This window comes from Phyllobates terribilis, unplaced genomic scaffold (assembly GCF_046119375.1).
Source record: "Phyllobates terribilis strain yellow unplaced genomic scaffold, ASM4611937v1 Scaffold_5__5_contigs__length_657084704, whole genome shotgun sequence".
NCBI lineage: Eukaryota > Metazoa > Chordata > Amphibia > Anura > Dendrobatidae > Phyllobates > Phyllobates terribilis.
The window spans coordinates 622227484-622515841 of NW_027362765.1; the positions used below are offsets into that span (position 1 = coordinate 622227484).

The 288358-nt window shown below is 47.1% G+C and overlaps 1 protein-coding gene across 1 annotated transcript; it reads left to right on the forward strand.

Moving 5' to 3' along the window:
* Positions 1 to 61153: 61153 nt before the first annotated feature.
* On the forward strand, positions 61154 to 192574 carry PAOX (polyamine oxidase). The gene is made up of 7 exons (XM_073686119.1): positions 61154 to 61518; positions 88296 to 88779; positions 88907 to 89100; positions 133095 to 133350; positions 133615 to 133727; positions 184590 to 184747; positions 190475 to 192574. Exons 1-7 carry the CDS (start codon positions 61272 to 61274, stop codon positions 190619 to 190621), a joined length of 1599 nt encoding a protein of 532 aa, XP_073542220.1. The 5' UTR covers positions 61154 to 61271; the 3' UTR covers positions 190622 to 192574.
* The last annotated feature ends 95784 nt before the right edge of the window (positions 192575 to 288358 follow it).

Consider the following 288358-nt stretch of genomic DNA (forward strand, 5'->3'; position numbering starts at 1 on the left):
AAAATAATTTTGGGGCTCCGAGATGCGCAAGACACATAAGTGCCTTCTTGCTGCACTACCTGCAACATGACCCTCATATTGTCAGAATTCGAAGTAATCATGACTACTGGGTTGCCACACTCTTAGATCCCCCAAACTTTTCGATCAACCTTTTCATTTTAATAAAGACCAAAAAAATGGTCATTTTTGAAATTATAAGCATTAGCAGGTTATTAGAAACTGAAATCAAACAGTTTTCAACTCAAAACTTTATTCTAGGTGATGTTACATTTTCACATAGGACCCCTTGTTCGAAGGGAGCTTCTGAACTCTCTCGTCCATTGAATTTGTCAGGTTTTGGATGGTTTCTGCTTCAATTGTTTTGCATGAGGACAGAATACCCTCCCAGAGCTGTTGCTTAGATGTGAACTGCCTCCCGCCATCATAGACACTCCTTTTGATGATGCTCTAGAGGTTCTGAATGGGGTAGAGGTCAGGGAGCATGGGGGTCACACCATAAGTTTGTCCCCTTTTATGCCCATATCAGCCAGAGATGCAGATGTTTTATGTGCAGCATGAGATGGTGCATTATCATGCAAAAAAATGATCTTGCTGTGAAATACACGGTTCTTCTTCTTGAACCATGGCAGGAAGTGCTGTTTGAGAAAATCCACATACATTATGCAGTTCATCTTTAGCGCCTTCAGGGATCCTAAAGGGGCCGACAATCTCTCTCCCCATGATTCCAGCCCAAAACATTACTCCACCTCCTCCTTGTTGGCGCTGTAGCCGTGTTTGCGTGGGGTGTCCATCAACCAGCCATCCTCCACTCCATCCATCTGGACCATCGAGCGCTGCACGGCGCTCATCCGTGAACAAAACAGTTTTGAAATCAGTCTTCATGTAATGTTTGGCCCACTGGAGCCGTTTCTGCTTGTGTGAAGTGGATAGAGGAGGTCGACAGGATGGCGTATGCACAGCTGCAAACCTCTGAAGGACCCTGCATCTTGTTGTTCGGGGGACGTTGGAGGCACCAGCAGCTTCAAAAACTTGTCTGCTGCTATGACAAGGCTTTTTTGCCGCTGCTCTTTTAACCTGACGTAATTGCCTGTAGGAAAGAGTCCTCAATTTGCCCTTATCAGCACGCACACGTGTGTACTGTGAATCAGCTACATACTTCTTGATTGCGAAGACACTTCATCCTGATCATCGCACAATGTTGATTGTAGTCATGCCTTGACCTAAACACTCCACAATTTGTTGCTTCTCAGCAGCCGACACATCCTTTTTCTTTCCCATTTTGGCAGAAAATGTAGGCTGCTTAATAATCTGAGACAGCCTTCTTAAGTAGTCTTGCCTTTCATTGGACACACCTGCCAAACTAATTAGCACAGGTGTCTGCAATTGCTTACAGTGATATAAAGAGCCCTGACACACATCACCATCAATGAGTTTAACTGACAAACAAACAAATTCTTCCCTTATCACTCCTAAACACTTTTTGCATAATAATTTGGAACACAGTGTACATGTGCTTTTCCACAAAACACCAGTGGTTCACGTAGTGAATCTTACAGTTCTAACTTGCCAACCGTGGTCTGTATGGAGTTGTTCAATAAAGGGCCCAAAATTAAGATAACATAGATGGGAGAGGTCTCTATGAATAGGAATTCCTAAGTATTTGATACCCTGTGAGGGCCAGGCAAAGGGAAAGTTGGACTGGATGGAATCCTATATGGATTTGGGGAGGGAGACATCGAGGGCCTCAGACTTCGCTGCATTGATTTTAAAATTTGACCATGTAACAAAGTGATCTATTTCAGCCATAACAGCATGGATGGATATATGTGATTGAGTGATATATACTAGGACATCATCAGCAAATAGAGAGCACTTGTACTCGGTGCCTCCCACCTCAATCCACCTAATATTGGGGTTATGGCGAATTGATGAGAGCAGGTGCTCCGTCACTAGGATGTATAAGAGAGGGGACAGAGGACATCCCTGCCTTGTCCCATTAGTGATTGTGAAAGGTGATGAAAATGTTCTGATGCACCCCCTGGGCCTTGGGACACCCGGAGCCGGACCCTTTTTGGTGGATGCTGGTGGTTGTAGTCTTCGTGGCGGCGACCCGGTTCCGTGGCTCAGGGTGGTCAAACCAGTCTCGGAACTATTTATGTGGTTTTGATGTTTAAATGTCCGACTACGCCACCTGTGGATTGCGGTCAGAGTGAACCACCGCTGCAGGGCAGACCGCTGAGGCTGGTGTTGTGGGTGCAGCAGAGCGTAGCATAACTCCCCACGGGAGGAGTATAGCCTCAGGGCAGTGTATGCGGAGGATGGGGGTGATGGTGCAGGGCAGCAGCAGTAACGACACGGAGTCAGTGATGCAGTCCAGGGCCTTTACTCACAGTTCTTATTGTCCAGACCACGTCTGCAGGTAACGGCTGCCCACGTCGTACTGTGCTCACCAGGTGAGGGGCTCAGACAACTCCCAGATAACTTTGGAGCGCTTCACAGGACCCCCTTTGTGTGTCCTTTGTCTGGCCTTTCTTACCAACCCTTCTGTCCGGCTGCCTCGGGCCTCCTCTTGGTAAACTTGGCGCCAGTTTCCCTGACCCTATGTGGTGCCTTCCTAGCGGGTGTAGCGAGGGGCTGCGCCACATAAAATGTCACAGCCTTCGGTTTCTAGCTGAGGGTCGTTTCCTGCCTCCACTAGTTTCGGGGACCGGTCTCCCCCTTTGGCCTGACCCGTCCACGCAGGTGGATTCGGGCGTGCGGTGGCGACTCGCCCGTCCGCACCCCTGGGATCCCTTCATTCCTCTTTCCTGCAGCCTTCTCCGCTCCTCTTCCTTCCTTCTCCCTCTTCCAGGCCTGGGCCTCTGTTACTAGGCCCGCCTCTGGAGCAGAGCTCATACAGAGCCCCTGCTCCCTGCCACTTCTGCTCAGACTTCTCTGCACTGAACTAAGATGGTGCCCACCTTTTATACTCCCTTCTCAATGCACCCAGGAACTGCTTCCTCCTTGCTCCTGCACTACAGGGTTCCCCTTCCTCAGTGTTCCCTCCCCCCACTCCAGCCAGGGACAGGGACTGTCGTGCCCATCTCAGAGGCATATTGGTCGCCCTGCCCCACGGCAATGTGGTGTAATGCATGCAGGTGTCGGGTCCTGATCCACACTCCATCCTTACCTGAGAGTGAGATATCACACCTCTGGGTGAGGTGCAATACCTCTGTAGCAACCGAGCCCTCAGGGTGCTACAGTTCCATTTATCTTCAGCCTAGGTGACGTATTGTGATACAGGGCCGTGATTTTGGCTATAAAAGGGTCCCCTAGACCCCTACCCCAAGCTTTTTAAGAGAATCATATATGGCGTGCCAGGAGACTCTATGGAATGCTTTCTCAGCATCCAACGAGAGTATCTAATTACAAATTTTTAACTGCATCTAGCCCAGGAAATACTTTGTGCCTAGTAGCAGTGTCTGCTAGTCAGCGGATTATCCCGGCTGTTAAGCAAGCTACACCACCTGTAGTTTGGACACTTAATTTTTTCAAAGGAAATGCTTCGGGACCACGGGATACTCAGTGAAGAGCATCAGGAGGCACCCCAAGGCATAGGGGCTGGGACTGGCAGTAGGATGCCTTGCGGTGGACAGCCGAGCTCGATCCTTATAAAAGCTTTTCAACTGCAGCAGCTTTAGTGGACGCTACTGGAGCTGGAATTACGCGGCTGCTGGCATGAGACTTGCCCTCCAATAGATCCTTGTAAATGGATTTAAAGTGTATTCCTTCAAATTAGAGAGACAATTTAAATTAAAAAGCTTAGAGCTGCCTCCACCACAGGGGGGCTCGCTCGACCCACCAGCGGACAGGCACCAGTATTGGGAGAGGGGGGCTTGCTGTCAGGGTTCACCACGGCTCTGGCACAAACCCGGCGACACGGAGATGGCACGGGCAGGAGCGGACTGAACGTGTCGGCTTCTCACTTTTTGGATTTTAGAAGGGCATGACATGCCTATATCTGTGTCTCCTCCTCCTTTTACTCCTCCACCTCTTTTCTTTTCGCATGACTATATGTACTTGTCACTTTTCCATGTGTTAGTTGTGTCTTCTGAGCAGTTTGTCAGCTTTTGGACACCTTTGAAGGTGTTTTCTATGTGTTTCTATGTGTTTTTGTTTGCCTGCCATTGGTTTTATCGGTGTTCGAAGGTGTTCGACGAACCGAACTCGAACACTACGGGGGTGGCTCAACACTACTTCTGAGCTCTGCCGTGCGCCCAAACAGTGTTTTTTCCCCACGTATGGGATATCTGCGTGCTCAGGGGAAATTGCACAACAAAGTTTGGGGTCCATTGTTTCCTGTTACTCCTGCAAAAATAAAACAATTTGGGTCTAAAGTAACATTTTTGTGAAAAAAATTAAATGTTCATTTTTTTCTTCCCCATTCCAAAAATTCCTGTGAAGCACCTGAAGGGTTAATAAACTTTTTGAATGTGGTTTTGAGCACCTTGAGGGGGCAGTTTTTAGAATTGTGTCACTTTTGGGTATTTTCTGTCATAAAGGCCCCTCAAAGTCACTTCAAATGTGATGTGGTCCCTAAAAAAAATGGTTTTGCAAATTTTTTGTAAAAATGAGAAATCGCTGGTCAACTTTTAACCCCTATAACTTCCTAACAAAAAAAAATGTGGTTCCAAAATTGTGCTGATGTAAAGTAGACATGTGGGAAATATTATTTATTAACTATTTTGTGTGATATATCTCTCTGATTTAAGGGCATAAAAATTCAAATTTTGAAAATTGCGAAAGTTTCAAAATTATCACCAAATTTCCGATTTTTTTCATAAATATGATATCGAATGAATTTTACCACTATCATGAAGTACAACATGTAAAAAAAAAAAATCTCAGAATCAGCGGGATCCATTGAAGCGTTCCAGAGGTATTACCTCATAAAGTGACAGTGGTCAGATTCGTAAAAATTGTCCCGGTCATTAACGTGCAAACCACCCTTGGGGGTAAAGGGGTTACTATATAATACGCTATAATGCAAACCACCATTTGAATTGATAATCCACCACTATGACCTCTCGCATGGCCACAAGTATATGATTTGCATACATGCGGTCACGTGCAGACTAGATGCAGATCACGTGCAGACTAACCTCACTCAATACAGCCCCAAGCCTGGACAAACCCTCCAATTGGATGTCCCTTAACCTCCACATATATATATTCGTGGAGGTTTAGGCTTGGGGCTCATAGACAGAGATATACATATATACAGTACAGACCAAAAGTTTGGACATACCTTCTCATTTAAAGATTTTTCTGTATTTTCATGACTATGAAAATTGTACATTCACACTGAAGGCATCAAAACTATGAATTAACACATGTGGAATTATATACTTACCAAAAAAGTGTGAAACAACTGAAAATATGTCTTATATTCTAGGTTCTTCAAAGTAGCCACCTTTTGCTTTGATAACTGCTTTGCACACTCTTGGCATTCTCTTGATGAGCTTCAAGAGGTAGTCACCGGAAATGGTCTTCCAACAATCTTGAAGGAGTTCCTAGAGATGCTTAGCACTAGTTGGCCCGTTTGCCTTCACTCTGCGGTCCAGCTCACCCCAAACCATCTCGATTGGGTTCAGGTCTGGTGACTGTGGAGGCCAGGTCATCTGGCGTAGCACCCCATCACTCTCCTTCTTGGTCAAATAACCCTTACACAGCCTGGAGGTGTGTTTGCGGTCATTGTCCTGTTGAAAAATAAATGATGGTCCAACTAAACGCAAACCGGATGGAATAGCATGCCGCTGCAAGATGCTGTGGTAGCCATGCTGGTTCAGTATGCCTTCAATTTTGAATAAATCCCCAACAGTGTCACCAGCAAAGCACCCCCACGCCATCACACCTCCTCCTCCATGCTTCACGGTGGAAACCAGGCATGTAGAGTCCATCCGTTCACCTTTTCTGCGTCGCACAAAGACACGGTGGTTGGAACCAAAGATCTCAAATTTGGACTCATCAGACCAAAGCACAGATTTCCACTGGTCTAATGTCCATTCCTTGTGTTCTTTAGCCCAAACAAGTCTCTTCTGCTTGTTGCCTGTCCTTAGCAGTGGTTTCCTAGCAGCTACTTTACCATGAAGGCCTGCTGCACAAAGTCTCCTCTTAACAGTTGTTGAAGAGATGTGTCTGCTGCTAGAACTCTGTGTGGCATTGACCTGGTCTCTAATCTGAGCTGCTGTTAACCTGCAATTTCTGAGGCTGGTGACTCGGATAAACTTATCCTCAGAAGCAGTGTGTTATGCACACGCCCGGGCTAAGCGGCGTGTGCGTGTGATTGGTAGTGATTCCACTGGACCGTGCCGGAGAGTGAATGCCTGGAGGGGCGTGACTAGGTATTCACCCGATCCGACCAGGGTCGCACGACGGCATACGACGCCAGTGCACCAAGGAGGAACCGAGCAGAGGGACCAGGTGCTACTCCAGGACAGACCCCGGACACGGCTGTTGACCCACACAGGGGAATACAGGAACAGGCTGGTAGGCTGGCACACAGACTGATGGGTATAGGCAGGCACGACTGGTATGCAGGCAGGCGGGTATGCAGGCAGGGGGGTAAAGGCAAGCACAGCTAGAGTGCAGACAGGGAGGCACTAGCAGGTAGGAACACAGGCGGGATAGGACCCAGTACACACCGGGACTCAGGAACAATACAGGCAGAGGGTTACAGGCAAGCACAGCTAGAGTGCAGACAAGGCTGAGCAGGGAGGACAGGGCTCTGTTCACACAGAACAGACAGGAAGGGAAAGACAGAGCCAGATACTCACACAGTACTTGCAGAGACAACAAGCAGGAGTTAGGTACGAGTTCAGACTCTGCAGAAAAAGGAAGGGAACGGACATAGAGGCAAAACAGGTAAAGGACAGGAGAGAGTTCAGACTGGAACTGAGTGTACGGAGGAGACCGACACTGCAGAGGGATACAGGAGCGGGTCTGGGAATACGGCCCCCAGAGAGGCGGAACGAACAGGCAAGGAGCGTGTTCAGACAGGACAGACCAGACACAGGAGCGGGTCTAGGAAATCGGCCACTAGAAGGCGAGAGGAACAGGCTAGGAGCGAGTTCAGACAGGACAGACAAGAGAGCACAGAAAGGACTCAGTTCAGACACGGGAGCTGATACCGCAAAGCAGGAGACATACAGGACTCAGTTCAGACACGGGAGCTGATACCGCAAAGCAGGAGACATACAGGACACAGTTCAGACACGGGAGCTGATACCGCAAAGCAGGAGACATACAGGACTCAGTTCAGACACGGGAGCTGATACCGCAAAGCAGGAGACATACAGGACTCAGTTCAGACACGGGAGCTGATACCGCAAAGCAGGAGACATACAGGACTCAGTTCAGACAGGCCTGGAAATACAGCCTCCAGGAAAGGCAGACAAGGAAACAAAGAACGGGACCTGGCACCTTCAGAGTGCAAGCACACACTGAAGGAAACACTATGCTCAGGCAGGGATAGAAGGGAGCTGCTGAGCTATATACCAAGTGACAGACAGCAATAGGCTGAGGACGCACAAGGGGTGTGACCCACAGCAGGTACAAAAGGCAGGAAGTGATCGGGCGCCGCCCTTAAGCAGCAGAAACAGACACAAACAGACAGCATGGAGGGAAGCCAGAGAGACATTCTGGACAGGAGATCAAGTGCGCCCTCTTGCACAGTGGGAGATGGACCACCATGCAAGGACGCCGCCAGGTATGTTACAGTACCTCCCCCCTTACGCCCCCTCTTCTTCAGGCCTGCCAGAATCTTCCGCAGGGAATTCGAGGGCCAGTCGTTCACTGGGTTGGAGGGGGACAGAGACTTAAGGGTAATCTCTGCTTCGAGGTACATCTTGTCAAGCTCACAGGAAGAAATAGACGGGTTATCACGTACATAATGAGGAAAAGTCACTGTCTCTTTGTTATCTGGTGGTATCCCGGAGGATTCAGGAAACAACTGGAGGTCCTCCGCCGGGTCAGAAGAGTGCAGAGGCTCAGAGAAAACAACTGCTTCAGAGTACACTAGGTCGGACTCACTGGAGGAAGCAGGCGAGGTATCGGGTACCGAGTATAGGAAAGTCTCTGTCCATTCACCACCAGGTGGCACCCCGAAGGGTTCTGGAGACAGCTGGCGGTCCTCCGCCTGGTCAGAGGGGTGTAGAGACTCACGGGTAACCTCTGCTTCAGAGTACACTAGGTCGGACTCACTGGAGGAAGCAGGCGAGGTATCGGGTACCGAGTATAGGAAAGTCTCTGTCCATTCACCACCAGGTGGCACCCCGAAGGGTTCTGGAGACAGCTGGCGGTCCTCCGCCTGGTCAGAGGGGTGTAGAGACTCACGGGTAACCTCTGCTTCAGAGTACACTAGGTCGGACTCACTGGACGAAGCAAGCGAGGTATCAGATCCAGGATATAGGAAAGTCTCTGTCCATTCACCACCAGGTGGCACCCCGAAGGATTCTGAACACAACTGGAGGTCCTCCGCCTGGTCGGAGGGGTGTAGAGACTCAGGAGTAACCTCTGCTTCGGAGTACACTAAGTTGGACTCACTGGACGAAGCGAGCGAGGTATCAGGTACAGGAGAGTCTCTGTCCTTTCGCTACCAGGTAGCACCCCGAAGGGTTCAGGAGACAACTGGAGATCCTCCGCCTGGTCGGAGGGGTGTAGAGACTCGGAGGTAACTACCACTTTGGGGTACCCATTGTCAGGCTCACAGGACGAAGCGGACAAAGTATTGAGTACCGGGTGTAGAGAAGTCTCTCTCCATTTGTCATCGAGTGGTATCCCGGAGGGTTCAGGAGGCAACAGGGGATCCTCCGCCAGGTAGTAGAGGTGCACAGACTCTGAGGTAACCACAGCTTTGGAGCATCCTTGGACATGCACACCGGTTAAAGAGAAAGAAGCATCTGATGCCGGGTGCAGGAAGTTCTCCTGTGTGGAGTCTGGATGGGCAGAAGTCTCTTCGGGCAGGAGAACTGGTGCACTACCCACGCACATTACCCATTGGGGTTTCTCCGGGATACAGGGAGATGAAGCTTCAGTAGGGACTTCAAGGTTGGGGTCAGGAGGTCTCAGGGAGGACAGACCCTGGCGTGACGGCTTGCCTCTAAGTCTAGCACGTCTGGACTGCCTCTTGAGGTTGAGAGAAGTATTCCGGAAAGCGTAGTCACCCTGTGAGGATTCTGGGTGGGCAGTAGTCTCATTGGGCTGGAGGACTATTGCGCTACCCACACACATTACCCATCGGGGCTGCTCCGGGATATTGGGAGGTGAAGCTTCAGCAGGAGCCTCCGGGTTAGGATCATCGAAGACCATTAGAAAGGCCACCAGGAAGGCCATTAGGTCCCGGAGGATCGGATCCTGTGTTTCATATAGGGGGTTGATCCATTCCAAGGCATCACCCGCCAGGTAAGACATAATAAAGGCCACTTTAGCCCAATCGGAAGGAAAATAGAGAGGGTAGGCCTTAAAGTGTAGCATGCATTGCTCCACAAATGCACGACACTGTCTTGGATCCCCATAGTAACGTGGCGGATCCGCAGGAACGAGAGCTGATAGATCCATCTGGACGGTGCGTAATTTCGCCTGGAACTCAGCTAAGAGAAAAAAAATTTATTTATTTATTTTAATGCATATATTCGCTGGAAAACTTCTCAGAGGGCGAAGGCCGTGGGGCTCAACGGGAACCATGGCCTGAGCATGCTGTTATGCACACGCCCGGGCTAAGCGGCGTGTGCGTGTGATTGGTAGTGATTCCACTGGACCGTGCCGGAGAGTGAATGCCTGGAGGGGCGTGACTAGGTATTCACCCAATCCGACCAGGGTCGCACGACGGCATACGACGCCAGTGCACCAAGGAGGAACCGAGCAGAGGGACCAGGTGCTACTCCAGTACAGACCCCGGACACGGCTGTTGACCCACACAGGGGAATACAGGAACAGGCTGGTAGGCTGGCACACAGACTGATGGGTATAGGCAGGCACGACTGGTATGCAGGCAGGCGGGTATGCAGGCAGGGGGGTAAAGGCAAGCACAGCTAGAGTGCAGACAGGGAGGCACTAGCAGGTAGGAACACAGGCGGGATAGGACCCAGTACACACCGGGACTCAGGAACAATACAGGCAGAGGGTTACAGGCAAGCACAGCTAGAGTGCAGACAAGGCTGAGCAGGGAGGACAGGGCTCTGTTCACACAGAACAGACAGGAAGGGAAAGACAGAGCCAGATACTCACACAGTACTTGCAGAGACAACAAGCAGGAGTTAGGTACGAGTTCAGACTCTGCAGAAAAAGGAAGGGAACGGACATAGAGGCAAAACAGGTAAAGGACAGGAGAGAGTTCAGACTGGAACTGAGTGTACGGAGGAGACCGACACTGCAGAGGGATACAGGAGCGGGTCTGGGAATACGGCCCCCAGAGAGGCGGAACGAACAGGCAAGGAGCGTGTTCAGACAGGACAGACCAGACACAGGAGCGGGTCTAGGAAATCGGCCACTAGAAGGCGAGAGGAACAGCCTAGGAGCGAGTTCAGACAGGACAGACAAGAGAGCACAGAAAGGACTCAGTTCAGACACGGGAGCTGATACCGCAAAGCAGGAGACATACAGGACTCAGTTCAGACACGGGAGCTGATACCGCAAAGCAGGAGACATACAGGACACAGTTCAGACACGGGAGCTGATACCGCAAAGCAGGAGACATACAGGACTCAGTTCAGACACGGGAGCTGATACCGCAAAGCAGGAGACATACAGGACTCAGTTCAGACACGGGAGCTGATACCGCAAAGCAGGAGACATACAGGACTCAGTTCAGACAGGCCTGGAAATACAGCCTCCAGGAAAGGCAGACAAGGAAACAAAGAACGGGACCTGGCACCTTCAGAGTGCAAGCACACACTGAAGGAAACACTATGCTCAGGCAGGGATAGAAGGGAGCTGCTGAGCTATATACCAAGTGACAGACAGCAATAGGCTGAGGACGCACAAGGGGTGTGACCCACAGCAGGTACAAAAGGCAGGAAGTGATCGGGTGCCGCCCTTAAGCAGCAGAAACAGACACAAACAGACAGCATGGAGGGAAGCCAGAGAGACATTCTGGACAGGAGATCAAGTGCGCCCTCTTGCACAGTGGGAGATGGACCACCATGCAAGGACGCCGCCAGGTATGTTACACAGTGGTGATTCTTGGTCTTCCTTTCTTGGGGCGGTCCTCATGTGAGCCAGTTTCTTTGTAGCGCTTGATGGTTTTTGCAACTGCACTTGGGGACACTTTCAATGTTTGCCCAATTTTTCAGACTGACTGACCTTCATTTCTTAAAGTAATGATGGCCACTCGTTTTTCTTTACTTAGCTGCTTTTTTCTTGCCATAATACAAATTCTAACAGTCTATTCAGTAGGACTATCAGCTGTGTATCCACCGGACTTCTGCACAACGCAACTGATGGTCCCAACCCCATTTATGAGGCAAGAAATCCCACTTATTAAACCTGACAGGGCACACCTGTGAAGTGAAAACCATTTCGGGTGACTACCTCTTGAAGCTCATCAAGAGAATGCCAAGAGTGTGCAAAGCAGTCATCAAAGCAAAAGGTGGCTACTTTGAAGAACCTAGAATATAAGACATATTTTCAGTTGTTTCACACTTTTTTGTTAAGTATATAATTCCACATGTGTTAATTCATAGTTTTGATGCCTTCAGCATGAATGTACAATTTTCGTAGTCATGAAAATACAGAAAAATCTTTAAATGAGAAGGTGTGTCCAAACTTTTGGTCTGTACTTTATATATATGTCAATTAGGATTACCATCATTTTTAATATTTGCCAAATGCCAGAATAATGAGAGAGAATGTTTTAAGGCATTTTTATTACTTACTGCCAAGTCGAAAGTTTACCTACATTTCATTAGTATTTGGTACCACTGCCCTTAAACTGAATGACTTGGGTCAAACATTTGGGATATCCTTCCACAAGCTTCTCACAATAGTTGGTCGGAATTTGGGCCCATTCCTGACAAAACTGGTGTAACTGATCCAGGTTTGTAGGTCGACTTGCTTACACCTGTCTTTTCAGCTTTGCCCATAAATTTTCAATAGGATTGAGATCAGGGCTTTGTGATGGCCACTACGAAACATTGACTTTGTTATCCTTAAGCTAATTTGTTACCATTTTGGCAGTATGCTTCGGGTCATTGTCCATTTGGAAGACCCATTTCCACCCAAGCTTTAACTTCCTGGCTGATGTCTTGAGATGTTGCTTCAGTATTGCCACATAATCTTCTTTTCTCATGATGCCACCTATTTTGTGAAGTGCACCAGTCCCTCCTGCAGCAAAACAACCCCACAACATGATGCTGCCGCCCCCGTGTTTCACAGTCGGGATGGTGTTCTTAGGCTTCCAAGCTTCTCCCTTTTTCCTCCAAACGTAACGATGGTCATTATGCCCAAAAAGTTCAATTTTAGTTTCATCAGACCACAGGACATGTCTCCAAAAATTAAGGTCTTTGTTCCTGTGTGCATTTGAAACATTAATTTGGCTTTCGTTTCTTTTGGGGTAATGGCTTCTTCATGGCAGAGTGGCCTTTCAGCCCATGTTGATACAGTACTCGCTTCACTGTGGATATTGACACAATCTTACCAGCTTCTGCCATCATCTTCACAAGGACTTTTGCTTTTGTCCTTGGGTTGATATGCACATGTTGGACCAAAGCACGTTAATCTCTAGGACACAGAACTCTTCTCCTTCCTGAGCGGTATGATGGCTGGTCAGTCCCATTTTGTTTGTACTTGTGTATAATTGTTTGTATAGATGAACGAGGCACCTTCAGGTATCTTGCAATTGTACCCAAGGATGAGCCAGACTTGTGCAAGTCCACAATTCTCTTCCTGATATTTTGGCTGATTTCTTTAGACTTTCCCATGATGCTACACAAAGAAGCAGTGTGTTTCCAAAAAAACTAGAAGGAGCTTCCAAACACATGACATCATCATATGGGCAGTCCAGAATTGTTTAAAGGCATAGTAATGTGTATGTAAACTTTTGACTTTGCAGTAAGTAATAAAAATGCCTTAAAACATTCTCTCTCTCATTAGTCTGGCATTTGGCAAATATTAAAAATTATGGTAATCCTAATTGACCTGAAAAGGTTTATTCTGATTTCATGTCAGATATTGAGAAAAACATGCATATGTGTCTTTTTATATAGTGTATGTAAACTTCTGGTTTCAACTGTATATATCATTGAATTATTTGTAAGTAGTCATGAAATCCGGCCTTCAAATCCGTCCCCTGCCTCTGCCTCCGTCCCTTGTCTCAGATACACCATTGCCTTGTGCTCCCACAGATGTTCAGTGCATACTCTTCTTGCCATCATTGCTTGCTGTTTTTACATTTTATTTGTATACACTGTATATAGTATTGCACATTGTATGTTTCTAATCCTATATGGATTCAGGCAATTATTTTCCACTTACTGACAGTAAACAGAGAACTTGGATAACATATGATAAACATATACAAATATATAACTAACAGGAATTTACAGTGATGCCAATCAATTATCCGCACAGATACCACTTAGGTGATCTTGTGGGCACAGTGGCCTTTGGGCCCTTACAAGCCCAGAGGAAGAGGTGTCCCCCCTACTTCTGTCCCCCTATAGCTTCTTCCCCAGGTGCAGGATCTTCAGTGAATTCAGTGGAGTGCATCATGTGTGCCAATCATATTTACCTTGTCTAATAATCCTGTCCACCACATGTATTACTTCATGACTGTAAAACACAGGGTAATTAGTGATGAAGATCCAGAGATGGAGCCTCTTGTGAAGAAGTCATTTAATTATTAAGTACTTGTCACGATAACCATAAATTCCCCAATGAGTGATAGTAATTATTTTGATAGTGTCAAGGTAAATATATATATATTATAGAAAATGAATTAGTTTCTTTTAATAGATTACCTAATCAGTGTGAAACAATATAGCGATGATGGAATAATCTATGTGTACGTATGTATGCAAATGTGTATATGCACATGGATTATGTTAATAGTTAATGAATATATAATTAACAGTTTCTATTCTTATTGTAGACACGACCAACTAAATGATTTCCTTGGAATGACTTATGCATCTGCATGGCTGATAACAGAGAGATTCATGTCGAGTTGGCAAAGATGGCGCTGAGAGACGAACTCGCCCCCTCCCATCGGAATTCCTAAGGCGTTACTCAGACAAAGAGATACATGGATGAGCTAATTGCAGTGTGCCGAGTTATCAGAAAGAGCAAAGAATTTTACTAATCCTACCTAGAAGGAGAATACTATTTAACCCCATGTCTACGCAATAAAGTATGCTATTCGCGTGGTTCAGTCTCTGAGTGAAGTTTTTCAACCAGATTAGTAGATTTGGTTAATTAGCTTCTCAGCATGTACTCAGACTGTAACATCCCTGGCGGCGTGCTGGCATGGCTTACCATCTCCCACCATGCAAGACCGCCAATTTACCTATCTGTCCAGGCTGCACACTTTGCTCCATTACTTGCTGTGTGCATGTCTCTTGTCTGATTGCTTAGGGCGAAGGCGCTGTTGCTTCCTGTTTCTTAAAGTTACAGCGTGCGCAGTCCTAATGGGTCCCCAGCCTATTGCTGTGAGTCACTGGATACTTAAACCCCCTCCAACCAGTAGGAGGTGCCTGAGTAACACTTTCTTTCAGTGTGTTCTGTGCAATTGAGTTGCCAGGTCCTGTCCTGCATTTTGTCTGTTCCACCACCCTGGGGGCTGAGCACCCAGGCCCGTTACCTGTATCTGTGACTTCTAGTCTGTTTCCGCCACCCTGGGGGCTGAGTACCCAGGCTGGTTCCTGTATCTTGTTCTAGGTTAAGTTCCTGTCTGAACAATGTTCTAGCCCATTACCTGTTTGTCTCTATGTCCTATCCTTTCTTTTTCCTGCAGTGTCTGAACCTGCACCTAACTTCAACTCGTTGTCTCTGTACTTCTGTTTGTGAGTTTTGTGTCCACTCGTTACTTCATTGCAAGTACCTTGTGTGTTTCTGGTTCTGCTTGTCCCGTTTCCCTGTCTCCGTTTCTGCCTCCTGTGTTCTAGCTATCTTCCTGTGTTTCCCAGTCTGTTCCATGTGAACAGAGCCCTGTCCTGTCTGCCTGCACCATCTGCTCTGCGGTTTCGCTCTGCTCTGCTTGCCCTCCGCACCTGCGGTTTAGCTCTGCTCTGCTTGCCCTCCGCACCTGCGGCTTCGCTCTGCTTGCCCTCCGCACCTGCGGTTTCGCTCTGCTCTGCTTGCCCTCCGCACCTGTGGTTTTGCTCTACTCTGCTCGCTCTCCGCACCTGCGGTTTTGCTCTGCTTTGCTCGCCCTCCGCACCTGCGGTTTCTCTCTGCTCTGCTCGCCCTCCGCACCTGGAGTTTCGCTCTGCTCTGCTCGCCCTCCGCACCTGCGGTTTCGCTCTGCTCGCCCGCCGCACCTGCGATTTCGCTCTGTTCTGCTCAACCTCCGCACCTGCGGTTTCGCTCTGCTCGCCCTCCGCACCTGCGGTTTCGCTCTGCTCTGCTCGCCCTCTGCACCTTCAGTTTTTCTCTGCTCTGCTCGCCCGCCACACCTGCGATTTCGCTCTGTTCTGCTCACCCTTCGCACCTGCGGTTTCGCTCTGCTCTGCTCGCCCTCCGCACCTGCGGTTTCGCTCTGCTCTGCTCGCCCTCCGCACCTGCGGTTTCGCTCTGCTCATCTTCCGCACCTTCGGTTTTCGCTCTGCTCTGCTCCGCTTGTCCTCCACGATTGCAGTTCTGCTCTGCTTGTCTACCGCACCTGCGGTTTTGCTCTGCTCTGCTCGCCCTCCGCACCTGCGGTTTCGCTCTGCTCTGCTCGCCCGCTGCACCTGCGATTTCGCTCTGTTCTGCTCACCCTCCGCACCTGCGGTTTCGCTCTGCTCTGCTCGCCCTCCGCACCTGTAGTTTCGCTCTGCTCTGCTTGCCCTCCGCACCGGCGGTTTCGCTCTGCTCTGCTCGCCCTCCACACCTGCGGTTTCGCTCTGCTCGTCCTCCGCACCTTCGGTTTTCGCTCTGCTCTGCTCCGCTTGTCCTCCACGATTGCAGTTCTGCTCTGCTTGTCTACCGCACCTGCGATTTCGCTCTGCTCTGCTCGCCCTCCGCACCTGCGGTTTCGCTCTGCTCTGCTCGCCCTCCGCACCTGCGGTTTCGCTCTGCTCTGCTCGTCCTCCGCACCTTCGGTTTTCGCTCTGCTCTTCTCCGCTTATCCTCCACGATTGCAGTTCTGCTCTGCTTGTCTACCGCACCTGCGGCTCTGTTCCTGTCTCCCAGTCTGTACTGGTCCCTATCCAGCCTGAGTTCCTACCTGCCAGTGCCCACCTGTCTGCATACCAGCAGTTCCTGCAGTACCCACCTGTCTGCAAACCAGCCGTGCCTGCCAGTACCCACTTGTCTGCATACCAGCCGTGCCTGACCGTTCCTGCATTCCCCGGTGTGGGTCAACAGTTGTGACCGCGTCTGACCTGGAGTAGCACCTGGGCCACCTCCCATGTCCCTCCTCGGACCACGGAGTCGATTAAACCTCCGTGTGTTCGTGGTCAGATCTGGCGAGGCCCCTAGTCATGCCCCTCCAGGCACTCCTCTGTTAGTCGCCCAGTGGGACCACTAACCACGCTCACGTCAGTCAGTCCAGACGTGAACGTAACACAGACATCTTTAATTTGGAGATGAGCAGTTACCTGGTGTATCTTAAATTGGTGAAACCTCCACAAATGGTGCCGTGACTCGGATCACACTCGAGGGGACTCTAAGTCTCGGGGTGTCCATCACCGGACCACCTATGGATGAGCCGTGACTGCTCAAAGCGAGATCTTGATCAACTCTCATCACTGAATACGGTAAGTCTACAGATTTAATGAATCCGTAGTGCTTATTCGTATTTTGAGCGGTCTCTGGTGAGTTTGTAGTGTCTAGATTGGCCCTTAGCGACAGCCCTGTGCGACTGGGCAGGACCCCACTGTGTGATTCCAAGAACTCTGGTGAGTAGTCGATCCTGGCTAACTGCTGCTCTGTGGTATCTTAGTTGCCCCGTCCCATTAGAACGATCTTTGTACGCAGGGGCGTAAAAGTATACACTTGAGAATTTAGGAAAATTTCTTTGTTTATAACGCGGGCAGTGACGTTGTTGCTGATAAGTCGTGTATTAAGACGCCATTAGGACGCGTGCGCGCGGGGGCCAACCAATTCTCTATTAACTCGTGTATTAAGTCGTGGGACACGCGGGGAGGGAAGTTATTGATAAGTCGTGTATTAAGACGTTATTAGGACGCCGGCACACGGGGTTAACTAATCCTCTATTAAGACGTGGAATATGTGGGGAGCCGACTGCATCGTTAAGACGTATATTAAGATGTCACTAGGACGTGGGTGTGCGGGGTGTTCAGTGCTTCATTAAGTCGTAAAAGAATCAATTCAGTGCTTGGTACGGAGTGTAGGGACCTGTTACAATTCTACTTGTGTATCAGCTGCCTGGTCTGATCATAAGTCTAAGGGGACGGTACGCCTGGAGCCAAAATCATGGAAAAACGAAAGACATTGTTTGTGTCGCAGGGGTCGCTCGATCAGGACCGACAGGACCCCAAAGATATAGTTACTAGAAGAGAAGGAAGGAAATATGTAGAGAAAACCAAAAAAGTAATGTCATTGTGTGGGTTGTCCCCGGGGGGGGGGGGTAGATTACAGTACAATATGTTGAATGCAGCAATTTGTGAAAACAGGGGAAAACTGGAAGATAATGGGTTGTTGCAAAGTGCATACATGTGGAAAAAGCTTGTGCTGAGTTTATCGAAAGAAGAGAAAAAGTATGTGTAGAAACTTAAACAGTTAACTAAAATATGCAAGCTACCAGATAAGGGCCGGTTACAGCTGCTAGAATGGCAAGAAATTATGAAGAAGAAAAAGGGCAAGCTTAAAGATAAAGGATTGTTACAAACAGCTTTGGCTTGGTATATAACAGCAGAGAATTTGTCAAAAGAAGGGTGGGTGGAGGAAGAAAATACAGACAATAAGGGAAAGACGCCATGTTATGTGTATTACAAAGATACTGCTCACCAGCCACCGCACGATAAAGGCGGACGGGGGGGGGGGGGACCTGTACAAATTGCAGTCAGCAGAATCCTGATAATAGAGATAATTGTCTTGCATGCGGGACACCACGCCCCAGACCTCACACTGTTCCTCCCCTTCCCACCATACCTCTGCCACAGTCCTATAATGGCGGCGCAATGAATTGTTGGGTGTGTTCTAATTGTGGCCAGCAGAATCCATTGTCAGCAAATTATTGTGTTGCATGTCACGTGCTCCGTCCAGGAGGCCCACCCCTTGCTACTACCCAAGCCACTCCTAGTGCCCCATCATCATCTGTTATACCTATGTCCGCCCAAAGTTCCAACCCTTCCTGCAGCGGCCATGTTGCTACACCCATTGCATCACCTCCAGCCTCTGACCAGATGTCCCTTTCAGTGGCAGCCATCTTGGCGCACCCTTCCTGTAGTGTGTTTCCTTCTGGTGTCGGCCATCTTGGCGCACCCAGAATACAGGCCACAATACACACTACACCCGGAACATCAACAGCAACATTTACTCCTATATCAGTGTGTCCGGTTGTCACTCCGGATGGTGCGTACTATGTCCCAAAAGACTATGTCCCTCTCTATAATCATTTGCCCAGTGCCGAAACTCTACTTAATAGTCCGGCCCTTAATCAAAGAAGAAATACTATTGAACCGGAGGAGCCGAGGGATGAAAAGTTGGCAGCACCACCACCACCATCAGGGTCCACATCAATAAGCGATCCAGAAGGTAAAGCGGCTCGGGTGACATTTCGTACACCAATATCAGAATTCTCTCTGGATCGGGAGGATTCCTGTGCCACCCTTTCAGATGAAGAATACCCACATGTGTGGAAACCATGGACAGAAAGAATGATTTGGAAGTCATCAACGGTACTAACAGCAGGTCTGGGGGATCTAGTAACACAGCGAGTGGATGCAATAGTTAATGCAGCAAACCCTAGATTACAACATAAGGGAGGAGTTGCTAAGACTATTGTGCAAGCGGGAGGCAATGCTATTCAGGAAGACTGTAACAGCATTGTACATTCTTCAGGACCGGTCGAGGCAACAGACCTGGTAGCCACCAGACCAGGGAGATTACCATGCAGGCTTATCATTCATGCAGTAGGTCCAGTGTATGATGAAGATCATCATGATCAGTGTGTGTCACAACTTAGAGCTATAATCAACAATATTCTGAACTATGTTGGAACAAGGAACCTTACTTCTATTGCTCTTATAAGTTCTGGAATGTATGGATTTCCTATGCAAGCCGGTGCCCAAGCAATAGTCTAAGTTATACGGGAGTATAGAGGATTAACTATGTTGGAGGAGATAAGACTAATCAGAAATGACTATCCTAAATCTTAAATTCTCACCTGAGCTGTGGAAAGTGCCACAGCTAGATCAGACTCACTCAGCCACCAGATTACCTCAGAAGATAACCCGAATTAACTATTTCCTAGACAAACAAGTCCACCTCCTGTTGCTGTGTTGCCAGTATCTCCCTCAACATCTTCTCAGTCAGAATCTCCAGTGCCAGATTACCATAATAGATATGTGGCATTCACACCCCCGCAAGTTTATCGAGTGATTAGTCAACTACCTGACCCAGACAGACACCCTATGGCGTTCTACAGAAGAATCAGACAAATTCAACAAACTTATTCAGCCACTTGGAAAGATCTTCATGAAATCACTAGCATTAAAGCGGGAGACGCCTTCTGGCCAATAATTCAAGTAGCTCTGAATGACAGCCAAGTGACAGACAAGGAGACTTACCAATCAGGAGGAGCTTTTTGTCAATAACTTCAGCAATGGGCCAAGGAGCGGCTCACAGACTCATCTACCAGTGTATTGGACTGTACTCAAGAATCAGGGGAGAATGTCAAAAAATTTTACACCAGAATCCATACTCTGTTCAAGGATCAAGGGTTTGATGAAGGTCAGAGGATGCAACAAAATCTGCTAGTCACTTCATTTGTTAGGGGACTCAGAGAGGAAATCTCAGCGAAGCTTACAGACTCCAGACCAGAATATGTGGACATGTCCCCGTGAAAGGTACTCCTCATTGCTAAAGCTATAGAGAAACAAATGTACAGAGGACCGAGTTTAAGACTAAAGGAAACAATCTGTTACCATTGTAACCAACCAGGTCATTTCAGAAGAGGATGTCCAGAGAAAAGAGGGAATCCTTTCTATGGCTCGATGCCACTCTCTTACAACTCGCAATTTAAAAGAAGAGATTCTCCATGCTACCATGAGTATAGACAGCCATCATGGCAGCCACCACAGAGAGAGTATGAGACAATGCCAAGAGGACCTGTGCAGAATTACAGAGACCAGCCACCGCAACAGATGTACCAATATAACAGGGACCCACCATGCCGGTTTGTGAGGGAAGACCAGAATTACCCTGCATAGGACAGTGGCAAACCCGTGCTCACCTTGACCTCAGTTGAAAACATCCCCACTAAATCTGGACTGATTTCTACAGTCAAAATTGATGTAGAGGACAGAACTTTACCTTTTCTAGTAGACACGGGTGCAGCCAGATCAGTAATACGGTCAAGAGATTTACCCTATGAATCGCTTATTTCTGATGATTTCCTTTCATGTGTGGGAGTGGATGGAAAACCACATTCATCATGACTAACATTTCCATTGCCTATTGGGAAAGAACAGAAGATGCTGGCCAGATTGCTCGTTTCAGACACCTGCCCGCTTAATTTGTTGGGAGCAGATCTACTCCAGAAGTTAAATGCTCAGATATCATATGATGAGAATGGAATGCATCTAGATGTCTCTACTCCGTTATCATTAGAGGAACAAACAAAGGTACATGCCCTCCCATTGTGTGTCATCCAATTTACAATAACCGCCATACCACAGCATTATCTTGACTGCATACCACCTGAACTCTGGTCTCAAGGTCCTGGTGATATAGGCCGGCTGCCTGACCCGCCAGTCCAAGTTTTCCTGAAAGAAGGTGCACGGATTCCCAGACTACCACAGTACCCAATGAAAGCAGCCCAAGAAGTGTCATTAGTAGAGATGAGCGTTGTTCTACTCGAACTGTTCGCCAATCTCAAATTCGAGCTGTTTTGGGCCGTGTTCGAGCCGATCGGCGAACACGAACAATTTGAGAAAAATTCGGCTGTTCGAGGTTATGTTCGATAACTGTTCGTGCACCAAAATCATAACTGGATTTTTTCTCAGTAATGATGAAAATTAATGTTAATACGCAGTTTGAGTGTACAGCGGGGCGGGGGGAGGGGCAGGGGATGGATCTCTGCAGGAACAATGAAGATCTCCATTTTTTTTTCTCTTTCCCGCATTTGCAGTGGGGAGGTGCAATCTGTCAGCCTATCAGCAGCGCACACACGGAGCGAAGTGCTTTTTTTCACACAAGCAAGGGCATGTGTGATTGGCAGTGTATGTCACATGTCCTTGCCCTATAAGACCAAGCCATTTTCCCCGTCGCCACCATTTTCTCACTGCTGCAGCTGCGTGTTAGACGGCACCGCTGTTGCTGTGTGTGACGCGCCCCCTGGGACATATTCCTTTTTGAGGGGAATACCCGGCACCGGATCAGATGGGGGGTTGTAGTCTCCGAGCGGCTGTGACCCGGCCCGTGCCCAGGGCGTCAAGCTCAGTGTTATGTGGCAGTCCTACAGATGTTATTAAGAGTTCTTTTGTGTCGACTACGCCACCCGTTGTGATGCGGTCACTGTGGCCGCCGCTGCAGCAGGGTCCGCTGAGGCTGATGGTGGGTGCGCAGCTTGGTGGGATAACCCCCAACGGGAGGGGTATAGCCTCAGAGGGGACAGGTGCAGAGGATGAGGGTTGTGGTGGTGTAGTGCAGACGGCAGTGAAGACAGAGTCGGGTTGTGCAGTTAAGGGTGTTTACTTACTGCAGATGTTGTACTGGTCACTCCAGCTTCGAGTGACCACCCGAGCCGTGCTGCGTCCACCAGGTCCTGGATCCAGCCAACCCCCAAACAAGTCCGGAGCGTGGCCCTGAGCTCTCTTTCTGTCCCGTTCTCTGGCCGTCCCCACCAGTAATCCACCTAGGTCCAGCTCCCTCGGGCCTTCTGTTGGGACACCCTTGGCCCTGGGTTCCCTGACCCTTCATGTGGTGTGCCTTCGGGGTGGATGTGGTGGGTGACCGTGGCAAACGCTGCCCACGGTCTCCGGTCTCTGGCTGGGGAATGTTTTTACCCCCACCAGCTTGGGTTCCGGTACCCTGATGCCGACTCTTCACCCGGGGATTTTAGTTGGGATCTCGGAGTCCTTTTCTTCTGTGCCTCTGGGTCTCTCTCTTTTCTCCTCTCTCACTCTGGGTCTTCCTTCTCTCCTCTGCTCCTGACTTGTTCTCTGCAACTGACTGACCCTGTTCTTAGTTGGTGCCCACCTTATATACACCCTCTATGTGTGAGCTCAGGTGACCAGCACCCAATGAGCTCCTAACTTTACCCAGGCTGCTCCCCCTATCTGCCCCTACACTACATGGGATGTACCACCCCCCTCCCACTCCAGCCAGGAACAGACTCGGTCGTACCTGCACATTTCTAAGTGGGAGTACCGTCGGCCTGTTCCTCGGAAATGGGATGTATGTAGTGCATGCAGCCTACCGAGCTCAGTTCCACACTCCATCCTTACCCGGGAGTGGAATATCACACCTCTGGGTTGAGGTGCAATACCCCTGTAGCAGCCGAATCCTCAGGGTGCTACATTCCCCCCTGGTAAATCACAGCACGTCCTCGGGCTGTAAGACATAAATAACACCAAAAACATACATTTTTTTTTTTCCATAAACATATAAAACATATAAACCATTATATATATAAAACTTTTCATATCAACATTCTCGTCGTCTCTTGTTTCAGGTTCCTCCTCCGGACACTGTGCAACGTGTGTCCGGGAAAAGTGCGACAGTCTCTTAGAAAAACTGGTTTTCCTATAAAACCGGTAGGGGGCGCTTTAGGAAGCGCAACTATATACAGGGGAAGTTGGCCGCTCTCAGTCCTCGGCCAGGTAGAGGGAAGGGAATGGCTGCTCACAGTCCTCAGCCTGTGGGATTAAGGGGTTAACGGGTAAACAGTTCACTCAGCTGGTCCCAACGGGGACTATATATATGTAGCAACAGTTTCTTTATACCCCGATCGGGTAACTATTTACATCACTGCTCTGCCGCACTCAACGGCGTCTTCCTCCTGCTCTTTGCTTATAACTGGTTGTTACTTCAGACCCGTCCGGGTCCTCTTGCTCCTCCTCCTCGCACTGCAACTCCTCCTCCGTCAGGCGGTGTACGTGGAGGGCGTAAGGTCCTTTGGCACACTTGTGCCGGGTAAAGGTGACCTCGTCTCCGATGTAGAGGTCACGACCTCTGTGCCCCTCCGGCAGATGGGACTCCACGTCTCTGCGCGTGACAAAGACGTCGCCGGGAGTGTTGTTGTCTCGAATGAAGCCCCACCCATGCTGCTGGTTGAACTTGATCACTGTCCCGATGGTGCGGGGACAATGCGCTGCACGGGGGTCCCTCCTGGTCCGGCTCTTCTGCTCGGCGCTCCTTATTTGGGCCTGTTGTTCCCGGACCCGCCTCTCTCTCCGCTCCCTCGCGAACTCTTCGAGCTGCTGGCGGCAGCACTCAGCACGCTCCGCTGCAGCTGCCCTGGTTTCCTGAGTGAACCCCATTAGATCTTCTCCGGTGGGGTCCCACTCAAACTGCGCTTCCGCTAGCGGGGGCGAGATCCTTATTACGGGCTTCGGAGCCGGAATCAGGGGTGCACACATGGCCCCAACCCTCCTCTGGTGCTCCAGTTCGTAATACTTCTGGGGCCAGATGAAAGGCTGCCCGTCCGGCCACGTGTGCTGGGCAAACAAGTCCTCTCCCAGACGCGGCACCCTTGGTTTTACGGGTGCGGGCGCAGTGGTGGTGGCGCCCGGGTTGCCCAGGCCTTGCGGCCAGGCCTGGGGCACCTGGAAGGTGAAGGGCACCGTTAATACGGCGGCGCCCTGGGCTACCTGGCCTTGCGACCAGGCCGGAGGCTCCGCGGAGGTAGGGGGCGCTGTTGGTGATGCGACGCCCGGGAATTCTAGGCCCTGCGACCAGGCTGGTGGTACTTCCTGCTTGGTCACGCTCGGGGTCAAGGCGTGTGACGTCACAGGGGTCGCGGCGGCGGCTTCCGGTTGGGGCCTAGTCTGCGTCGGTGACATGGCGTTTTCGGGCACAGCAGGGGGACTTTCGGGCTCTGCGACGGGGAGCTGGGGCAGGTAAGCGGTGTCACGGCTTGGGGTATAGGCGTCCCCTTTACCTGCCTCCATGCGTTCGGCTCCCTCCTCGGCGCCGTCTCTGGCCTTGGGTCCTCCCGCGCCATCCTCAGAGGCGGTCTGCTTCCTCATCTCGGCTGGCGTGCTCCGGGTCTTGGTTTGCTGGGCCATCTCCCGGCTCCACTCCGCCAATGTCTCTCGCTGTACCCGGGCCATCCTCCGTGCGAGGCCCTCCAGGGCAGTCTGTGCACACTCCCGGTCTCGGGGGAGCTGTGCTAGGACCTCCACTAGGCCTAGTGGGGTCGTGGTGTCCAGCAGGCTCCTGACCAACGGGTCGGTGCTGCTCTGCTCTTCTTCCAGCAGGCTCCTGGCCAGCGGGCCGGTGCTGCTCTGCTCTCTGGACATCTCCGGGTGAGCTTCTCTGCTACTCTTTTCCAGGCTTCCTGCCTCCGGGTGCGCTCGCTCCAGACTGCTCCAGGCGGCACCCATCTTCGTTCTTTTCTTTCGTCTCCTCCCACTTCGAGGGCGGTCCCGGGGCCACTGGGTGACTGTCAGCTCCAGGGGCGGTTCTTTCACGCTGACAGACACCTCCAGCATCACAGTCTCTGTTGGTGGGGGCGGTTTCCACTTTTGGCGCCATTTTCTGTCCTGGCCCACGATGGGAGGTGGCCTCCTGCCCTCCTTTGGCACGCCCATAATGGCGTCCGCTGCTCTTCCAAGGCGGGAAATCTGCGGATTTGGCGGGAAGCGTCGCCCAGTGGCGGGAAACTCTGCAGATGGCGGGAACAAGCTGGAAATGGCGGACAATCGGCGGGAAACGACTGGTGATGGGGTCCGATGGCGGGGACCCTCCGGAACCGGCAGGAGACTTCTTTCTGAGGTAAACTTGCACTTTTCTTCAGGCACGCAGTACCCGGTTGTTGCGGGCACGTAATCCTGCCGACTACGCCAAAATTGACGCGCCCCCTGGGACATATTCCTTTTTGAGGGGAATACCCGGCACCGGATCAGATGGGGGGTTGTAGTCTCCGAGCGGCTGTGACCCGGCCCGTGCCCAGGGCGTCAAGCTCAGTGTTATGTGGCAGTCCTACAGATGTTATTAAGAGTTCTTTTGTGTCGACTACGCCACCCGTTGTGATGCGGTCACTGTGGCCGCCGCTGCAGCAGGGTCCGCTGAGGCTGATGGTGGGTGCGCAGCTTGGTGGGATAACCCCCAACGGGAGGGGTATAGCCTCAGAGGGGACAGGTGCAGAGGATGGGGGTTGTGGTGGTGTAGTGCAGACGGCAGTGAAGACAGAGTCGGGTTGTGCAGTTAAGGGTGTTTACTTACTGCAGATGTTGTACTGGTCACTCCAGCTTCGAGTGACCACCCGAGCCGTGCTGCGTCCACCAGGTCCTGGATCCAGCCAACCCCCAAACAAGTCCGGAGCGTGGCCCTGAGCTCTCTTTCTGTCCCGTTCTCTGGCCGTCCCCACCAGTAATCCACCTAGGTCCAGCTCCCTCGGGCCTTCTGTTGGGACACCCTTGGCCCTGGGTTCCCTGACCCTTCATGTGGTGTGCCTTCGGGGTGGATGTGGTGGGTGACCGTGGCAAACGCTGCCCACGGTCTCCGGTCTCTGGCTGGGGAATGTTTTTACCCCCACCAGCTTGGGTTCCGGTACCCTGATGCCGACTCTTCACCCGGGGATTTTAGTTGGGATCTTGGAGTCCTTTTCTTCTGTGCCTCTGGGTCTCTCTCTTTTCTCCTCTCTCACTCTGGGTCTTCCTTCTCTCCTCTGCTCCTGACTTGTTCTCTGCAACTGACTGACCCTGTTCTTAGTTGGTGCCCACCTTATATACACCCTCTATGTGTGAGCTCAGGTGACCAGCACCCAATGAGCTCCTAACTTTACCCAGGCTGCTCCCCCTATCTGCCCCTACACTACATGGGATGTACCACCCCCCTCCCACTCCAGCCAGGAACAGACTCGGTCGTACCTGCACATTTCTAAGTGGGAGTACCGTCGGCCTGTTCCTCGGAAATGGGATGTATGTAGTGCATGCAGCCTACCGAGCTCAGTTCCACACTCCATCCTTACCCGGGAGTGGAATATCACACCTCTGGGTTGAGGTGCAATACCCCTGTAGCAGCCGAATCCTCAGGGTGCTACATGTGCGCTATACCTTGTTAATTTCAAGCCAATTTTCGCACAAATATACAGATAGCTTGGGAGTAGGGAATAGTTGTGATTGCAGTCCTTTTAAGGACTAGGTTACAGCATTTCCTACGACTTTTATCAGGCAGGTCTGTGCTCTTAAATAGATAGATTGTGGGAGTAAAGACTAATTGTAATTGGAGTCCTTTTCAGGACTAGGTTACATCAGTTCCTATCAGTTTTTGCCAGGCAGGTCTGTGCCAGTGCTGTGCAAGTTTTTTTCACAGCATTTGGCTGAATCTAGCAAAGCTAATCCTTTTTGGCCTATTGCAGAGTGTGTTAGTCAGTGGAGTAGCCTATCTGTGTTGCAAGATATACCACCTGTGTATAGAATACTAATTTTTTTACTGCACCTAGTGAAGTAAAATCTTTTGGGCATAGCATCATTCTATTAGTCCATCTATACTGACCTCCATCAGGTTGCAAACTGAATATAATTTTTTTCTGCATCTAGCTCTGAAAAAATATTTGGGCTTCTAGCAGTGTGTGGGACTTGGTCTATTAGTCCTTCTATACTGACCTCCAGCAGGTTGCAAATTGAATATAATTTTTTTCTGCATCTAGCTCTGAAAAAATATTTGGGCTTCTAGCGGTGTGTGGGACTTGGTCTATTAGTCCATCTATACTGACCTCCATCAGGTTGCAAATTAAAAATAATTTTTTTCTGCATCTAGCTCTGAAAAAATATTTGGGCTTCTAGCAGTGTGTGGGACTTGGTCTATTAGTCCATCTATACTGACCTCCATCAGGTTGCAAATTAAAAATAATTTTTTTCTTCATTTATCTCTGAAAAAATATTTGGGCTTCTAGCAGCGTGTGGGACTTGTTCTATTAGTCCATCTATACTGACCTCCATCAGGTTGCAAATTAAAAATAATTTTTTTCTGCATCTAGCTCTGAAAAAATATTTGGGCTTCTAGCAGTGTGTGGGACTTGGTCTATTAGTCCATCTATACTGACCTCCATCAGGTTGCAAATTAAAAATAATTTTTTTCTTCATTTATCTCTGAAAAAATATTTGGGCTTCTAGCAGCGTGTGGGACTTGTTCTATTAGTCCATCTATACTGACCTCCATCAGGTTGCAAATTAAAAATAATTTTTTTCTGCATCTAGCTCTGAAAAAATATTTGGGCTTCTAGCAGTGTGTGGGACTTGGTCTATTAGTCCATCTATACTGACCTCCATCAGGTTGCAAATTAAAAATAATTTTTTTCTGCATCTAGCTCTGAAAAAATATTTGGGCTTCTAGCAGTGTGTGGGACTTGGTCTATTAGTCCATCTATACTGACCTCCATCAGGTTGCAAATTAAAAATAATTTTTTTCTGCATCTAGCTCTGAAAAAATATTTGGGCTTCTAGCAGTGTGTGGGACTTGGTCTATTAGTCCATCTATACTGACCTCCATCAGGTTGCAAATTAAAAATAATTTTTTTCTTCATTTATCTCTGAAAAAATATTTGGGCTTCTAGCAGCGTGTGGGACTTGTTCTATTAGTCCATCTATACTGACCTCCATCAGGTTGCAAATTAAAAATAATTTTATTCTGCATCTAGCTCTGAAAAAATATTTGGGCTTCTAGCAGTGTGTGGGACTTGGTCTATTAGTCCATCTATACTGACCTCCATCAGGTTGCAAATTAAAAATAATTTTTTTCTTCATTTATCTCTGAAAAAATATTTGGGCTTCTAGCAGCGTGTGGGACTTGTTCTATTAGTCCATCTATACTGACCTCCATCAGGTTGCAAATTAAAAATAATTTTTTTCTGCATCTAACCCAGCCAATAGTTTTGGCCTAATACCACAGTTTGGCCACTCAGCTCTGCTCGGTTACCATCCATTGTTTTTTTGTGCAAACAACTCCAGAGTTGTGAATTAGTTAACCACCAAAATTAGTGGAAAAAGGCCTGCTGCTGGTGGAAAGGGGAATAGGCGTGTTGGGAAGGGGAAAAAAGGTTGTGTCCGTGGGGTAGGTGCAGAAGAAAGACCATCTTCCAGCCAAACTAAAATGTCTACTTCTTTTAGCGGACAATGTGATAAGATCCCTTTCTTACGGCCACGCCAATCGCTACAAATTCCAGATGAGGCACAAAAACAGCAGGTGCTTCAACGGATATCAAGTGCTCCTTTAAGTGGGCTCTCCTCCACATCAACTTCAACATCACAAATACTCCAGTCCTCAAAGGTGTCACCCAAATCGCACTTGCTTCCTCACAGCTCCCAAATCTCCAGCTGCCCGTCTGAGTATGAGGTAGAACAGATGGTTGAGTCTGCAGAGCTGTTTACTCATACTATAGCCTGGGAATCAGAGGTCGACTCCAGCGCTTCTGTGAATCCAGACGAGGAAATGATCTGCACTGATGCCCAGAATCTTTATGAGTCGGATCCAGGACCAGACGCAGAAGGTTCTGACCATAATGTAGACCCTCATTCCCAAACTGTAACTCCTGTTGGTGGAGACAATGAGGAAGACGATGATAAGACTCAAATACCTGATTGGAGCGACAACTTTAGTTTTTTGTCAGGGCAGGAACAGGTTGGCTCTGAGGACGACGGGTGTGATAACGCACAGGGTGATGATGATGAGGTCGGAGATCCCACTTACTGTCAACCCACAGTCAGCCAAGAGATGAGGTCAGCAGAGGAGGTGGAGGAAGATGCTAGTGACGACGAGGTCAGGTTGCGCCTTCCTGGACAGAGACGTAGTACTGGAAGCACGTCAACAACTGCATCCTCAAACACAACTCTGCCTCTCACCACAAGTCGTGGTGGCTCTTCAGGTCGCATGGGTGCTAAGCCTTGCATAGCCTGGGCATTTTTTCAGATCGATAAAGATGACCCAACTCGTGTTATCTGTAACATTTGTCAGCAAAAGCTAAGTAGAGGCCAAAAAATACATAGTTTGAGTACTTCATGCATGAACCGGCACATGGACATGAAGCATAAGTTGCAGTGGGAAGCTCAGTGTGCTACAATGCGGTCTAGCCGGCCGGGCCAACCACCGTCTGCCATATCTTGTGCATCCGCGGCCTCTTCATCCTCTGTGACTGGGGGGACAGCAGTCACACCTGTTTTGGGGCGCAGACCTGCCACCTCTTTACCCGCAACAGCCAGCGTGATTGGCAGGTCATCAATTTCTTTGGAGGTGGTAACACCAGCTGGTCTTGAGCGCTGTCCGACATCGATAGCACCACCTTTGGATCAAGGCAACCTAACATGTCCGCCTGCATCTTCCTCACAGACCGTCAGTTTGCCGGGGACACCCTTATCAACCCCGTCTAAGCACAATAGCCAGCCCTCGGTCCCTCAGATGTGGACAAGTAAAAGACCATTTCCTCCTAGCCATGAGAAAGCTAAGAGGTTGAATTTCACCATCTGCAAGCTCTTGGCTACAGAAATGCTGCCTTTCCGCCTGGTGGACACAGAGGATTTTCGAGACCTTATGTCCGTCGCAGTGCCCCAGTACCAGATGCCCAGTCGGCACTACTTCTCAAAGAAAGGTGTGCCTGCGCTCCACCAGCATGTCGCACACAACATCACCGCTTCTTTGAGAAACTCTGTGTGTGACAGGGTGCATTTCACCACAGACACTTGGACGAGTAGGCATGGACAGGGGCGTTACATGTCGCTGACTGGGCACTGGGTAACTATGGTGACAGCAGGACAAGGGGCTGCTGTCCAAGTCTTGCCGTCCCCACGAGTTGTGCGTCAATCCTCTTTATGTCATTTTTCCTCCACTGCTTCTGCCTCCTCAACCTCCTCTCGGTCTTCCACCTGCACCCAAAGCCTGTCTGGTCATGCCACAAGCTTTCTAACTGCGCAGAAGGGATCCTGCACACCTCCTTACTATGCTGGCAGTAGGGCTCAACGTCATCAGGCGGTTTTTACATTGAAATGTCTGGGAAATGTGAGTCACACAGCTGAGGAGTTGTGGTCAGCTCTGGAGAACCAATTTCATGAATGGTTGTCTCCACTGGACCTGAAACCAGGGAAGGCCGTGTGCGACAATGCTGCAAACCTGGGTGCGGCCCTTCGCCGGGGCAATGTCACACACGTGCCTTGTATGGCTCACGTGTTGAACCTGGTTGTCCAGCAATTTTTAGCCCACTATCCCAGACTAGATGGCCTTCTGCAGAGGGCACGGTCGCTGTGTGCTCACTTCCGCCGTTCGCATCCCGCAGCTCAGCGACTTACATCTCTACAGAAGTCGTTGGGCCTGCCACTTCACCGGCTAAAATGCGATGTGCCTACCCGGTGGAATTCAACTCTGCACATGTTGCAGCGACTGTGGCAGCACCGACAAGCCCTGGTGCAATACGTTCTGACGTATAGCCTGGGCCAACGAGATTCAGAGGTGGGGCAAATCACGCTGGAGGAGTGGTCTCAGATCAGGGACCTATGCACCCTTCTGCACAGTTTTGAAATGGCGATGAAGATGTTTAGTGCTGACGATGCCATTATCAGCATGACTATTCCGGTGATTTACATGCTGGAGCACATGTTAAACAGAATTCGGAGTCAGGTGGTGGCACAAGAGGAGGTGGAGGAAGTAGAGGAGGAGGAGTTGTATGCGGAAGGGCTAACATCTGCAAGGTCCAGACGGTCGGCAGCACCAAGGCGGCAGGCATGTGAGGGTGGGGGAGATGATTTTACCAGGGCGCATGGTAGCAGCCAAACTAGTGAGGAAGGTGCAGGAGCCCAGGAAGAAGTGTAGGACGAACTGATGGAAGACTCATCAGATGAGGGAGACCTTGATCACATTTCTGTTGTGCGAGGTTGGGGGGAGAGGACAGAGGAAGGAAGCATGATTGCTACCTCGCCACCAACACAACAGGGACTTGGTGCTCCTGGATGCGCAACACACATGAGTGCCTTCTTGCTGCACTACCTGCAACATGACCCTCGAATTGTGAGAATTAGAAATAATCCTGACTACTGGGTTGCCACACTGTTAGATCCCCGGTACAAAAGTAAATTTGCAGAAATTATTCCTGCCATAGAAAGGGATGCACGCATGCAGGAGTATCAGCAGAGACTGTTGCAGAATCTTACATGTGCTTTTCCACAAAATACCAGTGGTGCACGTAGTGAATCTCACAGTTCCAACTTGCCAACCGTGGGACCGTCAAGTGTTCAGCACTCAAACCGTAACAGAACCACAGTATCTGCTGGTAACATCAATTTTGCGGAATCATTTCACCACTTTTTTAGCCCATCCTTTGCAAGGCCACAGGAGACAAGAAGTCTGACACATAGTCAACGCCTAGAGACGATGGTACAGGAGTATCTCCAAGTAAACATTGAAGCCACGACTGTGTCACTGGACCCTTGCTCTTTTTGGGCTTCCAATCTGGATAAATGGCCGGAGCTAGCCACTTACGCCTTGGAGATCTTGTCATGCCCCGCAGCCAGCGTTCTGTCTGAACGTGTGTTCAGCGCTGCTGGTGGTGTGCTGACAGATAAGCGCACGCGGCTCTCCACTGATAATGTAGACAGACTCACGTTCATAAAGATGAACAAATCATGGATCCGAAACGACTTTTCTACCCCTGTGTCATCCTGGGGAGAGTAAAAGCTTGATGATTGGTTAAAATCACCCTACCAACCGTTTTAAGCTTTCAAATTACTAATCATGTTTATCTGTATCTTGACTGGAAAATAATTTGGGCTTTGTAGCAGTGTGCAGCACTGATCCTATTAGGCCATCTATAATAAGCTTCACCAGATTTAAAATTAAAAATAATTTTTAGCTGCATCTAGCCCGGAAAATAATTTTGGGGCTCCGAGATGCGCAAGACACATAAGTGCCTTCTTGCTGCACTACCTGCAGCATGACCCTCATATTGTCAGAATTCGAAGTAATCATGACTACTGGGTTGCCACACTCTTAGATCCCCCAAACTTTTCGATCAACCTTTTCATTTTAATAAAGACCAAAAAAATGGTCATTTTTGAAATTATAAGCATTAGCAGGTTGTTAGAAACTGAAATCAAACAGTTTTCAACTCAAAACTTTATTCTAGGTGATGTTACATTTTCACATAGGACCCCTTGTTCGAAAGGAGCTTCTGAACTTTCTCGTCCATTGAATTTGTCAGGTTTTGGATGGTTTCTGCTTCAATTGTTTTGCATGAGGACAGAATACCCTCCCAGAGCTGTTGCTTAGATGTGAACTGCCTCCCGCCATCATAGACACTCCTTTTAATGATGCTCCAAAGGTTCTGAATGGGGTAGAGGTCAGGGGAGCATGGGGGTCACACCATAAGTTTGTCCCCTTTTATGCCCATATCAGCCAGAGATGCAGATGTTTTATGTGCAGCATGAGATGGTGCATTATCATGCAGAAAAATGATCTTGCTGTGAAATACACGGTTCTTCTTCTTGAACCATGGCAGGAAGTGCTGTTTGAGAAAATCCACATACATTATGGAGTTCATCTTTAGCGCCTTCAGGGATCCTAAAGGGGCCGACAATCTCTCTCCCCATGATTCCAGCCCAAAACATTACTCCACCTCCTCCTTGTTGGCGCTGTAGCCGTGTTTGCGTGGGGTGTCCATCAACCAGCCATCCTCCACTCCATTCATCTGGACCATCGAGCGCTGCACGGCACTCATCCGTGAACAAAACAGTTTTGAAATCAGTCTTCATGTAATGTTTGGCCCACTGGAGCCGTTTCTGCTTGTGTGAAGTGGATAGAGGAGGTCGACAGGATGGCATATGCACAGCTGCAAACCTCTGAAGGACCCTGCATCTTGTTGTTCGGGGGACGTTGGAGGCACAAGCAGCTTCAAAAACTTGTCTGCTGCTATGACAAGGCTTTTTTGCCGCTGCTGTTTCAACCTGACGTAATTGCCTGTAGGAAAGAGTCCTCAATTTGCCCTTATCAGCACGCACACGTGTGTACTGTGAATCAGCTACATACTTCTTGATTGCCAAGACACTTCATCCTGATCATCGCACAATGTTGATTGTAGTCATGCCTTGACCTAAACACTCCACAATTTGTTGCTTCTCAGCAGCCGACACATCCTTTTTCTTTCCCATTTTGGCAGAAAATGTAGGCTGCTTAATAATGTGAGACAGCCTTCTTAAGTAGTCTTGCCTTTCATTGGACACACCTGCCAAACTAATTAGCACAGGTGTCTGCAATTGCTTACAGTGATATAAAGAGCCCTGACACACATCACCATCAATGAGTTTAACTGACAAACAAACAAATTCTTCCCTTATCACTCCTAAACACTTTTTGCATAATAATTTGGAACACGGTGTACATGTGCTTTTCCACAAAACACCAGTGGTTCACGTAGTGAATCTTACAGTTCTAACTTGCCAACCGTGGTCTGTATGGAATTGTTCAATAAAGGGCCCAAAATTAAGATAACATAGATGGGAGAGGTCTCTATGAATAGGAATTCCTAAGTATTTGATACCCTGTGAGGGCCAGGCAAAGGGAAAGTTGGACTGGATGGAATCCTATATGGATTTAGGGAGGGAGACATCGAGGGCCTCAGACTTCGCTGCATTGATTTTAAAATTTTACCATGTAACAAAGTGATCTATTTCAGCCATAACAGCAGGGATGGATATATGTGATTGAGTGATATATACTAGGACATCATCAGCAAATAGAGAGCACTTGTACTCGGTTCCTCCCACCTCAATCCACCTAATATTGGGGTTATGGCGAATTGATGAGAGCAGGTGCTCCGTCACTAGGATGTATAAGAGAGGGGACAGAGGACATCCCTGCCTTGTCCCATTGGTGATTGTGAAAGGTGATGAAAATGTTCTGACGCACCCCCTGGGCCTTGGGACACCCGGAGCCGGACCCTTTTTGGTGGATGCTGGTGGTTGTAGTCTTCGTGGCGGCGATCCGGTTCCGTGGCTCAGGGCGGTCAAACCAGTGGCGGAACTATTTATGTGGTTTTGATGTTTAAATGTCTGACTACGCCACCCGTGGATTGCGGTCAGAGTGAACCGCCGCTACAGGGCAGACCGCTAAGGCTGGTGTTGTGGGTGCAGCAGAGCGTAGCATAACTCCCCACGGGAGGAGTATAGCCTCAGGGCAGTGTATGCGGAGGATGGGGGTGATGGTGCAGGGCAGCAGCAGTAACGACACGGAGTCAGTGATGCAGTTCAGGGCCTTTACTCACAGTTCTTATTATCCAGACCACGTCTGCAGGTAACGGCTGCCCACGTCGTACTGTGCTCACCAGGTGAGGGGCTCAGACAACTCCCAGATAACTTTGGAGCGCTTCACAGGACCCCCTTTGTGTGTCCTTTGTCTGGCCTTTCTTACCAACACTTCTGTCCGGCTGCCTCGGGCCTCCTCTTGGTAAACTTGGCGCCAGTTTCCCTGACCCTATGTGGTGCCTTCCTAGCGGGTGGAGCAAGGGGCTGCGCCACATAAAATGTCAGAGCCTCCGGTTTCTAGCTGAGGGTCGTTTCCTGCCTCCACTAGTTCGGGGACCGGTCTCCCCCTTTGGCCTGACCCCTCCACGCAGGTGGATTCGGGCGTGCGGTGGCGACTCGCCCGTCCGCACCCCTGGGATCCCTTCATTCCTCGTTCCTGGAGCCTTCTCCGCTCCTCTTCCTTCCTTCTCCCTCTTGCAGGCCTGGGCCTCTGTTACTAGGCCCGCCTCCGGAGCAGAGCTCATGCAGAGCCCCTGCTCCCTGCCACTTCTGCTCAGACTTCTCTGCACTGAACTAAGATGGTGCCCACCTTTTATACTCCCTTCTCAATGCACCCATCAACTGCTTCCTCCCTGCTCCTGCACTGTAGGGTTCCCCTTCCTCAGTGTTCCCTCCCCCCACTCCAGCCAGGGACAGGGACTGTCGTGCCCATCTCAGGGGCATATTGGTCGCCCTGCCCCACGGCAATGTGGTGTAATGCATGCAGGTGTCGGGTCCTGATCCACACTCCATCCTTATCTGAGAGTGAGATATCACACCTCTGGGTGAGGTGCAATACGTCTGTAGCAACCGAGCCCTCGGTGCTACAGTTCCATTTATCTTCAGCCTAGGTGACGTATTGTGATACAGGGCCGTGATTTTGGCTATAAAAGGGTGCCCTAGACCCCTACCCCAAGCTTTTTAAGAGAATCATATATGGCGTGCCAGGAGACTCTATGGAATGCTTTCTCAGCATCCAACGAGAGTATCTACTTACAAATTTTTAACTGCATCTAGCCCAGGAAATACTTTGTGCCTAGTAGCAGTGTCTGCTAGTCAGCGGATTATCCCGGCTGTTAAGCAAGCTACACCACCTGTAGTTTGGACACTTAATTTTTTCAAAGGAAATGCTTCGGGACCACGGGATACTTAGTGAAGAGCATCAGGAGGCACCCCAAGGCATAGGGGCTGGGACTGGCACTAGGATGCCTTGCGGTAGACAGCCGAGCTCGATCCTTATAAAAGCTTTTTAACTGCAGCAGCTTTAGTGGACGCTACTGGAGCTGGAATTACGTGGCTGCTGGCATGAGACTTGCCCTCCAATAGATCCTTGTAAATGGATTTAAAGTGTATTCATTTAAATTAGAGGGACAATTTAAATTAAAAAGCTTAGAGCTGCCTCCACCACAGGGGGGCTCTCTCGACCCACCAGCGGACAGGCACCAGTATTGGGAGAGGGGGGCTGGCCGTCAGGGTTCACCGCGGCTCTGGCACAAACCCGGCGACACGGAGGTGGCACGGGCAGGAGCGGACTGGCCGTCTCGGCTTCTCACTTTTTGGATTTTAGAAGGGCATGACATGCCTATATCTGTGTCTCCCCCTCCTTTTACTCCTCCACCTCTTTTCTTTTCGCATGACTATATGTACTTGTCACTTTTCCATGTGTTAGTTGTGTCTTCTGAGCAGTTTGTCAGCTTTTGGACACCTTTGAAGGTGTTTTCTATGTGTTTCTATGTGTTTTTGTTTGCCTGCCATTGGTTTTAACGGTGTTCGAAGGTGTTCGACGAACAGTTCGACGAACAGTTCGGCGAACACACGGGTGTTCGACGAACCGAACCGAACTCGAACACTACGGGGGTGGCTCAACACTAGTCATTAGATGCCCAGATCCAAGAATTACTCAAGGAAGGAGCATTAATTCCCTGTGTTTCTCCTGCTAATACTCCATTGTTTTCAGTGAAGAAGAAAACTGCAAGAGGAGAACCGGATAAATTTAGGATGGTGCAAGATCTGAGAGTTGTGAATGCAGTTACAATCCTGGAGACCCCAGTGGTGTCAAATCCACATACATTACTCAGTGAAATCCCCCATTGAGGCAAAGCATTTTGTAATCGACTTGGCAAACACCTTCTTCAGTGTGCCTCTGCATCCAGACTGTCAGTATCTTTTTGCTTTTACACACAGAGGAGTACAGTACACCTGGACCGTTATGCCTCAAGGAGCTCAGAACTCTCTTCATCACTTCACACTGGCCTTAACTATCTGTCTCCAACCCTGGAAGAGTGAGAACCCTGAAGTCACATTGATACAATATGTTGATCATCTACTCCTCTGTTGTCCCAATGACCAAACTTGCCACAGGTTCAGCTATTCTTTGCTCCAATTTCTGTCCACCATCGGATGCAAAGTTACTCTGTGAAAGCTACAATGATGTTGTACCAAAGTTGTGTTTTTGGGTCATTGCATATGTGGCGCCCCTGCGGGTTCAGTCGCCACAGAGGTACTGCATCTTACCCAGAGGTGTGGTATCCCACTCTCAGGTAAGGATAGAGTGCTGCCCGGGACCCTAACACCTGCATCCAACACATCCACTTCAGTAGGGCAGGGCGAGATTGCTCCTAAGGGAGAGCACAGTCCCTGGTCCCTGACTGTAGTGGAGGGGAACCAAGTGAGGTGGAACCATGTAGTGGGTGTGGGTGGAGGAAGAAGTTCAGGGGTGCACTTGTGAAGGAGCTGTATAAAAAGAGGGAACCATCTTGTTAGTTGAGTTCAGTCTGAGAGGAGGAGTGGAGGGAGCAGGGGCTCTGCACGAGCTCTGCTCCAGAGTGGGCCTAGAAGAGAGGCCCAAGACTGAGGAGAGGAGAGGAGCAGGAAGGAAGGCTCCAGGAGGGACGAGGGGATCCTAGGGGTACGGGCAATGCTGGAGGCCACCCGAATGCCCGAATCTACCAGGTGTGGAAGGATAAAGCCGCAGAAGGGACCTGCCCCTAAACTAGTGGAGAACTACAAGGCTCAGCTAGAAACGAGAGGCTTCTGTACTTTTAGGGTGCTGTTGCCACAGCCACAATTAAATCCCATGTAAATAAATATTCCCTTTTATTGACCACCCTGGGTCACGGACCAGGTCACCGCCACTGTGACATCTCCCCTATCAACGACCGGCCCGGCACCGAGTACCCCACGGCCCAGGGGGTGCGTCATCTTTGGCGTCATGAACAGGATATGAACCCACCCGTTATCACCGGGTATTGTGCGCCTAGAGACTGTGTTTGTTGCTGAAAGTGGCGCTCGCCAGAGAAGAACGGGCGCCATTATGTGCGTTATCAAGGACAACATAGAACCTCCCATCGTGGGCCGGGTCCCAGAATGGTGCCAAAAGCAGAGCATGCCCCAAGCAGCCGTAACCATGTAAGTAGATGTGTTCATCAAGGTGGGGGAGCTGCCCCCAGGTGTGGCCGACAGCAAGCAGCCATGGGACCGCCCCAGAAAGGGGAGAGGAAACAAGAAGAAAACTGGGAGACAGGGTGTGGTCTTAAACAGTCTAAACAGACCGCACCCGGCAGGCAAGATGGAGGGAGATGAGCCTGGAACTCCAGCCTGCGGCCTGCAGCAAGTCGAGACACCTCTTACCCTGGGACAGGTGATCTGCAAGCTGTCCCTGGAGGATGCGGAATTCCTCCACGCTGAGATGTGCAAGCTAAGTCGGCGGGTGGGAGAGGCCCAGCAAGCAGCCATCTCCGGCTGGAAGAAGGAGGTGCTGGAGAAGATGCGGACCAGATGGCAGCAAGTATCAGATTCCACCGGCGGCGCCACAGCCCCGGCGGAGCCTAACCAGGGCCAAGAGGCAGAGAGCAGCACAGGAGCGGCCGCGGGAGCAGGTAGGAAGAGTTTCCCTGTCCCGGGCGCAGACAGCGCTGACCTGCTCCTGGGCCCCCTGGCGGAGCCTCCATACCCGGGCGCGCACGCACCAGACTTGCTCCAAGGCCCAGTCTCCTACACTGGGCGCCTGCTACGCCGACCAGTTCCTTGATTCTCTGGCGGAATCTCCATACCCGGGCGCCTGCTCGGCTGACCTGCTCCTGGGCCCCCTACGAGAGCCACCTGCTCCCGCACCTGAGTGGGCATATGGAGGCCCCAGTTATGACTGGTCCGCCAGGAATGAAGACCAGCAGGGACTCCCTCTGATGCCCACACCTGCACCCCCTGTCACCTGCCCAGGAGGAGAGGAGTTCCGGTGGGACGACCGGGAAGGGGACCTCATGGGGTTCCCCGGGAGACGCAGGCCCAGGCCCTCCGGAGGGAAGAGCACTGCAGGAGGGAGCTCCTGCAGTTGGAGAAGGAGCGTTGTGACCAGCAGGTGCGGTGGGAACATATGGAGGCCCAAAACATGGCGGCCAAGGCCCGGGCCCGCCAGGCAAAGTCCACCACACCCAGTCCCCATCTGGAGGGGATAGTAGTTAAGTTTGACTTGGACGCCAGGTGAGGCTTTGTGAGAGAGCCCCACACTGAAAGGGATGTGTTTGTCAACTGGCGGGATGTAGAACCCCACCTCCAACAGGGGCATCCCGGCCGGGAACTATACCCAGGCGACTATGTCACATTTACGCGCCACAAGGGCGAGCGCGGGTGGTATGCCCTCCAGGTGTACCGAGTGCAAAGAAGAGAGACATGTCCCCGCAGTCCAAGGCTGAAGACCTGGCTGGTTCAGCCTGTAGGAACCAGGAGTTTCCTCCCCGGAGGGAGCCTCTTTGTTAAACTGTCTAAATCACAGAAACTGTATATAGTTACCCGTAGGGGTAAAAACAGAAAAGTTGGGTTGTCAAAGTGAACTGCAACAGTTTGTGAGTGCCTTTACAGGTTTTATAAGTGTACCCGGTAAGGGTATAGAGACATTGAGGTAGAGGACGGTGATCTCCCTAAAAACTTTTACTTGTATATAATTGCACTTCTTAAAGTGCTCCTTATTGGTTTTATGCAACGAATGACCTCAGAACAAAAACCCGTTTGGCATGGCCGAAGACGTGGTCCAACACCTGGATCACCTATGCCCTGCAGCCACGCTCAGGGCCTACATTGAGGGTTTTCGGACGGGTCCCTCATGCTCATGTTTGCTAGCTTGCACCTTGTTGAAGAGAATGGACACCTGGTTGCAGATCATACTGTAACCTGCTAAAAATGTTTTATATGCAAAATGTTTTATGAGTGTAAAGGAGAAAAATGTGTTCTTTAAAAAGTCTTATAATGTTTTGATAAAAACGTAACCAGTAACGTTCAAGGAAAAGTACCTCCCATAAAGGGAAGAAATGTTATGCTTATGATCTTATATGTGATGCATCTAAAATTTGCATGTCTTTGAAATACTCTGTTTTTTACTCTGTTCCAGCGGTCGTGCTGTGTTTTACCAAGGGGGTATGTGGCACCCCTGCGGGTTCAGTCGCCACGGAGGTACTGCATCTTACCCAAAGGTGTGGTATCCCACTCTCAGGTAAGGATAGAGTGCTGCCCGAGACCCTAACACCTGCATCCAACACATCCACTTCAGTAGGGCAGGGTGAGATTGCTCCTAAGGGAGAGCACAGTCCCTGGTCCCTGGCTGGAGTGGAGGGGAACCAAGTGAGGGGGAACCATGTAGTGGGTGTGGGTGGAGGAAGAAGTTCAGGGGAGCACTTGTGAAGGAGCTGTATAAAAAGGGGGAAACATCTTGTTAGTTGAGTTCAGTCTGAGAGGAGGAGTGCAGGGAGCAGGGGCTCCGCACGAGCTCTGCTCCAGAGTGGGCCTAGAAGAGAGGCCCGAGACTGAGGAGAGGAGCAGGAAGGAAGGCTCCAGGAGGGACGAGGGGATCCTAGGGGTATGGGCAGTGCTGGAGGCCACCCGTACGCCCAAATCTACCAGGTGTGGAAGGATCAAGCCGCAGAGGGGACTGGCCCCTAAACTAGTGGAGAACTACAAGGCTCAGCTAGAAACCGGAGGCTTCTGTACTTTTAGGGTGCAGTTGCCACAGCCGCAATTACATCGCCGAAAAGGTGGCCACAGAGGGTCCAGGGGACTGCAGGTCGCCCGACAAGACCCGAGGCTACTGGATTAGGACACTGATTGTGAGGCGCAGGGCAGGAGGGTGAGAGCCAGTGCAGGAAGACGACTGAGAAAGGCACGCAGAAAGGGGTCCCGTTAAGCGCTCTGGAATTACCTGAGGGATTGCTGAACCCTTTGCCTGGTGAACGCAGCGTGACGTGGGAGGCTGTAACCTGTACAGTGCAACCTGAGGAACTTAACAACTGTGAGTTAACTCTGAGGACTGCACCCCACTGTCTCTGTGAATTACTGCTGCACCATCACCCCCTGCACTACACTGCACTACAACGCCCAGCAACATCTACAACATCTACACTGCCCTGGAGCTAAGCTCTACCTGTGGAAAGCTAAACCAACTTTGCTGCAATTACACCAGCTCCAGAGGACTTGCCCTGCGGCGGCGGCTCCCTTTAGCCGCATACCACAGGTGGCGTCACAAACTATATATATACAGTATATATATAAACTATAAATCCCCTGTAAATAAATATTCCCTTTTATTGACCGCCCTGGGTCACGGACCGGGTCACTGCCACTGTGACATCTCCCCTAGCAACGACCGGCCCGGCACCGAGTACCCCAAGACCCAGGGGGTGCGTCACATATCCCAAGGTACCAAGCATCTCACTGAAGGGTGGAAAACTGCCATGCGTGACTTCCCGTATACGAGAACTGTCAAACAATTCCAAGCTTTCCTGGGAATGATCACATACTGCCAGAAGTGGATCCCTAACGCGTCAGTTCTCATGCAACCTCTATATGATTGGGTCCACTCTTCTGAGCTTGACCTGCATTTTGACCAAGAAGCAGAAGTTGCGATGGACCAGTTGAAAGAAATCATCATTTCAGCCCCTGCACTGGGGATTCCCAACTATGAATTTCCATTCTTTCTATTTGTCTCTGAAGCGTGTGGCCATGCCTCAGGAGATCTGGACAAAAACATGGAGGCCACATGAGACCCGTTGGATATTATTCCAGTAAATTGGATCCAAGGCACAAACAGCTTCAACATGTCTCAAAGCTGTGCTAGCAGCTACAGAACTTCTCCACAGAACAGCAGATGTTGTACTTGGCCATCCTACAACTATACTGGCCCCTCATGATTTGAAAGCTATCTTTCAACAAACCCAGCACAGCCATCTATCTATGCAACATCGTGTCAGAAAACAATGTGAGCTCCTTTTACCAGAAAATATAGCTCTTCAGCGATGTACTGTCTTGAACCCTCCACTCTGCTTCCTCTATCAAGGGGGGACTGCTCGCTCTGAAGACTTAGGGGGAACCTCAGAAGACCATGAATACCCTGATTCGAGTGACCATGATTGCCTTGAGGTGATGAAGGCAGAAACCTCTCACCTACCTACTGTCTCTGATCAGCCACTGCCTGAAGTGGATCTTATACTGTATACTGACGGGTCCAGATACGCAGATGAATATGGAACGTACCATACCGGATATGCGGTGGTGTTCCCTCCAACGGTTGTTTCTGCTGGACCACTGCCATCTTATATGTCATCTCAAGAGGCCGAACTATATGCTCTGACCGAAGCCTGCAAGTGCGCAGAGAATCGAGTGGCCAATACCTACATGGACTCGAGGTACGGATTCGGGATTGCCCAATACCTTGGCCTGATATGGGCCCTGAGGGGCTACAAGACAGCCAGTGGAGTTCCAATCCGGAATGCAGCGGCAGTGAGAAGTCTGCTAGAAGCTCTGAAGTTACCTAGGCAAGTGGCTGTGATCAAAATTAAGGCTCATGGGAAACTGAATTCGGAAGAAGCCAAGGGGAATCATCTGGCTGACATTACAGCAAAAGCTGCAGCTATGGAACCAATATTTCCAGAGGAAGCAGAGGTGTCGGGAGTTACGGAGGTGTTTGTGCTCACCAGAAGTCAGAGACAACGAGGGGATGAGGAAAAAATGAGAATGAGAAATTTGGGGTTGGAAGAAGAAGAGGAGGAAGATGAAGAGGAGCAAAGACTGGAAAAGAATCCGGCACACAAGACTTTAGTGGACCGGCAGAATGCGGTAACAGAAGAAGAAAAACAAGGATGGATCGGATGGGGAGGAACGTTTTGTAATGACGGAACCTGGAGAGTGGGAAGAAGAATATGTTTACCAACAGCACTGTATCCTGCAGTGGTTCAATGGGCTCATGGAAAGGTACATAGAGGGAAGAATCAGATGATTTCAGCTATCAATAAACTTTATATTGCACCCGAGATCTCAGTTCTTGCTACAAACTATACTAGGAGCTGTGAGATTTGTAGCACTTGTAATCCCAGAAGAACAGAACATGTGCCAAAGAAGAAACTGGAAAAGTCACAGTATCCTTTCCAGAGAATCCAAATTGATCATATGCAATTACCCAAGAGTGGAAGATATGAATATGTTCTGGTGGTGGTGGATATGTTTTCCGGCTGGACAGAAGCATACCCAGTAGCCAACATGACCGCTAGAACTACAGTGAAAAGGTTTCTGGCAGAACTTATCTGCTGATTCGGGATTCCAGAAGTGATTGAAAGTGATCAAGGACCCGCTTTCACTGCAGAAGTTACCAAATCAATCTGGGAGATGATTGGGGCGGATTTGGGACTGCATACTCCTTATCCTCAAAGTAGCGGCAGAGTTGAAAGGATGAATGGCACTTTGAAAAACAAAATTCTTAAAGCCAGTAAAGAATTGTCACTTCCATGGCCGGAGGTACTGCCTATTGCCCTATACTCAGTCCGAAATACCCCGAGACAACCAACAGGGCTCACATCATATAAGATCTTGTTTGGGGGGCCACCTAGAATGGGTCAATATTGCCCACAGCAGCTTAGTTCAGGGAATGATCATCATGGGTCCTCGCATCCCATTGCAAGAAGGCGGTCTCAGACCCACAACTCTGATGCTCCTTTTTCTGATGACTGTAGCTATGGGGGAAGCCTTTATTACGGTAACACATGCATTCCAAGCAATTATTACTAAAGAGAATGATATTCCAGTTTTCTGGTACAACACTTCCTTGATCGTGGTGACTTTCCAATTTGATTACTATGGGATAGTATCTTGTAGGGGGTATGAGAGATTGAGTAGTGACTGGTTAAGAGCTTTGTGGGTGGACGCTGACCAATATATCTGTGTCACTGACAATTACTGGGGACAAAAATGTGATTACTGGGGTGCTGTTGGGTGGAACACAGGTGACTACGACTGGGGAATGTGCCTTAACTCAAGCAATAATGTCTGTTTGCCTTATATCTGAGTCCCAGGAATCCAAAGAGGAAATAAAGGCTGCGTTTGAAGGTACATACAAGGCCAAGAGAGAGGTTAACCCCAAAGGCAGTTTTGACCCACAAATATATATACACTGCTCAAAAAAATAAAGGGAACACTCAAATAATACATCCTACATCTGAATGAATGAAATATTCTCATTGAATACTTTGTTCTGTACAAAGTTGAATGTGCTGACAACAAAATCACACAAAAATCATCAATGGAAATCAAATTTATTAACCAATGGAGGCCTGGATTTGGAGTAACCCCCAAAATTAAAGAGGAAAAACACACTACAGGCTGATCCAACTTTGATGTAATGTCCTTAAAGCAAGTCAAAATGAGGCTCAGTATTGTGTGTGGCCTCCACGTGCCTGTATGACCTCCCTACAACGCCTGGGCATGCTCCTGATGAGGTTGTGGATGGTCTCCGGTGGGATCTCCTCCCAGACCTGGACTAAAGCATCCACCAACTCCTGGACAGTCTGTGGTGCAACGTGACGTTGGTGGATGGAGCGAGAAATGATGTCCCAGATGTGCTCAATCGGATTCAGGTCTGGGGAACAGGCGGACCAGTTCAAAGCTTCAATGCCTTCATCTTTCAGGAACTGCTGACACACTCCAGCCACATGAGGTCTGGCATTGTCCTGCATTAGGAGGAACCCAGGGCCAACAGCACCAGCATATGGTCTCACAAGGGGTCTGAGGATCTCATCTCGGTACCTAATGGCAGTCAGGCTACCTCTGGCGAGCACATAGAGGGCTGTGCGGACCTCCAAACAAATGCCACCCCACACCATTACTGACCCACTGCCAAACCAGTCATGCTGAAGGATGTTGCAGGCAGCAGATCACTCTCCACGGTGTCTCCAGACTCTGTCACGTCTGTCATATGTGCTCAGTGTGAACCTGCTTTCATCTGTGAAGAGCACAGGGCGACTTTGCCAATCCTGGTGTGGGATGGCATTTCTTTGGAGGGCCGCACAGCCCTCCATGTGCTCGCCAGAAGTAGCCTGACTGCCATTAGGTACCGAGATGAGATACTCAGACCCCTTGTGAGACCATATGCTGGTGCGGTTGGCCCTGGGTTCCTCCTAATGCAGGACAATACCAGACCTCATGTGGCTGGAGTGTGTCAGTAGTTCCTGCAAGATGAAGGCATTGAAGCTATGGACTGGCCCGCCCGTTCCCCAGACCTGAATCCGATTGAGCACATCTGGGACATCATGTCTCGCTCCATCCACCAATGTCACGTTGCACCACAGACAGTCCAGGAGTTGGTGGATGCTTTAATCCAGGTCTGGGAGGAGATCCCACAAGAGACCATCTACAACCTCATCAGGAGCATGCCCAGGCATTGTAGGGAGGTCTTACAGGCACGTGGAGGCCACATACAATACTGAGCCTCATTTTGACTTGTTTTAAGTACATTATACCAAAGTTGGATCAGCCTGTAGTGTGTTTTTCCACTTTAATTTTGGGGGTGACTCCAAATCCAGGCCTCCATTGGTAAATAAATTTGATTTCCATTGATGATTTTTGTGTGATTTTGTTGTCAGCACATTCAACTTTGTACAGAACAAAGTATTCAATGAGAATATTTCATTCATTCAGAACTAGGATGTGTTATTTGAGTGTTCCCTTTATTTTTTTGAGCAGTGTATATATATTGATGTTCTCGGAGTGCTTAGGGGGGTGCCAGACGAATTCAAGGCCCGAGACCAAGTGAAGGCGAGATTTGAGGCCATAATACCCATAATAACCGTTAACAAGAACGTAGATTGGATAAATTACATATATTATAACCAACAAAGATTTGTCAATTTCACCAAAGATGCCTTGCAAGGGATAGCTGACCAACTAACACCCACATCTACCATGGCCTTCCAAAACAGAATAGCTCTGGATATGTTACTTGCAGAAAAAGGAGGGGTATGCAAAATGATAGGTGAGAATTGTTGTACTTATATCCCAGACAATACCGGCCCCACAGGGAAAGTTACTAAGGCTCTCAAAATCTATGAACAAACAGTTCCCCTTAGACCAAAAGTGTTGTACCAGAGAGATTACCGGAAGTAAGTGAGTTTGTAAAGTTAATATCCATATTTCTGTGTTAAGGGTGGCCCTCGATTACCCAGTCACTAGATCTTTTAGGGCCTCCATCCCTTTTCCTGTAGGTCTTCGTTTGAGTTAGATTTAGGAACGTCGGTGGGTCCGTCTAAAAGAGACGGGGCGCCCATCACATCGTAGGGTTCCAGAATAGCCTTAACATAGGGTCAATTCTTTCTCCCCCTCTGATTTTTAGTATATGGATATTAAAATCAAATAATTGATTTTAGAGGGATCTGTCAAGGTAAAATATATATATTATAGAAAATGAATTAGTTTCTTTTAATAGATTACCTAACCAGTGTGAATCAATATAGCGATTATGGAATAATTTATGTGTATGCATGTATGCAAATGTGTATATGCACATGGATTATGTTAATAGTTAATGAATATATAACTAACAGTTTCTATTCTTATTGTAGACAAGACCAACTAAATGATTTCCTGAGAATGACGTATGCATCTGCATGGCTGGTAACAGAGAGATTCATGTCGAGTTGGCAAAGATGGCGCTGAGAGACGAACTCACCCCCTCCCATCGGAATTCCTAAGGCGTTACTCAGACCAAGAGATACATGGATGAGCAAATTGCAGTGTGCCGAGTTATCAGAAAGAGCAAGGAATTTTACTAATCCCACCTAGAAGGAGAATACTATTTAACCCCATGTCTACGTAATAAAGTATGCCATTTGCGTGGTTCAGTCTCTGAGTGAAGTTTTTCAACCAGATTAGTAGATTTGGTTAATTAGCTTCTCTGCATGCACTCGGACATCTTTAATTTGGAGGAGAGCAGTTACCTGGTGAATCTTAAATTGGTGAAACCTCCACAATAGTAATCCCCTCTTGATCTTTATTTAGCAAGTATAATAAATACCCTGCCAAATTCTCTGGATCACAAGTTTCCACCTTCACTAATTAGAGCCAGCGTACCGTGCATGTCACTCGTCCTATACATAGAGTACATCTCATCCGTGCCGAGCAGGTTATAAGTGAAAACAATGGCATACGACAGATTGTCTGTGTACAAGGTAAAGCTGGATGTGGTCGGCCAAACAAAGTGGCAGCAAGACACAATGTAGCCAAAAAGCTGCTACATAAGGCAGATTCTAGCTAATATCTATCTATCTCATATCTATCTATCTATTTGTTAATCCATCTACCTATATTTTTCTAATATATATCTAATATCTAAATAGAAAAGTAGGAGCAGCATCAGAGAAATATGGGGGCAGAGCCTCCTTGGCAAAAACCAAACCCATCCAGATAGAAAGCAAAAACTCGAGAGCTAGTAAACCACTCTCTGTCATAATTTTTTAAAATGCTTCCTCCAGTTTTTGCTTTCTTTCTAATATCTATATATCTATCTACTTCCCATATCTAATTCAGATTCAAATAAGCTTTATTGGCAGGACCAAGTACACATTAGTTTTGCCAAAGCAAGTGTGCAGTAGAGAATAGGGATAGGGACTGTGGGAATGATGGGTAGGAACCACTGGCAGACACAGACAGAAAAGGGGCCCTGTAATTGGCTGCTAAAGTCACATGTCCCTCTCCATATAAATAGTGGAGATGTTGTTTTAGCGCCATTTTGTCAGTGTAACAGCGCAGCGAGGCTACTCCAGACTCTGGTCCTGGATACAGAGAGATTTGAGATAATTAGCTAGACGGTTGCTTCTAAGTCAGATAGTTTAGATAGATGGAGTCCTGTGTGGCTGGGAAATCGTCCTTCCAGCAAATCAATCATTTTTGCTATTAGTGAGGTCCAGACAGAGACAGCAGGGCATATTTCAGTATAGAATTATGTTATGAACTGATGAGATTGTGCTGCATGCAGGAGTACACCTTTGAAACTCTAATTTTGGCAGGTGCTCCAGGTAGGCAGGCTGGCGGGCACAACAGGTTACTGGCAGGTGCTCCAGGTAGGCAGGCTGGTGGGCACGGCAGGTAACAGACAGGTGCTCCAGGTAGGCAGGCGGGCACGGCAGGTAACAGACAGGTGCTCCAGGTAGGCAGGCTGGCGGGCACGGCAGGTAACAGACAGGTGCTCCAGGTAGGCAGGCTGGTGGGCACGGCAGGTAGACAGACTGGCGGGCAGGACTGTTAGACAGAGTGGCGTGCAGGACTGTTAGACAGACTGGCGGGCAGGACTGACAGGCAGCGGGATCTGAGGGCTGAGGAAAGTGTTAGCAGACAAAACAACAACCTTGCACAGGCACCTCCATTTTGGAGGAGGAGCCTTATATAGGAGAAGTCCTCCGGCCATTGGCCGGGGACTCTTTAGGACGGTGCGCGTGGCCCCTTTAAGAGGGAGGGTGCGCGCGGCCCATTTAAGAGGGAGGGAGCGCGCGCGCCCTGAGAACAGTGCCCGGGAAGCTGCGCGCAGTGCGCGCCACAGCAGCAGGGTAACAGGAAGACGCCGGATCGGGACCGCGGCGGTGAGGGGAACAGCGTCTCTGCCCAGCAGGAGGCCGAGACGCCGATGCTACACCAGTGAATGCATTTGTCTTAAAAAATAACGTAAAAAAAAAAAAACACAGTAGGATCTTTCTTTAGTATAAAAACGAGAGTCGCCAATGTAACCTCAATGTAATCACATTGTTCAACTCCTGCTCCTCCTTCAGTTTGGCCTCCATTTCCAAAAAGACCACATCAGTCACAAGCTGAAAGCACTGCAGCACTCACTTGACCAAGCGGCAACAGGCTGTGCTGAAGATAACATGCTTAATGCTTAGGTGACAAACCGCCCACCGCTGCAGAGTTGTTGAAAGCTGTAACACAGCAGCCTGATCTGTGGTTCTCACCGCTGAACATACAGCCAGGCATGGTCGTGTGTGTCAATGGGCGGAACCTGGTGATGGAGAAATGACAGCCGGAGTACATACGTTTCCCAAAAGTCAGTCCTTTCACCAAGCTAAAAAATATGGCTGTGGTGAAATACAACTCACCGACAAGCTGTGGACTGGCTTTGTACCGTCACTGGCCACATTCACTTGACCACGTGTTTGTGGTTAGGCAGTCCTTCCCAGTAAGTGCACTGGGGAGGGACGGGTAATGTTGTGGGACCCATGCTTGTGGAAGGCGGAGATGACACCGGGAGAAATAGTGGCAGCTGGGGACAGAGTATGGACACCCGGCTGCCGTCATGAGGTTGTGGACAGCTTCCGCCTCCAAGCACCTAAAAGGCCACATTTCAATTGCAAGCAGCTGTCAAAAATTTGGCAGTATAGTATTGCAACCTGTGGGTGGCTGGGTGACTGGCTGCATACTTGCGCTTGCATTTCAATGAATGGGGTAGGGACAACTGAACGCTGCACTGGAACAAGGATGTGGACGGTGATTGTTGCAAGTCTGCAATGACAGGTACATGGCAGGAGGCATCTTTGCATGCGCCAAGGATCACTTATGATGGGAACACTTTTATGCAGTGACCTGGAAGTCAGAGGTGCTTCCAGGGGCCTTCCCCATGCTGTTCCCATGTCTTTTCAGCACTGTTTGCATGTGTCTGATGATGTGTCACACACCACATGGCCAAATAAGGTGAAATGTTAAAATGACATTTCCCGGTGAATGCATTTGTCTTGGTTGAAAGCAATGCAAAAGTGCAAAAATGCATCAAAAATGCTACGTGTGAAGATAGCCCAAGGTGTGGAGGAGCATTTTTGTTTTTGGTTATTTATTTTGCCTTATATACGAGTCATTACCCTGGAAAGGATGTTATTTAACATACTGTATTTCCCAGTAAAATCCATTTTGGTTTGGTTTTTGCATGTTTTATTGTAAGTCTGTAAAAGTTGCGTAATACCTCTGACAATGTTGATGACAGCAGTAACCTGGGAGTCAGAAATGCTTCCAGGGGTCTTCCCCATGCTGTTCCCATGTCATTTGAGCACTGCTCCCGTCGATTTGGGCAATTTTAGTCCCTCTGAAAACCGCTGGGGGGAGCCACCGGAAAAATGCTTGAGTTTACCATAGACTTACATTGGGCTTGTTACTCAGACTGAGCACTCGAGCATTCCAATTTGCTCGACCCGAGCAACGAGTAGCTAAGCATTTTAGTGCTCGCTCATCAGTAGGCAGTAGGTGAGACAGGGTGACACTAGCCAAGACTAGGAGTTCTCCCCTTCCCTCTTTCCCTAGTGTCTGGGCTCACGTTCCCTTTTCCTTTTGTGTTGCAGTAACTTTTTCCCTCACCTGGCGTGACATTATCGCCGGCCAAGCACATTTTGAAAAGAAAAAAAAAAACTGCCATTTTTTTTCTGTGTGTTTTTGGGCGTGGACTTTTTTTTCCTTTCTCCTCCCTGGTATGGGTTCAGTTGCAGAGCTCGCAGAGCAGTTCCACCATTTGTCTCTGGAGATAAATGACCTCCACTGTGAGGTTCAGAAGCAGCATCAGCGGTTACAGGTTGCCAATGCGGGGCTCAGCCTGAACCCAAGGTTGCCTTCCCGGACAGGTTTTCAGGAGGTAGGGACAAGTATTTTGTATTTAAGGAGGCATGCAAATGGTACTTTAAACTTTGTCCTTACTCCTCCGGTAATGAGGAGCAACGGGTTGTTATTGTGATCTCTCTATTGCAGGGTGATCCTCAGCCATGGACGTTTTTGTTACCGCAGGACTCGGTTTGTCTCCAGTCTGTGGAGGGGTTTTTCGGGGCTCTGGCCCTCATCTATGATGACCCTGACCGAGTCGCCTTCAGCAGGGGAATTGGTCAGTGGAAACGTACAGTTCGGAATTCCGTAGATGGGCAATGGATTCCAAATGGAATGACTCAGCCCTTAGAAGTCAATTTCACGAGAGACTTACTGAAAGGTTGAAAGATGCCTTGGCAGTATATGAAACCCCTCAGTCCTTGGAGGCTGCCATGTCTTTAGCAATACGTCGATAGACTCCTTTGGGATAGACGGGTAAGACCACCTACTCCAGGGCCTTCTGGTCGGGGTTGTGTACCTCTGTCAGGGGAGTGGTCTGGGGGTGAACCAGTACTGGGGGAGGTGGAATAACCCATGCAGTTAGGGGCTGTCTCTGCATCATACATCTCCCCGGAGATTCATAAGAAAAAAGGCATGTTTTTTTGTCCTTCAATTCCTAAACAAAAGGAGACTCGATTAACTCTTTGTAATCTGGAGTTGGATAAACAAGGGGTGCATTTGTGGCCAAACTACGGTTCCTGCTTTGTCCTGACAGCAGAGGTGGTGCTAGAGAGCAAAACCGAAAAAAAACTCTGTGTTTGTTGACAGTGGAGCCGGAGTCAGCATAGTGAATGCTGAGTTTGTGAAACCCCATGGTCTTGCTTGCTATACTTTAGATAAACCTATTTCCATTTTCACCATCGACTCAGTGCCACTTGAACAGAAAGCATTTACTCAGATTGTACATAATGTAAAACTGAGGGTGGGGGTCAGGTCATTGTGAAATAATCCCTTGCTATGTCCTGGACAATCTTCCTACACCGATTGTCTTCTGTATCCCTTTGCTTGTTAAACATAATCCTTTGGTGGATTGGCAAGCCGGGGAAATTATTGAATGGGGACATTACTGCCATGAGAACTGTTTAGATATTTCCCTTGCTACTGTCTCTACGGAAATATTACCTGCTTTTCTGTCTGGTTTTGAGGACATTTTTTCTGAAAGGGGGTGTCAGGATTTGCCTCCTCATCGTGCTTAAGACTGTACTATTATCCTGATCCCTGGAGCTAAATTACCGAAGTCCAGACTGTATAATCCTTCAGGCCATGAGAGACAAGCCGTGAAGGATTTCATTGCGGAAAGTCTGGAGAAGGGACATATCAGACCCTCATCTTCACCCATGGCGGCAGGGTTCTCCTTTGTGAAGAAAAAAGATGGCGGTCTATGTCCCTGTTTAGATTTCCGGGAATCAAATCAAATTACCATCTGTGATCCAAACCCTCTTCCTCAGATTCCAGATTTGTTCAGTCACGTTAGATTTAAGGGGAGCCTACAACCTGGTTAGAATCAGAGAAGGGGACGAATGGAAAACAGCGTTCAATACGATGGAAGGACATTTCGAGAGTCTGGTTATGCCTTTTGGTTTGATCAATGCACCTGCAGTATTCCAGCATTTCATAAATAATATTTTCCATCATTTGGTGGGGAGGTTTGTGGTGGTTTATCAGGATGATATTTTGGTTTACTCACCTGATTTTGAGACTTATCGGGGGCATGTTAAACAGGTGCTCCAGATATTAAGTGATAACAAACTTTATGCCAAACTAGAAAAATGTGTTTTCGCTATTCATGAGGTGCAGTTTTTGGGGTACTTGTTGTCATCTTCAGATTTTTGGATGGATCCGGAGAAGATCTGTGCAGTCCTTGACTGGGAAAGTCCCAAGAACCTGGAGGCTCTACAACGTTTTCTGGGCTTTACTCATTTTTACCATAAATTCATCCAAAATTACTTTCAATAATTATTGTGAAACCCCTTACTGACATGACTAAGAAGGGGTCTGATTTTTCCAAATGGTCAGATGCTTTCCTCCAGGCTTTTTCTTCCTTAAAGAATCATTTTGCCACTGCACCTATACTCAGTCAACCCGATGTTTCTGTTTCTTAACCCTTTGTGGAGGTTGATGTGTCAGATGTCAAGGTTGGGGCTGTGTGTCTCAGGGTTCGTCCCCTGGTAAATGGAGTCCATGCGCCTTCTTTACTAAAAAATTGTATTCGCTGAGAGAAATTATGACGTGGGTAATAGGGAACTTTTGGCGATCAAATTGCCGTTCGAGGAATGGCAACATTGGTTAGAGGGGGCTGTCCATCCTTTTACTGTTATTACTGACCATAAGTACCTGTCATATCTCCAGTCAGCTAAACGTCTCAACCCTAAGCAAGCCAGATTGTCCCTGTTTTTTACTAGGTTCAATTTTGTTGTCACTTTTCGTCCAGGGGTCAAAAATGTCAAGGCTGATGGTTTGTCCTGGAGCTTCCCTGGTGGTGGTGACCATGAGAATCCTGCATCGATATTACAGAAAGGGGTAGTCATTTAGGCACTTTATCCTGAACTGGAGGGTGAGGTGTTGGAGGCACAGGGGCATTCCCCTGCCTCCTGCCCTTTAGGAAAGTTATTTGTACCATCTGATCTGCGTCGCAAAGGAATTAAGGAACATCATAACTCTGTGCTTGCTGGGCATCCAGGTGGTAAGGCAACCGCGGAACTCCTCTCTTGTTGTTTTTCGTGGCCGGGGTTGCATCAGGATGTAATTGAACACGTAGCTGCTTGTGGTATTTGCGTGCGTTCTAAGGTTTCGCATACCCATTCGTCTGGTACTCTTCTTCCGCTACCTATCCCTAGTAGGCCATGGACACACTTCTCCCTGGATTTTATTACTGACCTACCGGTTTCTGCAAGCAAAACGGTTTTGGTGGTAGTAGATAGGTTCAGTAAAATGGTTAACTTCGTCGTATTGCCTGCAATTCCAAATGCCAAGACACTTGCTCAGGAGTTCATAAATGAGATTGTGAAGCTTCACGGGGTTACCTCCGATGTGGTGTCAGATTGGGGAACCCAGTTTGTTTCCAAGTTCTGGAAGGCATTCTGTTCTCGACTGGGGGAGCAGCTGTCCTTTTCCTCTGACTTCCACCCTCAGTCAAATGGACAGACCGAGCAAGTCAATCAGAATTTGGAGACCTACCTCAGGTGTTTCGTTTCCGAAAATCAGGAGGATTGAGCATCCTACCTACCGCTGGCAGAATTTGCCATTAATAATCATTGGCAAGAATCCACCGGTAGGTCACTGTTCTTCGGTGCATACGGTTATCACCCACAGTTTGGTACCTTTAGTGGGGGAAGGAGCTTCAGGAGTTCCTGAGGAGAAACGGTTTGCTTCGTCGCTCTCCTTGGTATGGCAGGGTGTGTGGAGTAATTTAAAGATCATGGGAGACAGATATATGGCTGACAGAAGACGCTTGCGAGGTCTGGACCTGAATATGAATGACTTTGTGTGGTTGTCTACCAGGAATATAAGATTGCAAGTTCCTTCTTGGAAACTGGGACCTAGGTGTATTGGTACCTATAAAATAACCACTATCATTAATCCAGCCGCGTTTTGTCTTGAACTTCCTCAGGCCCTTAAAGTCCACAACGTGCTCCATAGGTCCTTATTTAAAAAATATGTGGAACCTCTTGAGCCCTCACCCCTGCCGCCGCCCCCAGTAATGGTTGATTAATGGTTGAGAATAGTAGATACTCGTCTCCAACATCGCTCTCTACAATACTTGGTGCACTGAAAAGACTATTGTTCAGAGGAGAGGATGTGGGTTTCAGCATCAGAGGTGAACGCTCCCAGATTGGTTTACTCATTTCACACCTCTTTTCCTGAGAAACCCGGTCCGGAGGCCACTCGTAGAAGGGAGGGGGGTACTGTGACAGAGGTGACAGTCGCCCTGCAGTTGGTTGCAGGAGATCTCTACGTTTGGGATTACAGACATCTTCTTAGAGGCTGGCTGTCTCTAGGACTGTGCGGCTACCTCCCTCTGGCTAATTAGATCCCTGGCCTGGGTGTATAAATAGATGGTGTGTCTGAGAGGTACAGTACAGACCAAAAGTTTGGACACATCTTCTCATTTAAAGATTTTTCTGTATTTTCTTAACTATGAAATAACACATGTGGAATTATATACTTTCCAAAAAGTGTGAAACAACTGAAAATATGTCTTATATTCTAGATTCTTCAAAGTAGCCACCTTTTGCTTTGATGACTGCTTTGCACACTCTTGGCATTCTCTTGATGAGCTTCAAGAGGTAGTCACCGGAAATGGTTTTCACTTCACAGGTGTGCCCTGTCAAGTTTAATAAGTGGGATTTCTTGCCTTATAAATGGGGTTGGGACCACCAGTTGTGTTGTGCAGAAGTCAGGTGGATACACAGCTGATAGTCCTACTGAATAGACTGTTAGAATTTGTATTATGGCAAGAAAAAAAGCAGCTAACTAAAGAAAAACGAGTGGCCATCATTACTTTAAGAAATGAAGGTCAGTCAGTCTGAAAAATTGGGAAAACTTTGAAAGTGTCTCCAAGTGCAGTTGCAAAAACCATCAAGCGCTACAAAGAAACTGGCTCACATGAGGACCGCCCCAGGAAAGGAAGACCAAGAGTCACCTGTGCTTCTAAGGATAAGTTTATCCGAGTCACCAGCCTCAGAAATCGCAGGTTAACAGCAGCTCAGATTAGAGACCAGGTCAATGCCACACAGAGTTCTAGCAGAAGACACATCTCTACAACAACTGTTAAGAGGAGACTTTGTGCAGCTGGCCTTCATGGTAAAATAGCTGCTAGGAAACCACTGCTAAGGACAGGCAACAAGCAGAAGAGACTTGTTTGGGCTAAAGAACACAAGGGATGAACATTAGACCAGTGGAAATCTGTGCTTTGGTCTGATGAGTCCAAATTTGAGATCTTTGGTTCCAACCACCGTGTCTTTGTGCGACGCAGAAAAGGTGAACGGATGAACTCTACATTCCTGGTTCCCACCGTGAAGCATGGAGGAGGAGGTGTGATGGTGTGGGGGTGCTTTGCTGGTGACACTGTTGGGGATTTATTCAAAACTGAAGGCATACTGAACCAGCATGGCTACCACAGCATCTTGCAGCGGCATGCTATTCCATCCGGTTTGCATTTAGTTGGACCATCATTTATTTTTCAACAGGACAATGACCCCAAACACACCTCCAGGCTGTGTAAGGGCTATTTGACCAAGAAGGAGAGTGATGGGGTGCTACGCCAGATGACCTGGCCTCCACAGTCACCAGACCTGAACCCAATCGAGATGATTTGGGGTGAGCTGGACCGCAGAGTGAAGGCAAAAGGGCCAACATGTGCTAAGGATCTCTGGGAACTCCTTCAAGATTGTTGGAAGACTATTTCCGGTGACTACCTCTTGAAGCTCATCAAGAGAATGCCAAGAGTGTGCAAAGCAGTCATCAAAGCAAAAGGTGGCTACTTTGAAGAACCTAGAATATAAGACATATTTTCAGTTGTTTCACACTTTTTTGCTAAGTATATAATTCCACATGTGTTAATTCATAGTTTTGATGCCTTCAGTGTGAATGTACAATTTTCATAGTCATGAAAATACAGAAAAATCTTTAAATGAGGTGTGTCCAAACTTTTGGTCTGTACTGTAGGTGCCTGTGATATTCATTACTAGTTGTGAGGCTTTAGCAAGAGCAGTACTTCGTCCTCTCTGGAGCTTGAGGCCGTGTGCCCATTTTTCTGAAGTCGTCTAAAGCTAAGCAATTCCCCAGTTTGTCTACCCTTGTTGTCTATAGAGTTTAGTGGAGATTGACTAGTGCTCATCTCCTCCCGTCCCTAGCCTTAGCCATACTCCTGGGAAAGTCAGGGTGAGGCACACGTGCGGCGATTGGTGAAGAGCCAATATAGGGATGGTAGTTGAGACAGGGTGACACTAGACTAGACTAGGAGGTCTCTCCTTCCCTCTTTCCCTAGTGTCTGGGCTCCCTTTGCCTTTGTGTTGCACTAAGTCTTTCCCTCACCTGGCGTGACATTGGGTCCGTGCGCGGCAATAGACACTGCCGGCCATGGGCCCAGTAGCTGACACCGGCATGCACGTGAAAAGAGGCGCATGGCAGTGATGTCATACAAGCTTTGCTTGAACGCTGAAGTCAGCTGCCAGTTTCAGAAGAGGACGCCGTGTGGCGGGAGAACGGAGGAAAGTTGAGTATTAATTTTGAGCAATTATTTTTTTTAAATCAGGGATTACACAATAGCTGTACTTCTACATGGATGACTATGGGCTGTGCATTATACTACATGGATAACTATGAGCTGTGCATTATACTACATGGATGACTATGGGCAGTGCATTATACAGTATAGAGAACTATGAGGAGTGCTTTATACTTCTGCTATGGGGCCCCATGACGTCTATGTATGCCCCGGTGAGTATAATTGTTTATTTTTTTTCTATATATTAAAGAACTGCGGCAGGACATATACCAGGATGGGGATATACATCGAGGGAGATTATCAGTGGTCTTTTATGTCTTCCATTTTCTAATTATTGCTTCCACAGTTGATTTCTTCTTACCAAGCTGCTTGCCTATTGCAGATTCAGTCTTCCCAGTCTGGTGCAGGGCTACAATTTGGTTTCTGGTGTCCTTCGACAGCTCTTTGGTCTTCACCATGGTTGGTGGAGTTTGGAGTGTGACTGAGGTTGCGGACAGGTGTCTTTTATACTGAGAAGTTCAAACAGGTGCCAGTACTACAGGTAATGAGTGGAGGACAGAGGAGCCTCTTAAAGAAGAAGTTACAGGTCTGTGAGAGCCAGAAATCTTGCTTGTTTGTAATTGACCAAATACTTATTTTCCACCAAAATTTGAAAAAAAATTCTTTCCAAATCAGACAATGTGATTTTCAGGATTTGTTTTCTCATTTTGTCTCTCGAACTTGCACAATTAGTGGCTGACTAAATACTTTTTTTCACCACACAGTACAGACCAAAAGTTTGGACACATCTCATTTAAAGATTTTTCTGTATTTTCATGACTTTGAAAATTGTACATTCTCACTGAAGGCATCAAAACTATGAATTAACACATGTGGAATTATATACTTAACAAAAAAGTGTGAAACAACTGAAAATATGTCTTATATTCTAGGTTCTTCAAAGTAGCCACCTTTTGCATTGATGACTGCTTTGCACACTCTTGGCATTCTCTTGATGAGCTTCAAGAGGTAGTCACCGGAAATGATTTTCACTTCACAGGTGTGCCCTGTCAGGTTTAATAAGTGGGATTTCTTGCCTTATAAATGGGGTTGGGACCATCAGTTGTGTTGTAGAAGTCAGGTGGATACACAACTGATAGTCCTACTGAATAGACTGTTAGAATTTGTATTATGGCAAGAAAAAAGCAGCTAAGTAAAGAAAACCGAGTGGCCATCATTACTTTAAGAAATGAAGGTCAGTCAGTCTGAAAAATTGGGCAAACTTTGAAAGTGTCCCCAAGTGCAGTTGCAAAAACCATCAAGCGCTACAAAGAAACTGGCTCACATGAGGACCGCCCCAGGAAAGGAAGACCAAGAGTCACCTCTGCTTCTGAGGATAAGTTTATCAGAGTCACCAGCCTCAGAAATCGCAGGTTAACAGCAGCTCAGATTAGAGACCAGGTCAATGCCACACAGAGTTCTAGCAGCAGACACATCTCTACAACACCTGTTAAGAGGAGACTTTGTGCAGAAGGCCTTCATGGTAAAATAGCTGCTAGGAAACCACTGCTAAGGACAGGCAACAAGCAAAAGAGACTTGTTTGGGCTAAAGAACACAAGGAATGGACATTAGACCAGTGAAAATCTGTGCTTTGGTCTGATGAGTCCAAATTTGAGATCTTTGGTTCCAACCACCGTGTCTTTGTGCGACGCAGAAAAGGTGAACTCTACATGCCTGGTTTCCACCGTGAAGCATGGAGGAGGAGGTGTGATGGTGTGGGGGTGCTTTGCTGGTGACACTGTTGGGGATTTATTCAAAATTGAAGGCATACTGAACCAGCATGGCTACCACAGCATGTTGCAGCGGCTTGCTATTCCATCCGGTTTGCGTTTAGTTGGCCCATCATTTATTTTTCAACAGGACAATGACCGCAAACACACCTCCAGGCTGTGTAAGGGCTATTTGACCAAGAAGGAGAGTGATGGGGTGCTACGCCAGATGACCTGGCCTCCACAGTCACCAGACCTGAACCCAATCGAGACGGTTTGGGGTGAGCTGGACCGCAGAGTGAAGGCAAAAGGGCCAACAAGTGCTAAGCATCTCTGGGAACTCCTTCAAGATTGTTGGAAGACTATTTCCGGTGACTACCTCTTGAAGCTCAAGAGAATGCCAAGAGTGTGCAAAGCAGTCATCAATGCAAAAGGTGGCTACTTTGAAGGACCTAGAATATAAGACATATTTTTAGTTGTTTCACATTTTTTTATTAAGTATATAATTCCACATGTGTTAATTCATAGTTTTGATGCCTTCAGTGTGAATGTACAATTTTCTTACTCATGAAAATAAAGAAAAATCTTTAAATGAGAAGGTGTGTCCAAACTTTTGGTCTGTACTGTATATCAGGATGAGGGTAAATCCGGAACGTAAAACTTACAGCTCTTAGAGTATGGCGATACAAAAACAAATTCTAATTGTTGGATTTGCGAGACTGTGGTCCATTGGCCGCTGAACAGGTGGCTCGCGGCTCTCTTACCTTTTGGGATCCCTGGAGCGGCATTTGATTAGTGGGGCTGGCGCGATGTCATCTGTGTGTAACACTGCAATGATTTTGTCGTGCCAGCCACACTAATCAAAAGCTGCGCCATGCATCACGGGAGGTAAGAGAGCGGAGAGCCTCCCGTCCGGCGACAAGGCTACTGACCTGGCCAATGGACCAGGAACCGACAAATCCATCCCCAAAATTCTGGTATTTACTGTCCAGAAATTATAACAGGGAAATAAAACAATATCAATTTTGTAGTGTCATAATAGTGCCTACCGACCCATGGACTAAGGCCAACATTTTACCTCTGCAGGACATGAACAGTGTCAAATATAAGTCAGCAATAATACAACAGCAGGATTGCTATTTTTCTAACCCCTAGAGATAATAACAGTTAGGTAATAGGTTGGATGGGAATAACGTGCTCGTAGTGCCAATGCTCATAAAAAATGTCACAATCTCACCCAGTTCACCTATGATGACCTGAAGTGAAATCCTCAGCAAGGAGACAGATGGTCCAAGACAGGCTAAAAAGGTGTATACCTGACCACCCCTGTCTGTCCAGTACCCAAATGTTACCTATAGATTGCACCCCAGACATAAAGCCAAAAAGCCCTTCCAACAAGTTTCTGCCTCAATACCGAGGCTTCATCAGGGGAGTGTACTTACCATTATAAGGGTATGTGCCCACGATGCAGATTTGAAGCAGAATTTTCTGGCAGAAAAAAACACAGTGCGGATTTTACATGTGTTTTTTAAGAATTTTTACAAGCGATTTTGAGCATCACTCAAATGCATTTGGAAAAGGGCTTGACAATATAAGTTGGTCACACAATATAAATCCATGCAACTGGCATGGATTTATATTGTGTGACCAAGTTATGAGGAGAGTTCTGCTTTCAAATGGTGCATCTATACCAAAAAAAAAAAGAATTAAAAAGTAAACAGAAAACAAAAACCTTATACTCACCTCTCCAGCGGCCCCCTCTTAGTGGCGATCCTCGGTGTACTGCCAGGACCTGCAGTGACGTCATTTATCAGCTGATGGTCACTCAACCACGAGAGGAGTAGCAGTCTCCTCTTCTCCTGACTCGGGTACCATCCGCGCATTGGATCGCGGCAAATCTGCATGTATAGATATATACATGCGGGATTGCTGCGGTTCAATGCAAATCTATGGGCGCGAAATCGGGCCCATATTGGTAGTGCTGTGGATTTTTCCACAATGATAACCCGCAGTGGAAATTTCCACAGCACATGCAGATTACCATTGGGGGACATGGCAGACAACTTAACAAGCGATTTTAATGCGTTTCCGCATCGGAAAAGCATTAAATCCGCATTGTGGGCATACAGCCTAAAGGACCTAAAAGTCCAGCATGTAGGGGGCAGATAACACCTCCAGGCAGGCACCGTCTGACAAATGGCGGTCCATGTATGACACTGGCACTACCAGCACTTTATGACCATTATTGATTGGCGCGGGGTTAGGTTTTATACTCTTTTGCCTTATTTTTATCTGTTTTCGGAAGGAGCACTAGTGCATTCTCCAGTGGACAATTATAATCGGTTGGATGGGCCCCTGCTACATACAGCCACAAACATATAATCCTCTTCTGGCTGGAGTAATGCGGCTACTATGGGTCCGATCCTGAAGGGGTTGAGATCTTGGCTTCTGGAGACACTTAGGACTTGGAAGCTTCTCAGCCTGGGCGGCCGCAGAGAGTGAACTCCGTCCAGAAGCCGCCGGCGCCCGCACACGTCTGCACAGCGCACTTTGGTCGCCCTTTCCTAGGAGGAAGAAGCCGGGTAGTAAACATGCAGTGCAGCGCCAGGCTCCTCCCACTTGTCCTCCTGCCACTCGCTGTACTCTGTGGCTCCCCGGGCCCGCGCCACTCTATGGAATCAGAAGCCATGGCTCCTCGGGATCCGGTTGTGCTGATTATCGGAGCCGGGATCTCCGGCATCGCGACTGCAGAGAAGCTGCACAGACATGGCTTCCAAAAGATAAAGGTGCTGGAGGCTACCGGAAGAACCGGAGGCCGGATCCGCACCGAGAGCTTCGGTAATTCTTTGCAGTCTTGCCATTTCGTGTTCTGACATGTTTGGGCCTGGATGATGGCTGCGTCGTCTCCAAACGTGAATATAGGGAGCTGACATGGGGCGCGTGTCATACATATGCGTGACACAAGGTGGCGCTGTTTGTACGCTAACTGGGAGGAGGTTTCTTCTAGACTCCAGTGAGACCTCTGGTGGTTGTCTGCAGTGGATGCATGGCTTAGTTATATTCCCTAATGTCGCAGGATCGTCCAAATATGATGAAACACCTACCACTGTGGTCAAAATATTATGTGAGTAAATCCAGCTGCAAGTAAACATACCGACAGTTTAAGGCTGTGCTCTTACAGGCTCCTTACTCTCAGATCTGGCTAGAAATAGCTGTCTAAATTTTGCTGCCAGGTAAAATGCCAGAAACTATGATTGGAACCTAATGGGAGCCCCTTATAGTCAAATAGCTATTGGTGGCGAGCATTTTTATTGGTATACACTCCCACATCCTAGCATATGCAACCCAATCCTGGTCCCCCATCCTGGTATATGCTCCCCCATCCTGGTATATGCTCCCCTATCCTGGTACCTGGTCCCCCATCCTGGTATATGCTCCCCTGTCCTGGTACCTGGTCCCCCATCCTGGTATATGCTCCCCAAACTTGGTCTCCCATCCTGGTATATTCTCCCTAATCCTGGTCCCCCATCCTGGTATATGCTCCCCTATCCTGGTACCTGGTCCCCCATCCTGGTATATGCTCCCTAATCCTAGTATATGCTCCCCAAACCTGGTCCCCCATCCTGGTATATGCTCCCCTATCCTGGTACCTGGTCCCCCATCCTGGTATATGCTCCCCAAACTTGGTCTCCCATCCTGGTATATGCTCCCTAATCCTGGTCCCCCATCATGGTGTAAGCTCCCCAAACCTGGTCCCCCATCCTCGTATATGCTCCCCTATCCTGGTACCTGGTCCCCCATCCTGGTATATGCTCCCCAAACTTGGTCTCCCATCCTGGTATATGCTCCCTAATCCTGGTCCCCCATCCTGGTATATGCTCCCCTATCCTGGTACCTGGTCCCCCATCCTGGTATATGCTCCCTAATCCTAGTATATGCTACCCAAACCTGGTCCCCCATCCTGGTATATGCTCCCTAATCCTAGTATATGCTCCCAAAACCTGGTCCCCCTGTCACGGGTGTGTTGCCACGAAGATCGTCACGAGTACACAGCCTGACTTCTCGCAGCTGACTTGTTGGTGCTTTGTGTTTCTCGGCAGTGAGGGAGTTAATTCTCTCTCTCTCTCTGGGCTAGATGAGGTCCAGCCTCGCCCAGCTGCAATCAATACTTCTGTAGTGAGACTCCTTCATATACCTGCTGGTCTGTTTGGGAGGTGTCGGTGAAAGCATTTCATTCAGACTGACAGAGCGGATCGTGGTGTTTGGAGTTGCTGAGATAAGTGTATTTGGAAGTGTTTTTTCCCTTTCCTCGCTTTATCATTTATCTCCTTTCCCGTTGGTTTTCCCTCTGTTGTAGTTGAGAAGTTGTTTGTATGCAAGGTGGTTTTGGTTTTTCCCTTGTACTGTCTCGTTCGTCTAAATACTGTGTTTGGGCATATTATTTCTTGTTCCCTTTGGTTGTGATCGGGGTCCTTCTCCGGACTAGATTACTGAGGTGCAGGGATCTTCAGGAGGTAGGGGTTACGCTGGCGGCCTGGACCTCTGTACCTTTAACAGTACCTCCAGGTTGAGGGATTAGTCAGGGCCCCAGCTTAGGGTCAGCTTAGGCCCCCTACCTCCAGTATACAGAGACAGCGTGACATTTTCACCGACCCACTTAGTTTTTCTCCAGCTACTATGGATCCAGTAGCCGGTCTAGCTCGGCAATTGCAGAGTTTGTCCATGGAGCTGGCGGACGTTAGGTCCAAGGTTTGGCATCCTCAGGAGCAAGCCGGACCAGAACCTAAAGTAGCTCTCCCTGATAGGTTCACTGGGGGGCGGGACAAGTTTTTTGTTTTCCGGGAGGCATGTAAATTGTACTTTCGGCTGCGGCCTCGGTCATCGGGGAGTGAAGAACAAAGGGTGGGAATTGTCATCTCGCTCCTACAAGGGGACCCACAATCTTGGGCGTTCTCGGTTCCCCGGCTCTCCAGTCAGTGGATAGGTTTTTCGCTGCCCTGGGACTCGTATATGATGACCCAGATCGGATCTCCCTTGCTGAGTCTAAGTTACGTAGGATCCAGCAGGGAGATCGTCCGGCGGAGGAATTCTGTTCGGAGTTCCGTAGGTGGGCCACGGACACCCAGTGGAATGACCCGGCTCTTAGGAGCCAGTTTTGTCATGGTTTATCCGACAAATTACAGGATGTGTTGGCACAGTATGACTCTCCCGTGTCTCTGGAAGCCGCTATGGCCCTCGCTATTCGCGTGGACAGACGGCTTCGGGAGAGGTGCGGGATAACTCTACCCCCTGTGATGACTCCACCTCCTACAAGGTCCCCTCATATGGTGGTTCCCCTGGTCAGTCCAGAGGAGCCTATGCAATTAGGAGGGACATCATTTCGGGGGAGGGGACCGGTGGTGCGCCATAAGGCAGGAAGGTGTTTCTTCTGCGGGAGAAAGGGACATTTTATTGGGGGGTGTCCATCCCGTCCCTTGCAGAGTGAAGAGTCGTCGGAAAACTGTTGATCCCAGGTTGTGTGGTGGACGGCAATCTGGGAGTAGGTATTTCGTCCCTAGGTTCGTCTCAGTTTCTCGTACCGGCGGAGGTGGTGGTGGGTACGAGAACTGAGAGGATATCTGTTCTTCTGGATAGTGGGGCCGGGAATACGGACGACCAGATTCCTATCCTTCAGGAGGGGGAGGTGGTTTCGGCAGTATGCTCTGAGCTGGAGGAGGAGGTATTGGAGGCTCAGGGGGACGCCCCTGTTGGACCTCCAGGGAGATTGTTTGTTCCAGATCAGTTGCGACAAAAGGTGATCGAGGCACACCATAACTCAGTTTTTGCAGGACACCCGGGGAGTAAAGCAACTGTGGATCTCCTCTCGCGTCGGTTTTGGTGGCCTAATTTACATAAGGAGGTGGTAACTTTTGTCGCGTCCTGTGGGGTTTGTGCGCGCTCTAAGACCTCACATACCCGTCCGTCTGGGGCCCTCTTACCTTTGAAGATCCCGGAGCGTCCTTGGACTCATCTGTCTATGGACTTTATTACGGACCTCCCTCCGTCTTCGGGTAAAACGGTCATACTCGTTGTAGTGGACAGGTTCAGCAAGATGGCACATTTTATCGCTCTTCCGGCTCTCCCTAATGCTAAAACTCTTGCGCAGGTGTTCATTGGGGAGATTGTGAGGCTTCACGGGGTACCCTCCGAGGTGGTGTCTGATCGGGGGTCTCAGTTTGTGTCTAAGTTCTGGAAGGCGTTTTGTGCACGGCGGGGGATGCAGTTGTCATTCTCATCGGCTTTTCATCCTCAGACCAATGGTCAGACGGAACGTATGAACCAGAGCTTGGAGACATATCGCCGGTGTTTTGTGTCAGAGAACCAGGAGGACTGGGCTTCTTTCTTACCTCTGGCAGAGTTTGCTCTTAATAATAGGCGGAGCGAGTCCACTGGTAAGTCCCCGTTTTTTGGGGCATATGGTTTTCACCCCCAGTTTTGTACTTTCAGTGGGGGGGGCTCTTCGGGGGTTCCTGAGGAGGAACGATTTTCCTCATCACTCGCTTCAGTATGGAGAGGGGTGCTGAAGAATCTGAATACTATGGGGAACCGATACAAACGTATGGCTGATAGGAGGAGAGTGTCTGGTCCAGGCCTAAGTGTGAACGATCGGGTATGGTTGTCTACCAGGAATATAAAACTTAAGGTTCCCTCCTGGAAACTGGGTCCCAGGTTCATCGGGCCGTACAGAATCAGTTCTATTATTAATCCGGTGGCATTCCGTCTTGACCTCCCCCCTACGTTTAAAATTCACAACGTGTTTCACAGATCATTGCTTAAGAGGTATGTGGCGCTGGTGGTACCATCACTTTTACCTCCCCCTCCAGTGGTTGTCAATGGTAACTTGGAGTTCCAGGTATCGAGGGTCATTGATTCACGCTTTAATCGCCGGTCCCTTCAGTACCTGGTTCATTGGAAGGGGTATGGTCCTGAGGAGAGGATGTGGGTTCCTGCGTCGGATATTAACGCAGACCGATTAGTTCGGGCCTTCCACACGACTCACCCGGATAAACCTGGCCCTGAGGGTCCGGAGGCCCCTCGTAGAAGGGGGGGTACTGTCACGGGTGTGTTGCCACGAAGATCGTCACGAGTACACAGCCTGACTTCTCGCAGCTGACTTGTTGGTGCTTTGTGTTTCTCGGCAGTGAGGGAGTTAATTCTCTCTCTCTCTCTGGGCTAGATGAGGTCCAGCCTCGCCCAGCTGCAATCAATACTTCTGTAGTGAGACTCCTTCATATACCTGCTGGTCTGTTTGGGAGGTGTCGGTGAAAGCATTTCATTCAGACTGACAGAGCGGATCGTGGTGTTTGGAGTTGCTGAGATAAGTGTATTTGGAAGTGTTTTTTCCCTTTCCTCGCTTTATCATTTATCTCCTTTCCCGTTGGTTTTCCCTCTGTTGTAGTTGAGAAGTTGTTTGTATGCAAGGTGGTTTTGGTTTTTCCCTTGTACTGTCTCGTTCGTCTAAATACTGTGTTTGGGCATATTATTTCTTGTTCCCTTTGGTTGTGATCGGGGTCCTTCTCAGGACTAGATTACTGAGGTGCAGGGATCTTCAGGAGGTAGGGGTTACGCTGGCGGCCTGGACCTCTGTACCTTTAACAGTACCTCCAGGTTGAGGGATTAGTCAGGGCCCCAGCTTAGGGTCAGCTTAGGCCCCCTACCTCCAGTATACAGAGACAGCGTGACACCCCCATCCTGGTATATGCTCCCCTATCCTGGTACCTGGTCCCCCATCCTGGTATATGCTCCCCAAACCTGGTCTCCCATCCTGGTATATGCTCCCTTATCCTGGTCCCGCATCCTGGTGTATGCTCCCCAAACCTGGTCTCCCATCCTGGTATATGCTCCCTAATCCTGGTCTCCCATCCTAGTATATGCTCCCAAAACCTGGTCCCCCATCCTGGTATATGCTCCCCTGTCCTGGTACCTGGTCCCCCATCCTGGTATATGCTCCCCAAACTTGGTCTCCCATCCTGGTATATTCTCCCTAATCCTGGTCCCCCATCCTGGTATATGCTCCCCTATCCTGGTACCTGGTCCCCCATCCTGGTATATGCTCCCTAATCCTAGTATATGCTCCCCAAACCTGGTCCCCCATCCTGGTATATGCTCCCCTATCCTGGTATATGCTCCCCAAACTTGGTCTCCCATCCTGGTATATGCTCCCTAATCCTGGTCCCCCATCATGGTGTAAGCTCCCCAAACCTGGTCCCCCATCCTCGTATATGCTCCCCTATCCTGGTACCTGGTCCCCCATCCTGGTATATGCTCCCCAAACTTGGTCTCCCATCCTGGTATATGCTCCCTAATCCTGGTCCCCCATCCTGGTATATGCTCCCCTATCCTGGTACCTGGTCCCCCATCCTGGTATATGCTCCCTAATCCTAGTATATGCTACCCAAACCTGGTCCCCCATCCTGGTATATGCTCCCTAATCCTAGTATATGCTCCCAAAACCTGGTCCCCCATCCTGGTATATGCTCCCCTATCCTGGTACCTGGTCTCCCATCCTGGTATATGCTCCCCAAACCTGGTCTCCCATCCTGGTATATGCTCCCTAATCCTGGTCCCGCATCATGGTGTATGCTCCCCAAACCTGGTCTCCCATCCTGGTATATGCTCCCCAAACCTGGTCCCCCATCCTGGTATATGCTCCCTAATCCTAGTATATGCTCCCCAAACCTGGTCCCCCATCCTGGTATATGCTCCCCTATCCTGGTACCTGGTCCCCCATCCTGGTATATGCTCCCCAAACCTGGTCTCCCATCCTGGTATATGCTCCCCAAACCTGGTCCCCCATCCTGGTATATGCTCCCTAATCCTAGTATATGCTCCCCAAACCTGGTCCCCCATCCTGGTATATGCTCCCCTATCCTGGTACCTGGTCCCCCATCCTGGTATATGCTCCCCAAACCTGGTCTCCCATCCTGGTATATGCTCCCTAATCCTGATCCCCCATCATGGTGTATGCTCCCCAAACTTGGTCTCCCATCCTGGTATATGCTCCCTAATCCTGGTCCCCCATCATGGTGTATGCTCCCCAAACTTGGGTCTCCCATCCTGGTGTATGCTCCCTAATCCTGGTCCCCCATCCTGGTGTATGCTCCCTTATCCTGGTCCCCCATCCTAGTATATGCTCCCCTATCCTGGTACCTGGTCCCCCATCCTGGTATATGCTCCCCAAACCTGGTCCCCCATCCTGGTATATGCTCCCTAATCCTGGTCCCCCATCCTGGTATATGCTCCCCAAACCTGGTCTCCCATCCTGGTATATGCTCCCTAATCCTGGTCCCCATACTGGTGTATGTTCCCTAATCCTGGAATTTGGTCCCTCATCCTGGACTCCCATTCTGGTATATGCTCCTCCATCCTAGTATAGGCTCCCTCATCCTGGTCTCCCATCCTAGTATATGCTCCCCAATCCTGGTCTCCCATCCTGGTATATGCTTCCCAATCCTGGTCTCCAATCCTGGTATATGCTCCCCAATCCTAGTCTCCTATCCTGGTATATGCTCCCCAATCCTGGTCTCCCATCCTGGTATATGCTCCCCAATCCTGGTCTCCCATCCTGGTATATGCTCCCCAATCCTGGTCTCCCATCCTGGTATATGCTCCCCAATCCTGGTCTCCTATCCTGGTATATGCTCCCCAATCCTGGTCTCCCTCCTGGTATATGCTCCCCAATCCTGGTCTCCCATCCTGGTATATGCTCCCCAATCCTGGTCTCCCATCCTGGTATATGCTCCCCAATCCTGGTCTCCCATCCTGGTATATGCTCCCCAATCCTGGTCTCCCATCCTGGTATATGCTCCCCAATCCTGGACTCCCATCCTGATGTATGCTCCCTAATCCTGGTCTCCCATCCTGGTATATACTCCCCAATCCTGGTCTCCCATCCTGGTATATGCTCCCCAATCCTGGTCTCCCTCCTGGTATATGCTCCCCAATCCTGGTCTCCCATCCTGGTATATGCTCCCCAATCCTGGTCTCCCATCCTGGTATATGCTCCCCAATCCTGGTCTCCCATCCTGGTATATGCTCCCCAATCCTGGTCTCCCATCCTGGTATATGCTCCCCAATCCTGGTCTCCCATCCTGGTATATGCTCCCCAATCCTGGACTCCCATCCTGATGTATGCTCCCTAATCCTGGTCCCCCATCCTGGTATATACTCCCCAATCCTGGTCTCCCATCCTGGTATATGCTCCCCAATCCTGGACTCCCATCCTGATGTATGCTCCCTAATCCTGGTCCCCCATCCTGGTATATACTCCCCCATCCTGGTATATGCTCCCTAATCCTGGTCCCCCATCCTGGTATATGCTCACCCATCCTGGTCTCCCATCCTTGTATATGCTCCCCCATCCTGGTATATGCTCCTCTGTGCTGGTTCCCCATCCTGGTATATGCTCCTCCATGCTTGTCCCTTATTCTGGCATATCCTCCCCCATCCTGGTCTCCCATCTTGGTATATGCTCCTCCATGCTTGTCCCCCATCCTGGTATATGCTCAGAAGCCACTGTGTGATTGCACCCAGGGATGTTTTACTCTGAGTTTCAGAAAAAAACATTGTTTGAAAAGCTGAATGAGGGATATAAGGAGAGACATCATGGATGCAGGAGTGCAGGTCCACAGACGGACGACAGCCGTTTTGCGTGCTAAGCACGCTTCTACGGGTCCAGGTATGTTACGCTTCAACGGGTCCTGGTACCATGTGGACCCGCACTCCTGCTCCCCCCGCATCCATGTTTTTATCTTTGTTTAAATAAAGTAGATTTTACCTCTAAAAAGAAGCCGCCATACATCTCCATCAGTAGAAAAATAAAAAATTTATAGCTCTCAGAATAAAGCGATACAAAAAAATATTTTTTTGTATAAAATAGTTTTTATTGTGTAAAAGCGCTAAAACATAAAAAAAAAATATAAATGTAGTATCGCTGTAAACATACTGACCCGAAGAATTACGCTGCCTTATCAATTTTACCACACGCGGAACGGCATAAAAAAACAAACAAAAAAAACAAACAAAACAATTGAATTGTTTCCTCCCAAAAATCAGAATAGAAAGCGATTAAAAAATGTCACGTGCCTGAAAATGGTACCAATAAAAATGTCAACTCGTCCCGCAAAAAACAAACCCTTAAATGACTCTGTCGGTCGAAATATGGAAAAATTATTGCAAAAACTAGTCTTTGCAAAAAAAGCGTCTTTTAGTGTATGACAGCTGCCAAACATAAAAACCCGATATGAATCTGGTATCTCTGTATATAGGGTGCCTCCCTACTTACTAGTACAGAATTATACTGTAACGGGTCTGGGAGGCGGAACCTCTGAGCTACTATACAAGGGGGCGGTCCTTGTAAGGGAGCGGGTGGCGACCAGGGAAGACGGGCAGGCAGTCACAGCAGGTGACCGGGACAGTCTCTGAGTGAACGGGCTGGAGGTCACGGCAAGCGACCGGGGCAGTCTCTGGATGAACGGGCAGGAGGTCACGGCAAGTGACCGGGGCAGTCTCTGGATGAACGGGCAGGAGGTCACGGCAAGTGAACGGGCAGGAGGTCACGGCAAGTGACCGGGGCAGTCTCTGGGTAAAGGGTAGGTACGACCTGTGATGGCAGAGCCTTCAGGTAGGCTAGCAGGCAGATGGTAGATGTGTGCTCCCAGGTGAGCAAGCGAGAGTCTCTGGAATGGCAGGTGGTCACAGCACGTGACGGCGGAGCCTCCAGGTAGGCTAGCAGGCAGGTAACAGGTGTGCGCTCCCAGGTGAGCGGGCAGGAGTCTCTGGAATGGCAGGTGGTCACAGCACGTGACGGCGGAGCCTCCAGGTAGGCTAGCAGGCAGGTAGCAGGTGTGCGCTCCCAGGTGAGCGAGCGAGAGTCTCTGGAATGGCAGGTGGTCACAGCACGTGACGGCGGAGCCTCCAGGTAGGCTAGCAGGCAGGTAGCAGATGTGCGCTCCCAGGTGAGCGGGCAAGCTGGTCCATAGACAGACTGACAGGAGTAGGAAGGCAGACCGTCGGACCTCAGGCTAGCAAGCAGGTAGGAGGAATGTCAGGCAGGAAACAGACAGCAAACTGGCAGGATTCTGGCAGGTAACTGGCAACGGGACCTGAGGGCTGAAGCAGAGTAGTGAACAGTGCAACAACATTGCTCGGGCACCTCCATTTTGGAGGAGGTGCCTTATATATGGTGAAGTCCTCCAGCCATTGGCCGGGGACTCCTTAGGACGGCGCGCGCGGCCCCTGTAAGAGGGAGGGAGCGCGCGCGCGCCCTAAGCACAGTGGCCGGGAAGGAGCGCGCGCTGCCAGCAGAGCGGGAGGAGGACGCCGGGCTCGGAGCAGAGGGGTGAGGGGAACAGCGTCCCTGCCTAGCAGAGGGCAGGGACGCCGGCGCTACAGTACCCCCCCCTTTAGGCCCCCCCTTTTTTAGGCCAGAGAGAAATTTAGCTAGGATGAGAGGGGCATGGATGTTCTCCCGGGGCTCCCACGTTCTCTCTTCAGGACCAAACCCCTTCCAATCTACTAGAAAAAAGATCTTCCCTCTTACCCTTTTGGTGGCCAGAATGTTCTCTACCTCAAATTCGTTTTCAATGGAAACCGGAGCAGGAGGCGTACCTGTAGACTTGGAAAAAGAGTTAAGTACCACAGGTTTGAGGAGAGATACATGGAAGGAGTTAGGGATCCGCAAGTTGGCCGGGAGTTTCAATTTATAGGCCACCGGGTTGATCTGACTGATGACCTCCAGAGGACCGATGAACCGAGGCCCTAACTTATAGGAAGGAATCTTGAGCCGGACATACTTGGACGAGAGCCAGACCTTATCCCCTGGACGGAATTGAGGAGGATCCAGACGTTTTTTGTCAGTATGTCTTTTCATACGCTCGGAAGACAGAAGGAGTGCTGACCGGGTACTCTCCCATATGGAGGAAAATTTGTTAACAAGAGATTCCGCAGTCGGATTGTCCACCGAGGTGGAGACGGGAAATGGGATCCGAGGATGCTGACCGAAGACAACAAAAAACGGGGATTTGGAGGAAGATTCGCTCTCGTGGTTGTTGTAAGAAAATTCGGCCCATGGCAGGAGATCCACCCAGTCTGAATGGTGGGCATTAACTAAGTGCCGGAGGTAACTGGTCAGGTTCTGATTGATCCGCTCCACTTGACCATTAGACTGTGGGTGGTAAGCGGAGGAGAAGTCCACGGTGACGTCCAGCAGTTTACAAGTGGCTCTCCAGAAGCGTGAGGTGAACTGTACCCCACGATCTGACACGATGTGGAGGGGCAGGCCATGAAGACGGAAGATGTGGCGGATAAAGTCTTTAGCCAGCTCGGGTGCAGACGGGAGGCCTGGCAGGGGAACGAAATGAGCCATCTTGGAAAAGCGGTCAGCGACCACCCAAATGACCGTACAACCGGCAGAGACGGGGAGATCAGTTATAAAGTCCATTGCTATATGCTGCCAGGGGGCAGCAGGTACTGGGAGCGGAAGGAGGCGACCGGCTGGCAGATGTCTCGGAACCTTGTTGCGGGCGCAGGACACACAGGCAGAAACAAAGTCAATTACGTCCTTGTGCAGGGTAGGCCACCAGTAGTGCTGGGTAATAAGCTGGAGGGTCTTTCTGACCGGCGTGGCCAGCTAGTTTAGACGAGTGACCCCAGTGTAGGATCTTCTCCCGATCAGGTACTGATACGAACGTCTTACCGGGAGGGAGACTATTTAGACTCACGGGAGCCACCTGCATTACTCTGGCGGGATCGATGATGTGTTTCGGTTCTTCCTCGAGATCAGACACCAGAAAGGATCGGGACAAGGCGTACGCCTTGATGTTTTTGTCAGCCGGGCGAAAATGAAGAATAAAATCAAAGCAAGCAAAAAACAAGGACCACCAAGCTTGGCGCGGGTTAAGTCTCTGGGCATGCTGGAGGTAAGCCAAGTTCTTGTGGTCAGTGTAAATTATTACCGGGTGAAGAGCCCCTTCGAGCAGGTAACGCCATTCCTCCAATGCCAGCTTGATGGCCAATAACTCTTGATCTCCTATGGAATAGTTGCGCTCAGAAGAGGAGAAGAGTTTGGAGAAGAAGCCACAAGTTACCATTCTCCCGGAAGATGATTTTTGGGTAAGTACCGCTCCGGCTCCAGAGGAGGAGGCGTCAACCTCCAGGAAGAACTGCTTGTTGCCATCTGGGCGATGCAGCACCGGGGCTCAAGAGAAGGCCTGTTTTAAGGAAAGAAAGGCCTCCTCTGCTTCGGGCGGCCACTCTCTGGGATTAGTGCCCTTACGGGTGAGCGCGGAAATTGGGGCAGTCCGGGAAGAGAAGTGCGGTATGAAGAGGCGGTAGTAGTTGGCGAAGCCCAGGAACCGCTGAATGGCCTTCAACCCCTCCGGTCGGGGCCATTTCTCGATGGCAGACAGTTTCTCTGGATCCATTCGTAGGCCGGTCTGAGAAATAATGTAGCCCAAAAACGGAAGCGAGGTCTGCTCAAAGAGGCACTTCTCATATTTAGCGAAGAGGTGATTCTGCCTGAGCCTGAGCAGGACCTGACGAACGTCTCTCCGGTGAGTCTGGAGATCCGGAGAGAAGACCAAGATGTCGTCCAGGTACACCACTACGCAGGAGTAGAGAAGGTCCCGGAAGATGTCATTGACCAACTCTTGAAAGACGGCAGGAGCGTTACAGAGACCAAAGGGCATTACCAGATATTCATAGTGGCCGTCCCGGGTGTTGAATGCAGTCTTCCATTCATCCCCTTGACGGATACGGACCAGGTTGTACGCCCCACGGAGGTCCAGTTTGGTGAAGATTCTAGCCCCCCTCAGACGATCAAATAATTCTGGAATGAGCGGAAGGGGGTACTTATTCTTCACCGTGATCTGGTTAAGGCCTCTATAGTCTATACAGGGACGGAGAGAGCCGTCCTTCTTTTTTACGAAGAAGAAGCCTGCTCCCGCCGGGGAGGTAGATTTCCGGATGAATCCCCTGGCCAAATTCTCCTCAATATATTCGGACATCGACCGGGTCTCAGCAGCGGACAATGGGTAAATACGCCCACGGGGAGGCGTAGTACCGGGTAACAGGTCGATAGGACAGTCGTATGGTCTATGAGGGGGTAATGTCTCTGCCTCCTTTTTATTAAAGACATCAGCAAATGACCAATAGGGAATCGGAAGTCCAGGTAGATTAGTTGGGGTAGGAGAAGGACGGGCGGGATGAACAGAAACCAAACAAGTCTTATGACAGTCCTGTCCCCAGCGAAGGACTTCTCCGGTCTGCCAGTCAAGCACGGGTGCAGGTCTCTGGAGCCAAGGTAGACCTAGTAAGAGGGCGTGAGAGAGTCCAGGCAGAACATGAAAAGAGATGCTCTCAGAATGCAGCATTCCCACCTGCAGAGTTATGGATTCGGTGATGAGTTGGATGGGACGTGGTAAGAGGCCCCCATCCACAGCAGCGACAGATAATGGTATAGCCAGAGGTTTGGTGGGAATGCGGTATTTTTCTACCAGGGCCTGTGAAATAAGATTCCCGGCTGCTCCAGAGTCAAGTTGGGCTAGTTCGAAATAACGATTCTCCCCGCAGATAATTGAGACTGGCAGCAGCAGAGATGGAGAGGATTTATTCTTGTCTAGGTCGACCTCTCTGAGCGAACCTAGACATAGGCGTTTCCCGACCTCTCCGGGCAGGTACGGATCTGGTGCTCCTTACTGCCACAGTAGAAGCAGCTCCCCTCGGCACGGCGTAAGTCCTGACTGGTTTTGACCATCTTGGTCTGGTCGACCTGCATAGGCTCAGGAGAGTGTACCTGGGGAGAAACGGAGGGAGTGACGGGTTTCTGAAAAGTAGGAGCTAGACGTGGAAACCTCCTCTCACGGGTGACTTCTTTGGCACGCTCCTGGAACCGTAGGTCAATCCGGGTGGCAAGAGTTATTAGGTCATCGAGAGTGGTAGGAATATCTCGACCGGCGAGTTCATCCTTAATACGGCCAGACAGACCCTCCCAGAAGACAGATACCAGAGCGTCGTTATCCCAGGCCAGCTCCGAGGCGAGGGTACGGAACCGTATGGCATATTGGCCCACGGTGAGACTTCCCTGACGGAGGCGTAGCAGAGATGATGCGGATGAGGTCTTCCGTCCAGGTTCGTCGAAGACTTTCCGGAAAGCCGTGAGAAAGGCAGGCAAGTCGGACACCAGGGGGTCTCCTCTCTCCCATAGAGGATTTAGCCAGGCCAGGGCCTCCCCGGTGAGATGGGACATGATGAAAGCAATTTTGGCCCGGTCGGAGTTAAACTGGTGGGACAGGAGTTCAAAGTGCAGGGTGCACTGATTTATAAAGCCCCGAGCCTGAGCGGAGTCGCCTCCGAAGCGAGGAGGTGCAGAAAGCCGGGGTCCGGGGTAGGATACCATAGTATTGGTGGGCAGCGGAGCTGCCGGATTGCGAGTCATGGCACAGGCGGTGGTTGCTGGTGGAGCAGTCAGTGTCCAGGCGAGAATTGACATTCCGCAGGTGACCCAGGATGGACTCCTGTTGGGACCTCTGACGGGACAGTTCATGACACAGGTCCGAGAGTGAGGGAGCTTGGGTGCCACCGGGTTCCATGGCCCGAGCAAACTGTAACGGGTCTGGGAGGCGGAACCTCTGAGCTACTATACAAGGGGGCGGTCCTTGTAAGGGAGCGGGTGGCGACCAGGGAAGACGGGCAGGCAGTCACAGCAGGTGACTGGGACAGTCTCTGAGTGAACGGGCTGGAGGTCACGGCAAGCGACCGGGGCAGTCTCTGGATGAACGGGCAGGAGGTCACGGCAAGTGACCGGGGCAGTCTCTGGATGAACGGGCAGGAGGTCACGGCAAGTGACCGGGGCAGTCTCTGGGTAAAGGGTAGGTACGACCTGTGATGGCAGAGCCTTCAGGTAGGCTAGCAGGCAGGTGGTAGATGTGTGCTCCCAGGTGAGCAAGCGAGAGTCTCTGGAATGGCAGGTGGTCACAGCACGTGACGGCGGAGCCTCCAGGTAGGCTAGCAGGCAGGTAACAGGTGTGCGCTCCCAGGTGAGCGGGCAGGAGTCTCTGGAATGGCAGGTGGTCACAGCACGTGACGGCGGAGCCTCCAGGTAGGCTAGCAGGCAGGTAGCAGGTGTGCGCTCCCAGGTGAGCGAGCGAGAGTCTCTGGAATGGCAGGTGGTCACAGCACGTGACGGCGGAGCCTCCAGGTAGGCTAGCAGGCAGGTAGCAGATGTGCGCTCCCAGGTGAGCGGGCAAGCTGGTCCATAGACAGACTGACAGGAGTAGGAAGGCAGACCGTCGGACCTCAGGCTAGCAAGCAGGTAGGAGGAATGTCAGGCAGGAAACAGACAGCAAACTGGCAGGATTCTGGCAGGTAACTGGCAACGGGACCTGAGGGCTGAAGCAGAGTAGTGAACAGTGCAACAACATTGCTCGGGCACCTCCATTTTGGAGGAGGTGCCTTATATATGGTGAAGTCCTCCGGCCATTGGCCGGGGACTCCTTAGGACGGCGCGCGCGGCCCCTTTAAGAGGGAGGGAGCGCGCGCGCGCGCCCTAAGCACAGTGGCCGGGAAGGAGCGCGCGCTGCCAGCAGAGCGGGAGGAGGACGCCGGGCTCGGAGCAGAGGGGTGAGGGGAACAGCGTCCCTGCCTAGCAGAGGGCAGGGACGCCGGCGCTACATATACCAAGTTTAAGAGCAAGTGCTGTTTGAAACGCATATGGTATTCAGCATTGTATCCCATGTTTCCCTAATTTCAGATATGGATTTTTTATTGTTCACACTATGAAGATGGATTTTTTTAATATATATAAAATAAAAGTTTTTGAATTTTTAAATTTTGGACGTTTGAGCTGGATCTATTTCTCCTGTATTGCTGTAATTGCACCAACCCGAAGAATGAAGTTGTCTAATCACTTATATCGCGCGAGGAACGGCGTAAAAATTAAACTCCATGTTTAGGTTTGTGCTAGGGTTGGGATCATGCTAGGGTTAGGGTTGGGATTTTTTCAAAAGTAAAGAAAAAAAGTGATGACGATATGGCGACTAGTGTTGAGCGCAAGTGCTTGCTACTTGAGTTTGCATCGCGTGCTCGAGTGACATGTCGAGTCTCCGCCCCATATGTTTTGCGGTTGTTATGCAGCCAAAAAAACCTCGTGGGATTGCCTGCCATGTTGCACAAGCAATCCCCGCATGTTTTTTTTTGGGTGTTTAACATCTGTAAAACATGCAGGGCGTGGACTTGAGCATGTTACTCGAGCATCCGTGATACTCTGTGCATACCCGAGCACCCGATGCAAACTCAAGTAGCAAGCACTAATGAAAACTTATTCAATGTGATGACCTAATGTTACCAAATTCTGTGTCGTATCTCTGGGTTCAAAATGTTTACTATACCCCTTGATAAAATCCTTGAGGGGTGTAGGTTTTCAAAATGGGGTGGTGGGTTTCCACTGTTTAGGAGAATCAGGGGCTCTCCAAACGCGACATGGCTCCCGATTCCAGCCATTTTTGCATTCAAAAAGTCATACAGTGCTCCTTCCCTTCTGAACCCTGCCGTGCATCCAAACAGTGTATTTTCCCCACATATGGGGTATCGGCATACTCGGGAGAAATTTCACAACAGTTTTTGGGGTCCATTTTTTCTTCTTAACTTTGTGAAAATAAAAAAAAAATTGGGGTGAAAGATCATTTTTGTGGAAAATGTTTGATTTTTTTTTTATTTTCACAGCTCTACGTTATAAACTTCCGTGAATCACCTGGCGGTTCAGGGTGCTCACCACACATCTCTGGAAGTTCATTGAGGGGTCTAGTTTCCAAAATGGGGTAGGTTGTGGGCAGTTTCTACTGTTTAGGCACATCAGGGTCTCTCCAAATGCGACATGGCGTCCGCTAATTATTCAATCAAATTTTACATTCAAAAAGTCAAATGGAGCTCCTTCCCTTCTGAACCCTGCTGTGTACCCAAATAGTGGTTTTCTTCCACATATGGGGTACCAATTTACTCAGGAGAAATGGCACAACAAATTACATGGTGCAATTTCTCCTGTTACCCTTATGAAAATGCAAAATTTAAAAACATTTTTGTGGGAAAAACCCTGCCGTGTGCCCAAACATTGGTTTTCTCCCATATATGGGGTATCGGTGTGCTCAGGAGAAATTGCACAACAAATTTTGGGGTCTATTTTTTCCTGTTACCCTTGTGAAAATTAAAAAAATTGGATCTAAAGTAACATTTTGGTGAAAAAAAGTTAAATGTTCATTGTTTTCTTCCACATTCCAAAAATTCCTGTGAAGCACCTGAAGGGTTAATAAACTAATTGAATGTGGTTTTGAGCACAATGAGGGGTGCAGTTTTTAGAATGATGTCACTTTTGGATATTTTCTGTCATAAAGGCCCCTCAAAGTCCCTTCAAATATGATGTGGTCCCTAAAAAAATGTTTTTGTAAATTTTGTTGGAAAAATGAGAAATCGCTGGTCAACTTTTAACCCTTATAACTTCTTAAGAAAAAAAAATGTTTGTTCTAAAATTGTGCTGATGTAAAGTAGACATGTGGGAAATGGTATTTATTAACTATTTTGTGTGACATATCGCTCTGGTTTAAGGGCATGAAAATTTCTAAATTTTTGCCATATTTCCAATTTTTTCACAAATAAATGCAAGTCATATCAAATAAGTTTTGCCACTATCATGAATTACAATATGTAATCAAAAAACGGTTTCAGAATCAGTGGGATCCGTTGAAGCGTTCCAGAGTCATTACCTTATAAAGTGACAGTGGTCAGAACTGTAAGAATTGGCCTGTTGCAGTTCGGGCCTACTTTTCCTCTGATGGTTTTGGCTTACAAATACTGATGTAAAAAACTGACCAAATGCTCAACGCTTGCACGTTGCCTCACTCTTGGAGTGTGCATTGGACTCTGACCCATCTGCCTATTCCAACCTTATATAACCCTAGTGGTTTTTCATCTCCAAGTACCACAATGATTTTTAATCCACACAGCAGGGCCAAGGTGTGTATCAGTGCCATGTTGCATTCAAACCAAGTTCTTGCTTGAGCATTTTAGACACCATTTCATGTCTGCAGAAGCTCTGAGACATCAGAACTGTTAAAAAATGTCAAATATCCTGTTTTTACAACCAGACTGACAAGGTTTTCATCTAGGGGCAGAATGGGAATTTCACTTCGCATTATTATTTGGACAGGGTTGGCGAATTTAGCTGGTGAAATTTGGTTTATTGTTACTGAACAAAGTGGGTTACATTTATCAGAAAATAACATATTTTTTTAGTAGGCATCATAAAAATGCTGAAATGGTTGTTTGTGAAAATAACTATATAAAATGACGCATCCAATACTGAAGCCTGGTGTTGGTTTCACAATGACAGCTAGTTTCTTTTCTGATGCTATTTTTGTTTTGGAAAGTGGAATATGCTGTCCCTGCAGGATCCTTGAAGTCTCCCTTGTAGTTCTACAGGGCTGCCTCTTCCTGATATACCAGGACCTTTACACGATTTCTTGAAATTCAAACAATTTTCCCCCATGGCCAGTGTTAGAACCCTCCTATTTGTTTTTTCCATCTTGTGTTTTGCGGTCACGTGACCATCTGCCTTTATATTCCAGCTCCGCCCTTTTGGCTGTGCTGGACTTCAGTGTTTGACTGTTTCTCTAGCCAGGTACTTCTGTGCCTTTCTCTGTCAGTTCGTTTGGTCCTTCTGGGACCTCTAGTATTTTTTGTCTGTTTGTCTTTTTGTGTTCTGCAAAAACTTCTCTGTTTAGGAGGTGTCCCATTTTTGTCCCAGTCCTTAGTTCTTTTAGGGACCCCTCCCCTTATGCTATAGGTCTTCGTTCAGACTAGCCGAGGACTAAGGCGGGTCTGTTCGCTAGGAACAGCCAGCCCGCTACATCGTAGGGATTCAGCTTAGTTTAAGGCTATGTGCCCACGTTACATTTATGAAGCAGAAAATTTCTGCTGCATAAATGCAAGTCCTCTCCCGGAAAAACGCATGCGGAATTCCGCACGCGTTTATCGCGCATTTTTCGCGCGTTTATCACGCGTTTTCCACATGCGGAATTGCCTTGCGTTTTTTATGCATTGGACAAAGGCAATTCCGCTTGCGGAAACGCAAAATTAAATGACATGCTGCGGATTTTTGAACGCGGCATAAACGCTGCGGAAAAATCCGCAGCATGTGCATAGAAGTTGCGGAAACCCATTGGGGATCATGGGGTGCGGGTTACCAAGCGTTTTACAAGCGTTTCCGCTGCGGAAATTCCGCATCAAAAATGCTTGTAAAACGCTACGTGGGCACACAGCCTTACAGTAGGGACAGTTTTCCCTTATCTTTCCTTAGTACATGTTGCAGGTCATAACAGTCAGCACTTCTGTGAAGCACAGATGCATTTTATTTTGCCATCTATAGGACGTGCCCCGCCAGCTTCTTGACCCCTACTCTAGTCTGCCAAGTGGCGCTATAGGGTTTGAGAAGATGATCCTATAGATTAGGGGTGAGGAACCTTCTTCTGCCAAGGGCAATTTGGATATTTAAGCCATCCTGCAGGGGCCGTACAAATTGTACGCTAACTCCGTCCACATAGTAAGTCTTGACGCTGGCACTGGTGTCCGGATGTAATCTTTCATTGTACGTGCCTCAGCATTTAGTAGTGAACACTGCGTGCACACGCTCACAGAACAAGAAGACCTGAAAAGGTTGGTGGCCATCAAAACACAGCTGCCGGCCCAAGTCCGTAAATGGACCTCGGGCTTTAGGTTACCCACTCCTGCTATAGATCAACCCCTCCCATAACTTTATTGAGTTACCTCTAGCAGGGTTAGGGGTGCTGCTTTCGTAATGCAGGATAGTTGTAACATACCTGGCGGCGTCCTTGCATGGTGGTCCATCTCCCACTGTGCAAGAGAGCGCACTTGATCTCCTGTCCAGAATGTCTCTCTGGCTTCCCTCCATGCTGTCTGTTTGTGTCTGTTTCTGCTGCTTAAGGGCGGCGCCCGATCACTTCCTGCTTTTTGTACCTGCTGTGGGTCACGCCCCTTGTGCGTCCTCAGCCTATTGCTGTCTGACACTTGGTATATAGCTCAGCAGCTCCCTTCTATCCCTGCCTGAGCATAGTGTTTCCTTCAGTGTGTGCTTGCACTCTGAAGGTGCCAGGTCCCGTCTTTGTTTCCTTGTCTGCCTTTCCTGGAGGCTGTATTTCCAGGCCTGTCTGAACTTAGTCCTGTATGTCTCCTGCTTTGCGGTATCAGCTCCCGTGTCTGAACTGTGTCCTGTATGTCTCCTGCTTTGCGGTATCAGCTCCTGTGTCTGAACTGAGTCCTGTATGTCTCCTGCTTTGCGGTATTAGTTCCCGTGTCTGAACTGAGTCCTTTCTGTGTATCTTGTCTGTCCTGTCTGAACACGCTCCTAGCCTGTTCCTCCCGCCTTCTAGGGGCCGATTACCTAGACCCGCTCCTGTATCTTGTCTGAACACGCTCCTTGCCTGTTCGTCCCGCCTCTCTGGGGGCAGTATTCCCAGACCCGCTCCTGTATCCCGCTGCAGTGTCGGTCTCCTCCGTACACTCAGTTCCAGTCTGAACTCTCTCCTATCCTTTACCTGTTTTGCCTCTATGTCCGTTCCCTTCCTTTTTCTGCAGAGTCTGAACTCGTACCTAACTCCTGCCTGTTGTCTCTGTACTCCCGTTTGTGAGTTTGTGGTCCACTCGCTACTTCACTGCAAGTACCCTGTGGGTGTCTGGCTCTGTCTTTCCCTTCCTGTCTGTTCCGTGTGAACAGAGTCCTGTCCTGCCCTGCTTCTGCCCGCTGCTCCGGCAGTCCTGTCCTGCCCTGCTTCTGCCCGCTGCTCCGGCAGTCCTGTCCTGCCCTGCTTCTGCCCGCTGCTCCGGCAGTCCTGTCCTGCCCTGCTTCTGCCCGCTGCTCCGGCAGTCCTGTCCTGCCCTGCCTGTACCCCTCTGCCTGTAATGTTCCTGAGTCCCAGTGTGTACTGGGTCCTATCCCGCCTGTGTTCCTACCTGCTAGTGCCTCCCTGTCTGCACTCTAGCTGTGCTTGCCTGTACCCCCCTGCCTGCTTACCCGCCTGCCTGCATACCAGTCGTGCCTGCCTATACCCACCAGTCTGTGTGCCAGCCTACCAGTCTGTTCCTGTATTCCCCTGTGTGGGTCAACAGCCGTGTCCGGGGTCTGTCCTGGAGTAGCACCTGGTCCCTCTGCTCGGTTCCTCCTTGGTGCACTGGCGTCGTATGCCGTCGTGCGACCCTGGTCGGATCGGGTGAATACCTAGTTACGCCCCTCCAGGCATTCACTCTCCGGCACGGTCCAGTGGAATCACTACCAATCACACGCACACGCCGCTTAGCCCGGGCGTGTGCATAACAATAGTCAATATAAGGAAATCCCATCTGGACTTGACACACAATACATTGCTTCTACAAAGGGCTCTGCTGTCACCAACCCTTAATCATTTGCCTTAGTGGTGTTTTCAGGGGAAGTTTTTTTTTTAAATTATGCCACATGCCATTGTACGCTGTCCGTCAAGGCCTCACATTCCTCAACCATGAATCTGCAAAAACACTGGTGTACGCCCTCATCATCTCTCGTCTCGACTACTGCAACCTGCTGCGCTGTGTCTTCCCTTCTAACACCCTCGCACCCCTCAATCTATCCTAAACTCTGTTGCCCGACTAATCCACCTGTCCCCCCACTATTCCCCAGCCTCTTCCCTCTGTCAATCCCTGCATTGGCTCCCCATCGCCCAGAGACTCAAGTTCAAGACCCTAACCTTGGCATACAAAGCCATCCACAACCAGGCTCCTCCATACATCTGTGACCTAGTCTCCTGGTACTTACATTCATGCAACCTCCGATCCTCACAAGACATCCTTCTCTACTCCCCTCTTATTTCCTCTTCCCACAATCGCATACAAGATTTCTCCCGTGCATCCCCCCTACTCTGGAACGCTCTGCCCCAACACATCAGACTCTCGCCTACCGTGTAAATCTTCAAAAGGAACCTGAAGACCCACCTCTTCCGACAAGCCTACAACATGCAGTAACCCTCGCTCCATCATACCACTGCACGACCAGGTGTATCCTCACCTACTGTATCCTCACCCATCCCTTGTAGATTGTGAACCCTTATGGGCAGGGTCCTCTCTCCTCCTGTACCGGTCAGTGACTTGTTTTTGTTCAAATTATTCTGCTTGTTGTTTGCTATGTACCGTATTTTTCGGACTGTAAGACGCACCTAGGTTTTAGAGGAGGAAAAAAATGTAAGCAAAAAATTGTGGTCACGATGCACTGTTAAAGAGGAGGGGGTCTACTGCTGACACTGGTATAGGGGTAATGTCCCCCAATTCTGATAATATCCCCCATCCTGGTATATATGCCCCCCTTCCTATTAAATGTGGCCCCCATCCCTATCCTGGTATGCATGGCACCCCTCCATCCTGGTATGCATGGCACCCCTCATCCTTATCCTGGTATGCATGGCACAGCAATCCCCATCCTGGTATGCATGGCACCCCTCATCCCTATCCTGGTATGCATGGCACAGCAATCCCTATCCTGGTATGCATGGCATCCCTCATCCCTATCCTGGTATGCATGGCATCCCTCATCCTTATCCTAGTATGCATGAGATCCCTCATCCTTATCTGGTATACATGGCCCCCTCATCCTTATCCTGGTGTGCATGGCCCCCTCATCCGTATGTTGGTATGTATGATCACCCTCATCTTTATCCTGGTATGTTTGGCCCCCTCATCTTTATCCTGGTATGTTTGGCCCCCTCATCTTTATCCTGGTATGTTTGGCCACCTCATCCTTATCCTGGTATGTATGGCCCCCTCATCCTTATCCTGGTATGTATGGCCCCCTCATCCTTATCCTGGTATGTATGGCCCCCTCATCCTTATCCTGGTATGTATGGCCCCCTCATCCTTATCCTGGTATGTATGGCCCCCTCATCCTTATCCTGGTATGTATGGCTCCCTCATCCTTATCCTGGTATGTATGGCCCCCTCATCCTTATCCTGGTATGTTTGGCCTCCTCATCCTTATCCTGGTATGTTTGGCCTCCTCATCCTTATCCTGGTATGTTTGGCCTCCTCATCCTTATCCTGGTATGTATGGCCCCCTCATCCTTATCCTGGTATGTATGGCCCCCTCATCCTTATCCTGGTATGTATGGCCCCCTCATCCTTATCATGGTATATATGGCCCCTCATCCTTATCCTGGTATGTATGGCCCCCTCATCCTTATCCTGGTATGGCCCCCTCATCCTTATCCTGGTATGCATGGCCCCCTCATCCTTATCATGGTATGCATGGTCGTCCTAATCCCCATCACGCTGCACATAAAAAAAATTAACACTACTTCTCACCTTTCTTCTCTCTCCAGCGCTGCGTCCTGTATGCCCATTGCCATGTGCGGCTCACAAGGAGAGATCAGCTGCCGGAAGTTACTGCTCCCCACGCCGGGACTGTGTGCGCGGGGAGCAGTGACTTCATGCTCCTTAATAGCTGACACACAGCGTAGCCGCAGCATGGCTCCTGCTGCTGCTGGGCAATCGCGTGTGCCCTTTATCCCCTCCCCACGCCCATGTAAGGTGTCCATGATTTTTTTGAAGATGTAGAAACTTCTACAGATTATTTTTACTGTAAAAGAAGATGTTAAGAATTCTCTCCCGCAGACCCCTCTTCATTCTCTCCTCCCTTATCTACCATTTGGCAGAGGAGAGGAACTGACACTCCACGCAGCTGCCTGTATGCAAATCTCAGCACACAGGAAAAGTGGCTAAGTAGACAAATTTTAACACAAAAAGGTGCTACAAATCCAATTAACATACGAATGCAGTCCCTCTTCGCTCCTGCCAGAAATTGAAGGAAAGAGGAAATGGCTCGTTTAGGCCTCAAAGGGATCTAATCGAAGTCTCCAGACTTTTGGGCACCGACACGAAATATTGAAAATTCCAGAATTCTGATAATAGGACCCATATTTTTAGTGACAGGGTCAGCTAAGGAACAATATGGATATTTTCCCTTCACTGTAAGCCCCTCCGGGGGGGTTTTGGTGCAGAAGTAACGAAATAGCAGACCACAACTACGCCTTGACAGAAAATATGGCGTCTCTTGCAAGCTTCTGAGAGCAACCAGCAAGAAGTTATCGTGGAAGTTAGATATTTTAATAAAAACATGAAGGGTGGAGCCCGAGCCCACATGATGTATATACGCTACCAAAAAGCAGGCGTCCAGTCAGGCCTGTATTATAGTTCAAACTCGGCCGGTGCTGGCAGAGAATAATCATATTTGGGCTATCGTAAAGCTGGCAGTAACCTTACAGGGCATATACACATATTCCATGCGTGGGAATTCGGAGGTGTAATGCCATACGCTTTCTGCCTGCTTGCCGATAGCTACGCAGTGAGTAGTCGGGATCGTGTGCTCGCGAATCCCTGAACAATCCTGTGGATTCCTAACAAACTGATGGCAGCGGCAAGGTATTGTGTGATCTCCCCAGTGTCGTCCCTCTGTGCGTCCCTGACATACTTCATAATAAAGCTAATTACAAAAGTGGTTAGGATGTAAAGATAGTTAGAAAGGACATTTTAGGTATTGGACAGGGTTGCCAACTGTTCAGAAATTCCAAGAGAGTCCGTATAAATAAGGCATTTTTTTGTGTTCATAAAAAAATGTAAGATGTCCATGATTTTTTTTGAAGATATAGAAACTTCTACAGATTATATTGACTGTAATTATCATCATTTTGCAGTTTACCTTGAATGCAGCTGATGTCTTCATATCAGAATTTTGGGTTGTAAACATGAATCACTTATAATCATAATGATTTATCATGGTTTTACAATGTGTCTGTAAAAAAATATTATCTGCCTGTGATTTTTTTTCGTAAGCTGTGCAGAAAAATAAAAAGTCAAGTTGGCAACCATGGTATTGGACCACCCCTTGAAAATCCTTCTTTCTGGGGAGATTATTGAATGAATTCCATCATTTCTGTTGGACCTTGTGGTGAGAGAGCCTGTACTTTGTATATACAGTATAGCTCGTGTTTTTGAGGTAATGAAACCGATTATCTCTTTCTGATCATATCGATGGGTGTAACTTGTTTCCTCTTTCGGGATGGTATTTAGCATCATGCCTTAATGCACCATGTTCTAAAACATTCCTGACGAAGGACAGCGGTTTGAAACGCGCATCAGTGTGTGTGTTGTGCAGTTGTTCATCACACAGGTAACTAACTGCATATCTACAGGTATCATCTGGCATTCATTTGTCAACCTCATTATTTGCACCCTTGGGACATATATAGTATAAGGGTCGTATCTTTTTGATGCATAATTTACCACTATAATGGTTTGATACATGTGACATCATTGGTCCATATGCTGTTATTGGTGGGAGAAGCATATCATAGTTACCCCTCTACCCACCTTTCAGAATTTTTGTTTCTCTGTTGGTGCTCCCCCTCCCACCCCTTTTTTGGGGGAATCATCCGGTATTAGTGTGTCTGGTAGCCAGGGTGTTCTTTTTTACTTTTGGTTTACCCCTGTGTGCATAGGCTATTAGACCATGATGATATGGGAGGTGTGGGATATTTTCTACACATGACATAATTGTCTAATGAATGTTTGTTTACCTGTGTAACACTAACATGTTCTAATCTATATTGGATTGTACGATTTATTCTGTGCGCGCATCTTTTTCTTCCTTGTATGTAGAACCACTTTTTACCTACTGTTTAATAAAGGTTTTTTATGAATTACCAACTTTGATTATTTTCTTCAATGTACTTTTTCCTTTGGACCTTTTTTTTCGGTTTGTTCTCCCTGCTGTTTTGCATGTATCTCTACCGAATGGTCTGCCATTCCATGGTCCTTGTGCTGACTTCCATGTATTGGATTTCATGCCATAGACTGGACTTTTATACACCAGCATTATTGTATGGTTTTCAAGTGGTCGTTTTCTCATGTTCTAAAAATATATTCCTGATCTGAATGCTGCTTCTTGATTCAGTTATGCAGAGGTTATGTTGTGCGGCTTATGTATTTTGATTTACAGGGGTATTCTAGCACAAAGAATGATCAGTTCTATACACATGGAAAGTGTGGTCAACCTTTTTAAACAGGCCATTAATTGAAAGCCAATGGTTTTACATGGAGCTGATTGATAATCTTTTAACTTTCGCCCTTAGTCATGGTGTAATAGTTAACTGCGTTATTTTGCAGATCGGGTATATACATCATATCTTGTATAGTATCAGGATCACGGGATCGCCAAACCGACCCTGCTGCCAGTTAAGTCTTGCTGCTTATCAGGCTCCACCCATCGCTCATTAAGCTCTGCCCCCTTTTCAGTGGCTGGCTAAATAAGTACTTTCATTGAACCCGTCATGAAGATGTACAGGACAGCTTACAAACAGAGGAGAAACATCCCTCCTCCTCTACAGCAGTGTTCTTCTAGTGTCACAGACACAGCTGATCGCACAGGTTTGTGATTAGTTGTTTCTGGTCAGCACCACACTGACCACAACTAGGACTCGGTGGCAGAGACTGTATGACAGGAGTGGAGGAGCCAATGATCCAGGTGCAGAAGACAAAAAAAGGGCTGCTAGGTGGGGAAAGAGACATTTTTCTCTAGTAAAATCTATTACAAATCTTCAAATCTTCAATTATAATGTTGATATATAAAAAAATAGGTGTAGTTACTGTTAATAGCAGGCCGATACAATATTGCATTTGCGCCTACTCCTTGTCTATAATCTCCTGTGTTCTGTTTTGTGCCAAATTCTTCTGTTAAGTTACTCCTATTTTGAAGTCGATTTTCTACTTATTCATCTGCTTTTTCCTCTGTTCACTATTGTGGGAGTGTTGTTTGTAATCCAGATGTTTGGGGGCAATTCATTATTTCCAAATGTTCTCCAGTTTCCCCCTGGATTGTTTCTTTTTTGTATGTTAGAAATGTTTGTGCAAATGTTAAATTGAATGCAACATTTTAAAGGATCATGTGCCTTTTTGCTTTTAAAAGGCGCAAAAATAAAGGTAAAGACAGTAGTAAAGATCATTTTTTTTATTTTGCTCAAAATTCTTGAACCTGTGTGCACCATTTTAAAAAATTTGGCACTAAAAAGTGCAATGAATACTACAAAACAAAAAAAGGCAAATGAACAATCGTACCTAAAATCCCCAACTTGCATGCTTTTTCAAGAAACTACTGAAATGACAGTGACATTAATAAAAGCTTTGAATAGTGGGCTCTGGATACTGAGACTACCACTGATCATTGGAATGAAGAGGCAGAAGCAGTTGATCTCACCTTGGAGAGTAAATCATTGTTCAAGTTCATAGAAAATCAATGGCCAGTAGAACACTGGCCTCACTCATGAGAGCTGGAAAATGCCAGTCACAGTACTTGTCTGAGCGTTCCTGCCTCTTCTTTCTAGAATTGATAGTGGTCCCAGCTCCTGAACACTCACCAATCAAAACTTCTAATATGACATTATGCAGATGCAATTGGAAAATAATCAGCTGTCTAACGACATTGTATTTTTCTTTTATAGGAAAAGGTCTGATTGAGGTTGGGGCACAATGGATTCATGGACCATCTGCACGCAATCCAGTCTTCCAACTGGCATCTCAGTTTGGTCTTTTAAGCCCAGATGCTTTGCTTGAAGAGAATCAAAAAATTAACATTCATGGCCATCCCCCTGACATCTCAATTGTTTTCAGTAGTTCTGGAAAAACAATCAACCCAGAAAATTTGACCACTATTACAGAGTTGTTTTACAATTGGCTGGAGCAAGCCCGTAATTTTACCAGTGGCGATTGCGATCCTGAAGCTAGTGTAGGACATTTTATCCGCCAGAAGATTGTTAATAGCTCAAATGAGTGGGATAAAGATCTGCTCGAGATGTATATGGCTTACTTGAAGGGGTTGCTCAATATGGAATGCTGTGTAAGTGGAACCCATAGTATGGACCATGTGGCACTTTGCCCTTTTGGGGAATATACAATGCTTCCCGGACTTGACTGCACATTTCCTAAGTGAGTATGGTTAAAAATATTCTGGGACAGTTTGCCTTGTATTAACTACTGACTAAATCCTTCTTTGTTGCTTACAATAAAATCTTTGTAGTATTTTGAAAAAAGTATTTATAGCTGTCTTTTTTAGAGGTTATGAAAGCCTTGTGAACCAGATTAAGTCACCCCTTCCAAATGACACTGTGATATTGGAGAAAGCAGTGAAGAGCATTCACTGGAATGGATCTTTTCATGGTGACAACTCGCATGTGTATCCAGTGAAGGTGCAGTGTGAAGATGGAGACAGCTTTATGGCAGATCACGTTGTGGTCACTGTGCCACTAGGTAAGTGATCATGCTTTATACTGTGAACCTTTTATATTATGTGACAGAGTCACTGGTGTGATATACGAGAGGAGGTATGTGTCACTCAGGTTGTTAGCCTGTGTGAACTGAAACCTGCAAAATTTCTGCCAGCATGTTATATGCTGGGGGTTAACTCACTAAAGGGTGTATGGTTTTATGTAAATGGAAAAGAGGGTGGGAAGCCATTCACATTACCTCCCCTTAGGGTATGGCTGAGCAAGGTTTAAATTCTCAGTCACTATTTTTTTTTCTGTAGTTGAGTTTGGAGAGGCAAGGACTCCAGACTGGAAGACCACAGCTCTGAGAGAAGCTGAAAACTGCGACTACAACCTTTTGTGGGCGAACCCCACACTGCTATGAACTGTGCTATCGTTTATCTTTTGTTTTGCCAGTAAGGCCGTGTTTATTTTTGCTGGAGCTGCAGGGCTTTATGCCACATAATAAAGCCTGCAGAGAAAACACGGTTCCTGAGTCTACTTCCGGAAGCGGCCGAGTGAGGCGTCTTACCAATACTTTAGAGTAGGTTTATATGGAACGTATTTGCAACACATTTTCCATTTGGATATTCTGGACAGAAAATTCTGCCACGTGTCACAATATTGGTGTGGTGGGTGAGATTGTATAAGCTCTCATTCACAAGCTGTAGAGAAAACCTGCAGAGTAAGCTAACAACTAAGATCTATAATTAGCTGGAGTAGAGAGATCCACTTAAAATGCAGAGAAATAGATTGATGAGGACAAACATTAGGAGAGAAGATTAGTCAAAGAAAGAGGGGGCAGAGACAGAGCAGAAAGGGGGATAATGCAGGGATACAATGATGTAGATAAAATTAGTAAACATGGGGATCAGGAACAGATCTGAAAAGGGCGTAGAGACAAATTATGTTGATAGCAGGGAGAAGTGCTAGAAAAGTGGTGATGGGAGCAGAGTAAGGCTATGTGCCCATGATGCAGAAATGCTCCGGATTTTTTCCTGACCGTTTCTGCATCTCCCTGGCAGAAAAAATTCATGCGGATTGTACATGCGGATTGTACATGCTTTTTTCCTGCCAGGGACTTTCTGATGTGAAGCGTTCTTCACATGCATTTCCGCATGCGGGTTGACAAGCGCTTTTCCAAGCAATTTTAGCATCACTTGGAAAGTGCTTGACAACTTGGTCACACTATATAAATCCATGCAACCGGCATGGATTTATATAGTGTGACCGTAAAGAATGTTAAAAAATAAAAAAATAAATCTATACTTACCTTCCGATGGTCCCGGAGTCTTGATTCGATGCGTCTCAGCTTACCGGCAGCTCGCGGTACACTGAAGGACCTGCCGACGTCAGCGGTCGTGTGACCCCTCACATGATTAAATGACGTCAGCGCAGGTCCTTCAGTCCACCGCGATCTGCCGGCAAGCGAAGACAAGCACACCGGGGGCCATCAGAAGGTAAATATAATATTTATTTTTTAGTTTATTCTTTGTTTTCACAGGTTCTATGGTACCCGGGTCCAGAGGAGAGTCTCCTCTCCTCCCGACCCGGGTACCATCCGCACATTGAAACACAAGGATTCTGCATGTGCACATGCAGTGATGCGGAATCCAAGCGTTGGTAGCAAAAACGCAGCGCTTCCGCAAAATAATTGGTAGTGCTGCGTTTTTTTCTGCAATGATAATCTGCAGCGGTAATTTCCGCAGCATGTGCACAGCACATGCGGATTATCATTGGGGAACATGGCCGACCTTCTACCAAGCGTTTTTTAAGCGATTCTGCAGCGGAATTGCTGCTGTGGAAACCCTTAAAAAACGCATCGTGGGCACACAGCCTTATGGAGATTGATGAAGGTGAATGCAAAGGAGGCTTGAGAGTAAATCATCCCAAAATAGTATTACATAAAGGTGAGGAAAGGAAGGAGTCCCAATCGAACCATTTGCTAGCATTTAGAACCTTCTCTTGTGTTTGGGTTATCAACATCTCCATACGCTGAACCAAAGCTATGTCTGCAAACCATTCATCTAAGGTTAGGGAATCCAAAGATTTCCAGTGACAAGGGATTATTGTTTTTTGCAGCTTGGAGCAAATGTCTCAGGAACAAATTTTTTTTTTTTTTTTTTTTTTTTATAAATTTCGTTCAGGTATTGGAAACATAAATAACAGAATTGCTTCTGGTCATTTGGGAATAGCTACTCCCCCCAAATCTCCTTGATGACCCCTCTCAGAAAGCCCTCAAGCAGCACAGGACCATCAAATGTGCGATATTGTGCCCTCCCCTGACATGCATCTCAAACAGAGGCTTGAAACTTCCGGGAACCACCTATACAAGACCGAGGGAGCACAGTACCATCTAGAAACCATTTTATAGCATGTTTTTTGAGCCTTGGAGGCTATTTGAGATTTATGGGAGAGGTGAAAACATCTGTCTCATTGTTATTCTTTGAATTTTTTTTGTAGTCAGGAGCAAGTAATTGCTTATAAATGACTGATACGGCATAAGCAGGGTTCGGAGAGTGCAAAGTTTTTTAAAAAGGAATAAGGGGCAGGCATGTTTAGATTGGTTGGGCAGTGACAGATAAAAATGTTGCAGTTGAATATATTCGAATATTTGGCGGATGGTGGGGTTTTGATCATGCAAGATGGAAGAAAGAGGCAACAGATTTCCCTGTGGAGCAACATAATGAAGATGTAGGGGGGACTTTTTTGAGCGACCGAAGAAGGATTTAGTTGAGGAGCCTGTTAGGAACTCGGGGTTGTCTGTTTCAGGGGACAAGAGTCCTTGACTGTCAATCAAAATTCTTGGAACCTGGTGTAGAAAGCATTTTCAGTGTGTGATTAATACTAAATGACATAGAGATATGTTTCGTATGCAACAAGAGGGGCCGTGACCATGGTAAGGTGGGTATAGATAGAGGGCAGATATTGTGTGCTATTTTGACACATAATTTGGCGTGGGAACAGTGTAGATCAAGTATCTTGGATTTTGAATTTTGTTCCAGAAAGAGGATGGAATAAATAGTAGGATGATTTGCCGTAAATATAGCAATCCAGGTAACACTGTCATTTTCAGAATGTTAATTTTTCCAAACCCGGAGTATTCACTTCTATTCCATGAGCTGAGATCTTCCTCTAACTTGGACAAAAACAACTGAAAGTTACAGGGATATTCCAATCTTCAAGATCATATCCCAATCTGTAGTAGGTGTTATAATAATAGTATTAGCAAATACCTCCACTTAGAAAAGTAGTATAGTTTTTCTGATTCTCTATATCTCTTACCTTCATGTGCAGGCATTGCAGGACCTTACTATCCATGGTTACAACCACTGATATAGTGACAATTGGTTAGCTAGTTGCTAGTCGTCATAACAATGGATACCTGAGGTCCTGCACATGAGGAGAGAGACATAGCGAATCAAAAAAGCTATACTACTTTTCTAATTGGATGTATTTGCTAATATTATTATTACACCTACTACATATTGGGATAATATCTTGGAGAGGGGAATACCCCTTTAAGAGAAAACAATCTTAAGAGGTCCTAAGGGATTTGAATGTCCAGATAGGCGGTATCCCGAAACACAGTGTCTGCAAATTGAGATTCTGGTTCTGGCTTTTATCCTAAGTCTTGTGATAAGGCTCGTTAGAGTCGATATTGACTTTTGTGATTGCTACTTCTAATAGGTGGCACTAGAGTTCTAGTCCTCTTCCTCTCTGAAGAGACAATTTGCAGATAGTGAGGGACGTCTAAAAAGAAAATTGTTTCAAGGTTTCTGTTATGGTTTTTGCTACTGAAATGTTTAAGGCTTCAGATTTATCCGTGTTTATTTTAAAATTAGACCATTTCCCACAGCATGACAACTCTAACATCATTGAGGGGAGGGACACATGTGGATTTGAAATATAGATCAAAAGATCAACAGCAAATGCACAGCATTTGTATTCTTGTCCCTTAATCTTGATGCCTTGGAGTTGGCACGTATGGCACCCATAAGGTTTTCCATAACCAGCACATGTAGAAGAGGTGATAATTGGCAACCTTGCCAAGTGCCATTATTAATTTGAAAGGGATCTGATAGCATGCCGTGTCTAGCTAAGAGGGATTGATAGAGAGAGTTTATTTTGGATTTTAGTGTTGCACCCAGGCCAATATAATCTAGAGTTTGGTAGAGGGAGGGCTAGGAGATCCTGTTGAAAGCTTTCTCAGCATCTAATAACAGGAACATAAGAGGGTTTTTGTGTATGGAGGTATAACTAATGATGTCCAGTGTTTTAAAGGGAACTTGTTACCAGTTTTGTCATTTGTCAACTAACACTATCATCTTAATCAGTGCCTATACTGCATTCCATAAATGGTTATACCTGACTCCCCCTGTATACCTCCCAAAAACTTTTTGAAGTTTTCCCCCGCTGTATGTTAATCCTGTCGGCCCGGTCCGATAGGCGTCCTTTCTGGGCTCTTTATCCCTCCTCCAGGCTGCCGCTCGCCGTCCTCCTTCCTTCATTGACGTGGATGTACGCCTGCGTCATTCACATAGCTGGGTGAAATCTCCTGCCTGCGCAATGAAATGCTTTTACCTACTGTGCGCACTTATGTTTTCGGCTTTGCCCGCAGTAGGGCAGAGCATAGTGCGCAGGCGCGAGCTGGCGATTTCTCTGCGCAGGTGCGAGATTTTGCTCAGCTATGTGGATGACGCAGGAGGCATTTTACATGTCAGTCAAGGCAGGAAGAGAAGGAATTTTTAAAGCACAAAACACTGGTGCATGATCAGGCCAGAGAATGTTTCCGATACTAGTTGATGTGATGCAAGGTAGAGCATTATGTTGGAGCAAAATATAGTCTAGATGGCTCTACGAACCATGGGGGGTAGAGTAAAAGCTGTAGTTTTCCCTTCACCCATGACAGCACAGCTGAGAGCGGATCCATCCACCAAGAACAGGAAACCTTCTGAAATAAAAGGGCGGTACCTCTCCCCTGCTTCAGTTGGTTTCCTGTCCTTTATGGGAATCCTTGTTGAAGAAAACAGCGAAATATGTATCACTTGCCCAGGCCTGCCTGGTACTGGAAGAACGGGTTGTGGGCCTGTGGCGCCAGCCTTTAGGTGCTGGATGCGCCGTTCACAGGTTCCCCAGGGACCTGCTGCATGTGCGGGTGCGGGCGGTGAATAGTTCCCGGACTTCTGCAGACCGCCGCACCATCCTTCACCTGCCGTACACATGACCGCTCCGGAGCAATGGGCTCAGCGGTCACACGCTTCTAACGTTACGGTGCTGGGAACACTGGGTAGGGTGTGCCTTGGTGACGTCTGGGGCTGCGCCCGGAAACAAGATGGCGGCACTCTGTGCAATACCTGCCGGCACGAGGAAATGCTGGCGGCGGCTGCTGGAGGCAGGGAGAGGTGAAACCGGAAGGAGACCACAGAGGATCCGGAGGTGGCGCTGACCCCACCCTCCTCCCTATATAAAGGAGTGATATGGGGTCAGAGCCCTGCTTAACAGTCTAGTCACTATGTCTGATCTAGGCAGAGAGCAGCAGGTGTCGCCGCAGTCACCACCACCACCATCTGCTCGCCGGTCAAGAGGTAGTCGCTCGAGTGGTAAGAGCAGCAGCCGTCTCAGCCAGGAGCAGAGGTTCTCAAGACTTCGCGGTCTCCAGAAGGGATGCGTCGTTTATCCCGAATCAGACTTATAATCCGGTATCCTCAGTGGACAGCAGGGGTAAGTGATCTTCATGAATGTCACCATATTTTTGCTAATGGGCCTCCTAATGTGTGTTTAAATCCCCAGGAGGAACCCAAGAAAGTTACCGCCAAGAAGCGGAAAAGCAGGTAATGGAGAACCAAATGGGTTAATTCAAAGAAAAGTTGGAAAGAAAAGTTTGAATCTATGCATTTTTATTTTATTTTGGATATTCCATCCATTCTTTAATCCCCACTTTTTGTTACATCTAATATGAGATGACACATGATGAAAACGGACCACTTAACTTGTGTTATACTATTATGTTTGTACGATTAATGTTTGTTCTAACTGCAACATGTGATTTGTAACTGCTGACCTGGGGTGAAATGTCACTCCATTGTCATATGATCCCCCTGATCCCTTCTTCTACGCGCCTTTTTTCAAATGTTGTCTCCATTTATACCGGCTTCTGCTGAATGTATCGCTATTGTGGTTGTCCTGAGGAAGGAATTTGTACACTTCGAAACGCGTTGACTAATAAACCACTTATACTCGGATTGACATCTTTCATACTTTCTAGATGGCAGCGCAGAATTAAAGGGGTTGTACACTACTTTATATTACCCCCCCCCCCAATGTATCCCCCTGTGGCCCCTAAGACTTTTTGTAAATACCTTATGTTGCAGATAATGCCTGTGAGCGGCGCTATCACTGGCTGCTCACAGACATCACGTGACCTCTTTGTCTTCCGCGTTCCAGGTGGATGCCAGGCTGTGGGTGGGGTTACCCCCTGCGTCACACCCGGCATCCACTGCACGCTCTGCCTCTCCCCGCCCACAACACAGCAGCCACCGCGGGTACTCCAGCGCTGAGTCACGCCTCACTTGTCGTGACGTTAGCGCGGGGTCACGTGATGCCTGTGAGCGGCCACCGATAACGCCGCTCACAGGCATTATCAGCAAGATAAGGTATTTACAAAAAGTCTTAGGGCCCCCCGGGGGGATACATTGGGCGGCTAATATAAAGTAGTGTACAACTTCTTTAACTCATTTGTTTCTCCATCACCTGCATTCTCATCCCCTCATAGGTCTGCAGCAGCCTAAGTGTTTTTAGTGGTTGTGTGCACACAACCCGACCAGGTGAGCACTTTTAAGTTATTCTCTCAATGTTGTTACCCAGATAAGACCCTATTTTTGCGCTTTGTGTCTTTCCAGTTCTCCCTTTACTAAGAAGCGGAACAGGGAATATGTGTTATGCAAAAACCCTCTAGCAGTAGACTGGCAGAAGGAGCTCTGCTCGGACTGCATTCACAGGTCTATTAGTTAGGGTATTATTATTATTTATTTATACAACCCCTGGCAAAAATTATGGAATCACCGGGCTCGGAGGATGTTCATTCAGTTGTTTAATGTTGTTGAAAAAAAGCAGATCACAGACATGGCACAAAACTAAAGTAATTTCAAATGGCAACTTTATGGCTTCAAGAAACACTAAAAGAAATCAAGAAAAAAAATGTGGTACTCAGTAAAGGTAATTTTTTTCAGACCAAGCAGAGGGAACAAATTATGGAATCACCCTGTCAATTTTCATTTCCAAAACTAACACCTGCATCAAATTAGATCTGCTTGTTAGTCTTCATCTAAAAAGGAGTGATCACACCTTGGAGAGCAGTTGCACCAAGTGGACTGACATGAATCATCGCTCCAACACGAGAGATGTCAATTGAAACAAAGAAGAGGATTATCAAACTCTTAAAAGAAGGTAAATCATCACGCAATGTTGCAAAAGATGTTGGTTGTTCACAGTCAGCTGTGTCTAAAATCTGGACCAAATACAAACAACATGGGAAGGTTGTTAAAGGCAAACATACTGGTAGACCAAGGAAGATATCAAACCGTCAAGACCGGAAACTTAAAGCAATATGTCTCCAAAACAGGAAATGCACAACAAAACAAATGAGGCACGAATGGGAGGAAACTGGAGTCAATATCTGTGACCGAACTGTAAGAAACCGCCTAAAGGTGGGATCTACATACAGAAAAGCTAAACAAAAGCCATCATTAACACCTAAACAGAAAAAAACAAGCTTACAATGGGCTAAGGAAAAGCAATCGTGGACTGTGAATGACTGGATGAAAGTCATATTCAGTGATGAATCGCGAATCTGCATTGGGCAGGTGATGATGCTGGAACTTTTGTTTGGTGCCGTTCCAATGAGATTTATAAAGATGACTGCATGAAGAGAACATGCAAATTTCCACAGTCATTGATGATATGGGGCTGCATGTCAGGTAAAGGCACGAAGGAGATGGCTGTCATTACATCTTCAATAAATGCCCAAGTTTACATTGATATTTTGGACAGTTTTCTTATCCCATCAATTGAAATGATGTTTGGGGATGATGACATCATTTTTCAAGATAATACATCCTGCCATAGAGCAAAAATGGTGAAAACATTCCTTGAAAGAAGACACATAAGGTCAATGTCATGGCCTGCAAATAGTCCGGATCTCAGTCCAATTTAAAATCTTTGGAAGTTGAAGAAAATGGTCCATGACAAGGCTCCAACCTGCAAAGTTGATCTGGCAACAGCAATCAGAGAAAGTTGGAGCCAGATTGATGTTCTTTTGTGTTTGTTTTTCATGATTCCATAATTTTTTCCTCAGAATTGAGTGATTCCATAATTTTTTCCCTCTGCTTGGTCTGAAAAAAATTACCCTTACTGAGTACCACTTTTTTTTTTCTTGATTTCTTTTAGTGTTTCTTAAAGCCATAAAGTTGGCATTTGAAATGACTTTAGTTTTGTGCCATGTCTGTGATCTGCTTTTTCTCAATAACATTAAACAACTGAATGAACATCCTCCAAGCCCGGTGATTCCATAATTTTTGCCAGGGGTTGTATAGTGCCATTGATTCCATGGTGCTGTACATGAGAAGGGGTTGCATACCAAATACAAATATCACTTTCAGTAGACAAAGTAACAATGACAGACTGGTACAGAGGGAAGAGGACCGTGTCCTTGCGGGCTTACATTCTACAGGATGGTGGAGAAGGAGGCAGCAGGTTGTGGGGTTGCAGTAGCTCTGGTGTTGAGGTGGCAGCAAGGTCATGGCAGACTGTAAGATTGTTAGAAGAGATGGGTTTTCAGGTTCCGCCTGGAGGATCCAAGTGTGGAGGTTAATCGGAGGCATAGAATTCCAGGGGATGGGGGATATTCGGGAGAAGTCTTGAAGGCGATTGGGTGAGGAATGAATAATTGTGGAGGAGAGAAGGAGGTCTTGGGAGGACCGTAGATTACGTAAGGGAATATATCGGGAGATTAGATCAGAGATGTATGGAGGAGAAAGGTTATGGATAGCTTTATACTGTAGGTCAGTGTTAGTAGTTTGAACTGGATACGCTGGGCAATTGGGAGCCAGTGAAGGGATTTGCAAAGGGGGGTAGCAGAGGAGTATTATTATTATTATTATTATTATTACAGTTGTAAAAGTCGTTCGTCAGAGTCATTTCTCAAAATCAGTTCTCAGACAGGGTATTTAGCCTCTAACTGACATCATTCTGATGTTTGATTTTGATATCTGATCATGTCCTAAAATGGACACTGTGCATCAGAGAGGTGACGTCTGGGCTAGAGAGATAGATCTGGATGTCATCAGCGTACAGCTGGTGCTGGAAGCCATGGGACATTGAGCTATCCCAGGCCAGGGGTATAGATTTGGAAGAGTAGGGGTCCTAGGACAGAGCCTTGAGGGACTCCAACAGAGAGAGGGCGGGATGAGGGGGTAGTGTGGGAGTGGGAGACGCTAAATGTGCGGTTGGAAAGGTATGAGGAGATCCAGGATAGGGCAAGGTTTTTGACACCAAAGGAAGAGAGCATCTGTATTAGGTGGCAGTGGTCAACTGTGTTGAAGGCAGAGGACAGGTCAAGAAGGAGGAGTACAGAGAATTGTCTGTTAGCTTTGGCTGTAAGTAAGTCATTAGTAATTTTGGTAAGGGCAGTTTCGGTGGAATGGTGGGGACGGAAGAGTTAGATGAGAAGTGAGTGGAAAGTTCAGCGTGAACTTGTTGCTCAAGGAATTTGTAGGTAAATGGGAGCAGCTATAAGGGGCGGTAGCTGGACAAGGCTGTTGAGTCGAGGGATGGCTTTTTGAGGATGGGCGTGATTGTGGCATGTTTAAAGGCAGAGGGGAAGGTACCAGAAGTTAGTGATAGTTTGAAGAGATGGGTTAGGGATGGGATGAGTGTGGGGGTGAGGTTGGGGAGGAGGTGGGATGGGATGGGGTTGAATGCACAAGTGGTGAGGTGTGATTTGGAGAGGAGACGAGTAAGGTCTCTTTCAGTGATGTTGGAAAGGGAGGTTATGTGGGAAGGTCAGTGGTCTGGAAAACAAAGTGGTTGTGGTGGTCTGACAGTAAAGACTTGCCTAATTTGGTCAATCTTGTTTCAGGGTACACCTGATTTTGCAGTTAGCCCGAGGTCTGTCATCAGATCGGTAGTAGAGGGTTCCCTAAGAACACTATTCTAAGTGAATTCTGGTAAGTTCCGGACTGGACCAAGGAAATGCAGTGGATGTTGTGTATATGGACTTTTCAAAAGCTTTTGATACGGTTCCACACAAAAGGTTGATACATAAAATGAGAACAATGGGGATAGAGGAAAATATATGTAAGTGGGATAAGAACTGGCTCAGTGATAGGAAACAAAGGGTGGTTATTAAAGGAACACACTCAGACTGGGTCTCAGTTAACAGTGGGGTACCACAGGGGTCAGTATTGGGCCCGATTCTTTTTAACATATTTATTAATGACCTTGTAGGGGGCATACAGTGTTGTATTTCAATATTTGCAGATGGCACTAAACTCTGCAGGGTAATCAATACAGAGTAGGACAATTTTATATTACAGGAGGATCTATGTAAACTAGAAGCTTTGGCTGATATATGGCAAATGAGCTTTAATGGGGATAAATGTAAGGTAATGCACTTGGTCAGAGAAAATAAAATGTATAATTATATGCTTAATTGTAAAACACTGGGCAAAACTGTCACTGAACAAGACCTGGGTGTATTAGTGGACGACAAGCTCACGTTTGGTGGCCAGTGTCAGGCTGCTGCTGCAAAGGCAAATAAAATAATGGGATGCATTAAAAGAGGCATAGATGCTCATGAGGAGAACATAATTTTGCTTCTATACAACTCACTAGTGTGACCACATTTAGAATACTGTGTACAGTTCTGGTCTCCATTGTATAAGAAAGACATAGCTGAACTAGAGCGGGTGCAGAGAAGAGCGACCACGGTTATTAGAGGACTGGGGGGTCTGCAATACCAAGACAGGTTATTACACTTGGGGTTATTTAGTTTGGAAAAACGAAGGCTTAGGGGTGATCTTATTACTATGTACAAATATATATGAGGGGACAATACAAAGACCTTTCTACTGATCTTTTTACTCTGAGGCCTGAGACGGGGACAATTGGGCATCTTCTACGTCTGGAGGAAAGAAGGTTTAATCATAATCACAGACGCAGATTCTTTACTGTAAGAGCAGTGAGACTATGGAACTCTCTGCCGCATGATGTTGTAATGAGTGATTCACTACTAAAATTTAAGAAGGGCTTGGATGTCTTTTTTGAAAAGTATAATATTACAAGTTATATATACTAGATTCCTTGATAGGGCGTTGATCCAGGGAACTAGTCTGATTGCCGTATGTGGAGTCGGGAAGGAATTTTTTTCTGCAATGTGGAGCTTAGTGCTTGTCACATGGTTTTTTTTTGCCTTCCTCTGGATCAACATGTTAGGCTATGGGTTGAACTAGATGGACTTAGTCTTCCTTCAACCTTAAAAACTATGTTACTATGTATTGAGGAAGAGAAGGAAAATTGTATCCAAAACTTTTTCTGATCCTGACTCCTCTGCATTGTCGGATGGACAGTGTCATAGTGATGCCTCACCCTCACCCTCATCCTCCTCGGACAGTGATAGAGGGGGCTGACCATGCTTCCCTGTAGAGGATACCTAAATTGGTAAAAGCTGTCAGAGCCACAATGAGCTTAAAGGAGGACAAATCAGCCAAGCCCCTAGAGGACATAATGATTGGAGGGTTGGAGGAAAAGAAAAAAACGCACCTTCCCGGTAAACGCCAAGGTCCAAGGACACTTTAACAGAGAGTGGAGGAAACCAGAGAAAGCACGTGCCTTGCCTTCATCCTCAAAGAGGAAGTATCCCTTCGAGGAAAAAGACTCGGAAACTTGAGGTAGGGGTACCAAAAATTGACGGCGCTGTATCTAGGTCATCAAAGAGATCAGCTATCCCCTTGAGGATTCAGGGGTTCCTTGAAAATGCGAGTGACAAGAAAGGAAGGTTCCCTGGGTTTTCTGCGGACACAAGGAAAACATATTTTTGGAGGGGGAAATTTAACAGGGGTCGCCCCCCAGGAGAAAAAAGGAAGTGGGATTTTCCAAAACAAAAGGGAATCTGGGTACATTGCCTCCACTTCCAAGAAACCCTCCCAATGACGCCAGACCACCAGTAGGAGGAAGGCTGTCCCACTTTGTTCGGGCCTGGGAGAACATTTCCTCCAGCACCTGTGTCCTGGCTATAGTGAGGGATGGACTGAAAATTCAATTCCTTCAGCAACCACTGCACTTTTTTGTGATGACTGCTATCAGAAAGTCCCCAGAGGAACAACTGGAACTGGAAACAGAGATCTTGAGCCTTGTGGAAAAACAGATCCTATGCAATGTCCCAAACAGTCAAAAAGGAAGGGGATTTTATTCCCCCCCCCCTTTTTTTGATTAAAAAAACAAAACGGACGGTTTATTCAGGACCATTATAAATCTGAAGGGCCTCAATCGCCTGGCAATTAACCATACGTTCAAGATGGAATCAGTGAATACGGAAATAAAACTTCTTTATCACAATTGTTTTATGGTGGTAATCGATCTAAAAGATGTGTATTATCACATCCCAATTCACCCAGATCATCAAAAATGCCTAAGGGTTGCTATTTATATACAAGGAAGGTACAGACATTTCCAATTCCGAGTCCTCCCCTTCGGGTTGTCAATCGCTCAAAGGGTGTTCACCAAGCTGATAGCCGAGATGACGGCCTTTCTACGCATTCAAAACACAGTCATCATACCCTACCTAGACTACTTCTTTATAATGGGGAGTTCAGAGAACCACTGTACTAAACAATTACAAGAAGTCACAGTTGTCTTTCAAAACTTAGGCTGGATGGTGAACACCCAAAAATCAAGACAAAACCCCGCAAGGGTTCAGACCTTCCTGGGGTTTATTCTAGATTCAGAGTGTTAGACTTGTGTTCTACCTGAAAACAATGTAGACAAAGTCATAAATTTGGCCTCGGCGGCCATACAAATCCCAGATATGTCCCTGAGGAAAGCTATGTCCCTACTAGGACCTCATGCATTCCGGAAGTCAGATGGGCCTAATTTCACACAAGGCACCTCCAGTGGGAAAACCTGTCGGCACAGAAATTGTTGAAATGGTTTTTGGAAGGAAAGGTACATCTCTCCTTAGAGGCCATAAATTCCCTCTTGTGGTGGACAGACAAGACAAATTTAGCGCTAGGGGGTCCAATGGGGGACACGAATTGAAAACGTCATTACGACCAATGTGATCAACTCAGGTTGGGGGGCACATCTGAGGGACCACATGATTCAAGGTTCTTGGTCATTCCCTGAAAGAGAGTAGTCATCAATTCTCCCTCTACTCCGGGGTCGTCATGTTCGAGTTATGTCGGACAACCGAGATACCGTGGCATATATAAACCACCAGGGGGAAACAAGGTCCCACTCTCTTTTGAAAGCAGTGAGCAGACTCTTTCAGATAACAGAACAACATCTTCTATCCCTTACGGCACTACACATAAGGGGATAGAAAACACCAGGGCAGACTTTCTAAGCTGCAACAAGTTGAGGCAGGGGGAATGGGCCCTGAACCTTGGGGTATTCCGGCAAATAGTACAGCAATGGGGGTTGCCAGAGAGATTTATTCGCCGACAGAAACAGCACTAAGGTAGAGAGGTTCTGTTCGTTAGACCCAAGGGGAAACCCGTTGATGATAGATGCTCTCCAGATCCCCTGGAGCTTCACGTTGGCTTATGCTTTCCCCCCGATAGCTATGGTTCCTCTTATAGTGAAAAAGTTCAGGGAGGATCAGGCGAGAGTGATTCTCATTGCCCCCTTTTGGCCAAAGAGAGACCATGGTTCGCCCCTCCTGAGAATGTCACTATCAGACCCATGGATCCTACCAGAAATCCTGGACCTTCTTGCACAGGGACCAATATTTAACTCTCAAGTAAAGGGTTTCCACCCTGCAGTGTGGAATTTGAGAGGGCGATATTGAGTGGCAGAGGTTTTTCACCAGGCTTAGTTTCTACTTTGTTAAAAAGTCGAAAGCCTTTAACTACTAGAATCTACGGTAGAACGTGGAGAAAATTTTTAGATTCTTTTTTAGGAAAACTGGTAATTCAAAAACCTCCAGTCAATGCTATATTGGAGTTCCTGCATAAGGGGTTCGAGTTAGGATTAGCTACAAGCACGATTAAGGTCCAGGTATCAGCCTTGGGGGAATTATATAACTGCAACCTTGCTGCTAATAAATGGATTGCAAGGTTCATTAAATCCTGTGGTAGATCCAGGCCGGTCACAATACCCAAGGTTCCCGCATGGGACCTGAATCTGGTGCTTGAGGCATTAACCAAGGAGCCTTTTGAGCTGGTTCCGAAGCCATCAGCAAAATATTTTACTCTCAAAACAATTATTTTGGCAGCTTTAACGTCAGCCCGTAGAGTAAGCGATTTACAGGCCCTGTCCATAAATCCTCCATGTTCACAAATATTTGAGGATAGAGTACTGTTAAAACCTGATCTAGCATATCTCCCTAAAGTAGCACTCAAATTTCATAGGAGTCAGGAAAGTGTTCTGCCCTTCTTTTGTAAAAAACTTGAAGACCCCAGGGGAACAAAAGTTTCATAATCTCGATGTTAGAAGGGCTCTTTTTCAATACATACATGTAACTAGCCAGTGGAGATGAGGCCAATTCCTGTTCGTAGCATTCCAGGGAAACAGGAAGGGTTACGTTGTAACAAAAGAGACTATAGCCAGATGGATTAGGGAGGCTATTTGTTTAGCCTATTCTGTTAGTGGGATTCCGATCCCTGACGGCATCAAGGCTCACTCCACCAATGCCATGGCTACATCCTGGGCAGAGAAGGCCGAGATATCAATAGATCAAATCTGTAAGCCTGCTACCTGGTATTCACCATCTACCTTCTTTAAGCACTATCAGTTGGATCTATCCTACTTGACTGACTTAACCTTTGGTAGAAAGGTGCTGCAAGTGGTGGTCCCTTCCTAAGGTGTTTCAATTTCTCCAGAAGTCTCTCAGGTGTGCTGTCATGGGTGAAGGGAAAACACCAAGGTTACTTACCGGTAGCCGGTTTTTCCAGAACCCATGACAGCACCTGTATATCCCCCCCCCTTTTTTTTTTTCTCACCATCTGGGTTTGCACTATAGTTGGGCATTGTCTGATGTGATATTGGTTATATGTATAACTTTTCTACAAAGGTCCTCTCAATGCTCTGTAACCAATTGAAGCGGGGGGAGAGGTATCACCCTTTTATTTCAGAAGATTTCCTTGGTGGGTGGATCCTCTCTCAAGTGTGCTGTCTGGAGTTCTAGAAAAATTGGCTACTGGTAACCTTGGTGTTTTTGTCTGATGGATGCTGTAGCTTCCCAGTGTCCTAAAAATTGTAGGTTTGGCAGGTTTTATTAATGTGTTTAATAGCTGCATAAGAGAGACGGGATTTGCTTTTGAAATTATGTAAACTTGGGTCGAGGGTGGTGTTTAAGCAGCCACATATAACAATAATTACTTTAACCAGAGAGATGGCAGAATCAATCAATTTTGAGACAAAGTTGTCTTGGTCTTGATTAGCAGTATAAGTGTTAATGAATGTAAAAATTTCACCCTCAATAGAGAGTGAAAGGATAATAAACCTAGCTTCTGGATCTACGGTGTAGTCAATTACTTCATGAGGTAGGGATTTATGAATAGCGATTGCTGTACCTTTGGAACAGAAATTGGATTATTAGCGAAGAACCAGTTTGTATAGTGTTGGTACTTAGTTGTCAGTGAGTGATTGGATTTTATTTTATTTATTGTACCCCCTTATATAGCGCCATTAATTCCACAGTGCTTTACAGACATTATCGACACTGTCCCCATGGGGGCTCACAATCTAAATTCCCTATCAGTATGTCTTTGGAGTATGGGAGGAAACCGGAGTACCTGGAGGAAATTCACGCAAACACGGGGAGAACATACAAACTCGTTTGAAGTGAGTTTACTGGAAACAGATTAGGTGTACCTTACAATGGTGGAAGTGGTGAAGGATCTGGGCCCCTTTTCCTGGGGTATTAAGTTGTTTATAGCGTTGAAAGACTCAATGTTCAACTCTGCCATAAGAGATTGATAGAGCATTTTGCTAGAAATGATGTGATGAGACATATCTGAGTGAGATGATCCCCAGGGTTATATAAAAAGTAAAAGACAAAGGTTAGCAAACAGAGATACAAAATACAGGAAAAAGAAAAGCAGTAGGATACCTCCTGCTCCATAAACTAGAGCAAAACAGTCGTATCCTAGGAGTTTGCTAGCCCAGTGTGGGCATGACAAGGGCTCCCAATCTGTTGGGGGGAAAACGAGGGAAGACATGATATGAGTCTGCTCCTATAGTTATAATGAGTATGAAATAACACTGGCAACCAAGAAAGAGGAATAAACAATGCACAGCTATGCACAGGAGGTCCTAAGTCTTAATTTATGTTGTGCATAGTATTACTAGTCAGAGTAGTATGAGGCAATTATGAAAGTACAAAAACTAATATATTGCCAACACTATTACCGCTCAAGTTTGTTACATAGTGGTGGTTACCTAGAAGTTACAATGGTACTTTATCTGTAAGAGGGACTTGCAAAGAGATGCCCAGATAAGAGAGAGACTATCAAATGAAATCAAACATTTTTCCAGTGTGGTATCTAACAGTCAGGTGGTCTCCTTCGTTCTGTGGAAACTGGGGTGGGATCCTCGTTGGTTACTGTGAAGACTATAGGAGATATAATTTCATGTCATTCATTTGTATTCTATTTGGCATTAGATTATAAAACCCCCCTTCAGTGTGCAGCTATACAGAACACCTAGCTCACCAGGGGGGGGGGGGGGGGCAAGCCTTCAAAGGCTGTGAGTGACAGATTTCACACCTTCAGCCAGCTAATCTCAGAACAAAAGGCTTGCTTGCCATGTGGTCTAAACTGCTGTGTTGAGTTAACTATGATTTCATAAGGAGAATGTGGACTTATCATATGTCCTGGTCACACACCGGTTACATTTTCGAGATCTCTGGGCCATACTGAATATCTTCCAGTGTCTCCATCCGTTCTAGCTCCACAGGGTGGGGAAAAGAGTAGACTAGCTAGTAGGAAACAGATAGCAAAGCTGTGTTTGGTCTTAACGAGTAGCAGGGGCCCGGCTGTACCTGATGACACCAAAACTACCTCCCTAGGATCATCCATTAAGGAGTTATGACCCATCTTAAGTATTGGAGTTTTTAGCTGCTAGTGGCAAGGGTAGGGGGACATAGGTTCAGCCCAGAGGGCAGGAGGGGGGTGACCCAAAAGGGATAAAGGCTAGTGTAAGGCCATCTGGTTGCTCTCTCAGGTATGCTTGCTGTTCACTTCGAAAGTGGGGGGGGGGGCGCGGCGAGTAATGTTCTGTGAAGGAACTAGGAGCCAGCTAGCAGCCCATGTCCCCTGCGGCCCAGCACACATACATTGGTTATTGACATGATCCATCTGCTTATTTCTTTTGTCCTACCACTATTTTATTTGCATATCTGACCATCATATATGTATAACCATTGTGTACATAGTGTATTGTCCAGTTTGCCCTTAAGCAGATTAAATATATCATGTAATGTCCGTTTCTCGATTAAACTTTCTATGCTACCGGGGCTGGTTTCTGGCCTGATAAAATCCCATTAACAGACCGGGCTTATATCTAATGAGGAACTGATGGCAGTCCTACCGGGCTGACCAGGCGCTGTTTCACTGGTCCTAGTTAAAGGGGCCTCAGCCTTTCAGGGTTGTGAGTGAGTGTGGTGCCATTTCAGTGACTGCGTAGGCCACATCCTCTCACTCCCTGTGCCTCCCTGGGCCCATGTGGACAAGGAATGTCTGTGTAAAACTGTACCAAACTGATCTTATGTGTCCCCATGGGGTGCGGAGCGTCACATTGGTAAAAGTGGGGAGACGATGTTACGTGATCCTTCGGACGTAATAGTGACGTCAGGCGGGCGGAGTGGTGAAGTGTGGATCCTTCACAGTTGACATTATGGCGTATATCTTCAGGTGGGAGACCCTTTATTGCGGAAGAAGGTGGATGGGTAGTTAAGTCCCTTTGTTTGTTTTTGGGATGTGAAGAGTTGAGTGCAAGCACTAGCCAACTGGTGAGAGTAATGTTCAGTAAGTCCAGATTGTTTAAAAAAGATGGTAGGTCTTCTGGAGAGCACAATAAGAGCGAGACACCTTGCGTACTGTTAAAGAAAAGGGGAGGCTACAGCAAAAGGGGATTCTTTTTATTTGCAATACATCCAGCAAAGGTTTGAGAGCTGAGAGTTGTGCTAAAGTATAGTGGGATTGATCCGGCATAATTCAGATAGGGTTGTTGTTATATGTTGGGTCTCGATTTTTACGCGCGGCTTCAAGAATGGCTTCTTTGAGGGTGTAGATATGGACCCTGCAGGTAATATTCCCGAGTATGAGCATTGTCTGGGTCTATAGGGTGCAGAGCTCTGTGTGTTGCTTGACTCTGGGAGCCCTCTTACCCAAAAGTTATTACGTCTGTTTCTATTCTTCAGGTCATTTACATTTTGCTGAATTGAGAAGGGTTCAGCTGCATAGAGGAGACTCAAAGCATCTTATAGGTGTTGTATGGCTAAGGAGTTTGTGGTTTGAGTTTGAGACAGGGTGTCTATCCTAGCAATAATTGAAGAGAGTTCAGTGCAGAAATTAGGAAATTTCTGTTTGCACTCAGCTATGACCTGGTTAGCAAGTGAAGAAATATCACTTCTGGTGGGAATAGAATGAAGGAATAGGCGGAGATCAGCTAAGAGTGCCGGTCTATTGTCGCCCATGAATGCTGTTAATCCAGGTGTGGTCTGAGCAGTAGAACTAATCTTCTTATGGTTTTGAAGGGTTGGACTATACAATATGTGGTGTCTGGGTATTAGAGTGCTTCCTTCCACAAGGATCTGGTACTGTCCAAATGAGGAATGTCCAGTGGACCTGGGGACATTGCACAAAACCTCATTACCCCGTATGTCAGGCACTAAGGTGTGCTGATATTGGTGGAATTATGGGGGGGGACCCCACCCGGGGGGACCCCACCCCTTCCCAGGAAGAGCCAGTTGGCCAGGCTGGGAAGCAGCTTATTTTAGAAGAAACCTTCTGCTGAGGACAAGTATGGGAGACTGACCTCAGGCTCCTTTGAGGGAGAAGAATCCCAAGATGTGTAGGAGGATTTCAATATGCAATGATCAGGAGGCCTTGGGGGCATTACTTCTAGGGAAACTGCAGAAGGACTGTCAGTGTAGGGTCTAAGGCTCTTAGTGAGCGTTACTGGGGCTTGGCTAGCAGAGACCTGTCCAACAGGGCTCTGCAATGGGATAGAGAATTTAGAGCCCGACTCATGGAGTTTAGACTTACCGTACATAAAAGAAGGCATCCTACCATGTCTTGAACTTTGTCCTGTCCAGGAGGACCATTGAGTTCCAGGTCTGGAGGAGAGAGGCATAACAATTGTGTGGGGTGAGTATGGTGCAGTTTAGCTGTGCCTCACGTAAGTCATTTTGAGGGGCCGCAGCCCCGTTATCTGTTCCCATCACTGTGGGGATAAGAGACATCACAGAGCACAGAGAAGATGGGGATACCGGATCCTCCGACCCATGGAATTTACACACAGTCATACACTGCACACATTCACAGAGGTTCAAGCATTTTCTATGTAAAGGGGGTTGAGTAATACATTTATTAATAAGACCAGTAGACCATATAAAGTCTATGATCTATCTGTCATAACAACCTGTGATATTCAGATGATTCTCAAAGGAATAGGAAAAAGTTCTTGTCCAGGTACACACATTGTGCTGATAAAGTAGTTCTGGACCTGATTTCTCCTGCCGGTATTCCAGTCTTCATGCAGTGTGTGTTCTGTACACTCATGTGCACGTCACATATAAGAGGTGTTTCCGCGCATATATCTTTTGTATGTCAGCATTTTAATATTTTTAAATGGGGTGCAGATTCCTGTTCTCTCTGTGGAAACTGGCAGCTAGTGATGAGCAAGCACTAAAATGCTCAGGTCCTCGTTGCTCGGGCCGAGCAAATCGTACTGCTGGGGCGCTCGACCCGAACAACGAGCCCAATGTAAGTCAATGGGAAACTCGAGCACTTTGCTTGCGCCCTCCCCCTTTACCCCCCGGGGCGTAAAAATTGGCCAGATCGATGGAATCTGGTCTCAAATGATATGGGAACAGCATGAGGAACATTTTGTACAGGGTAATGACTTATATATACGGTGTGGTAAGACGACTCGCTCGACCGCTTCCGGAAGTAGACTCAGGAACTGGGTTTTCTCTGCATGCTTTATTATATGGCATAAAGCCCTGCAACTCCAGCAAAATAAACACGGCCTTACTGGCAAAACGACAAAACAAAAGTTAAATGATTACACAGTCCATATGAGTGTGGGATTCACCCACACAGGTTGTAGTCCCCGCCTTCAACCCCGTCCTGAGCTGAAGCTTTCCCAGTCTGGGGACCTTGCCTGTCCAAATCACAACAGCAGAAAAAAAAATCAATAGTCAAAGTAGCCCGCACCACCTTTTGTGCAGTGAAACCGAGCCACCTGTTTTTTAGACACAATACTACAAGAACAAGGAAAGATATGTGGTGCTTCATGTATTATTAATCCAATGCAATATCAAAGAAAAGGAAATAGCAGCACTCACCATTCCTTGTATAAAACTTTTATCTTTTATTCGGTCATATAATTAAAAGAGTGGCAAGCAGGGGAGGTGGAGAAGGAAAAAAGCAGACAACAGAGCGTTTTGCGCTTGGGATAGCGCTTCTGCGGGTCCAGGTGATCAGAGACATTACCTCACTTTCTTTTTCAGGTGATATCGAGGAATACATCAGCAAATTAAAACACATAATTAAAACATCATAAAAACATATAGAAATCAGTTAGATCGTTCATTCCTAGGGGGCCATTTGCATTCATACGTGAGATCCACTTAGCTTCATTTTGTAAAAGCAATTTATTATGATCTCCTCCTCTGGTAGGATAATTAATTTGTACAATTCCAGCAAAACAGAACTTTCGGGTCAGCATTATGACAATTCACTACATGCATTACTAGCCTTTGGGACCCTTTCCTTGTCTCTATGGAATGTAATGTTCCCTAATGCGTTCAAACAAAGGGCAAATTATTTTACCAATAAAATAATGCCCACAAGGGCAAAATATGACAAACAATAAATTTGGACCTACAAGAAATAAAGTCTCTAACAAAATGCGTAATGGGTCCTATATGTAATGGATTTTCTGTGCGGTGAACGGCACAAAATGAGCATGATCCACACCTGAAATTTCCTTGAGGAAGAGATTTCTTTAACCAATTATTAGATTCAATAGTTAATCTATGTTTACCGATGACATCACCTATGTTTTTAGTACGTTTAAATGAAATAAGGGGCTTTCGGCTAGCTTTTGATCCCAATTCTTTATAATTTTCGATCAAATGCCAATTATTGTGAATTGCTTTGCGAAGAATACTGTCTATAGGATTATGCTGAAAATTAAACACAAACTTGATCTGATCAGTATGTTTTTTAGTATTTTTTTGGGCAAAGTAACAATTTCTGTGAATGATGTTTTGCTCTTTCCAGAGCATTATTAAATCCTGCATTAGATAACCTCTCTCCAGAAAATCCTTTTTAACTCATTTGCCTGTAGATAAAAAGACTCTTCACTGTTATTTATTTTTCTCAGCTTTAAAAATTGGCTGTATGGCAGCCTGGTCTTAACATAATGTTAATGGGCACTATTATGATGTAAAAATGAATTAGTCGAAGTCGGCTTCTTAAATACTTTGGTATATATTTCTCCATTTTTTACTGAAAAGCCTCACAAGTAGAAATGGATATAGCCGGCACCTCCCTATCAGACACACCAGGTATATATACACCCAGGCCAGGAGCTAATTAGCAAGAGGGAGGTAGCCGCTGGGTCCTAGAGACAGCCAGCCTCTAAGCAGATGTCTGTAATGCCAAACGTAGAGATCTCCTGCAACGAACTGCAGGGCGACTGTCTGTCAATTCTGATACACCCGGGACACTAAGGGGCATGGTCTGACACCAATCTAAATTTCTGGCCTAGTAGGTAATATCTTAGTGTATCTACGGCTCACTTTATGGCTAAACACTCTTTTTCTACTATTGCGTAGTTCTTCTCGCAGGACAAAATCTTCCAGCTCAGATAGAGAATGGGATGTTCTTCCCCATTTATCTCTTGAGAAAGAACAGCTCCTAGGCCCACCATCTGTCTGTACCACGAATTCTTTCTTGAATTCTGGTGCGACCAGGACCGGCTCCTTACACAGTGCTAGCTTCAACTGTTGAAACGTCGTCTCTGTTTCCTCCGTCCACTCTACCATGCTTGATTTGGTGCCTTTTAGCAGATTCGTCAGTGGTGCGGCCATCATGGCAAAATTTGGGATAAACCACCAGTAATATCCCACCATTCCCATGAAGCTCTTACTTGCTTCTTGGAAAGTAGTTGCGGCCAGGTCTGGATTGCCTCCACTTTATTGACTTGTGGCTTTATTTCGCCTCTCCCGATGACATAGCCCAAGTACTTGGCCTCATCTTTTCAAACAGCACATTTTCTCTGATTTATAGTAAATCCCGCCTTCCACAGAGCAGCAAGAATGGCCCGTAGTATAGGTAGATGAGTAGCCCAGTCTGGGCTAAAGACTACAATGTCTTTAACCCCTTAAGCCCCGCGGGTGGTTTGCACGTTAATGACCGGGCCAATTTTTACAATTCTGACCACTGTCACTTTATGAGGTAATTACTCTGGAACGCTTCAACGGATCCCCCTGATTCTGAGATTGTTTTTTCGTGACATATTGTACTTCATGATTGTGGAAAAATTTATTCGATATCACTTGCGTTTATTTGTGAAAAAAACGGAAATTTGGTGAAAATTTTGAAAATTTTGCAATTTTCAAAATTTGAATTTTTAAGCCCTGTAATCAGAGCGATATGTCACACAAAAGAGTTAATAAATAACATTTCCCACATGTCTACTTTACATCAGCACAATTTTGGAACCAAAATTTTTTTTTGTTAGGGAGCTATAAGGGTTAAAAGTTGACCAGCGATTTCTCATTTTTCCAACAAAATTTACAAAACCATTTTTTTAGGGACCACATCACATTTGAAGTCACTTGGAGAGGTCTTTTTGACAGAAAATACCCAAAAGTGACACCATTCTAAAAACTGCACCCCTCAAGGTGCTCAAAACCACATTCAAGAACTTTATTAACCCTTCAGGTGCTTCACAGGAATTTTTTGAATGTGGAAGAAAAAAATGAACATTTAACTTTTTTCACAAAAATGTTACTTTAGACCCAATTTTTTTTATTTTCACAGGGGTAACAAGAAAAAATGGACCCCAAAATTTGTTGTGCAATTTCCCCTGGGCACGCAGATACCCAATATTTGGGGAAAAAACACTGTTTGGGCGCACGGCAGGGCTCGGAAGGGAAGGAGCGCCATTTGACTTTTTGATTGTAAAATTTGCTGGAATAATTAGCGGACGCCATGTTGTGTTTGGAGAGCCCCTGTGTGCCCAAACTTTGGAGCTCCCCCACAAGTGACCCCATTTTGGAAACTAGACCCCCCAAGGCACCTTTATAGATGCATAGTGAGCACTTGGAACCCCCAGGTGCTTCACAAATTGATTCGTGAAAAAAAAAAACACTTTTTCATTTTTACGAATCAATTTGTGAAGCACCTAGGGGTTCCAAGTGCTCACTATGCATCATCTAGATAGGTGCCTTGGGGGGTCTAGTTTCCAAAATGGGGTCACTAGTGGGGGAGCTCCAATGTTTGGGCACACAGGGACTCTCTAAATGCAACATGGTATCCGCTAACAAATTGAATGGAAAATCGGCTCAAATTGTTAGCGGACACCACATTGCGTTTGGAGAGCCCCTCTGTGCCCAAACTTTGGAGCTCCCCCACAAGTGACCCCATTTTGGAAACTAGACCCCCCAAGGCACCTTTCTAGATGCATAGTGAGCACTTGGAACCCCCAGGTGCTTCACAAATTGATTCGTAAAAATGAAAAAGTGAAAAAAAAAACACTTTTTCATTTTTATGAATCAATTTGTGAAACACCTGGGGTTCCAAGTGCTCACTATGCATCTAGATAGGTGCCTTGGGGGGGTCTAGTTTCCAAAATGGGGTCACTTGTGGGGGAGCTCCAATGTTTGGGCACACAGGGACTCTCCAAATGCAACATGATATCCGCTAACAAATTGAGCCGACAATTTTTGCGGGATGACTTGACGTTGTTATTGGTGCCATTTTCAGGCACGTGACATTTTTTGATCGCTTTCTATTCCGATTTTTGGGAGGCAGAATAAACAAAAACCAACAATTCAGGAATTGTTTTTTTTTTTTTTATTCTGTTCCGCGTGTGGTAAAATTGATGAGGTAGCTTTATTCTTCGGGTCAGTACGTTTACAGCGGTACCACATTTGTATCATTTTTCTATGTTTTGGCGCTTATACACAATAAAAGCTATTTTATAGAAAAAAAATATTTTTTAGCATCGCATTATTCTGAGAGCTATAACTTTTTTATTTTTCGGCTGATGGAGCTGTATGGTGGCTTGTTTTTTGCGGGACGAGATGACGTTTTCAGCGGTATCATTCTTATTTATATGCGTCTTTTTGATCGCGTGTTATTCCACTTTTTGTTTGGCGGTATGGTGATAAAGCATTGTTTTTTGCTTTTTTTTTTTTTTTTACCGTGTTCACTGAAGGGGTTAACTAGTGGGACAGTTTTATAGGTCAGGTTGTTCCGGACGCGGCGATACCAAATATGTGTACTTTTATTTATTTTTTTTTTTTTATAATAATATTTATTGATGGGTACATTATATTTTTATTTTTGGTGTATTATTTTTTTTATTTTTTTATAATATTTTTGCACATTTTTTTTTTTTTTTCACTTTCACACAGTTTATACACTTTATTACTTTGTCCCACTCTGGGACTTTCACTTTTTTTTTCTGAAGCACCATCCCTATGCCATGAAGGCTGTCAGAAGTGCACAGTGTGAAGATTGCTTGGAGATGCACTGCGCATGCCCAAGCAATCTTCCTGCTCTCTGGTGACCCGGATGTTGTCATGACGACATCGGGTCGTCATGGCAACACCCGGGAAGCCTTTGCAGACTGCGCTGGAAGCCGGAAGAGGAGGTGAGTATCGCCGATCACCTCCCCTTGCCCCCGCAATGCCGCGATCGACTTCGATCGCAGCATCGCGGGGGTTAATGTGCTGGGAGCGGTGCAGGACCGCTCCCTGCACATAGTACCGGGTGTCAGCTGTGACAATCAGCTGACACCCGGCGGCGATCGCGCCCGCACAGCCTGTGTGCGCGCGCGATCGCCATGACGTACTAATACGGGTCTGGCTCTTAAGTCCCAGGGCACAGACGCGTATTAGTACGTCAGATGTTATTAAGGGGTTAAGGTAGGCTGTGGCATACTTCTTATGTGGGGCTATGATCCGATCCATAGCCCTCTGGAAGGTGGCTGGGGCTCCCTGTAGTCCGAACGGCATCAGAGTGTATTGAAAGCACCCATCAGGAGTCGAGAAAGCCGTCTTCTCCTTGGCTGTCTGGGATATGGTGATCTGCCAATAGCCCTTCGTCAGGTCGAGGGTGGTAATATACCTCACCGATCCCAGCCTCTTGATGAGCTCGTCAACATGGGGCATCGGGTGTGCGTCGCACACCGGCGGTAGTCGTTATAAAACATCCACTCACCGTTGGGTTTTAGCATGAGGACGATTGAGCTCGACCAACCACTCTTTGACTCCTCTATCACACTGAGGTCTAACATCCTCTTCACCTCGGCCGAGATCACCTCTCGGGCGTGCTTCAGGAATCCGGTGTGGCTTCAGGTTCACTCTTACATGCGGCTCTGTTAGCACATCATATTCTGCTACCTTGGTATGTCCCCGGCAACTCTGAGAACAGGTTCCAATTCTGCTGGAGCAGTTCCCGACAATGTTGCTTCTGGGGGGGTGGCTATCTTGACATCTTCCACCTGGCCTTCGGGAGTGGCTCCCAGGCAAGGAGTTTAACAGGTTCCTGATCTCGCCACAGCTTAAGCAGGTTTACATTGTACACCTGGTGTGGCTTTCTTCGACCAGGCTGATGGACTCTGTAGTTCACTTCACCGAGTTTCTCCACCACCTCATATAGGCCTTGCCACTTGGTCAGGAATTTACTTTCAACGGTGGTAATGAGAACCAGAACGCAGTCCCCAGGCTGGAACTGTCTTAGTCTTATCGACCAGTTATACACCTTCTCCTGGGCTTCCTGTGGCTGGAGGAGATGTTCCTTCACGATGGGCATCACTTTTGATATTCTCTCCTGTAACTGGGCAACGTGTTCGATGATGCTCCGGTGGGGCTTGACCTCGGCCTCCCAAGTTTTTTTTGGTTATGTCTAGGAGACCTCTTGGATGCCGCCCATATAGGAGCTCAAATGGAGAGAAGCCAGTGGAGCCTTGAGGAACTTCTCTGACGGAGAACAGTAGAAATGGGAACAAGTAGTCCCAGTCTCGCCCATCCTTTTCAACGACCTTCGTGAGCATTGCCTTTAAGGTCTTGTTGAAGCGTTCCATTAGGCCGTCCGTCTGCGGATGGTAAACCGAGGTCCGAATCTGGGCTATCTGAAGGACTTTGTAAAGCTCATTCATCACCTTGCTCATGAAGGGGTTTCCTTGGTCTGTCAAAATTTCTTTTGGCAGACCTGTCCGAGCAAAAATATGGACCAGCTCTCAGGCTATACTTTTACTGGACGAGTTACTTAGGGGTACAGCTTTGGGGTAACGGGTCACATAATCCATGACTACCAGGATATATTGGTAGCCGTGACCTGATTTAACCACAAGGTCCATGGCAATCCTCTCAAAGGGATCCTCTATCACAGGTAGTGGAACTTAGGGACTACGGAAATGGGAGGCGAGCCCGGTTATCTGGCAAGTTGGGCAGGACCTACAATAGTTTATTTTCTGGTAACATCCTGGCCAATAGAACCTCCTCATTATTCTCTCCTGGGTTTTCTCAACCCCTAGGTGTCCCCCCAGAATATTGGAGTGGGCAATGTCTAATACCCTCTGACCGTATGGCCCTGAAGCTAACCGCTGTTCCACTACCTCTTCACCTTTCTGTCTAGTCACCCGGTATAACAGCTCCCCTTGAACTGCAAAGTGTGGGTACCTGGTGTCCGCCCCCTGCTCTTGAGCAACACCATTACAAAGAGTAACATTGTCCTACGCCCCTTTCAAGGTCAAGTCCTGAAGTTCTAATTCAGGGAGGTCGGCCACCTCGGTCACAGTCTCGTCCGGGTTGCCAGCAAGGACACACAGTGAGAAATCATCCACTTCCGATGTGGACAGGAATATTTCTCTTGGGTCCTGGCTTTTGTCCACGTTACTCAGTCGGAATCCCCTCCCCCACAAGTCCCAGAATAAGGGAAAATCGCGCCCCAATATGACGGGATTTATCAGGTCTTTGAACACCCCGACCTCGTGGGATTGGACGCCACAGTCTGTTCCGACTGTCACTCTGGCCACTGGGTAGTTCTTGGCGTCCCCATGTATGCAGCGGATGCCCACAGATTTGGTGGGGATCAGCTGGTGGGGAAGAGTGGCAATAATTAAGGTTGTGAGACTCCCAGAGTCCAACAGCGCCAGGACCCTCACTCCATTAACGGATACTTCACACGCCTGTGGCCCCTCGCTGGATTGACAATCCACAGGCTGCAGGCTGGGTAAGCACAGTCCTTGTGGCACCTTAAGTGGAAGAAGGACGCTCCCCAGTTGTGGCTCTGAACCCCCTCATTGGTGAACCCGCCCCTTTTGGGCATTCCAGTATGGGGAGGTGACTGTCGCATTTTCCTAGGGATTTTTCGACCACTTGGTACCTCTCTGCCAGACCCACGAGTTTGTCTGCATTCTGAGGGTCGCCCTGGGCAACTCAGGTCTGCACCGGCCTAGGTAGGGAATGGATGAACCTGTCCATCACCACACACTCAACTATCTAGGCAGAAGAGGAAGACTCTGGCTGCAGCCACTTCTGGACCAAATGCAACAAGTCGAACATCTGTGAGCGTGGAGGTTTGTCACCAGCATACGCCCAGTGGTGGACTCTTTGCGCCCTGACAGACTTAGTAACTCCTGAGCGTACCAATATCTGTTTTTAATTTTGCATATTCCTGTGCGTCCTGTAAAGTCAGATTGTAATAGGCCTTCTGCGGCTCCCCGGTCAAATATGGCGCTAGAACCTCTGCTCACTGCTCCCACAGCAATCTCTCCCGTTCCCCCACCCTCTCAAAGACAGTTAGGAATGCCTCAACATCATCTCCTGGGGTCATCTTTTGCATAGCTCTCCTTATCGCCTTCCGGACGTATGAGACATCACCTTGAGTTGCAGGAGGGGCGGCTTCTCTGTTGCTTATTTCCCCCACTAGAAGTTCCATCTGCCGTTGTTGCTGCTGAATCTGCTGCATCAGGGGTTTATTTGTCTCCTGCTGTTGCTGTTGTATGCTCTGCTGGCTCTGGACCAGGTGTTTGATGAGGTCCTCCATGCTGCCGGACTTCTCTGGCTGGCGGCCTTTACCCAGGACATCCACAGTTTTTTATAGCAGGCACACGTATTCCTGGAATCTTGCTCGCACTCACACCAACTGTGGTAAAACGACTCGCTCGGCCACTTCCGGAAGTAGACTGAGGAACCGGGCTTTCTCTGCAGGCTTTATTATACGTCATAAAGCCCTTCAACTCCAGCAACATAAACACGGCCTTACTGGCAAAATGACAAAACAAAAGATAAACGGTAACACAGTCCATATGATTGGGGGATTCGCCCACACAGGTTGTAGCCCCAGCCTTCAGCTCTGTCCTGAGCTGAAGCTTTCCCATTCTGGAGACCTTGCATCTCCAAACCACAACAACAGAAAAAAAATAATGACTGAGCTTTTAAGCTTGCTCAGCCACACCCTGAGGGGAGGTAGTGTTCATGGCCTCCCACCCTTTTTGCCATTCACATAAAACCACACACCCTTTATGAATTAACCCCCAACACATAACATGCTGATGGAAAGTTTATAGGTTTCTGTTCACACAGGCTAGCAGCTGGTGTGACACATATCTCCCCTCTCATATAACACCAGTGAGCTTGTCACAAAGGCAAAATAAATAACCAAAAACAAAAATGCTGCTCCACACCTTGGGCTATGTTCACACGTAGCGTTTTTGATGCGTTTTTGCAGTTTTGCATTACTTTCAACGTTGAAAAATATATTCACCAGTAAATGTAATTTTTACATTTTACTACCTTTTCTGGTCATGTGGTGTGAGACATGAACTGACACATCCATACAGTGCTGAAATTACATGGGAATAACATGGGGAAGACCCCTGGAAGCATCTCTGCATCCCAGGTCACTAATATGAATAAAGAGAAAATTTTAGCTCACCCCTGAGATGTAATCCCAGTCTGGCATGGAGCACGGCGTCCTCGCTGCTGCACAGCGCCTGGGTCAATGAGGAAGTGAAGATGGATCCAGCTCAACACACTGGGCAATTAATTAAAATTCAACAATCTTTATTGGCAAATCCTTTTAAAAACTTGTAGTAAAGACAAAAAATGGAGATCTCAGACGACAAAGCATATATTATGGGGTGGTGTGTATAAAATATACCATACGCGTTTCGAGTGAAAAACTCTTGAACACTGGCTATAAGGAGACTGGAAGCGACAGGTTGTGGATGGCTTTGGATGCCAAGGTGAGGGTTCTGAACTAGAGTCTCTGGGCAGTGGGGAGACAGTGAAGGGATTGACAGAGAGGAGAGGCCGGCAAATGGCGGGGGGACAGGTGGATTAGTTGGGCAGCAGAGTTTAGGATAGATTGGAGGGGTGTGAGAGTGTCAGAACGGAGGCCACAGAGCTGTAGGTTGCAGTAGTCGAGGCGGGAGATAAGGACATGCACTAGTGTTTTTGCAGATTCTTAATTGAGGAATGTGCAGATCTGGGAGATTTTTTTTACTTGGAGTCGGCATATTCCTCACCCTGATCCTCCTTCTTCCCACCATGCCGAGTGCTTAGAGACAAGTGATCCCACACTTGGACACTCCGAAGAGCTGTTTTGTTCATCTTTCCATTTATAGATTCTGGCCTCTCTTTCCCCTTCAACCGGGGCAACGGGAGATCGCATGCAGCGATGCCCAAATATTTCAGCAGCCATAGTCACCAGAAGGTGACAGTGGGAAAGTGCTATTACTGTCGCAAGAGGTGGATGATGATGATGAAACACAATGGACAGAAAGCCAGGAGGAGGATCAGGGTGCGGAAGTGTAAGACGAGGTGGTGGACGATGAAGTCGCTGAACCAACCTGGTAAGGAGACCTGCAAAGCGAGGACAGCAGTGCAGAGGGGTGAGAGAGGCGTAGCACCACAACAGGCAGGAATAAGCAGTGGGGTGGCCACAGACACAAGGCGGGCAACTGTTCCCCAAAACACAAATACCAGGGAAGTTGCCAGTTCAACTGCTAGGTCTTCCTGAGTGGCTCTTTTTTAAATACTGTCCACTTAACCCCAAAAAGGCCATTGCCAACATCTTCCATGCCAGCATCAGCAGGGGCAGGAAAAAAAACAGCCTGACCACCACCTGCATGCTCAGGCATATGACAGCAAAGCACCCGAGTAGTTTGGCCGAATGCCAGGGTCCAGAAACAGTGTCTGCTGATGACACCACTGCCTCTTCCCTTCTTCCCAAGCCTCCGTCCATGATGCAGGCGAAGATGCTTTCCACCCTGCCTCTGTCATTGCACACTTGCAACCATCCCAGTCAGCAACCCCATCCTTGTCCCAGTGCAGCATTCAGTTGTCCCTACTCCAGTCCTTGAAATGCAAGCTCAGGCCACAATACTAAACTGCCACATTTCTCGACTGCTTGCACTAGAAATTTTGCCTTTTAGGCTCGTGTAGGCGGAAGTAACCTCAGGGCGGCTGCTGTCCCTCGGTACTCGGTCATAAGCCACCACTATTTCTCCCAGTGTGCAGTCCCTGCCTTATACTAGCACATGTCCCAGAACATTACCCGTACCCTTACCAACGCAGTTACTGGGATGGACCCCCTAACCACAGACACGTGGACAAGTGCTTGTGGCCAGGGACTGTACATCGCACTGACTGCACACTGGGTTAATATTGTGGATGCCGATACCCAGTCAGACCCTGGGATGGAACATGTCCTCCCGATGTAGAGGATTGCGGGCCCTGGGTCAATCAGGGTTGCCCCCACATTCTACAGCTCCTGGACCTCCTTCTCCTCTCCGCTCTCCATCTTTGAAATGACCACATCAGTCGCAAGTTGGAAGCACTGCTGCACTGCCTCGACCAAGCGACAACAGGCTGTGCTGAAGATAATATGCTTTGGTGACAAACCGCACACTGCTTTTTGTTGAAAGCTATAACAGAGCAGGCAGATCTGTGGCTCTGACCGCTGAACCTTCAACCAGGCATGGTTGTGTGTGACAATGGCCGGAACCTGGTGGCAGCTCTGAGGCTTAGCAACCTCGCACATGTACAATGGCTGGCCCATGTGCTCAGCTTAGTGGTTCAGCTTTTTCTCAAAACCTACCCAGATCTGCCAGAGCTGCTTGTGAAAGAACGCCACGTTTGTCGATCGCAGCATTCTGGGAGCAAGGGGGGGAGGCATTCGTCAATATTTGCCTCTCCGGCGTCCCGCGATGTGTGAGCCGAGTCCCGAATGTTGTCATGGTGATCCGGGTCACCAGGAGGCAAGAAGTTACTTTGGTCATGCGCAGTGCGCATCCAAAGTAACTTCTGCATGCGGCTCTGACAGGCTGTATATAGCATAGAGATGTTGCTGCATCTCTATGCTATATAAGTGATCAGACTGCGAAAAGCGAAATTCCCATAGTGGGACAATGTGTAAAAGTAAGAAAAGTCTCAAAGTGAAAAAAATGAATTAAAAACAATTGTAAAAATATTAAAAAAAAATGAAAAAAATAATCCAAAAAAATATATATATACACTGTACCCATAAATAAATATTAATGTGAAAAAAAACAAAACAAAAGTACACCTATTTGGTATTGTCACGTCCGGAACGACGTGACCTATAAAACTGTCCCACTAGTTAACCCCTTTAGTAAACACGGTAAAAAATAAAAATAAAAAACGAAGCAAATAACGATGCTTTATCATACCGCCAAACAAAAAATGGAATAAAACGCGATCAAAAAGACAAATGTAAATAAAAATGGTACCGCTGAAAATGTCATCTTGTCCTGCAAAAAACAAGCCGCCATACAAGCCGAAAAATAAAAAAGTTATAATTCTCAGAATAAAGTGACGCAAAAAAATATATTTTTTCTATAAAATAGTTTTTATTGTGTAAAAGCGCCAAAACATAAAAAAATTATATAAATGTGGTACCGCTGTAAATGTACTGACCCAAAGAATAATGCTGCCTTATCAATTTTACCACACGCAGAACGGCATAAAAAAAGCCCAAAAAAACAATTCCTGAATTGTTGGTTTTTGTTTATTCTGCCTCCCAAAAATAGGAATAGGAAGCGATCAAAAGATGTCACATGCCCGAAAATGGTACCAATAAAAAGGTCAACTTGTCCCGCAAAAAAACAAGCCATCACATGACTCTGTCGGCCGAAATATGGAAAAATTATAGCTCTCAAAATATGGCGACATAAAAACTAGTCTTCGCAAAAAAAAAAGAAGGGTTTTTTAGTGGGTGACAGCTGTCAGTCATAAAAACTCTATATAAATCTGGCATTGATGTAATCGCACCGACCCGAAGAATAAAGTCGTCTAATCACTTATACCACTTACACCACACGAGGAAAAAATAAACTCTAGGGTTAGGGTTGTGCTATAGTTAGGGTTGTGCTATAGTTAGGGCTGTGCTAGGGTTAGGGTTGTGCTAGGGTTAGGGGTTTCCGCCCCATATGCTTTGTAGCCAAAAAAACCTTGCGGGGATTGCCTGCTATGCACGAGCGATCCCCGCATGTTTTTTTTGGGTGTCTAATAACCGTGAAACATGCGGAGCAGGGACTCGAGCATGTCACTCGAGCACACGCTGTACATGGTGCATACCTGAGTACCCGATGCAAACTCAAGTAGCGAGCAGTTGCGCTCAAGACTAATGACAACTTATTCAATATGATGACCTAATGTTATCAATTTCTGTGTCGTACCAAATGGTTCAAAATGTTCACTATACCCCTTGATAAAGTCCTAGTTTCCAAAATGGGGTCACTTCTGGGGGCTTTCCACTACTTAGGTGTATCAGGGGCTCTCCATACGTGACATATCATCCGCTCTCAATTCCAGCCAATTTTGCTTTCAAAATGTCACACAGTGCTCCTTCCCTTCTGAACCCTGCCGGGCGCCCAAAAAGTGTATTTTCCCCACATATGGGGTATTGACGTACTCGGGAGAAATTGCACAAAAGTTTTTGGGGTCCATTTTCTCCTCTTACCCTTGTGAAAATAAAAAATGTCGGGCCAAAACATCATTTTTGTGGAAAGTTTGATTTTTTTTTTTATTTTCACGGCTCCATGTTATAATCTTCTGTGAAGCACCTGGGGGTTCAGGGTGCTCACCACACATCTAGATAAGTTCCCTGAGGGTTGATAAACTTATTGAATGTGGTTTTGAGCACCTTGAGGGGTGCAGTTTTTAGAATGGTGTCACTTTTTGGTATTTTCTGTCATAAAGGCCCCCCAAAGTCACTTCAAATGTGATGTGGTCCCTAAAGAAATGGTTTTGTAAATTTTGTTGGAAAAATGAGAAATCACTGGTCAACTTTTAACCCTTATAACTTCCTAACAAAAAAAATGTGGTGTGAGGTTCGGATTAAGGAGAATGTTAGTCTTAGATAAGTTGCAGAATGGAGGGCACGGGAGGGGTGATAGACAGGAATGAGATATAGGGCTGTGGAGAGTTTTGTGGGTGAGAGAGATGAGTTTGTATTGTATTCTCTAGTGAATGGGTAACCAACCAGTGCAATGACTGTCACAGTGTAGAGGCTTCGGTGAAGCGGCTTGATAGAAATACGACCCGGCTGGTCCAGAATGGATTGGAGAGGAGACAGTTTGTTTAGAGCAGTGTTTCCCAAACTCCAGTCCTCACGGCCGCCCACAGGTCATGTTTTCAGGATTTCTATAGTGCTGCACAGCTAAGAGAATTACTGATGCCTTGATGATACTTCCACCACCTGGCCAATGCTAAGAAAATCCTGAAAACATGAGCTGATGGGGTCCGTGAGGACTGGAGTTTGGGAAACACTGGTTTAGAGGGAGACCGATTAGAAGAGAGTTGCATTAGTGAATAAGAGCGACAGTAAGGCTATGTGCCCACGATGCAGAAATGCTGCATATTTTTTGCGCTTTTCTCTCGCAGGAAAAACGCATGCGTTTTTTACATGCGTTTTTCCCGCCAGGTAGAAGCGTTTGTCAAGCGTCTTTCCATGCATTTCTGCACGTGGGTTATCAAGCGCTTTTCCAAGCGATTTTAGCATCACTTGGAAAAGTGCTTGACAACTTGTTCACACTATATAAATCCATGCAACCGGCATTGATTTATATAGCGTGACCAAGTTAGTTAAAAAAAAAAGAATAAGAATGGTAAAAAATAAAATTTATACTCACCTTCCGTTGTCCTCCCGGTGTTATCTCCGCTGCGTCCGGTGTGTTGGGTGGCTCGCGCTGTTGTGAAGGACCTGTGGTGACGTCATTGAGCCATGTGATGGGTCACATGACTCAGTGACATCATGGCAGGTCCTTCACAACAGCGCGAGCATTGCAAGAGACCGGACGGAGCAGACAAAACATCGGGAGGACATCAGAAGGTGAGTATATACTTTATTTTTTATTTTAAATTCTTTTTTTTTACAGTTTCTATGGTACCCAGGTCTGGATGAGAGTCTCCTCTCCTCTAGACTTGAGTACCATCCGCACATAGAAACGCATAATATCCGTGTGTACAAATGTACTGACACGGATATTATGCGTTTCAATGCAAGTCAATGGCGGCGATTACGCTGCGTGTCTGCAAAATTAATGGACACGCTGCGGATTTTTGAGCGCAGCATAAACGCTGAGGAAAAATCCGCAGCATGGGCATTGACATTGTGACTTGTCATTGGGGACCATGGGGGCGGATTACCAAGCGTTTCCCAAGCGTTCATGCTGCGGAAATTCCGCAGCATAAACGCTTGGAAAATGCATAGTAGGCACACAGCCTAAGAGTTTTAGCAGTATCAAAGGTGAGAAAAGGTCGGATTTTGGAGATGTTTTTAAGGTGCGGGTGCATAAAAATTAATTCATCGCACACTCTTTAAGTTGCTATTTGGTGTAAATTTATTTACAGGCAAGAAAAAATCTAGAAACAATACAGTGGTGGAGGCGACAATAGACGTTTTGGCCGCACAGGCCTTATTCATTACGTCGCTATTGTATCTGATTTAGACCATAAGTCAAAGGAAAGGACCAGAGTATACGGATAGATGGGAGCGCCGCTCCTTCACCCTCCACAGCTACCACACGTGGGACCTCCACCTGAGAGACGTCATTGACGCAGGATTTATGTTACGGATCCGGGTGGGGGAACCTCTGTGCCGCAGTGCAAGGAGGGACCCAGAGGGGCGTAACTAAGAATCAACTCAGACCGACCCTGGTCGTACTGCGGCTAACGACTCCGTGACCAGTGAGGGACTGAGCAGAGGGACCAGGTGCTACTCTGGGGACGATCTTGTAAGAGAGCAGGTGGCTCCCACGGGTCAGCAGACTGGGACTGACCGGTATAGCGGATGGACACAACAGGCAGGCAGAAGTCTCTGGATAGTTGACAGGTGGTCACGGCACGTGATGGCAGAGCAGGTTGAAGTCTCTAGGTAACAGACAGGTGGTCACAGCAAGTGACAGCAGGAGCCTCCTGGTAGGCTACGGCAAGTGACGGCCAAGCAGGCTGAATTCTCTAGGTTAGCAGGCGGGTGGTCACAGCAAGTGACAGCAGGAGCCTCCAGGTAGGCTATCAGGTAACAGGCAGGTAACAGGCGAGTGCTCCCAGGTGAGCGGGCTAGCCGGCACGGCAGGTAGCAGGCAGGTAACTGGCAGGTGCTTCCTGGTAAGCAGGCGGACTTGCCCATAGACAGACTGGCGAGTAGAACGGAAGGCAGACTGTCGGGCTGGAGAGTAGTCAGACTGGCGGACTGGAACAGTAGTCAGGCTGGCAACTGGACCTGAGGGCTGAAGCTGAGGTAAGTATGCTGTGCATCAACTTTTGCTCGGGCACCTCCATTTTGGAGGAGGTGCCTTATATATGGGAGGACCCTCGGCTATTGGCCGGGGACTCCTTAGGATGGCGCGAGCGGGCCGTTTAAGAGAGAGGGAGCGCGCACCCTAAGCACAGTGCCTGGGAAGCTGCGCGCGCCGGCAGCAGCAGGAAGAGGAGCGCAGGAGGACGCCGCGCGGGGAGCGGAGAGGTGAGAGGTGAGAGGGACGGCGTCTCTGCCTGGCTGACATATATTGGTACCACTGTGAAGCCTTTCACTGGATCATCTATCCGTATACTCTGGTCCTTTCCTTTGACTTATGGTCTAAATCAGATACAATAGCGACATAATGAATAAGGCCTGTGCGGCCGAAACGTCTACTGTCGCCTCCACCACTGTATTGTTTCTTGATTTTTTTCTTGCCTGTAAATAAATTTACACCAAATAGCAACTTAAAGAGTGTGCAATGAATTAATTTTTATGCAATTAACGGACATTACCAGTCCATTGCATCTGCACCTCATCTAATTTAGACAGTGTGCACGCTAATTATCTACTTTAAGGTGCAGGTGACACGAGCGAGTGAGTGATTGTACGTGGGGAATAATGGAAACTTGCGTGTCAAATATGACTCCAAGACAGCAGGTGTGCTGCTTGGGAGTAATGGTGGCACCACCTAAGGAAACTGCAAAGTCAGGTATAGGTAGGTTAGCAGAGGGAGGAAACACAAGGAGTTCAGTTTTAGGCTATGTTCCCATGATGCAGAAATGCTCTGGATTTTTTTTGAGCGTTTCTGCATCTCCCTTGCAGGAAAAACGCATGCGGATTTTACATGCATTTTTCCTGCCAGGGACAAGCGGAAGTGAAGCCTTTTGATCATGCGATTTTGCAAGCGCTTTCCAAGCGATTTTAGCATCACTTGGAAAGTGCTTGACAACTAGGTCACACTATATAAGTCCATGCAACCGGCATGGATTTATATAGTGTAACCAAGTTAGTTAAAAAAAAGAATAAAAATGGTAAAAAAAAAAACCATATACTCACCTTCCGATGGCCCCCGGTCTCCTTATCCGATGCGTCCAGTTTTCCCGGTGTCTCGCGGTTGTGTAAAAGGACCTTCCATGACGTCATTTAGTCATGTGACAGGTCACGTGACCGCCGACGTCAGCGGTCGCGTGACCCGTCACATGACTAAATAACGTCATAGCAGGTCCTTTTAGCCCATCGCGAACTGCTGGGGAGCCAGGATGCATCACTATGGAGACCGGAGGCCATCAGAAGGTGAATATAATGTATATTTTTTATTTTAATTCTTTTTTTTTTACAGGTACTATGGTACCCGGGTCTGGATGAGAGTCTCCTCTTCTCCAGACCCGGGTACCATCCGCACATTGAATCGCTTAATATCCGCATGTGCACATGTAGTCATGCAGATATTAAGCGATTCAATGCAAGTCAATGGCGGCGAAAACGCCGCAATTACGCAAAATAATTGGTAGTGCTGCGGATTTTTCCGCAATAATAATCCACAGCGGAAATTTCCGCAGCATGTGCACAGCACATGCGGATTAGCATTGGGGAACATTGCAGACCTTGTACCAAGCGTTTTTTAAGCGTTTCTGCAGCAGAATTGCCGCTGCGGAAACGCTTAAACGCACGCATAGTGGGCACACAGCCTTAGAGAGATTAAGTTTCAGGCCCTTGTTGAAGAATTATTTTAAAAAATTCCCATCTGACAACACTTGCGGCAGAGGTCACAGTTCATTGGACAACCAAGGAGTACAGGCAAGGGAGACACAAACCAGATGCGGCAGAGGCAGGAGAACACTGTCAAAGGTCTGGGACAGTTTTCTCAGACCCTCCCAGCGCCCCATCCCTGATACGTGGGGTACTCTGGCAAGGAGGGAAAAGTTTTGAAAGATGCTGAAGGTCTACCTTGGCGACTGTACCTGCGTCCTCCATAATTCCTCTGTGCCTTACAACTGTTTGGTATCCAAGCTGGACACATGGCATGAACTGTCTCTATACGCCTTGGAGGTCCTGTCCACTAGCGTTTTGTCAGAGATGGTTTTTAGTGCCGCCGGGGGCATTATAACTGATAGGTGCATCCGCCTATTAACTGAAAATTATGACAGACAGACTCTTATCAAAATGAACAAGGGTTGGATTGGACCAGACTTCTCAACACCACCAGATGATGGTAGCGGAACATAAACTCAAATCCAGTGTTTATTTTTTTGGGGGTCTATTCCCATGCACCCCTTCACACCCAGACATGGGTACACACTTCAGGATTTCTTCTATTTTATGTTGGCTTCCTCCTTCTCCTCAACCTCCACCGCCATATCACCAGGGTGACCATCATGCAAGGCCCTCATAATTTTTTTGAGGATGTTTATGATGTCCTAGGAACTATTTTTAGAGGCCTACCTCTAACTTCATATATAATATATATATACAGTACAGACCAAAAGTTTGGACACACCTTCTCATTTAAAGATTTTTCTGTATTTTCATGACTTTGAAAATTGTACATTCACACTGAAGGCATCAAAACTATGAATTAACACATGTGGAATTATATACTTAACAAAAAAGTGTGAAACAACTGAAAATATGTCTTATATTCTAGGTTCTTCAAAGTAGCCACCTTTTGCTTTGATAACTGCTTTGCACACTCTTGGCATTTTCTTGATGAGCTTCAAGAGGTAGTCACCGGAAATGGTTTTCACTTCACAAGTGTGCCCTGTCAGGTTTAATAAGTGGGATTTCTTGCCTTATAAATGGGGTTGGGACCATCAGTTGTGTTGTGCAGAAGTCAGGTGGATACACAGCTGATAGTCCTACTGAATAGACTGGTAGCTGTTTTTTTCTTGCCATAATTCTAAGTAAAGAAAAACGAGTGGCCATCATTACTTTAAGAAATGAAGATCAGTCAGTCCGAAAAATTGGGCAAACTTTGAAAGTGTCCCCAAGTGCAGTTGCAAAACCTATCAAGCGCTACAAGGAAACTGGCTCACATGAGGAAAGAAAACCAAGAGTCACCTCTGCTTCTGAGGCTAAGTTGATCTGAGTCACCAGCCTCAGAAATCGCAGGTTAACAGCAGCTCAGATTAGAGACCAGGTCAATGCCACACAGAGTTCTAGCAGCAAACACATCTCTACAACAACTGTTAAGAGGAGACTTTGTGCAGCAGGCCTTCATGGTAAAATAGCTGCTAGGAAACCACTGCTAAGGACAGACAACAAGCAGAATAGACAAGTTTGGGCTAAAGAACACAAGGAATGTACATTAGACCAGTGGAAATCTGTCCTTTGGTCTGATGAGTCCAAATTTGAGATCTTTGGTTCCAACCACCGTGTCTTTGTGAGACGCAGAAAAGGGGAACGGATGGACTCTACATGCCTGGTTCCCACCGTGAAGCATGGAGGAGGAGGTGTGATGGTGTTGGGGTGCTTTGCTGGTGACACTGTTGTGGATTTATTCAAAATTGAAGGCATACTGAACCAGCATGGCTACCACAGCATATTGCAGCGGCATGCTATTCCATCCGGTTTGCGTTTAGTTGGCCCATCATTTATTTTTCAACAGGACAATGACCCCAAACACACCTCAAGGCTGTGTAAGGGCTATTTAACCAAGAAGGATAGTGATGGGGTGCTACGCCAGATGACCTGGCCTCCACAGTCACCAGACCTAAACCCAATCGAGATGGTTTGGGGTGAGCTGGACCGCAGAGTGAAGGCAAAAGGGCCAACAAGTGCTAAGCATCTCTGGGAACTCCTTTAACATTGTTGGAAGACCATTTCCAGTGACTACCTCTTGAAGGTCATCAAGAGAATGCCAAGAGTGTGCAAAGCATTCATCAAAGCAAAAGGTGGCTACTTTGAAGAACCTAGAATATAAGACATATTTTCAGTTGTTTCACACTTTTTTGTTAAGTATATAATTCCACATGTGTTAATTCATAGTTTTGATGCCTTCAGTGTGAATGTACAATTTTCATAGTCATGAAAATACAGAAAAATCTTTAAATGAGAAGGTGTGTCCAAACTTTTGGTCTGTACTGTATACCCACCAGGGGTCAATGTTTTCTAACCTATGTACTTAGTGCATGGCCATTACCAGTCTAGGAGACCCACTCCTTAATTCTAAAAAATAAATTTTTAACTGTTGCCCACTACTAAGTCTCCTCAAATGTGTATTGGAGTGCATCATAATTTTTAGCAGCCTTTGAAATTGCTGCATACACAATAACAGTATAGGAGGCACACTCCTTAATAATGGGAAGGACAATTCAAATAGATTCTATATTCTAGAATGTTACCTGTCTTATCTGAAATTCATTTGCAGGGTGAGCTACCGCAATATGGATAACGTATTACACTGATCCAGCCAGGTATTATTGCCTTATACTGCTTGCTGCTGGTGCTAAATACAAATCTATTCTATTCCCTATTAATACCGCTGTTACACACGTGGTCAAAATTGTTGGTACCCCTCGTTTAATTAAAGAAAAACCCATAATGGTCACAGAAATAACTTGAATCTGACAAAAGTAATAAGAAATTAAAAATCTATGAAAATGAACAAATGAAAGTCAGACATTGCTTTTCAACCCTGCTTCCACAGAATTTTAAAAAAAAGTTAAACTCACGAAACAGGCCTGGACAGAAATGATGGTACCCCTGAAAATAATGTGACAAAAGGGACATGTTAAATCAAGTTGTGTCCAATAATTAGCATCACAGGTGTCTACAATCTTGTAATCAGTCAGTGGGCCTGTATATAGGGCTACAGATACGCACTGTGCTGTTTGGTGACATGGTATGTACCACACTCAACATGGACCAGAGGAAGCAAAGGATAGAGTTGTCTCAGGAGATTAGAAAGAAAATTATAGACAAGCAAGTTAAAGGTAAAGGTTATAAGACCATCTCCAAGCAGCTTGATGTTCCTGTGACTACAGTTGCACATATTATTCAGAAATTTAAGATCCATGGGACTGTAGCCAACCTCCCTAGACGTGGCCGCAGGAGGAAAATTGATGACAAATCAAAGAGACGGTTAATACGAATGGTAACAAAAGAGCCCAGGATAACTTCTAATAAGATTAAAGGTGAACTTCAAGCTCAAGGAACATCAGTGTCAGATCGCACCACCTGTCGTTGTTTGATCCAAAGTGGACTTCATAGGAGACGACCAAGGAGAACACCATTGTTGAAAAAAAATCTGAAAAAAGCCAGACTGGAATTTGCCAAACTACATGTTGACAAGCCACAAAGCTTCTGGGAAAATGTCCTATGGACAGATGAGACAAAAATGGATGTTTTTGGCAAGGCACATCAGCTCTATGTTCACAGATGGAAAAATGAAGCATATCAAGAAAAGAACACTGTCCCTACTGTGAAACATGGAGGAGGCTCTGTTATGTTCTGAGGCTGCTTTGCTGCATCTGGCACAGGGTGTCTTGTAACTGTGCAGGGTACAATGAAATCTCAAGACTATCCAGGGATTCTAGAGAGAAATGTACTGCCCAGTGTCAGAAAGCTTGGTCTCAGTCGCAGGTCATGGGTCTTGCAACAGGATAATGACCCAAAACACACAGCTAAAAACACCCAAGAATGGCTAAGAGGAAAACATTGGACTATTCTGAAGTGGCCTTCTATGAGCCCTGACCTAAATCCTATTGAGCATCTTTGGAAAGAGCTGAAACATGTGGTCTGGAAAAGGCAACCTTCAAACACGAGACAACTGGAGCAGTTTGCTCATAAGAAGTGGACCAAAATACCTGTCGAGAGGTAGAGAAGTCCCATTGACAGTTACATGAATCGTTTGATTGCAGTGATTGCCTCAAAAGCTTGTTCAACAAAATATTAAGTTAAGAGTACCATCATTTCTGTCCAGGCCTATTTCATGAGTTTAATTTTTTTTTAAATTCTGTGGAAGCAGGGTTGAAAAGCAATGTCTGACTTTCATTTGTTCATTTTCATAGATTTTTAATTTATTATTACTTTTGTCTGATTCAAGTTATTTCTGTGACCATTGTGGGTTTTTCTTTCATTAAAAGAGGGGTACCAACAATTTTGACCATGTGTATAGATGCATTTACGATAGGGGCAGGTGCTGCTAGGTGGTATCATCAGCTCGAGATGAGTGTTCATTCTGGTCGCATAAATCTCTTCCACAGTCCATAATTTATTTATTATTTATGTTATTTATTTGGCCTTATATACAAGTCATGACCCTGCAAGCATGTTTCTTAACATTTCTTCCAGGAAAATCCATTTTAGCTTTGTTTTTGTTTTATTTTTATTTTTTTTGTCAGTCCATACAAGTGGCGTAATACTCTGACAACATTGTTCACATATATGCTATTGGTCAGCGAACAAGTGTGAATAGGTTTGAACAACACACAACTGACAGACTTTAAATTGAGTGTAATATCTGGCACGCTCCCCAAAATGTCACGATTATTACCGCAGTAATATCGGATCACGTCTGATGACCATGGTTTTAGGCAGTGGTGTTATAGATATGTTATTGGTCAGCGGCCAAGTTTGAATAGGTTGAACAACACGCAACTGGTAGACTTTAACTGGAGTGTAATATTTGGCACGCTCCAAAAAATGTCACAATTATTACGGCAGTAATATCAGATTACGGCTGATGATGGACAAGTTTCTCAGCTTCTACAATACAGCAATGTGAACAAAATCAAACATCTGGCTGTATTCTGCTAACAAGCAAATGGAGCATTAAAAATGGTGTACTATAATGATTTTTAAGCAAATAATCAGGATTAAGATCAAAAAATGAAATTAGCCCTGATATCTAGGGCTATGGATATCTGTAAAAGAAGCAGACAGAACGTGCAGTGGATCCTACTCTGCTCTATACATTCTCCACAAACTCTGCTTGCCTAACTCCTGCTATCACCAGGAATAATATATGCAGATGGATTAGTCCTTAAAAGGACTGTTAGTTCAGATGTGTATATGTATTGCTGTGGAATGCCTAATACCTCACTAATTCTTGCCAATTCTCTCCCTAGCTCAGCAGCACCTCTCCCTACTCTGCCTTTCTGAAGGGTAGACTGTGATGAGCATAGGGTCACCGGGTCTGATATAGACCTAATGACTCTATGCGGCCAGCCAGTCACTGTAATGCCACAACCAACATGGCTGCGGCATTACAGTGAGTGGCAGGCAATTTCCACATGTTTATTCGCTGTCTAAACAGCGCCAAACCTGCTGGGCGGGGACTGGAGCTCCTGCCTGAGCATTCCAGAAGTACTCACCGAGCATCTAGAACAGTGAGATGCTCGGGCGGGTACAGAGCAGTAGCGACCACGCTCGCCCATCACTACTGGCAGCTGATCATTAGTTATCTTTGGTTGTGCAAATGTAATTTTATAGTATTTTCTTTGGAAATCCGTTAGTATTTAATTGAGGAACATCACACAATGAATGGTGGTAGCTAATAACATATATAGGACTTTCAGATGGTTTCATTTGTTTTCAGGAGTTCTGAAGAAACGAGCTATGGATTTTTTCAGCCCCGTTCTGCCACCTGGAAAATTGCAGGCTATTAAGAATTTGGGATTTGGAACCAATAATAAAATTTTGTTGGAGTTTGAGAAACCCTTTTGGGACCCAAACACTACAGTAATCCAGCTGGTGTGGGAAGGTGGTTCCCCTCTTACTGAAGCAAAGAAAGACTTGAGGCAGAATTGGATGAAAAAGCTTTCTGTATTTGTGGTCCTGGAACACCCGGAACAGTAAGTGAGAAATATATATTTTCATATTTTAGGAAACCACAAGTTATCTCATTACAGAGGGTTGTTCTTTCGACTACTACTCATTCCTACATGATTGGACTCACTGCTTGATCTGTGCAAAAAGCCGGACACCATTAATATTTACCACCGGGCAGCAAAAATCCAATCCATTAAAATGTTCTTTGCAGACTGTTTTAGAAGAATGTTGTTTTTTGTGGAGAATATGGTCTGATTCTGTAACAGTCTGATGTTTTGCTTTTCTAGGCTTGGATATGTGCTCTGTGGCTTTATTGCTGGAGAGGAGTCTGAATTTATGGAAACACTGACGGATGAAGAAGTTCTCTCTTCAATGACTGATTGTTTCAGAACATTCACAGGTAAATTAACAATATTTACCAATCATTGTCATACACCTCAGTTTTTAATAGCTAATTACACTATTAACTGTTACTCTAGAATTAACCATGGGTCTAATTTGACAATTTACCTTTAAAAGGTTTGTCGCATCTTCCCAACCTCCTGACTTCCTGATTTCTGGTGAAAGGTGGGCACTCCTAGTTGACTGACATTTTAGGCCAGCAGCATCATGAGGCTGCTAATCCCCTGCTCCGGCAATCCTGGCCAGCTCCACTGCAGTGATTACAAGCTTTATAGAAAAGAACTATTAAAAAGAGAAAGCGAGAGAGAGAGCTGCAGCTGGTCACCTTGACAATGAAAAGTAAAAAATTAAAATGGAAAGTCCAAATATCAGGAGAACGGAGGCATGTACAATTGCAATCAAAATTATTCAACCACCAAATTAGGTTTATTGTCAACATTTACAAATGTTTTGCTATTTGCAATAAACCAATCAAACAAGAACTATTTCAGTTTCTGAACTCAACTAATATAACAAGCAGTTTCTCCACAGTCAACACAAAATGTCACTTTTACTGACTACTGTGTTCTCAGAACTCCTTCATGACAGGCATTTTACTAATTAATAGAGCACCTTCTTGCTGTTTTGACCTGCTGCAAATGTAATGCATAGCCAGAGACCAGCTCCTGACAGCATTTCTGAGGAATCTCCACCCATTCCTAATGGACAACGGCCTCAAGTTGAGTAATATTCTGGGGTTTGCGTCCTGCAACAGACTATTTCAATTTTGTATAGTGTTCAGGTCAGGCATTTGTGCTGCCTACTGTTTTGTCTTCCAGGACCTCTAAAATCAGTTGTTGGTGGGCTTTGAGAGATATTCTTGGTATCATTGTGGGGTTGGAAAATCCAATGACGCCCAGGCTTTAGATTCCTTACAGAAGACATGACGTTAGCTACAAAAATTTCCTGATACTTGACTAAATCCATCATGCCCACCACACAGTGCAGTTTCCAGTGCAGATGGAAGCAAAATAGATGCGGAGGAATCACCTGTCTGTGAAAACTGAAACCTCAGTACCTGCTGCAATCAAATCTTGCTGCAGGTATTTTGCAGTTACTCAAGGGGTTTTAATTTTTAACCACTTTCTCCCTACGGAATCTGGTGACAGCCATTGATAACTTTTTTCTTGTATGACTTGTCAGAGAAGTCAGTGAATGTGCAACTTTATCTGTAGGAAAATTCAATGCTTTTATCTTTTTGTTTCCTTTCTTATGTTTTTGCAAGGCGGTGATCTTTTTTCTTAACTTTTTGAACCACTGTTTTGAAAACCCAAGAATATTAGCGAGCTGTAGGCCATTGGTCATGAGAAATCGGCTAAGTTTAGTCAGGAACACTGCCAGACACTTCTTCATGGTGAGAGAACCCACCAACTTAACAAAGTTGAAGCAGTTTTGTAGTGAGAAATGGGCTAAAATTTCTCCAAGCCAATATTCAGAACTGATCCACACTCACCGGAAATGTTTAGATGTAGTTACTGCTGCACAAGGGGGTCATACTAGATTCTGATAGGTAAGGTTCACTTTGCCATTTACAGACATGTGATATTGGATCATTTTCGTCATTTAAATAATGACAAAGTCTAATATTTTTCATTCAAATTTTGATTTTGTTGTCTACTTTTAGGACTTGTGTGTATATCTGTTGTATGAGGTTTGCAGCAGGTCACAGTAGAAAGTTGGGCTTTACTAAGCAGTAAAGAATGACACTTGTCATATAGTGGTTGAATAATTTTTAGACTGTAGAAGTCATTGAAAGTGGCATTTTGTGTTGAGCTTGGAGACCACTTGTTATATTAGTTGTGTTGAGTTATTTAAAGTTTTCTTATTTCTTTGGATTATTACAAACAGAAATTTTGTAAAACTTGATAAACTTTATCAGGAGTTGAATGCATTTGATTACAAGCATATAAACATGAAATAAATTAAGAAATAGCTTATTTTTACAATTATTACCTACATTTACACAATAAAAACGGACAGGAAAAACCTTTTAATATTTGCAAAGAAGTTAATTAATCCCTTCACGCTCCATAACGTATATATCCGTGGGTCAAGATATATGGAGCGGCTAGCTCCTTTTGCAGCTGTTTAACCACTTAAATGTCCACTTTCAGTCTTTGATACTGGGATTTATGTAGCTGATCCCGATGGAGCGTCCTCGCAGGTGCCTTCTGTCCCCCTCCCCAAGATCATGGAATGCCGATGGATTAACAAAACAGCGAGGGGCCTGCTGAAGGCCTGCATCGTCGTTATCTGTATATTATTATGGGCGTCATATGTGACCATGATTTTTACTGTATACTGCTAAGTACTGCAACAATTTGATCTAATGCTGCATCAGATTTTCACAAAAGTCCTAAGAGTAGATAAAGAGGACTAAATCAAATAATCGAGGTAAAAATAGTAGACTTTGTCATTTTTAAATGAGGAAATTTATCCAGTATCATGTCTCAGAGTAGCAAAGTATGTGACCATCGTTGTTCAGTATCTGTTGTGACCTCCTTGTGCAGCAAGAACTGCATCAACACATTTCCAGTAATTGTTGATTAGTCCTGCACATCGGCTTGGAGGGATTTGACCCTATTTCTCCTTATAAATCAACTTCAACTCTGTTATGCTAGTGGGATTTCTCCCATGAACTGCTTGATAAAGGTCCTTACACAAGATTTCCGTAGGATTACCGCCAGCACTTTGACTTTGGGTTGTTGCTTCATAAACCACGTTTTCTTGAGATTCAGCTTATAGACAGATGTTCTGACATTTTTGTTTAGAACAGAGGTCTCAAACACGCAGGCCGCGTGCTGCTCCTGAGGCTGCTTTGAGCGGCCCGCAGGCACCACAGACCCCTTGATGATCCTGACCTGGTACAGGAGGAGCCGCCAACAGTTGCGGTGCATTGCTACGCAGAGAAAGTCTTCCAGCATCGCATTACCAATGCCAGCCGCTGGCCAATCAGAGGCCAGCAGCTGACATTGGCGTGCCTGCGCAGCGGCATATGTCGTCACTGCCACTTAAATGTCCACTGTCAGTCTTTGATACTGGCATTTATGTGGCTGATCCTGATGGAGCATCCGCACAGGTACCTTCTGTCCCCCTCTCCAAGATCATTTAATGCCGATGGATTAACAAGACAGCCAGGGGCCTACTGATGGCCTGCATCGGCGTCATCTTTATACTCTTATGGGCGTCATATGTGACCATGATTTTCACTGTATTCTGCTAAGTACTGCATAAATTTGACCGCCCGCACTTTGACTTTGTATTGTTGCTTCATAAACCACGTTTTCTTGAGATTCAGCTCATGGACAGATGTTCTGACATTTTCGTTTAGAACAGAGGTCTCAAACATGCAGGTCGCATGCGGCCCCTGAGGCTGCTTTATGCGGCCCGCAGGCACCACGGACCCTTTGACGATCCCGACCTGGTCCAGGAGGAGCCGCCAACAGCCGCGCTGCACTGCCGCGCAGAGACAGTCCCCCAGCACAGCAATACCAGTGCCAGCTGCCGGCCAATCAGAGGCCAGCTGCTGACATTTGCGTGCCTGCGCAGTGGCGTATGACGTCACTGCCATGCGCGGATTTCAGCTCCTAGCCTCTGATTGGCCGGCGGCAGGCATTAGTAATGCTGTGCTGGGAGACTGTCTCTGCGCGGCAGTGCAGCGCTGCTGTTGGCGGCTTCTCCTGGACCTGGTCGGGATCGTCAAGGGGTCTGTGGTGCCTGCGGGCCACATGTGCACAAAAGACGCCGAGGGAACGGAGGACAGGTGAGAAGAATCTTTTTTTTTTCTCTTTTATGTGTGTATGAAGAATGGCACAATAGTGGACATACCTACAATATAGGGACCTGGATGAGGACATAGCTACAATATGGGGACATACCTACAACATGTGGACCTGGATGGGGACATATCTGACAATATGGGGAAATATCTACAATATGGGGACCTGGACGGGGATATATCTACAATATGGGGACCTGGACGGGGACATATCTACAATATGGGGACCTGGATGGAGACATAGCTACAATATGGGGACCTGGATGGGGCATTACTACCGAATGGGGGACATTACTACAAGATGGGGACATTACTCCAAGATGGGGACCAGGATGGGTCATTACTCCAAGATGGGGACCAGGATGGAGAGTATTACTACAAGATGAGGACCAGGATGGGGCACATTACTGCAAAACGAGGACCAGGATGGGGCATTTCTACAAGATGACGACCAGGATGAGGACATTACTACAAGAATAGGACCAGGATGGGGCACATTACTACAAGAATAGGACCAGGACGTGGCACATTACTTCAAGAATAGGGCCAGGACGTGGCACATTACTACAAGATTAGGATCAGGATGGGACACATTACTACAAGATTAGGACCAGGATGGGACACATTACTACAAGATTAGGACCAGGATGGGGCACATTAGTATAAGATTAGGACCAGGATGGGACACATTGCTACAAGATTAGGACCAGGATGGGGCACATTAGTACAAGATTAGGACCAGGATGGGGAACATTACTACAAAATGAGGACCAGGATGGGGCATTACTTCAAGATGGGGACCAGGATAGGGACATTACTACAAGATGTTTGCCAGAATTACTATATGATTCTAATTGTAAGACAATATTACTGTATGTGGCTAATTGGGGGCAACAAAATTGTAAAAATTAAAAATAAAGCATGAAAAAATATTTTGTCACTAAAAATGCTGTTTTATGTAACATCCCTGGCGGCGTGTTGGCATGGCTTATCATCTCCCTCCATGCGAGACCGCCAACTTACCTACCAGTCCAGGCTGCACACTATGCTCTTCTGCCTGCTCTGTGCATGTCTCTTGTCTGCTGGCTTAGGGCGGCAGCGCTGGCACTTCCTGATTCTTAAAGTTACAGTGTGCGCAGTCCTAATGCGTCCCCAGCCTGTTGCTGTGAGCAGGGTCGGACTGGGGTGCCTAGGGCCCACCAGGGGAACTGACTCTAGGGGCCCACACTACAGCCCACCATAAACGGTTTTATTACTTGTTATGCTTTTCTATAATGTACTATAATTACATGATTGGCCGCGCTGTGGAGCACTGAGCGGCAGGACTTTGTTCGAACAGTCATTCCGTACTGCCAGAGTCCCTTTAATGGTAACTTGTCACCTTGAAAAACGCTATTTATCTGCAGATATAGGGGTAATCTGCAGGTAAATAGGGTTTAAAGCCTGGTTAGACGGCTTAATGGAAAAGCGTTGGCTACACGGAGAAAATTACGTTTTATTCTCCCTGCCGCCACTCGCTTCCTGTTATAAGGTCGGTGCAAGGAGGGAGACATTACAGTCACCGCTAACTACAAAGTGAGGGTGCTACAATAACGTCCGGCACCTTGATTGTGCCACTTCCATGGAGCCCAACCTCAGGCTGAGCTTCATTGAACGACTAACATGGCAGCCGTACCTGGCAACTAGTGCTGAGCAAGAGTGGTCGGATAAGGTGTGATCCCAGCATGCTCGGGTGTTATCTGAGTATCTTGTAGTGCTCTGCTAATATGCTCGAGTCCCCAGGGTAGCATGTTTTGCGGCGGTAGGCAGATGCAACACATGCAGGAATTGCCTGTTTGTTAGGTAATCACTGCATGTGTTGCTTCTGTCTACCGCCGCAAAACATGTTACCGCAGGGACTCGAGCATATTAGCAGAGCACTACAAGATACCTGGATAACACCCGAGCATGCTGGGATCACACCTTGTCCGACCACGCTCACTCAGCCCTACTGGCAACCCATCAGCAACCTGCACCTGCGTCACAGGGGACTGAAGGGAGCAGGTGACTGCATGCACCGGCCATCGTGCTATCTAAATGCCGCTGTCAGTGATTGACAAGGGCACTTAAATACTCAAAACAGCAGCAATCAAGGCGAACTCTGATCACTGCTGTTACTGGCAGACGCCGGCTATGTAACACAGCCGACATCTGCCTGGTATGGAGCAGGCTCAGCTCCTGAACCCGCTCCATACAAGTACAGCCCTATGGTTATGACAAGGTTAGCAAATTTCACTTGTCTGTTCCTAAATGTGGAAAGACAAATGGAATTCCCTAACACATGTGAGTGAGTCCTAATAGATTTAGTAAAGGTGCCTCAAGCATATGAATGTTATTACACACCACAATGGACTCTTACATACACGCATCTTACAAAATACATATTATTCCAGATACGCAGACGTGCACAAACACACAGACGCGCACAAACACACAGACGCGCACAAACGCATCAGTACATGGAAACATCATCTGAACCACCATCATTTGTAATGTCAGGTCAGCCCCATATATCTTTCTATCACATAAACCTACAACTCCCAGTATGTAATTAACAATAGAGATACTGGGAGTTATCAGTCATCATCAGACTGTGGACCATACAGGAACCACAGTACTGATGAGACACAGGCAGGATCACAAATGAACATTTACATCCAGGTATCTTACCTGAGACGTCTTCTCTGATTAGAGTCGTTCTCTTTCTTTTCTTCCTCTTGTTCAGTCTCCATGATGAGTTTTCTCATCCACAGCTCGTCTCTGCAGACTTCCATCTTCTCCGGTCTTCTGCAGCTCATCCCCACACGATGCCCTTAAAGATAGCAGAGTCATTATAATGCTCCTGAATAAAAATATCTACACTGAGCCCCTGAATAAATCTAACTCTTACAATGCTCCCTGCACAAAACATGACATACACTCTACCCCTCTTATGGTACCTGCTCTCCACACTGTCCTCTCCTTACCATACTGGGCCCCCTGTTCACATTGTCCTCTCACACTGTGTCCCCCCTATACTGCCCAGTCTCTATACTGTGCCCCTTCATCACATTCCCCCCCTCCTCAGCATACTGTTCCCTCCTTGCTGTGCCCTCACACTGTTCCCCCCATACTACCGCATCTCTATACCGTCCCCCACACTACCTAGTCTCTGTGCTGTGTCACCTCACACTTTTCTCCCTCCATACTGTCTCCTCACACTATTCCCCCACTCTCCATACTGTCTTATACATCCCTTCCCCTTTCTGTTCCCGCACCCATTCCCACCCCTCTTGTAGTTCACCATACTGTTTCTTCACACATCTCCCCATTCTGTCTCCTAAAATTTCTCTCCCATCTCTCTCCATATATAATAAATCTTCGGAAGAGCACACAGACATGCAGAAGCGCTCTTACACACACGAACACAAGCGCACACAGAGACATACTAAGGGCTCTTTCACACGTCAGTACATGCGGTGACCGTTTCCACACGTACCAGAGACACTGACACACGTAGACCCATTCACATGAATGCGTATGTGCACATGTCAGTGTGTTTCCACTTTCAACAGACCATGTGATGTCCGTGGGCAAAACACGCTGACATGTCTGTTTTTTACCTGCTGTCCAGACCGCAAAAAGTCCTGCACACTGATGACAGTTAGCACGCGGTGCTTGGGAAGAGCGCTGAGCGCTGCCCTCATCATAGATCCCTGAAGGTGCTGCGATCAGCACCAGCAGGGTCAATGATGAGAGTAATAGTCTATACAAGCTGTGTCCAACTGTAAAAAGAATAAAATAAAAAAATCCTTATACTAACCTCTACTAAGTGTCACCCGCTGTAATCCGTGCGAGCGCTCACGCCGAGGAGAATGTGTCCTGCAGCGAGTGGGCTCCGGAGCTGCGCTCAACAAGTGGTGCCCTGTCATTCACTAAGCGCAGCTCTGGAGCAAGCTCGCTGCAAAAGTCATTCTCCTCGGCGTGAGTGCTCGCACGGATTACAGAGGTGAGTATAAGGATTTTTTTATTTTATTCTTATTTTTACAGTTGGACACGGACACGGTGGGAGTAGACTACTACTCTCATCATTGACCCCGCTGCTGCTGATCACAGCGCCTGCAGGGATCTATGATGAGGGCAGCGCTCAGCACCCGGCTCTTGGGAACAGCGCTAACTGTATACTGATTCCCAAGCGCCAGTATGTGTCACTTGGATGACACACAGGTGGACACGGATACCTCCAGTCCCGTAAATATCAGGACATGTGAAAGAGCCCTAATATACACACGCAGATACACATACTCACAGAAATGGGGACACGTACACACACAGGCAAGCACACACAGAAATGCACAGACACACTCAGACAATCGCACACACAAAAATGCAGACACGCAGGGAAGCGCACAGACACACACACACGTGTGAAGACACATAAACACACAGGCATACACAATGGACACACAGGCATTTACACACACACACACACACACAGGCATTTACACACACACATATAGGCATATACACACACACACAGGCATATACACACACACACAGGCATATATATACACACACACAGGCATATATACACACACACAGGCATATATACACACACACAAGCATATAAACACACACACAAGCATATAAACACACTGTACACACACACACACGCTGGCATATACACACACAGTCATACACACACACTGTACACACACACACACAGGCACATACACACACTGTATACACACACACACAGGCACATACACACACTGTATACACACACACACAGGCATATACACACACTGTACACACACAGGCATATACACACACTGTACACACACAGGCATACACACACACAGGCACATACACACACTGTATACACACACAGGCTTATACACACACTGTACACACACAGGCATATACACACACTGTACACACAGGCATACACACACACAGGCATACACACACTGTACACACAGACATATACACACACTGTACACACACAGGCATACACACACACAGGCATACACACACTGTACACACAGACATATACACACACTGTACACACAGGCATATACACACACACAGGCACATACACACACTGTACACACACACAGGCATATACACACAGGCATATACACACACTGTACACACAGGCATATACACACACTGTACACACACAGGCATATACACACACTGTACACACACACAGGCATATACACACACTGTACACACACAGGCATATACACACACAGGCATATTCACACACTGTACACACACAGGCATATACACACACTGTACACACACAGGCATATACACACACTGTACACACACAGGCATATACACACACACAGGCACATACACACACTGTATACACACACACACAGGCACATACACACACACAGGCATATACACACACTGTACACACACACAGGCATATACACACACTGTACACACACAGGCATATACACACACTGTACACACACAGGCATATACACACACACTGTACACACACAGGCATATACACACACTGTACACAGGCATATTCACACACTGTACACACAGGCATATACACACACTGTACACACACAGGCGTATACACACACAGGCATATACACACACACTGTACACACACAGGCATATACACACACACACTGTACACACACACACACACGGGCACATACACACACTGTATACACACACACACAGGCACATACACACACAGGCATATACACACACTGTACACACACAGGCATACACACACACAGGCATACACACACACACACACAGGCACATACACACACTGTATACACACACAGGCATATACACACACTGTACACACACAGGCATATACACACACTGTACACACACAGGCATATACACACACTGTACACACAGGCATACACACACACAGGCATACACACACTGTACACACAGACATATACACACACTGTACACACAGGCATATACACACACAGGCACATACACACACTGTACACACACAGGCATATACACACACTGTACACACACAGGCATATACACACACTGTACACACACAGGCATATACACACACTGTACACACACAGGCATATACACACACTGTACACACACACAGGCATATACACACACTGTACACACACACAGGCATATACACACACTGTACACACACACAGGCATATACACACACTGTACACACACACAGGCATATACACACACTGTACACACACACAGGCATATACACACACACTGTACACACACAGGCATATACACACACACTGTACACACACAGGCATATACACACACTGTACACACACAGGCATATACACACACAGGCATATACACACACTACACACAGGCATATTCACACACTGTACACACACAGGCATACACACACACTGTACACACACAGGCATATACACACACTGTACACACACAGGCATATACACACACTGTACACACAGGCATATACACACACTGTACACACAGGCATATTCACACACTGTACACACAGGCATATTCACACACTGTACACACAGGCATATACACACACTGTACACACACAGGCATATACACACACTGTACACACACAGGCATACAGTTATATGAAAAAGTTTGGGCACCCCTATTAATCTTAAGCTTAATGTTTTAACAAAATTGGTGTTTTTGCAACAGCTATTTCAGTTTGATATATGTAATAACTGTTGGACACAGTAATGTTTCTGCCTTGAAATGAGGTTTATTATACTAACAGAAAATGTGCAATCTTGCATTCAAACAAAATTTGACAGGTGCATAAGTATGGGCACCCTTATCATTTTCTTGTTTTAAATACTCCTACCTACTTTTTACTGACTTACTAAAGCACTTTTTTTGGTTTTGTAACCTCATTGAGCTTTGAACTTCATAGCCAGGTGTATGTAATCATGAGAAAAGCTACTTAAAGTGGCCACTTGCAAGTTGTTCTCCTGTTTGAATCTCCTCTGAAGAGTGGCATCATGGGCTCCTCAAAACAACTGTCAAATGATCTGAAAACAAAGATTATTCAACATAGTTGTTCAGGGGAAGGATACAAAAAGCTGTCTCAGAGATTTAACCTGTCAGTTTCCACTGTGAGGAACATAGTAAGGAAATGGAAGAACACAGGGACAGTTCTTGTTAAGGCCAGAAGTGGCAGGCCAAGAAAAACATCAGAAAGGCAGAGAAGAAGAATGGTGAGATCAGTCAAGGACAATCCTCAGACCACCTCCATAGAGCTGCAGCATCAACTTGCTGCAGATGGTGTCACTGTGCATCGGTCAACTATACAATGCACTTTGCACAAGGAGAAGCTGTATGGGAGAGTGAGGCGAAAGAAGCCGTTTCTGCAAGCACGCCACAAACAGAGTCGGCTGAGGTATGCAAAAGCACATTTGGAGAAGCCAATTTCTTTTTGGAAGAAGGTCCTGTGGACTGATGAAACCAAGATTGAGTTGTTTGGTCATACAAAAAAGGCGTTATGCATGGCGGCAAAAAAAACACAGCATTCCAAGAAAAACACTTGCTACCCACAGTAAAATTTGGTGGAGGTTCCATCATGCTTTGGGGCTGTGTGGCCAATGCCGGCACCGGGAATCTTGTTAAAGTTGAGGGACGCATGGATTCCACTCAGTATCAGCAGATTCTTGACAATAATGTTCAAGAATCAGTGACAAAGTTGAACTTACGCAGGGGATGGATCTTTCAGCAAGACAATGATCCAAAACACCGCTCCAAATCTACTCCGGCATTCATGCAGAGGAACAATTACAATGTTCTGGAATGGCCATCCCAGTCCCCAGACCTGAATATCATTGAACATCTGTGGGATCATTTGAAGAGGGCTGTCCATGCTCGGCGACCATCAAACTTAACTGAACTGGAATTGTATTGTAAAGAGGAATGGTCAAAAATACCTTCATCCAGGATCCAGGAAATCATTAAAAGCTACAGGAAGCGACTAGAGGCTGTTATTTTTGCAAAAGGAGGATCTACTAAATATTAATGTCACTTTTCTGGTGAGGTGCCCATACTTATGCACCTGTCAAATTTTGTTTGAAGGCAGATTGCACATTTTCTGTTAGTACAATAAACCTCATTTCAAGGCAGAAACATTACTGTGTCCAACAGTTATTACATATATCAAACTGAAATAGCTGTTGCAAAAACACCAATTTTTATAAAACATTAAGCTTAAGATTAATAGGGGTGCCCAAACTTTTTCATATAACTGTATACACACACACTGTACACACACACACACACACAGGCACATACACACACTGTATACACACACAGGCACATACATACACAGGCATATACACACACTGTACACACACAGGCATATACACACACTGTACACACACAGGCATACACACACACAGGCATACACACACACACAGGCACATACACACACTGTATACACACACAGGCATATACACACACTGTACACACACAGGCATATACACACACTGTACACACACAGGCATATACACACAGGCATACACACAGACATATACACACACTGTACACACAGGCATATACACACACAGGCACATACACACACTGTACACACACACAGGCATATACACACAGGCATATACACACACTGTACACACAGGCATATACACACACTGTACACACACAGGCATATACACACACTGTACACACAGGCATATACACACACACTGTACACACACAGGCATATACACACACTGTACACACACAGGCATATACACACACACTGTACACACACAGGCATATACACACACTGTACACACAGGCATATACACACACTGTACACACACAGGCATACACACACACAGGCATACACACACACACACACAGGCACATATACACACTGTATACACACACAGGCATATACACACACTGTACACACACAGGCATATACACACACTGTACACACACAGGCATATACACACACTGTACACACAGGCATACACACACAGGCATACACACACTGTACACACAGACATATACACACACTGTACACACACACAGGCATATACACACAGGCATATACACACACTGTACACACAGGCATATACACACACTGTACACACACAGGCATATACACACACAGGCATATACACACACTGTACACACACAGGCATATACACACACTGTACACACACAGGCATATACACACACTGTACACACACAGGCATATACACACACACTGTACACACACAGGCATATACACACACAGGCATATACACACACTGTACACACAGGCATATACACACACTGTACACACACAGGCATATACACACACTGTACACACAGGCATATTCACACACTGTACACACACAGGCATACACACACACTGTACACACACAGGCATATACACACACTGTACACACAGGCATATACACACACTGTACACACAGGCATATTCACACACTGTACACACACAGGCATATACACACACTGTACACACACAGGCATACACACACTGTACACACAGACATATACACACACTGTACACACAGGCATATACACACACACAGGCACATACACACAGGCATATACACACACTGTGCACACACACAGGCATATACACACACTGTACACACAGGCATATACACACACTGTACACACAGGCATATACACACACTGTACACACACAGGCATATACACACACTGTACACACACAGGCATATACACACACATGCAGGCAGCATATACATAAAAATCCATACAAACACACAAATATTACAGTACCTTGGCTTGTCTCCAGCCCATACAGTGTACAGACACGCTCCTAATGTGGGAGACTGCAGTGCAGGGCGCGCTGTGACGTCACTTTTAGCAGACGTGCGGCCCTGTCTGCTGAGTGTGACGCTGCAGTGAATCCCCTTGCTTTCCTGCTCCCAGGCCCCTCCCGCTACTGTCCTGGGCATCGCGTCGGTAAAAGTGCGTGCGCGCTCCCTTAAAGGGCCCACGACCACTTTTTTTTTTTTTTTTTTTTTTTTTTTAAATTCTCCTGTTCCCTCTGCAAGGGGCCCGGGGCCCACCGGGAAATTTCCCGGCGCCCTGCCAGGCCAGACCGAGCCTGGCTGTGAGTCACTGGATACTTAAACCTCCTCCATCCAGTAGGAGGTGCCTGAGCAACACTTTCTTTCAGTGTGTTCTATGCAACTGAGTTGCCAGGTCCTGTCCTGAATCTTGTCTGTTTCCGCCACCCTGGGGGCTGAGTACCCAGGCCTGTTACCTGTATCTGTGACTTCTAGTCTATTTCTGCCACCCTGGGGGCTGAATTCCCAGGCTCGTTCCTCGTTCGTACTTCTGTTTGTGAGTTTTGTGTCCACTCGCTACTTCATAGCAAGTACCTTGTGTGTATCTGGTTCTGCGTGTCCTGTCTCCCTGCCTCCGTATCTACCTCCTGTGTTCTAGCTATCTTCCTGTGTCTCCCAGTCTGTTCCATGTGAACAGAGCCCTGTCCTGTCTGCCCGCATCTGCGGCTCTGCTCTGCTCCGCTTGCCCTCTGCACCTGCAGCTCTGCTCTGCACTTCCCTGCTCTGCTTGTCCTCCGCACCTGCGGATCTGCTCTGCTCCGCTTGTCCTCCGCACCTGCAGCTCTGCTCTGCTCCGCTTGTCCTCCGCACCTGCGGCTTTGCTCTGCTTGTCATCCGCACCTGCGGCTCTGCTCGCCCTCCGCTTGTCCCCCGCACCTGCGGTTCTACTCTGCTCCGCTTGTCCTCCGCACCTGCGGCCCTGCTCTGCTCTGCTTGTCCTCTGCACCTGCGGCTCTGTTCTACTTCGCTTGTCCCCCACACCTGCGGCTCAACTCTGCTCCCCTTGTCCTCCACACCTGTGGCTCTGCTCTGCTCCGCTTGTCCTCCGCACCTGCGGCTCTGCTCTGCTTGTCTTCCGCACCTGCGGCTCTGCTCTGCTCCACTTGTCTTCCGCACCTGCGGCTCTGCTCTGCTTTTCCTCCGCACCTGCGGCTCTGCTCTGCTCCGCCTCCCCTCCGCACCTGCAGCTCTGTTCCTGTATCCCAGTCTGTTCTGGTCCCTAACTAGCCTGTTTACCTACCTGCCAGTACCCGCCCGTATATATACCAGCCGTGCCTGCCAGTACCCGCCCGTCTGTATACCAGCCATGCCTGCCAAAACCCTCCCGTATGTATACCAGCTGTGCCTGCCAGTACCTGCCTGTCTGCATACCAGCCGTGTTTGTCAGTACCCTCCCAGTCTGCATACCAGCCGTGTCTGTCAGTACCTGCCAGTCTGCATACCAGCCAAACCTGCCCGTTCCTGCATTCCCCGGTGTGGGTCAACCTCTGTGTGACCGGGGTCTGACCTGGAGTAGCACCTGGGCCACCTCCCTCGTCCCTCCTCAGACCATGGAGTCGATTAAGCCGCCATGCGTCCGTGGTCGGATCTGGCAAGGCCCCTAGTCACGCCCCTCCAGGCACTCCTTGGTTCGTGGCCCAGTGGGACCACTAACCAATTTCACGCCAAACAGTCCGGGCGTGAGCGTAACATTTTATATGTAAACTAAAGTAGACACAGAAAAGTGCTTGTTTATTATCGCCAATCCTTAACAAACCAAAACACAGCAAAAATGTTCAAAAGGTGTATACAAAAAAAATGGTATCACTAAAAATGTCACTTTGACCTGCAAAGAATGCGGCCCCCCAAATTCAAATTTTTTCTATGTGCGGCCCATATACCCAGCCAAGTTTGAGACCCCTGCTTTAGAATGTGCTGGTATAATTCAGAATTCACCATCAATGACTGCAGCCGTTCTGGCCCAGATGCAGCCAAACAAGGTGCAACAACGATACTACCACAACTTTTTTTCTCAGGGAATGATCAAGATTTCCACAGACTGGGGATATTTGGGCACATTGGGAGAATAGAGTGTCTCACATACGCCCACGTTTGATGGAGCAAGGCAGTGTGTAGACTTCAGGAGCCATTTGGAGATTAGTGTGACATAATGTGTTGTATAATGAAGTAATCTCCTACCATAGAATATAAACATTGCACACATAGCCACGTGGCAGTTCCCATAGCAATTCTAATCATGGCTCCCATTTTCCAGAGTCACGTGCTTGTTCAAAGTCCCTGTTATTCCTGTTTGTAAATACATAGCTCCCAACCTTCCCGAATTCAGCGGGACTGTCCCATCATGTCAAAACATATGTTCCGGCTTATGATACTCACCTCTCTTCGACATCTTAATCGCTTTGTTGCTCCTTCTCTCTGCTCAGTGCATAAAATAAATATTCACAGTTTTTTTCTCCTGTGATCCTGTCTCACCGGGACTCGAACTCTCATCTGCAGATTTGCAAGCTGCAGCACTAGCAATGAGCCACAGCTTATAATAATACATATAGGAGAATTTGGTAATCTTGACCTCTATTCCAGGCTGTCAACACAGAAGCTGATTATACATGTCCATAGAGATACATTGTATATATATAACAATGTATTTCTATGGTCCTTGTATACTGAGGTGAACTGAGTATTAAAGTAGTAAAAATAATAAGAAATTACAAAAATATAATTTTCTCTATTTTTGTGAGTCTCCCCAGGTCTTGAACCGAAAGACAACATTATAGACCACAAGCTCTAGTTATGTAATAAAAAGAATTCTTGTGTACTTGATGTGTATTGCAGATTTTGACTCCACAAACAGATTGCACTGATACATTGTACACACAGTGGATTTCTATGTATTTATATTCTAGAGGGAGAATAAGAGATTATTTTCATCTTTTAAAATTACTAAAAAATAATAATGAACACTTGATACTGTGCAGACTTCAGATAGGCTAGATTCTTATAGTCAGTGTAAATAACAACCGGATGCATCGCTCCTTCAAGCAAAAGCTGCCACTCCTCCAGAGCCAGTTTAATCGCCAATAGTTCACGATCGCCTATCGAGTAGTTGCGTCCAGGAGCTGAGATGATTTTGGAAAATAAACAACAGGTCACCATACAGCCGGAAGGAGACTTCTGGGTAAGAATGGCTCTGGCCCCAGAGGGAGAAGGGCAAAAAGTATTGTCTATTATTGTCTTGTCAATGCAGCACAGGAGCAGTGGAGCAGGCCTGTTTTAAGGCGACTAAGGCGTTTTCTGCCTCCGGAGTCCATACCTTAGGGTTGGCCCCCTTACGGGTCAAGCAGAAATAGGGACAGTCCGAGAGGAGAAATGCGGAATGAAATGGTGGTAATAAGTAGCGAATCCGAAAGATCGCTGGATAGCTTTCAGACCGTCAGGACAGGGCCACTTCAGCATGGCAGATGCCTTCCCGGGATCCATTCTCCGACTGGTATTGGAGATGATATACCCTAGAAACAGAAGAGAGGTTTGCTTGGAAACGCACTTCTCATACTTGGCGTATAGACGGTTCTTCCTTAATCTCCACAGAACCTGGCGAACATCCCTCCTGGGTGTGGGCAGATCGGGAGAGAACACGAATACGTCATCCAGGTAAACTAACACACATGAATAGAGGAAGTCCCGGAAGATATCGTTCACCAGTTCATGGAAGACTGCAGGGGCATTACAGAGCCCAAACGGCATAACACAATACTCATAATGGCCATCACGGGTGTTAAAGGCCATCTTCCAATCGTCCCCCTGGCGTATTGTGATCAGGTTATACTCCCTCCGCAGGTCGAGTTTCGTGAAGACTCTGGAACCTTTGGGATGATCAAACAAATTGGAAATGAGGGGCGGAAGATATTTATTCTTGATCATTATCTGGTTTAGTTCCCTATACGATACAGGGTTGAAGTGAGACATCCTTTTTCTTTACAAAGAACAATCCTGCTTCAGCTAGGGAGGATGACTTCTGGATAAATCCCCAGGCAAGATTCTCTTCGATATACTCTGACATAGCTCGGGACTCAGCCTGAGACTGGGGTTAGATATGGCCTTGTGGAGGAGAAGAGCCAGTAAAGGTCAATAGGATAGTTGTACGGCCTATGAGGTGGTAGCATCTCAGCCTCCTACTTGTCGAAGACCTCAGCGTATGTCCAATAAGCTAAAGGCAAGCCTGGAAAATTTGATGGAGTAGCCAGAAGTTGTGCAGGAAGAATGGTGGCAAGACATCTCTCGTGACAGGCTTGGCCCCATTGGAGGACTTATCCAGATTTCCTGTCCAAGACAGGCTCATGTTTTCGCAACCATGGCAGACCTAGAAGCAGAGGATGAGACAAGCCTGACAGCAAATAGAGAGGTAAATTCTCCGAGTCTAGCATTCCTACCTGAAGTTCCCCAAGCTCGGAAACTAAAAGGACTGTCTCGGATAGGGGTCTCCCACCCGTGATACCAACAAAGGATTCTGCAGACGCTGGATGGAGATTTGATTTCTTGCCGAACCAGAATCCAAACAGGTCTATTCAGTGAAATGGATGTTGCCACAGGAAACGGATACTGAGAGAGTCAGGGAGGAGAGGATTAGTCCTTGCCTAGGGTAGCCTCTCCAACGGACTCTAACCTTTGGAGTTTTTTAGGGACAGGATCGGATTAAATGTTAGGGACTGCTGCAATAGAAACACCTCCCATCGGACCGACGGTCCTCATAACGGCACTTGGCCAGCTTTACCTGGTCGATCTGCATAGATTCAGAGGAAGACGTCAAAATTGGGGTCAACGGCTTGATCGGCCTTTGAAAGGTAGTAGCCAAGCGCAAAGATCTTCTCCCTCTGGTCACCTCCTGCTCCTGATGTCGATTCGGGCAGCTAGGGATACCAGATAATCCAGTTAGGTGAGAATATCACGACCAGAGTATTCAGCAAGAGAGAATATTGTATATATGGATAGGATAAAATACAACTTTAAATCACATATATTAAAAAACATCATACGATCAAGACCAAGGACAAAGGGCTAATAAAGTGTATGTGCTAAAAAACATAGCCAGTGCTCAAGTAAAAAAATGGTTTGGTCTCACCGTTTAGTCGTATATTTCAGGGGATAGAGAACCAGATGTCCATGAGCCAAGGGTAATGAAAACCAGAGAAGAGATTTGTATATTCTCCACTGTACTTCCCTGTCATGCCCCAGCGTTGCTACTGCCCTTACATGGGCAGTCCCCAAGTGTGAAGCTAGATAACAAAAAGGCCCAATAGAATGAGAGAATTTGTCCCATATGTACAGTACAGACCAAAATTTTGGACAAACCTTCTCATTTAAAGATTTTTCTGTATTTTCATGACTATGAAAATTGTACATTCACACTGAAAGCATCAAAACTATGAATTAACACGTGTGGAATTATATCTTGAAGGAGTTCCTAGAGATGCTTATCACTTGTTGGCCCTTTTGCCTTCACTCTGCGGTCCAGCTCACCCCAAACCATCTCGATTGGGTTCAGGTCTGGTGACTGTGGAGGCCAGGTCATCTGGCGTAGCACCCCATCACTCAGGTCAAATAGCCCTTACACAGCCTGGAGGTGTGCTTGGGGTCATTGTCCTGTTGAAAAATAGATGATGGTCAAACTAAACGCAAACCGGATGGAATAGCATACCTCTGCAAGATGCTGTGGTAGCCATGCTGGTTCAGTATGCTAGAACTCTGTGTAGCATTGACCTGGTCTCTAATCTGAGCTGCTGTTAACCTGCGATTTCTGAGGCTGGTGACTCGGATAAACTTATCCTCAGAAGCACAGGTGACTCTTGGTCTTCCTTTCCTGGGGCGGTCCTCATGTGAGCCAGTTTCTTTGTAGCGCTTGATGTTTTTTGCAACTGCACTTGGGGACACTTTCTAAGTTTTCCCAATTTTTCGGACTGACGGACCTTCATTTCTTAAAGTAATGATGGCCACTCGTTTTTCTTTACTTAGCTTCTTTTTTCTTGCCATAATACCAATTCTAACAGTCTATTCAGTAGGACTATCAGCTGTGTATCCACCTGACTTCTGCACAACACAACTGATGGTCCAAACCCCATTTATAAGGCAAGAAATCCCACTTATTAAACCTAACAGGGCACACTTGTGAAGTGAAAACCATTTCCAGTGACTACCTCTTGAAGCTCCTCAAGAGAATGCCAAGAGTGTGCAAGGAAGTCATCAAAGCAAAAGGTGGCTACTTTGAACAACCAAGAATATAAGACATATTTTCAGTTGTTTCACACTTTTTTGTTAAGTATATAATTCCACATGTGTTAATTCATAGTATAGTTTTGATGCCTTCAGTGTGAATGTACAATTTTCAAAGTCATGAAAATACAGAAAAATCTTTAAATGAGAAGGTGTGTCCAAACTTTTGGTCTGTACTGTAGATGTAATCCCATGTGGGTATAATCCCTATGCGTTTCCTCCTCCTCTGTATAGAGGATTCTTCAAGGGATAGAGATTCATGGGCAGAGGTTGATGCAGTGGCAGGTAACCTAAAAAAAAGTCTGGTTAGTGTAGTAACAGCTAGATGACATCTGGTTCTCTATCCCCTGAAGTATACGACTAAGGGGACTGAGTGTCAGACCCTGGCCATACACAACAGGATGAATGGACATAGGCACAACATCAAAAATGGAGTCACATGCCATAGTCTTTCAAGACATTTCTTAACCGAACACAATAAGGATCCTAGCAATTTGAAATTAACTGTATTAGAACACATATGAGAATTCACCAAATAGATTGCAAAGACTTATCAATATGGAGTCCTATTGGATCTTCAAACTTTGTACACTTAAATCAGATGGTTTAAATGAATCTATAGATAACTCTGGTTAGCAATAAGGGTATGTGCGCACATTCAGGATTTGATTGCAGAAATTTCTGCAAGGTTTCTGCATCTCTTGGCAGGAAAAACGCGCGTTCTTTGATGCGTTTCTTAATGCATTTTTGTACAGCAATGAAAGCTTTTTGGAGCTAAATAAATATATTTGAAGAAAAGAAACGTGGGACATCGCTTTAACCCTCGGATTACCTTCAGACCTGGGGTGAGTATATTGGTTAATTTTAAATGATTAAAGAATGTGTCTGTTTTAAAGTGCTTTACTCTGTGTGTGTTTATTTAACTCTTTACTTAAAGGTTTGTTTACTAATGAGGGTGTGTGGTTGACACCTCTTCATCACTTAACAAAAGGCTTGGTGTCAGCGACACCTAATCCCATTAACACTAATCCCATTATTCTAATTCTCATTCATGTCATTTCTGGGGCGCTTCAGAAATTGACATGCTGCTGTTGAGTTTGGGTATGTGCCCATGATCAGTAAATGCTGCGGGTTTGATGCTGCGTATTTATGCAACATCAAGCCTGCAGCGGTCAGATGTTACAGGATAGTGGATGTGATTTCTAGAAATCACATGTCCACGATGCATGCATTTCAGGCTGCGGATCACCCGCGGACACTGACATGCGGTGCTTCTGTCAGGACCGCCGCATGTCAAATTCACTTGCGGAGTCGCTAGTCTCCGTAACTGAAATTTGACCACTAGAATGTGTTGAATGCAATAAATCCCATTACACATGGCCAGAATAAAGTCTTTTATTGTAAAGACTCACCTAACGCTTAATCCCAATGCCCTCGTCTCCTGTAAAAAAAAAACAAAAATAAAAAACAACCATATTCCTCACCTGTCCGCCGTGTTGACATAATTTGCTGTCCCACGAAGATCTGGGTCACTTCTACACCACCATATCAGCAGTCACTGGTGTGACTGTTGTAGAGGACAGCACTGTATACATTGACAGGAGTGTAATCACTCCTGTCAGTGTATATCTCTGCACTGCTGGGACTGAGGTCACTGGAGTTCAACAGCTTAAGATCAGCTGAGATCTCCGGTGACCTAATCTACTGCATCAGTGTTGCGTGGGAAAAATCTCACGCAGTGGTGCTATAAGTGAGGTCACCGATGCTCTCAGCTGATCCTCAGCTGATGAACTCAAGTGACCTCTGTCCCGGATGCTCTGCGCTACATACTGCCAAAAGCGATCGTGCTCCTGTCAGTGTATAGTGTGCTGCCGGGGGTGATCGGATCGCCGTGGGCCACTCTGGGTACGGCAGACAGGTGAATATAAAGTGTTTTTTATTTTAATATCAATTTATTTTAACTTTTTTTTTACACTGTGAACAGACGCCAGCTGAGGAGACTATTTCTCCCGTCAGACTCGCCTGTTCTCGCTATTATCAGTGGGTGCGGCCGTAGGATGATAGGAGTAATCTCCCGCTGGCAATTCTTTGTGCGTTTTTGCCACGTTTTTGACTCATTGACTTGAATTGAGTCAGTCAAATACGCAGCAAACATCCACAGCAAATCGGCAAATATTTTTTTACCTGCGTTTTTGCTGCGGATTTGACTGACTCAATTCAAGTCAATGGGTGAAAAATGCTGCATAAACGCACAAAGAATTGACATGCTGCAGATTTAACCGCAATAATAATCCTGACAGGAAATTTCATGATCATGTGCCCAGCACTTCAGGATTGTCAGTGCATTAGCTGGCACACGGATTACCTAGTGTTTTTGGCCCATTTCTGCACGGAAAAAACACAGCGAAAACGCACCAAAAACACACCGTGTGTACATAACCTAAGGGATTACTGGAAATATGTATGAGGGTGTGGTTTTGTTTTTCCCTTCCTTCCTTTAGGGGCAAAAATGTAATAGTAACAAGGGATTAATGGAAATATATATTAGGATGTGTGTCTTGTTTTTTACTTTTTTTAGGGGCATAAATATAATTTTATATGCCATTTTTAACGTTACCGTGTAAATGTAATTATATTTACAATTATACTCATGATTTGTTGTATAAGAATATCAGTGTCTTTGTATAAAAGTTGCTCTTCTTCTTTTTCAAATCACAGCTGTCAATTAATTAATTAATGTGAACACCTGATCTGTTAAAGAGAATCTGTCACCCCCCCGGTGATATCAGACCTCTACTATGGCCATATGTGGCACCCCAGGGGTCTGGTCTCCACAGTAATAGCAATGTTATGTCTGAGAGCAGGTGGGAGGTTTCCTGGTCAGACATCCTATGCATGCCACACCTCCTGCCCAGTCCTGGGAGGGGAAGAACTTCCCCTATATAAAGCTGGGGCTGAGGCAGGGTTAGAGAGAAGAGTAGAGAGAAGAAGAGGAGCAGCATAGGAAAGAAAGATCAGGAGCTCTGGGGAAGTCGTGCTAAAAGGAATCAGGGGCTGGCAGCTGTAGAGCTCGCCCTGATTGAAGAGTTACCACCGGACCCGGAGTCCGAGGCTGTGGGGATTAACCCAGACCCAGCAGCAGAAACCGCCCGGCAGGGGATTTCAGGTCCTCTGGCCAAGAAACCCGAAGGCACGGTCACATGCGTGGGACCAGCACCGCCGTCGTGGAGCGGAAGCCACTAGAAGGCCCCGAGTCACCGGCCATACGGGTGAGCACCACACGGTACACTCAGGGACGTGGGCTACTTTTACCCGCCTCTAGCAAGGTAGCCAGAAGAGTACAATTAGTTGGGGAGGCCTACAACTCCGCCTGGCCAGGGGAGATCCCATCTGCTCAAAGACTGACCAGGCCCCGATCGCTAGCCAGTACTCCGGGAGGGTCTATCTTTATCACCAGTAAAGACCCTGAACTACACCGCATCGTCTGAGTGGTTCCTGCTACCCCCATCATCCACGTCGGCTGCCCTGAGGCCATACCCCTCCCGTTGGGGGTTATACCATCTACGCTGCACAATCGTACCACCGGCCTCCGCGGTCTGCCCTGCAGCGGCAGCTCCATAGCTGCATTCAACGGGTGGCGTAGTCGTCCAACATCTACTGCTAATACTCAGCCACACAGTTTGACTCCCTGGGCACGGACCGGGTCACCGCCACGAGACTACTACCCCCATCTGATCCGGCTCCGGGTAAGCCCCCGTGCGCGCGATGCCGCACGACACAGCAGGCCCAGGGGCGCGTCAACTATTGGCGTAGTCGGCAGGATCTCGTGCCCGCAACCACCGGGTACTGCGTGCCTGAAAAAGACTGTTCAAACTTACCAGTGGTGAAGATTCCCGCCATCCGTGGAGGTTTCCCGCCATCCGGCGCCATCTTCTACCTTCTTCCCGCCATCCGCGAAGTTTTCCCGCCATCCGGCGCCATCTTCTGCCTTTTTCCCACCATCCGTGGAGTTTTCCCGCCGTTGGACGCCATCTTGAAGACGCCGCGCGGGAAGAAGAGGGGCGTGGACTCCGAAAGCGCGCGAGAACTGAAGCCCCGCCTCACGTCCAGACGTCGCGTAAGGTCCTGGAAGGAGCCCAGCAGACGCTGACGTCACAGGAGCGCGACGGAAGGTCCTCAACCCTGACGATCCACTGCGGAGCCGCGGCCTACGGAAGAGGATCATCGCAAGGTAGGCCACGGTCCACTAGGGGGGGAGGAAGATGTCGGATACGGAGGAGAGCTTCACTGCCTCAACCCCCGCCAGCGCCAGCGCTGCTGCAGTCATGCCTTTCACCATGCCCTATATCCCGGGAGCAGCCTGGCTACCCCAGTACTCAGGGGAGTCACATACCCTGAATGACTTTAAAGAAAAGCTGGATAGCCTCTTCCAGGTGTACCCCCTCACAGAAGAGCAAAAAGTGAGCATCCTGGTGGCCCAACTAGCCGGGGCAGCCCAAAGGGAGGTAAAGTCCTGGCCACCTGGGAGGAGGACTGTCGCAGGGATACTAACCCGGCTGAGGGACACCTTTGATACCCGCACCTCAGCCGAGATTAAGCTTAGATTCTATGGGTGCAAGCAGCGAGCACATGAGAGTATAAGGGACTATGCACTAAACCTACAAGAGGCCCTGAGAGCCATTAAGCAGACCGACCCTGACGGCGTGGGAAACGAGGACAGGCTGTTGACCGAACAATTTATAGAGGGACTATATTGCAATGCCCACCGAACCCAGTTGCGGGCAATGGCCTTACAGGATCCTCATCTGGACTTTGCACAGTTCAAGGACAGAGCCATCCGGGTGCTCCGAGAACCGGCACCGGGTGTCGTTGTGACCCACAGGCGCCCAGCTATCACTTACCACCAGGAGGCGGCGCCCTTGTCGGCAGGGCCTGTGGGGGCTGATGCGCAGGCTTTGAACAATGACCCGGCTCCAGACCTGCACCATCAGGTCCAAGAGCTAGCTAAAAGCGTTGCTGCGCTAACCCGAACTGTGCAGTCTTTACAGGTTTCCACTCCAGGGAAGATCCAGCTGGCATCCGGACCGGAGGACATCCCGTGGCGTCGACCAAGGAGGACCCCACCGGCCAGAGGAAGACCCAGCGACCGGTACAACGAGGACGGACAACCTATCTGCCGCCGCTGCAATCAACCCGGACATATGGCAAGGTACTGTCCTTTAAACTGGCACAACCTGGGGTAGAGGGCCAACCCCCAGGAAAAAGATCACCAGGCCCATCGAACTGGCGCGACAAATATGTGGGAGGACGTCCAGTCTTGCCTGTGGTACTGGATGGCATCCCTATGAGTGCCCTACTGGACACCGGGTCACAGGTCACCACCATCCTGTACGTGCTCTTCAAGCAGTACTGGAATGACTCGGATATAACCCGCTATCCAGACGACGACTTGAGTATCATCGCCAGTAATGGTCAGCCCGTGCCACAGATCGGATTTAAAGAAATGACCATTAAAATCGGTAGAGTCGAGCTGGCAGCACAGGGACTGATCATTGTAGACATTGACAAGCGCGAGAGTCACCCAAAGATAACTCTAGGAACTAATGTGATTGAAAATTGTCTTGCAGAGGTGATTTTCATTTTACAGCAGGTTGCCAAGAACGCCAGCTCCGGCCAGCAGCGAGTGCTCCAGAAAGAGATCCGGGCACTGATGCGACGGCAACAAGTGGAACTCTCCGGCGGTGAGATTGGTAGCGTAAGAATGTGTGACCCTTTCCCTATTGCCATGCCCCCGAAAAGTGAAATGATGATTTGGTGCCGGGCAGCTATTGGTCTGAGAGGTAGAGATTACCAGGCCATGGTAGAGCCAGTCTACTCAGACAGTAGGCCCGGGGGGTAGTTGATGTACGCCATGGGAGGGTGCCCGTTCGTATAATAAATATCGAGAAAAGGGAAGTATACCTGCCCCGGTATGCTACGCTAGCCAAATTATATACTATCAACCAAAATTCTATACAGTCTGTGGAACCCTTGCCTCCATCTCACCCGGAGGAAGGTAACTGCTCTGAGAAAATAATGGAGGATTGGTGTCAGCAACTACATTTGGGTACTGACTCCACTCCCTCCCACCAGAAACAGGGAGTCTACCGGGTGGTTCAAGAGTACGAGAGAGTGTTTAGTAAACACCCGTTAGACTTCGGGCGAGTCAAGGGGGTAGAACATCACATTCCCACGGGAGACCATCCTCCCATAAAAGAGAGGTATCGACCCGTACCCTGAGACATGAAGGAGGCTGGGGTAATCAGGGATAGCTGTAGCCCCTGGGCAGCTCCACTAGTCTTGGTCAAAAAGAAAGACAACACCATGAGAATGTGTGTAGATTACCGGAAAATTAACCGTATCACACACAAAGATGCGTACCCCTTACCAAGAATAGAGGAGTCTTTTGGCTGCTTTAAAATCTGCTAACTTCTTCTCCACCTTGGATCTCACTAGCGGGTACTGGCAGGTTCCTGTAGCAGAGGCGGACCGGGAGAAGACCGCATTCACCACCCCGATGGGACTTAGCGAGTTTACCTGCATGCCGTTCGGACTCTGCAACGCACCAGGAACCTTCCAGCGATTGATGGAATGCTGTCTGGGACACCGAAACTTTGAGACGGTCCTGTTATACCTGGACGATGTCATCGTCTATTCCAAGACCTACGAGGACCACCTGAAACACCTGGCGGAAGTGTTCGAAGCTCTGGCAAACTACGGCCTAAAGGTGAAACTCTCCAAGTGTCACCTCCTGAAACCAAAGGTGCAGTACCTGGGACACGTGGTGAGTGCTGACGGAGTGGCTCCCGACCCTGATAAGATCACCGCAATTAAGGAATGGCCAAGCCCCTCCAGCGTAAAGGAAGTGAGGCAGTTCCTCGGGTTGGTAGGCTACTACCGAAGGTTCATTCCCGGTTTCACCAAAAAGGCAGCTCCTATGCAGGACCTCCTGATAGGCCAGTCCAGGAAGGCCAAGAACCAGAAGCCACCCTTCAGATGGGAGAAGCTGGAAGAAGAGTCCTTCCGCCAGCTGAAGATGGCCCTCACAGGGGATGAAATCCTGGCGTACCCGGATTACAGCCAGCCCTTTATCCTCTACACCGACGCCAGTAACATCGGGCTAGGAGCCATACTATCCCAGATCCAGCAGGGGAAAGAACGGGTAATTGCTTACGCCAGCCGAAAACTGCGACCCACCGAAAGAAACCCTGAGAATTACAGCTCATTTAAGCTAGAGTTCCTGGCAGTGGTGTGGGCAGTCACCGAACGCTTTAAGCACTACCTCGCTTCTTCCCGGTTCACCGTGTACACGGATAACAACCCGTTGACACACCTGGACACTGCAAGACTCGGTGCCCTAGAGCAGAGATGGATGGCCCGCTTGTCCAACTATGAGTTTACAATCAAATACCGGGCAGGACGCTCCAAAACCAACGCAGACGCCCTGTCCAGGATGCCAAACCTACCGGACGTAGGGGAAGATTCAGAGGAACTGGAAGAAGTTGAGCTCCCCGCGTTCCACCGTCATGGGACTATCCAGTATTCCCACCGTGTAAGAAGTAAGCAAACCGCTACGTTCAACCCCTTACCTCATTACAACTGGGTGGAGACGTAAGACAGTGACCCTGCCGTCCGTCTGGTAAAGGAGATGCTGACTCGGCCAGATGCACGCCTTGACCCAGACGCTCCGGAGGAAGCCAAGCAACTGTGGGCTGAGAAGAGTCGACTGTTCCTTTATAAGGGAAAGTTGTGCCGCAGAATGGTTAACTCCCGGACGCATGAACTAATCTGGCAAGTAGTGGTGCCAAGAAGAGACGCAGCTATGGTGATGGAGGCATACCACGACGGAGCTGGGCATTTCGGATGGAAGAAGCTGGAGTTCCTGCTGCGCGGGCGGTTCCATTGGGTAGGCATGAGAGGAACCATCGAGAGGTGGTGCAGAGACTGTGGCCCATGCAACTTAAGAAGGAGGGACCGTGCCAGCCAGAAGACTCCCCTGCGGTCCATCATCACCAGACAGCCGTTGGAACTGGTAGCCTTGGATCATGTAAAGCTGACCCCAAGCAGAAGTGGCTACGTCTACGCGTTAACCATCGTGGATCACTACTCCCGGTTCTTGGTTGTCGTCCCCGTCAAGGACTTAACGGCTCACACAGCAGCTAGAGCCTTCCAGCAGCACTTCTGCCGTCCGCATGGATACCCGGAGCAGGTGCTGACGGACCAGGGGCCTGCCTTTGAAGCGGAAGTCTTCCAGGAGTTCTGCACCCTGTATGGCTGCCGGAAGATTAGAACAACACCCTATCACCCGCAAACTAATGGACTTTGTGAGAAAATAAACCAGGTGGTGATAGATCTTCTGAAAACATTGCCCCTGGAAGAACGTAGTCTGTGGCCTGAAAAGCTGCCCGACCTGGTGGACCTATACAACCACATCCCTGTAGGTTCCACCAACTGTACCCCGGCTTACCTAATGAGGGCAAGACCTGGTAAGCTTCCTGTTGATCTGGAGATGGGAGTCCTGACACCCGAGGACACTTCACCAGAAGCAGACTGGGACACAGAGAGGCAGCAGCAGTACCGGAAAGTACAGGAGAGCGTGGAGCGAAGTCTCTGTCAAGCTAGGGAAAGACAAGAGAAAACTTACAACCAGTATGCTCCCGCTGTTCCCCTGGTGCCCGGAGAGCAGGTCTTGAAGAGGAAAAGATGGCTCCACAAGTTGGACGACCAGTGGGAGAAGGACCCGTACACCGTACTGCCCTCAAGCCACGACAACCCAAAGATCTGTACAATCAGTAAAGACGGAGGGGAAACCACAGCCATTGTATCCCGGGATCACCTGAAGAAGTGTCCTGAACAGCTACGGAATCCTGAAGAGGAACAAGAAGACCCTCGACCCGTAGAGGAAAGGGAAGATATGGTTAGTACTGTGCTCGGAGACTTCCCTCGGTCTTGGACTCAAGTCAATGGTGCTGTTGTGGTACCCGTCCTCACGTTCCTCCAACCAGCATCCCAAGTGCCTACGGAGACACAGGTAGAACTGGAAGAACAGCCGGTCCAGGAGGCAGAAGACCTTACACAAGCAGACCCGGAGAATCAACCCTCTGCTTATAGTGAGCCTGCCATACCCCTAGTGAGCCAAAGAGTCCGTAGACGGCTGCCCAGTTTACCCTTGACAGCTCCTATACCCTGTAGCTCAGGACCAGTCAGCCAGCTCCGTAGGTCCACTAGGGTCACTAGAGGCCAGTTGCCCATACGGTGGAGGATCTAAATGTACAAGCTATTCTATTAATGTTTACCTGTTTATTGTTGCTTGTGTATAATTATGTGTTTCTAGTTATTTATAGGAGTCTTTGGTGGATTTACCGGGAATCCTTTGTGTATATAGTTGGAGCGTAACCCAGGACGGACTGAAAGACTGTTAAGGACTCGGGGCAGGACAGACCCCTACCTGGTTACGTCTCCCTGTGTTGGTGAAATGGACACCCTTGTTTTCCTCAAGTTACACCCGGTTGCGGACACGCCGTGACCACCTTATGTGTTGTCTCTATTGGAATGTTATTGTTTGCACCTTGTTATGTTTACAAAAGTATGTTTAGTCCCGGAGTACTAACTTTCACTAGGGGGGAATGTGGCACCCCAGGGGTCTGGTCTCCACAGTAATAGCAATGTTATGTCTGAGAGCAGGTGGGAGGTTTGCTGGTCAGACATCCTATGCATGCCACACCTCCTGCCCAGTCCTGGGAGGGGAAGAACTTCCCCTATATAAAGCTGGGGCTGAGGCAGGGTTAGAGAGAAGAGTAGAGAGAAGAAGAGGAGCAGCATAGGAAAGAAAGATCAGGAGCTCTGGGGAAGTCGTGCTAAAAGGAATCAGGGGCTGGCAGCTGTAGAGCTCGCCCTGATTGAAGAGTTACCACCGGACCCGGAGTCCGAGGCTGTGGGGATTAACCCAGACCCAGCAGCAGAAACCGCCCGGCAGGGGATTTCAGGTCCTCTGGCCAAGAAACCCGAAGGCACGGTCACACGCGTGGGACCAGCACCGCCGTCGTGGAGCGGAAGCCACTAGAAGGCCCCGAGTCACCGGCCATACGGGTGAGCACCACACGGTACACTCAGGGACGTGGGCTACTTTTACCCGCCTCTAGCAAGGTAGCCAGAAGAGTACAATTAGTTGGGGAGGCCTACAACTCCGCCTGGCCAGGGGAGATCCCATCTGCTCAAAGACTGACCAGGCCCCGATCGCTAGCCAGTACTCCGGGAGGGTCTATCTTTATCACCAGTAAAGACCCTGAACTACACCGCATCGTCTCTGAGTGGTTCCTGCTACCCCCATCATCCACGTCGGCTGCCCTGAGGCCATACCCCTCCCGTTGGGGGTTATACCATCTACGCTGCACAATCGTACCACCGGCCTCAGCGGTCTGCCCTGCAGCGGCAGCTCCATAGCTGCATTCAACGGGTGGCGTAGTCGTCCAACATCTACTGCTAATACTCAGCCACACAGTTTGACTCCCTGGGCACGGACCGGGTCACCGCCACGAGACTACTACCCCCATCTGATCCGGCTCCGGGTAAGCCCCCGTGCGCGCGATGCCGCACGACACAGCAGGCCCAGGGGCGCGTCACATACAGGGTATAGAAAAGTAACTCTATACTACCTGTATGGCCATAGTAGAGGTCTGATGGGAATCTGTCCCCCCGGTGATATCAGACCTCTACTATAGCCATACAGGGTATAGAAAAGTAACTCTATACTACCTGTATGGCCATAGTAGAGGTCTGATGGGAATCTGTCCCCCCGGTGATATCAGACCTCTACTATGGGCATGCAGGGTATAGAAAAGTAACTCTATACTACCTGTATGGCCCATAGTAGAGGTCTGATGGGAATCTGTCACCCCCCCGGTGATATCAGACCTCTACTATGGGCATGCAGGGTATAGAAAAGTAACTCTATACTACGTGTATGGCCATAGTAGAGGTCTGATGGGAACCTGTCCCCCCGGTGATATCAGACCTCTACTATGGACATACAGGGTATAGAAAAGTAACTCTATACTACCTGTATGGCCCATAGTAGAGGTCTGATGGGAACCTGTCACCCCCCCGGTGATATCAGACCTCTACTATGGGCATGCAGGTGATAGAAAAGTAACTCTATACTACCTGTATGGCCATAGTAGAGGTCTGATGGGAATCTGTCCCCCCCCCACCCCCTGGTGATATCAGACCTCTACTATGGCCATACAGGGTATAGAAAAGTAACTCTATACTACCTGTATGGCCATAGTAGAGGTCTGATGGGAATCTGTCCCCCCCCCCCCCCCCCCCCCGGTGATATCAGACCTCTACTATGGGCATGCAGGTGATAGAAAAGTAACTCTATACCTACCTGTATGGCCATAGTAGAGGTCTGATGGGAATCTGTCACCCCCCCCCCCCCCCCCCCGGTGATATCAGACCTCTACTATGGCCATACAGGGTATAGAAAAGTAACTCTATACTACCTGTATGGCCATAGTAGAGGTCTGATGGGAATCTGTCCCCCCGGTGATATCAGACCTCTACTATGGGCATGCAGGGTATAGAAAAGTAACTCTATACTACCTGTATGGCCCATAGTAGAGGTCTGATGGGAATCTGTCACCTCCCCGGTGATATCAGACCTCTACTATGGGCATGCAGGGTATAGAAAAGTAACTCTATACTACGTGTATGGCCATAGTAGAGGTCTGATGGGAACCTGTCCCCCCGGTGATATCAGACCTCTACTATGGACATACAGGATATAGAAAAGTAACTCTATACTACCTGTATGGCCCATAGTAGAGGTCTGATGGGAACCTGTCACCCCCCCGGTGATATCAGACCTCTACTATGGGCATGCAGGTGATAGAAAAGTAACTCTATACTACCTGTATGGCCATAGTAGAGGTCTGATGGGAATCTGTCCCCCCCCCCCCCCCCTGGTGATATCAGACCTCTACTATGGCCATACAGGGTATAGAAAAGTAACTCTATACTACCTGTATGGCCATAGTAGAGGTCTGATGGGAACCTGTCCCCCCGGTGATATCAGACCTCTACTATGGACATACAGGATATAGAAAAGTAACTCTATACTACCTGTATGGCCCATAGTAGAGGTCTGATGGGAATCTGTCCCCCCGGTGATATCAGACCTCTACTATGGCCATACAGGGTATAGAAAAGTAACTCTATACTACCTGTATGGCCCATAGTAGAGGTCTGATGGGAATCTGTCACCCCCCCGGTGATATCAGACCTCTACTATGGGCATGCAGGTTATAGAAAAGTAACTCTATACTACCTGTATGGCCCATAGTAGAGGTCTGATGGGAACCTGTCACCCCCCCCCCCCCCCCGGTGATACCAGACCTCTACTATGGCCATACAGGGTATAGAAAAGTAAATCTATACATACTGTATGGCCCATAGTAGAGGTCTGATTGCAGAGAAATCTGTTATTATAAAGTCTGTTTTCCAGAGGCTTGGCGTCCGGGGTACGCCAAGGAATTCCTCCTATCTGCTTACTATTCCCCTAAATCGCCGCCTCTGTGCTAAATTACCCTATCCCCCCCACCCCTGCACGTCGCCGGGCCCTGTGACATGCCCGGCTCTGACTCCCCTCCCGCACATGCGCAAAGCGCCGATCCCATGGAGTGCGCTCTGTTTCCCTCCGGCCCCGTTTGAATGTGTACTGCCAGCGGAGCGGAAGTCTCAGTGACTCTGCATCGCTTGCACAATACAAGGCTGTGGCGCAGTACGCAGCCAAACGGGGCCGGAGGGAAACAAAGCGTGCTCCATGGGAGCGGCACTTTGCGCATGCACTGGAGGGGAGGCAGAGCAGGGCACGTCACAGGGCCTGTCACAGGGCCCTATGGTGTGCAGGGGAGGGGGGAATATGGTAATTTAGCACAGAAGCGGCAATTTAGGGGAACATTAAGCAGATAGGGGTTTGCTTGGCGTCCCTCGGCTTCTGGAAAACAGACTTTATAAAACCAGATTTCTCTGCAATCAGACCTCTGCTATGGGCCATACAGGTAGGTATAGATTTACTTTTCTATCACTACTATGTATGCCCATAGTAGAGGTCTGATATCGCCCAAGGGGGTGACAGATTCCCTTTAAATGACCCCCTCGTGGGTGTATGTAATGATCTGAAAGTATTGTGTTTGTACATTTTGCTTGAAGAAGAGACTAGAACAGCTCTGAAACGTGTAGCAAGCGAATACATTTTTAAATAATTATCACCTTGGTAATATTGCTGTTGAATCCTCGGCAGCACGCTTTCCATCCACCTATATCCCTCATTTCTTGATCCTAATTTCTGGATTCCATGCGGGATCCAGAAGGTGGAGCAGAAGCTGACCAGAGTATACGTTTACATGGCAGTGTTGTTCCTGAGAAGCACAACTCACTCAGATGAGCCTTTAATTGTCCTGTATGATCTGCACACCTTGCTTCTTTTTCCTACGTGAGATTGTGGTGCTCATGAAGGGAATGTCACAAGTGTGCCCACACCCTGCTGGGACCTGTGGTGCCCCTGAGATCAGAAAATCACTGACATTGGATGATCACAGGTCCTCTTTGGAGTCTACGCGACCATTCACATGAATGGTGCAGGTTTATTGTTTCCTTTGGTATGGAAGAGGTGAAGAGTTCTTGGTTTTACTCTGCTGAGATTCCATTTGGTCTAAGCTGCTGCTTATTGGTACCGTCCTGCTCATCATTATTGGCACCCATGATATTTAAGCACATAATGTGGAAAATGTCCTTAAAAAAATTATCAAGTGAAACAGTTTTTTTGTATAGAGCACTCGTGTTAAATACAAAAAAGCAAATGATAAACATTAATTTAAAACCAAAAGCCATGGGAGGAAAAAAATAGAAAAACCTAAAGCTTGCTGTGTCACTTGTATTGGCACCCTTTACATTAATTTAGTATGGAAATACATTTTAACTCGCCTGTGGTAAATCACAAAAGAGATTCACCTGTGATTAATTGTCTATGCCCATGTGACATGAATTAGCCAATAAATGATGACTTTAGTGTTTTAAAAAGCCACACGGTAGGCCCTGTTCCTTTTGTCACAATGGTGAAGACAAATGAGCTGTCTGAGGACATCAGAACTACAATTATGAGCAAGCACATGTCTTCCAAAGGGTATAAGGCCATCTCCAAAGACCTTGGTATCCCAGTTTCAACAGTGCGCAATATTATTAAAAAGTTTGCCAAGCATGGAACCGCCCTGAACCTCAATGGACGTAGGGAAAAGAGGAAAATTGACAAAAAGATGTCTTTGAAGGTAGGTGCAAATGGTGTAAAAAACATCACGTCAAACATCCAAGTCTGGGGTCATGGTTTCAACAAGTACCATACACTGCACACTAAACCTGGCTTCCTCCCATGCCAGCAATAGGTTTTTATATCCTGTGCCTTAATTAGCTGGAGTAGCGGTGGTGTTCCTGGAGAAGCTGTAGAGTCCTTGGAGAAGCTGTTTGTGTTCCTTTTGATTCCTGTGGATTTCCATTTGTTTGTGTCCTTCCCCCATCTACCCCTTTCCCTGTGTTGTCTTATTGTAGTAGTAAGACTAGTGTCTTGCTGCCCAGCTCACTATCTAGGGCTAAGACCCAGGGTCAGCCAGGGCTTAGGCACGTGACGGCACGCAGGGTGAAGGTCCTGTGTAGGGCAATAGGGGAGTGTAGGTGGCAGGATAAGGTGCGTGTTGAGGGGACACCATCTTCTCCCTCTCCCCATCATCAGGGCTCACCTATACCAGCTCCCTCACCCCCTCTGTTTGCGTAGCACGCCGGGCATCTCCCTGCCCTGGTGTGATATTATTGCTGGCCCCATTTTTTTGCAAGATCCCAACATGGATGCTATTGCGGCTCTTGCAAAACAAATGCCGCTAAAAGTGACAGATCTGCGGTAGTTAGTGGTGCAACAGCAACAACAGACCTCAGGTCTGGTGGTCTCGGCTGTCAGCCAGATCCAGCCTGAACCCAATGTGGCCCTTCCGGACCAGTTTTCTGGGGGACAGCACAAGTTTGCGGTGTTCAAGGGAGCTTACAAACTTTTTTCTGGCTGCGCCCTTGTTCCTTTGGGAGTGAGGAACAACGGATAGAAATTGTGATCTTCCCTTCTTAAAGGGGATCCTCAATCCTGGGCCTTTTCGTTTCCGGTCGACTCCCAGTCCCTCCAGTCAATAGATGAGTTTTTTGCGGCCCTGGGTCTCATCTATGATGATCCTGACCGAGTCTACCTTGTCCCGAGTCTAAGATATGTAAGCTACAGCAGGGGAAAAGACCAGTAGAGGAGTTTTGTTTGGAGTTCTGCTGATGGGCTACTGACATCAGGTGGAATGATTCCTCCTTTAGAAGCCATTTCTGTCAGAAAAACTAAAGGTTGCTTTGTATGAAACTCCTGAATCATTAGAGGCCGCTATGGCTATAGCCATTCGGATTGACAAATGCCTCAGCGATAGACCTGTAGTGACCTCTCCCCCTGTAGAACTCTCTAAGGATAAATCCTCTACCTGAGGAACCCATGCAGCTGGGGAGGGCCTCTCTTCGGTCTGAGCCTCCTGCGGGTCGCCGTAAGACAAAGGTTTGTTTTTTTGTGGTCAAAGGGGTTACTTCATTGGCGTCTGTCCTTCCGCACGTAAACTTAAAAAAAGGCGGAAAACTTATGACCCCAGGTTATGTGGAGGATTACATCCTGGGTGTATATATCTCTTCTGTATGCACATCTCAGCTTGTCTTATCTGCAGATGTTGTGGTAGGTACAAAACTGAGAACATTTCTATCCTTTTGGATAGTGGGGCGGGAGCAAATGTGGCGAATGGTCGGTGTCACGGCTGTGTCTGGTTTGACACAGTCATTCTGGATCCAGCTGTAGAAGGTTGCTGCGCTTGGCCTTGCAGACACCTTTTTAATCCTTACTTCCATCCCTCTCTAGGACCCAGTGGTGATCTCCACCTTCTGCTGCTAATTGACACACCCTTGCTGGATCTTTAGATACACTCAGTTTCTCCAGAAGGTTGCTGGTGATAGTTAATTCCCCTGTTCAGGTCTGGTATTCTAGCAGTCTTCGACCTTACTGCTCTGGAGATGAGGAGCAGTGAGTGGGGATTGTGATCTCACTGTTGCAAGGAGATCCTCAATCCTGGGCTTTCTCTTTACCCCAGTGCTCTGCTTGCCTCATATCGGTTGAAGGATTTTTCGGGGCTCTGGCCTTTATCTATGATAATCCTGACCAAGTCTCCTTGGCTGAATCCAGGCTGCGTCGCATTCAGCAGGGTGGAGACTTATAGTTCTGAATTCCGTAGATGGGCAACCAATACCAAGTGAAATGACCGGCTCTTAGGCCCTGACAAAATTGGCTTCTTTCAGAAAGGTTCAAAGATGCTTTGACAGTTTACGAAACCCCGGGGTCCTTGGAGGCTGCCATGTCATTGGTTATATATGTGGATAGACTCCTTCGGGGTAGGTGAGTGAGACCACCTTCTCTTGAGCCCGCTTTTCAGGGTAATGCCCCATTGCCAGGGGGGGCGGTCTGGGGGTGAATCTGTACTTATGGAGTTGGAGGAATCCATGCAGTTAGGAGGAGATACTGCGTCGCATATTTCCCCTGAAATCCGCAAGAGAAAGGGTGTGTGTTTTTTTTTTTTGTGGTAAAAAGGACATTTTATTGGGGTCTGTCCCTCGGTTACTCGAGTAACCCTTGGTAGTGTGCAGTTGGATGATCGGGGTGTGTTTGTCTTCAACATGCAGTTCTCAAGGTGAGTGCTAGAGAGCAGGACTGAGAAAATTACTGGTTTTGGACAGTGGAGCTGGAGTCAGCATGGTTGATGCTGGGTTTGTGAGAACTCATGGGCTTACTTGCTGTATGTTAATTAAACCCATCCCTATTTATGCCATCGATTCAGCGCCACGTGCACAGAGATCTTTGGGAGTTCCTGAGGAGGAACGTTTTGCTTTGTCGCTCTCTTCTGTGTGTGGGGGGGGGGGTTCCCAGTAATTAAAAGATCATGGGAGACAGATAGAATGGTATGGCTGACAGGAAACGCTCGCCATGTCTGGACCTAAGTGTGAATGGCTTTGTGTGGTTGTCTATCAGAAATATCAAGTTGAAGGTTCCTTCCTGAAATCTGAGACCTAGATTTATTGGTCCCTATAAAATAACCGCTGTCATTAACCCAGCAGCGTTTTATCTTGAGTTGCCTCAGGCTCTTACGAGTCACAATGTGTTTCACAGGTCTCTGCTCAAGAAGTATGTGGTACCTCTTGAGTTTTCCCCCCTGTCGCCGCCGCCAATCATAGTTGATGGCAATTTGGAGTTCTAAATTTCAAAGATTCTCGTCTTCAACATCATTCCCTTCAGTACTTGGTGCACTCGAGGGGTCCAGAGGAAAGGATGTGGGTTTCAGCATCGGAGGTGAATGCCCCTAGGCTGGTTCGTTCTTTCCATGCCTCTCATCCAGAGAAACCTGGCCCTCAGTGTCTGGAGGCGACATGTAGAAGAGGGGGTACTGTCATGGCTGTGTCAGGTTTGACAGACAGGAAAAGCAAATCCCGGCACTCACGTGTTGGTGGTTAATTCGTTTATTCCACAACTCACAAGATGTTTCAGCCTGACCAAAGCTTTTTTCAATTGTGGTTAAATGCATTCAGTCAAAATATATATAGACAAATCCACGGAAATGACACAATTCTCATTAACATAAAAAAGAAGACCAACAGACAATATACACAACAAAACTATACAAAAATTAATAAAAATAATAATAAACATAAATTGCAAAACATCATCCACAAGTCAATTTATATACCTAAATAATCCCTAACCAAATATAAATATGACGCGCCCCCTGGGCCTGTGCTGCTTCTGTTGCGCAGGGGGATACCCGGAGCCGGATCTGCTGGGGATAGTAGTCCTCGTGGCGGTGACCCAGTCCGTGCCCAGGGTGTCAAACTAAGCGGCGGAGTTTAGTATAAGATGTTATAGTGTTCGACTACGCCACCCGTTGAATGCGGTTATGAAACCGCCGCTGCAGGGCAGACCGCTGAGGCCGGTGGTACGGTTGTGCAGCGTGGATAGTATAACCCCCAACGGGAGGGGTATGGCCTCAGGGCAGCGGACGTGGATGATGGGGATAGTAGAATTGCTCGCAGGCACCAGGAACCACTCAGAGACGGTGTGGTGTAGTTCAGGGTCTTTACTGGTGGCAAAGGTAGACCCTCCCGGGAGTACTGGCTAGCGATCGGGGCCTGGTCAGTCCGTGAGCAGATAGGATCTCCCCTGGCCAGGCGGAGTTGTAGGCCTCCCCACTAATTGTACTCTTCCTGGCTACCTTGCTAGAAGCGGGTAAAAGTAGCCCACGTCCCTGAGTGTACCGTGTGGTGCTCACCCGTATGGCCGGTGACTCGGGGCCTTCTGGTAGCCTCCGCTCCACGACAGCGGTGCTGGTCCCTTGCGTGTGACCGTGCCTTCGGGTTTCTTGGCCAGAGGACCTGAAATCCCCTGCCGGTCGGTTTCTGCTGCTGGGTATGGCTCAGTCCCCACAGCCTCGGACTCCGTGTCCGGTGAGATCTCTTCAGTCAAGACGAGCTCTACAGCTTCCAGTCTCTGACCCCTTTTATCGCTGCTCCCACAGAGCTCCTGATCTTGCTCTCCCTGTATCAGCTCCACTCCAGACCAGACTGTGTCTCTGTCTGGGACTCCTCTTCTTCTCCCTAACCCCGCCTCAGCCCCAGTTTATATAGGGGAAGTTCTTCCCCTCCCAGGACTGGGCAGGAGATGTTGCATGCTTAGGATTCCTGACCAGGAGACCTCCCACCTGCTCACAGACGTAATATTGCTATTACTGTGGTAACCAGACCCCTGGGGTTCCACAAATACATACATCTCCAAATATGAATTCCATTTAATTATTCCCACCTATACATATTATATATTTTAATACTTTCTCAAATATTCAATTTATATTTTTCCATATTTTTATATTGTTTTTATTAAATATTCTTAATATTTTATAATTTTTTAAATATTTTTAATGTTTTAAGAATTTTTTGTTTTTTTTAAATACTGCTTATTATATTTATATGTACAACTAATTCCTTATAAACAACCTGCATCAAATAACTAAATCTACCTTTTCTTTCCTTTCCACAATACTATAATTCACCAGAGTTGTTTCAAGTCACTATCTAATTTATGCCCTGTAGATAGATCAGTATATTGCCGCATTCCCACAGGTCCTAATTCACAGGGTAAGAATGGTTTACCATAATGTTCCTTTATTACTTTATATCCCATTATCCAAACTCAGTCTATCCCGTTCAGAGAGGTATGATTCACATCCAGCTACTACTATAGAAATCACCACAAACACATGGGGATAACAAAGCTTCAATCCAAGTAATTCTCCCATTCCACAGGTCATTATCCGAGACCAGTTGTGGAATAAACAAATTAACCACCAACACGTGAGTGCCGGGATTTGCTTTTCCTAGTAACATTATTTTCCACGTGCACCACCCCAGCTGTACGGAGTGCCGACTATATTCTCTTGATACTGAAGGTTTGACAGTCATTCTGCATCTGGTTGTAGAAGGTGGGTGCCCTTGGCCTTGCAGGGCCTTGCAGATCCTTTCTTCATCCCTCCCTCTCTAGGACTCAGGGGTGATCTCCACCTTCTGCTGCTAATTGACACACCCTTGCTGGATCTTTAAATACACTCAGTTTCTTCAGAGAGTTGCTGGTGATAGAGTTAATACCTCTGTTCGGGCCTGGAATTCTTGCAGTCGGCTAGATTCTCCTTGGAGTTCCTTTGTGGATTGTAGTCGTTATCTCTCTGATGTCTTCTCAAAGCTAAGTGTATCCCCTTGTATGTTTCCTTTGTTTGTCTCTAGTTGCAGTGGGGTTGACTAGTGCTCACCCCTCCCTCTTCCTGCCTAGGACCTAGCTGTAGGGTCAGCCAGGGCTAAGGTATCCTTCTTGGCGATAGGTGCGGATCCTATATAGGGACGATAGGGGAGTCAGGGTGCTGTTAGATCTGCTTAGGGGTCTCCACTCCCCCTTACCCTAGTTGTTGAGCTTACCCCCTTTTCCCATCGTTGTACGCTAGATTCTTCCTATACCTAGCATGACACTCGGTTTGCCCAGACTCAAGATCTTGCTTATGGCATTCTGACGCAACCCATTCCCATATTTACTATAGACTCTGCGCCTCTTGGTCAGGGGCGTTTCACGCAGATGGTGCATACTCTAAATCTGCGGATAGGGGCCCTTCACACGGAACTCATTTTGTGCTATGTTCTTGAAGGGCTCCCTACTCCTATTATACTCGGCCTCCCTTGGTTGGTTATGCATAATCCTGTGGTAGATTGGCAATCCAGAGAGATAGTTAAGTGGAGTGATTTCTGTAATAACAACTGCATGAATGCCTGTGTCTCTAGTGTCTTCACTAAAACCCTACCCCCTTTTGTGTCGTCTTTTGAGAATGTATTTTCAGAAAAGGGATGTCAGGAACTGCCTCCCCATCACGCCCCGTTAACTTGCTCCCTGTATTAAAACTACCTAAAAGCAGGTTATACAATCTTTCTGGCCCTGGATGGCAGGCTATGAAAGTCATGCTAAGGGACATATCAGACCCTCCTCTTCTCCCATTGCAGCAGGGTTCTTTTTTGTCAAGAAAAGAAATGTGGGTCTGCGTCTTTGCTTAGACTTTCGGGAGTTAAATCAGATTACGGTCAGAGACCCTTATCCCTTTCCTCTCATTACTGATTTGTTTAATCAGATTGTTGGTGCAAAATGGTTCTCCAAGTTGGACCTTAGGGGGCCTATAATTTGGTGGTTAGAATCAGAGCTGGGGATGAGTGGAAAACGACCTTTAACACTACCGAGGGGCATTATCTCTGGCCGAAAGAAACTATGACATTTGTAATAGGGAACTTTTGACTATTATGCCCACGATGCAGAAATGAAGCAGAAAATTTCTGCAGTATTTCTGCATGTTCTTGGCAGTCAAAAACCCTTGCGGATTTTACACGCGTTTTTGCAGTGTTTTTACATGCGGATTTGACTTGCGTTTTTCAAGTGCATTGGGACCTCAAATCCGCATGCAGAAACGCACAAATAATGGACATGTTGCAGATTTTTCTGCTGCGGAAAATTCCGCAGCATGGGCACAGAACATGCAGATTTTCATTGGGGATCATGGGGCACGGATTACCAAGCGTTTTGCAAGCGTTTACGATTTGGAAAATCCGCATCAAAAACGCTTGAAAAACGCATAGTGGGCACACAGCCTAAGTCAGCTTTTGAGAAGTGGCATCATTTTCTGGAGGGGGCAGCTCACCCGATCACAGTGATCACTGATCATAAAAATCTATTACACCTAGAATCTGCTAAACGTCTCTCTTCGAGACAAGCTAGGTGTTCTTTTCTTCTTGACCAGGTTTAATTTCTTTGTCACCTACTGTCCTGGGGTTAAAAATGTCAAGGCTGATGCACTATCCTGGAGTTTGCCTGGGCGAGGTAGTACTGAGGATTCTGTAACGTAACTATCCTTCAAGAGGCAGTGGTTATATTCAGACCTTGAGGGTGAGGTATTAAATGCTCAGGGGGACGCCCCTGCTCCCTGTTCTTCAGGGAAATTATTTGTACCTTTTTTACATTTGCGTCTTTAAATCTTAGGAGAAATCATCACTCGGTCCTTGCAGGTCACTTGGTTAGCAAAGCAACTATGGACCTCCTCTCTCGTTGTTTTTGGTGGCCTAGGTTGCATCAGGACATTGTTGATTTTGTGTTTACCTGCAATATTTGTGCACGTTCTAAGACCCTGCATACTCATTCGTCCGGAAATCTCCTACCATTCGTTATTCCTGCATTTGTCTATGGATTTTACTACCGACCTTCCTTCATCCGCTGGAAATACAGTGATTTTGGTAGTGGTGGACAGGTTTAGCAAAATGGCACACTTCCTTGCGTTACTGGCTCTCCCAAATGGCAAAACTTTGGCTCAGGTATTTATCAGTGAGATTGTGAAGCTTCAAGGGGTTCACTCCGATGTGGTCTCAGATCGGGGGACCCAGTTTGTGTCTAAATTTTGGAAGGATTTTTGTTCTTGCCTAGGGGTGCATCTATCTTTTTCCTTGGCTTTCCATCTGCAATCTAATGGTCATGTGGCGCCCAGCTGCGCTTGGTACCACAGATCCTAGAAGGATGCATTAATGGAATCCTCCACAAGAGGCCCCCATAAACATTCACACATCTCCACCTTCCACCTCAGACCAGCAGAGGGAGCCCGTTAGGGATATAAATAGGGAAGGTGGAGCTAGGCAGTAAGCAGTTCCTCTGGAGAGGTCAGCAAGTACAGACCTGAATACAGAGTTGAGCTCAGTTAGTCTGGAGTGATTCAGCAGTTCCTCTGAAGAGTTTCTGCAGTAGAGAAGCCTGAGAAAGGTTAGTCTGCAGTGGAGCTCAGTCTAGTTTAGAGAACTCCTCTAATAGTTCAGCAGTGGAGCACGAGGCTCCTGCTAGCTAGATTCAGGAGCTCAAGTAAGTGAGCCCAAGGTGTGCCGACTCCTGTAAGAGCGGTGAAGAGCGGCAAGCTGCCGTTAGTGTGAGTAGCCTAGTGAGGGCCCGAGCGTGGCCGAAGGCGAGTGGAAAGTGAGTAGCAGTGGGGGCAGAGGAGCTTACCCAGCTCACCCCGAAACATTTACCGGACACCGGGTCCGAGCTTACCGGGATCTCAACGACCCAGTAAGGCATAACCGGAAGCCCTGGAGAACTACAGGTCCCAGGTTCACCAGAGAGCTGATACGTAACATAGCCAGGAGACACATAGGCCCCGTAAGCTGGGAGCGTGCACTCCAAGAGAAGGCCCTACCACAACGTCAGCCGCTGCAGGACAGAGATAATGTTAGGCCTAGCTTCAGGCAGGTCAGAAACTTACTACGCAGAGGCAAGAAACAGGAGGCCCTACACCCGCTCATTGGGGAGGATCCTGATATGCACCCTTCATCCTACAGTGCTCCGGGATGTGCCTGAACTACCACCAGTAAAAGGTACTGAAGTGACTACCGTGTCCGTCCCCGTTCTTGCTCCGACCCGGCTGGGTCTCGCCTGTCCTGCATCCCCTTCTCCCTACGCTGCCCTGAGGCCCCGCTCCACCTGTGGGGAGCTATACCATCGAGCTGCCTTATCACCGGCCTCATTGGACTGTCGCAGCGCTGGTGATTCTCACCAGAAACCACAGGTGGCGTCACGAACTTCCATAAAATTAACAAACAATCCCCTTTTAAAAGCTGACCCCAGGGTACGGGCCCGGGAGCCGACTACCGCGACATCCCCAAGGCCAGGCAAAAGCCCGGGTACCGAGTCGTCCCCATCCCCCTGGGCGAGTCAGTCAGACCTAATGTATAAATCAAAGCGTAGAGACCTATCTTAGGTGTTTTGTTTCTGAAAACCAGGAAGATTGGTAATGTTACTTATCTTTGCCAGACTTTGCGCTAAATAAACGTCTACATGAGTCCACGGTTAAGTCACTATTTTTTGATGCATATGGTTTTCACCCTCATTTCTGTGCTTTCACTAGGGATGAGTCTACAGTGGTTCCTGAGAGGAACATTTTTCTTCGTCACTCTCTTCCGTATGGCAGGGGTACAGGATATCTTGAAGGTGATGGGAAACAAATATAAACCTGTGGCTGATAAAAAGTGTATGCCAGGTCCAGACCTTTGTGTGAATGACTGTGTGGTTGTCCACCAAAACATCAAGTTGAAAGTTCCTTCCTGGAAACTGGGTCCTAGGTTCATTGGTCCGTATAAGGTGGTTGTTGTCATTAATCCTGTGACTTTTCTTCTTTGAGTTACCACAATCATTTAAAATTCACAATGACTTTCACAGATCATTGCTTAAAAAGTATGTTGCGTCGTCTAATCCGTCACCCTTGCTGCCACCTCCAGTCATAGTGGACGATAATTTCGAGTTTGGTGGCTAGAATTGTTGATTCTTTTTTTGTCCATTGTTCCCGCCAGTATCTGGTACATTGGAAAGGTTATGGCCTGGAGGAAAGAATGTGGGTAACGGCATCTGAAGTTAATGCCGGTAGATTGGTTCGTTCTTTTCATGTAGCTCATCCTGATAAACCTGGTCCTGAGTGTCTGGAGGCCTCTCATAGAAGGGGCGGTACTGTCACGAGTGTGCCGCACCCTGCTGGGACCTGTGGTGCACCTGGGATCAGAAGATCACTGAGATTAGTTAATCACATGTCCTCTTTGGAGTCTACATGACCATTCACATGAGTGGAGCAGGTTTATTGTTTCTTTTGGTACGGAAGGGGTTAAGAATTCATGGTTTAAGTCTGCTGAGATTCCATTTGGCTTTGGTCTCAGCTGATGCTTATTGGTAACACTACCCCTTCACTATTTAAGCACACTCCTAGCTTCCTCCCATGCCAGCAATAGGTTTTTCTAACCTGTGCCTTACTTCTTGTGCCTCCCTCACTTATAGGGGATTCTGCTGTTCTGGCACCTTAGGGGCTCTCCAAGTGGGTCATGGCACCCGCATAACAGTAAAATCTGCACTATAATATGCCGCTCCTTCCCTTCTGACCTTTGCACTGTGTCTCAAAAGACGTTCCTGATTACTTGCAGGGTATTGGCTCAAGCAGGAGAAATTGCACCACAATCTGTGAGGTCAATTTTTTCCTATTGGCCCTTATAAAAATTAAAAATTTGCTACTAAAACAACAATTTAGCTGTAAAAATATAATTATTATTTCTTCACTGTCCAATGGTATAAATTTCTGTAAGGCACATCTGGTGTCAACATGCTCACTGCACCCCTACATGAATTCATTGAGTGGTGTAGTTTTAAAATGTGTTCACTTATAGGGTTTTTTTTTTGCTATCCTGGCACCTCAGGGGCACTGCCAATGTGACATGGCACCCTAAAACCATCACGGCAAAATCTGAACTCCAATATGGCGCTTCATCCCTTCTGAGCTTTGCACTATGCCTCAAAGTAATTTTGATCACGTATAGGGTACTAGCGTACTTAGGAGAAATTGCACAAGTTTTGGGGTCTGTTTTCTCCTTTTACCCTTATGAAAATAAAAAATTGGGGGGTCAAATGAAAATCTTTGTGAAAAAAAGTTAAATATTCATTTTTTCCTTCCACATTCCATTGATTCCTGTGAAGCACGTGAAGGGTTAATAAACTTTTTTTAATGTAGTTTTGAGCACCTTGAGGGGTGCAGTTTTTAGAATGGTGTCACTTTTGGGTATTTTCTGTCATATAGACCCCTCAAAGTCACTTCAAATGTGATGTGGTCCCTAAAAAAATGCTTTTGTAAATTTTGTTGTCAAAATAAAAAATTGCTGATCAATTTAAAACACTTTTAACTTCCTAACAAAAAAAAATTATGTTTCATAAATTGTGCTGATGTAAAGTAGACATGTGGGAAATGTTATTTAATAACTATTTTGTGTGACATAACTCTCTGGTTTAAGGACATAAGAATTAAAAGTTTGAAAATTGTGAAATTTTCAAAACTTTTGGCTGAACTTCAGATATTTTCACAAATAAATGCAAGTCATATCATGAATTACAATATGACACGAAAAAACAGTCTCAGAATCAGGGGGATCCATTGAAGCGTTCCAGAGTTATTACCTCATAAAGTGACAGTGGTCAGAATTAAAAAATGATGCCCGGTCATTAACCTACAAAGTGGCACAGTCCTTAAAGGGTTCACATTGCAGAGGATAGGAGAATCTTTGTAGTTTATTTACTTATCCATTCCTGTAAAACACTGATGACACACTGATGGTAAAAATGGACATAGGACCACCATACACTGATGACACACTGATGACACATTGATCCAAAACTCTGATTGCACAGTACTATTTTTTCACTATGTGTGAACAAGACTTTACACAATAACTACAAGCCATTGAGGAGAGCAGATCTAAGTTTCATTACTTGTCTCACACAGATAAAGTCTATTTTAACTATTTTAAGCTTTTCTTGGACTTGTTCTTCAGCTCTACAGCCACTTTTATTTAGTTGTGCAGCCACTTATTCCAGAAGGGAGGATAGTTTAACATGCCAACACTGGTGAAAGGCCCATTACCATTGTCTTTTGGATTTGTACTATAAACCCTGCACATTTGAGCTATTACTGCCAGCCTGTGACTGTTTGCTTGGCTATCTGGAGGGGTGTGTTTCACATTAGTGTAACATTGTAAAGAATAAATAAGAAACAAGAAGACAATGGCAAAAAGCACTTTTTTTCATTGTGTTGTATGATGGCCGCCGGACAGGTCCTTGAGGAGAGATATGTATCATCGAGGTTGGTAGCTTCGGTGATGTAAACACGGGAAAGCATGTTCCAGCACATATAGTGCTGAGAGGGTTAATAGGGCGTATCAGGGCCGAGTTTTAGGAGCAGTAATAAGAGATGGATGGGAATGGCTGCTCACATATCCCCACCCCGAGGGCGTGGTTTTGTAAATAAAATGGAGACCAAGTGTCTCATTCAGTGTCTGTGTCTGGAGATGTGTGGATCTCCAGTGTGTTGGTCTGTGCTAAAGACTTAAGAACTGAGCACTAACCTGAGCGGGCTAACCCGCAATATTGTATGGATATTTTACTTTGTTTCCACTTTGTGCCGAAAAAGACTGTTTTTGTGTTTTGCTTTCTGAGCGGTTTATGCTGTTTTAATAAACCAGCCTGGATATTCCAATGAAAATGCTTTCTATGCCTATCTCAACCGCAGCTGAGTGAGTAAAAACCCTACAATTGGTGCTAGAAGCACGGACACAAATCCTAAGGGGCTGTGTGACTGCTACAGGAAACCGTATATGTCCTGGGTGAAGGCCACCAGCCAGCAATGGACGTCTGGCAGCATGGAGGAGCTGATAAAGCGACTTGTATAGGCTAATCTCCAGCAGCAACAGATATGGCAGCAGCACTAGCAACAGCAGCAGCAGCACAAGCAGTAGAGGGAACTCCTAGCCAAGGTGATTCGTGGCAGTGCAACCTCCCAACCCCCTCGTCCAGGTGATGACACACACTAGGATCTCCTTACTGGGGTTCCCAAAGGGGGGCAGACACCCAAAAGAAGGGAACTAGAGCCACATATGGGGGACATCTAAGAGCCCAGAGGGGTCTGAGTTGCTACCAAAGACCCCATCCAATAATGTAATTTGTTGGAGATGTCACACCCCGGGTCACATAGCTGCCCATTGCCCCATGACCAACGATCCAATGGACTGCAGCATAGGACGGCAATGCTCGTACTTTGCATATCCTGCCTGCAGTGCTGTCCCTCAACCAGGCGAGGGACCACAGGCATGCCCTGTGTTGGTGAATTGTGTGCAAGTGACTGGTCTGTTGGAATCGGGGAGTTTGGTAACCCTAGTGAGAGCCACAATTCCGCATTTTCTGATTCCGCGGAAAAAGGTGGACGTCCACTGTATCTAGGAAAAAGGTGGGCGTCTGCTGTATCCATGGGGACACTAAGAACTACCCTGTGGCCCGAGTGTTCATACACACAAATTGTAGTGCCGAGTCCCATGAGGTGGGCATAGTCAAAGACCTGTTACACCCTGTTATAATAGGACGGGACTTTGCCTTGTTTTGGGACGTGTGGGGGAAAGGGAGGAAGTTAGGTTGTCCAGACAACAACGAGGTCGCTGCTGAAGAAAGCTCGTCGCAGGTCACAGCTGATAAGTTTCCCTTTTGTGTGCTTGTTGGGGATAAGAATGAGGCAGCATGTCCCACCTGCCAGCTGACCTCCCCTGTGGCTCATTTCGATAGCCCCTTAGTGCCACTCCCTATCATTGGGGTCCCATTTGATCGCATCACCATGAATCTAGTGGGACTCCTGGTCAAGTCCGCCAGAGGACATCAGTATATCCTGGTGGAACTGGGCTACGCTACACAATACCCAGAGGCCGTGCCACTATGAAACTCCTCTGCCAAGTGCATAGGCCGGGAGTTGGTCCACATCTTTTCGAGAATAGGGTTGCCTAAGGAGATCTTTACGGACTAAGGGACCCCATTTATGTCAAGTGTGATGAGGAAGTTGTGCAAAACCCTGCAAATCACACAACTCAGGACCTCAGTCTACCACCCCCAGACAGACTGCTTAGTGTAGAGGTTTAATAAAACCTTGAAGGCCATGTTGAAGAAGGTCGTAGAGAAAGACGGCCGGGACTGGGACTGTCTTCTGCCTTACCTTCTGTTCTCCATTAGAGAGATCCCACAGACCTCTACTAGACTCTCCCCTTTTGAGCTGTTATATGGCTGAAACCCCTGCGGACTCGTAGACATAGCAAGGGAGACTTGGGAGGTGAAGTCTACACCCTACAGGACTGTAATCGGACATGTGGCCTAGATGCAAGAGAGGATTGCCGAGGTGATGCCCATACCTCCTCAAAGCACAAGAGGCACAGACGTGGGTGTACAATAAATTGGCACGGGTGAGACACTTCAACTTTGGGGACTGGGTACTGGTGCTGGTACCTATGGTGGAGAACAAATTCCTGGCCAAGTGGCAGGGCCCATATGAAGTGGTTGAAAAGGTTGGCGACGTCAACTATAAAGTCCACCAACCAGGGGGAAGGAAGCCCTACCATGTGTATCACGTCAACCTGATTAAGCCATGGGGAGATAGCGAGCCTGTGGAAGCTCCGCGTTTGGTGGCAAACACTGAAGCCAATGTGGAGGAGGTCAAAGTGGCAGAGTCGCTGTCACGTGCCCAAAAGCAACAATGCCGAGAGTTGCTACAGTGGAACAGAGACCTGTTCTCAGAACTACTTGGGTGTACTCTGATCATAGAGCATGAAGTTCTTATGGAGACTCATGCCCGAGTAAACCTGAAGCCGTATCGGATTCCTGAAACCCGCCGAGAGGTGATCTCTAAAGAGGTGAAGTGGATGCTGAGCCTGTGAGTCATTGAAGAGTCCAAGAGTCCCATAGTCTTTAGTGCCGAAACCAGATAGAGAATGGCGGTTTTGCAATGACTATAGGAAGCTCAACGAGGTCTCGAAGTTCAACACCTACCCATTGCCCAGGGTTGATGAACTGAATGAAAGGTATATTACCATCCTTGACCTCACGAAGGGGTATTGGCAAATACCCATGTCCCAAGATTCCAAGCAGAAGACAGCCTTGTCAATGCCAGACGGTTGTTTCCAGTATACAAAGATGCCGTTTGGGTTGCAAGGAGCCCCAGATACCTTCCAGAGAACCATGGACCAGATCCTAGCTCCCCACAAGAAGTACGCAGCAGCCTACCCGGATGACATCATGATCTACTGTCAGGATTGGGGAAGCCATCTGAGTAAAGTCCAGGTGATACTTGATGCTCTAAGGATGGCAGGGTTTTCCACAAACCCGAAGAAATGTGCCATGGGCATGGCAAAAGCCAAATACTTGGGCTATGTCATAGCTAGAGGCAAGATAAAGCCCCAAATTAAATAAAGTCGTCGCAATCCAGAAATGGTCACAACCCCTTTCAAGGAAACAGATCAGAGCATTCTTGGGCATTGTGGGCTATTACTGCTGGTTTATCCCTAACTTTGCCATGATAGCCACTCCTTTGAAAGACCTCCTTAAATGGACAAAGTCGGCTATGGCCAAGTGATCTCCAGAAGCTGAGACGGCCTTCCAGGAACTTAAGCTGGCTCTGTGTAAACAGCCAGTGCTGGTAGCACCGGATTTCTTGAAGGAGTTTGTGGTCCTGACGAACGCATCAGATGTCGGTCTGGGTGCTGTCCTATATCACAAGAGGTGAATGAAGAAGAGCGCGCCATAATTAATTACTCCATAGTGGAGAATGAATGTTTGGCCATCAGGTGGGCGTTGGACACTCTAAGATACTACCTCTTAGGCAGGAAGTTCAGGTTGGTGGCAGACCATGCCCCTCTAAGGTGGATGAGGGAGAAGAAGGGGAACAATGCTTGAGTGATCAGGTGGTTAATAGACCTTCAGGATAGCTTCCATGTATAGCATAGTCCCGGGAAACTGCATGGCAATGCTAACACACTGTCGAGGGTCCACTGTTTGATAGCGGAGGGTGCCTTTGGGCAGAGGGTGGTTATGTAAGATGGCCACCAGTCAGGTCATTGAGGGGAGATATTTATTATCGAGGTTGGTAGCTACAGTGATGTAAACCCGGGAAAGCATGCTCCAGCACGTATAGTGCTGAGAGGGTTAATAGGGCGTATCAGGGCCGGGTTTTATGAGCAGTCATCAGAAATGGGTGAAAATGGCTGCTTACATATCCCCAACCTGGGGGCCGTGGTTGTGTAAGTAAAATGGAGACCAAGTGTCTCATTCAGTGTCTGTGTCTGGAGATGTGTGGATCGCCAGTGTGCTAAGGACTTAAGAACTGAGCACTAACCTGAGTGGCGAACCTGCAATAATGTATGGACATTTTATTTTGTGTTTCCACTTTGTGCCAAAAAAGGCTGTTTTTATGTTTTGCTTCCTGAGTGGTTTATGCTGTTTAATAAGCCAGCCTGGATATTCCAATGAAAATGCTTCCTGTGCCTGCCTCAACCGCAGCTGAGTGAGTACAAACCCTAAAGTGTATATCAAAAAAATGAGAAATTACACAAATGTATAAATGCCCCCTAACAGTGAACAATAATACACTAACTACTGCATAAAACAAGTCAGTGGAAAAATTAAAAATGTTATACAGATAAGCAAAAAATGTCTGGTTAACAAATCTTATTCTAGAAGAAGCAGAGATATTACTTTGGCAGAGACTGTTAACTCATTTGTTAAATTGTGTCATAACCATAAAAGTAAAAAATAATTGTTTCTGACTTGCCATAGGGAATCCTGAATTGCCTCCACCAATCAGCTTTCTGCGTTCTAAGTGGCATAGCCAGCCATATACCGGTGGCTCTTACAGCTACGTAGCAGTTGGCAGTTCTGGTATTGATGTGGACAGTCTAGCAGAACCACTACCCACAGGCAATGAAGCTCTGAAGGTAAACTGTAGTCTTCTGCCACACTTATTCATATCTGTAATGCACTGTAATAAAAAATATGAATATAAAAACTGCCAACAGAAAAAGGATCAGTAAATAGATTTTTATATTGCCGTTCTTTTTCAAATTGTTCAAGATATGTATAATTCTAGCTTTTCTTGTATTTTTCTCTAGGAAATTGCTCCTGATTTATAGCATGCTGCAGAAAATAATGATTCAAGAGACTCAGAATTTAATTGATTTGTCTGGTTTCTTGAAATTTTAAATGGCAAAAATATCTCTGCACACTGCTCTAAAGGTGCATAAAGCCTTAGCAAGTTGTCTTGACTGCCTTTTCTTAAAGCAACCCTTTACCCTGGCACTTAAATGTGAATCCTCATTTGTCGTATATAGCCGCACTGCCTAGTGCCCTCATTTTTCCCCCACTCCTTCCTCCTCTGAGAATGATGTTCCAGTTCTTCTGTATCCAACATGGCCACCATATTTTCATAGGGAGCAGTGTTAAGTCTAAATCAATTCCTACACAGCATAGGAAAGACTGCACCAGCTTCCAGGGTTGAGGGTTGTTTAATACTACGAGAGAGATTTTACCAGGTTCAAGTCCCCTAATGGGACTAACAAATACAGCAAATAGTGAAAAAATGTTTTTTAAAAAATCACCCCCTTTTTCACCCCTTAAAAATATATATACAGTATGTGTTATTGTTATGTCCATAAAAGTCTGATCTATGAAAATATAAAATGAATTACTCCGATCTGTATAATCTGCACAGTCGACTACGTCTTGCTGTCAGCCTCAACTAGGCATCTACAACCGAAAATTATGTCTGACAAAGCTCACTGAACTCCATCTACATCAGTATAATCAATGGCCTCATCAGCGCATTTGCCAAAATCAGGTTTTGCGGGGTTTCAGCCATAAGCCCCAACAGAGCCACTGAAAGTATGCTTAAATGCACAGTGTGAAGGCACCCCTTACTATGGTTTATGTAGTGTGGGGGCATAACCCACTTTTATCCTGACTGTGGCGCACATAGTGTGAGGGCAAGAACCACCTTTATCCTGACTGTGGCGCATGTGGTGTGGGGGCAGGATCCACTTTTATCCTGACTGTGGCATGCACACAGTGTGAGAGCAGGACCCAATTTTATCTTGACTGTGCGGCACACAATGTGAGTGCAGAAACCACTTTTATCCTGACTATGACACACACAGTGTGGGTGCAGAAACCACTTTTATCCTGACTATGACACACACAGTGTGAGGGCAGGACCCACTTTTATCCTGACTGTGGTCTGCACACAGTGTGAGGGCAGCGCCCACTTTTATCTTGACTGTGGGGCACACCGTGTGAGGGCAGAAACCACTTTTATCCTGACTGACACACACAGTGTGAGGGCAGGACCCACTTTTATCCTGACTGTGGTGCGCACAGTGTGAGGACAGGACCCACTTTCATCCTGATTGTGACCCGCATAGTATGGAGGCAGGAATCACTTTTATCCTGAGTGTGGCGCCTGCAGTGTAAGGGCAGGACCTACTTTTATCTTGACTGTGGCGCACATAGTATGAGGGCAGGACCCACTTTTATCCTGACTATGGCACACACAGTGTGAGGGCAGGACCCACTTTTATCCTGACTATGGCGCACATAGTGTGAGGGCAGGACCCACTTTTATCCTGACTATGGCGCACACAGTGTGAGGGAAGGACACACTTTTATCCTGACTGTGGCGCACATAGTGTGAGGGCAGGAACCACCTTTATCCTGACTGTGGCGCATGTGGTGTGGGGGCAGGACCCACTTTTATCCTGACTGTGGTGCGCACAGTGTGAGGACAGGACCCACTTTCATCTTGATTGTGGCCCGCATAGTAGGGATGCAGGAACCACTTTTATCCTGACTGTGGCGCCTGCAGTGTAAGGGCAGGACCTACTTTTATCTTGACTGTGGCACACGTAGTGTCAGGGCTGGACCCACTTTTATCCTGACTATGGCGCACACAGTGTGAGGGCAGGACCCACTTTTATCCTCACTGTGGAACACATAGTGTAAGGTCTGGACCCACTTTTATCCTGGCTGTGACGCACACAATGTGAGGTCAGAACCCACTTTTATCCTGACTGTGGCGCACACAGTGTGGGGGCTGGACCCACTTTTAACCTGGCTGTGACGCACACAGTGTGAGGGCAGGAACCACTTTTATCCTGACTGTGGCGCACACAGTGTGAGGGCAGGACCCACTTTTATCCTGACTGTAGCACACACAGTGTGAGGGCAGGACCCACTTTTATCCTGACTGTGGCGCACGCAGTGTGTGGGCGGGAACCACTTTTATCCCGACTGTGGTCCGCATAGTGTGGGTTCAGGACCCACTTTTATCCTGCCTGTGGCCCGCATAGTGTGGTCGCAGGACCCACTTTTATCCTTACTGTGGAGCACATAGTGTGAGGACAGGACCCACTTTTATCTTGACTGTGGCGCACACAGTATGAGGACAGGACCCACTTTTATCTTGACTGTGGCGCACACAGTATGAGGGCAGGACCCACTTTTATCCTGACTGTTGAGCACATAGTGTGAGGGCTGGACCCACTTTTATCCTGACTGTGGCGCACACAGTGTGGGGGCAGTTCCCACTTTTATCCTGACTGTGACGCACACAGTGTGAGGGCAGGACCCATTTTTACCCTGACTGTGGTGCACACAGTGTGAGGGCAGGTCTCCCTTTTATCCTGACTGTGCTGCACAAAGTGTGGGGGCAGGACCCACTTTTATCCTGACTGTTGAGCATATAGTGTGAAGGCAGGACCCACTTTTATCCTAACTGTGGACCGCATAGTATGGGGGCAGGACCTACTTTTATCCTGACTGTGGTGCATGTAATGTGAAGGCAGGACCCACTTTTATACTGACTGTGGCCCGCATAGTATGGGGGCAGGACCCACTTTTATCCTGACTGTGGCTCGCATAGTGTGGGGGCAGGACCCACTTTTATCCTGACTGTGGTGCATGTAATGTGAAGGCAGGACCCACTTTTATCCTGACTGTGGAGCACATAGTGTGAGGGCAGGACCCACTTTTATCCTGACTGTGGCTCACACAGTGTGAGGACCGGGCCAACTTTTATCCTGACTGTGGCACACATAGTGTGAGGGCAGGACCTACTTTTATCCTGACTGTGGCGCACATAGTGTGAGTACAGAACCCACTGTTATCCTGATTGTGGCGCACATAGAAGTGCCCTCACACTATCTGTGAACATAACATTAGGAGGTTCAACTATAAATGTTCTTGCTTTTCCGAAGTGAAATGAAAGAAAAACCCACAATGGTCACAGAAATAACTTGAATCTGACAAAAGTAATAATAAATTAAAAATCTATGAAAATGAACAAATGAAAGTCAGACATTGCTTTTCAACCCTGCTTCCACAGAATTAAAAAAAAAATAAACTCATGAAATAGGCCTGGACAGAAATGATGGTACCCCTGAAGATAATGTGACAAAAGGGACATGTTAAATTAAGTTGTGTCCACTAATTAGCATCACAAGTGTCTACAATCTTGTAATCAGTCAGTGGGCCTGTATATAGGGCTACAGATACTCACTGTGCTGTTTGGTGACATGGTGTGTACCACACTCAACATGGACCAGAGGAAGCAAAGGATAGAGTTGTCTCAGGAGATTAGAAAGAAAATTATTGACAAGCATGTTAAAGGTAAAGGTTATAAGATCATCTCCAAGCAGTTTGATGTTCCTGTGACTACAATTGCACATATTATTCAGAAATTTAAGATCCATGGTACTGTAGCCAACCTCCCTGGATGTGGCCGCAGGAGGAAAATTGATGACAAATCAAAGAGACGGATAATACGAATGGTAACAAAAGAGCCCAGGATAACTTCTAAAGAGATTAAAGGTGAACTTCAAGCTCAAGGAACATCAGTGTCAGCACCATCCATCGTTGTTTGATCCAAAGTGGACTTCATGGGAGACGACCAAGGAGAACACCGTTGTTGAAAAAAAATCATAAAAAAGCCAGACTGGAATTTGTCAAACTACATGTTGACAAGCCACATAGCTTCTGGGAGAATGTCCTATGGATAGATGAGACAAAAATAAAAGGCAGGACCCACTTTTATCCTGACTGTGATGCACACAATGTGAGGGTAGGACCCACTTTTAACCTGACTGTGGCACACACACAGTGAGGAGGCTGGACCCACTTTTATCCTGGCTGTGACACACACAGTGTGAGGGCAGGACCCACTTTTATCCTGGCTGTGATGCACACAATGTGAGGGTAGGACCCACTTTTAACCTGACTGTGGCACACACACAGTGAGGAGGCTGGACCCACTTTTATCCTGGCTGTGACACACACAGTGTGAGGGCAGGACCCACTTTTATCCTGACTGTAGCACACACAGTGTGAGGGCAGGACCCTCATTAAAAAGCCAGACTGGAATTTGTCAAACTACATGTTGACAAGCCACAAAGCTTCTGGGAGAATGTCCTATGTATAGATGAGACAAAAATGGAAGTTTTTGGCAAGGCACATCAGCTCTTTGTTCACAGATGAAAAAATGAAGCACATCAAGAAAAGAACACTCTCCCTACTGTGAAACATGGAGGAGGCTCTGTTATGTTCTGGGGCTGCTTTGCTGCATCTGGCACAGGGTGTCTTGAATCTTTGCAGGGTACAATAAAATCTCAAGACTATCAAGGGATTCTAGAGAGAAATGTGCTGCCCAGTGTCAGAAAGCTTGTTCTCAGTCGCAGGTCATGGGTCTTGCAACAGGATAATGACCCACAACACACAGCTAAAAACACCCAAGAATGGCTAAGAGGAAAACATTGGACTATTCTGAAGTGGCCTTCTATGAGTCCTGACCTAAATCCTATTGAGCATCTTTGGAAAAAGCTGAAACATGCCGTCTGGAAAAGGCAACCTTCAAACACGAGACAACTGGAGCTGTTTGCTCATGAGGAGTGGGCCAAAATACCTGTCGAGAGGTGCAGAAGTCTCATTGAGAGTTACAGGAATTGTTTGATTGCAGTGATTGCCTCAAAAGGTTGTTCAACAAAATATTAAGTTAAGAGTACCATCATTTCTGTCCAGGCCTATTTCATGAGTTTAATTCTTTTACAAATTCTGTGGAATCAGGGTTGAAAAGCAATGTCTGACTTTCATTTGTTCATTTTCATAGATTTTTAATTTATTATTACTTTTGTCAGATTCAAGTTATTTCTGTGACCATTGTGGGTTTTTCTGTCATTAAACGAGGAGTACCAACAATTTTGACCACGTGTGTACACTGTCACTCCATTCACTTTCTATTAGCCCTTATTAGCTTACCTCTGTATGCGGTACCATAGCTTGGTTTAAAGGGTGGGACCAGTTGCAATGAGCAAGTTGTCACCTTGCAGGTGATAGTTTCCATTCATTGTTCACCCAATATAAAGAATAAATCATTATTAAAATGCTGCAGATTTTTCTTTTTTTGTGTAGGGACAGCATTTGTTATCCCTTATCATAGCCAACTCAGCAATTTTAATCTTTTTATATTTTTATTTCCTGACCAATTTCTGTTATTTTGTTTCACTGTGTTATGATGGTTTAAGCCAAAACACTTTACTAATATTGGTGAGAATTACATACTTTGCATTGTTTTATGTGCATCAATGTGCCAACAGACAAATTACCTTTTATTTCTTCTTCAGCCATTGCAGATTCTTTTTGCTGGAGAAGCCACAGAAAGAAAGTTCTACTCGACAACTCATGGAGCCCTCATGTCTGGATGGAGGGAGGCACAGCGTTTGATTGACAGATTTCCATTGCAGGGGGTCACTGTTAGACCTAAGCTTTAAAGATACAACTAACCGCGCCAATGTTTTTTTTTATTTTCATCAACAAAAAAATAAAAACATCCATTGGTTTGGCAAAGCGAGAAAAAATACAGTTAACTAGGTTAAGTAGGGGCTGTGCTATACTAGGGTAAATGTATATAAACCCAATATATGTTTATTATTTGTGCCAGCCAAATTTGATTAACAGTAATTGAATATATAATAATTAAATATACATGATTCACCTCTAAATAGCAGCAAAAAAATACATATATATATTATAGGGAACACCAAAGAATACCAAAAAATCAATATATATAAATTAACATAAAGCGATTGTGCAATATATATATATATATAATATATATATATATATTTGTAAATTGATTACCAGGTGTATAAATACCATAGAAAAAAGGATGCAATAATTACACGCTGCTAGGAGAATGGAACCATCAAAAAGAGGTTTTCGCTGCAGAGAATTAAATCATGTCTAAGCCCCAAAACTGGGGGTTACATAGATAATATAACAAACAAAGGAGACCATGATAATAAAGGTAAGATTGGAGACATACCCCGGCCCCCTCACACCACTCCAACGCCGTTTCGCTCCTCGCTTCGTCAGCGCTGCCTAAACCCTAATCGTGGAGCTACTTATGCACTGACTATGAAGAAATTAGCAGAGCACACACAAAGTGAGGACAGGCCCCCCTTTCATCAATGCCTTCTGTCAGTGGCCGAAGAGAGGAGGAGTACATCACTGATCCTCTCCTCCTCAACGGAGGTTTTGGGTGTAGCAAGCGACTTCAGAGAGGAGGAAAAGATCAATTGCCTCCTGTCTTCAGGACATCACAGAATAGGCCAATGGAACCAGTGAGATTGATCTATTTTGTGATGGACTGAAGACTGGGGATGCATGAAATTGATCCTCTCCATCTTTCTGAAGCCACCCACTATACTTACGTAAGGAGCAGCAGCCACTGTCTAGATGAAAGTGGGACCTTCCCCCACAATGTGTGTGCGCCACTGTCAAAATAAAAGTGGTTCGTGCTCTCACACTGTGTGCACCGCTGTCGGGATGAAAGTGAGTCCTGCCCTCACACTTCGCGCCATTGTCTGGATAAAAGTGAGACTTGCCCTCAAACTATTGTGCGCCACAGTCAGGATAAAAGTGATTCCTGCCCTCACACTGTGCTTGCCATTGTCAGGATGAATGTGGTCATGGTCTCATTCTGTGTTTGCCACTGTGAGGATGAAAGTGGGTCCTGCCCTCAAACTGTGTGATGCTGTCAGGATAGAAGTGAGTGCTTCTCTCCCAACATATGCGCCACAGTCAGGAAAAAAGGGGGTCCTGCCCTCGCACTGTGGTGCACACAGCTGACTTCTCCATAGTCAGTGCACACGCAGCACCACTATTAGGGTTCAAGCAGTGCGTGTTCTGGCTAAGCTTGTACTGTCAATCAGTGCCAGGGAACCATTTTGTATGCAAATTGAGGGGATGTAACGGAGCGCTGAGCTCTTGGCTATGCCAAGGATGCCTCCTCATTTGCATTTGAAATATGAGGAGTTTTCAAACTAATAAGAATTAAATGTGTACTGCTAATATAAATTTTATAGGGGCGAAGTACCTTTAATACCTATTTAATTAGTTTAGTTTGCATTTTGCGAGTGACAGATTCCCTTTTTCTACATGGAAAGACCCTTCTGAAATCTAACAGTTGTCCATGTAAAATAAAAACACCATATACTTAACTCTTGTACCAGCGCTGTTCCAGCGTTAACATTGCTGTCTACCAGCGCTCTCATGACATTATGTCACGTGAATTCTGCAGCCTGTCAAACAATCATTTTTATCTGCATGCAAATAAATTAATAGTGGGTCAACCCCTTTAAGAGCTGCACAGTAATAAGGGACACTTGCATTTAACAGTTACTATTGTTCCTTCTGAATTTAATAAAAATATTCATTAAGTGTTTTCTTCTCATTGCATACTATTTTCTAGAAATAAATACTTTTATAAAAATTTTAAAGCCATCAAATTCTAGTTTGAAACTTGGAACTCTAAGATTATTTTCATTAAATGAATAATTTATTACTTCTCACTACACAGTTTAATGAATAGACCAAAACTACACATGACTTCCATATGGATCTGCCAAAGTCATTAGTCCTAACTAGTGATGGTCGAGCAGTAAACTGCTCAAGTGCTCGGTACTCGAATCAAGGAAGTTGAACGCTCGGATGTGCTCGATTCGAGTACCAAGCATAATGTAAGTCAATAGATAGATATAGATATCTATAGATAGATAATAGATATGGGATAAAAGATACGGTGGCTTGTAAAGTATTCACCCCCTTAGCGTTTTTCGTGTTTTGCTACTTCACAATCAAGAATTTCTCAGTTTTTTTTTGTGGGTTTGCATCGGTTCATGTAAAGAACATGCCTACAACTGTGAACATTTGATTTTCTTTTTATTGTGAAGCGAACAACAAATAGGACAAAATAACTGAAAACTTCAGTGTGCATTACTATTCCCCCTCTAAAGTCAGTACTTTGTAGAGCCTCCTATGGCGGCAATTACAGATGCTAGTCGCTTTAAGTCTCTGAGCTTTACACATCTTGCCACTGGGATATTTGCCCATTCCTCAAAGAGATTGTCCACTACACTACATAATGCTCCCATCTATTTGAACAGTGGAAAGAAGATTTTTTTTGTAATTACCTTCTATTGCTGACCGCTCACTAGGCATCATGTGACCCCGCCGCAGCGAGGCGTGACCCAGTGACGCGCTCCCCCGATTCATGGGCTGTTGGCGAGGTTTCACTGCATGTCACAGCCCAACATCCAGCTCGCGCTTTCCCAATGAATGCAAAGGAGATGGAAAGCGCGCAGTGGATGCTGGGCTGTGAAGTGCGATAAAACCCCGCCAACAGCCCATCAATCTTGGGGAGTGTGTCACTGGGTCATGCCTAGCTGAATGGTCAGTGATAGCGCAGGCAACAAAAACAAAGGAAGGTAATTACAAAAAATCTTCTTTCCACTGTTTAAATAGATGGGGGCATTATGTAGTGTAGTGGACAACCTCTTTAACCCCTTTCTGATGTGAGACGTATCCATACGTCCTTGTGGCCTGGTACTTATCGACCAGGGAGGTATGGATACGTCTTGACAATTTTGTGACACCCTGTGCACACTTAATCACCGCCGGGTGTCAGCTAATTCTGACACCCGGCACTCAGTGCAAGGAGCGATGCCTGCACCGCTCCCAGCACTTAAACCCGCTAAATTCTGCGATTGGAGCATTTAGCGTGCAGGCAAAGAGGGGAAAACCTCTCCTCCTTTGGATAGGAGACCCCACAACGTCATTGCGGGGTCCCGATTGTTGCCATTGTGAGCCGACATCCGGGTCACCAGAGCTAGGAAACTTGGTAGATCATGCGCAGTGAATGATCTGACAACTTTGTGTGTCAGTGCAGAATTGACAGTTTGTACAGTATAGGAATGCTCCTGCATCCCTATACTATACAAGCGATCAGCCTGCAATTATTGAAAGTCCCATAGTGGGACAAAGTGTAAAAGTAAAAAAAAGTGAAAAAAGTGCAAAACAAATAGTAAAAATAAAATCTCGTGATCCCAACGTATTCTTACCCCTTTATAAATCACTGGTGAGGCCACATCTAGAATATGGAATCCAGTTTTGGGCTCCACATTTTAAAAAAGATATTCAGAAGTTAGAGTCAGTTCAAAGGCGGGCAACTAGAATATTACAAGGGATGGAAGGCCTCTCATATGATGAGAGGTTGAAAAAGTTGAGCTTGTTCAGCTTAGAAGAACGACGCCTCAGAGGGGATCTCATTTACATGTATAAATATGTGTGGGGTCAGTACAAAGGTCTAGACCATGACTTATTCCTTTCAAAGACTAAACTAAGGACCAGGGGGCACTCATTACAGGTACAAGAAAGGCGATTCCGGCACCCACACAAGAAAGGGTTCTTTACAGTCAGAGCAGTTGGGCTGTGGAATGCCCTACCACAAGAGGTAGTAATGGCAGATACTATAACAGCATTCAAAAAAGGGCTGGACAATTTCCTTGATACACATAACATTGTGGGCTACAGTTAAATTAGACAAAATCTTACACTTATAGTAATACTTTTGATCCAGGATTCTTATACTGATCGCCTTTCTCGGGGTCAAGAAAGAATTTTTTCCCCGTGACGCAAATTGGCTGAATGTGTCCTGCGGTTTTTGCCTTCTTCTGGATCAACAGATTTTAGGTACAGGGATTTTAGTAATACCATAACAGTAATACAAAAATAAAACAAATTAAAAAATTATAAACTGGTTTATTTGTAATTGTAATAGTGCAGTAATGATAAATATTAAAATGGTAATTCATTTGTGAGGCTTAGTTCCAGTAAGTTAGTGTAGTGTTAGTGTAGGGAGTACAATTGGGGGAGAAAGGTTGAACTTGATGGACCTAGGTCTTTATTCAACCTACGTCACTATGTTACTATATATATATATATATATATATATATATATATATATATATATATATATATATATATATATATATATATATATATATATATATATATATAAAAGTACACATATTTGGTATCGCCACGACCTAACCTTATAAAACTGTCCCACTAGTCAACCTCTTCAGGGAACACCTTAAAAAAAAAAAAAAAAAAAAAAAAACGAGACAACAAAAGATGCTTTTTCATCGTAGCGCTAAACAAAAAGTGGAATAAACGCGATCAAAAAGGCAAATGTAAATAAAAATTGTATTGCTGAAAACTTAATCTTGTCGCACAAAAAACAAGCCACCATACAGCTCCATCAGCGGAAAAATAAAAAAGTTATAGCTCTCAGAGTGAAGCGATGCAAAAATAATTAATTTTTTCTATATAGTTTTTATTATGTAAAAGCGCCAAAACAGAAAAAAGCTATAAATGTGGTATCGCTGTAACCGTGCTGACCTGAAGAAAAAAGCTGCCTTATCAATTTTACTACAAGCGAAGCGACATTAAAAAAAAAAAAAAAAAATTCTGAATTGCTGGTTTTTGTTCGAAAGCGATCAAAAAATTTCACATGCCTTAAAATAGTACCAATAAAAACAAACCCTCACATGACTCTGAAAAATGAAAAATTATAGCTCTCACAATATGGTGATGCGTTTTTGCAATAAAATGCGTTGTTTAGTGTTTGACAGCTGCCAAACATAAAACCCGCTATTAATCTGGTATCGCCGTAACTGCACTGACTCGAAGAATAAAGTCGCCTAATCAATTTATAACACACAAGGAACAGCGTAAAAAATAAATAAAACCAATTCTTCACCTGCTGTTGATTTGTTCATTCTGCCTCCAAAAGATCGTAGTAAGGCTCGACTCACATTTATTCTGCGCTGAGCTCTTACACTGGGATTTCTGTGTAAGTCTCTGAAATACGTGATTCAGACAGAACCCATGGAATATTCCTTATAATGAGGCAGATGGAGGCACTATGGACGTCATCTGGCTGATGATTTGTCGGCGTCCATCTTTTTATTAGGTATTGTGACAAAGTCACTGGCAGAGTGCAGGAGAGGAGATATGTTTCAATGAGGCAATTAGCTTCAGTGATGTGAAACCTGGAAGTATTCTCCTGCATGATCTGTTCTGAGAGGGTTAATTAGCCATATTTAAAAGGGCTTGTTTTTTTGTGAATGGCCATAATGTGGGCGGGAGGCCATTCACCATATCTCCATCCCAGGGTGTGGTCTGGGGTTTAAATACTTGGCCTGCTGAGGCATTCCGTATTCAGTGAGTCTGGGGAGGCAAACTCCAGACATGTTTGTGTTGAGCTGTCCTGAACCATGTGGAGTTGCTAAACTCTGAGCAGGCGGATCCCTGCTACCACAAGGACTGTGCTTTGTGTTGCCATTTTGTTTTGGTATTCCTGTTTTACCCAGAGGGCTGTATTTTATTTTATGGACTTCATGTTCGTTTATGCTGCAGTTTAGTAAACCAACACAAAATTTAAAGAGACAGGGTACCTGTGTCTACCTCCGTGTGCAGCGGAGTGAGCAATCTACCACAGTATGCATAAAAGTTCCGGCGGCCACAGTTTTTTGCACTTCTGAAAAGGACAACACTGAACAGAGGCCAGACAGAGTCCAGAGTAACTCTGCTGCCTTATTATAGTGAATGGATACCTCGGGGGTTCATTTGAATCATGTCACTCAGAGATTTAGATGGATCTCCGATATAAGTGCTCAGCGTAAATCCCAAGATAAATGTGGTCCAAAATGTTATGAGAAATGTTCCCAACAAATGCTTCAACTCAATACACAAAAAAATCTAGTCCCCACTTCTGCACACTCTTCCATAAAGGCCACCTCTATGGCGTGTATGGCTTATTATGGGGTTTATTGTGGTCATAAGGACAAATACTCCAGTCTGTTTGGGAACTCTGCAGTTCCTTCAGGGTTACCTTTGGTCACTGTGCTGCCTTTCTGATTAAAGCGCACCTGTCATCAGGATTGTGCTCAGTTACCCACATACACTGTCAGGTGGGCGACAATACACTGATTAAAATGATACCTTGGTTGATGAAATCCATCCTGTGGTTCTTGATTAACCTTTACTTTCAGTTTGGAGATAGTTATATTGCCGTGCTTCGGGGTGGAGCTTTGGGGTGGGCTCTATCTGGTGCTCTGATTACTTATTCATCTGTATGGTCTTATGACAGCTCACTGTGCCTTCACTGACCTGCCTCGTATTTTACCTAGCCCCGCACTACTAGATGCATTATGTAAAATAGGAGGCAGGTCACTGAACGATCAGTGAGCTGTCATAAAACATACAGAAGAATATGAAAGAAGAGCACCAAATAGAGCCCACCCCACAGGCCAGGCCTGAAGCACGAGCATATCATCTTCAAACTGAAAGTAAAGATTACACAAGAACCACAGGATGGATTTAATCAACCAGGGTATCATTTTAATCAGTGTAATGTCGCCCACCTGACAGTGTATGAGCACAATCCTGATGACAGGTGCGCTGTAAGGCCTTCCTTGCTCTTGAGTTTTGGGGGGTGTCTCTCTCTTGGCTGGTTTGTTGTGGTACCATGTTATTTCCATTTGATAATGGATCTGATGGTGGATCATCAGAGATTGGGATATTTTTTTATAACCCAATCCTGACTTGTACTTCTCAACAACTTTGTCCCTGACTTGTTTGGAGATCTCCTTGGTCTTCATGGTGTTGTTTGGTTAGTGGTGCCTCTTACTTGCAGCCTCTGTGGCCTTTCAGAAATGGTATGTATATACTGAAAGGCCATGTGACAGATTGTAAACAGGTGGCCTTCCTTTCACTAAGGATGTGACTTATAAAGGTAATTTCTTGCACCAGAATTTTTTAGGGGCTTCATAGCAAAAGGGGTGAATATATATGTACATGCCAATTTTTAATTATTTAATCCCATAAATTTAATTTAGGACTATATTTTTCCCACTTCACTTCACCAACTTAGACGATTTAGTGCTGATGCATCACACAGAAATCGTATTACAAAAATATTTAAACACAGGTTTTAATGTAACAAAATAGGTAAAAAGATATGGGGAATGGGTTGAATACTTTCGCAAGCCACTGAAGATACAGATAGAGATGCCCAGCTTCATTGCGGCATGTGGCTAAGATGATTCAGATGAGCTTCTTACGGTGAGAGAGAACGAACACGTTTCTGAGTTCTTCAACTCACAAAGAGTCCGGCTGACATAGGAGTCCCTGCACTCCAAGCAGAGTAATTCTCGGCTTCAGTGCAACGCATATGATTCAAATGATTTTATTACAAGTACCCAAGCGCTCCAGCACCATGCAGTACTCGGCACGGCTCAATACACCATCGAGCAGTGCCGAGTATGCTCGCCCATCACTAGACCTAACCTTAGAGTGACTATGTCAGCACAGAATGACTGTTCAAGCTACGTCTGCCGCTCGGTGCTTCACGGTGTGAATGATCATTTAAATACACCTTCTCACCTGCTTATTTTTCCTCAATCTCCCCCCTTCCCTGGAGCTAGTGCTGTCAATCAAAGAAGAGGGGGTGGAGATTGAGTTAAAACTAGCAGGTGGGAGAGTGTATATAAATGACTGGCCCCACCGTGAAGCATCAAGCGGCAGGACTTAGTTTGAACAGTCATTCTGTGCTGACAGAGTCACTTTAATAAAAAACCTTGTATTTCAAAAAGCCTATTACCATGCAAATGCACAAATCAGAATGTAGCTCCTACGTGTTTCTGGTGCATATAGCACCCTTAGTCATGGTGAACTCAAAGGTGGAAAATCTATTACTGGTGATGATCAAGGAGTGTTCACTAGTGATGAGCGAGCACTAAAATACTCGGGTACTCGTTGCTCGGGTCGAGCAAATTGGAATATTCGGGTGCTCGACCCGAGCAACGTGCCCAATGTAAGTCTATGGGAAACTCGAGCATTTTTCAGGATGCTCCCCCCGGCGGTCTGCAGAGGGCCTAAAAATTGCCCAAATCGATGGGAACAGTGCTCAAATGACATGGAAACAGCATGGGGAAAACCCCTGGAAGCATTTCTGACTCCCAGGTCACTTCTGTCAACAACGTTGTCAGAGGTATTACACCACTTTTACGGACTCACAATAAAACATACCAAAACGAAACCAAAATTGATTTTCCTTGGAAATATGTTAAGGAACATCCTTTCCATGACATGTACAATGTATATAAAGCAAAATAAATAACCAAAAACAAAAATACTCCTCCACACCTTGGGCTATGTTCACACGTAGCGTTTTTGATGCGTTTTTGATGCGTTTTTGCACTTTTGCATTGCTTTCAATCAAGACAAATGCATTCACCAGGAAATTTCCTTTTAACATTTTACAACCTTATCTGGCCATGTGGTGTGTGACACATCATCAGACACATGCATACAGTGCTGAAAAGACATGGGAACAGCATGGGGAAGACCTCTGGATGTTAGAACCTTGCTGTTAGGTTTTTTTTCCTTTGCTGGTCACATGACCTTGTTGGCCTATTTAATCCTGCTCCGCCCTTCTGGCTTTGCTGGACTTCATTGTATATCTACTTTCTAGCTAGCCTGTGCTCTGTATCTGACTCTGTTAGTTTGCTTGGTCTACGGACCTCTAGGTTCTATCTATTTTGTTTGTTCGTCTGTCTGCTACTATTTCTGTTAGGAGGTGTCCCATATTCCTCCCAGTCCTTAGTACTTGTAGGGATTCCCTCCCCAAATCTATAGGTCTCCGTACAGACTAGATTAGGACTTTAGCAGGTCTGATCGCAGGATCAGGTTCCCTGTTACATCGTAGGGATTCAGCTGAGTCTTATAGTAGGGACAGATCTCCTCTCTTTCCTTAGCTTTGGTAGCAGAACATAACAGTAAGTCCAGCCTGTAAATTCTCTAAGGAAAGATTTTTTTTTGTTCCATCATGGTGTCGGTTCAGGATTTGGCTAAACACCTGCAGGGACTCTCTCTGGAAGTGGCCGAGCTCCGTCAGCACATGAGTAACTGTCCTGGAGCATATTTCTTGGAGCCTAAGGTATGTTTGCCGGATTTATTTTTTGGTGAACATCGAGAATTTTTTTCATTTAAAAATGCTTGCTTATTGTATTTTCGTTTGAGACCCAAGTCCTCTGGGGATGAATCCCAGCGCGTAGGGTTCATAATGTCACTTTTGCGCAAAGAGCCTCAGGAGTGGGCCTTTTCTTTGCAACCTAGTGATACATGCTTCAGATCAGTGGATAGTTTTTTTTCTGCTTTAGGACTATTATATGATGATCCTGACCGTGTGGCATCAGCTGAGACTGAGTTGAGACGTTTAAAACAAGGATCAGGTAATATGGAAAAATATTGTACACATTTTCGTCGTTGGTCCACTCAAACAGGGTGGAACGATTCTGCTCTGAAAAGTCTATTTCTTGCTGGGCTCAGTGAAAAGGTTAAAGACCTGCTAATTGCGTATCCTACACCTGAGGATTTGCAACAGGCTATGCAATTAGCTATACGGGTGGACAGAAGACTGCGTGCTAGGGTTAATGAGAGCAAATCCTCTGCTATGTCAGTTTCTGGTTATGATAATGTGTGTACTAACAGTGGTGAACCGATGGAGATTGGATCGGTGGCACCTCGCTCTCAAGAAAAACACCGTCGTTTTTCAGAAGGCTTGTGTTTCTATTGCGGGAAATCTGGTCATTTGATTAAAGGCTGTGAGCTTCGTATGAAGAAAGAAAAAAAAATGGTCAGTCACGCCCGTATTGCCTGTTTAAATTCCAAGGGTATATTTTTAGCTGCTTCCACGATTGCTCAGGAAAAATTAATGGAATTTCGGGTGTTTGTTGATTGCGGGTCTACACTGAATGTTATTGATGGGGGATTCGTGGAAAAACTCAATTTAAAACCTGAACCTTTATCATCCCCCATTGCTGTGGTTTCTGTGGATGGCTCCCCTTTGAAGAATATTACTCTCAAGGTCAGTGAATTTCCTCTCACTATTAATGGTGTTCACCATGAGAAATTGGATTTGGTAGTGTTGAATAACTTGCCTTCTCCAGTAATATTGGGTTTGCCCTGGTTAAAATTTCACAATCCTGTACTGGATTGGTCTACCAGTGAAATTAAATCCTGGAGCCATAAATGTTATGACAAGTGTTGTAACGGGCGTATTGCAGCTTTGGATAGGGGAGAATTGCCTGTTCCTATTCAGGATTTTTGGAGAGTTTTTTCTGAGAAAGAATCGCAGGTTTTGCCTCCCCATAGAGACTATGATTGTTCTATTGAATTTGTCCCTGGAGCGACTCTTCCTAAAAGTCGTTTATTTAACCTTACTATTCCTGAGAGGAAGGCTTTGGAGGAATACATACAGACAAGTTTGGCCGCCGGTCACATTAGGCCCTCTAAGTCTCCTGTGGCGGTTGGATTTTTTTTTGTAAAAAAAAAGGACGGCAGTTTACGTCCTTGTCTGGATTTTCGTGAGATTAACAAAATTACGGTACGCAATCCTTACCCACTGCCATTGATTCCTGATCTGTTTAACCAGTTATTGGGGGCCAAGTGGTTCTCTAAAATTGACCTTAAGGGGGCATACAATCTGTTGCGCATGAAGGAGGGTGATGAATGGAAGACTGCTTTTAACACTCCTGTGGGTCATTTTGAGAATCTGGTTATGCCTTTTGGTCTTACTAATGCTCCTGCATTTTTTCAAAATCTGATTAATGACATCCTTAGACCTTTGATCGGTAAAAATGTGGTTGTGTATTTGGATGACATTTTGATTTATTCGCCAGATCTGGAGTCTCATTGGCGGAGCGTGCGTGAGGTATTACAGTTATTAATGGACAATTCGCTTTTTGCTAAGCTGGAGAAATGTGAGTTCGCTGTACAGAGAATTAGTTTTTTGGGCTACATTATCTCCAGCAAAGGTTTTGAGATGGATCCGGTTAAGGTTCAGGCTGTGCAGGAATGGCCTAGGCCTATTGGTTTGAAATCGATACAGAGGTTTTTGGGTTTCGCCAATTACTATAGAAAATTCATAAAAAATTTTTCTAGTATTGTCAAACCTCTGACTGATCTCACCAGGAAAGGTGCTGATGCGGTTCAGTGGTCTTCTGAGGCCATTGAAGCTTTTGTGTATCTCAAGGAGAGGTTCACCTCTGCTCCCATCCTTATGCAGCCTGATGTTACTAGGCCGTTTTTGGTTGAGGTTGATGCTTCCTCTGTGGGGGTTGGCGCAGTATTGTCTCAGGATAACGGGGATGGATTACATCCCTGTGCATTTTTTTCAAAAAAATTTTCGGAGACTGAATTGAATTACGATATTGGTAATCGGGAATTATTGGCTATTAAACTCGCATTTGAACACTGGCGCCACTTCTTGGAAGGTGCGGAATTTCCCGTTCAGGTTCTTACGGATCATAAAAATCTGATATATCTTGATGCTGCCAAGCGCCTGAATGCCCGTCAGGCTAGGTGGGCACTGTTTTTCTCGCGGTTTAATTTCTCCGTTACTTACATCCCTGGTACTAAGAATGTTAAGGCGGATGCCTTGTCTCGCAGTTTTTCTCCCATAGTCGGTGCTGAGAAAGAGGAAAACATTTTACAAGAAGGTGTTGTGATAGCTGCTTTAGACTCCGTTTTGGAAGATGAGATTCTTAAAGCTCAGGAGAATGCCCCATCTAACACTCCTCATGGGAGGTTGTTTGTGCCTGGGACCTTTAGGAGAGATTTGTTTGTTGAGTGTCACGAATCTCGGTTGGCAGGTCATCCTGGAATCTCTGAGACCAAGAGACTGGTGGGTCGCAGTTTTTGGTGGCCTGGATGGCAGAAGGAAGTCATTAAGTGGGTGCACCAATGTACTATATGTGCTAGATCTAAGTCCTCACATACTCCTGCTGCGGGGTTGCTTTGTCCTTTGGAGGTCCCCAGTGCTCCTTGGACACATTTGGCTATGGACTTTATAACTGACCTTCCCCCCTCTGAGGGTTTTACTGTCATCTGGGTGGTCGTGGACCGTTTTAGCAAGATGTGTCACTTGGTTCCCTTCGTCAAACTGCCCTGCGCTAAAACTCTCGCTAAGGCCTTTGTCAAGGAAATTGTCAGACTTCATGGCGTTCCTACTGACATTGTTTCTGATAGGGGTCCTCAGTTCGTGGCTCGTTTTTGGCGTGCCTTTTGTGACAGGTTGGGAATTCATTTGTCGTTTTCGTCCGGATATCATCCTGAATCTAATGGCCAGACAGAAAGGAAAAACCAGGATGTTGAGCAGTTCTTGCGTTGTTTTGTGGCAGACAATCAAGAGGGGTGGTCTGAGTTTCTGTCACTTGCCGAATTTGCTCTGAACAATCATACATCTTCTTCTGCTGGTTGTTCGCCTTTTTTTTGTTGTTCTGGGAGACATCCGTCGTTTGGGTCGTTCTCCAAGTTGGGATCTGCCGTGCCTGAGGAGGAGAATTTTTCCGGTGATTTGGAAAGAGTTTGGACGGATGTGCGTGGTAATCTTCAGGAGGCCAACAGAAAATCTAAAGACTACTTTGATAGGAAACGACAGGAGGTTTTGTTCTCTGTTGGTGACATGGTTTGGTTGTCCTCTAGGAATCTGCGGTTGAGGATTCCTTCTAAGAAATTGGGTCCCAAGTTTGTAGGGCCCTTTAAGGTGCTTCAGGTTGTCAACCAGTCTGCTGTTAGGTTGGAGGTTCCTACCTCCTGGAGAATTAATCCGGTCTTTCATGTCTCTCTGTTAAAAAAAGCTGTTGTGTCGGATGGTGACGCCTCTGCCTCTGTTCCTCCAGTGGTGGAGGACGGGGAATATGAAATTTCTCGCATCCTTGACTCTAGACGGTATAGAGGTAGTTTGCAGTATCTTGTGGCCTGGAAAGGTTTCGGACCCGAGGATAACTCTTGGGTGAGGTCAGATGATGTTTCCGCGTCCAGACTTATCAGAGCGTTTCACAGGAGATTTCCTGATAAGCCTGGTCCTAGGGGATCCGGAGGATCCTCTTAGAAGGGGGGGTACTGTTAGAACCTTGCTGTTAGGTTTTTTTTCCTTTGCTGGTCACATGACCTTGTTGGCCTATTTAATCCTGCTCCGCCCTTCTGGCTTTGCTGGACTTCATTGTATATCTACTTTCTAGCTAGCCTGTGCTCTGTATCTGACTCTGTTAGTTTGCTTGGTCTACGGACCTCTAGGTTCTATCTATTTTGTTTGTTCGTCTGTCTGCTACTATTTCTGTTAGGAGGTGTCCCATATTCCTCCCAGTCCTTAGTACTTGTAGGGATTCCCTCCCCAAATCTATAGGTCTCCGTACAGACTAGATTAGGACTTTAGCAGGTCTGATCGCAGGATCAGGTTCCCTGTTACATCGTAGGGATTCAGCTGAGTCTTATAGTAGGGACAGATCTCCTCTCTTTCCTTAGCTTTGGTAGCAGAACATAACACTGGAAGCATCTCTGACTCCCAGGTCACTGCCTAAAAGTGTGCCCATCATAAGTGATCCTTGGCGCATGCGAAGATGCCTCCCGCCATGCACTTGTCGTTGCAGACTTGCAACAATCACCGTCCACGTCCTTGTCCCACTGCAGCGTTCAGTTGTCCCTACCCCATTCCTTGGAATGCAAGCACAAGTATGCAGGCAGCCAGCCATGCACCCACCCACCCACCCACAGGCTGCAATACTATACTGCCAAATTTTTGACAGCTGCTTGCACTTGAAATGTGGCCTTTTAGGCTAATGGAGGCGGAAGCTTTTCATAACCTCATGCCAGCGGCAGCCGGGAGTTCATACTCGGTCCACAGCCGCCACTATATTTCCCATTTCCATCAACTCGCCCTTGTTGGTGGTGCTTTTGACACACACACATCTTTCTTTGCGCATTTAATTTCTTGAATACAGAGTTGGACAATGGCCTGATCTGTAATGCGGTTTGAGAAATAACGTGCATAAGCATGGTCGATCCACATTAAAAAAGCAGCCATAGAATGTCCGGGAACCTTCCCCCACACTTTTCTTAGCCAGGGCAGCTTTTCGGCAGGGTTGGACGGGTCCACCAGAGAACCGGAGACTCCTCCGGTGGGCCCTGGCTTCTTCAGGAGAGTTCATAGTGCCGAGGTGAGGCCATGATGATGATAGAGGCCACCATCTGCTTAGTTTTCTGTTACTTGGAATGCAAGTGCAAGTATGCAGCCAGCCACCCACCCACAGGCCGCAACACTAAACTGCCAGATTTCTGGGCTGCTTTTTGCACTTGAAGTATGGCTTTTTAAGCTCGTGGAGGCGGAAGCTTTTCACAACCTCATGCCGGCGGCGGCCGGGTGTCCATACTCGGTCCCCAGGCGCCACTATATTTCCCGGTATCGCCTCCGCCTTCCACAAGCACGGGTCCCACAACATTACCCGTGCCCTCCCCAGTGCACTTACTGGGAAGGACCGCCTAACCACAAACACGTGGACAGGTGAATGTGGCCAGGGACGGTACGGAGCCAGTCCTCAACTTTTTTTGCTGACAGTTGTATTTAGCTCGGTGAAAGGACTGGCATAGAGGGAAACCCTATCTACCCTGCGTGTCATTTCTCACAGGAAGTCCTGTAAAGCTGCTTTCACTTGAAATGTGGCCTTTTAGGCGCGTGGAGGCGGAAGCTTTTCACAACCACATGCCTCATGCCTCGTGTCCATACTCGGTCCCCAGCCGTCACTATTTCTCACGGTGTTGTCTCCGTCTCCTACAAGCACGGGTCCCTGAACATTACTGATGATACTTTTCTGTGGGAATTTGCTTGCCTCCTACCAGCCTGGAATATTTCCAGCAAACTATGGTACGACGCCATGGTATTAGCACTGCCCCCAGTACCAGTAGCGAAGCCATCCCCAATTTCCTTCTCAGGAATTTTATTTGGTAGACTGAGTGGCTGCCCAAATACATTTTCTCACAAATTAGCTGAAGATAGAGTGGCAGTAGATGCAAGTTTCTCCAGCCTTTTAGATATTAGAGGGTGAACGGCAGCACATTGGATCAGTGGTTAGCACCGAAGACTTGCAGCCTGGGATCAAATCCCAGCAAGGACAACATCTGCAAGGACTTTGTATGTTCTCCCCGTGTTTGCGTGTGTTTCCTCCTCAGTAAAAAAGCAGCCATAGAGTGTCCGGGAACCTTTCCACACACTTTTCTTAACCAGGACTGCTTCTTGGCAGGGTTGGACGGTCCCACCAGAGAATCCTCTGGTGTGCCTTGGCTTCTACCTCAGGAGAGTTCATGATAGCGCTAACTTTGCAGCTGCTATGGGGCTCTTGAGCAGGGGAGAAAGGTTAACCTCAGAATCAAATCCTCTGGTGGGCACAATCTGAAACAGCTTCTCAGTGGGAGTTGTATTTCACAACAGCCATATTCTTTAGCTCGGTGAAAGCACTGGCATAGAGGGAAATCTTATGTACCCTGGCTGTCATTTCTCCGTCACCAGGTTCCGCCCATTGTCACACACGACCATGCCTGGCTGTATGTTCAGCGGTGAGAGCCACAGATCAGACTGCTGTGTTACAGCTTTCAACAACTCTGCAGCGCTGGGCGGTTTGTCAATTAAGCATTAGGCATGTTATCTTCAGAACAGCCTGTTACCGCTCGGCCAAGGCAGTGCTGCAGTGCTGTCAGCTTGTGACTGATATGGTGATTTCCGAGATGGAGGAGGAGGTGCATGAACTGAACAATGTGATTACATTGTTGTTAAATTGGTGACGCTGTTTTTATACTAAAGAGAGATCCTATTGGTTTGGGTTTTTTTATGTTTTTTTTTTTTTAAGACAAATGCATTCACCGGGAAATGTCATTTTAGCATTTTACAACCTTATCTGGCAATGTGGTGTGTGACACAGCATCAGACACATCCTGTTTTATTTATGATAGAGGGACTCTGAAAGTCATAAAGCCTATTTTTATAGGGACATCAGACGGCCCTTACTATTCTTAAAAGGCCAGCAGTCGGCCCTAGCTATTGTTAGAGAGCCATCAGCCGGCTATACTTTGTTGTTCCCATTATTAACAAATGTGTCTCCTATACTGTTATTGCGTATCCAGTGACTGCAAGGGCTGCCAAAAATTTGGATGCAACCCAATACCCCTTTGAAGAGACATAGAGGAGGGTCTCAGTAAAAAAAAGGTACCCATTATAAAGGAGCGGGTCTCCTTAAGTGGTAATGCCCGTGCTGTGACTGCAAGGGCTGCCAAAATTTGGGAAAAACCCCACTAAGAATTTAAAGACACACAGAGCAGGGCCACAGTAACAAGGTACGACATGTTCCCATTAGAAAGGAGAGGGTCTGCTATACAGTTATAGGGTATGCAGTGAGTCCAACCACTGACCAATTTTAGTAAAAACACAACTAAGAATTTAAAGACACATGGAGCAGGGCCACAGTGACAAGGTACAACATGTTCCCATTAGAAAGGAGAGGGTCTGCTATACAGTTCTAGGGTATGCAGTGAGTCCAACGGCTGAACAATTTTAGGAAAAACCCCACCAAGAATTTAAAGACACATAGAGCAGGGCCACGTAAACAAGGTATGACATGTTCCCATTAGAAAGGAGAGAGTCTGCTATACAGTTATAGGGTATGCAGTGAGTCCAACGGCTGACAATTTTAGAAAAAACCCCACTAAGAATTTAAAGACACACAGAGCCGTGCCACAGTAACAAGGTACGACATGTTCCCAATAGAAAGGAGAGGGTCTGCTATACAGTTAAAGGGTATGCAGTGAGTCCAACGGCTGACCAATTTTAGGAAAAACCCCACTAAGAATTTAAAGACACACAGAGCAGGGCCACAGTAACGACAAATTCACATTAGAAAGGAGAGAGTCTCCCATAGTGTTGGCCTATGCAGTGAATGCAAGGGCTGCCAAAAATTTGGAGGCCCCTTGGAAGAGACGTGGAGGAGGGCCTCATAAAAAAATGTTCCCATTAGAAAAGAGCGGGCCTCCTATACTTGTAATGCCCATGCACTAAGTGTATGGCCTGACAAACATTTACCCCTGGGGGGTATACATGAACATACTGTATAAAAAAGGGCATCATAAACACCCTTTAAAAAAATTAGATGGGTGTTGCATCACGGACCACGGTCACCCTGGTGATATGGTGGTGGAGGAGGAGGAAAAGAGCAAATAGCCAAAATCAGGAAGCGTATACCCATGTGTGGGTGTGAAAAGGTGCATGGGAATACACCTCCCAAGAAAAGACACTGGATTGGAGTTTATGTTACGCTGCTATCATTCGGTGGTGTTGAGAAGTCTGACCCAATCCAGCCCTTGTTCATTTTTATAAGAGTCAGCCTGTCAGCATTTTCAGTTGACAGGCGGATGCGCTTATCAGTTATAATTCCACCAGCGGCACTAAAAACCCGCTCTGATAAAACGCTGGCAGCAGGGCAGGTCAGGACCTCCAAGGCATAGAGAGCCAGTTCATTCCACATATCCAGCTTGGATACCCTATAATTATAAGGTACAGCGGAATCAAGGAGGACGTTGGTACGGTCGGCAAGGTACTCCCTCAGCATCTTCCCAAACTTTGCACTCCTTGTGAGAGTACCCTGCGCCTCAGGGCCTGTCCGATGGGAGGGTCTGAGAAAACTCTCCCAGAACTTTGACAGTGTTCCCCTGCCTCTGCTGGATTGAAGTTGTGTCTCTCTCGCCTGTACTCCTTGGTTGTCCAACGAAGTGTGCCCTCTGCCGCCAGCGTTTTCACATGGGAATTTTTTTAATAGTTCCGCAACAAGGGCCTTCTGGTACCGCCCCATTTTTGTAGACCTGTCCGCCTCAGGAATAAGAGATATAAAGTTCTCCTTGTAGCGTGGGTCTAGAAGTGTCACCAACCAGTAATGACTGTCAACCAAAATTTTGAGAATGCGAGGGTCATGGGAAAGGCAGCGTAACATAAACTCGGCCATGCGTGCCAGACTACTAACAGGCAAGACTTCCGTGTCCTCAACAAGAGGATGACTGACCATGCTCTCCTCCTCCTCTCTGTCCTCTGGCCATCCACGCTGAACAGACGGTATGACAGCTGTGCAGGTAGTACCGCCTATAATGCATGAAACTAGCTCCTGTCCTCCCTTCTCCTCCTCTTCCTCACTGTCACCCAATCCACGTTGGGATGAGATGAGGCTTGGCTGTGTGTAATCACCCTGTATGGTTCCTTGCTCCATCTCATCGTGCTCCGCCTGCAATGCATCCTCTTTGATTGTGAGCAGAGAGCATTTCAGAAGACAGAAGCGGGATGGTGACGCTAATTATGGCGTCATCGCCGCTCACCATCTTGGTGGAGTCCTCAAAGTTTTGGAGGATGGTACAGATGTCTGACATCCATTTCCACTCCTGAGGTCTTATGTGTGGAGTCTGAACTGAATACCTACGGCCTTGTTGATGCTGGTACTCAACAACTGCCCTCTTCTGCTCACAAATTCTTCCAAACATATGCAGTGTAGAGTTCCAACGCGTGGGGACATCACACACCAGTCTGTGAGCCAGAAGCTGGAAACGCTGCTGAAACACTGCAAGGGCGGCGGAAGCTGTAGCTGACTTTCTAAAATAGGCACACAGGCGGCGTACTTTAACAAGCAGATCCGGCAGCTCCGGGTAGGATTTGAGAAACCGCTGAACCACGAGGTTAAGCACATGCACCAGGCTTGGTACGTGTGTGAGCTCACCTCGCCTCAGAGCCGACAGCAGGTACCGGACATTGTTTCACACGACCATGCCTGGCTGTAGGTTCAGCGGTGTGAGCCACAGATCTGCCTGCTCTTTCAGATCTGTCCACAACTCTTCAGCATTGTGTGGTTTTTCACCTAAGCATATTAGCTTCAGCACAGCCTGTTACCACTTGGCCGAGGCAGTGCTGCAGTGCTTCCAGCTTGTGACTGATGTGGTCATTTCGGAGATGGAGGCTGAGGATGATAAGGTACAGGAGCTGTAGACCGTGGGGACAACCCTGATTGACTTAGGGCCCGCAATCCTTGGCGTCAGGAGGACGTGTTCCGTCCCAAGGTCTGACTGGGTCCCGGCTTCCAGTATGTTAACCCATTGTGCCGTCAGCGAGATGTACCGTCCCTGCCCACAAGCACTTGTCCATGTGTCCGTAGTTAGGTGGACTTTACCGGTAACTGCGTTGTTGATGGCACGGCTAATGTTTTGGGACACGTGCTTGTGTAATGCGGGGACAGCACACCGGGAGAAATAGTGGCGGCTGGGGACAGAGTATCGAGGGACGGCCGCCGCCATCAGGTTGCGGAATGCTTCCATCTCCACTAGCCTAAAACTCAACATTTCGAGCGCAAGCAGCCGTGAAATGTGAGAATTTAGTAGTGTGGCCTGTGGGGCATTGGCTGCATATTTGCGCTTGCATTCCAAGGACTGGGGTATGGACAACTGAACGCTGCGCTGGGACAAGGACGTGGACGTGCTTCCTTATGCTACTACTTGAGAGTGTGCAACGACAGATGCAGGGCAGGAGGCATCTTCGCATGCACCATGGACAGGGGATTGGCTTGCATGCACAACAGCGGAGGAAGCAATGGTGCCACCCGCAGACACTGTTCCTGGACCCTGGGGTTCGGCCCACAAAATCGGGTGCTTTGCTGCCATGTGCCTGATCATGCTGGTGGTGGTCAGGCTGGTCGTTTTGCCACCCCTGCTGATGCTGACCTGGCAGGTGTTGCAAATGGCCTTTTTAGGGTTATCGGCAGAGTCTTTAAAAAACAACCAGACTCGGGAAGACCTAACAGTTGTACTGGCAAATTCCTTCGTGTTGATGTTACGGGGAACGGTTGCCTGCCTTCTGTCTGCGTCCAACACACTGCTTCTTCCTGCCTGTTGGGGTTCTCCGCCTCCCTCCCCCTGTGTGCTGCTGTTCTCGCTCTGCATGTCCTCCTGCCAAGTTGGGTCAGTTACTATATCATCCACCACCTTGTCTTCCACTTCCGCACCCTGGTCCTCAACCTCACTTTCTGGCAATTGTGTCTCATCATCGTTCGCCTCTTGTGACACTTTCCCACCGTCGCCTTCGTGTGACCGTGGCAGCTCAAATATTTGGGTATCGCTACACGCAATCTCCTCTTGCCCCGCTTCAAGTGGACCGGGCGAGAAGCCCGAATCTATAAATGGAAAAGTGAACAGCTCTTCAGAGTGTCCAAGTGTGGGATCAGTTGTCTCTGGGTACTCGGCATGGTGGGCGGAAGAAGGATCAGGGTGAGGAATATGCGGTCCAGACTTACAGCTACTGAGACTTGATCGTGTGGAAGACAGGGTGGTGGTGGTGGTGGCTAAGTGACTGGAAGCATTATACGCTATCCAACCAACAACCTTTTGACACGGTTCTGGGTGCAATAGTGGTGTGCTGCGGTCCCCTAGAAATTGGGACAAGAAAGTCAGGCGAGAAGATGTGAGTGTTTTTTGTGACACAATTTCGGCTTGCCCACGGCCTTGTCCTCGTCCTCTGCATGCACCATTACCATCACATCCAGTTCCCCATCCCTTGCCACATGCCTTGCCCATTTTAAATGGAGGACAGTATCTTCCACACTCACTAGAAATGACTGAGTTTGGAGCGTATTTATATATGATCCGTGTGACGGAGGAAACACAGTTTTAAATACCTGGCCTGTAGGTAAGTTGTTTGACCAGCAAACTGCGGTGAATTGCTTCACTGACACACTGAAATTTTTTTTTTAATGGAGGCCAGAAATGGCAGTATTTTCTGAAAACGTATATGTGATCCGTGTGACGGAAAAAACACAGTTTTAAATAGATGGATTTTTAGCGCTATAATATGGAAAGGACCTGGCTGTATTCTGCATTACAAATGGCGCAGAAAAACCGTGTTCTCTGGATTGCTTTTTAAGGAAATAATGAGGATTAAGATGCTCTGTGCTACGATCCTCTCGCATGAGAGCATTGCAGCACAGCTGCGGAGGAGACAGAGAAAGTAATTTCTCAATCTCCTCAGTAACCACCTTCAGGCTGTGTGCCCACGTAGCATTTTTCAAGCGTATATGCTGCGGAATTTCCGCAGCGTAAACGCTTGAAAAACGCATGTATATCCGCACCCCATGGACCCCAATGGGATTCCGCAAGTTCTATGCACATGCTGCGGATTTTTCCGCAGCGTTTATGCCGCATTCAAAAATCCGCAGCATGTCATTTAATTTTGCGTTTCCGCAAGCGGAATTGCCTTAGTCCAATGCATAAAAAATGCAAGGCAATTCCGCATGTTGAAAACGCATGATAAACGCGCGAAAAATGCGCGATAAACGCGTGCGGAATTCCGCATGCGTTTTTCCGGGAGAGGACTTGCATTTATGCAGCAGAAATTTTCTGCTTCATAAATGCAACGTGGGCACATAGCCTTAAGGAATTAGAGAACCTGATGTGAAAGACTAGTTCCTTCATATGTGCCCTGTAGAGGTGCGACGGTTCGTGCTCGACCAGGATCCAAAGGAGTCTGCTAAAGCAGCACAGATTGCAGACACCTATAAGACCAACCATACGCCTGAGGTGCGCAAGTCAGTCGTTGCCAGCTGGAAAGGGGGTAAACCGACAACCACCCTCAGTACCCCTGCCAGCAGATCTTAAGGAGTCCTACCTCATGTTTCAGCACCCGACATGCATCTGACTCCCTCCAGTGCTATACCTGAGATCGAACTGGTCACATCAGTCTCATATGCCCAGAGAGGCAGAAGATGAACCCCACGCCTGAGTCCCAGGTGCCAAGTGCAGCTATTGATTTTGTGGGTGGGCAGTTGGGGGGGGCCCATGAGAATTTTCAAACTATTACTGTGGGTGGCACCGTTACTTTTGGGCTCAAGGATACCGGCGCAGAACGTATCCTCATCCACCCTTAGTTTGTGCTACCAAAGAACTCATCCTTGGGAAGACCCTGACTGTAAACGAGTTTGGGGGTGTACTCCGTCCCTTACCGATGGCCCGGGTTTTTCTGGATTGGGTTGCAGGGAGGAGGATAAGGAAAGTGGGGGTGTCAGAGAATCCCCCCACAAATATGTTCTTGGGAACTGATCTGGGACAGTTGGTTGCCCACTACATTCCTGACAACCCTCCCAGATCCGATATGTCATGCATTTCAATAGTTGATAATGTGAATGTCATGCCTAATTAAAGTGTGTGTTGTGGTAAAGGAGAACTCCGCCACATCATGCTGTGGAGTGATGTTGCTGAGAATCCCCTAAAAGGAGCCAGTATAAGTGTTTAGGGTGATGGGAGCAGGCTCAGAGACCATGAAGCAGGTGGTTCCATGCAGCTGACCAGTGTCATGACAGATTATGACATGGCCGGTGGTAGCTACCCCATGATTAGCACAGTGTCAGATGTGACAGACAGTCGCCCTGCAGTTGGTTGCAGAAGATCTCTTCGTTTGGCATTACAGACACCTTCTTAGCTTGAGTTTAATTGTGTGTTGTTTTATTTCGGGTGTGTTTTTTTTTCTTTCTCCCTTGGTATGGATTCAGTTGCAGAGCTTCTGCCCTCTTTGTCTCTGGAGGTGAATGACCCCGCAGTGAGGTCCAGCAACAGCATCAGCGGCTTCAGGTCACTAATGTGGGGGTCTCTGCTGGTAGGCCTTTCCAGCCTGAACGCAAGGTTGCCCTCCCGGACAGATTTTTACGAGGTAGGGACAAGTTTTTTGTATTCAAGGAGGCTGCAAACTGTATTTTAAACTTCGTCCTTACTCCTCCGGAAGTAAGGAGCAACGAGTAGGAATTGTGATCTCACTCTTGCATCCACAATCCTGGGATTTTTCTTTACCGCAGGATTCGGTTTGTCTCCAGTCTGTAGAGGCTTTTTTTGGGGCTCTGGCCCTCATCTACAGGTGCAGTTCACTAAATTAGAATGTCATCAAAAAGTTAATTTATTTCAGTTCTTCAATACAAAAAGTGGAACCCATATATTATATACACTTTGTGCAGAATTATTAGGCAAATGAGTATTTTGATCACATGATACTTTTTATACATGTTGTCCTACTCCAAGCTGCATAGGCTTGAGAGCCAACTACCAATTAAGTAAATCTGGTGATGTGCATCTCTGTAATGAGGAAGGGTGTTGACTAATGACATCAACACCCTATATAAGGTGTGCTTAATTATTAAGCAACTTCCTTTCCTTTGGCAAAATGGGTCAGAAGAGAGATTTGACCGGCTCTGAAAAGTCCAAAATTGTGAGATGCCAGCAAGGTGAAGGTGGGGTACTGGTATGGACTGGTATCATCAAAGATGAACTTGTGGGACCTTTTCGGGTTGAGGATGGAGTGAAGCTCAACTCCCAGACCTACTGCCAGTTTCTGGAAGACAACTTCTTCAAGCAGTGGTACAGGAAGAAGTCAGTATCGTTCAAGAAAAACATAATTTTCATGCAGTACAATGCTCCATCACATGCATCCAACTACTCCACAGCGTGGCTGGCCAGTAAAGGTCTAAAAGAAGAAAAAATAATGGCATGGCCCCCTTGTTCACCTGATCTGAACCCCATAGAGAACCTGTGGTCCACCATAAAATGTGAGATCTACAGGGAGGGAAAACATTACACCTCTCGGAACAGAGTCTGGGAGGCTGTGGTGGCTGCTGCACGCAATGGTGATCAAAAACAGATCAAGCAACTGACAGAATCTATGGATGGAGGCTGCTGAGTGTCATCATAAAGAAAGGTGGCTATATTGATCACTAATTTTTTGGGGTTTTGTTTTTGCATGTCAGAAATGTTTATTTCTAAATTGTGTGCACTGATATTGGTTTACCTTGTGAAAATAAACAAGTGAGATGGGATTATATTTGGTTTTTATTAAGTTGCCTAATAATTCTGCACAGTAATAGTTACCTGCACAAACAGATATCCTCCTAAGATAGCCAAATCTAAAAAAACCCCACTCCAACTTCCAAAAATATTAAGCTTGGATATTTATGAGTCTTTTGGGTTGATTGAGAACATAGTTATTGATCAATAATAAAAATAATCCTCTAAAATACAACTTGCCTAATAATTCTGCACACAGTGTAGAGTCATTACAAACAGAGTGATCTATTTCAAGTGTTTATTTCTGTTAATGTTGATGATTATGGCTTACAGCCAATGAAAACACAAAAGTCATTATCTCAGTAAATTAGAATAACTAACAAAAAAACACCTGCAAAGGCTTCCTAAGCATTTAAAAAGTTCCCTTAGTCTGTTTCAGTAGACTCCACAATCATGGGGAAGACTGCTGACTTGACAGATGTCCAGAAGGCAGTCATTGACACTAAGTAAATGCAAAGTAAATTTGGGATTTTATTTGGAAACCAAGGTCCCAGAGTCTAGAGGAAGGGTGGAGAGGCACACAATCCAAACTGCTTGAGGTCGTGTGTGTAGTTTCCACAATCAGTGATGGTTTGGGGAGCCATGTCATCTGCTGGTGTAGGTCCACTGTATTTTATCAAGACCAAAGTCAGTGCAGCCGTCTAGCAGGAAATCTTAGGGCATTTCATGCTTCCCTTTGCTGACTAGCTTTATAGAGATGGAAATTTCATTCTCCAGCAGGACTTGGCACTAGTGATGAGCGAGCGTGCCACAGGCACTGCTCGAAATGCTCGGCACTCTGCGAGTACTTCATGGTTGCTCGGGTGGGAACTCGGGTCCGCTCCTTGCATGTTTGTCGCTCTTTAGAGAGCCAATGAACATGCAGGGATTGCCACACACTGTAATGCCCTAGCCATGTTGGTTGTGGCATTACAGTGATTGGCTGGCCGCACAGCGTCATCAGTTCTATATAAGACCTGGTGCGGCCATGCTCGTCACAGTCTACCCCGGAAACAGGCAGTGTAGGGAGAGATGCTGCTGAGCTAGGGAGAGATTTGGTTGTTTATTAGTTAGTATAGGTATACCACAACATCTATCTATCTATCTATCTATCTATCTATATATATATATATATATGTATATATATATATATATATGTAAAAAAAAACTGACCAGCACATTCCAAATGTGAACAGGTGCAAGCTGCAGAAACTGCATAAGATATATAAAAAGAAAGCGCAGCAGCACTCCATTATGGCCAAGATACATAAAGACAATAAAACCATTTAATTTAAACTGTGTTATTACTCAATAAGCTTTACTTACAAAAAATGGAGGTTCTTAGCGCATAAATTGGCCAATTCATGTGTGCCCATCAACCGCTGCAAGGTGACCTCCCATCTGACGGGTACTACTCTGCCTACATGCCTCTGCTGGGCTACAAGCCTATAACTCTGGACAGAACATGTCACTTCTGGGCTAAAACACCTACAATTTAAATGGGCTGGTAGAATAGAATATACATCACCTGCTGGTTAAATGGGGGGAGTGCAAGGTCAAACAGGAGGCAGTTCCCACCTCCTATAGTAATATGTAAAAAAAAAAACACATGAATTGGCCAATTTATGTGCTAAGAGCCTCCATTTTTTGTAAGTAAAGCTTATTGAGTAATAACACAGTTTAAATTAAATGGTTTTATTGTCTTTATGTATCTTGGCCATAATGGAGTGCTGCTGCGCTTTCTTTTTATATATCTTATGCAGTTTCTGCAGCTTGCACCTGTTCACATTTGGGATGTGCTGGTCAGTTTTTTTGACATATTACTATAGGAGGTGGGAACTGCCTCCTGTTTGACCTTGCACTCCCCCCATTTAACCAGCAGGTGATGTATATTCTATTCTACCAGCCCATTTAAATTGTAGGTGTTTTAGCCCAGAAGTGACATGTTCTGTCCAGAGTTATAGGCTTGAAGCCCAGCAGAGGCATGTAGGCAGAGTAGTACCCATCAGATGGGAGGTCACCTTGCAGCGGTTGATGGGCACACATGAATTGGCCAATTTATGCGCTAAGAACCTCCATTTTTTGTAAGTAAAGCTTATTGAGTAATAACACAGTTTAAATGAAATGGTTTTATTGTCTTTATGTATCTTGGCCATAATGGAGTGCTGCTGCGCTTTCTTTTTTTATATATATATATATATATATATATATTAACTAACAGTCCTTCTGAGGACTAATCCAGCTGCATATTTTCAATGGTGAAGGTGATAGCAGGAGCTAGGCAAGCATTGTATGTGACAGACTGCAGTGTATAATACAGCACAAGAGGCTCCATTCCAGTTCTGTCTGCTCCTGCTGTTACAGATATTTCTTGAAATAGCCCCAGGTATCAGGGGCCAGGGATAATTATTATTTTTAATCTTAATCCTGATTATTTGCTTAAAAAGCAATCCAGAGAACACCGATTTTCTGCTCCATTTGCTTGTTGCCACAGCAGAATATAGCCAGATTATTTCCATATTACAGTGATAAAAATCTAGAAATTTGTAGTGAACGTGGAAAATATTGGCCTCCATTTCAATTTTGTTGCAGTGTGTCAGTGAAGTTATTGACACGAGGTCACTGTAAAAAATAGTAAACTACAGGCCAGCTATTTAAAACTGGTTTTCCGTCACACTTATCACACCACTGCGGTTCAAATCCTGCCATTTGTAGTGAACGTGGAAAATATTGTTCTCGATTTAAAATGGGCAAGGCGCATGACAAGGGACAGGGAAGTGGACGTGATGGTGATGGTTCATGCAGAGGATGAGGCCGAGGCTGTGGGCACGCTGAAATTGTGCCACAACAAACATCCACATCTTCTCGCTCGATCTTCTTGTCCCAATTAATAGGGGACCGCAGAACACCACTATTGAACACAGAGAAGTGTGAAAAGGTTATTGGTTGGACAGCAAATAATGCTTCCAGTCATTTAGCCACCGCCACCACCACCCTGTCTTCCACACGGTCAGTAGCCGTGAGTCTGGACTGCATATTTCTCACCCTGATCCTCCTTCCTCCCACCATGCCAAGTGCCCGGAGACAACTGATCCCACACTTGGACACTCGGAAGAGCTGTTCACTTTTCCATTTATAGATTCGGGCCTCTCCCCCGGTCCACTTGAAGCGGGGCAAAAAGAGATTGCATGTAGTGATGCCCAAATATTTGAGCAGCCACGGTCACATGAAGGCGAGGGTGGGAAACTGTCACAAGAGGTGGATGATGATGAGACACAATTGCCAGAAAGTCAATAGGAGGACCAGGGTGCGGAAGTGGAAGACGAGGTGGTGAATGATATAGTAACTGACCCATCCTGGCAGGAGGACACGCAGAGCGAGGACAGCAGCACACAGGGGGAGGGAGGCGTAGCACCACAACAGGCAGGAAGAAGCAGTGTGGTAACTGCAAACACAAGGCTGGAAAGCATTCCTCATAATGCCAACACGATGGAAGTTGCCAGTACAACTGTTAGGACTTTCCGAGTCTGGTTGTTTTTTAATGACTCTGCCGGTAACCCCAAAAAGGCCATTTGCACCACCTGCCAGGCCAGCATCGGCATTGGTAACAAAGCTAGCAGCCTGCCCACCACCAGCATGATCAGGCACATGGCAGCAAAGCACTCGACTAAGTGGGCCGAACCCCAGGGTCCAGCAACAGTTTCTGCGGGTGACACCACTGCTTGTTCCGCTGTTGTGCGTGCATGCCAATCCCCTATCCATGGCGCATGCCAAAATGCCTCCCGCCCTGCACCTGTCGTTGAACACTCTCAACTAGCACATCCACGTCCTTGTCCCAGCGCAGCGTTCAGTTGTTCATACCCCAGTCCTTAGAATGCCAGCTCAAATATGCAGCTAACGCCCCACAGGCCAAACTACTAAATTCACACATTTTGTAAATGCTTTTGCTCGAAATGTTGCCTTTTAGGCTCGTGGAGATGAAAGCTTTCCGCAACCTGATGGCGGCAGCCGTCCCTCGGTACTCTGTCCCCAGCCGTCACTATTTCTCCCGGCGTGCCGTCCCCGCATTACTCAAGCACGTGTCCCACAAAATTAGCCGTGCCCTTAACAATGCAGTTACTGGGAAAGTCCACCTAACCACGGACAAGTGCTTGTGGGCAGGAACGGTACATCTCGCTGACGGCACACTGGGTTAACAAAATGGAAGTCGGGACCCAGTTGGACCTTGGGACAGAACACGTCCTCCCGATGCCGAGGATTGTGGACCCTGGGTAACTCAGGGTTGCCCTCATATTCTACAGCTCCTGCACCTCATCCTCCTCCTCCACTTCAGCCTCCATCTCCGAAATGACCACATCAGTCACAAGCTGGAAGCACTGCAGCACTGCCTCAGCCAATCGGCAACAGGCTGTGCTGAAGCTAATATGCTTAGGTGACAAATCGCACAATGCTGAATAGTTGTGGACAGCTCTGAAAGAGCAGGCAGATCTGTGGCTGACACCGCTGAACCTACAGCCAGGCATGGTTGTGTGTGACAATGGCCGGAACCTGGTGGCGGCTCTGAGGCGAAGCGAGCTTACACACATACTATGCCTGGCGCATGTGCTTAACTTCGTGGTTCAGCGGTTTCTCAAAACCTACCTGGATCTGTCGGATCTGCTTGTCAAAGTACGCCGCCTGTGTGCCCATTTTAGAAATTCAGCTACACCTTCCGCCGCCCTTGCTGTGCTTCAGCAGCGTTTGCAGCTTCCAGCTCACCAACTGATCTGCGATGTCCGCACGCGTTGGAACTCTACATTGCAGATGTTGGGAAGGATTTATGAGAAGAAGAGGGCAGTTGTTGACTACCAGCATGAAACACTCTCTGCTTTCAATTAAAGAGGATGCATTTCAGGCAGAGCACGATGAGATGGAGCAAGGAACCATGCAGGGTGATTACACACAGCCAAGCCTCATCTCATCCCTGCATTGATTGGGTGACAATGAGGAAGAGGAGGAAGGACAGGAGCTAGTTTCATGCACTATAGACGGTACTACCTGCACAGCATGGTCGTTTGTGACAATGGCCGGAACCTGGTGGTGGCTCTGAGGTGAAGCAAGCTTACACACATACCATGCCTGGCGCATGTGCTTTACTTTGTGGTTCAGCGGTTTCTCAAAACCTACCTGGATCTGTCGGATCTGCTTGTCAAAGTACGCCGCCTGTGTGCCCATTATAGAAAGTCAGCTACAACTTCCGCCACCCTTGCTGTGCTTCAGCAGCATTTTCAGCTTCCAGCTCACCAACTGATCTGCGATGTCCGTACGCGTTGGAACTCTACATTGCTGATGTTGGGAAGGATTTGTGAGCAGAAGAGGGCAGTTGTTGACTACCAACATCAACAAGGCCGTCGGTATTCAGGTCAGGCTCCACACATTAAACCTCAGGAGTGGACATTGATGTCAAACATATGTACCATCCTCCAAAACTTTGAGGACTCCACCAAGATGGTGAGCGGCGATGACGCCATAATTAGCATCACCATCCCACTTCTCTGTCTTCTGAAACACTCTCGGCTTTCAATTAAAGAGGATGCATTTCAGACAGAGCACCATGAGATGAAGCAAGGAACCATACAGGTGATTACACACAGCCAAGCCTCATCTCATCCAAACGTGGTTTGGGTGACAATGAGGAAGAGGAGGAGGACGACGACAAGCAGGAGCTAGTTTCCTGCGCTATAGACGGTACTACCTGCACAACTGTCATACCGTCTGTTCAGCGTGGATGGCCTGAGGACAGGGAGGAGGAGGAAGAGGATGAGGAGGAGAGCATGGTCAGGAGGACAAGGAAGTCTTGCCTCTTTGTAGTCTGGCACACATGGCTGAGTTTATGTTACGCTGTCTTTCCCGTGACCCTCTCATTGTCCAAATTTTAGATGAAAGTCATTACTGGTTGGTGACGCTTCTAGACCCATGCTACAGGGAGAACTCTATGTCTCTTATTCCTTTGCAGGACAGGCCTAATAAATGAGGCAGTATGAGAAGGCCCTTGTTGCGGAATTAGTGAAAAAATTCCCATCTGAAAACTCTCGCGGCAGAGGTCACAGTTCATTGGACAACCAAGGAGTACAGGCGAGAGAGCCACAAATGCAATCCAGCAGAGGCAGGAGAACACTGTCAAAGTTCTGGGACAGTTTTATCAGACCCTCCCATCGCACAGGTCCTGAGGCAGGGGGTACTCTCAAAAGGAGTGCAAACTTTCGTAAGATGGTGAGGGAGTACCTTGCCGACCGTGCCAACATCTTCCGTGATTCCTCTATGCCTTATAATCATTGGGTATTCAAGCTGGACACGTGGCATGAACTGGCTCTCTATGCCTTGGAGCTAGCGTTTTGTCATAGCGGGTTTTTAGTGCCGCCAGTGGAATTATAACTGATAGGCGCATCCGCCTGTCAACTGAAAATGCTGACAGGCTGACTCTTATAAAAATGAACAAGGACTGGATTGGGCCAGACTTTTCAACACCACCGAATGATAGCAGCGTAACATAAACTCAAATACAGTGTCTTTTTTGGGGGAGGTCTAACTCTATTCCCATGCACCTCTGTCTACACACCCAGACATGGATATACGCTTCCCAATTTTGTCTATTTGCTCTTGTCCTCCTCCTTCTCCGCATCCTCATCCTCCACCACCATATGTACCATATCAAGTACATATCTACGTCTCTTGCAAGGGACATTGGAGTTTTTTGCAGCCATTGCTTCACTTCATAGGCAAACACTATGGGAGACACACTTCCTAATAGTGGGAGCATTTTTTGCAGGAGGCCCTCTGACCTCTACTTCTCTTGCAATGGGCATTGGAGTGCCTCCAAATTTTTGTCAGCCGTTGCTTCACTGCATAGGCAAACACTATGGGAGACCCACTTCCTAATAATGGGAACATTGTTTTAAGGAGGCTCTCTGACCTCTACTTCTCTTGCAAGGGGCATTGGAGTTCCTCCAAATGTTTGGCAGCCGTTGCTTCACTGCATAGGCAAACACTATGGGAGACCCACTTCCTAATAATAGGAACATTGTTTTAAGGAGGCTCTCTTACTTCTACGTCTCTTGCAAGGGGCATTGGAGTTCCTCCAAATTTTTGTCAGCCGTTGCTTCACTGCATAGGCAAACACTATGGGAGACCCACTTCCTAATAGTGGGAGGATTTTTTGCAGGAGGCCCTCCGACCTCTACGTCTCTTGCAAGGGGCATTGGAGTTCCTCCAAATGTTTTGCAGCCGTTGCTTCACTGCATAGGCAAACACTATGGGAGACCCACTTCCTAATGATAGGAACATTGTTTTAAGGAGGCTCTCTGACCTCTACTTCTCTTGCAAGGGGCATTGGAGTTCCTCCAAATGTTTGGCAGCCGTTGCTTCACTGCATAGGCAAACACTATGGGAGACCCACTTCCTAATAATAGGAACATTGTTTTAAGGAGGCTCTCTGACCTCTACGTCTCTTGCAAGGGGCATTGGAGTTCCTCCAAATTTTTGTCAGCCGTTGCTTCACTACATAGGCAAGCACTATGGGAGACCCACTTCCTAATAATGGGAACATTGTTTTTAGGAGGCTGTTTGACCTCTACGTCTCTAGCAAGGAGCATTGGAGTGCCTCCAAATTTTTGGCAGCTGTTTCTTCACAGCATAGGCAAACACTATGGGAGACCCACTTCCTAATAGTGGGAGAATTTTTTGCAGGAGGCCCTCCGACCTCTACATCTCTTGCAAGGGGCATTGGAGTGCCTCCAAATTTTTGGCAGCTGTTTCTTCACTGCATAGGCAAACACTATGGGAGACTCACTTCCTAATAATAGGAACATTGTTTTAAGGAGGCTCTCTGACCTCTACTTCTCTTGCAAGGGGCATTGGAGTTCCTCCAAATGTTTGGCAGCCGTTGCTTCACTGCATAGGCAAACACTATGGGAGACCCACTTCCTGATAATAGGAACATTGTTTTAAGGAGGCTCTCTGACCTCTACGTCTCTTGCAAGGGGCATTGTAGTTGCTCCAAATTTTTGGCAACCGTTTCTTCACTGCATGCGCAATAACAGTATAGGAGCCCCACTCGTTAATAATGGGAACAACAAAGCATAGCCGGCTGATGGCTCTCTAACAATAGCGAGGGCCGATTGCTGGTCCTTTAAGAATAGTAAGGGCCACCTGATGGCCCTATAAAAATAGGTTTGTGACTTTCAGAGTCCCCCTATCATAAATGAAACAGGATGTGTCTGTTGATGTGTCACACCACATGGCCAGATTAGGTTGTAAAATGTTAAAATGACATTTCCTGGTATATGCATTTGTCTTGGTTTAAAGCAATGCGAAAGTGCAAAAACGCATCAAAAACGCTACGTGTGAACATAGGGCAAGGTGTGGAGGAACATTTTTGTTTTTGTATATTTATTTTGCCTTCTATACAAGTCATTACCCTAAAAAGGATGTTCCTTAACATATTTCCCAGGAAAATCCATTCTGGTTTTCGTTTTTGTATGTTTTCTTGTGAGTCCGTAAAAGTGGCATAATACCTCTGACAAAGTTGTTGACACCAGTGACCTGGGAGTCAGAAATTCTCCCAGGGGTCTTCCCCATGCTGTCCCCATGTCATTTGAGCACTGTTCCCACCGATTTGGGCAATTTTTAGGGTCTCTGCCGGAAATTGCTCGCGTTTCCCATAGACTTACATTGGGCTCGTTACTCGGTCCGAGCACTCGAGCATTCCAATTTGCTCAACCCGAACAACGAGTACCCGAACATTTTAGTGCTCGCCCATCACTGCTTGCCACCTGTCCACATTGCCAAAAGTACCAATACCTGGTTTAAAAACAACAGTATCACAGTGCTTGATTGGTCAGCAAACTCACCTGACCTTAACCCCATAGAAAATCTATGGAGTATTGTCAAGAGGAAGATGAGAGACACCAGACCCAATGATTGTTTCAGTGTAGCCCATTCTTTCAGTGCTTCACAGTACATTTCCCAAGACCGCACAGATTGATCACTCATGCTCCATGACTGATCCTTTGTCACATCTGTATGAGTCTTAATTATGTGTCCTACTACATCACCTGTCTTTGCAGTCACCAAACTCTTTAGGTCTGCATAAGTGCACCTATCGTCCGTTCTATTGTCTGTATTTGTCTGTAAGGCTGTGAGCCCACGATGCGTTTTCCAAGCGTTTATGCTGCTGAATTTCCGCAGCTTAAATGCTTGGGAAATGCTTGGTAAACTTTCCCCCATGGTCTCCAATGCAATTCCGCACTTTCAATGCCCATGCTGCAGATTTTTCCGCAGCGTTTATGCTGCGCTCAAAATTCTGCAGTATGTCCATTAATTTTGCGGAAGCTCTGCGTTTTCGCCACGATTGACTTGCATTAGAACGCGCCAATTCCGCAAGACTGCATCTGTACTTGCGTAATTGGCGCGTTCTAATGTGCGGATGGTACCCAGGTGTGGAGGAGAGGAGAGTCTCCTCCACACCCAGGTACCATTAAAAGCTGTAAAAAAAAAAAGAATAAAATAAAAAATAAAGATTATATTCACCTTCCGACGGCCCCCGGACTCCTTCCCTGTGCTTGCCTACAGATCGCGCAGGGCTGAAGGACCTGCGGTGACGTCACAGTCATGTGACGGCAGGTCTTTCAGTACAGCGTACCGCGATCTGCCGGCAGCCAGCACAGGAGCGCAGCAAGACAGCGCGGGTCATCGGAGGGTAAGTATAGGTTTATTTTTTTATTTTTAACCATTCTCTCGGGTCACACTATATAAATCCATGCCATTTGCATGGATTTATATAGTGTGACCTAGTTGTCAAGCACTTTCCAAGTGATGCTAAAATCGCTTGGAAAGCGCTTGACACCCGCATGCGGAAATGCAAGTGAAGCTGCCAAGATGCCATTCGCCACCAGTTTTGCCATATTTCAGAGCTGCAACGTTACTGGAGTATCAAAAAGCACAAGGTGTGCGATACTCAGAGACATGGCCAAGGTAAGGAAGGCTGAATAACGACCACCTTTGAACAAGAAACATAAGATAAAATGTCAAGAATGGGCCAAGAAATATCTTAAGACTGATTTTTCAAAGGTTTTATGGACTGATGAAATGAGAGTGACTCTTGATGGGCCAGATGGATGGGCCAGAGGCTGGATCAGTAAAGGGCAGAGAGCTCCACTCCAACTCAGACGCCAGCAAGGTGGAGGTGGGGTACTGGTATGGGCTGGTATCATCAAAGATGAACTTGTGGGACCTTTTCGGGTTGAGGATGGAGTGAAGCTCCATTCCCAGACCTACTGCCAGTTTCTGGAAGACAACTTCTTCAAGCAGTGGTACACTAAGAAGTCGCTATCGTTCAAGAAAAACATGATTTTCATGCAGGACAATGCTCCATCACATGCATCCAACTACTCCACAGCGTGGCTGGCCAGTAAAGGTCTAAAAGAAGAAAAAATAATGACATGGCCCCCTTGTTCACCTGATCTGAACCCCATAGAGAACCTGTGGTCCATCATAAAATGTGAGATCTACAGGGAGGGAAAACAGTGCACCTCTCGGAACAGTGTCTGGGAGGCTGTGGTGGCTGCTGCATGCAATGTTGATCAAAAACAGATCAAACAACTGACAGAATCTATGGATGTAAGGCTGTTGAGTGTCATCATAAAGAAAGGTGGCTATATTGATCACTAATTTTTTTTGTTTTTTGTTTTTGCACGTCAGAAATGTTTATTTCTACATTTTGTGCACTGATATTGGTTTACCTGGTGAAAATAAACAAGTGAGATGGGATTATATTTGGTTTTTATTAAGTTGCCTAATAATTCTGCACAGTAATAGTTACCTGCACAAACAGATATCCTCCTAAGATAGCCAAATCTAAAAAAAAAACACTCCAACTTCCAAAAATATTAAGCTTGGATATTTATGAGTCTTTTGGGTTGATTGAGAACATAGTTGTTTATCAATAATAAAAATAATCCTCTAAAATACAACTTGCCTAATAATTCTGCACACAGTGTATGTATTTTTTCAGCCACCGGACACCATTTATTCACCTGTTGTTCTCTTCCCTTGTCTTTTATCCAACCCTTATTTCTCTTCCTGAAACTGTGCCATTTTGTACATCAAAACATCCACACTCTGGCATGTCTGCCTTTTTCAGTGTTGGTCTTACATTTTTTTCACTGCTTCCTTTCCTTTTCTGTCTATTACTATCTGTGCAGCTGTTTTGGATCCCATTGGGGGCCCTGACTGCACACAGAACAAGTTGCTCATGGCTTCAACTTATTCTTCACACAGCTCACCTTTCTGCAAATGCCCTCTCAGTGTGCCTGGAGCTTGTCCACAGGCCACACTCTAGCAAGTCAGAATGAGCTGGCAAGATGTAGCGGGAAGGCTCTCGAGCTCTCTCATCCGGTAGACCTACAGGGTGTAACGGGAAGGCTCTGATAGCTTTCTCATCCGTTAGACCAGCTGACTGTAATAGGAAGGCCCAGATGTGATAGGCCTCTCATCTACCAGACCAATTCCATGGACAGTGGGAAGGCTCATGTGGCTCTCACCCACTAAAACCTGCTGACTAAAGTAGGAAGGCCCAGGTGTGAAAGACCTACTCATCTACAAGACCAGCCGTGCAGTTGGCTACCCCTCCTCTGCTGATCCTTAACCAGCTGTACAGCAACCACACAACACACAACTGGAAGCAGGTACAAACAAACACTGCATATCGTGCACTTGGAAGCCCAAATTCTGGATCTAAGTGCTCAGATAGCGATACTGAGGAGCATCGACAACATGGAACGGAGTTTGCTGCTCACCGAGCAGACACTCAATGGGTCAATATTGGGGGTGGAGCATAGAGGGGAAGTGCAGGCTGAACAGGCAGGGAGCTGGATAACAGTTAGGAGGGATAGAGGGAAGAAGTATAGGAAGGCTGGTTCAGAACCGGCATTTTTGGAGCACGACAGATCCTCTGACTGCCGGGGGAGTGTATGCTCCAGTAATGAGGGGGAGGGGGGAAGTGTAGGGCAGGCAAGACAGGTCCTGGTAGTGGGTGACTCTATTATTAGGGGAACAGACAGGGCAATCTGTCACAAAGACCGGGATCGCCGAACGGTGTGCTGCCTCCCTGGCGCTCGAGTCCGGCACATCGCGGATCGGGTTGACAGGTTACTGGGTGGGGCTGGCGAAGACCCAGCGGTCATGGTCCACATCGGCACCAATGACAAAGTGAGTGGTAGATGGAAGGTCCTTAAAAATGATTTCAGGGACCTAGGTAGGAAGCTTAGGGCAAGGACCTCCAAGGTAGTTTTCTCAGAAATACTACCAATCCCGCGAGCCACACAGGAGCGCCAACGGGAAGTTAGGGAGGTGAATAAGTGGCTAAAGAGTTGGTGCAAGGCAGAAGGGTTTGGGTTCATGGAGAACTGGGCCGACTTCGCGGTTGGCTACAGGCTCTTCCGTAGGGACGGGCTGCACCTCAATGAGGAGGGTGCAGCGGTGCTGGGGAAGAAGATGGCTAATAGGTTGGAGGAGTTTTTAAACTAGAGACGGGGGGGGAACCAAGGAAATAGGTGGGATGTGAGGCAAGCAAGGGGAGAAGTGAATATAATGAGGGTGGAGAGGGGGGTGGGGATAGTACAGTTAGATCATTAGAGAAGAATAGGATGCCAAATAACCCCAAAGTTTTATCTTGCATGCTGACCAACGCAAGAAGCCTGACCAATAAGGCGGATGAGCTACGGGCGCTTATATCGGAGGAGAGGTATGACATCGTAGGTATAACAGAGACTTGGCTAGACGATAGCTACGACTGGGCGGTAAATTTATTAGATTATAGTTTATTTAGAAGGGACCGGAAACAGGGGAAAGGCGGAGGAGTCTGCTTATATATAAAGTCATGTCTAAAGCCCAGACTAAGGGAAGATATAGGAGAGGGAGAAGAGGGGGTCGAGTCCATGTGAGTAGAGATAGAGGGGGCAAAAAATAATAATAAAATATTACTGGGGGTCTGCTATAAGCCACCAAATATAACAGAGGAGAATGAGAATCTGCTATTAGGACAAATAGACAAAGTAGCAAAACATAATGAAGTGATTGTAATGGGGGATTTCAACTACCCGGATATTGACTGGGAAACAGAAACTTGTAGATCTCAGAAAGGAAAAAGGTTCTTGACAAATATTAAGGATAATTATCTCTCCCAACTAGTGCAGGAACCAACGAGAGGGAAGGCCGTGTTGGACTTAATATTGACTAATAGGCCTGATAGAATAACTGAGGTACAGATAGGGGGGCACCTAGGTAATAGCGATCATAATATTATCGACTTCAAAATGCCCTTCAGTAGGGTTATCAATAAGGGAACAACAAAAACATTAAACTTTAGGAGGGCGAAGTTTGATCAGCTGATAGAAAACCTTCAACTTATTGACTGGGAAAAAGTACTTAATCAATGGAATACGAATAGTAAATGGGAAACCTTCAAAAGAATTCTGAATACTCAGTGCGAGAGGTATATACAGTATGGGAATAAAAGGGCCAGAAATAAGAGGAAACCAATATGGTTGAACAAGAACGTAAAAGGGGCGTTAAATAGCAAAAAAGAGGCATTCAAGAGATTAAAACAGGAAAACAGTAAGGAGGCACTAATGTGTTACAAGGAAAAAACGAGAACCTGTAAAAAACAAATAAAAATAGCGAAGGAGGAAACAGAGAGACGTATTGCTAGGGAAAGTAGATCAAATCCCAAACTGTTCTTTACGTATATAAATAGTAAAAGGATTAAATCTGATAATATTGGACCGATAAAAAGTGAGGAAGGCAAAATCATAGAGAAAGATGAGGATAAAGCTAATCTATTAAATAATTTTTTTTCGACAACTTTCACAAAGGAAATAGAACTAACAGGCGAAATAAGAAGTGACAAGCTTAATCCTCCACTAAGTATGACAAATCTAACCCAAGCTGGGGTACAGAAACGCCTCAGTAACATTAAAATAAACAAATCACCAGGACCTGATGGCATACACCCACGGGTACTAAGGGAACTAAGTAATGTGATAGACAGACCGTTATTTCTTATATTTAAGGACTCTGTTGAGACTGGGTCTGTACCACTTGATTGGCGACAGGCGAATGTAGTGCCAATATTCAAAAAGGGAGCGAAAAGTGACGCCGGAAACTATCGGCCGGTGAGTCTGACGTCCGTTGTGGGCAAAATTTTTGAAAGCTTCATTAAAGAGGCAATTACGGAGCATCTTGATGCTAATAATCTTTTAATCCCGAACCAACATGGATTCATGAGGAATCGCTCCTGCCAAACAAACCTGATTGACTTCTACGAGGAGGTTAGCTCTCGAGTAGATCAGGGGGAACCAGTGGATGTCGTGTATCTCGACTTCTCAAAAGCGTTCGATAGCGTGCCACATAATAGGTTGGTATACAAAATGAGAATGATGGGGCTGGGGGAAAATGTCTGCAAGTGGGTAGCTAACTGGCTAAAGGATAGAAGGCAGAGGGTGGTTATAAATGGAATATACTCAGATTGGGTAAGCGTCACTAGTGGGGTACCACAGGGGTCTGTACTAGGCCCAATGTTATTTAATATCTTTATTAACGACATAGTCAACGGGATAAATAGTAAAATATCAATATTTGCAGATGACACAAAGTTATGTAAAACAATTAATACAAAAGAGGATAGTGAAGACCTACAGAGGGATTTGGATAAGCTGGGTAGGTGGAGCATTAAATGGCAAATGAGGTTTAACGAGGAGAAATGTAAGGTCATACATATGGGAAGGAAAAATGGAAGTCACCAGTACTCACTGAATGGGAAATCATTGGGGAATTCAGAGATGGAGAAGGACTTGGGCATCTTGATTGATAGCAAACTAAATTGGAGTGCCCAAAGTCAGGCCGCTGCTGTAAGGGCAAACAGGGTAATGGGATGTATCAGAAGAGGTATAGCTGCAAAGGATGAGAACATTGTTCTTCCACTGTACAAAGCACTGGTCAGACCACACTTGGAATACTGTGCTCAGTTATGGGCCCCAATATATAGAAAGGATATAAACGAGCTTGAAAAGGTACAAAGGAGGGCGACAAAATTAATAAAGGGAATGGAGGGACTGCAATACCCAGAGAGGTTGGCAAAACTAGGACTATTCAGCCTGGAAAAGAGAAGGTTGAGGGGGGACATAATAAATGTGTACAAATATGTTAGGGGACAGTATAGAGATCTTGCCCGGGATTTGTTCAAAAGGAGGGATATTACGGTAACAAGAGGGCACTCACTAAGACTGGAAGAGAAAAGGTTTCAGCACCAGCATAGGAAGGGGTTCTTTACGGTAAGAGCAGTGAGAATATGGAATTCACTGAGTGAGGAGACGGTAATGTCGGATTCACTACACCAGTTCAAGCGGGGACTGGATGCTTTTCTAGATACCAGGCAGATTTCAGCATATACTTAAAAATAAAATAAAATAGTAGGTTGATACAGGGATTTATTCTGACTGCTGGTTTCAGAGTCGGGAGGGAATTTTTCCTCAGGTGAAGATTGGCTAAATCATTTGGGGTTTTTGCCCTCCTCTGGATCAACTTTAGCAATTACAGAACTAACAGGTCGAACTTGATGGACGCAAGTCTTTATTCGGCTTTAAAAACTGTTACTATGTTACTGATGACCAGATTTTCACTTTAAAATCTTCCTAAAATAGGCACAATATTTACTTTCAGCAGGCGGTACAGTACTATCTCTTTAAAAGCACACACACTTCTGGCACAAAGACTTGCAGGCACACAGATGCAGCAATGTCACTCCTTTACACACAAGAGCCCCCTATCTGCCTCTTTAATCCTTATACAGTTTACTTCCACATATTAATTTTTTGTTACAACAATGATCCCTTGGTTGTGCTGGTAGTATGCTACATATACATTTTACAATTTCTGCACATATATTTCAGTGATTTCCTCTTTATATGTTTGCAAGGGCAATTGTATCTCTTCTAGTATTTCACACTTATCAAGTTTACATTTGTATATTGTGTTCATTTACTCAGACATTTACAGAAGCGAAACTCAAACAAGAATGAACTGCCCGGTAAATATATTAAAATCATTTTTCTTTATTTGTACATCATTTAAAAACATAAGACACATAGTAAAAGGGAAATATATGCACAAGAAATAGTTTGTGGTATCTTTAGTTTACATATCCAAGTAGTGTTTCCAGCTCCCAGGTTACACAAGAGGATATAATAGATGAGGGCAAATAGAAAAAACTATCACATGTACCCAAACATAGTATAAATCTTCATCCCTTTTAGGTTATATTCTGTCATAGATTAAGTAACAATATATGTAAAAAGATTTCAAGTACAATCAAGAGCACCAGTGCCCTCGAGTGGGCAGAACAAAAATTTCAAGATAGCTTTTACAGGTCAAAGATGAGTTACAGAGCATTAATAAAATGCTGTGAATAGTGCATAATAATTAACCCCATGAAAATAAATGAGATTCTTTGTAGATAATAATAATCTTTTTATTTATATAGTGCCCACATATTCTGCAGCGCTTTATAATTCAGACAAGTAACAGACATTATCAGCACTGTCCCCATTGGGGCTCACAATCTACATTCCCTATCAGTATGTCTTTGGAGTGTGGAAGAAAACTGGAGAATCCAGGGGAAACCCACGTAAACACTCCTTGCAGATGTTGTCCCACATACAAACTCCTTGTATGTGGGACAATGATGTTGTCCTTGATGGGATTTGAACCTAGAACTCCAGCGCTGCAAGACTGCAGTTCTAACCATTGAGCCTTTGTGCTGCCCAGAAGTCCAAAAGCCACAAGTAAATGGAATTCTAAGTAGGTAGTCCACCAGTAAATACTTAATCAATTTAGCATCAATGTTAATCTCTGCAACAGATAAATAGATGTCCCTAAGGTATATAAATATGGTATCAAGTAATCTTTCACAGAGTAAACTGCTCTTAACCAATGGAGAGCGTAGAGAAAAGTTCTGAAAGTAATATGCGTTTAAATGGTAGTTATAGGTTGAAAAGCTATTATGGAGAGCCAACAAAAGGTATCTTAGGATATGGAACAAATAGTCCTAAGTTACTTAACGGTAACGGGATTTTTCGGAAACCATGACAGCACCACAAGAGGAGATCTGCCCACCAAGGACAGGAAACCTATAGGCTTAAATGGGGTGGCACCTCTCTCCCGCCTCAGTTTGGATTACAGAGCATTGAGAGGACCGCCAGGTTAATAAACACAACAAACAATTATAAAATTACCATGCCACATGCAACCTATCAAGAGTGAGTTTATAAAAGGGAGTGCTCCCACAAATGTGAAGGGAGGGAATATAAGTGTGCTGTCATGGTCTCTGAAAAATCCTGTTACCGGTCAGTAACAGAGAACTTTATTGGTCGACAATGACAGCACCTCGAGAGAATTACAGACATGAAGTAATCTAGGGAGGGACCACAGCCTGGAGCACTCTTCTCCCAAAGGTGAGGTCAGCCGAAACACCCATATCTAATCTATAGTGTCTATAGAAAGTAGAGGGAGAGAACTAGATAGCAGCCTTACATATGTCTTCTCTCGAGACACCTGTCTTCTCAGCCAAGGAGGTCGCCACAGACTGGGTGGAATGGGCCTTCGACCCTTCTGGAACTTACTTGCCTCTAGATATATGTGCTAGAGAAATGGCCTCCCTAACCCATGGAGATATGGTGGACTTTGTGACTTTAAACCCTTTCCTAGACTCTTGGTAAGATATAAACAATGAGCTATCTTTCCTAAAGTCCTTGGTGACTAAAAGGTACCTAACCACACATCTCCTCACATCTAACGTATGTAATTCTGCCTCCTTCTGATTACTTGGGTTGGGACAAAAGGAGGGTAGAGTGACTTTCTGATGCTCGTGGAAGCGAGTGGCTACTTTAGGTAGATAGGCAGGATCTGGCCTAAAAGTTACTCTATTGTCCAGGATTTGTGTAAATGGCGAGGCCATAGTCACTAATTCTCCTGGTCGAGGTAAAAGCTATTAGTAAAGCTGTTTTAAAGGAGAGGGTTGTAAGAGTTGCTGACTCTATTAGCTCAAACGGCGAGCTAGTCAAGGCCGTTAGAACTAAATTTAGATTCCAAGGGACCAAACTGTTTTTAACAATGGGTTTGGACTTAAAAGCTGCCTTGATAAATCGAGAAACCCAGTAGTTTCCTGCTAGATTGCAGCTATACAGGATGCCCAGGGCAGCTACCTTAACTTTTAGGATGCTGGTGGACAACCTTAGCTCAAGACCCTTCTGTAGAAACTCCAGGACTTTCACTATCGGTGCCCCCTTGTCAACTCTAGACCCTGAGAAGGATAAGAATTTTTTCCAGGTTCTGGCATAAATCTAGGTTGCAATCGGTTTTCTGCTATGCATCAGGGTGGTTACAAGATTTTGTAAAACCCTTTTTGTTTTAGCAACGTCCTTTCAAGTTCCATGCCGTCAAGTGGAGGCCAGTTGCTTGAGGATGGAATATTGGACCATGGAAGAGGAGATCCGTAATCTCGGGTAGGACCCAAGGATCGGAGATGGACATGCTCGTCAGGCATGAGAACCAGAGTCTCCTGGGCCAGAAGGGCGCGATCAGCAGAACCCTCGCCTTGTCTACCCTGATCTTCCTTCTGATCATGGGAAGTAGTGCCAACGGGGGGAAGGCATTCACCAGGCTGAAATCCCAGGGCACCAGGAGAGTGTCCACAGCTAAGGGATTTTCTCTGGGATCTAGGGAACAGAAAAAAACTTGTCTTCCGATTTTAGTTTTGTGGCAAACCGGTCTACGACCAGTGAGCCCCATTTTCGGACTATTTGAGTAAAAACTTTTTCCACTTATCCTATTCTTTCTGTGGTCTTTACGTACAAATCTTTTGCGGAATGAAGGTTTGTACGCAGGCATGGATAGGTTAGGAAATCCTTTTTTCGTATCTCTCGCCTTGTCCAAGATCTCATCTAGAGCCGGACCAAAGAGGTGTTCTCACACGGGATAGAGCACAGTCTCGTTCTGGCCTGGATATCTCCCAGCCAACACTTAAGCCATAAGGCTCTGTGGCCCTCATTTCTCTCCAGTCTTTCCCACTCCTTATGTATCAGTCCCTGGAGTCTATCATTAACCGGAAAACATCTTCTCTTCCTCTGACCCAGGCCCCTGAACATAACATCTTGGACCGATTTTTCCATCAATTTCGTTTAGCGGAAAACAATGCTGTCCTGCACCACTGTCTGAGGATGAGGAAGAAGATGAACCACCCGAGACCTCCTCATGATTTGATCATCAGAGACTGGGGAGACCTCATAATCCGTATCCACTTTTCTCTTTACTTTTTTAGAGAGGGCCTTGCTGATCTCTGACATGACCAAGGTTTTTAACCCTGTAGCGAAACTAGGGGTCTCATCTGCCAAAGTTTGATTGATTCAGGACTGGCACCGCCTTTTTGGATATGAGTCCAGTAATAGGGCCTACACAACGCACACTCCTTGTGCTTAGATTTGGTAATGCACTAATTCTCCTAGTAAGAACAAACAAGAAGAAGGGACACCCTGTTACCAAGTGAACTTTCACGAAGATCACTTACCCAAACGACTCAATGGACTGGTTCCGGTTTGGAGGAAGGACCTTTCTCAGCCGGGGGATCTTCCCCGGAGGCAGCAGATTTGTCCATTCTGCAGGAGCTACGATGAAGGGACCTGCATGCAGATCCTCGCCTTCCTGAGGTCCTGGTGTCTCCAGTAACCCGAAGACGTCACTCTCCTGGGGCTTCCCAAGCAGCCACTGAGATGGTGATGGCGGCAGCTGCTGGAGTTGCTGCTGCTGCTCACATTCTAACTCTATTTCACAATAGGGGCAGAAGTTGCTGGGAAGCACAGAGTCATGGTGCGTGATTTCTTAAATACCTGCACCTCTTACTGTGGGGTTCTTTTCTGTTTTTTCTTTTCAAAACCCACCCACTTCCGGTTAAGCATCTCTCCTGGGCGCGCCACCTGCTGTTAGTTGAGCGCGAATCATCATGCCCTGCCCTCGGCTTCTTACACAGCTCAAAGGCACGCAGCTACACTACAGAAGAATTGGTAAGCCGACACACACTGCAGCGCCGAAGCTGCAAACCCCAGGAAGGGGCGCCGCTCAACAGCCAGCATTTCCTCTGCAGTGTCAGCTCCCTAGGGCGCACTGTGAGAGACTCAATCCTCCATTAGCCAGGACGGCTGCGGACTCCATCTTCAACAGGTAAGCCTGTTAAAGATTCCCTCATCAAGGACAGGAAAAAAAACGGAGGTGGGAGAGAGGTGCTGCCCCTTTTAAACCTGTAGGTTTCCTGTCCTTGGTGGGAAGATCTCCTCTCGTGGTGTTGTCATGGTCGACCGATAAAATTAGTTTACCACACAGCCCTTTAACGCACGTTTCGCCAATTGGCTTCTTCAGAAAGGGTATGGGGAGTTGGATCAGTTGCATGGATTTATATGGGTCAGCAACCTATAGGGTACCTTGCATTAAATTGCGTGCAGGTGCATCTAGTCCTTCATTCGTCCTCCTCCCATGTTCCCTATGGCGACCACAAGCTGTGATCACGTGGGACGGCACCACCACCTGCTGCACCGCCCTCACCCTCAGTGTCAGGCACCATTTCGGCACATCCCCCATGCTGACACGCCCCTGGGAAATGTCACGCAAGGGGGCGGAGCCACAACTTCACTGTAAGCCGTAGCCGGGGCCTCCCACTGTGAGCGCACACTCACTAATGGGGAATGATGGTGTTGGCACCATCTAGTGTTTTAAAGGGTGTGCTACAGGCACAATCCTTATATGTGCTAAAGAGAAGATTAAACATACAAATACTGTAAATCACAGGCATTATGGACTCAAAACATTAAGGGAATCATCCTATGTATGATATTTAGTGATGAGCGAGCACTAAAATGCTCGGGTACTCGTTGTTCGGGTCGAGCACATTGGAATACTCGGGTGCTCGACCCGAGCAACGAGCCCAATGTAAGTCTATGGGAAACTCGAGCATTTTTCAGACGGCTCCCCCCGGCGTCTGCAGAGGGCCTAAAAATTTGCCCAAATCGATGGGAACAGTGCTCAAATGACATGGGAACAGCATGGGTAAGACCCCTCGAAGCATCTCTGACTCCCAGATCACTGCTGTCAACAACTTTGTCAGAGTATTACGCCACTTTTACGGACTCACAATAAAACATACAAAAACAAAACCAAAATGGATTTTCCTGGGAAATATGTTAAGGAACATCCAGGGTAATGACTTGTATATCAGGCAAAATAAATAACCAAAATCAATACTCCTCCACACCTTGGGCTATGATCACACGTTGCGTTTTTGATGTGTTTTTGCACTTTTGCATTGCTTTCAACCAAGACAAATGCATTCACCAGGAAATGTCATTTTAACATTTTACAACCTTATCTGGCCATGTAGTGTGTGACACATCATCAGACACATGCACACAGTGCTTAAAAGACATGGGAACAGCATGGGGAAGACCTCTGGAAGCATCTCTGACTCCCTGGTCACTGCCTAAAAGTGTTCCCATCATAAGTGATCCTTGGCGGATGCGAAGATACCTCCCGCCATGCACCTGTCATTGCAGACTTGCAACAATCACCGTCCACGTCCTTGTCCCAGTGCAGCATTCAGTTGTCCCTACCCCATTCCTTGGAATGCAAGCGCAAGTATTCAGCCAGCCACTCACCAACCCACAGGTTGCAATACTAAACTGCCACATTTTTGACAGCTGTTTGCACTTGAAATGTGGCTTTTTAGGCTCGTGGAGGTGGAAGCTATTCATAACCTCATGCCGGCGGCAGCCGGGTGTCCATTCTCGGTCCCCAGCCGCCACTGTTTTCACTGTCGTCTCCGCCTTCCACAAGCACGTGTCTCACAACATTACCCGTGCCCTCCCTAGTGCACTTACTGGGAAGGACCGCTTAACCACAAACACGTGGACAGGTGAATGTGGCCAGGGATGGTATGGAGCCACTCCACAGCTTTTTTTGCTGAGTTGTATTTCACCACAGCCATACTCTTTAGCTTGGTGAAAGTGACTCGCCCCCTGGGCCGTGGGGTACTCGGAACCGGGCAATAGGGAGACGATGGGGTAGTAGTAGTAGCGACCCGGTCCCGTGGCTCAGGGTGGTCAGACCAGTGGCAGTCTTTTAGATGTTTTAGATAATGTCCGACTACGCCACCCGTGGATTGCGGTTATTAGGAACCGCCGCTGCAGGGCAGACCGCTGGGGCCGATGATGTATGCAGCTGGGATGGTGTGACTCCCCACGGGAAGAGTGCGGCCCCAGGGCAGTGTAGTGGATGGTGGGAGTGATGGTGGTGAGAGTCCCAGTACCGGTAGTGCTGTAGGAGTGAAAAAGCACACAGACAATGTACTGCAGTCCAGGGTCTTTACTCACGGTTAATATCCTAGTCACTTCAGCTGGCAATGACTGCCCGAGCCGTGCTGCGTCCACCAGGTGAGGGGCTTGGTCAACTCCCAGGTAGCTCAGGAGCATGGCTCAGAACCCCCTTCAGTCCTTCCTCTGGCCTGCCTCACCAGTGACCCACTTTTGTCCAGCTGCCGCGGAACTGCGCGGGTAAACGTGGGCCCCGTTCTCTGCCGTCCTATATGGTGCCTTCCTAGCAGGTTTGATGAGGTGTCGCACCAATAAATGATCACGACGTCCGGTCTTTGGCTGAGGGTAGTTTCTCCTCCACCAACTTGGGATCCGGCACCCTTAATCTGCCTGACCCTTCACCCTGTATTCTCGTGGGTTCTTAGGGTCCCTTCTTCCTTCTTGTTCCTGAGCCCTTCTGTTTCTTTCTCTTCTTTTCCTTTCTCTGTTCCTCCTTCTCCTCCTTTCTCGTGGAGCTGGGCTGAGAAGTAATCCCAGCTCCCCTTCACCTCCTCTCTCTCTCCACTCTCCTCCTCGGCCTCTCTCTAGGCCCACTCTGGAGTAGAGCTCCTACAGAGCCTCTACTCCCTGTCTTCTCCTCTCTCTGCACAGACTGTCTGACTGTCCTAAGATGGTGCCCACCTTTTATACCTCCCTCTAGCCATGAGCCCAGGTGACCAGCAACCAATGAGCTCCTACCTACGCTCAGGAACCAACCCCTATCTGCTCCTACATCACTGGGTATTCCTCCCCCCTCCCCACTCCAGCCAGGGACGTGGTCTGTCGTACCTGCATTTCTGTCTAATGGGAGCACCATTGAACTGTCCCTCGCAAATGGGGTGAGTGTGCTGTATGCAGCTAACTGAGCCCTGGTCCATACTCCATCCTTACCCGGGAGTGGAATACCACACCTCTGGCAGAGGTGCAATACCCCTGTAGCGGCCAAACCCTCGGGGCGCTACAAAAGGACTTGGGAAACCATATCAACCCAGCTGTCATTTCTTCCAGGAAGTCCTCTAAAGTTGTTTTTTCTTGAAATGTGGCCTTTTAGGCTCACAGAGGCGGAAGCTTTTCATAACATCATGCCGGCGGCGGCCGGGTGTCCATACTCTGTCCCCAGCCGCCTCCTGTTTCTCCCGGTGTCGTCTCCTCCTTCCACAAGCATGGGTCTCACAACATTACCCGTGCCCTTCCCAGTGCACTTACTGGGAAGGGCCGCCTAACCACAAACACGTGGACAGGTGAATGTGGCCAAGGATGGTACGGAGCCAGTCCACAGCTTTTTTTGCTGAGTTGTATTTCACCACAGTCATATTTAGCTTGGTGAAAGACTTGGGAAACCATATCTACCCAGCTGACATTTCTCTCAGGAAGTCCTCTAAAGCTGTATTCACTTGAAATGTGGCCTTATAGGCTCGTGGAAGCGGAAGCTTTTCATAACCTCATGCCGGCGGCGGCCGCCGGGTCTCCATACTCGGTCCCCAGCCCCCACTGTTTCTCCCGGTGTCGTCTCCGCCTTCCACAAGCACGGGTCCCACAACATTACCCGTGCCCTCCCCAGTGAAATTACTGGGAAGGACCGCCTAACCACAAACACGTGGACAGGTGAATGTGGCTAGGGACGGTACGAAGCCAGTCCACAGCTTTTTTTGCTGAGTTGTATTTCACCACAGCCATATTCTTTAGCTCAGTGAAAGGACTGGCATAGAGGGAAACCGTATCTACTCTGGGCGTCATTTCTCCCAGGAAGTCCTCTAAAGCTGCTTTTGCAGAAGCAATGGCAGCCCGTCCAACATCAACTCGCACTTCTCGGTGGTGCTTTGACACACAAACATCTTTCTTTGCGCATTTAATTTCATGACTACAGAGTTGGGCAATGGCCTGATCTGCAATCTGGTTTGAGAAATAACATGCATAAGCACGTCCGATCCACATTAAAAAAACAGCCATAGAGTGTCCGGGAACCTTCCCCCACACTTTTCTTAGCCAGGACTGCTTCTCGGCAGGGTTGGACGGACCCACTAGAAAACCGGAAACTCCTCCGGTGGGTTCTCCTTCAGGAGAGTTCAAAGTGCCGAGGTGAGGCCATGATGATGATAGAGGCCACCATCTGCTTAGTTTTCTGTTACTTGGAATGCAAGTGCAAGTATGCAGCCAGCCACCCACCACCCACAGGCTGCAATACTTAACTGCCAGATTTCTGGGCAGCTGCTTGCACTTGAAATGGGGCCTTTTAGGCTCGTGGAGGTGGAAGCTTTTCACAGCCTCATGCCGGCGGCGGCCGGGTGTCAATACTCGGTCCCCAGCCGCCACTATTTCTCGCCTTCCACAAGCACGGGTCCCACAACATTACCCGTGCCCTCCCCAGTGAACTTACGGGAAATGACCGCCTACCCACAAACACGTAGTCAAGTGAATGTGGCCAGGGACAGTACGGAGCCAGTCCACAGCTTTTTTTGCTGAGTTGTATTTCACCACAGCCATATTCTTTAGCTTGGTGAAAGGACTTGGGAAACCATATCTACTCCAGCTATGATTTCTCCCAGGAAGTCCTCTAAAGCTGCTTTCACTTGAAATGTGGCCTTTTAGGCTCGTGGAGGCGGAAGCTTTTCACAACCTCATGCCTCCTGTCCATACTCGGTCCCCAGCCGCCACTATTTCTCCCAGTGTTGTCTCCGCTTTCTACAAGCGCGGGTCCCTAAACATTACTGCTGGTACTTTTCTGTGGGAATCTGCTTTCCTCCTACCAGCCTGGAATATTTCCAGTAAACTATTGTTAGAACCTTGCTGTTAGGTTTTTTTTCCTTTGCTGGTCACATGACCTTGTTGGCCTATTTAATCCTGCTCCGCCCTTCTGGCTTTGCTGGACTTCATTGTATATCTACTTTCTAGCTAGCCTGTGCTCTGTATCTAGCTCTGTTAGTTTGCTTGGTCTACGGACCTCTATGTTCTATCTATTTTGTTTGTTCGTCTGTCTGCTACTATTTCTGTTAGGAGGTGTCCCATATTCCTCCCAGTCCTTAGTACTTGTAGGGATTCCCTCCCCACATCTATAGGTCTCCGTACAGACTAGATTAGGACTTTAGCAGGTCTGATCGCAGGATCAGGTTCCCTGTTACATCGTAGGGATTCAGCTGAGTCCTATAGTAGGGACAGATCTCCTCTCTTTCCTTAGCTTTGGTAGCAGAACATAACAGTAAGTCCAGCCTGCAAATTCTCTAAGGAAAGATTTTTTTTTTTTTGTTCCATCATGGTGTCGGTTCAGGATTTGGCTAAACACCTGCAGGGACTCTCTCTGGAAGTGGCCGAGCTCCGTCAGCACGTGAGTAACTGTCCTGGAGCATATTTCTTGGAGCCTAAGGTATGTTTGCCGGATTTATTTTTTGGTGAACATCGAGAATTTTTTTCATTTAAAAATGCTTGCTTATTGTATTTTCGTTTGAGACCCAAGTCCTCTGGGGATGAATCCCAGCGCGTAGGGTTCATAATGTCACTTTTGCGCAAAGAGCCTCAGGAGTGGGCCTTTTCTTTGCAACCTAGTGATACATGCTTCAGATCAGTGGATAGTTTTTTTTCTGCTTTAGGACTATTATATGATGATCCTGACCGTGTGGCATCAGCTGAGACTGAGTTGAGACGTTTAAAACAAGGATCAGGTAATGTCGAAAAATATTGTACTCATTTTCGTCGTTGGTCCACTCAAACAGGGTGGAACGATTCTGCTCTGAAAAGTCTATTTCTTGCTGGGCTCAGTGAAAGGGTTAAAGACCTGCTAATTGCTTATCCTACACCTGAGGATTTGCAACAGGCTATGCAATTAGCTATACGGGTGGATAGAAGACTGCGTGCTAGGGTTAATGAGAGCAAATCCTCTGCTATGTCAGTTTCTGGTTATGATAATGTGTGTACTAACAGTGGTGAACCGATGGAGATTGGATCGGTGGCACCTCGCTCTCAAGAAAAAGACCGTCGTTTTTCGGAAGGCTTGTGTTTCTATTGCGGAAAATCTGGTCATTTGATTAAAGGCTGTGAGCTTCGTATGAAGAAAGAAAAAAAAATGGTCAGTCACGCCCGTATTGCCTGTTTAAATTCCAAGGGTATATTTTTAGCTGCTTCCACGATTGCTCAGGAAAAATTAATGGAATTTCGGGTGTTTGTTGATTGCGGGTCTACACTGAATGTAATTGATGGGGGATTCGTGGAAAAACTCAATTTAAAACCTGAACCTTTATCATCCCCCATTGCTGTGGTTTCTGTGGATGGCTCCCCTTTGAAGAATATTACTCTCAAGGTCAGTGAATTTCCTCTCACTATTAATGGTGTTCACCATGAGAAATTGGATTTGGTAGTGTTGAATAACTTGCCTTCTCCAGTAATATTGGGTTTGCCCTGGTTAAAATTTCACAATCCTGTACTGGATTGGTCTGCCAGTGAAATTAAATCCTGGAGCCATAAATGTTATGACAAGTGTTGTAACGGGCGTATTGCAGCTTTGGATAGGGGAGAATTGCCTGTTCCTATTCAGGATTTTTGGAGAGTTTTTTCTGAGAAGGAATCGCAGGTTTTGCCTCCCCATAGAGACTATGATTGTTCTATTGAATTTGTCCCTGGAGCGACTCTTCCTAAAAGTCGTTTATTTAACCTTACTATTCCTGAGAGGAAGGCTTTGGAGGAATACATACAGACAAGTTTGGCCGCCGGTCACATTAGGCCCTCTAAGTCTCCTGTGGCGGTTGGATTTTTTTTTGTAAAAAAAAAGGACGGCGGTTTACGTCCTTGTCTGGATTTTCGTGAGATTAACAAAATTACGGTACGCAATCCTTACCCACTGCCATTGATTCCTGATCTGTTTAACCAGTTATTGGGGGCCAAGTGGTTCTCTAAAATTGACCTTAAGGGGGCATACAATCTGTTGCGCATGAAGGAGGGTGATGAATGGAAGACTGCTTTTAACACTCCTGTGGGTCATTTTGAGAATCTGGTTATGCCTTTTGGTCTTACTAATGCTCCTGCATTTTTTCAGAATCTGATTAATGACATCCTTAGACCTTTGATCGGTAAAAATGTGGTTGTGTATTTGGATGACATTTTGATTTATTCGCCAGATCTGGAGTCTCATTGGCGGAGCGTGCGTGAGGTATTACAGTTATTAATGGACAATTCGCTTTTTGCTAAGCTGGAGAAATGTGAGTTCGCTGTACAGAGAATTAGTTTTTTGGGCTACATTATCTCCAGCAAAGGCTTTGAGATGGATCCGGTTAAGGTTCAGGCTGTGCAGGAATGGCCTAGGCCTATTGGTTTGAAATCGATACAGAGGTTTTTGGGTTTCGCCAATTACTACAGAAAATTCATAAAAAAATTTTCTAGTATTGTCAAACCTCTGACTGATCTCACCAGGAAAGGTGCTGATGCGGTTCAGTGGTCTTCTGAGGCCATTGAAGCTTTTGTGTATCTCAAGGAGAGGTTCACCTCTGCTCCCATCCTTATGCAGCCTGATGTTACTAGGCCGTTTTTGGTTGAGGTTGATGCTTCCTCTGTGGGGGTTGGCGCAGTATTGTCTCAGGATAACGGGGATGGATTACATCCCTGTGCCTTTTTTTCAAAAAAATTTTCGGAGACTGAACTGAATTACGATATTGGTAATCGGGAATTATTGGCTATTAAACTCGCATTTGAACACTGGCGCCACTTCTTGGAAGGTGCGGAATTTCCCGTTCAGGTTCTTACGGATCATAAAAATCTGATATATCTTGATGCTGCCAAGCGCCTGAATGCCCGTCAGGCTAGGTGGGCACTGTTTTTCTCGCGGTTTAATTTCTCCGTTACTTACATCCCTGGTACTAAGAATGTTAAGGCGGATGCCTTGTCTCGCAGTTTTTCTCCCATAGTCGGTGCTGAGAAAGAGGAAAACATTTTACAAGAAGGTGTTGTGATAGCTGCTTTAGACTCCGTTTTGGAAGATGAGATTCTTAAAGCTCAGGAGAATGCCCCATCTAACACTCCTCATGGGAGGTTGTTTGTGCCTGGGACCTTTAGGAGAGATTTGTTTGTTGAGTGTCACGAATCTCGGTTGGCAGGTCATCCCGGAATCTCTGAGACCAAGAGACTGGTGGGTCGCAGTTTTTGGTGGCCTGGATGGCAGAAGGAAGTCATTAAGTGGGTGCGCCAATGTACTATATGTGCTAGATCTAAGTCCTCACATACTCCTGCTGCGGGGTTGCTTTGTCCTTTGGAGGTCCCCAGTGCTCCTTGGACACATTTGGCTATGGACTTTATAACTGACCTTCCCCCCTCTGAGGGTTTTACTGTCATCTGGGTGGTCGTGGACCGTTTTAGCAAGATGTGTCACTTGGTTCCCTTCGTCAATGTGACAGGTTGGGAATTCATTTGTCGTTTTCGTCCGGATATCATCCTGAATCTAATGGCCAGACAGAAAGGAAAAACCAGGATGTTGAGCAGTTCTTGCGTTGTTTTGTGGCAGACAATCAAGAGGGGTGGTCTGAGTTTCTGCCACTTGCCGAATTTGCTCTGAACAATCATACATCTTCTTCTGCTGGTTGTTCGCCTTTTTCTTGTTGTTCTGGGAGACATCCGTCGTTTGGGTCGTTCTCCAAGTTGGGATCTGCCGTGCCTGAGGAGGAGAATTTTTCCGGTGATTTGGAAAGCGTTTGGACGGATGTGCGTGGTAATCTTCAGGAGGCCAACAGAAAATCTAAAGACTACTTTGATAGGAAACGACAGGAGGTTTTGTTCGCTGTTGGTGACATGGTTTGGTTGTCCTCTAGGAATCTGCGGTTGAGGATTCCTTCTAAGAAATTGGGTCCCAAGTTTGTAGGGCCCTTTAAGGTGCTTCAGGTTGTCAACCAATCTGCTGTTAGGTTGGAGGTTCCTACCTCCTGGAGAATTAATCCGGTCTTTCATGTCTCTCTGTTAAAAAAAGCTGTTGTGTCGGATGGTGACGCCTCTGCCTCTGTTCCTCCGGTGGTGGAGGACGGGGAATATGAAATTTCTCGCATCCTTGACTCTAGACGGTATAGAGGTAGTTTGCAGTATCTTGTGGCCTGGAAAGGTTTCGGACCCGAGGATAACTCTTGGGTGAGGTCAGATGATGTTTCCGCGTCCAGACTTATCAGAGCGTTTCACAGGAGATTTCCTGATAAGCCTGGTCCTAGGGGATCCGGAGGATCCTCTTAGAAGGGGGGGTACTGTTAGAACCTTGCTGTTAGGTTTTTTTTCCTTTGCTGGTCACATGACCTTGTTGGCCTATTTAATCCTGCTCCGCCCTTCTGGCTTTGCTGGACTTCATTGTATATCTACTTTCTAGCTAGCCTGTGCTCTGTATCTAGCTCTGTTAATTTGCTTGGTCTACGGACCTCTATGTTCTATCTATTTTGTTTGTTCGTCTGTCTGCTACTATTTCTGTTAGGAGGTGTCCCATATTCCTCCCAGTCCTTAGTACTTGTAGGGATTCCCTCCCCACATCTATAGGTCTCCGTACAGACTAGATTAGGACTTTAGCAGGTCTGATCGCAGGATCAGGTTCCCTGTTACATCGTAGGGATTCAGCTGAGTCCTATAGTAGGGACAGATCTCCTCTCTTTCCTTAGCTTTGGTAGCAGAACATAACAACTATGGTACGACGCTATGGCATTAGCACTGCCCCCAGTACCAGTAGTGAAGCCTTCCCCAATTTCCTTCTCAGGAATTTTATTTGGTAGACTGAGTGGCTGCCCAAATACATTAGTTTCTTACAAAGGAGCTGAAGATACAGAGTGGTAGTAGGTGCAAGTTTCTCCAGCCTGTTAGCTATCACAGGGTGAATGGCAGCGTATTGGATCAGTGGTTAGCACTGAAGCCTTGCAGCGCTGGGATCCTGGGTTCAAATCCCAGCAAGGACAACATCTGCAAGGATTTTGTTTGTTCTCCCCGTGTTTTTCGTGGGTTTCCACCTCAGTAAAAAAGCAGCCATAGAGTGTCCGGGAACCTTCCCACACACTTTTCTTAGCCAGGACTGCTTCTCAGCAGGGTTGGACGGTCACACCAGAGAATGCTCTGGTGTGCCCTGGCTTCTACATCAGGAGAGTTGATGATAGCGCTAACTTTGCAGCTGCTATCCGGCTCTTGAGCGGTGGAGAAAGGTGAGCCCTCAGAATAAAATCCTCTGGTGGGCCCAATGTTTTTCAATCTGAAACAGCTTCTCAGTGGGAGTTGTATTTCACCACAGCCATATTCTTTAGCTCGGTTAAAGGACTGGCATAGAGGGAAACCGTATCTACTCCGGCTGTCATTTCTCCGTCACCAGGTTCCGCCCGTTGTCACACACAACCATGCCTGGCTGTATGTTCAGTGATGAGAGCCACAGATCAAGCTGCTGTGTTACAGCTTTCAACAACTGTGCAGCACTGGGCGGTTTGTCACCTAAGCATTAAGCATGTTATCTTCAGCACAGCCTGTTGTCGCTTGGCCAAGGCAGTGCTGCAGTGCTTTCAGCTTGTGACTGATGTGGTCATTCGGAGATGGAGGAGGAGGTGCAGGAGCTGAACAATGTGATTACATTGAGGTTACATTGGTGACTCTGTTTTTATACTAAAGAAAGATCCTACTGTTTTTTTTTTTTACATTATTTTTTAAGGCAAATGCATTCACCGGGAAATGTCATTTTAAGATTTTACAACCTTATCTGGCAATGTAATGTGTGACACATCATCAGACACATCCTGTTTCATTGATGATAGAGGGACTCTGAAAGACACATAGAGCCGGGCCACAGTACCGAGTACAACATGTTCCTATTAGAAAGGAGAGGGTCTGCTATACAGTTATAGGGTATGCAGTGAGTCCAACGGCTGACCAAATTTAGGAAAAAACCCACTAAGAAATTAAAGACACATATTTCAGGGCCACAGTAACGACAAATTCACATTAGAAAGGAGAGAGTCTGCTATACAGTTATAGGGTATGCAGTGAGTCCAACGTCTGACCAAATTTCAGAAAAACCCCACTAAGAAATTAAAGACACATATTTCAGGGCCACAGTAACGACAAATTCATATTAGAAAGGAGAGAGTCTGCTGTACAGTTATAGGGTATGCAGTGAGTCCAACGGCTGACCAAATTTCAGAAAAACCCCACTAAGAAATTAAAGACACATAGAGCAGGGCCACAGTAATGACAAATTCCCATTAGAAAGGAGAGAGTCTGCTATACAGTTATAGGGTATGCAGTGAGTCCAACGGCTGACCAAATTTCAGAAAAACCCCACTAAGAAATTAAAGACACATATTTCAGGGCCACAGTAACGACAAATTCATATTAGAAAGGAGAGAGTCTGCTATACAGTTATAGGGTATGCAGTGAGTCCAACGGCTGACCAAATTTAGGAAAAACCCCACTAAGAAATTAAAAACACATAGAGCAGGGCCACAGTAACGACAAATTCCCCTTAGAAAGGAGAGAGTCTGCTATACAGTTATAGTGTATGTAGTGAGTCTAACGGCTGACCAAATTTCAGAAAAACCCCACTAAGAATTTAAAGACACATAGAGCAGTGCCACAGTAACAAGTACGACATGTTCCCATTAGAAAGGAGAGGGTCTGCTATACAGTTATAGGGTATGCAGTGAGTCTAATGGCTTCAATGCCCCTTGGAAGACACGTGGAGGAGGGCATCATAAAAAAATGTTCCCATTAGAAAGGAGCAGGCCTCCTATACTTGTAATGCCCATGCACTAAGTGTATTGGGTGACAAACATTTACCCCTGGGGGGTATACATGAACATACTGTATAAAAAAAAAATTTTTACGGGCATCATAAACATCCTTTAAAAAAATTATGTGGGTGTTGATATGGTGGTGGAGAATGAAGAGAAGGGGGAGAACAAGAGCAAATAGCCAAAATCAGGAAGCGTATACCCATATGTGGGTGTGAAAAGGTGCATGGGAATTCACCTCCCAAGAAAAGACACTGGATTTGAGTTTATGTTACGCTGCTATCATTTGGTAGTGTTGAGAAGTCTGGCCCAATCCAGCCCGTGTTCATTTTTATAAGAGTCAGCCTGTCAGCATTTTCAGTTGACAGGCGGATGCGGTGATCAGTTATAATTCCACCAGCGGCACTAAAAACCCTCTCTGATAAAACGCTGGTGGCAGGGCAGGCCTGGACCTCCAAGGCATAGAGACTGTTATGCACACGCCCGGGCTAAGCGGCGTGTGCGTGTGATTGGTAGTGATTCCACTGGACCGTGCCGGAGAGTGAATGCCTGGAGGGGCGTGACTAGGTATTCACCCGATCCGACCAGGGTCGCACGACGGCATACGACGCCAGTGCACCAAGGAGGAACCGAGCAGAGGGACCAGGTGCTACTCCAGGACAGACCCCGGACACGGCTGTTGACCCACACAGGGGAATACAGGAACAGGCTGGTAGGCTGGCACACAGACTGGTGGGTATAGGCAGGCACGACTGGTATGCTGGCAGGCGGGTATGCAGGCAGGGGGGTAAAGACAAGCACAGCTAGAGTGCAGACAGGGAGGCACTAGCAGGTAGGAACACAGGCGGGATAGGACCCAGTACACACCGGGACTCAGGAACAATACAGGCAGAGGGTTACAGGCAAGCACAGCTAGAGTGCAGACAAGGCTGAGCAGGGAGGACAGGGCTCTGTTCACACGGAACAGACAGGAAGGGAAAGACAGAGCCAGATACTCACACAGTACTTGCAGAGACAACAAGCAGGAGTTAGGTACGAGTTCAGACTCTGCAGAAAAAGGAAGGGAATGGACATAGAGGCAAAACAGGTAAAGGATAGGAGAGAGTTCAGACTGGAACTGAGTGTACGGAGGAGACCGACACTGCAGCGGGATACAGGAGCGGGTCTGGGAATACGGCCCCCAGAGAGGCAGGACGAACAGGCAAGGAGCGTGTTCAGACAGGACAGAAAAGATACAGGAGCGGGTCTAGGTAATCGGCCCCTAGAAGGCGGGAGGAACAGGCTAGGAGCGTGTTCAGACAGGACAGACAAGAGAACACAGAAAGGACTCAGTTCAGACACGGGAACTAATACCGAAAAGCAGGAGACATACAGGACTCAGTTCAGACACGGGAGCTGATACCGCAAAGCAGGAGACATACAGGACTCAGTTCAGACACGGGAGCTGATACCGCAAAGCAGGAGACATACAGGACACAGTTCAGACACGGGAACTGATACAAAAAGCAGGAGACAAGAGACGGGACCTGGCACCTTCAGAGTGCAAGCACACACTGAAGGAAACACTATGCTCAGGCAGGGATAGAAGGGAGCTGCTGAGCTATATACCAAGTGACAGACAGCAATAGGCTGAGGACGCACAAGGGGTGTGACCCACAGCAGGTACAAAAGGCAGGAAGTGATCGGGCGCCGCCCTTAAGCAGCAGAAACAGACACAAACAGACAGCATGGAGGGAAGCCAGAGAGACATTCTGGACAGGAGATCAAGTGCGCCCTCTTGCACAGTGGGAGATGGACCACCATGCAAGGACGCCGCCAGGTATGTTACAGTACCTCCCCCCTTACGCCCCCTCTTCTTCAGGCCTGCCAGAATCTTCCGCAGGGAATTCGAGGGCCAGTCGTTCACTGGGTTGGAGGGGGACAGAGACTTAAGGGTAATCTCTGCTTCGAGGTACATCTTGTCAAGCTCACAGGAAGAAATAGACGGGTTATCAGGTACATAATGAGGAAAAGTCACTGTCTCTTTGTTATCTGGTGGTATCCCGGAGGATTCAGGAAACAACTGGAGGTCCTCCGCCGGGTCAGAAGAGTGCAGAGGCTCAGAGAAAACAACTGCTTCAGAGTACACTAGGTCGGACTCACTGGAGGAAGCAGGCGAGGTATCGGGTACCGAGTATAGGAAAGTCTCTGTCCATTCACCACCAGGTGGCACCCCGAAGGGTTCTGGAGACAGCTGGCGGTCCTCCGCCTGGTCAGAGGGGTGTAGAGACTCACGGGTAACCTCTGCTTCAGAGTACACTAGGTCGGACTCACTGGAGGAAGCAGGCGAGGTATCGGGTACCGAGTATAGGAAAGTCTCTGTCCATTCACCACCAGGTGGCACCCCGAAGGGTTCTGGAGACAGCTGGCGGTCCTCCGCCTGGTCAGAGGGGTGTAGAGACTCACGGGTAAGGTCTGCTTCAGAGTACACTAGGTCGGACTCACTGGACGAAGCAAGCGAGGTATCAGATCCAGGATATAGGAAAGTCTCTGTCCATTCACCACCAGGTGGCACCCCGCAGGATTCTGAACACAACTGGAGGTCCTCCGCCTGGTCGGAGGGGTGTAGAGACTCAGGAGTAACCTCTGCTTCGGAGTACACTAAGTTGGACTCACTGGACGAAGCGAGCGAGGTATCAGGTACAGAGTATAGGAGAGTCTCTGTCCTTTCGCTACCAGGTAGCACCCCGAAGGGTTCAGGAGACAACTGGAGATCCTCCGCCTGGTCGGAGGGGTGTAGAGACTCGGAGGTAACTACCACTTTGGGGTACCCATTGTCAGGCTCATAGGACGAAGCGGACAAAGTATTGAGTACCGGGTGTAGAGAAGTCTCTCTCCATTTGTCATCGAGTGGTATCCCGGAGGGTTCAGGAGGCAACAGGGGATCCTCCGCCAGGTAGTAGAGGTGCACAGACTCTGAGGTAACCACAGCTTTGGAGCATCCTTGGACATGCACACCGGTTAAAGAGAAAGAAGCATCTGATGCCGGGTGCAGGAAGTTCTCCTGTGTGGAGTCTGGATGGGCAGAAGTCTCTTCGGCCAGGAGAACTGGTGCACTACCCACGCACATTACCCATTGGGGTTTCTCCGGGATACAGGGAGATGAAGCTTCAGTAGGGACTTCAAGGTTGGGGTCAGGAGGTCTCAGGGAGGACAGACCCTGGCGTGACGGCTTGCCTCTAAGTCTAGCACGTCTGGACTGCCTCTTGAGGTTGAGAGAAGTATTCCGGAAAGCGTAGTCACCCTGTGAGGATTCTGGGTGGGCAGTAGTCTCATTGGGCTGGAGGACTATTGCGCTACCCACACACATTACCCGTCGGGGCTGCTCCGGGATATTGGGAAGTGAAGCTTCAGCAGGGGCTTCAGAGTTAGGGTCCTCGAAGACCATACGAAAGGCCACCAGGAAGGCCTGCAGGTCAAGGATGACAGGATCCCATGCTTCCCATAGGGGGGTGACCCATTTCAAGGCATCACCCGCTAGGTAGTCAATCATAAAGGCCACTTTAGCCCAATCGGAAGGAAAATAGAGAGGGTAGGCCTTAAAGTGTAGCATGCATTGCTCCACAAATGCACGACACTGTCTTGGATCCCCATAGTAACGTGGCGGATCCGCAGGAACGAGGGCTGATAGATCCATCTGGACGGGTGCGTAATTCGCCTGGAACTCAGCTAAAGGGGGAAAAAAAATTTATTTATTTTATTTTAATGCATGTATTCGCTGGAAAAACTTCTCAAAGAGCGAAGGCCGTGGGGCTCAACGGGAACCATGGCCTGAGCATGCTGTTATGCACACGCCCGGGCTAAGCGGCGTGTGCGTGTGATTGGTAGTGATTCCACTGGACCGTGCCGGAGAGTGAATGCCTGGAGGGGCGTGACTAGGTATTCACCCGATCCGACCAGGGTCGCACGACGGCATACGACGCCAGTGCACCAAGGAGGAACCGAGCAGAGGGACCAGGTGCTACTCCAGGACAGACCCCGGACACGGCTGTTGACCCACACAGGGGAATACAGGAACAGGCTGGTAGGCTGGCACACAGACTGGTGGGTATAGGCAGGCACGACTGGTATGCTGGCAGGCGGGTATGCAGGCAGGGGGGTAAAGACAAGCACAGCTAGAGTGCAGACAGGGAGGCACTAGCAGGTAGGAACACAGGCGGGATAGGACCCAGTACACACCGGGACTCAGGAACAATACAGGCAGAGGGTTACAGGCAAGCACAGCTAGAGTGCAGACAAGGCTGAGCAGGGAGGACAGGGCTCTGTTCACACGGAACAGACAGGAAGGGAAAGACAGAGCCAGATACTCACACAGTACTTGCAGAGACAACAAGCAGGAGTTAGGTACGAGTTCAGACTCTGCAGAAAAAGGAAGGGAACGGACATAGAGGCAAAACAGGTAAAGGATAGGAGAGAGTTCAGACTGGAACTGAGTGTACGGAGGAGACCGACACTGCAGCGGGATACAGGAGCGGGTCTGGGAATACGGCCCCCAGAGAGGCAGGACGAACAGGCAAGGAGCGTGTTCAGACAGGACAGACCAGACACAGGAGCGGGTCTAGGTAATCGGCCCCTAGAAGGCGGGAGGAACAGGCTAGGAGCGTGTTCAGACAGGACAGACAAGAGAACACAGAAAGGACTCAGTTCAGACACGGGAACTAATACCGAAAAGCAGGAGACATACAGGACTCAGTTCAGACACGGGAGCTGATACCGCAAAGCAGGAGACATACAGGACTCAGTTCAGACACGGGAGCTGATACCGCAAAGCAGGAGACATACAGGACACAGTTCAGACACGGGAACTGATACAAAAAGCAGGAGACAAGAGACGGGACCTGGCACCTTCAGAGTGCAAGCACACACTGAAGGAAACACTATGCTCAGGCAGGGATAGAAGGGAGCTGCTGAGCTATATACCAAGTGACAGACAGCAATAGGCTGAGGACGCACAAGGGGTGTGACCCACAGCAGGTACAAAAGGCAGGAAGTGATCGGGCGCCGCCCTTAAGCAGCAGAAACAGACACAAACAGACAGCATGGAGGGAAGCCAGAGAGACATTCTGGACAGGAGATCAAGTGCGCCCTCTTGCACAGTGGGAGATGGACCACCATGCAAGGACGCCGCCAGGTATGTTACAGAGACCCAGTTCATTCCACATATCCAGCTTGGATACCCAATAATTATAAGGCACAACAGAATCACGGAGGACGTTGGTACGGTCGGCAAGGTGCTCCCTCAGTATCTTCCCAAACTCTCTGCACTTCTTGTGAGAGTACCCCGCGCCTCAGGGCCTGTGCGATGGGAGGGTCTGATAAAACTCTCCCAGAACTTTGACAGTGTTCCCCTGCCTCTGCAGGATTGAAGTTGTGTCTCTCTCGCCTGTACTCCTTGGTTGTCCAACGAAGTGTGCCCTCTGCCGCCAGCATTTTCAGATGGGAATTTTTTTAATACTTTTGCAACAAGGGCCCTCTGGTACAGCTCCATTTGTGTAGACCTGTCGGCCTCAGGAATAAGAGATATAAAGTTCTCCTTGTAGCGTGGGTCTAGAAGTGTCACCAACCAGTAATGACTGTCACCCAAAATTTAAAGAACGCGAGGGTCATGGGAAAGGCAGCATAACATAAACTCAGCCATGCGTGCCAGACTACTAACAGGCAAGACTTCCGTGTCCTCACCAAGAGGATGACTGACCATGCTCTCTTCCTCCTCCTCTCTGTCCTTTGGCCATCCACGCTGAACAGATGGTATGACAGCTGTGCAGGTAGTACCGTCTATAGTGCATGAAACTAGCTCCTGTCCTTCCTCCTCCTCTTCCTTATTGTCACCCAATCCACGTTGGGATAAGATGAGGCTTGGCTGTGTGTAATCACCCTGTATGGTTCCTTGCTCCATCTCATCGTGCTCCGCCTGCAATGCATCCTCTTTGATTGTGAGCAGAGAGTGTTTCAGAAGACAGAGAAGCGGGATGGTGTTTCTAATTATGGCTTCATCGCCGCTCACCATCTTGGTGGAGTCCTCAAAGTTTTGGAGGATGGTACATATGTCTGACATCCATGTACACTCCTGAGGTCTTATGTGTGGAGTCTGAACTGAATACTGACTGCCTTGTTGATGCTGGTACTCAACAGCTGCCCTCTTCTGCTCACAAATCCTTCCCAACATCTGCAGTGTAGAGTTCCAATGCGTGGGGGCATCACACACCAGTCTGTGAGCCGGAAGCTGCAAACGCTGCTGAAACACTGCAAGGGTGGTGGAAGCTGTAGCTGACTTTCTAAAATGGGCACACAGGTGGCGCAGTTTAACAAGCAGATCCGGCAGCTCCAGGTAGGATTTGAGAAACTGATGAACCACGAGGTTAAGCACATGGGCCAGGCATGGTACGTGTGTGAGCTCGCCTCGCCTCAGAGCCGCCACCAGGTTCCGGCCATTGTCACACACGACCATGCCTGGCGGTAGGTTCAGCGGTGTGAGCCACAGATCTGCCTGCTCTTCCAGAGCTGTCCACAACTCTTCAGCATTGTGCGGTTTGTCACATAGGGATATTAGCTTCAGCACAGCCTGTTGCCGCTTGGCCGAGGCAGTGCTGCAGTGCTTCCAGCTTGTGACTGATGTGGTCATTTCGGAGATAGAGGCTGAAGAGGAGGATGAGGTTCAGGAGCTGTAGACTGTGGGGGCAACCCTGATTGACCTATAGCCCGCAATCCTTGGCGTCTAGAGGACGTGTTCCACATTGTGTGGTTTGTCACCTAAGCATATCAGCTTCAGCACAGCCTGTTGTCGCTTGGCCGAGGCAGTGCTGCAGTCCTTCCAGCTCGTGACTGATGTGGTCATTTCGCAGCCGCGACCATTCAGCAGAGCGGTGTTTGAATTTGGCGCCAATATCGCTGATTGTGAGAATCGTGTTAGTGAGGACCGGGGAGCGGCGCTGCCTGTGCGGGTACTTCCGCTGCGAGCAACCGGGAGATGACCGGCTGCTCGCAGAAATATCCTAACCGGCGGCGCCGCTCCCCGGTCCTCCGGTCCTCCCTTCACACTTGCCGTCGGGAGATCAGCGGCCCTAGCCGCTGATCTCCCGACGGTAGACGCATGGAGGTCAGCAGCGCCGCCGGTCAGGGTACTTATGCTGCGAGCAGCCGGGAGATGACCGGCTAATGCCGGTCATCTCCCGGCTGCATCGCCGCTGACCTCCATGCGGCATATGAGTTACTAACGGCCACCATCTTGTTCAGAAATCCCGCGTCGCTGATTGGCCGCAGCCGGACAAATCAGCGACGCGGGATTTCCTGGACAAAAGGACAGACAGACGGGATAAGCCGATTATATAGTAGATGCAGTGAGTCCAACGCCTGACAATTTTAGGAAAACCCCACTAAGATTTTAAAGACACACGGAGCAGGGCCACAGTAACAAGGTACGACATGTTCCCATTAGAAAGGTGAGAGTCTGCTATACAGTTATAGGGTATGCAGTGAGTTCAACGGCTGAAAATTTTAGGAAAAACCCCACTAAGAATTTAAAGACACACAAAGCAGGGCCACAGTAACAAGGTATGACATGTTCCCATTAGAAAGGAGAGAGTCTGCTATACAGTTATAGGGTATGTGTGGCACCCTGCTACCCACAGGTACCACAGGACCCAAAAGGGTGCATGGACGGACTTCTCCACAAGAGGCTCTCATTACATAACAGACACCTCCACCCTTCCACCTCATACCACCAGAGGGAGCCCTGTTAGCGATATATATACGGAGGGTGGAGTTATGTAGTCAGAGTGTGCTGACACTTTAGATCAGTGAAGAAGCAGCACATGAGCTGCTGTGTGTTGAGGGCCCCGAGTGTGGCCGGAGGCAAGGAGAGAGGAGTTGAGGGGGCAGAGGAGCATCTAAAGCTCACCCCAGGACACAAGCCGGACACCAGGTCCGCGCCTACAGGGTCCTCTACACCCAGTAGGGACAACTGGCATTTTACAGAACTAGGTACCACGAAGGCCCCAGCGTCCAGGGATAGTGGTAGCCGGAGAAAAGTTATATTACCAAGCAGACAGGTGAGAGAGTGAAACAGCATAGAAGCTAGGCCTAGTTCCAGGCTCGCCAGAAGCTTTAGAGCAGGGGTCTCAAACTCGGCTGGGTATATGGGCCGCACATGGAAAAAATTTTAATTTGGGGGGCCGCATTCTTTGTTCAATGTGACATTTTTAGTGATACCATTTTTTTTTGTGTACACCTTTTGAACATTTTTGCCGTGTTTATTTTTTTATGGCTTGGGTCGTTATGGATGTGGCGATAATAAACGTGCACTTTTTTGTGTTTACTTTAGTTTACATATAAAACAGCATTTTTAGTGCCCAATATTTTTTCATGCTTTATTTTATTTTTTATTTTTTTTACAATTTTATTTCCCCCAATTGGCCACATACAGTAATATTGTCTTACAATTAGCATCATATAGTAATAATGGAAAACATCTTGTAGTAATGTTCCCCATCCAAGTCCCCATCTTGTACTAATGTGCCCCATCCAGGTCCCCATCCTGTGGCTATGTGCCCCATCCAGGTCCCCATCCTGTGGCAACGTTCCCCATCCTGGCGCCCATCTTGTACTAATGTGCCTCATCCAGGTCCCCATCTTGGGGCTATGTGCCCCATCCAGGTCCCCATCCTGTGGCAATGTTCCCCATCCAGGTCCCCATCTTGTGGCTCTGGTCCCCATCTTGTGGCTCTGTGCCCCATCTTGTGGCTCTGTGCCCCATCCAGGTCCCCATTATGTGCCCCATCCAAGTCCACATCTTGAGGCTATGTGCCCCATCCAGGTCCCCTCTTGTGGCTCTGGGCCCCATCCAGGTCCCCTCTTGTGGCTATGTGCCCCATCCTGGTCCCCATGTTGTGGCTCTGTGCCCCCTGTGCTGTTCTTCACACACATAAAATGGAAAAAAAAAAAAGATGATTCTCACCTGTCCTCCGTTCCCTCGGCGGCCTTCCTGCAGATGTGGCCCGCAGGCACCACAGAGTCCGACCCCTTGACGATCCCGACCTGGTCCAGGAGGAGCCGCCGACAGCAGCGCTGCATTGCCGCACAGAGACTGTCTCCCAGCACAGCATTTTCAATGTCAGCCGCCGGCCAATCAGAGGCCAGCAGCTGACATCTGCATATGGCAATGACGTCATACTCGCTGCGCCGACACGCAGATATCAGCTGCTGGCCTCTGATTGGCCAGCGGCTGGCATTGGAAATACAGTGCTGGGAAACAGTCTCTGTGCGGCAATTCAGCGCTGCTGTCGGCGGCTCCTCCTGGACCAGGTCGGGATCGTCAAGGGGTCTGTGCCTGCGGGCCGCATAAAGCAGCCTCAGGGGCCGCATGCGGCCCGCGGGCCGCGTGTTTGAGACCCCTGCTTTAGAGAGAGGAAGAAACGGACCAGGAGGCCTACTACACGCTCACTGGGGAGAAGTCCTGAAGTGCACCCTTCCTAATAGGTACACTGGACCATACCTGCCGTTACACCAGTAAAGGTACTGAAGCGAATCCCCTGTGTGCGTGTCCGTCATTCCCCCTGTCCCAACCGGACCACCTCTCACCTGCATCCCTTCCATCAACCCTGCCCCGGGGGCCCGCTCCGCCTGTGGGGAGCAGAAACATCCCAGCTGCCATCCCATCACCCCTGGAGGTCTGCAGCAGCGCTGGTACCCATTACCAGGAGCCACAGGTGGCGTCATGAGACAAACTGTTAACAAACCCCCTTTTAAAGAGTGACCCCAGGGTACGGGCCCGGGAGCCGACTGCCGTGACATCCCACAGAAGGTAAAGGCCCGGGTACCGAGTCTCCCCCATATCCCCCTGGGCGAGTCATCTCTTCCTGGCGTCACGAACAGGATTTCGTGCCCGCTGCCACCGGGTACTGTGTGCCGTATTTGAACTGTGTTTAAACTGTGGTGAACAACGCCGCCGCGCGGGAAGAAGAGGGGCGTAACCGCGGGAACCAGAGAGGCGTGACCGTTGGTAGCGCGCGAAGCTCAAGCCCCGCCTCGCGCTCTGACGCAGCACCAGGAAGTGTCAGGTCCTGGAAGGAGACCTCCGTCTGCGGAGCTGCGGCCTACCTGATAAAGATAAAGAAGGTAGGCTACGGTTTACTAGGGGGGCGCTACCATGGCCGACGACCAGCAAGACGCCGGACCACCGGTTAATGCTCCCGATGCTCAACTTGCGCCCGGCGCTGCTCAAGCCGGAGTGGCCGCTCCACCAGCAGGGGCCGTGACTCCAGTGATACCCATGGCCCTGCCGTATATCCCCGGAGCGAAATGGCTTCCCCAAAATGACGGCAAACCAGAACCCTGTCTGGGTTCAAAAGGAAAATATGCGGTGTATTGGACTTGTACTCAATGACTGGTAAACAGAGAGCCGCTGTTGTGCTGGGCCAATTGGCTTGTGCCGCAGAGCGGGAAGTTGAAACCTGGCCAGCCGCAGACCAGGAATCAGTATCTATTATATTTAAGAGACTGCAAACTGTCTTTGAAAACCGCACTGAGACAGATCTTCGGATAAGGTTCTACCACTGTACCCAGAAATCTGAGGACAGTATCCGGGACTATGCCTGGCGTTAACAAGAGGCCCTGCGGGCCTTGAAACAGGTTAGTCCAGCCAGCATACATGATGAAGACAAAATGCTGATAGAACAATTCATTCGGGGGTTAAGGTCCCAGGAGGAGAGCAGAACTGTACGGTGGTGGGCCTTGATCATCCAAATGCCACCTTTGACGCCCTGAAGGACATGGCTATTAAGGGCCTTCAGCCCCTGGAAACATCATATACTGCTATCCAGCGTTACCAGGTTGGGGCCACCCCAATGCCCATAACACTCACTGCCCCTTCATTAGCGGCTGAGGCAAAAGTGCAAGCAGCGTCCCCTAGCGAGCTGGACAGTCTGCGCTCTGAAGTGAGTCAGCTAAGTAAAACCTTGGCCACTGTCCTGAGTGCCCTGCAGCTACAGACGGAGCCTAAGCCGGATGGAAGGATCCTACTCGCCGATAGTCCTGAGGATGTGCCCTGGATGAGGAGAAGAGGGAGGACAACGCCACCCCGTGGGAGGACCAACGACCGACCTCGCCCTCCAGGTGAACTCGTTTGCTACCGTTGCCACAAGGTAGGCCACACCACACGGATCTGTCCTTTAAACGGGCAAACCCTGGGGCCAAGGGCCGACACCCAGGAGTAGATCAACCAGGCCCATCGAGCTGGTACGACCGGTTTGTAGGAGGAAGGCCTTTCCTGTCCATTGTGCTGGACGGCATAGCAACACCTGCATTACTGGACACCGGGTCACAGGTAACCATCATACCTGATGTCCTCTACCAAAGGTACTGGTCCATAGATGAACTCCTCCTGCCAGCCCCAAACCTCTCTGTGTATGCCTCCAATGGCCTTCCTCTTAACCTAGTCGGGGTTAAGGACGTGACAGTGAAGGTGGGTAGAGTGGAACTAAAGGACCAAGGACTGATTGTAATAGAGTCTAACCCTGGTGATACAAACCCATATATGATACTTGGCACAAATGTTGTTGGTAACTGTTTGGGAGAAGTGTTGTTTTTACTCGAACAGATTGCTGACACTGCCAAACCAGGGCAGAGGAAGTTGCTCCAGAGAAAGATTCGAGCCCTCCTGTACCAGCAACAGGTAAAACTAACAGGTGGTGAGATTGGTAATGTACGGGTGACAGATCCGATACCCATTGGGATTCCCCCAATGAGTGAAATGCTGATTTGGTGTAGGGCAGCAATAGGTCTCAAGGGACAGAACTACCAGGCGGTAGTAGAGCCCGTTGTAGCGTCGGCGTCCCTGCCCTCTGCTAGGCAGGGACGCTGTTCCCCTCACCTCTCTGCTCCGAGCCCGGCGTCCTCCTCCCGCTCTGCTGGCAGCGCGCGCTCCTTCCCGGCCACTGTGCTTAGGGCGCGCGCGCGCGCGCTCCCTCCCTCTTAAAGGGGCCGCGCGCGCCGTCCTAAGGAGTCCCCGGCCAATGGCCGGAGGACTTCACCATATATAAGGCACCTCCTCCAAAATGGAGGTGCCCGAGCAATGTTGTTGCACTGTTCACTACTCTGCTTCAGCCCTCAAGTCCCGTTGCCAGTTACCCGTCAGTTACCTGCCTGATTCCTGCCAGAGTCCTGCCAGTTTGCTGTCTGTTTCCTGCCTGATATTCCTGCTACCTGCTTGCTAGCCTGAGGTTCGACGGTCTGCCTTCCTACTCCTGTCAGCCTGTCTATGGACCAGCTTGGCCGCTCACCTGGGAGCGCACATCTGCTACCTGCCTGCTAGCCTACCTGGAGGCTCCGCCGTCACGTGCTGTGACCACCTGCTATTCCAGAGACTCCTGCCCGCTCACCTGGGAGCGCTCCTCCGCTACCTGCCTGCTTGCCTACCTGGAAGATCCGCCGTCACATGCTGTGACCACCCGTTCATCCAGAGACTCTCGCTTGCTCACCTGGGAGCATACATCTTCCATCTGCCTGCTAGCCTACCTGGAGGTTCAGCCATCACAGGTGGTACCTACCCTTTACCCAGAGACTGCCCTGGTCACTTGCCGTGACCTCCAGCCCGTTCATCCAGAGACTGCCCCGCTCACTTGCCGTGACCTCCAGCCCGTTCTTCCAGAGACTGCCCCGGTCACTTGCCGTGACCTCCAGCCCGTTCATCCAGAGACTGCCCCGGTCATTTGCCGTGACCTCCTGCCCGTTCACCCAGAGACTGTCCCGGTCACCTGCTGTGACTGCCTGCCCGTCTTCCCTGGTTGCCACCCGCTCCCTTACAAGGACCGCCCCCTTGTATAGTAGCTCTGAGGTTCCGCCTCCCAGACCCGTTACAGTTTGCTCGGGCCATGGAACCCGGTGGCACCCAAGCTCCCTCGCTCTCGGACCTCTGTCATGAACTGTCCCGTCAGAGGTCCCAACAGGAGTCCATCCTGGGTCACCTGCGGAATGTCAATTCTCGCCTGGACACTCTGACTGCTCCACCAGCAACCAGTGCCATGACTCGCAACCCGGCAGCTCCGCTGCCCACCAATACCATGGTATCCTACCCCGGACCCCGGCTTTCTGCACCTTCTCGCTTCGGAGGCGACTCCGCTCAGGCTCGGGGCTTCATAAATCAGTGCACCCTGTGTTAGAACCTTGCTGTTAGGTTTTTTTTCCTTTGCTGGTCACATGACCTTGTTGGCCTATTTAATCCTGATCCGCCCTTCTGGCTTTGCTGGACTTCATTGTATATCTACTTTCTAGCTAGCCTGTGCTCTGTATCTAACTCTGTTAGTTTGCTTGGTCTACGGACCTCTATGTTCTATCTATTTTGTTTGTTCGTCTGTCTGCTACTATTTCTGTTAGGAGGTGTCCCATATTCCTCCCAGTCCTTAGTACTTGTAGGGATTCCCTCCCCACATCTATAGGTCTTCGTACAGACTAGATTAGGACTTTAGCAGGTCTGATCGCAGGATCAGGTTCCCTGTTACATCGTAGGGATTCAGCTGAGTCTTATAGTAGGGACAGATCTCCTCTCTTTCCTTAGCTTTGGTAGCAGAACATAACAGTAAGTCCAGCCTGCAAATTCTCTAAGGAAAGATTTTTTTTTTTTTTTTTTGTTCCATCATGGTGTCGGTTCAGGATTTGGCTAAACACCTGCAGGGACTCTCTCTGGAAGTGGCCGAGCTCCGTCAGCACGTGAGTAACTGTCCTGGAGCATATTTCTTGGAGCCTAAGGTATGTTTGCCGGATTTATTTTTTGGTGAACATCGAGAATTTTTTTCATTTAAAAATGCTTGCTTATTGTATTTTCGTTTGAGACCCAAGTCCTCTGGGGATGAATCCCAGCGCGTAGGGTTCATAATGTCACTTTTGCGCAAAGAGCCTCAGGAGTGGGCCTTTTCTTTGCAACCTAGTGATACATGCTTCAGATCAGTGGATAGTTTTTTTTCTGCTTTAGGACTATTATATGATGATCCTGACCGTGTGGCATCAGCTGAGACTGAGTTGAGACGTTTAAAACAAGGATCAGGTAATGTCGAAAAATATTGTACTCATTTTCGTCGTTGGTCCACTCAAACAGGGTGGAACGATTCTGCTCTGAAAAGTCTATTTCTTGCTGGGCTCAGTGAAAGGGTTAAAGACCTGCTAATTGCTTATCCTACACCTGAGAATTTGCAACAGGCTATGCAATTAGCTATACGGGTGGATAGAAGACTGCGTGCTAGGGTTAATGAGAGCAAATCCTCTGCTATGTCAGTTTCTGGTTATGATAAAGTGTGTACTAACAGTGGTGAACCGATGGAGATTGGATCGGTGGCACCTCGCTCTCAAGAAAAAGACCGTCGTTTTTCGGAAGGCTTGTGTTTCTATTGCGGAAAATCTGGTCATTTGATTAAAGGCTGTGAGCTTCGTATGAAGAAAGAAAAAAAAAATGGTCAGTCACGCCCGTATTGCCTGTTTAAATTCCAAGGGTATATTTTTAGCTGCTTCCACGATTGCTCAGGAAAAATTAATGGAATTTCGGGTGTTTGTTGATTGCGGGTCTACACTGAATGTAATTGATGGGGGATTCGTGGAAAAACTCAATTTAAAACCTGAACCTTTATCATCCCCCATTGCTGTGGTTTCTGTGGATGGCTCCCCTTTGAAGAATATTACTCTCAAGGTCAGTGAATTTCCTCTCACTATTAATGGTGTTCACCATGAGAAATTGGATTTGGTAGTGTTGAATAACTTGCCTTCTCCAGTAATATTGGGTTTGCCCTGGTTAAAATTTCACAATCCTGTACTGGATTGGTCTACCAATGAAATTAAATCCTGGAGCCATAAATGTTATGACAAGTGTTGTAACGGGCGTATTGCAGCTTTGGATAGGGGAGAATTGCCTGTTCCTATTCAGGATTTTTGGAGAGTTTTTTCTGAGAAGGAATCGCAGGTTTTGCCTCCCCATAGAGACTATGATTGTTCTATTGAATTTGTCCCTGGAGCGACTCTTCCTAAAAGTCGTTTATTTAACCTTACTATTCCTGAGAGGAAGGCTTTGGAGGAATACATACAGACAAGTTTGGCCGCCGGTCACATTAGGCCCTCTAAGTCTCCTGTGGCGGTTGGATTTTTTTTTGTAAAAAAAAAGGACGGCGGTTTACGTCCTTGTCTGGATTTTCGTGAGATTAACAAAATTACGGTACGCAATCCTTACCCACTGCCATTGATTCCTGATCTGTTTAACCAGTTATTGGGGGCCAAGTGGTTCTCTAAAATTGACCTTAAGGGGGCATACAATCTGTTGCGCATGAAGGAGGGTGATGAATGGAAGACTGCTTTTAACACTCCTGTGGGTCATTTTGAGAATCTGGTTATGCCTTTTGGTCTTACTAATGCTCCTGCATTTTTTCAGAATCTGATTAATGACATCCTTAGACCTTTGATCGGTAAAAATGTGGTTGTGTATTTGGATGACATTTTGATTTATTCGCCAGATCTGGAGTCTCATTGGCGGAGCGTGCGTGAGGTATTACAGTTATTAATGGACAATTCACTTTTTGCTAAGCTGGAGAAATGTGAGTTCGCTGTACAGAGAATTAGTTTTTTGGGCTACATTATCTCCAGCAAAGGTTTTGAGATGGATCCGGTTAAGGTTCAGGCTGTGCAGGAATGGCCTAGGCCTATTGGTTTGAAATCGATACAGAGGTTTTTGGGTTTCGCCAATTACTACAGAAAATTCATAAAAAATTTTTCTAGTATTGTCAAACCTCTGACTGATCTCACCAGGAAAGGTGCTGATGCGGTTCAGTGGTCTTCTGAGGCCATTGAAGCTTTTGTGTATCTCAAGGAGAGGTTCACCTCTGCTCCCATCCTTATGCAGCCTGATGTTACTAGGCCGTTTTTGGTTGAGGTTGATGCTTCCTCTGTGGGGGTTGGCGCAGTATTGTCTCAGGATAACGGGGATGGATTACATCCCTGTGCCTTTTTTTCAAAAAAATTTTCGGAGACTGAACTGAATTACGATATTGGTAATCGGGAATTATTGGCTATTAAACTCGCATTTGAACACTGGCGCCACTTCTTGGAAGGTGCGGAATTTCCCGTTCAGGTTCTTACGGATCATAAAAATCTGATATATCTTGATGCTGCCAAGCGCCTGAATTCCCGTCAGGCTAGGTGGGCACTGTTTTTCTCGCGGTTTAATTTCTCCGTTACTTACATCCCTGGTACTAAGAATGTTAAGGCGGATGCCTTGTCTCGCAGTTTTTCTCCCATAGTCGGTGCTGAGAAAGAGGAAAACATTTTACAAGAAGGTGTTGTGATAGCTGCTTTAGACTCCGTTTTGGAAGATGAGATTCTTAAAGCTCAGGAGAATGCCCCATCTAACACTCCTCATGGGAGGTTGTTTGTGCCTGAGACCTTTAGGAGAGATTTGTTTGTTGAGTGTCACGAATCTCGGTTGGCAGGTCATCCCGGAATCTCTGAGACCAAGAGACTGGTGGGTCGCAGTTTTTGGTGGCCTGGATGGCAGAAGGAAGTCATTAAGTGGGTGCGCCAATGTACTATATGTGCTAGATCTAAGTCCTCACATACTCCTGCTGCGGGGTTGCTTTGTCCTTTGGAGGTCCCCAGTGCTCCTTGGACACATTTGGCTATGGACTTTATAACTGACCTTCCCCCCTCTGAGGGTTTTACTGTCATCTGGGTGATCGTGGACCGTTTTAGCAAGATGTGTCACTTGGTTCCCTTCGTCAAACTGCCCTGCGCTAAAACTCTCGCTAAGGCCTTTGTCAAGGAAATTGTCAGACTTCATGGCGTTCCTACTGACATTGTTTCTGATAGGGGTCCTCAGTTCGTGGCTCGTTTTTGGCGTGCCTTTTGTGACAGGTTGGGAATTCATTTGTCGTTTTCGTCCGGATATCATCCTGAATCTAATGGCCAGACAGAAAGGAAAAACCAGGATGTTGAGCAGTTCTTGCGTTGTTTTGTGGCAGACAATCAAGAGGGGTGGTCTGAGTTTCTGCCACTTGCCGAATTTGCTCTGAACAATCATAAATCTTCTTCTGCTGGTTGTTCGCCTTTTTTTTGTTGTTCTGGGAGACATCCGTCGTTTGGGTCGTTCTCCAAGTTGGGATCTGCCGTGCCTGAGGAGGAGAATTTTTCCGGTGATTTGGAAAGAGTTTGGACGGATGTGCGTGGTAATCTTCAGGAGGCCAACAGAAAATCTAAAGACTACTTTGATAGGAAACGACAGGAGGTTTTGTTCGCTGTTGGTGACATGGTTTGGTTGTCCTCTAGGAATCTGCGGTTGAGGATTCCTTCAAAGAAATTGGGTCCCAAGTTTGTAGGGCCCTTTAAGGTGCTTCAGGTTGTCAACCAATCTGCTGTTAGGTTGGAGGTTCCTACCTCCTGGAGAATTAATCCGGTCTTTCATGTCTCTCTGTTAAAAAAAGCTGTTGTGTCGGATGGTGACGCCTCTGCCTCTGTTCCTCCGGTGGTGGAGGACGGGGAATATGAAATTTCTCGCATCCTTGACTCTAGATGGTATAGAGGTAGTTTGCAGTATCTTGTGGCCTGGAAAGGTTTCGGACCCGAGGATAACTCTTGGGTGAGGTCAGATGATGTTTCCGCGTCCAGACTTATCAGAGCGTTTCACAGGAGATTTCCTGATAAGCCTGGTCCTAGGGGATCCGGAGGATCCTCTTAGAAGGGGGGGTACTGTTAGAACCTTGCTGTTAGGTTTTTTTTCCTTTGCTGGTCACATGACCTTGTTGGCCTATTTAATCCTGCTCCGCCCTTCTGGCTTTGCTGGACTTCATTGTATATCTACTTTCTAGCTAGCCTGTGCTCTGTATCTAACTCTGTTAGTTTGCTTGGTCTACGGACCTCTATGTTCTATCTATTTTGTTTGTTCGTCTGTCTGCTACTATTTCTGTTAGGAGGTGTCCCATATTCCTCCCAGTCCTTAGTACTTGTAGGGATTCCCTCCCCACATCTATAGGTCTTCGTACAGACTAGATTAGGACTTTAGCAGGTCTGATCGCAGGATCAGGTTCCCTGTTACATCGTAGGGATTCAGCTGAGTCTTATAGTAGGGACAGATCTCCTCTCTTTCCTTAGCTTTGGTAGCAGAACATAACACCCTGCACTTTGAACTCCTGTCCCACCAGTTTAACTCCGACCGGGCCAAAATTGCCTTCATCATGTCCCATCTCACCGGGGAGGCCCTGGCCTGGCTAAATCCTCTATGGGAGAGAGGAGACCCCCTGGTGTCCGACTTGCCTGCCTTTCTCACGGCTTTCCGGAAAGTCTTCGACGAACCCGGACGGAAGACCTCATCCGCATCATCTCTGCTACGCCTCCACCAGGGAAATCTCACCGTGGGCCAATATGCCATACGGTTCCATACCCTTGCCTCGGAGCTGGCTTGGGATAACGACGCTCTGGTGTCTGTCTTCTGGGAGGGTCTGTCCGGCCGTATTAAAGATGAACTTGCCGGTCGAGACATTCCTACCACTCTCGATGACCTAATAACTCTTGCCACCCGGATTGACCTACGGTTCCAGGAGCGTGCCAAAGAGGTCACCCGTGAGAGGAGGTTTCCACGTCTAGCTCCTACTTTTCAGAAACCCGTCACTCCCTCCGTTTCTCCCCAGGTACACTCTCCTGAGCCTATGCAGGTCGACCAGACCAAGATGGTCAAAACCAGTCAGGACTTACGCCGTGCCGAAGGGAGCTGCTTCTACTGTGGCAGTAAGGAGCACCGGATCCGTACCTGTCCGGAGAGGTCGGGAAACGCCTGTGTCTAAGTTCGCTCAGAGAGGTCGACCTAGACAAGAATAAATCCTCTCCATCTCTGCTACTGTCAGTCTCTATTATCTGCGGGGAGAATCGTTATTTCGAACTAGCCCAACTTGACTCTGGAGCGGCCGGGAATCTTATTTCACAGTCCCTGGTAGAAAAATACCGCATTCCCACCAAACCTCTGGCTGTACCATTATCTGTCGCTGCTGTGGATGGGGGTCTCTTACCACGTCCCATCCAACTCATCACCGAATCCATAACTCTGCAGGTGGGAATGCTGCATTCTGAGAGCATCTCTTTTCATGTTCTGCCTGGACTCTCTCACGCCCTCTTACTAGGTCTACCTTGGCTCCAGAGACATGCACCCGTGCTTGACTGGCAGACCGGAGAAGTCCTTCGCTGGGGACAGGACTGTCATAAGACTTGTTTGGTTCCTGTTCATCCTGTCCGTCCTTCTCCTACCCCAACTAATCTACCTGGACTTCCGATTCCCTATTGGTCATTTGCTGATGTCTTTAATAAAAAGGAGGCAGAGACATTACCCCCTCATAGACCATACAACTGTCCTATCGACCTGTTACCCGGTACTACTCCTCCCCGTGGGCGTATTTACCCATTGTCCGCTGCTGAGACCCGGTCGATGTCCGAATATATTGAGGAGAATTTGGCCAGGGGATTCATCCGGAAATCTACCTCCCCGGCGGGAGCAGGCTTCTTCTTCGTAAAAAAGAAGGACGGCTCTCTCCGTCCCTGTATAGACTATAGAGGCCTTAACCAGATCACGGTGAAGAATAAGTACCCCCTTCCGCTCATTCCAGAATTATTTGATCGCCTGAGGGGGGCTAGAGTCTTCACCAAACTGGACCTCCGTGGGGCGTACAACCTGGTCCGTATCCGTCAAGGGGATGAATGGAAGACTGCATTCAACACCCGGGACGGCCACTATGAATATCTGGTAATGCCCTTTGGTCTCTGTAACGCTCCTGCCGTCTTTCAAGAGTTGGTCAATGACATCTTCCGGGACCTTCTCTACTCTTCTCTACTCCTGCATTGTGGTGTACCTGGACGACATCTTGGTCTTCTCTCCGGATCTCCAGACTCACCGGAGGGACGTTCGTCAGGTCCTGCTCAGGCTCAGGCAGAACCACCTCTTCGCTAAATATGAGAAGTGCCTCTTTGAGCAGACCTCGCTTCCGTTTTTGGGCTACATTATTTCTCAGACCGGCCTACGAATGGATCCAGAGAAACTGTCTGCCATCGAGAAATGGCCCCGACCGGAGGGGTTGAAGGCCATTCAGCGGTTCCTGGGCTTCGCCAACTACTACCGCCTCTTCATACCACACTTCTCTTCCCGGACTGCCCCAATTTCCGCGCTCACCCGTAAGGGTACTAATCCCAAGGAGTGGCCGTCCGAAGCAGAGGAGGCCTTTCTTTCCTTAAAACAGGCCTTCTCTTCCGCCCCGGTGCTGCATCGTCCGGACGGCAACAAGCAGTTCTTTCTGGAGGTTGACGCCTCCTCCTCTGGAGCCGGAGCTGTACTTACTCAAAAATCTTCTTCCGGGAGGATGGTAACTTGCGGCTTCTTCTCCAAACTCTTCTCCTCTTCTGAGCGCAATTATTCCATAGGAGACCGAGAGTTATTGGCCATCAAGCTGGCATTGGAGGAGTGGCGTTACCTACTCGAGGGGGCTCTTCATCCGGTAATAATTTACACTGACCACAAGAACTTGGCTTATCTGCAGCATGCCCAGAGACTTAATCCGCGCCAAGCCCGGTGGTCCTTGTTTTTTGCTCGCTTTGATTTTGTTCTACATTTTCGCCCGGCTGACAAGAACATCAAAGCGGACGCCTTGTCCCGATCCTTTCTGGTATCTGACCTCGAGGAAGAACCTAAACATATCATCGATCCCGCCAGAGTAATGCAGGTGGCTCCCGTGAGTCTAAATCGTCTCCCTCCCGGTAAGACGTTCGTATCGGTACCTGATCGGGAGAAGATCCTACACTGGGGTCATTCGTCTAAACTAGCTGGCCACGCCGGTCAGAAAAAGACCCTCCAGCTTATTACCCGGCACTACTGGTGGCCTAACCTGCACAAGGATGTAATAGACTTTGTTTCTGCCTGTGTGTCCTGCGCCCGCAACAAAGTTCCGAGACACCTGCCAGCCGGTCGCCTCCTTCCTCTGCCAGTACCTGCTGCCCCCTGGCAGCATATAGCGATGGACTTCATAACTGATCTTCCCGTCTCTGCCGGTTGTACGGTCATTTGGGTGGTCGCTGACCGCTTTTCCAAGATGGCTCACTTCATTCCCCTGCCAGGCCTCCCGTCTGCACCCGAGCTGGCTAAAGACTTTATCCGCCACATCTTCCGTCTTCATGGCCTGCCCCGTCACATCGTGTCGGATCGTGGGGTACAGTTCACTTCTCGTTTCTGGAGAGCCACTTGTAAATTGCTAGACGTCACCCTGGACTTCTCCTCCGCTTACCACCCACAGTCTAATGGTCAAGTGGAGCGGATCAATCAGATCCTGACCAGTTACCTCCGGCACTTCGTTAATGCCCACCATTCTGACTGGGTGGATCTCCTGCCATGGGCCGAATTCTCGTACAACAATCACGAGAGCGAATCTTCCTCCAAATCCCCGTTTTTTGTAGTCTTCGGTCAGCATCCTCGGATCCCGTTTCCCGTCTCCACCTCGGTGGACAATCCGGCTGCGGAATCTCTTGTTAACAAATTTTTCTCCATATGGGAGAGTACCCGGTCCGCACTCCTTCTGTCATCCGAGCGTATGAAAAGACATGCTGACAAAAAACGTCTGGATCCTCCTCAATTCCGTCCAGGGGATAAGGTCTGGCTCTCGTCCAAGTATGTCCGGCTCAAGATTCCTTCCTATAAGTTAGGGCCTCGGTTCATCGGTCCTCTGGAGGTCATCAGTCAGATCAACCCGGTGGCCTATAAATTGAAACTCCCGGCCAACTTGCGGATCCCTAACTCCTTCTATGTATCTCTCCTCAAACCTGTGGTACTTAACTCTTTTTCCAAGTCTACAGGCACGCCTCCTGCTCCGGTTTCCGCTGAAAACGAATTTGAGGTAGAGAACATTCTGGCCACCAAAAGGGTAAGAGGGAAGACCTTTTTTCTAGTAGATTGGAAGGGGTTTGGTCCTGAAGAGAGAACGTGGGAGCCCCGGGAGAACATCCATGCCCCTCTCATCCTTGCTAAATTTCTGTCTGGCCTAAAAAAGGGGGGGCCTAAAGGGGGGGGTACTGTAGCGTCGGCGTCCCTGCCCTCTGCTAGGCAGGGACGCTGTTCCCCTCACCTCTCTGCTCCGAGCCCGGCGTCCTCCTCCCGCTCTGCTGGCAGCGCGCGCTCCTTCCCGGCCACTGTGCTTAGGGCGCGCGCGTGCGCGCTCCCTCCCTCTTAAAGGGGCCGCGCGCGCCGTCCTAAGGAGTCCCCGGCCAATGGCCGGAGGATTTCACCATATATAAGGCACCTCCTCCAAAATGGAGGTGCCCGAGCAATGTTGTTGCACTGTTCACTACTCTGCTTCAGCCCTCAGGTCCCGTTGCCAGTTACCTGTCAGTTACCTGCCTGATTCCTGCCAGTTTGCTGTCTGTTTCCTGCCTGATATTCCTGCTACCTGCTTGCTAGCCTGAGGTCCGACGGTCTGCCTTCCTACTCCTGTCAGTCTGTCTATGGACGAGCTTGGCCGCTCACCTGGGAGCGCACATCTGCTACCTGCCTGCTAGCCTACCTGGAGGCTCCGCCGTCACGTGCTGTGACCACCTGCTATTCCAGAGACTCCTGCCCGCTCACCTGGGAGCGCTCCTCCGCTACCTGCCTGCTTGCCTACCTGGAGGCTCCGCCGTCACGTGCTGTGACCACCTGCTATTCCAGAGACTCTTGCCCGCTCACCTGGGAGCGCTCCTCCGCTACCTGCCTGTTTGCCTACCTGGAAGATCCGCCGTCACATGCTGTGACCACCCGTTCATCCAGAGACTCTCGCTTGCTCACCTAGGAGCATACATTTTCCATCTGCCTGCTAGCCTACCTGGAGGTTCAGCCATCACAGGTCGTACCTACCCTTTACCCAGAGACTGCCCCGGTCACTTGCCGTGACCTCCAGCCCGTTCATCCAGAGACTGCCCCGGTCACTTGCCGTGACCTCCAGCCCGTTCTTCCAGAGACTGCCCCGGTCACTTGCCGTGACCTCCAGCCCGTTCATCCAGAGACTGCCCCGGTCATTTGCCGTGACCTCCTGCCCGTTCACCCAGAGACTGTCCTGGTCACCTGCTGTGACTGCCTGCCCGTCTTCCCTGGTCGCCACCCGCTCCCTTACAAGGACCGCCCCCTTGTATAGTAGCTCTGAGGTTCCGCCTCCCAGACCCGTTACACCCGTTAACTCAGAGCACAGACCTATACTCCTAACTGCTAGAGGGGTAGTTGATGTGCGCAATGGGAGGGTATCCGCATGCCTCCTAAATTGTGGGGAGGAGGAAGTCAAATTGCCAAGATACGCCACTGTTGCCAGGCTGTATACTGTGAATAATAATGCCATACACACAGTGGAATCCTTGACCCCACCATATACAGTGGAGGACAATGACTCCAAAACCCAGCTGGAGGAATGGTGTCAACAGCTCCATGTTGGAACTGATGCCACTCCTGTCCATCAAAAACACGGTGTTTACAGAGTGGTTCAGGAATATGAACAGGTGTTTAGTAAACACTCACTTGATTTTGGAGGGTCAAAGGGGTACAACACCACATACCCACAGGTAACCATCCACCCATTAAGGAGCGTTACAGACACATACCACCAGCACATTACCAAAAGACAAAAGAAATGTTGCATGACATGAAAAAGGCAGGGGTAGTAAGGGATAGCTGTAGCCCCTGGGCAGCTCCCCTCGTCCTGGTCAGAAAGAAGGACGGTAGCATGAGGATGTGTGTAGATTATAGACAAATTAATCGAATAACGCATAAGGATGCATACCCTTTGCCCCATATAGAGGAATCCCTGGCTGCACTAAAATCTGCAAATTATTTCTCTACATTGGATCTCACTAGCGGGTACAGGCAAGTCTCTGTTGTTGAGGAAGACCTGGAGAAGACAGCCTTCACCACCCCGATGGGATTATGCGAATTCAACAGCATGCCATTTGGACTCTGCAACGCACCCGGAACGTTCCAGAGGTTGATGGAGTGTTGCTTGGGACACCGGAACTTTGAGACAGTGCTGCTATACCTGGATGACGTTATCGTGTACTCGAGGACGTATGAAGACCATCTAAAGCATCTGGCGGAGGTATTTGAGGCATTGTCCCGGTATGGGATGAAACTAAAACCTTCCAAGTGCCACCTGCTTAAACGGAAGGTTCAGTACCTGGGACACGTAGTCAGCTCAGAGGGGGTAGCACCAGACCCGGAGAAGGTCACTGCCATCCAGAAGTGGCCTAAACCAAGGAACATCAAAGAAGTACGTCAATTTCTGGGACTGGTCAGGTACTACAGGAGGTTCATTAAGAACTACACCAAAAAGGCAGCACCTTTACAAGATCTCCTAGTAGGACAGTCCAAAAGAGGTAAAAGTCCCCCATTCCAGTGGGGCAAAGAACAGACCGAGTCCTTTGCAGTAATGAAGGAAGCCCTAACCGGTGAGGAAATCCTGGCTTACCCCGACTACAGCCAACCTTTCCTGTTATACACAGATGCCAGCAATGAGGGACTGGGAGCTGTGTTGTCCCAGAAGCAAAACAGCAGAGAAAAGGTAATTGCCTATGCCAGTAGGAAGCTTCGCCCTACTGAGAGGAACCCGGAGAATTACAGTTCCTTCAAGCTGGAGTTTCTGGCCTTGGTTTGGGCTATCACTGAAAGATTCAAGCATTACCTAGCCTCAACTAAATTCACAGCCTTTACCGACAATAACCCCTTGACACACCTGGAGACAGCCAGGTTGGGAGCCATGGAACAGCGTTGGGTGGCCAGATTGTCGAATTACTAGTTCACAATCAAGTACAGGGCAGGTCACAAGAACACCAATGCTGATGCCCTGTCAAGAATGCCCCACCAGTCGGACATCGAGGATTAAGTGGATGACCTAGAATAAATTGAATTACCTGCTTTCCACAGAAATGGAATGGTCCACGAGCAACGCACCTCCAGAAGACGTCATGGTAAGACGTTAAACCCTTTACCTCATCACAGCTGGAATGAGACCCAGGACAGTGACCCGGTTGTCAGCCTCATTAAAGGACTGATAACCCAAGAAGGTTCTCACCTGGAGAAGGATGCTCCTCCACAAGCCAAACACCTGTGGAATGAGAGAAGCTGGCTGTTCATCTACAGAGAAAAGCTGTGCAGGAGGTATGTCAACCCTAGAACCCATGAAATGGTGTGGCAGATTGTAGTGCCCAGGACGGATATCCAGATGGTGCTAGAGGCCTACCATGACCAAGCAGGTCATTTTGGCTGGAAGAAGCTGGAAACCCTGCTGAAGGACCGGTTCTATTGGGTTGGAATGCGGAGTTCCATAGAAAGGTGGTGCCGGAATTGTGGGCCCTGTAGCCTCAGAAGGAAAGACTACGGAAGTCAGAAAGCACCCTTGCAGTCTATCAAAACAACCCAACCCCTGGAGATTGTCACTCTGGGTCACGTCAAACTGTCGCCCAGAAGATCAGGCTATTCCTATGCCCTGACCATGGTGGATCACTATTCCTGGCCCGGTTTCTGGTGGTAGCCCCTGTCAAGGATCTGACAGCAGAAACTGCAGCAAGAACGTTCCAAGCCTACTTCTGCAGGCCCCATGGATTTCCAGACAAGGTGCTAACAGATCAAGGCCCTGCCTTTGAAGCTGAGCTGTTTAAAGAATTCTGTCACCTGTATGGATGCAAGAAGATCCGGACTACACCATATCATCCCCAAACCAACGGTATGTGCGAAAAAATGAATAACATCGTCATTGACCTGTTAAAAACCCTACCTTTGGAAGTCAGGAACGAGTGGCCAGAAAAGCTACCTGACCTAGTGGACCTGTATAACCACATACCTGTGAGTTCTACTAATTGTACCCCAGAGTACCTCATGAGAGCAAGACCTGGAAAATTGCCCATGGACCTGGAGCTCGGAGTGGTAGAACCAGCTGCAGATATGTCCACTGAAGACTGGGACACAAATCGGCAAGAGCAGTACAGGAAAGTACAGGCCTGTGTTGAAGATAGCTTAAACAAAGTCAGGGAAAGACAGGACGACCAGTATAACAGGCATGCACTAGCAGAGCCCTTGGCACCCGGAGAACTAGTGCTAAAGCGGAAAAGAAGAGGTCACAAGCTCGATGATCAGTGGGAAAGAGAGCCCTACACAGTGTTAAATTCCAAATTTGACAACACCAAAACTTTCCTGATCAGCGAGGATGGAGGTAGGACAACCACAACAGTCTCAATAGACCACTTGAAATTGTGCCCAGGTCTACTGAAGACACAGGAGGAAGAAGTACCTCTTATAATACCAGAAAAACCCAAGGAAGATGTAGTTGATACAGTCCTAGGAGACTTCCCCACGGACTGGCCTCAACTTGATGGAGCAGTTATCATACCAGTGATACACTTCTGTCAGCCACCAGAAGAACCTCCACCACAAGAAGAGCCTGTGAACACCCTAGAAGAACCTGCTCGGGAACAGGAAGAGTCCCCAGTAAGAGGAGGATCACCAGTTGAAGCAGAGCATGAGGGTCCAGTAAACAGTGCACTTGCCAGTCCTATAGAGATGTTGAGGCAGTTCTATAACTTACCAGCACGTACACCTGATAGGTTAGCGGATAGTGCATGCACAGACACCAGTATCACCCCAGTGCTATGTAGATCCACAGGCAGCACAAAAGGCCAAATCCCTGCCAGGTATAGGGAATAAAGTACAAAATGCCTACAGTGTAAATAGTTACCGTAAGGGTACAGTAGAGAAATTTGTTTTTGTGTGAACTGAAAAAGTTAAATGTGTGCATTTAGTTACCCGTGAGGGTATAAAGACTGTAGGTTATGGACGGTGAATAACCGAATAACTTTTCGTTGTACATAGTTGAACTTATTAAAGTGCCCCCTATTGATTTTATATTAAAAGACCACTGAACAAAAACCCGTTTGGCGTGGCCAAAGACGTGGTCCAACACCTGGATCACTTATGCCCTGTAGCCACGCCCAAGGCCTACATTGAGAGTTTTCAGACGGGTCCCTCATGCTACTCATGTTGCACCTTCACCAGTGAGATGGACACCTGGTTATGGGACTCACTGTAACTTTAAAATGTGCTATTGTTATTATAATTGTAATTGTTATTGTTACCTGTTACAAAAAAAATGTTTCAGTCCAGGAGTACTGAGTTGTACTAGGGGGAAAGTGGCACCCTGCTACCCACAGGTACCACAGGACCCAAAAGGGTGCATGGACGGACTTCTCCACAAGAGGCCCTCATTACATAACAGACACCTCCACCCGTCCACCTCATACCACCAGAGGGAGCCCTGTTAGGGATATATATACGGAGGGTGGAGTTAGGTAGTCAGAGTGTGCTGACACTTTAGATCAGTGAAGAAGCAGCACGTGAGCTGCTGTGTGGCCGGAGGCAAGGAGAGAGGAGTTGAGGGGGCAGAGGAGCATCTAAAGCTCACCCCAGGACACAAGCCGGACACCAGGTCCGCGCCTACAGGGTCCTCTACACACAGTAGGGACAACTGGCATACCAGGAGGATTCCAGATCCCTGGTCAACCTGAAGCTATCATCATTTTACAGAACTAGGAACCACGAAGGCCCCAGCGTCCAGGGATAGTGGTAGCCGGAGAACAGTTCTATTACCAAGCAGAAAGGTGAGAGAGTGAAACAGCATAGAAGCTAGGCCTAGTTCAAGGCTCACCAGAAGCTTTAGAGAGAGGAAGAAACGGACCAGGAGGCCTACTACACGCTCACTGGGGAGAAGTCCTGAAGTTCTCCCTTCCTAATAGGTACCCTGGACCATACCTGCCGTTACACCAGTAAAGGTACTGAAGCGAATCCCCTGTGTGCGTGTCCGTCATTCCCCCTGACCCGACCGGACCACCTCTCACCTGTATCCCTTCCATCAACCCTGCCCCGGGGGGCCCGCTCCGCCTGTGGGGAGCAGAAACATCCCAGCTGCCATCCCATCACCCCCGGAGGTCTGCAGCAGCACTGGTACCCATTATCAGGAGCCACAGGTGGCGTCACGAGACAAACTGTTAAAAACCCCCTTTTAAAGAGTGACCCCAGGGTACGGGCCCGGGAGCTGACTGCCGTGACATCCCACAGAAGGTAAAGGCCCGGGTACCGAGTTTCCCCCATATCCCCCTGGGCGAGTCATCTCCAGTGAGTCCAACGGCTGACAATTTTAGGAAAAACCCCACTAAGAATTTAAAGACACATAGAGCAGGGCCACAGTAATGACAAATTCCCATTAGAAAGGAGAGAGTCTCCCATAGTGTTGGCCTATGCAGTGAATGCAAGGGCTGCCAAAAATTTGGAAGCACTTCAATGCCCCTTGGAAGAGATGTGGAGGAGGGCCTCATAAAAAAATGTTCCCATTAGAAAGGAGCGAGTCTCCTATACTTGTAATGCCCATGCAATAAGTGTATGGGCTGACAAACATTTACCCCTGGGGGGTATACATGAACATACTGTATCAAAATTTTTTTTTACGGGCATCATAAACACCCTTTAAAAAAATTAGGTGGGTGTTGCATCACGGACCACGGTCACCCTGGTGATATGGTGGTGGAGGATGAGGAGAAGGAGGAGGACAAGAGCAAATAGACAAAATCAGGAAGCGTATACCCATGTGTGGGTGTGAAAAGGTGCATGGGAATACACCTCTCAAGAAAAGACACTGGATTGGAGTTTATGTTACGCTGCTATCATTCGGTGGTGTTGAGAAGTCGGGCCCAATCCAGCCCTTGTTCATTTTTATAAGAGTCAGCCTGTCAGCATTTTCAGTTGACAGGCGGATGCGCTTATCTGTTATAATTCCACCAGCGGCACTAAAAACCCTCTCTGATAAAACACTGGTGGCAGAGCAGGCCAGGACATCCAAGGCATAGAGAGCCAGTTCATTCCACGTATCCAGCTTGGATACCCATTAATTATAAGGCACAGCGGAATCACGGAGGACATTTGTACGGTCGGCAAGGTACTCCCTCAGCATCTTCCCAAACTTTGCACTCCTTGTGAGAGTACCCCGCGCCTCAGGGCCTGTCCGATGGGAGGGTCTGAGAAAACTCTCCCAGAACTTTGACAGTGTTCCCCTGCCTCTGCTGGATTGAAGTTGTGTCTCTCTCACCTGTACTCCTTGGTTGTCCAACGAAGTGTGCCCTCTGCCGCCAGCGTTTTCAGATGGGAACTTTTTTAATATTTCCGCAGCAAGGGCCTTCTGGTACAGCCCCATTTTTGTAGACCTGTCCGCCTCAAGAATAAGAGATATAAAGTTCTCCTTGTAGCATGGTCTAGAAGTGTCACCAACCAGTAATGGCTGTCACCCAAAATTTTGAGAACGCGAGGGTCATGGGAAAGGCAGCGTAACATAAACTCAGCCATGCGTGCCAGACTACTAACAGGCAAGACTTCCGTGTCCTCACCAAGAGGTTGACTGACCATGCTCTCCTCCTCCTCCTCCTCCTCTCTGTCCTCTGGCCATCCACGCTGAACAGATAGTATGACAGCTGTGCAGGTAGTACCGTCTATAGTGCATGAAACCAGCTCCTGTCTTTCCTCCTCCTCCTCCTCCTCCTCTTCCTCATTGTCACCCAATCCACGTTGGGATGAGATGAGGCTTGGCTGTGTGTAATCACCCTGTATGGTTCCTTGCTCCATCTCATCGTGCTCCGCCTGCAATGCATCCTCTTTGATTGTGAGGAGAGAGCGTTTCAGAAGACAGAGAAGCGGGATGGTGACGTTAATTATGGCGTCATCGTGCTCACCATCTTGGTGGAGTCCTCAAAGTTTTGGAGGATGGTACGTATGTCTGACATCCATGTCCACTCCTGAGGTCTTATGTGTGGAGTCTAAACTGAATACCGACGGCCTTGTTGATGCTGGTACTCAACAACTGCCCTCTTCTGCTCACAAATCCTTCCCAACATCTGCAGTGTAGAGTTCCAACGCGTGGGGACATCACAAAGCAGTCTGTGAGCTGGAAGCTGCAAACGCTGCTGAAACACTGCAAGGGCGGTGGAAGCTGTAGCTGACTTTCTAAAATGGGCACACAGGTGGCGTAGTTTAACAAGCAGATCCGGCAGCTCCGGGTAGGATTTGAGAAACCGCTGAACCACGAGGTTAATCACATGGGCCAGGCATGGTACGTGTGTGAGCTCGCCTCGGAGCCGCCACCAGGTTCCGGCCATTGTCACACATGACCATGCCTGGCTGTAGGTTCAGCGGTGTGAGCCACAGATCTGCCTGCTCTTTCAGAGGTGTCCACAACTCTTCAGCATTGTGCGATTTTTCACCTAAGCATATTAGCTTCAGCACAGCCTGTTGCGGCTTGGCCGAGGCAGTGCTGCAGTGCCTCCAGCTTGTGACTGATGTGGTCATTTCGAATATGGAGGCTGAAGAGGAGGAGGAGGCTCAGGAGGATGAGGTGCAGGAGCTGTAGACCATGGGGGCAATCCTGATTGACCTATGGCCCGCAATCCTTGGCGTCGGGAGGACATGTTCCGTCCCAAGGTCCGACTGGGTCCCGGCTTCCACTATGTTAACCCAGTGTGCCATCAGCGAAATATACCGTCCCTGCCCACAAGCACTTGTCCACGTGTCCGTGGTTAGGTGGACTTTACCGGTAACTGCGTTGTTGAGTAAATGGCTAATGTTTTGGGACACGTGCTTGTGTAATGTGGGGACGGCACATCTGGAGAAATAGTAGCGGCTGGGGACCAAGTACCGAGGGACGGCCGCCGCCATCAGGTTGCGGAATGCTTCCATCTCCACGAGCCTAAAAGGCAACATTTTGAGCTCAAGCAGTCGTGAAATGTGACAATTTAGTAGTGTGGCCTGTGGGGCGTTGGCTGCATATTTACGCTTGCGTTCCAATAACTGGGGTATGGACAACTGAAACCTGCGCTGGGACAAGGACATGGACGTGCTTCCTGATGATGCTACTTGAGTGTGTGCAACGACAGGTGCAGGGCAGGAGGCATCTTCGCATGCACCATGGACAGGGGATTGGCTTGCATCCACAACAGCGGAAGAAGCAATGGTGCCACCCGCAGACACTGTTCCTGGACCCTGGGGTTTGGCCCACAAAGTTGGGTGCTTTGCTGCCATGTGCCTGATCATGCTGGTGGTGGTCAGGCTGGTCGTTTTGCCAACCCTGCTGATGATGGCCTGGCAAGTGGTGCAAATGTCCTTTTTGGGGTTATCGGCAGAGTCTTTTAAAAATAACCAGACTCGGGAAGACCTAACAGTTGTACTGGCAACTTCCTTCGTGTTGGTGTTACGAGGAACGGTTGTCTGCCTTCTGTCTGCGGCCACCACACTGTTTCTTCCTGCCTGTTGGGGTGATCTGCCTCTCCCCCCCCCCCCGTGTGCTGCTGTCCTCACTCTGCATGTCCTCCTGCCAGGTTGGGTCAGTTACTATGTCGTCCACCACCTCGTCTTCCACTTCCGCACTCTGGCAATTGTGTCTCATCATCGTCCACCTCTTGTGACACTTTCCCACCGTTGCCTTTGTGTGACCGTGGCTGCTCAAATATTTGGGCATCGCTACACGCGATCTCCTCTTGCCCCGCTTCAAGTGGACCGGGCGAGAGTCCCGAATCTATAAATTGAAAAGTGAACAGCTCTTCAGAGTGTCCAAGTGTGGGATAAGTTGTCTCTGGGTACTCGGCATGGTGGGAGGAAGGAGGATCAGGGTGAGGAATATGCGGTCCTGACTCACGGCTACTGAGACTTGACCATGTGGAAGACAGGGTGGTGGTGGTGGTGGCTAAGTGACTGGAAGCATTATCCGCTATCCAACCACAACCTTTTGACACTGCTCTGGATTCAATAGTGGTGTGCTGCGGTCCCCTAGAAATTGGGACAGGAAGGTCAGGCGAGAAGATGTGGGTGTTTGTTGTGGCACAATTTTGGCTTGCCCACGGCCTTGTCCTCGGCCTCTGCATGCACCATTACCATCACGTCCAGTTCCCCGTCCCTTGCCACGTGCCTTGCCCATTTTAAATGGAGGACAGTATCTTCCACGCTCACTACAAATGACTGAGTTTTTAGCGAACTTATATGTGAGCCGTTTGACGGAGAAAACACAGTTTTAAATAACTGGCCTGTAGGTAAGCAGTTTGACCAGCAAACTGCTGTGAATTGCTTCACTGACACACTGAAATTTTTTTTTAATGGAGGCCAGAAATGGCAGTATTTTGTGAAAACGTATATGTAATCAGTGTGACGGAGAAAACGCAGTTTGAAATACCTGGCCTGTAGGTAACTGTTTTTAACAGCAAACCAGTGTCGAAAACTTTGCTGACAAACTGAAATTTTTTTTTAATGCCGGCCAGAAATGGCAGTATTTTCTGAAAACGTGTATGTGATCCGTGTGTCAGTTCAGAGTTTTGAATAGCTGGATTTTTAGTGCTGTAATATGGAAAGGACCTGGCTGTATTCTGCAGTGCCAACAAGCAAATGGCGCAGAAAAACCGTGTTCTCTGGATTGCTTTTTAAGCAAATAATGAGGATTAAGATGGAAAAAAAAATATTCCTGGCCCCTGAGACCTGGGCCTATTTGTAGAAATATAACAGCAGCAGAAGGCAGAACTGGAATGGAGCCTCTTGTCCTATGTGCACTGCAGTCTGTTATACACTGTGTGCAGAATTATTAGGCAAGTTGTATTTTAGAGGATTGTTTTTATTATTGATCAACAACTATGTTCTCAATCAACTCAAAAGACTCATAGATATCCAAGCTTAATATTTTAGGAAGTTGGAGTGTTTTTTTTTTTAGATTTGGCTTAGGAGGATATCTGTTTGTGCAGGTAACTATTACTGTGCAGAATTATTAGGCAACTTAATAAAAACCAAATATAATCCCATCTCAGTTGTTTATTTTCACCAGGTAAACCAATATCAGTGCACAAAATTTAGAAATAAACATTTCTGACATGCAAAAACAAAAACCAAAAAATTAGTGATCAATATAGCCACCTTTCTTTATGATGACACTCAACAGCCTTCCATCCATAGATTCTGTCAGTTGCTTGATCTGGTTTCAATCAACATTGCGTGCAGCAGCCACCACAGCCTCCCAGACACTGTTCCGAGAGGTGTACTGTTTTCCCTCCCTGTAGATCTCACATTTTATGATGGACCACAGGTTCTCTATGGGGTTCAGATCAGGTGAACAAGGGGGCCATGTCATTATTTTTTATTCTTTTAGACCTTTACTGACCAGCCACGCTGTGGAGTAGTTGGATGCATGTGAAGGAGCATTGTCCTGAATGAAAATCATGTTTTTCTTTAACGATACCGACTTCTTCCTGTACCACTGCTTGTAGAAGTTGTCTTCCAGTAGGTCTAGGAGTTGAGCTTCACTCCATCCTCAACCCGAAAAGGTCCCACAAGTTCATCTTTGATGATACCAGCCCATACCAGTACCCCACCTCCACCTTGCTGGCGTCTGAGTCTGAGTAGAGCTCTCTGCCCTTTATTGATCCAGCCTCTGGCCCATCCATCTGGCCCATCAAGAGTCACTCTCATTTCATCAGTCCATAAAACCTTTGAAAAATCAGTCTTAAGATATTTCTTGGCCCATTCTTGACGTTTTATCTTATGTTTCTTGTTCATAGGTGGTCGTTTTTCAGCCTTCCTTACCTTGGCCATGTCCCTGAGTATCGCACACCTTGTGCTTTTTGATACTCCAGTAACGTTGCAGCTCTGAAATATGGCAAAACTGGTGGCGAATGGCATCTTGGCAGCTTCACGCTTGATTTTCCTAAATTCATGGGCAGTTATTTTGCGCCTTTTTTGGCCAACACGCTTCTTGTGACCCTGTTGGCTATTTGCCATGAAATGCTTGATTGTTCGGTGATCACGCTTCAAAAGTTTGGAAATTTCAAGGCTGCTGCATCCCTCTGCAAGACATCTCACAATTTTGGACTTTTCAAACCCCGTCAAATCTCTCTTCTGACCCATTTTGCCAAAGGAAAGGAAGTTGCCTAATAATTAAGCACACCTTATATAGGGTGTTGATGTAATTAGACAACACCCTTCCTCATTATAGAGATGCACATCACCAGATTTACTTAAACGGTAGTTGGCTCTCAAGCCTATGCAGCTTGGAGTAGGACAATATGTATAAAAAGTATCATGTGATCAAAATACTCATTTGCCTAATAATTCTGCACACAGTGTATACCCTGCCTGCCTGCCTATATACACTGCCTGCCTGATATCTCTGCAGATGGATTAGTTAGTACTGAAAAGGTCTGTTTGTTAAGATGGATATGTGTAATGTACGGTTTTTCTCCCTACACTACCTAATACACGATTAAATCTCTCCCTCACACAGCAGCAGCTCTCCCTACACTGCCTGTTTCCGGGGTAGACTGTGACGAGCATGGCGGCGCCAGGTCTTATATAGACCTAATGACGCTGTGTGGCCAGCCAATCACTGTAATGCCCACATCCAACATGGCTACGGCATTACAGTGCATGGCAGGCAATCCCTGCATGTTCATTGGCTCTCTAAAGAGCGCCAAACATGCAGGGAGGGGACCCGAGTTCCCGCCCGAGCAACCCGGAAATACTTGCCGAGCACCGAGCTTGTCGAGCACCATGATGCTCGGGCGAGTACCGAGTAGTGGCGAGCGCGTTCGCTCATCACTAATTATATTAATTAATTAAAAAGTGAAGAGATATGAATGTGATGTGCATGCAAAAAACAATCGTGAGAAACAAGTGGGGTGTAAAATAAAATACATAAAATTGTGTATACACTCAAGTGAAACATAAATGACATAAGACATATCAATGCATCTCACTAAATTAAAATATCATCAAAAAGTTAATTTATTTCAGTTCATCAACACAAAAAGTGAAACTCATATATTATAGAGTCATTACAAACAGAGTGATCTATTTCAAGTGTTTATTTCTGTTAATGTTGATGATTATGGCTTACAGCCAATGAAAACACAAAGGTCATTAACTCAATAAATTAGAATAATTAATAAGAAACACCTGCAAAGGGTTCCTAAGCTTTTAAAAAGGTCCCTTAGTCTGTTTCTGTAGGCTCCAAAATCATGGGGAAGACTGCCGACTTGACAGATGTCCAGAAGGTAGTCATTGACACTAAGTAAATCCAAAGTAAATTTTGCGTTTCATTGGGAAATCAAGGTCCCAGAGTCTGGAGGAAGAGTGGAGAGGCACAAAATCCAACCTGCTTGAGGTCGAGTGTGAAGTTTCCACAATCAGTGATGGTTTGGGGAGCCAAGTCATCTGCTGGTGTAGGTCCACTGTGTTTTACCAAGACCAAAGTCAGCGCAGCCGTCTACCAGGAAATTTTAGAGCACTTCATGCTTCCCTCTGCCTACAAGCTTTTGGGAGATTGAAATTTCATTCTCCAGCAGGACTTGGCACCTGTCCACACTGTCAAAAGTACCAATACCTGGTTTAAAAACAGTATCACTGTGCTTCATTGGCAAGAAAACTCGCCTGACCTTAACCCCATAGATGTATTGTCAAGAGGAAGATGAGACACCAGACCCAACAATGCAGATGAGCTGAAGGCTGCCATCAAAGCAATTTGGGCTTCCATAACACCTCAGCAGTGCCACAGGCTGATTGCCTCCATGCCACGCCGCATTGATGCAGTAATTGATGCAAAAGGATCCCCGACCAAGTATTGAGTGCATTTAGTGAAAATACATTTCAGTAGGGCAACATTCCGGATTTTAAAAACATTTTCAAGCTGTTGTTATAAAGTATTCTAATTTTCTGAGATAATGACTTTTGTGTTTTCATTGGCTGTAAGCCATAATCATCAACATTAACAGAAATAAACACTTTAAATAGATCACTCTATTTCTAATGACTCTATATAATATAGGAATTTCACTTTTTGCACTGAAAAACTGAAATAAATTAACTTTTTAATGATATTCTAATTTAGTGAGATGCACCTGTATGTGCTGAGGTGACAAGTAAAAGTGGTGATGTATGTGGAGTGCGTGTATATGTGGAAAACGCATGTGAGAAATATATTTTTTCAGAGGGTTGTATGTGCATATATAACAAGAATTATAACAAGTGTTGTGCAGAGCTCAGGTGGATACACAGCTGATAGTCCTACTGAATAAACTGTTAGAATTTGTATTATGGCAAGAAAAAAGCAGATAAGTAAAGAAAAACGAGTGGCCATCATTACTTTAAGAAATGAAGGTCAGTCAGTCCGAAAAATTGGGCAAACTTTGAAAGTGTCCCCAAGTGCAGTTGCAAAACCCATCAAGTGCTACAAAGAAACTGGCTCACATGAGGAAAGGAAGACCAAGAGTCACCTCTGCTTCTGAGGCTAAGTTTATCCGAGTCACCAGCCTCCGAAATCGCAGGTTAACAGAAGCTCAGATTAGAGACCAGGTCAATGCCACACCGAGTTCTAGCAGCAGACACATCTCTACAACAACTGTTAAGAGGAGACTTTGTGCAGCAGGCCTTCATGGTAAAATAGCTGCTAGGAAACCACTGCTAAGGACAGGCAACAAGCAGAAGAGACTTGTTTGGGCTAAAGAACACAAGGAATGGACATTAGACCAGTGGAAATCTGTGCTTTGGTCTGATGAGTCCAATTTGAGATCTTTGGTTTGAACCACCGTGTCTTTGTGCGATGCAGAAAAGGTGAACGGATGGACTCTACATGCCTGGTTACCACAGTGAAGGATGGAGGAGGAGGTGTGATGGTGTGGGGGTGCTTTGCTGGTGACACTGTTGGGGATTTATTCAAAATTGAAGGCATACTGAACCAGCATGGCTACCACAGCATCTTGCAGCGGCATGCTATTCCTTCCGGTTTGCGTCTAGTTGACCATCATTTATTTTTCAACAGGACAATGACCCCAAACACACCTCCAGGCTGTGTAAGGGCTATTTAACTAAGAAGGAGAGTGATGGGGTGCTACGCCAGATGACCTGGCCTCCACAGTCACCAGACCTGAACCCAATCGAGATGGTTTGGGGTGAGCTGGACCGCAGAGTGAAGGCAAAAGGGCCAACAAGTGCTAAGCATCTCTGGGAACTCCTTCAAGATTCTTGGAAGACCATTTCCGGTGACTATCTCTTGAAGCTCATCAAGAGAATGCCAAGAGTGTGCAAAGCAGTCATCAAAGCAAAAGGTGGCTACTTTGAAGAACCTAGAATATAAGACATATTTTCAGCTGTTTCACACTTTTTTGTTAAGTATATAATTCCACATGTGTTAATTCATAGTTTTGATGCCTTCAGTGTGAATGTACAATTTTCATAGTCATGAAAATACAGAAAAATCCTTAAATGAGAAGGTGTGTCCAAACTTTTGGTCTGTACTGTATATGTGTATATATATACTTTTTTTTGTAAAACAAGCCCCACAAAATGACTAAAGGTCTTCTCGTGTATCCAAGAATAGGAAAAGTCTACCAAGAGTATATAATGAAGAATCAACCTTTGCAAGTGAATACAGATGGTAAAGGGGAAGGACGATGAATAGGGCGAAGAAGGTCTCTTCATTGGTCCCAGGTTGCATAGATCCTGAAAAAATAGATTAAAAACTAATAAATAACTGTGACAATGCAAAAAGTTAAAAGAAATAAAAAAGTGAGGAGAATAAAGATTCTACCACACACTTATAGGAAAGGGGAAAAACTAAGTACATCATTGAGGCCATGGGTACATATTGTATTCAAGTGCCAAATGCAGCTGGGATAGATTTTTTTTCAAGTCACCGCAGCTTGTGGTCGCCATGGGGAACATGGGAGGAGGACAAATGAAGGGCTAGATGCACCTGCACGCAATTTAATGCAAGGTACCCTACAGTTTGCTGACCTATATAAATCCATGCAACTGATCCAACCCCCTATACCCTTTCTGAAGAAGTCATTTGGCGAAACACGCATTAATGTGCTGTGTGGTAAACTAACTATTTGTTCCATATCCTAAGCTACCTTTTGTTGGCTCTCCATAATAGCTTGTCTACTTATAGCTACCGTTGAAACACATAGAGCGCACTTTGCTTCCTCCCAGGCCCTGAATCTCTGTGCGCCGCAGGGTTCTATTGCGCAGGCGCTGGGGAGACACTGTCATTTCTCAGCGCCTGCGCAATAGAACCCTGCAGCGCAGTGCACAGTCAGACGGGGCCGGGGTGAAGCAAAGTGCTCTCTATGTGAGCGGTACTTTGCGCATGCCCGGGAAGTAAGGGAGCACAGTGCACATCGCAGGGCCCTGTGACATGCAGGGGAGGGAGGGAATATGATAACTAATCACATAGGCGGGGATTTTGGGGAATTATAAACAGATAGGCGGGCATTTCTTGGCATCCGGGGGACTCCAAGCCTGTGCAGAACGGAGTTTATAAAAACAGATTTCTCTACAATCAAACCTCTACTATGGGCCATACAGTATGTATAGATTTACTTTTCTATACCCCGTATGCCAATAGTAGAGGTCTGATATCACCAAGGGGGTGACAGATTCCCTTTAAAATCTTTTTGCATATATTGTTACTTAATCTATGACAGAATATAACATAAAAGGGATGAAGATTTATCCTGTTTTTGGGTACATGTGATAGTTTTTTCTATTTGCCCTATTCTATTATATCCTCTTGTGTAACCTGGATGCTGGAAACACTACTTGGATATGTAAACTAAAGATACCACAAACTATTCCTTGTACATATATTTCCCTTTTATTATGTGTCTTAATTTTTCTTTATTTATACATCATTTAAAAACATATTTTAATATATTTACCGAGCAGTTCATTCTTGTTTGGGTGTTGCTTTTGATATATTGGACTCCCACTCTATGCATGGCCTTGTCCGTCCTTTCTTGATTTACGGAAGTATTTTGTGCTCTGCATGCTCTGTTACACATCAACCCTTTATTATACCTAGTGTGATGCAGTGAGAGGTATGGTACTGGATGGGATACACAGTATATTTCTTCTAGCAAGTGCCTCTTGCACTGGTGAACAGCAGGGAAGGAGGCCTGGACCTTCTCTGCTATTCCAGGTTTTTGCTGCAACGCCCGGATTGCACAGCTGAAGGATTTAGGACCGCATAGACAGCCAGAACTCCTCAGTGGGTGTTTTTCGTTGTGAAAAAACTGATGGATGTTTTGTGACGATATCAGACCTGTAGGAACTGGCATATCCTATCCGGACCCTAACCTGTGTTGTTTAAACAAGCTGGACTTTTGCTTTGTCTGATGTAAAGACTGTGTTTGTTTTTCTGCTGTGAGTGTGAATAAAACACTTAGTTTAGACTGAAAACCTGTATGTGCCTCTTTACTGCTTTCCTGCCATTGCCTACCAGAGCCAATCCCCCTACTAGTTAGACATGGTCATTGGTAGGCTTTCTGTAAAATTTGGCATGTAGGTTGGACTTAAGCCTTATCATTTTTTTTTGTCCATTTTATAGCTTTTCAGTTTTTTAATTGTTTTTATGTGCCTGTCTTTTTGGTTATGTGCTAATTAATAAATATTTATATATTTATTTTTTGATGGTGATCCTGTTTTTTGCATGCTTATTTTTCTTTCTTCACATATTGTATCCATGGCATGTGCATGGAGATGCCTTTTTACCTGGTGGTGCCCTCCACTTTTGGTTTAATGGGGTCCTTACAATATCTCGTATATTGGAAAGGTTATGGGACAGATGAAAGATCTTGGGTAACAGCGAGTAACATCAACACCGATAACCAATGGAATCTCCTGATTGGCTTATTTCCTGAGAAATCTGGTTTTAAGGGAATGGAGGCCCCTCCTAAAAGGAAGGGATACTGTTGCATCTGTGTGTGAAGCACAATCCTGCCACACCAGCCAGGTCCACAAGTGGGGTGATTTTAAAGCCGCAGTTGCAGCTGGGCACTGTAGGGGTTGCTCAGCTAGAATCTAGGCCTACCAGACTGGTGTCCCTTCCATCTTGATTTGGTACTTCAGGGGTTATGTTGATTAGTTTTCTGCTGGAGCCATGGTTGGGATTCTTGCTATATAAACCCTCACTTAACAGTCCATGACTGGCAGTTATAGCTTTGCTATTAGCCTTGCTGCTGGTTCCTTTATTGTGTCTGTTAAGTGAAATATCCTGTTAATGACCCTGGCTTTGCCTTTGACTACCCTTTTGCCTGACGATTCTGCATACTACTCTGAATTTCCTGTTTTGACTCTGCTTTTCTGACTTCTCTTTGCCTGCCTGTCCTGCGGGCCTCCTGCCCTACAGTTGAGCCTTGTGAAACTATCTATTACAGACAATTTTGCATTTCAAAGTCAAATTGTGTTCTTTCCCTTCCGAGCCCTGCCATGTGCCCAAACAGTTGTTTTCCACCACATATGAGGTATCTGTGTACTCAGGAAAAATTGCAAAACAATTTTTGAGGTCCATTTTCTCCTGTTACCCATGTGAAAATAAAAAAATTGAGGTTAAAGCATCATTTTTGCAGGAACAATTTATTTTTTCATTTTCACGGCTCAATGTTATCAAATTCTGTGAAGCACCTATGGGTTCAAGGTGCTCACAACACCTCTAAATAAATTCCTTGAGGGTTCTGGCTTTTAGAATGGAGGAGTTTCGACTATTTCAGGACATCAGGGGCACTGTAAACACAACAAAGCACCCACTATCTATTCCCACCAATTTTGCGCTTCAAAAGTCAAATGATGCTCCTTCCCTCCCGAGTGCCCAATCAGTAGTTTTCCACCATACATGGGGTATCAGAGTACTCAGGAGAAATTACACAACAAATTTTGGGGTCCATTTTTTACTGTTACCCTTGTGAAAATAAATAAATTGGGGCTAAAGCAACATTCTTGGGGTAAAATGTAATATTTTCATGTTTTCTTTCCACATTTATTCCTATGAATGACCTAAAAGGCTTAAGAAACTTCTTGACATGTGGTTCTGAGCACTTTGAGGGGTGCAGTTTTTAAAATGGTGTCTATTTTGGGTATATTCTGTCACATAGACCCCTCAAAGTCACTACAAATGTGATGTGGTCCCTAAAAAATTTTTTTGTAAATTTTGTTGGAAAGATAAGAAATTGCTGATATAAAGTTAGAAGGTTTAAAAGTAATAAAAAAAATATGTTTCAAAAATGATTTCTGATATTTTCACAAATAAACGCAAAAAAT

Bases quoted from the DNA above. Each gene is read 5' to 3' on its own strand.
- PAOX (XM_073686119.1), top strand. From the start codon at position 61,272: ATGCAGTGCAGCGCCAGGCTCCTCCCACTTGTCCTCCTGCCACTCGCT. The intron at 61,519-88,295 runs GTAATTCTTTGC...TTTCTTTTATAG, and splicing joins GATCCGCACCGAGAGCTTCG to GAAAAGGTCTGATTGAGGTT. The intron at 184,748-190,474 runs GTAAACTGTAGT...TTTCTTCTTCAG, and splicing joins CAGGCAATGAAGCTCTGAAG to CCATTGCAGATTCTTTTTGC.